The sequence below is a fragment of the Sus scrofa genome, chromosome 2 (assembly GCF_054392235.1).
Source record: "Sus scrofa isolate SSC_HxYL_T2T_F1_AM1 chromosome 2, Sscrofa_HxYL_maternal_Yorkshire_Landrace_v2.0, whole genome shotgun sequence".
Lineage (NCBI taxonomy): Eukaryota > Metazoa > Chordata > Mammalia > Artiodactyla > Suidae > Sus > Sus scrofa.
This window is the reverse complement of record NC_139384.1, coordinates 33,117,796-33,371,684: the sequence shown is the minus strand read 5'-3', so window position 1 is coordinate 33,371,684 and position 253,889 is coordinate 33,117,796. Positions and strand designations below refer to the sequence as shown.

The following is a 253,889-nucleotide window of genomic DNA, read 5'->3' as shown; positions in this document are numbered from 1 at the left end:
CATTCCCTCCTTAGGCTTATTTGTTTCTTGCTACTTATGAGGTCTATATCTTTTAATACAATAAACATGTGTGTGTGTGAATTGGACTGAGTTTTGGTTCCTTGCAATCAAATATCACCTGGACCAGGGAGATGTTTTAAACTTTCTTCAATATCAGAGAGAACTCTTTGGTAGTATAAAGAGGAAAGGACCATCAGCTAAAGAGCATAAAATGGTGTGTGTATCAGACTTGCAAGAGTTAACCGGCCCACTTCCTTCTCTTCAGTGGGGCCCAGATTAATTTTTGTTAGTTGTAAATGGTTTTTATTCAGAGGCATGGGACATATGTGATAAATGTGAGAACTATCATATGTCTTATAAAGAACTAATTGTTTGTGAAAGATGCTCTCCCAGTGACACACACAAGTCTGATGGACACTGGCTGCTGGCTCTTCCATAACAATTTCATTAAACCATCAACCCTTACACCAGAACATAATGTGACAAAGCTGAGATTGTCTTCTTTGACCTTGGCAGGATCTGGAAACATTAAAAAAAAAAAGATCAAATACTCTTTTTTTAATAAACAACTTTATGAAGACCTAATCACCCAGCATACTAAATACAAGCACTGAACTTATAAGTCGACCATTTTCTCATTAACGCTGTTGTTAATTTTTCATGCTGTATCCAATTTTCTCCATGTCTCAGACTAACCAGTTCCTCTAATGTATTAGCTTAAGAATTGCTGAATTACAAAGGTAAGAAAAAATTACACGTTTCGCCTTTCTTCCAGAATTAGACTCCCATCTCGGGGAACTAAAATTCTTCACTCAAGGAATCATTTCTTCCCATCCTTTAAATTGGTATTTTATCAAATCTCTGGCCTTTGGAATGTTGGCAGGCATTACCCAGAGTAGAATGTAATGTACTGTTTCGTGTCTTTGTAAAAGTCATTTTGCATTTATCTTCAGAATTATTTTATCATTTTATGAGCAGTTTAACATATTTACTCATGTGTAAATGGACAATGGATGAAGATTAGAGAGGCTTCATTTGCACTGAAGACCTCAATAGAGTCTCAAAAAAAAAAAAAAATGGTTGAACTACTAGCCAAAGATTATAAATTCTGGATATCAAATTATGGCCATAATCTTTACCCTTTAGATATTGCTTTTAAACAGGACAGAAAATTTCTGAAAATCATGAATATAAACAGGTATCTTTTTTTTTTTTTTTTTGGCCACATCTGTGGCATATGGAAGTTCCTGGGCCAGGGATTGAATCTGAGCTGTAGCTGCGACCCACGCCACAGCTACGGCAACACCAGATCCTTAACCCAATGTGCCACAGCAAGAACTCCAACAAGTATCTATTTTTAAAGAGATATAGTTATCTGTTATATAAATGTACATCATATATATATCTATGAGGTATATCATAGATATATAAGATATATCATATATATATCTATATCACAATATATATGATCAGGCTGAAAGAAATATCAGCCTGACAAAATCATGAAACTCAGCATTGTACTGGAGACGTATTTAAAGTCTTGATTTTGCAGTTCATTATTTAACTATAATTAGAGAAACATGGCTGTGGAGAGAAGTTTTTTGGCTGTCTTACTTGGAAGAAAAGGGAGACACCCTAATTCGGGAATTGTCTCAAAGCTTTCAAGCAGTCAAGGCCCTGACTCATGGGAGATCCAGTCCATTCTTCATTATGTGGGTGTCCATTTCAACATCACTTTGCAGATGTCAGTGTTAATATTAGCCAGAGAAGTTCTAAACCCTTGAAGAATACAGAGTCCACTCATTAGCCTGTTTTAAGATGTATCATCCAAACAATGAAAGTTTAAAAGGCCTGAAACTTTAATTTCTGAGATTTAACATTAGCCAGACCGCCCCAGCTTATACACATGCATTTCTAACCACATAGTCCAAAGGTCAATTACTTTGTATTCATTTCTTTTCCCAATAAAACCTGTTTGTCATCAATTTTCTTTTTTGTCTTTTTAGGGCCGCACCCATGGCATATGGAGGTTCGCAGGCTAAGGGTTGAATTGGAGCTGTAATGCTAGTCTCTGCCACAGCCACAGCAACGTCAGATCTGAGCCTCGTCTATGACCTACATCACAACATGGGGCAACGCTGGATCCTCAATCCACTAAGTGAGGCCAGGGATCGAACATGCATCTTCATGGATACTAGTCAGATTTGTTTCCACTGAGCCAAGAAGGGAATTCCTGTCATCAAATATTAATAAATGAATTCACTGATACTTTTTCTTCTTTATACATCATGGGTAAAAAATAAAAGTTATGAGGAGTTCCCTGGTAGGCCAGTACTTAAGGACTAAATGTTATCACTGCTGCCAGTGGCCAATAAAAAAGTTATGAAATGGGAATTCCCGTCGTGGCTCAGTGGTTAAGGAACCCAACTTGTATCCATGAGGTGTGGGCTCAATCCCTGGCTTTGCTCAATGGGTTAAGGATCTGGCATTGCTGTGAGCTGTGGTGTAGGTTGCAGCTGTGGCTTAGATCCCACATTGCTGTGGCTGTGGTGTAGGCCGGCAACTCTACCTCTGATTCGACCCCTAGCCTGGGAACCTCCATTTGCTGTGGGTGTAGGCCTAAAACAACAACAAAAAGTTATGAAATGTAAGCTGTGGTCTGCAAAAATCCTACAGAAGATGGATATTGTGTGTTAGAGAATAGATAGCAGGTGGGAAAAATGAAGTATCATCAATGATTTTCATAAAGTCATTTGGAGGAAAACAGACTCATTTGCTCTGTCCAAGTTTGACCACTGGGTTAAGGCTTTAGTTGGAGCCTCCCTTTGGCCTGACTCTGAAATGAATATTATGCTAAGTAGAGTGCGTGACACAGAATGGCCTCAAGAGAAATATCAGTTACCTGGCACATGGCTAGAGAGGTCCAGATTTACATCTCTGACCTCAATCTAACATCCCCCAGGTGCATGTTACTGCCACTAAAAACACCTGAAAAGTTATCTACTGGGTGTGCCATTTCCAAGCTTCATTCCTAGAATGAGGACTAAAACTGAATCTCTTTGACTTTGTTGAGTAGTAATAATATCCTCTAACAAATTAAAAGAACTATACATAGATTCAACTCAAGAATGACAAATAGGAGTCCCCATGTGATGCAGCAGGTTAAGGATCCAGCATTGTCACTGCTCTGGTCACTGCTGTGGCATGGGTTCAATCCCTGGTCCGAGAACTTCCACATGCTGTGGGCACAGCCAAAAAAAAAAAAAAAAGAGAGAATGTCGATTATACTTTACAAAACGTTCAGATGAAAGGGAACTACATAGGAGAAAAAAGTGGCCAACACATATATCTCCATCCAAAATGCCTCTAGGTCAGCAGCATTTACCTGGGGGGCTATGAAAGGAGAATGCCTCTATTGAATTGCTTTTAACATTGGTCAAAAGTGGTGGTGATGAAGGGCTTCTTTAAATAGCTTGAGAATGCTGAGCTTTCAAAACAGTAGGTGACATACTCAGCATCCCACCAAGCCATTCATTGCAAATACTACCAAACAACCACAGCAGGGCTGGCCTGGGTATAAATATTCATATAAATAAATGGGATACTGCTGAATCCACAAGTATAGCTGGAATAGCCTGCGACTTGTCACTTCACTGGAGATACATAATTTACTTCTTGGGAAAAGTCTTTTTTAAGAGTAATATCCTCATGAAACAGCCTCCCATGTGACAGTGAATTGATTGTGTTGGAAAAACCCATCACATATAGACTGTGGTGGGGGGAGGAGTCCAGCTTTCCTGGTCCCCTATAAGAGCCAGCAGACCTTCCATGAATAAAACAACAGGCCCCCTAGGGGAGTTCCCGTCGTGGCGCAGTGGTTAATGAATCCGACTAGGAACCATGAGGTTGTGGGTTTGATCCCTGCCCTTGCTCAGTGGGTTAACGATCCGGCGTTGCTGTGAGATGTGGTGCAGGTTGCAGACGCAGCTCGGATCCCGCGTTGCTGTGGCTGTGGTGTAGGCTGGTGGCTACAGCTCCGATTCAACCGCTAGCCTGGGAACCTCCATATGCCGCGGAGTGGCCCAAGAAATGGCAAAAAACAAACAAAAAAAAAACCCAAAAAAACCCAGGTATCCTAACATTAAAGAAGATAAGTCCATTGGTTCATAGTTTAAAAAAAGAAAGTGATCAAAAGGTTTCCACAAGTCATTCCTATTGGCCTGGAAAATCCAAAAGTTCATTTACTTTTAGACATATGCCTCTTGCTTTCTTTCCTTCCTATTCTCATTCCCTCACCCCACCTCACCTTTTTACGGAGTACATTTCTCTGCATAATCTCTGAACTCACGTATGTTTTCCTGCTATTCCTGGATGCTGTACTCAGAGACCTCAGCTTTCCTTGGGAAGATGATTTATTAAACACCAATGCAAGAGAAATACAATGCCTACCTCACAACACATGGCTTCCACTTATAAGATGGGAAACCAACAGAATGCTCCCACTACAACCAGGGGTCTTATGATTAGTTCCAGATTTTTAATTTTGGTTATTCAGCTTTTTAGAAAACGGCATCACACTGGGGTAGATGGAATGATTGGCCAACGGGGACCTGCTGGATACCACAGAGAACTCTACCCAAATATTCTGGGATAATCTATGTGGGAAAAGAATCTGAAAGAGAAGCGTGTACATGTATAACTGGATCACTTTGTTGTACAGTAGAAATTATACAACCTTGTAAATCAACTACACTTCAATAAAACTTTAAAAAATGAAAAAAAAAAAACACCTCAGAAAACAAAACCAAAGAAAACAGTGTAAGAAAAGTTCTTATCCTTCTGTGCATCTTATTTCAATTCCATTTGTACTTAGAAATAGAGCCAGTCAAGGCAAATGTTAAGAGACAGACTATTGCTAAGGTACACTCCGGTTCTCTCTTCCTCTTTTGATACTTCAATGCAGAAACAAAGTGTGGTGAATATCACTATTTTTCTTATTTCCATAAAACTGATTTCAACAAATTTTCTCAGGTGAAAGAAACCCTCCAAGTTATATATTTCGACCTTTTTGAGATAAGAACTAAGAAGGTAAACATGCTGTTTCAAGTCTTGCCACACATTATGAATGCAGCAGAAAGGAGTACTGGGTTTAAGTTCCAGAGTCTCTGTCCTAGTGGATGCTTCAACCTATTAATCTTCACAATCACCATCATTTAAAATTTTTTTTTATTTTTTACTTTTTTCTTTTTCTTTTTTTTTTTGGGGGGGGGAGGGCCACACTTGCAGCATATGGAGATTCCCAGGCTAGGGGCCAAATCGGAGCTACGGCCTCTGGCCTCCGCCACAGCCACAGCAATGCCAGATCCAAGCTGCGTCTGTGACCTAAGCCACAGTTCACGGCAACACTGGCTCCTTAACCCACTGAGGGAGGCCAGGGATTAAACCCAAGTCCTCATGGATCCTCGTTGGGTTTGTTAACCACTGAGCCACAAAGGGAAATCCACAGAATCACCATCATGGAACCAGACAAAGCTTTGTGGGGTTGGAGTCAGTACCAGATCTTATTTAGAGAATACCATTCTCTGTTTTCTCTCAAGGGAACTTCAGCAGATAAAAATTAACCTTTTGTAAAAAGATTAATTAATTGAAGTATAGTTGACATATTATTAGGTTAGTTTCAGGTGTACAACATAGAGATTTAAATACATATTAAATGTATTTAAATATATTATGAAATGATCACTAGGATGAGTCTAATAATCATGTCACCATACGAAATTACCATATTATTGACTATATTCCTTATCTTGCATATTTCAACCCCAAGACTTATTTATTTTATAACTGAAAGTATGTACATCTTAATCCCCATCATCTATTTCACCCAATCGCTCATTCCCCTCCCCTCTGGCAACTGCTAGCTTGCTCTCTATATCTGTAAGTCTGCTTCTGTTATGATTGTTCATTTGCTTTGTTTTTCAGATTCCACATATAAGAGAAATCACATAGCATTTGAGTTTCTCTGATTTATTTCACTTAGCATAATACTCTCTAGGTCCATCCATGTTGTTGCAAATAGCAATATTTCATTCTTTTTTACGGCTGAGAAATATTCATGTGTGTGTATGTGTATGCCTTACCTTTTTTAATCCGTTCGTCTATCAATGGACACTTGGGTTACTTCCATATCTTCGTTATTGTAAATAATGCTGCTATGAACATGGGATTAGTAATTCTGCCAGATTAGTAATTTCGTTTTCTTCAGGTAAATACCCAGAGGTGGAACTGCTGGATTGTGTGGTCATTCTTTTTTTAAATTTTTTGGGGGAATTTCCTTATTGTTTTCTATAGTGGCTGGACCAATTTACATTCCCACCAACAACGTACAAGGGTTTCCTTTTCTCCACATCCTCTCCAACACTTCTTTTTTGTTGTCTTTTTGATGATAGCCATTCTGACAAGGGTAAAATGATCCTTCATTGTGGTTCTGATTTGCATTTCTCTGATGATTAGTAATGTTGAGTATATTTTCACGTGTCTGCGGGTAATTTGTATGTCTTCTTTGGAGATAGGTCTATTCAGGTCTGATAAGAACTATCTTGATATTCCTGCTTATCTGCCATTTCTGCTCTAATGATGTGCAAAACCCTGAAGGGTTAAGGACCAGATGACTCCAGCCTGGGGAGGGAAGTTCAAGGAAGTGGGGTATATTAAAAGAAGGAAGAGAACCGCACTCATGCATGTAATACCCTCTCTCTTCCTGGTGAATGTGAGTTCAAGAGAGCTCATGGGGAAATCTCATTACTTGTTCAAATGCCCACACACAGCCTCAAAGGTCAAGCCCTAGTTTGCACCTTCCGTAGCCCAAGCCTAATGGTCGCCCCCACAGGAATACAAGCTCTTACATCTGAGAGTTACAAACCACAATGGACCCCTGGACCAGCTCTCCAAGAAACCACTAGTCAGGAGGATATCAGCACAGCCCAGGCCAAAGTCACCTTTCCACACAAGTTCAAAGCAGCATAAAGAAACACATGCTCAGGGCAGTATTTCTCCAGGGACCTATTTCAGATTCCACATAAGAGTAACTGGTGGCCTTGGATAAATCATTCCTCTCATTTATGTGCTGAACGGGAGAAAACAAGTCAACAACTGATGCATGCAAAAGCATTTGGAGGTGATGGATGAAGACATTATGGTGCATTTCGTCAATGGCATGCCATTAGAGCAAACCATTTCATAGAGTAAATTAAGAAAACAAACCAGCTACGTGACACACTTGGAATTGCCACTGGTCAGACCAGTTTTTCTCCTCCAGGAATGAAGCTGCATGAGATTGGCATCATCATTATTACTCAGACTCTCTTTCCTAGGATAGCTGCCTGTGCTTGTCTGAGACACACCCCCAGCTAGTACTTCCCATGACCATGGCCACGCACATAAGTGGAGAAACCTGTGTATCCCAGACCTGATTTTTTTTTAATTTTTGTCTTGAACTATTAGTTAAACCTCTGACTGTAATCTAATTTCATGTGTCAATATCTTCTTTTTTTTTTGACCAAACTATAGGGATCTTTCATGGCAATAACTGGGTCTTACAAATGAAACCTTCTAGTACATCACTGGCATACAGTGTTCAGGAAATATTTGTTGACTTCATCTGTGATTAATTTCTCCTTTCTTACATACCTGGCTATTTTCTGCCAATCACTGATTAATTTGTTAAGAAAGCAGTCTTGGAGTTCCCATTGTGGCTCAGTGACAATGAATTTGACTATGATCCATGAGGAAAGAGGTTCGATCCTTGGCCTCGCTCAGTGGGTTAAGGATCCAGTGTTGCTGTGGCTATGGTGTAGGCCAGCGACTACAGCTCCAATTTGACCCCTAGCCTGGGAAACTCCATATGCTGCAAGTGCAGTCCTAAAAAGACAACAACAACAACAACAAAAGAAAGCATTTCTTTGGACCTGGTTGCTGGGAATGCAGAGATAGAAGGCCTGGTCCCTGATCTCAGGAATCTCACAGGCAGATAGCAGCAATCAGAATGTGCTGCAGGTAGAAGTCTGTGCTTTGTATGAGGGGCTATGCCAGTACCAAAGGGGAGTTCAGGATAAGGGAACTCAGGAAAGGCTACTAGGAAATACGGGTCTCTTTAAGGATTAAGTTATTACCGAAGCATTATTGCTGGTATGTGCAGAGGCATGTTGGTGAGCCCAAGCATGGAGCATTTGGGTTCCAAGTCATTTGCTATTTCAGGAGCTCCTTCTGAAAAGCTTAACCTATTCCCAAGGTCACCCACTAAGGTCGGGGCAGAAATGGGCTATGAAATCACAGGCCCTTTCCCTTGGTAAGCAGGCTCTGAGAGCATTCAGATGCACCTCATGGTAACTGCGGCTTCATAAAAATCAAAACTGATTGATGGGAGCAAGCTCTCTGCCTTCGTGTGTTTAGTCTACTCGTGCTTTTAGTACCACCGTGACCATGCTTCCTAATGGAAATGCATTTTTCTCTCTCACCTTTACCAGATATAGATGCTCTCGGATATGAAAGGCCTTTTACCTCAAGAATTTTGTGTCATAAGGCATCCATGATGCAGAAAGGAAACAAGAAGAACCTACCACAAAGCTTTGGTCAGGTAGTTCCAAGAGAGACAGGAATTTGAAGAGCTCCATTTATGCATGGCTTGGGTTTACCTGACTCAGTCCAGTTCAGAGAATTCATTCTCTTGCGAAGGGATCTAACAGAAAAATAAGCTACATCTTTCTTTTTGCCCTTTTTTTTTTTTTTTTTTTTTTTGCTTTAAGAAAGTATGATGGGCAGCATAATAAAGTCTTCCATTTATTATAACAGTTCACTGGGTCCTATACTCTACTGATGTTATATCAACTTTTTTTTGTTGTTGTTGTTAAATGGCTGCACCTGTGGCATATGGAAGTTCCTGGGCTAGGTGTCGAATCAGAGCTAAAGCTATGGCCTGTGCTACAGCCATGGCGATACTGGATCTAAGCTGCATCTGTGACCTATGTTGTGGCTTGTGGCAATGCTGGATCCTTAACCCACTGAGTGAGGACAGGGATCCAACCAGCATTTCACAGAGACAATGTCAGGCCCTTAATCCTCTGAGCCATAATGGGAACTCTTGATGTTATAACAACTGAAATCCATTTTCAGTAGGAATTGTCCCCATTACACAGGCGTGGAGTATGGAGCTGAGAGAAGTAAAGTCGCACATGTAAGGCCGCCCAGATGGTAAATGGCATAGCAAGGATTGAAAACAAGCATGTCTGATGCCGAAGTTGGGGGGCTCGTACCAGCACTCAGTGTCTTCCAGACTGGACATACACATGTATGTCAGAATGCATGACAAAAAGCTGACAAAATTTAGAGGCAGAAAAGGCAGAAACCATGTACCTGTCTCTTTTGCAAGAGGAGAAGTTCTCTGCCCATCAGAGGAGCTGTAGTTGGACTAGTGGATGGGAAAGAAAGTGAGCTCTTATGGGAACACTTGGAGGTCAGATTTTGAAGTTTTCTTTTTCAAATAACCTGGTTTAATAAGCCCTCTATAGGCAGCTTGTTCTCTGCTACAAAATCACATCATGTCTGGCCAAACCGATTTTCCCATTTTGATTATTCCTGAACGTCAAGCTGAAAAAGCAATTTATGTTCAAAATTAAGAGCCTAAATGCCAATATGGGGCTATCTACTTGAACTGAACTGCTGTATAACCTCAGTGATACCACTGACCCTCTCTGAACCTCTTTTTTTTTTTTTTTTCATTATAGGGCCACATCTGTGGCATGTGGAAATGCCCAGGCTAGGGGTTGAATTGGAGCCACAGCTGCTGACCTATGTCACAGCCACAGCCACACAGGATCCGAGCCGCATTTGCTACCTACACTACAGCTCATGGCAATGCTAGATAACCCACTGAGTGGGGCCAGTGATCGAACCCACATCCTCATGGGTACTAGTCGGGTTTGTTACCACCAAGCCACAACAGGAACTCCCTCACTGAACTTCTTATAGAGTGCAGAGGCTCACTTAATATGGGCACCAGGGAGGAGGGAGGCTTCTCAGAGAGGCCTTTTTTTTTTTTTTTTTTTTTTTTTTTTTTTCCTTTTTAGGGCTGCACCCATGGCATATGGAAGTTCCTGGGCTAGGGGTCAAATCAGAGCTACAGGTCCCAGCCTACACCACAGCTACAGCAACACTGGATCCAAGCCGCATCTGTGATCTACACCACAGCTCTTGGCAATGCTAGGTCCTTAATCCACTGAGCGAGGCCAGGGATCGAATCCGCATCCTTGTGGGCACTGTGTCAAGTTCTTAACCTGCTGAGCCACAACAGGAACTCCTCAGAGAGGCTTTTGAATCAGTGTGTTTTGCTCTTCCATCCAGCAAAGGCAGGATAGGAGCAGAAAAGTAGAGGGGACATTTTGAAAAGGAAGGGAAAGCAGCTCTAAACTTTTGGAAGAGCCATGCTAGCGAGTGGTCACACATGCAGCAGTCCTGCTGCTTCACTAAAAGGTAGGAGAAAAAACATTTTGCATTAAGAAGCTGACATCCAGAAGTGGGCCTAGAGCTTTTGGGAACCCACCCATTAAGACTGACCAGTGCAGGAACCCTCCTCACATTCACTTACTTCCTGCCCCATGCAGGCCCAGCAGTGTTTCCACATGCCTCAGCTCATAGCTGAATTTTCAACATTCACTTACTCTCTTCATTCATTTTGACTTAATAATGAAACAAAAAGCACCTTAAAACTTCTATGAAAGTGGGAACAGAGCATGAGAAGACCCTGGAAAACCAAGGTAACATGTGGCTGTTAACTCTATTAAAGCAGTACCTCCTTGCCGGTAGAGAGTTGGGGGAAGGAGACATTCTGGGCACAGCAAGTGTTTTATCTGCAACTGACAAATCCCAAATCCTCTCAGCTTCTGTTCCTCCCTACTTAAGGGCTAGGTCACAGTATTTATTTACTTAAGTGATGGAGATGAAGGCAGGCTTAACGCTGGCCACCTGTCAGAATAACAGTGACCTGCCTCTTAAGGGGATTTCAGCAACCTCCCAACATCTTTATAAAACAAAAAGGGATCAGGAGAAAAATGTAAAACAAACAAACAAACAAACAAACAAACCTCACTAATTGAGCTTGAAAAAGAAGGTGAGTGAAATGTAAAGACCCAAAGGGCAAGAGATGCTGAGATCCATGGGTACCATTTAAAGTGACTTGAAAGAGTAACAGGCCCTTTCCTATTCTGAGATTAGATGAGATTTTGCAAAATACATAAAGTCAGTCTCCCTTACCTACCTCTCGCAAAGGCCCTTGGCATCCTTTATGGTTTTATAAAGAGAGATTTGTGATAGTTTGCAAAGAATGCAAACACACTTTCTCCAAAACAGTGGCTTGAGGGAGAGAAGTCAAGAGGCAGGTCCCACCTGGAGACCCTCCAGGACACCCAGAGGACCTTATTTAACAAGCACACAGGTACCGCTTCCTAGATGCCAGGCAGTGATCTTAACATCACACAAGATACCATGTAACCTCTCACAAAGACGTCATCATCACCACCACCCCTGTTTTACAGAGAGGGTGAGCACCCAGCCAAAGGCATCAGGGTCAGTCCGAGGTGGAGCAGGCATGCTGGCTCTAGGCTCTGTGCTCATCTGCATCACACTGTGCCAAGATTCAAGCAGAAAGGAGGGGGTTCAACTTGATGTGGTTATAAAGCCCTGTTAGTGGACTCCACGGGGCTCCTATGTGAGAAATAGAAAGTACCTCCCCCAACCCCGCCTGCGTCAGTCTTATATCAGCTCTTGAAGGACTTCTACTTTTCTGCTTCAGAGATGGGGAGATGAAAAGGGCGTGGGCGATGGTGTCAGACAGACCTTCCTAGGGAATGATGTTGAACCTTCTATTTTCCTAGGGAAAATCACTGAGCTTTTAGAGCCTTGGTTTCCTATCTAACAAGTGGGGCTTATGTGACCTCTTTCAGGCTTTTGTGAGTATTAGAAACAAAACAGGACCACCTGTGATAAAACATGATAGAAGATAATACGAGAAAAAGAATGTATGTGTGTATGTGTGTGTGTGTATATGTGTGTGTATATATATATATATATATACACACATATGACTGGGTCATTTTGCTGTACAGCAGAAATTGACAAAACATTGTAAATCAACTGTAATAAAAATTAAAAAAAAAAAAAGAAACAAAACAGACCTCCTCGGCAGAGTACCTGGTGATGGGGGGCAGGGGTAGGAAGCGTCGGATTTGCAAGAGCTATTTCAGAGGGTTCCCTGTTACAAGGCCCGGTGGGGAGAGCAAACATCAGGCCTTCGGACAGTCATCCTGGCCCCCTCTGGAGGCAGTCCATACATGTGGAATGGTGAACCTGGACCAGCTGAAGGAAGCGCTGTCTGAGCCAGTTCACCCTGTAGACTGGGCTGCTTCCTGCTCCCACGCCATGGAAAGCAATTTTAGTGAGTGCTTAGCTTCATTAGTTTGTGTCCAGACGTGCTCTCAAGGGCTGTGCATGCACACTTGTCATCATGATCATCCACCTGTCTCCGGAAAGCCTGTTTTCCAGAAGTCTGAGCCTGACTCCTTGTACAGTCACCAGATGAAATTTCCATTCAGTCCTACCGCTTCATCCAGCTCCCTGGGAAAGAACCTGAAGTCACTGCCCTCTTCTGCTGATGGAGCAGGTCAAGGGAGGGGGTTACCCTCCCACAGCCACAGCACACTTTAGCTACTACGATCTTGGATCACTTTTGTGTGGCCATCCAGGACACTTAATAAGTATCAACAACTAGGAGCTGGAATTCTGGCCTAGAACATTCTCTGTACTCTGCTGGCACTGGAAATCAAGAATTCTGTTCAAGAACTCCACCATGGGGTAAGATCCACCATGGGGTAAGAAGGAAGGAAGATGTGCAGAATACAATGCAGCAGGCACTGGAAAGCAGACTTCGGGATATATTATCGCGGATTCAAGATCATGCTGCTTTTCCTCAATGCCTCTTCCAGAGAAAATAAAAGATACAACATGGCTTTCCCTGCCCTACCCTCTGCTGCCTCCGGCTGCCACTGCATTCTAGAGGTGGACATCAATTAAAAAAAAAAAAAAACACCAAAAAAAAAAAAAAAGGGGGAGATGGTGGCTGCTCCTGGGGACAAAAGAGAATATGTAGAGGTCACTCCATTACACACTGGCTCATCCTCTCACTACCACACAGATGTCCACAAGAGCATCTCCAACCCCCACTGCACGGACCCTCTAGTCCTGTAGAAATTGCAATGGCCAAAGATGAAATCTTCCGTCTGGAATCTACAGAAAGATAGATGGCAACGTGATGGAAGGAAAGAGTACACTGAGTGCCTTATCGATCTACCTGCCAGCCCATGAATGGCTGGTAATAAAAATTTATTGAAAATTAGAAAAAAAAATGTCACTTATTCTAATTCCTCTGAAAGGGAGCACCGATGTTGCATATGAATAAACCCCTCCTTCCCCAGGACTAAACCACCATCCTCCCACCAGCCAACCCTCTAAATGGCACGGATTTAAAAATCTTGCAATTTTATTTGCATATAAAGGCCGCTAGATATAGAATATCACAATAAATTTAAAGAAAACAACTGCTTTCCTAAATTTCATTAACAAGATAACATAAAATAGAATAAAGCTCAACAGCATTTACAGTGGGAAAACAGAAATGACTATTAGCGACAATATTTTGTGCTAGCGAAGATTGCATCGACACACAGTGCAAAATGGGGGAGGGGAGGAAGGAAGGAAGAAGACAATTCAGGATATTTAAATATAAAGGACAACTAAGCCTTGTTTTAGTTAGCTTCCATTGCATCCATTTAAGTCTATACACGCCTGCGACTGTACCTAGATTTAACTCAAGCTCTTTAAGACCTTGAGCTCTGAGAAAATGTGTCAACTCCTTCAGACTTCTGATGCCCTGCTATCAAGCATCCCTTTACAGTTGAACTGTCCTTGGCACTATTAAATGCCTAACTTAGTCATAATACACAAAATATTTATATATATAAACCCATATTGAAAAGGAGTCTGCACGCTCATTTTTTTTTACTGCATGAAATACCTGCTCTTGACAGATTCCATTTCCATATTTTTAAAGCTAAAATAATTTAAAAGAAATAAACAAACCATGAGACCTTGTATAACCACAATATAGATCTCACTAGCTAAGCCGTCCTCTAAATGAGGGCTGTTTTCTTCCTCTGACACAGCTTTCTTTACAGGAAGAGTGGGAAGAAAAGACTTTTCCATGCCTACTTTTGTTGAGAAGATTGCTTTAAATCCGGGCCATGTCTGCAAAAAAGAAGCATTCCCAAGAAAAACAACAACAACAACAAAACATCAAAAAATAAAATACTTCAAACAATACTCTTAAACAGTTGTGCAAATCTGGTTGGTTTTTAAAACACTGCCGACCTGTTTCCTTTTTTTCTTTTTCTTTTTCTTTTCCAGCTTAAAGCATATTAAAATAAGACTTTTGTCACCTTTTCAAAAGAAAGCTTGGCTGTCCTTTGGCGAACACTAACAATTTACAATGGCGTGGCCTTTGAGAAAAACAGGAGTCATTTTACAAATTCACAACGCTCCTTTGATTCCAAACGGATGCCCCATTTAAAAAAAAGAAGAAGAAGCACAACCTCTAGCATCATTTGTGTTCCAGCAATTTACAAAAAGAACTCACAGGATCGGTAAATAAACAAGGAAGAGAATGTAAGTTTATAATTAGAAAAATGGCAGTTTTAGACCTTCCCTCGCATTCCAATTGGGCTTTTGGAGCTTCAGGAACCCTGTGGGTTTGGAAGGTCAAATATAATTGGAGGATTGGTCGGTTGAAAGCTGACTGTACACGTAGAGGCATTGATGTATGTTGTGTAACCGTCGGTCATGATGCCGTAACCTGTGGAGAGAGTGTCACACTTACTGTAAAATATATCAGTGGGAAAATAATCTGTGATAGTGACTCAAGGTAGGGCCAGCAGACAAGGAAAACAAAAAAAGGTCTTTGCTGGAAGGCAGTGAGATGAAATTTGCTGGAGCTTTCCCCCAGATATAACAGTTTTCAGAAGCTGCCTCCCAATTTTCTTTTTTCTTTTTTGGCTGTGCCGGCAGCATGCAGAAGTTCCCAGGGCCAGGGATCGAACTGAGCTACAGCAGTGACAATGCCAGATCCTTAATCCTCTGAGCCATCAGGGAACTCCCTGATTTAATTTTCTTTAAAGGGAGAATCCTCCACTTTAAAGACAAGTGATTATTTTTTCTTTATTTAAACATCAGATTTGTCAGGGAGAGGCTGTGATTTCTTTACCAGTGAGAATAAAGAAGAAACATATTTTCCCTCTTGTAAATTATGATTTTCATTTCAAAGCCCTAGATTAACTGTGAAGTTCTAGGGAAGAGACGGAGTAGCATAAGAAACTCCTTAGGGGCAAATGCATCCATTATCCAAACCCCAAATGGGCTTCAGGACAGGTGAAAAGGGAAAGAATACAGTGCTGGGAGTTGGGAAAGACGAATGCTTAGCTTCCTTAGCAACAAGACAAGTTCTAAACTGACTCAATGCAAGCTACCAATAAGTGAACTTATTTCACTTGGGTTGTGTGGCTTTGATGCTGAGTTCCACTGCTTTCAAAAGAATCAGGTAATCAAATGCCCAAGTGATCTGGACAGATATCACCAAGGACACTGCCTCCTACACTAACCTGGACACTGGATCAAGCAAAAACACTTCCCATATGCATTATAAATCTCTTGTGACCTATTAGAAGAAAGCTAAGAAAATTCCTCTGGTCTTTGGGTACATCTGTTCCTTTTATAAATTTTAACATGTTGAATTTTTTAGCATATTTGCAAATCCGCACATCTCCCTGGATACCTTCTATTTTGTCTTACAGCCTCTGCAATTAAGTTTGTAATTCTATGTTCGTCTCAGGCTCTTCTTATGGCATAGAAAAATATATGTGTGAAAAAAGAAAATGATCAAACTCTAATGATAAGGTTTTTTTTTTTTTTTTTTCATTCCATTTGCTAAAATTTCTCCAAGCAAGCCTGTGGAGAGCTTAATGAGGGTCAATGGAAAAATCTCTTAAGAAAAGAAAGGAGGCATTTCAAACGTGCACTGTTTAGTTCTGGGGTCATAAAGTCTTGTTATCTCTCTCCATCAAGAGGCTGGTATTTGCCCTCTCTCTGCCCTCTTCAGCTGTCCTAAGCGAATAAAAGCGAGACAAGTTTATTTGAATATGATCTCTTCCTTTTTAAGCAAGTTTATTATTTTGGGACTTTAGTGGAATTCCCCAATTGTCTGGCTAGTTTAAAGCTAATTAATGATTGAAAAAAAAAAAAAAAAAAGCAAACTCATAGGCAGGAGGCAGGAATTCAAACGCGATAACTGGTCCCCAGAAATGCTGTTGGGACATGATCTCCCATCCTCCCCCACCCGCAGCCTGTATCATGCCTTAGACAAGTGCCCACCTTTTCAGGATGATATCCGCTCTCTGGGAGCTGCCCGCCTAGCTTTCCATCCACTCAGCTCGTGCCTGCACTTGGAGTAAGCTGAATTTTCTCTGGCCTCAATAGGATGATTTTCAATATGCTGTTTATTGCTTGCCTAACCAGGAAGCCACTGGACTGTGGGCTTTGAAATGCAAAATCTGGCGCCTGCCCACATACACACACCCACTGCACACAAACATTTCTAACCATGAGAGACTGGTACGGCCAGAAGACATAAGGCCTGCTGAAAGAAGGCCTGGCTTAAAAAAGTCAGGACAGACAAAACCTAGACTCCTGAAGCTTCCCATGAGGTTTTCTGGTTCTGTGAACTTGACTCAGCTTACCTAGAAAGGCAGAAAACGGCAACTGGACCAGTTCCCAAGTAGGGGAGATTTAATTAGGCTGTTTAACCTCAGCCCGAGTTAATAGCGCTGATTTCTGAGAAGTCTGAAATGGTTTTCTGAGATTAGCAATGTCTACCTGCAAAGCGTAGCTTCTGTCACTTCCGTTCTTTGTCTTTTTCCTTGCACATCCAAAGTTATTTTTTGGAGAAAGTCTTGTCTTCCTGGGTCTTTGCACACATGCCGTAGGAAACTCAGTATTTATAGGGAGGACGAGGCCATGGATGATATTTAGTCTAAAATCCATTTCTTCTAACACTCTCAAGGAGAAAATCTGACCTTTTTTTCCCCCCAGGGGTGCTTTCGAGCAGTGGTTATCAAACATTCTTCATGTTTCCATGAAGATTCCAGAATCTGTCCAGGGTTAGCGCTGTGTTTGCCAAAAGGTGGGCCAGACCTGGTTTCCTAACTCTCCATGCTGCTTAAAAGAGAGCAGCTCCACACAAAATATTTATCAGCAGCTTTATAAGTGGGTGTTTCTCCTAATGCTTGACCTTAGGAAAGGGTTGCACTGGTAAAAAGAGTTTGGGAACCACTGCTAGTACTCCCATGTAGCTAAAGTCTCTACTGCGGAATGCATCACGGACAATGACACAGCATGCTGTGAAGCCTTTCTCTCAGCCTTACCTTCATGGATTCCACCAAACACATGGAGTTTGGGCCGGACTCGCCGCTGGACTGTGTTTAAAAGCTCCACGCAGCCCACTCTCTGAAGTTCCTTTGGAACCCAGTCTCGAAAACCTAAGGGCAAAATGTAATCAATACTCTTAATTTTCTGCCTTCAGGTAAGGTTTCATTTAGACTTTCAGGAAGCTATAACTCACAGAAGGTTTATTACATTATCTGTAATCCTACCCTCTCCATTAAAGCTCACAATGGCTTTTAAGGAATTTTCACTTTGTCTTCTTTAGGTTCTTAAATTTTTTTTTTCTTGTTTCCATCTTTTTTCTTCCTGTTAATTAACTTTTTTTTTTTTTTCCTGTAAGGTATTTGATTTATTCTGCCAAGGGTTTCAAATCTTCTTCATTGGCCCAATGACATTTATTCCCGGCAGTCCCATACTCTCTCTTTTTCTCTTAATTCAGTTATTTTCTCTCTTAAAAAAACCTGTATCTCTTATAGCAGTCTACTTCCAAGATGGCTCAAAGAAGAAGGGCTAGGAGGGGCTGCCTATAAACTGGCCACATGATACCCTGCTCTCTTTAGACACATCAACTCTTAACCCTTGGTGGTTCCTGATGACCAAAGCTTAGGAATACCAAGTTCCTCCTTGAGTGCCCTCTCTGGCAATAGGGCAACCATGGTGACCTGGCAGTGGCATGCAGCAAACTGGGGCTAATTGACTACCTTTACATAAAAGCCACTTAGTTCTATGCTTGATGCGGAAAATCCATAAAAACGGACATCAATTATAGCAGAAGTCAGCCATCTGAGTGATTATGGCCCGGAATGGAATCCAATCACCTCAGCAGGATAGGGTATAAAGAAGGCAGGTTGGACAAAAGGCTAAATCATCATCAGTGGGGATCCATTCCACAGCTCCATTAGGTGATTTCTACTATTCAGAAATGGTCAGGCAGAAAGGGACAGGCTAGCTTATTCCACTTTGGCGGAACTGTAGAAACGAAGAGGCAGCATCTCTGTAAAGACATGCTGGCTGGGGTGTGGGGAATGGACAGAGAGTTTGGGAAAAACATTGGATAAAAGTAGGGGCCCTATAAAAATCCAACCAGGGCTTTCGGGAGTTCCCTGATGGCTAGGTGGGTTAAGAATCTGGCCTTGTCACTGCTTTGGCTCAGGTTCAGTCTCTGGCCTGGGATCTTTCACATACCACAGGCGCAGTCAAAAAAAAAAAAAAAAAAAAAAAAAAAAATCCAACCAGGGGTTTCAAAACTTTGTTAATTAGAGGAAAAAAATTTGTAACCCACAGTGATTGTCTTAGTCCCTCATGGATATGTTTCTCATGAAGAGGGAAAATATCTCATTTCATATGCAATCACCTGAGAAAATGTCTTATTTGTACCGTAATAGTTAACATCCCATGTGCCAGGGCTCCCTTGCCAGCAGGAGAGGATTTGAGGGCAATTCTTACACCCAGCCAGCCCCCACCTCCTAGTCCAGAATGTCCACAAGATTCCCTGTTGGTTAAGGTTCAATGTTACCTTATGAAAACGTTGCCTGACCTTTCATTTTGGAACTTCTCGCTATGGATCTCTCTTTGCTATACGCACAGTCCCTCTGTGGATTGATTACTCCACCTTTACTTCAAAGAGAGGGAAGGCAACCTCCCTATTAAGTTTCTGGGATGTCTGAATTCTCTGGACGCTAGAAGTCAGACTTACTGTTACTGCCACTCACTTTCTGTACCAAAATTAATGGCCTGATGGCATCTATGAATCAACTAATCGTTCTGTTTAAAATTATATTCCAAATAATACCTTAAGTCTGTAAACATCTCTATGCTGAGGCTGCCCAAGTCCCTCACGGTAAACAGCCCATGGAGGATCGTGTGCCTGCACCAACAAGGAAGCTCAGGTAAAGAGTCAAGTTGGCCGGGATGAGGTCTCTCTAGGTTCTCTCTGTGTAACTCATGCAGCTCATGCTGATCGGAATAATCAGCCAGCTATTTGATACTTTAGTTAGCCTCTAAGGACTGCGGAATAGGGAAATTAATTCATTTTGACTTTTTTTGTTAGTTGGTTTTGCTTTTTTAGGGCCACACCTGCAGCATATGGAGATTCCCAGGTTAGGGGTTGAATTGGAGCTTCAGCTGCAGGCCTACACCACAGCCACAGCAACACAGCCACAGCAACGCAGGATCTGAGACGTATCTGTGACCTACACCACAGCTCATGGCAATGCTGGATCCTTAACCCACTGAGCAAGGCCAGGGATCGAACCCGCAACCTCATGGTTACCAGTCAGATTCTTTTCCACTGTGCCACAATGGGAACTGCCAATTCATTATGACTTGATAAAGGTTACTGATAAGTAGAATCTTCTAAAATGTGAAGGCAGGGGGTGGTGACACTGAAGCTTTGAAAAAGTTCAGGAAGTGTTGATTTTGTACAAATATGTACAATTTCTCTGTCTGCAACAGAACTGGCCCCCCTTCTTTTGCTCCCTGCCCCCTCCCCCCCACCATCATTAATGAGCACTTCCTTTGTCAGGGTGGGAAGGCATCATTAAGTGGTGTGGAGGGGGAAAATACCTACACATTAGGGGATTTTTTATTTTTCAGGCTGACAAGAGGAGGGAAGGGACATGGATAGCAACCCCAGACCACAGAGAAAAATCTGTGAAAATCATTCAGTTTTGTATTTAAGTGTTTTCTCCCTCTTTCCAAATCAAGATGATCAAGAAAACTTTTCTAGCATGGTACATTTAACGACTTGTGAAGAGGATAGATTCCCTGTTATGTGGTTTTTAACACAATTGAAAAAAAAAAAACTCTCCTACTGAAATGGAAACATCTAAACTGCCTGAGCATACCTTAGTTTGATCAGGAAGGATGCTGGCATAATAGGTACCAAGGAGACCGGAGGGTCCAGGTGGTAGTCCCGTGTGAACTATGATCTGTGGCTAAGCCAAACGCTAACAAGCTCAAGTACAAGATAATTATATAAATCAAATAATAATCTTCTGACCCATAATCTGGGTAACTGCAGATAGCTTTGAAGCATACTGACAGTCTAAACCCGGATAAAGGACTGTATCTGTAAAATGATGATGATGATGGAGTTCCCGTCGTGGCACCGTGGTTAACGAATCCGACTGGGAACCATGAGGTGGCGGGTTCAATCCCTGGCCTTGCTCAGTGGGTTAAGGACCCGGCGTTGCTGTGAGCTGTGGTGTGGGTTGCAGACTTGGCTCGGATCCCGCGTTGCTGTGGCTCTGGCGTAGGCTGGTGGCTACAGCTCCGATTTGACCCCTAGTCTGGGAACCTCCATATGTCGTGGGAGCGGCCCAAGAAATAGCAAAAAAAAAAAAAAAAAAAATGATGATGATGATGATAATGATGTTTTTTGGATGCACTTGTGGAAGTTCCCAGGCCAGGAACTGAACCCACGCCACAGCAGTGACAACACCTAATCTCCACATTAGGCCATCAGGGAATGCCTATGATGAGTAACTTTAAGTAATAGTCAATACAAGTCCTTACTTAGCACCTTAGTGGAAAAAAAAAAAAAAAGACAAAAGGATTCTTTGCTTGTATAATTAGCTCAATGTTATATATTAAAGATCTCCTAATTTCACTCTTACATGGAAAAGGAAAATGAATTCCTTTAAATGAAAGTTTCCATCATTTCATTGCCATTCAAAGGCCCCTGTGACTGGGAGGTCTGTGTCTTTCTTCTAGTCCCCTCTCCTACCCCCCGCCCTTACTCCAAAGTGAAGAAAGTTCTTAAAATAAATGATCAAACTCAGAAGACTGTGGTGCTCTATACTCATCTGATTTCCCCTGACTTGACTAAATCAAAAAATTTAATTTCACAAACACCTGTAAGCCCAGCAGAACTGCTGAGTTTAATTATCATATAGGGTTTCTTTAAAAACGCGGATTTTTCTTTTGTATTCACTTTCTTTTTCTTTTTTTGGAGAAAAATGATTAGATCCCTGACGCATTATTCATTCTGCGTGGGGGAATAAAAGACATCACATATGACGCAAGAACAACCTTTGCTTCACTTACCTAGAGGAGGTCCGTGTGTCATGAGAATGTCAATGCCCTCGGGGATGAGGTTCCACTTGTCCAGCAGAGACTGACCTCTGGGTAGGTTAAAGCCCCATCCATTAAACCACGGGGTCCTTTGGGGGAGATAATGCAAATGGTATCAGGCCAGCAGAGCCACGTTTCTGCTCTACAATAGTTCTCTCTCGCACATTCCCCCACGGTTTGCATTGCTCTCTTTTCTCTTTTTGATGGTTGGCCCTGGCAGCAGGATGCTTTTTTGTTGACTGCTTCAAAACCCAACCATCTGAAAGCTAGTGTGAAGCCTACGAATTGTTCCAACTAGAAAGGGGCAAGAGAGCCATTACAGCGAAGACTCTCCCAGCAGACCTCTATCAAAATCTGAACAATGCTTGGTCTTCCCCCAAATCTAAAGGTGTCCAACCCAGATCCAAAGCATGACCACTCTTCCTGTGGCGCCTTGAGGCTAAGAGATTCCACCAGTACTCCTGCTTTCTCCCCATCACTGTGGCGTTGCTTCACCAGAAGGTCTCTTTGTGAAATCTTTGGAGAAAAGGACAGGTCCTCTGAAGCAGAAACCTCCGTACATAGAGATGGTTTGAATATCCTGGACTAAGAACGATGAAAAAATATGAGGGGTTCTGAAAGGTGAGAAGGACACGGTGAACAAAAAGCCAAGATGGAATCTTCCTCCTGTCACCAGAGGGAAGATTTCTGGGGACACCCCTGGTCACTCTGGAATTCACCGTCCTGACAGTGAATGTGAGCATTTCACCCTCCCAGGAACTTCTGCTCCAGGGGAGAGTTTCTCACCTCGGTGCTCTATGCAGAAATGAGTGGGGTCTTTGTCCACCTAACGAGCCTTTCTAATTGGAGCTGAAAACATCTCTACCATTTATACTCACTCTAGAACTATCTCTCTTTTTTTTCTCTACAAACACTATAGTCTAAATCACATAAGAAGCAAATCAGTGCCCAGTGCTGTCCTATTCCCAAACATCCAGATGGAACCATTATTTTTCTAAGAATTTAAATGATTGTTTTTTCCATTCTAGCTGGTTTACAATGTTCTGTCAATTTTTTACTGTACAGCAAGGTGACCCAGTCACACATATACGTATACATTCTTTTTCTCACTTTATCCTCCATCATGCTCCCTCATAAGTGACTACATACAGTTCCCAGTGCTATACAGCAGGATGGAACCATTATTTTTCAACACCAACACTCTTTTGCTCTGTAGGAAAATTGCAATTTTCTAGGGTGCACATGTAACAGATGAGATGGTTAATTTTCTGGCTAAGCTCAACTTTTCCCTGAAGCTTAAGCAGCCCCTTCCATGCCTACCGAGAGGTACCCCTGTATACAAGGGCACAGCTAATCAAATAGAGGGGTGGCTATTACGTAAAGCCAATCACAGGCCAGACTAATCAGTCTTTCAAGACTCTGTCTCAGAAATGCTGACCAGCACTCATTTGGTGGTGCACATGCACAGTCAAGGCCAGAGGTGAAAGGATGGCACCCGAAAGCCACGTGAAAATCCACGTTACCATATGAGAACTGCAGTTTCCACTGAGGTGGCTGAGAGACTAAATTCCAGAGATAAGTGACTACGTGGCTCCAGCTAGAAAGAGAAACCAAGGAAGTATTTGACATGGTTCCTAACCACTCTCCATGTCCCTAAGCCATCCTCAGGAAGCTTACTTCTTTGTTTTTTTTTTTTTCTTTTTCTTTCTTTCTTTTTTTTTTTTTACTGTGCCCATTGCATTTAGAAGTTCCCGGGCCAGGGACTGAACACATGCCACAGCAGTGATCTGAGCTGCCACAGTGACAATGCCAGATCCTTAACCACAAGGGAATTCCAGGAAGCTTATTAACAATCACAATAGCTACACAGCAATGATAATCATTACTGAGGTTATTACTTTTTGAGTGTTTCCTTTATGTCAAAGAACTGTTCTAAGCACTTTATTTGTATTAACACATTTAAACTTCACAGTGAGCTCATGGGGTGGGTGCTATTATTATTTTTTTCTTACTCTATTTTATTCACACTTAAGTTTTTGCTGTTGTTGTTGTTTGGCTGCAGTGTGCAGCAGACCGATGTGGGATCTCAGTTCCCAGATCTGGGACTGAACCTGGGCCAAAGCAGTGAAAGCACTGAGTCCTTACCACTAGACCACCAGGGAACTTTCTGGTGGGTATTATTATTAACCACATTTCACAGATGAGGAAGCTGAGGCACAGAATGGGCAAGTAAACACAACCAATAAGTTGGATGTAAACCTAAACAGTCTGGTTTCAAAACCCAGACTCTCAACCACGATGCAGCTCCTCTTATATGCTACCTGAATCAACTTACTACTTGCCCTGAGGAAGCCTCCTCTGTCTTCTTTCAAGTTTGAGTGTCCTCTTGCTTGAAGCCAAATGAGCGCTGAACTGGAATAATGCATCAACTGTGTGGTTCTGAAATCCAGCTGTGAGGTGCCGCCATGCACACCAGTGGTTTTTGCCTGCCCAACTCCCTACCTCCTTTGGGTAACAACATCCGGCTTTCTTCTGGCATACCTTTCCCTCCCCCACTCAGTACCTGTACTCTGGTGAGGCTGACTCATCCATGGTCAGAGTGAGAGATGTACTGCCTCCCCCTGAATAGTGACTGGTCTAGGGATGAACATGTGACCCAAGACGGGCCAATGAGAGTCATCCTCAGGATTGTGTTGGCACTACCGAAAAAGAAGTCATGGTATCCTCTCTGGGATCCCAAGTCTTGAGAGCTTTGTAAGCTTGCTGTTGCCTGGGAGCTATCTCAGCCACCATGCAGATAGCCTGTGCTTGAGAGGTAAACCAACACAAAGAATGCCAAGCCAAGAAACTGAGTGCCTTGGTGGCCTTGTCAGACATGGGGAGCCAGCTGTACTTGAAGCCAATCACCTATTTCTTCCAAGTATATAAGCCAGCAAAATCCTTTTCTTCTTCTAAGCTTGAGTTAGATCCTGTTTCTTGCAATGGAAAGAGTCCTAAAATATCTAGTTATTGTATTTAGTGTAGAAAGGACCTTTGTACCTATGGTAGGCAATAATTACCCCCCCCCCAAGATGTCCATGTTCTAATCCCTGGAACCTATAAATATATGACATCACATGGCAAAGGAGGATCAAAAGTGTGCTGATGGGGTTCAGGAGCCAATCAGCTGATCTTAAACCAGGAAGATTATCTTAGTTAATCACCTGATCACCTGGATGGGTCCAGTGAAACCACAAGGGTCACTACAAGTGGAGAAGGGAGGTAGAAGAAGAGATTAAAGTGATGCAGTGTAAGAAGGACTCAACCTGCTGTTGCCAGATTTGAAGAGGAAGAAGAGGAGCATAAGCCAAGGAATGTGGGCATCCTCTAGAGGCTGGAAAAGTTAAGGAGAGAAAACAATTGCTCCCACAGAGCCTCCAGAAAAGAGTGCAGCCCTGCTGACACCTAGATTTCAGCCTGCTGAGACCCATGAGAGACTTCTGACCAAAAGATTGTGAGGTAATGAATATGTGTTGTTTTTGATGAATGAATAAAGAAGATGTGATACACACACACACACAGAGGAATACTACCCAGCCATAAAAAGAATGAAAATGTACCATGTGCAGCAACCTGGATGAATGTGGAGGACATTATGCTAAGTAAAGTAAGTCATACAGAGAAATTCAAATACTGTATATAACACTTACATGTGGAATCTAAAAAATTCAGCAAACTAATGAATATAACAACAACAAAAAAAAATAGGCAAACTTGCCAGATACAAAGAACAAGCTAGTGGTTACCAGTGGGGACAAGGAAGGGAAGAGAGGCAAGATAGGGGAAGGGGAGTAAGAGGTACAAACTATTAGGTATAAAATAAGCTATAAGGATACACTGTACAACGTGGGGAATGTAACTAATATTTTAATATAACCATAAATGGAGTACAACCTTTAAAAATTGCAAATCACTGGCGTTCCCGGTGTGGCTCAGCAGTTAATGAACGGCTAGTATCCATAAGGGCACCAGTTTGATCCCTGGCCTCGCTCTGTGGGTTAAGGATCCGAGTTGCCGTGAGCTGTGGTGTAGGTCACAGATGTGGTTTGGATCCCGAGTTGGTGTGGCTCTGGTGTAGGCCGGTGGCTACAGTTCCACTTCGACCCCTAGCCAAGGAACCTCCATATGTCGAGGGTGCGGCCCTAAAAAGACAAAAAAAAAAAAAAAAATTGTGAATCACTCTATTGTATGCTTGTAACATGTAATACTGTACAGCAACTATATTTCACTAAAAACACTTAAAAAATATGTGTTTAAGCCACTAAATTGGTGGTGATTTGTTATAGCCGTGATACAAGACTAATACAGTATCCAAAATGTCTGAGCTAGTTATAAAATACAGGGACAGCGAGTGGCCTGAGCCTCACCCAGTAGGCGAGCATATGTTCAGTCAACACAGCTCTTCCACAGCCAGACTGTCTTGCCGGCCAGGATGCCATGGTTCCCTCTGAGGAAAAGGCAGTGCTCACTTTCTCATCCAGTCCGTCAGGATGCACCTCACATCGCGGGTCTGGGAATGATGCAGGTAGAGCCTTTCGGACTCAATGAATCAACCCCTTCCTCTCTCGCCTTCCAGGACTCCCTGCCTTCTGAATCTTGCACATTTTCATTAGAGTCTAAAATAGAGCATTCCCCAGTTTGGGAGGCTCATCTTCCCGCTTTGGTTCACAATATTAACCCTCTTCCAAGATTTGTTTTAAAAGTTAGAAGAAAAAAAAAAAATCCAGTTCAGAACCCAGTGAAAACTCGGTGAGCATTCTGGCATGAGGGAGAGAAAAATAAGCAAAAACATCTGTTTTCCTAGATTTTGAAAACAAGCTTCTGGGCCTATGGTTCCTGACTGAATGGTGAATAAAGAAGGGTTTGAAAGAGTCCCAAGCACACCCAAGTAGTTGGTACAATGAGGGGCTCTGATTTCCCTGCCAGAGTGTGTCTGAGGGCAGTCAGCCTCTGAGCCCCGGGATACCCCAGGGGCTTCCAGAGTCTAAGGAACGGGACTTAATTTTTTCACTCTTTCCAGTTTTCCCTCGTAGAATTTTCTCTTGGAAACCCACAGCCCTATTCCCCCAGGAAATGCTCAGTTTTACAAGTGCTCTGTAAAAGATTAAGACAGGCCCATGGTCTATAGATACCTTAAATTTTATTTGGTTAACGTTAAGCCTGTGACAAAATCCAGACGTTTCCAAGTTAAGGGTAAACTTTGAAAATGTTTGGCTTTTCTTTTGACTCAAACCTGTACTTGCATGAGAGCAAGAGAGAGGTTAAGTTATAAGGAAATGAACATTTATCAAGTCCCTGATACACTGTACATACAGGTGTGGTTTAAGCTAGACAGTTACATTTAATTCTTTATAACAACCCTTGAGCTAGGTATTCTCAGCTCTGTTTTTATTTCTTTAATTTCTTTTTTATTTATTTGTTGGCCACACCCAGAGCATGTGGAAGCTCCAGGATCAGGGATCGAACTCAAGCCACATCAGTGACAACGTAGGATCTTTTAACTGCCAGGCCACCAGGGAACTCCCAGCTCTGTTTTCAGATTAAAAAGCCTGAAGATGAGTGCTATCAAGTAATTCGTACATGGCCCCAGTTGGTCAGTAGTAGAACCAAGATTTGAACACAGATCTGCTGGTTCCAAAGCCTGTGTTCTTTTGTTGCACAAGGCTTAACTAAAAGCTTCCAGCCTGGATTTGATTTTGGCCCTCACGTAGGTAAACAGAGCTGATCCATGCAGTCCCTTAGGGTGTACACTGCGCAACTCCAGAGGGTGCCGTGGCATTGTGTGATGGAGGTGGCCCTGGTGAAAATGCAGTATGACTTGGACAATGCTGGTATGGCTTTTCTTGGATGTTTTCTATTCCTCTAGATCCTCCAGATCAGGCCTTTTCCATAAGACAATGACCAGGACATGGGAAAAGCAGCCCGGTGATGGGTTCTAGAATGATCCCAGCATGGTGTAACAAATGGGGCATATATAAGTGGGAGACTCGTGTGCTAATTCACAGTCAGGCATCAATTCACTAACTCACATGACCGTTAGGTAAGAGAAGGGGCCCGTTTCCTCCTCTGAGCGAGGAATGAGTGGGCAGATGCGGTTGTGGGAGTTCAGGATTGCTTTTAGGCTGCAGAACTCTTATGCAGAAGCCCCAGCCCAAGGTAGGTACATGCAGGGGCGTTCTGGCCCAGAACTGGGACAAAGGGGCTCTGAACCTGCTAACTCCCTCAGCCCCTTCCTCCTTTCTGACCTATGCTCCTGAGCACAGCTGGCACAACCTGGCACTTGAGGGTCTTTCCATGATCTAGAAATCCTCGAGTTCTATCATTCTGTGCAAGATTATCAACGTTCTGAGTAAATGCTGTGAATTGCTCTCAATGAATTACCTAAATTGCCTGTAAGGGACCGAGACCAGCGTGGGAGAAATAGCTGCTCAGAGCAGAGACCGAATGTGTCAGCATCAATGAATAATGCTTTATCCAGTTGAGTTTCAACCTGAAACACGAAACCCCAGCAGTGAGCCCATCAGGGGATCACTGGAAAATGTGTGCACGGCCAACCTCCAGAGCCCCACAATGCGTTTTGTTCTGTAGCAAAGGGGAGGCGAGGGAGGGAAGGAGAAGAAGGAGGAGGAGGGAGGAATCAAGGGAACAATGTCTACTGCCTCGGCCAAGGACTTAATAATTAGCTGTGACTAACAAATGCCACATGGGAACCGACTTGTAAGAAAATGTCCCACAAAGCACCCCATTGCCAGTGGGCCAATCTGAGCCTGCGACTGCCCCTCCTAGACAGGGATTAGAAAATCCTGGAAGGAATGGGAGGACTTCAGCTGCTTGAAGCCAGTGGACCAAAGCCTTGGGTGGATGGAAGCGGAGGATGCTTTCAAGGCTCCCTCTCCCTGCTCTCAGAGTTAGAGGTACTTGGCCTCTCCCGGCTGAGAGTTCAGAGGCAGGTGCTCCGCGAGTTCACATAGCCAGTACTTGTTCCAAACAATGTCAATACAAAACAGGTTTGATCTATGGAAGCTCGCTGAGATGAAATCGCTGCAAAGGTCATCTGTGTTTGCCATACACAATGCCGTGGTGCGGGTGGAAGGGAGCTGCCGGAACATAAATCCCAGGTGTGGACAGGTGAATGGCTGTTCGCTCTTCCACCAACTTCGGTGGGGACTGGGAGAAAGCAGGATTTGGAAACGAGACGTTGCTATGTGTTCACAGCCCTGGTGTTGGTCAGTGCCAACAAATGCCCCGTGGCCCAGTGGGTCCTGGGCAGGTTGCATCACAAGGACCTGGGATTCTTACAGATACAGTCTCCTGGGTGCCTCCTGCGGAGGTTAGAGCTGGAAGCCCTGGGGCGGCTCTGCTGGGATTCTGCACCTGAAGGCTGTGAGGGAAAAAAGGGCAAGTTCACGGAACACCCAGATTTAAGTAAGAGCTGGTGCGGTGGCTATGCCACTTAAAATTATGAGAACCTGTTTTTTTTTTTTTTTTTTTTTAAAGTTAGCCATTCTTGTTTTGGAGGCAGTGGGCACAAGTGTGGATTATGGAGTCAGACAGACCCACATTCAAGTCCCAAGTCTGCTACTTACTGGCTTCTGGGAGCCTCAGTCACCTCATCTTTCAAAAAGAAACAGAATATCCACCTATGTTGATCAAGTGAGATAATGAGATAATTTACGTAAAACTTTTGGCAGAGTATCACCACAGAGTATTAATGTAGAGCTTTTCATTTATATATGATATATGCTGACAGTGTGTGTATGTGTATATATATACACATACACACGCAAATGTGCAAGTTATTTTTCTCTCTCTAGAATTTCACGAGCTACGGTTCATCAAATCATAGACCCTGTTGCTCTAGACTCTGGAAGAGTCCCCAGTGCATAGACAAGCATTACTAGATGGCGAGATAAGGCCTGATTTCCTCCAGCTGATTACTTATTAAAAGGCATTTCCTTGGCCCACTATCGAGTGGAAGTTTTTCAGAAAGGCACTCACTCCTTCTTCGCCCGCTGGCTGGCTCAGTCTTGCATAGACAATCCCGTGGAATGTGAGAAGCACAGGGCAGAACGGTTAGTCAAGGCTGCTTAGCTGGCAAGTACAGGTGGCTAGTTTTTGACAGGATTTTAAATTGGGGAAGTTCAAGGAAGAGGGTTGCTTTGGGTCCTTGGAATATTTATAATAGGGGGCTCGGAGAGGTTCACTGGAGGAATTGACGCGCTGCTAATTAAAGCCATCACTGCCGCCTGGCACTTCTGTTAAGCAAAACTCAGAAAGGGAGCCACTTTCCACATCTCCTTTCTTTTCTAAATGGTGGCGCTTCAGAATTGCAACCTCCTCCGCACCTGGCACTTCCAGACGCCATCGGCCCCTCTCCGACTGCACATCACACCAGGTCCAAGAGAGGCTAATTTAACCACCGCTGGTTAAAATCACACCGCACTTCACAGCGCCTTTCACATGCCATGAAGCTGTCATGATAATTCTTGATCTCTGGCTCACCTGACAGCTCAGCCCTCCCTTGACTGCAAGGCTTCCCGTCAGTTAGAAATAGCAGTTTCCCCGGCACCAGATGTGTCATCCTGAATATCCAGATGAAAGGCAGACACCTGCCCCGCTCCGCTCCTTGCCTCCCTTTCTCTCTGGAGCTCTGGAGTTTGTTTGAGAAGCCAGCCTTCTCCCTCCCCAAGCCCATCCCCTTGGCAGCCTGGAAGTCACTCTTCCATGCAATTAAAAAGATGTCTCACATTAGGCCACGGAAGAACCTCACGTCGTGCAGCAAAGACAACGCACAGAGCAACTGCCATCCATAGGAGAGGGACGGAAAGCTTAACTCTGGGGCAAGACTGACACCCCAGGCAGCTGCCTGGGAGGCCCTCCTCCGCCAAACCCCAGGCCCAGCTGCCTCCAGAAGGCCGTGCCGGCCTCTCTCCCGCCAGCTGTCTAGTCCCATTACCTCACTATGACTTTGAGGCTTGGTCTTTCATTATGAGGTCCTTGGGATGAAAAGAGATACTGTTTTGATAAAGGGCAGGCCTGGGTGAATAACAGGGTCTGTTGCTGTTAACAGAACAGGAACAAATCATACCCAAGGTAGTTACCTGAGGCCCATGAGCTGCAAACAAGGGCTTTGTAAACCCAGGCAGCACACTCCGCTGTCTTTACAGACACATCAACAGTGTCCCCTTTTGGGAACTAATAAGGAGCAAGTGGCAAAATTAAGCCTCTGTTACCCATTTCCCACTCTCCTGCTGAAGAAGAGATGGTAGATGCAGAATTTGCTTCAGGAACCAAGGAAAACAACAACAACAATGCGACCTGTTTTTGAACTTGGTGTGCCCTGAATTATTAAAAATAATGTTACAGCATCTGCCTGGCCCTCCCAAGCATACCTGCCTTTAATCTTATAAACAAGTTCACAGCAGGAAGAGGAAGACTTTCAATCCATTTCCTTCTCATAGGGCTGTGAGGGAGACTATTCCCAGCTGTCATGCAGAGAGCCTGATGGGGGACGGGGAGGACAGACAGCAGGACTTCTGTCTTGGTGGGCAGGTAAAGTGGACTTCTGGTCTGTCCTGGAGCTTCCATGGGCGGCTCTTTGCTTTGCAGCCGAGGAAATCAGAGGACCAGGTACCAGAGCGCCCTGACCAGAGGATGGGCCTTGAACTGAGCAGCCCTCAAAGGGACCTGCATTGATTGATATCTAATCCCCAGCAGGGAGAATTCTTCAAAGAGGGACATCACAGCTGAGTTTGAAAGAAAAAGGGAGGCTCAAATAGATGGAGAGAAGTAGAGAAAGAAAAGCAGTATTCATCTTTTTTTTCCCCCCAATATTTTTTACTGCGGTAAAATACATAAAACATAAAATGTAATAGTCTAACCATTGCAAGTTTATAATCAGTGGCATGAAGTATATGCACGATGTTGTACAACCACCACTACGCTCCATCTCCTGAACTTTTTCATCATCTCTGATAGAAGCTCTGTACCCACTGACTACAGCTCCCATCCCTTTTTCCCCCAGCCCCGTGGCAACCACCATCCTACCTTCTGTCTCCATGAATACGACTACTCCAGATGCCCCCAGCTAAGCGGGATCTTAGCAAATTTGTCTTTGGGGTCTGGCCTATTTTGTTTAGCATAATCTGTTCAAGATTCATCCATGCTGGAGCATGTGTCAGAAATTCACCCTTTTTAGAGCTGAAAAATATTCCACCCTATGGATACACAACATTCACTTTTTTTCATCTAAGGTTTCTGAAAGTCTGGGATACGCCAGGCACTGAGCTTGGTCATAAGGCACCATGGGCGATACGTCTGAACCCCTTTCTTCAGGAAGTGCACAGGTAAGGGGTCAGAAACCTGGAGCATGGGATCAGCCTGGCCCTCCTCGGGCATTTAATCATTCAGCAGACATGACCAGGATGCCTGTTATAAGCCAGGTTCTGGCAAGGAAGCTCCTGGGAATATAAAACTGAACAGCTTCCAGCATAAACACACAGCTCGCCATTTCACTCGTAAAGCTGCCCTGGACAGAAGTCTTTAAATGCTGGCTTTCATTCCTAAGTAACCTAATTTCCGAGGAGCTTGGGGAACATGAGAATGACCTGAGAATGAATCCAGCAATTCCAAGTGCAGACCTGCCAGGTGGTAACCTGCAGCATAGCTGGCAGGACTTTGAAGGGGAGGGCGCCTTCCTCATCCTCCTGCACACTCCCTAGGAAGGGTCTGCAGTTAATGCCAGGACCACCAACCACAGAACCACATCCTACTGGAGAAAGAGTCTGCAAGGGCAGCGTGTGTCATGTGCCTGGCTGGCTCTAAAGCACGGGACCAACAGGACAGGGGAGGAGGCAGGAAGACTGCCAGGTACTCAGCATCTGCCCCACCCCACACCATAGACACGTCACAGGATCCTAGGTGGAAGAGGGTCTTTTCTATCTTAGGTTTCCCAAAAGAGTAAGGAAGAGGAAAGGTGGGTTTAGGATTCGTTGGATTTGATCTTGTTTCACAGTGAACGCTTTAAGAATTGATGTTAACAGATAGGGATGGAACCTCTGTCTCCAAAGACAGGATAATATAATATTTTATGATATTTAGTTTAGAATGTGTCTGTGTGAGCGTGTGTTGTTACACATTTACTTGGTTGATGCTGGTTTCTTTATATACAACTTTATGTTTGGGGAAACCAGGGGGATATAACCTGGGGAGGACTGTACTGGGAAGAAAGCCTGCCTCTGAAAACACAGAACCAAAGAGAAATAAGTGATAAACAGACCATAAACTACTAGGCAGTCGTTCACTAAACATGACAAGGAGGAATGGAAGTTCAATGACTTTGACTTTGGTCTGGTTCACCATCATATCCCTAGCACCTGGCAGGGATGCTTATGCATCTGTCACCTGAACTAAGAATGAGTGTTCATGAAGAGTTTGTAACTTCATAAGAACATGTGCATTCCTTGATGGCCAGTGGAAAAGTCACTGTGCAGATTGGCATGAATGCAAGTAGAAAGAAACAGACCAAGATGCTGAGTGGTTATTATCTCAGGGACGGGAAAAGAATTAGGGGTGCTGATTGTCCTTCCTTCTATCTGTCTATTATTCTCTACTTTTTTTCTATACTGACCATGTATCATTTGGAAAAATTTTCATCCAGCGTGATCTCCATACAGTCAAATGCAAGTCAGAAGAGAGAGAGCTGGAGAATTCATTATCTGCTTAGACTGCAAAGCAACTTCTTCCAGAGGGTGAAGAAACTGGTGGGTCTGGGGGACTTGAGCGCAGGCAGCTGATGCAGGGTTTCCTTTCTTTCTCTCTTCCTCCCTACTGCCTTTTGTGGGGACAGAAAGGCATCGAGCAACAGAGTGTTTTATTCATTTAAGTAATTCATTGCATGTTTACTGAGCACCGGCTACATGCCTGATTGCCGGTGGTGGGTCATCTTCCATTTTTCTGAGGAACTTCAGTTTAACGGTAGATAATATTATATAACTGTATAGCATTCTGTTCTTTACAAATAATTGTCAGATTTATTAGCTTGAAACAGCCCCGAGCAGTGGGCAAGGTGTTAATTATAGAGAACATGGTATACAGAAATGGTAATTTTAGTAACTTGCCCAGGGTCACCTACAGCTGAGGTGGCATGGTCATAATTCTGTAGTCCAGTAATTTCAGAGGCAGAGTTAAAAGTTCGACAGACCTGGGTTCAAATTCTGACTGCTTTGCCCTCAGCCATGTGACCTGGGGCAAGTTCATCCGTCTGATCTCAGTTTTCTCATCCACACAGTGGCAATCGGAGGACCAACGATACAGGTTTGTTGTGAGGATTGAATGTGATGGTACATGCAATGCCTTCAGCCCAGTGTGTGCCCCTTATGAGGAATTCACGGTTAGCTCTTGTTGTCATCATCATTCTGAATGTTAATATCATTGCAAATATTAGGTTCGCCTACCCTTTGGTTTTGTCTTCTACTTTATTTTCTTCATACTCCCACAAAGTGCCCTCTTTCTCCCTTTGTAGATCCCCAAGAACTGAGTGGATCTATCCTGAAACAGTGAGTGACAACATCTGGATACAGGTGGACCAGCTTCCGATAACGAAGGGGAGGGCACTGACCTGGCCTTAGAAGACATGGGTGCTGGCTTTAGCTCTTCCCACTGACTTGCTACATAACCTTGAGCAAGCGACCTCCCTGATCTCCTGCTTCCTTAACTGTGCATGGGGGTAACAGTTCCTATGGAATGTGCAAGCTTGTCAAACAAACGCCTGCATAAACGAGTTGCAACTGTATGTAAAATGCCTTCTGATGAAGTATCTTCTAATTCCCATGTCACGGGCTGTCTGGGTTGCCTGTTGGTGCTGTTTGCAGAGCTCGGAGACGTCAGAAATCGTGACAAGTAGGTCAGATGTAAGTTAAAGGGCTGGCCTCCATTTATCTACCATTTTGGCTCTAAATGACCAGTTTCAGTCCAGACCGATTTAGCAAAGTGAGAAAACTGTGACTGCAAACTGGCAGGACACACAATCAGAGGAATGAGTGAGACGCTTAAGCTGCCCCTTCAATTCAGAGGTTAAAGGCAGCAGACAGACCCCAGTGTCGGCCTCGCTGTGTGCCAGCCAACCATAGATTATTAATTGGGCTCAGCAAACATTATTGAGCACCTTCTACTACTGCAAGGCTCTGGCAAGGCCTCCAGGGATCTCAGTACAGAGCAAGACCATCCCAACCTGCCATCTGGTTGGGCTAACAAGAGAGTCACAGGCAAAACTGCTCTCCTCGTCTCTGTCCATTAAAATTCGACTGAGCCCTTAAAGCTCAACTCATATTTCCCCTAAGAAGCTTTCCCTGATCCCCCTTGGCGCTTTCTTTAATCATCATTTGTGGAATTTTTCATACTCTGCATTATTCCTGGCTGGTGTGTATACATGTGTGTGTGTTTAACGTATTTCCTACCTCATTTCAACAAGCATGTGAGACAAAGATTTGTTAGGAATGTCTCTATATTCCCCAACGGATGGCAAGCCATGCTCTATTTGTATTCGGGTCCCTGAGACCTAGTACAATGCTCGGTACATGATAGATGTCAAAAAAATATTTATAGGAATGAAAAAAACAAGAAGAGTTTAGAATAAGTGCCCAAGAGAGTGATTGAGATAATACGTGTGTGGGGGGAGGGGGGTTGGGGGGATTAGAATGGGGCAAGACAGATTATAGTTTGGGTTTTTAAAAATCAAAGGCCATTTAAAAATAGTGGATTATATATCTCACAGATGAGTGCTGCCCAATACAACAGTTACGGTGTGGCTATTGAACCCTGGGAATGTGGCTAATCTGAATCAACATGTACCTTACATGTGAAATACATACGTATTTTGGACACTGCCCAATTAAAAGGGATGGAAAATAATCATAATTTTATATTGGTTACATGTTTAAATAACAACATTTTGGATATAAATAACATATATTATTAAAATGAATTTTACATTTTTTTTTTTCCTAACGAAGCTACCAGCAAAGTAAAATTACATAGTGGTGCATGTTATTTACATTTATATTGGACAATACTGGCACAAGCCACACAAATATTTGTACTATGATTCGGCAACCCCTATTTAGGGATGATATCCTAATGGGATAATCCAAAATCAAGCATAAATGCTATGCACGAAGTTGTTCATGACAGGGTGATTTATAAGAGTAAAATACTGGAGGCAAGTGTATCCAAAACTCTGTATAAATAAGAGTGGCTAAGAAAACCAGACAATTGTGTATGGTGAGATGACCATCTGAAGGAGGTTACACCTAAGCTCTCCTGGGATGAGCAGTGTCTGGGAAAAATGTGAAGAAAAACAAGAAAGCAATTTTTTTTCTTTTTCTCTCTTTTTTTCTTTTTGGTCTTTTCAGGGCCGTACCCAAAGCATATGGAATATCCCAGGCTAGGGGTCAAATTGGAGCTGCAGCTGCCAGCCTATGCCACAGCCACAGCAAGGCAGGATCTAAGCCAAGTCTGAGACCTACACCACAGCTTATGGCAATGCCAGATCCTTAACCCACAGAGACAGGCCAGGGATCAAGCCTGTGTCTTCATGGATACTATCTGGTTTCATTCCTGCTGAGCCACAATCGGAACTCCTAATTTTTTTTTTTTTTTCTTTTTATGGCTGCTCCTGTGGCATATGGAAGTTTCTGGGCTAGGGGTTGAACTGGAGCTACAGCTTCAGGCTTATGCCACAGCCATAGCAACACTGGATCTGAGCCATATCTGTAACCTATGCCACAGCTTGTGGCAACACCAGATTCTCAACCCTCTGAGTGAGGCCAGGTATCAAACCTGCATCCTCATGGACACTATGTTAGGTTCTTAACTTCTTGAGCCACAATAGGAATTCCAAGAAAGCTTTTCTTTTGGTGAGAATGGTATGGCTTTTTCCTCAGGCTCCCAAGCTTTCTTGGATTTTTGTGATAAAAGGCAGAATGGAGACAGCATCTCTGATGAGCTTCCAGTCCACAGTTGGCTTAAAGAGGAACTGCAAAGTGCTTAACAGCCTGGCTCTGGAGTCAGATCTATGTCTGAACCAGTGCTTACAGCTCCTGCTGCGCCTCTCTGAGTCTTAGTTTGCCCATCTGTAGAATGGAAATAATTACAGTATCTACCTCATCAATACCTGCCTGAGAAAATTAAGTAAAACAATCGATGTAAAGTTCTTTGAGGGGTGCTTTGTACACAATAAGCGGTAAATAAATGTTGACTTTATTATTATTGTTAAGGATGAGAGGAGGAGCTGATCAGGGTGGCAAAGCAGAGGGTGGAAACTGCATGCTCTTAACACCCCATTCGAGTTGGACTGGACTTATTTCCCATTTCTAGAACCTTTTATAGCCATTTGCTCATAGAATTTACTCAGCCAAGGTTTCATCTTCAATTTTTAATGCCTTGAAGGATGATGAAATTATAAATGTTCTATATAATGTGAGAGTGAAATAATTTAACCAGAGAATTATTTAGGTCTGCTCTCACTCAGCAGCATAACTCTTATAAAAGCCAGACCGTACTCTCATCTCAAATTCCACTCTCCCCCCAGCATATTATTCATTTAGTTCCAATCTACCTGAAATATTAAACACACTTTATCAACCTCCAGGTGACCTCCCATTAGTCAAAAACAAAACCAGGTCAATTGTTTTGTTGTTTCTTAAAGAACTGCCGACGAAGCCAAGAAATCCAGAAAAAGAAGCATTTCATTTTTCTGAGGCTCAGCCCTGCTCATTCTCTAATAAGAGACTAAGCAAGTTTGTGGGAAAACAGACTCTGTTTATAAATAGAACACTGTTCAAGGTTTTCTAGAGGTGTCTGCTAAAAATAAAGAGGGTTACAGTTTACTTCTTTATAGCTTTCAAAACAAAACAAAACACAAAAGCCTGAGCTTAACTAAATGCGTTCTATTTTGAAAGGTATCTTTATGTGAGTCAGGCTTGATTTCTTGAAATGAAATCCCCTAGAAATTAGATTTCCTATGTTTATACAAGGTGTGCCTATGTAAGGTAATGACACTGCGGCGTTTTTCATTTTCAGACACCATAGCGTTGTGTTGTGTTTTGTTTTAAACACCTGCCTCAGAATGCATATAATTGAGTGTTATACGTCGATCCCACAAAACTCTCACACTGCTTTTTGAAAACCGCTCACTTAGAGGAGTACAGTAACCACTGCCACGTATATGTGCCAGGTTATCTGTGCATGAATTGACAGCATTACTTTGAAGATGAACCCACTGGTCCCCAAATTGTGAACAGACCGTTCCAAACTGTCTAGGTTGCCTGGTTGGAACGTAGGTGTCGTGTTGTGGAAGCAATGCCACGTTCCCAGGCAAGACCCCAGGAGCCAAGCTAATTCATACGATGACAAATAGACAATGACAGAGATAATGCTCAGGGCTCTCGCACTGCTTAGGACAATGTGAACTTGGAAAAAAAAGCCTGCTTTTTGGCTCTGGGTGCTAGGGACCCATTTCTCCCGGCCCTGGTGGGATGGGGGCTCTCCAGCCACTGCTTCCCTGGTGGCTCTGGGGTCAGGGGCAGAGACTACAAGTTGGACAGAAAGGAACTGAGGTTTCCTGGTGTAACTTTCCAGGGCAGTATTTCCCAAACTACGTCCAACAGATCTCATCTGCTAAGAGTGTCCTGGATCACAAAGGAGCCTACAGTTAAGTAAGTTTGAGAACTGCTATGCATTTCCCCTCCACTTTGGGGCTGTAAAGTGAACACTGCCATAGGAAAGCTCTGAGAAGCCATACAGCAGAGAAATATGTTTCACTTTACATAACTGAACATGTTCCAAACCTATTAGGAACCTGTCCCACTTTTTTCTATGATGCCTATTAATAATAGCTGACATTTATTTAAAGCTTATGATGTGGCAGGTACTGTTCTAAGCACTTTATGCACGTGGAATCATTTAACGCCGACACAACTAGAGGCTAAGAATTATATTATTTTATGGATGTGGAAACCGAGGCAAAGAGAGGTGGCAGATTGCCGAAGTCACACAGAGACCCATGTCTAATGTGCATGCCAAATAACCCTGGAAACCAATCTCCCCGAAAGTCCTTTCAGGAAACACTGTCCAAGGGACAGGTCCAGGCTGCCTCAGATGGCCTGTCGCCACTTTCTCCCTTTTTTTTTTTTAAGGACCTCCCTTGCAGCATATGGAGGGTCCCAGGCTAGGGGTTGAATAGTAGCTGTAGCTGCCAGCCTACACCACAGCCAGCAACACCAGATCCGAGCGGCATCTGCGACCTAAGCCACAGCTTGCAGCAATGCCGGAATCTTCAACTCACTCAGTGAGGCCAGGGATTGAACTCTCCTCCTCGTGGATACTAGTTGAGTTCTTAACCCACTGAGCCACGAAGGGAACTCCTCCACCCCTTTCCTTTCTTGCATTAGTCCCTCATTCTTATGTCCCAGCCCAGGAGCTTTTAAAACTGGATTTGAAAATTTTCTAAGGGTTACAAGTTTCCTTTTTGCAACAAAGTCTAACAATGGGTCTTTCAAAAGAGAGCCACACACTTCAGAGGAAATCAGGTTTACTTTCTCCTCATATGTTAGTTTCCTATTGCTGCTATAACAAGTTGCTGCCCACTGAAAAACCACACTCATTTATTACCTAACTGTTCTGGAAGTCAGAAGTCCAAAATCATTCTCCTATGACTAAAATCAAGGTATTGGCAGGGCTGGATTTTTTTTGAAACTCCAGGGGAGAATCCATTTCTTGGCCTTCTCCAGCTTCTAGAGGCCACCTACTTCTTTGGTTCTCGGCTCTGTATCACTCGGACCTTCCTGCCTCTCTCTCATAAGGACCCTTGTGATGACTCTGAGCCCACTGAGATAAGCCAGGATCATCTCCCCATCTCACAGTCCTTGATACAATCATATCTACAAAATCAACTTTGCTTTTGTGAGGTGACATTCACAAGTTTGGAGGTTGATGGTGTGCACATCTGTAGGGAGGCCTTAGTCTGCCTCCCATACTGGCCCTACACTGGGGACCGGACCTGGGATTTGCAGGGGGTGCAAGGGAGGGGTTGGATATTCCTTAGGGTCCCCCAGCTCCCACTACAGGGGAAGGGGGAAGAGACAAGGTCATGGGGCATCTCCCTTCCTCTCCTGCCCCCTTTACCATCACCAGCTCAGCTCTGATGGCTGCTGAACAGCAAAGGAGAGATGAGAAAGGAAGGCAGAGCTGTACTTCCCAAACAGGGGGCATGGTTCTCTGCTGGGAACACCTGCATCCATAAATCATCCTGGTTTATCATTCTGGAGCAATAATTTTCCTTAAAGATATTGCCTTTTTTGTTGTTTTGATTTTTTTTTGCTTTTTTTTTTTAGGGCTGCACCTGCAGCATATAGAAATTCCCAGGCCAGGAGTCAACTTGGAGCTACAGCTGCTGGCCTATACCACAGCCACAGCAGCGCCAGATCTGAGCTGAGTATGTGACCCACACCACAGCTCACGGCAATGCCAGATCTTAACCCACTGAGTGAGGCCAGGGATTGAACCCACAACCTCATGGTTCCTAGTTGGATTTGTTTCTGCTGCGCCACAACGGGATCTTCAAAGATGCTGAGATTTTTAAAAGTAAAATCACTTTCTCTCTCTCTCTCTCTCTCTATATATATATATACATATATATATATACACAAAAAAATATCACTTTTTCACTATATATAATATATAATCACTTTTTTCACTATATATATATATATATATATAAAGTCACTTTTATATTCTGCTTAAAAACAACACTTTTTAACTCTTCCTGGTTGAGAGGGTATGAGATAACACCATCTACTAATGGTTAATAGGGTATTTAAATAAATTAATACCTATGAAGTGCATGGATCAGTGCCCGTCGCATAGGAGGCTGTCAGTAAAGTGTTAGCATTCAATTTGCCTGTTACTCCACTACCAAAACAATTACACAGTCACCTGCCAGGGGCTTTCAATACATTACTACCTCCTTGTAGCTTTACGACAACCCTATGAGATATGACTATTATTTTTTCTGTCTTACAGACGATCTGATGAGGTGAGGTGTACAGTGTTTAAATCACTTGGTAGGATCACATGGCAAAGTCAGGATCCCAACTTTGCCTCCAGAGCTCGAAATTTCAGCCTCTCCATTTCTCCTTCAAATTCGCTGCTTGGGTCCCCCTGGGGCCAGCAAAGCATGGCATGACTACAAATTAAATCAGAGTTAACAGAGCTTCTGCGTGAGTTCCTGAGGGGCTCTTGTTTGTAGGCTCCCTGAGATATTAATTCTGCAAAGAACACACTTCCACATACTTCCTTGCTGGGGCCAGTATTTCAGAGAGTGAGGGAACCAGAACTGGTGTCCTTTTCTCTCAGATGACACACCATCTCCTGTGTGAAACGGCCATAGCCTTTAGCGCGTCAAATACCTTCTTCTCAACGCCTTTAGTGAACACTATCAAGAGTGGTGCTGTCTGTCTTTTTCAACAATTAGAGATTTCCAAGAGTCCGAGTTTTGCTGGCTTTTCCTAAAACAGAAAACTTTGAGCTAGCAGTCAATCACAGTAATCTGCATTTGGGAGAATACCCAGCATACACATATTTGTGCTGCTTTTGAGGACTGTGGCTAAGCACACCACAGGAGAAAGAGGGAAAGATGTATTTCTCCAAAACTTCATAACGGTGAAGGGTAGGAAGCTTTCGAGCCCAGAAGCAGAGATGCCTGCCCATCATTCCTCTCACTTCCTTAAACTGGATTCTCTCTTGGTTTTGTGAGAACTGACTGCGGGGGTGGGGTGGGGGGGTGACTTTCCAGCTCTGCCTCTACAACCACTGTCAAACTCTCCATGTTAAGCCACATGGGATCAGTCTGTAGGTGGCACATAGTTCCTGTTCTGGTTCAGCAGAAATACACCTGACTTGTATCCATGAGGATGTAACTTTAATCCCTGGCCTCCCTCAGTGGGTTAAGGGTCTGGCGTTGCCATGAGCTGTGGTGTAGGTCGCAGATGCAGCAAGGATCCCGTGTGGCTAGGGATGAGGTCTCAGGTCAGCCTGTCCATAAACCACATGTTTTTCCCCTGACAAGATACAGGGCAGAGTTGCTCAGGAAGGCATTTCCAGTGCAGCACATGTTTAGCAGGCAGAAACCAAGAGACCTTGGGTTTTAAAGCTGCCTCTGAATTATAAGCTGTTGTGTCACCGGAGGTAAGTGGCTAAACCCCTCTACACAGCTGTTTCTTCATCTGCCCATCAGTAGGAAGAGAGCTGAGGTTCAGCTTATTTTTTCTCCACTAACTGACAGTGTAAACCGCCAACCTGAGAGCACAGAACTTGGTATATCAATTATGTCTTTCTTGAGTATCTGTCTCACTCTCTTGTCTGTCAGTCTAGGAGAGGAGGCATTTTTGTCTGTGCTGTATTTCCAATGGTGCCTGTCCCTTCTTGGGTACTTGAGAACTATTATGGAATGCAAGAACAAATTCTGGAGAAGGAGCAGGGTCTCACAGGGGTTTTCAAACTTTAGAGTGCATCAGACTCACCCGGAAAGCTCATTTCCAAGTTCTGTAGTAGGTCTAGGGTGGGGCCTGAGAATGTGTCTTTCCCAACAAGGTCCCAGGTGCTGCTGGTGATGGTGTTTCTGGTAAAGAGCTGGCTTCGATGGCAAACTTCTTTGTTCACATCCTGGCTGTTCACTTCCTTCACCTCTCTGCTCATCAGCTTCCTCGCTTGTAAAAATGACAAAACCTACCTCGTATGATTTCTGTATGTAAAACACTTTTACCAGGATCTGGTATTTCATAAAAGCAATGTCCGCTATTATGATGGGCAAGTTTTCCTTTCCTGCTTTGATGCTGTAGTCTGTGTTTCTATTAGCTCTTCCAACAACGAAATGAGTATGTACAATTTGGAAATCCTGGCTGTCACCTCAATAGGTCTGGACGCTACGGGAGATCAGCTTTTTTCCCCATTAAGATCTCCATGGATTTGGGCCTGTGCTGAGTAACAGAAAGAGATTTCTCGCTGCATCAGTCAGGGTACCTTTAGACTTTTAAGGCAACATCTAGGTTCCAGTGATAAAGAAAAAGGTCACCTTCTGCCTGGAGAGCGTGACCATGATGGTTACACTTGGGATGGTCAAGGCCACGATGGGCAGCCCCTTTCTGAGACCGCCTGGGCTGGCTGCGGAAAGTTCAGAGAGCCTCCTCTATTTAAGCTGAAGGAAATGAGCAGTGAAACAAATTAAAACAACCATCAGATTTAAGTGGCCTCTATCAGGAAATTAACTTTAACGGATATTGTCATCACCAGGCCTACCTCAGAGGTGCCGGGTTCCGCAGCGTTGGGATGCAATAAAAAACCAGGCCTAACCACTGAGTTACCCTCCCACATCTCAGAAGAGATCTTCTTTTTACGACCTTATGTTGGCTTTAATACGTTCCTTTCCCTGTTCATTCAAGCTCTTCTATGATTCTATTAAACTGATTACATACCTTTGCAAATGATTGCACATCTTACCTGGGATGGAAGCTCAAACGGGGACTGAGAAGGAGCCCTTTTTTGGTCTTATTTTATTTTTTTGGCCACGCCTATGGCATGTAGAAGTTCCCAGGTCAGGGATAGAACCTGTCCCACAGCAGTGAAAATGTCGTATCCTTAATCGCTAGGCCACCTGGGAACCCCTTTTGGTCATTTTCTCTTAAGTGATGCCTGAAAAATTCTCTGTTCTCCATCTCATTGGTGAGGGTGCTCAGAAAGAACTGTCCTCTGTTTCTAGGTCCTCTCCTTGGAGGAGAGTAAGACCCTGCCTTGTTAACCCGGGTACGTGATGTGGGGCTCTTCCCAATCCACACTCACTTGAATTCCAGCCTGAGTCCATTCTCCAGCCTTCCTCTCCCCAGCTGGCCTAGGAGCAACCTTCCCTCTTTACTCAAAACACCTCTGGAGTCTGCACTGAAATTCAGGCCTGGGGTTCAGCTGGCGTCTTTACTTGCTACTTCCCAGGATCAAGCGGTCAAGATCAAGTATCAAGAACAGCACAAGGAAATCTGACCTCATGGGAAAATCTCTGACCTGTTAACAAAATGGGCCTCTGAGGTCAAGGAGCAGGAATCTGACAAAACTGACTGGCCTGGCCACCCAGTCCATCTGATAAGCAGCACAGGATGGGTGAAAGCACAGACTCTGGACCCGTACAACTGGGTTTGAATCTTTGTTCACCACTCGTTAGCTGGGTGAACTTCAGCACGACTCCTTGGGCCACAGTGTCTTCATCGGTAAAGCTGGAATAATAGTTTTTCTATTTATCATCAGGGATTATCAGGAAGCTTAGTTCGACTATGTAAAAGAGTCAGAATGGTGCCTGACACACACAAAGTGTTAGGTAGTTGTTAGGAAGAAAATGTCCTGAGTCCTGCTATGTGTCAGAAAGGACCAAGAAATGGCTCTTGTTTTTACTGGACTTCGTGGTCTGGTAAAGAAGACAGACTTGGGAAGAAGTAGGTGGTACAAGTGTGTATGGCGTGATGAACTCGAGTAGAAGGATACATAGAAAAGCTTCCTTTTATTAAGTATCTATTAGGTGCTGTCTACACCTGTCTTCCATTTAATCCTTCTAAGAGTTCTGCAAGATAGGAATGATAGTCTCAAGTTACCTATAAAGAATAAGACTAAGAAAGTTTAAGGGACCATAGCCACAGCCAAGTGGCTGAGCTGGAATTTGGATGCAGAGGTGTTCGACTTCAAAGTGTAATGCTCTTTCTCCTGACAAGATAAAGGCGTGAGATGCTAGGAAACCATGTGCCATGTGCCATGTGTCATGCGCCCCAGAAAAATCAGGTGGAGCCACAGGGCGGGAGACTAGTTTTTCTCAACCCACAGAAAACCATGTGACCTTGGAGCAGTTACTGCTTTACTTTGTGCTGCAGCTTCTTCAGGTGGAAGACAGCACTCATCTATGTCTAGCCAAGTAGAGTTAGTGTGAGATCAACGGAGATAACCCAGGTGGCCCTGAGAAGCATCTGGAATGTGAGAGAAAAGAAGGATGCTCCCACTTGAAACATCAGAGCACCACATCCGTAACAGAAATCACCTGCCGCCCTATCTTTCTTGAGCTGCTGCCATGTGGTCCTCTCTCCTGATCCAGCCTTGCAGCTCCCTGAGAGCAGGGGCGGCATCCCCAACCCCTCTTCCTTATAATCTCGAAGCATCTGCATCTCTGTTAGACACAGAGAAAGAACACACTAACCACTTGTTAAGGAACAGAACTCCAGCAAGGAAGAAAGATTTAGGCAGAAAGTGACCACATGGGTCTAAGGACTCACAGAAGGACAAAGGGTTTGGTGGAACAAGTCAAGTAAGACTAAAACAAATAAACTGAAAAAGGAATATGGGCCGGTTCTGAAACATCCCGAGTTCACATAAACTCAGGTTAGGCCCTTGTACTTCCAGATTCAGAAAAGAACAAACTCTTGAAACCCCTAAAGGTTTGCCAATCACTAATTATATGGCAATTATTCTATTTTGGGCTTTTGATAATGAGATCTGGGAAGTGTCTTAATTACCCAAAATTATGAAAATAATTTCCAACTTGACTCTAGGGCTAGTTTTACTCCACTTAGGAAGAAAAATATAAATGAATGTACATGGGGTTATTTTTTATTAAGAAATAGTCTGAATGTGCTGGAACTCTAGGCCCCTATTGTAAATACAAGTCTCTAGCATCCCAGCATTTTAATGTCTGACGTTTCAGGCACATCTGAAGTGTTACTAGTATGTTCAACAGATGGCTGGTGGATTTTGGTAATTACCACTAAAAAGATGGCTATAAAAAAGCGATCTCTTTCAACTGTGGTGCCCTAGGAATCCCCGTCACTGACAAAGGAGGTGATTAATACCTTGGGCTCAAAGGCAGGGCCTAGGACATAGTATAGAAGCAGGAGTGGAGAAGCTAAAGAGGAAACAGTGAGCTTATTACATCAGATGTGCTTTTCCTCATGAACTGCCACCTACACCCAGGTAAAAGGAATTTCCTCAGATGGTAATACATCCTATCTGGATATACTTTTATAATTTAGAAGCTGTTCTGGGGATGTCATGAGGGAAGAGTGTTTAGTGTGGAAGGTAAGAGCACAAATCTTTTTTTTTTTTTTTTTTTTTTGTCTTTTTTCATGGGCGCTCCTGCAGCATATGGAGGTTCCCAGGACAGGGGTCAAACTGGAGCTGTAGCCGTTGGCCTACATCAGAGCCACAGCAAGGCAGGATCCGAGCCACATCTGCGACCTACACCACAGCTCATGGCAATGCTGGAACCTTTACCCACTGAGAGACGCCAGGGATAAAACCTACGTCCTCATGGATGCTGCGTCCTCAGGGATCAAACCTTCGTCCCCACTGAGCCACGATGGGAACTCCAAGAGTACAGCTCTTATTCCAACTGGTCAATCACATTGCCTTAAGCAAGTTGCTTAGCATTTCTATGCCTGTGTATCCTCAGATATAAGTCCAAGCATTAATGGTGTTCCCGTAGAGGGTTACAATATATAATATAATGTTCTATAAGTTATATATTACATACTATACATTATATATTAATATACTACATATGTTACACCTATTACACCTATATTATACCATACCATACTACACCATACTACACTATACTATACTATATTATACGAGGCAATATATGTAAAGCCCTGGACAGACCCTGGACCAGGGGTCAGCAAACAATGGCCTGTGGGCTAAATCTCACGGAGTGACTGTTTTTGTAAATAGTTTCACTGGCACACAGCCCATACCTGTTCCTTTCTGCACTGTCTCTGGTTGCTTCCACACTGCAATGACATAGCTGAGGAGTCATGGCAGAGGCCATATGGTCCAAAAAGTCTACGACATTTCACTCTACGGCTCTTAACAGAAAAGGTTCCCCTACCCCTGTTCTAGACTCTCCAGCACTGAGTGATGGTTAAGAGGGCAGAAGGGCAGGTACTGCTAGAACATTTTTACCAATAAAAGAGGGAAAACTCAAAAGGGTTACATTCTTAACTTAAGACAGTAAGCTCTAGGCCAAGACAAGGTCCCGGCCGTCTGCCACCAAGCCCAATGTTTTTTTCCACTATATTTTACCGACATGTTCCTTTCACTTGATAAACAATCAGGGCTGAGTTGGTGCTGCCAGCCCCTTAGCAGTGAGCCTCACTGTTGACTTCTATATGAGGTGTGCCCTTGCAAATCCCATCAGCTTGGGATCATAACAAGGAAGCATCCAGAGGATGCCAAGAGAGCCCATTACAGCTTCGTTTTCCAGAGTGTGTTCTGTGGAATGATAATAGGTCTTGGCCTGGGAATCTGGGGTGAATGCAAATTGTGGCATTTGGAGTGTATAAGCAATGAGATCCTGCTGTATAGCACAGGGAACTATATCTAGTCACTTGTGATGGGACATGATGGAGGATAATGTGAGAAAAAGAACGTGTGTGTGTGTGTGTGTGTGTGTGTGTGTGTGTGAGAGAGAGAGAGAGAGAGAGAGAGAGAGAGAGAGAGAGAGAGACTGGGTCACTTTGCTGTACAGCAGAAAACTGACAGAACACTGTAAACCAACTATAATGGAAAAAAAATCATTAATAAAAAAAGGAACAAATAAAGCAAAGCAAAACAAACCAAAAATGGGATGTCATAGTCAAGCACATCTGTGAAAAGCTGAGCGAAACTGAAGAGGCTTCTTTGCTGCAGGACTGAGAGCCTTGGGTCTGGCACACACTGGGATGCTCCAGGAGGACACAGCAAGCAGCGCCTCGCAAATCAACTCTCCGCCCCCTCCTCGTCCCATGGGTCATCCCAAAGGACCGCTGGTTTTCTCAACACTCTTTTAAGGAAATACTGCTTCTTCGGTTTCAGAAATATTGTTTCCCCATTTCTAGGAAGGGACTCTACCTCCTCATACCCAGATGACATATTTTTTAATTAATTAAAGAAATTAAAACCAAGGAAATGCCCTTTTAATTACAACTGAAGCATTTACTGACCAAATAGTTCCCAGGAGTTATTACTAGAAACACATGCTTTCCAATGCTGCTGAGAAAAGATTTAAGTAGCAGTTTATGCTCCTTCTAATCTTCCAAGACTTTCATAATTCCGGGTTGACCATGAGACAATCAAGATCATCTGTTCCATGTGGAAAATCAGAACAAGTGAGAGATCATATTTTTGTACAACATTTGCCACAATCCCCCTCCATGAAGCCAATCACTTTTAGAAACATCTGTAACATATGAAGTACTTAACAATGGACTACGATCTTGCAGTAATAGCTTAATTATGTCTCCAAAAAAATGCCCCCCATTCCAGGAGCTTGGCAACAGATCTGTGATTCTGTGGTTCAGTCTCATATTTCCCTCCCACTTTGTCCTTTAATTCAATCCCAACTATGAAAGTGGGAAACATTTCTAAAGCTTTGGCCCTCAAATGCTCTTCCAGTGCCATGGCCTGCACTGTCTTCATCCCCGTTCTTTTTTGCCTGTTTCCCTGATTCTGAGACCCATCGGGAATAAGTGTCTGGTGCCCCAACACAGTCTTCAGAGCCCCACCTTTGGCTAGGCTAGGCTACCCTCCTAGTCCCAACTTGGCACTCCCCAACATTCATCATCCTTGAATGGCTCTTTGACTGGAGTCTAAGATCCACGAGGCAGATCCTGTTTACCGCTGCATCCACACAGCCTAGTCCAGCACCTGGCACCTAGGAGATATTAAACACGTATTTCTGTTTGTTGCTCTCTGGCTCACTGGAATATGTGGTTCCAATCGCTGGTGAGAAGGGTGCAGTTCAAGGTACCTGGTTTCAGTAGAAATAGAAGAACTATTGGGAAGTTGTGGAAGGAAGAGGGAAGACGCTGACGAAGAGAGAAGACCCCTCAAGCATGGCAACTTAAGAAGAAAACCTTGAGATTCTGGAAGGGGGAAAAAAAAATAGAAGAGCAGTTTCCAGAAAGAAATACATCAGAGCCCAACCAATTAAGCCGTATGACGTGGGAACTTCGTCAAATGAAGTGAGTGTTTGGAGAATTGTCTCTGATTGGGAAAGAGTCTACCAAAGCAATAGAGAAATAAATATTTGCTGATTGCCTACTCTGTCGGGGCAGCAGAGAAAAGAAGAGCCGAAACGTTGCTTAGGATGTGACCAATTTCATGGTCTGATAAGGGAACCAGATAGAAAGATATTTTCAAGCAATGTGAAAAGTGTTGGCATTCATCCATTACTTCATTCATTCAGTTACAGGACAAAGATACTCTACACGCTGCACAGAGGCTGGAGTGACAGCTCTCCTGAGATGGTCTCAGAATATCACATGCAAGGTGACGCTTCAGTGGACTGTTCATGGGACTCTTTTAAAAAACCTGTTATTACCATTAGCTTTGATTTTAATCTGCACTGTATCCATCACATGAGAAATTCCTCAGATGCAATATTAATACATCCCTTTACTCGCAGACACACAGACTCCTGAAACCGGTTCTCCACACCTGCCTCCCCATTCAGTCTGCTGGGGGCCTCCTAGGAAATGATATATTTTAAAAAGTCATAAAACAGAAACAGCAATTTATGATGCAAAGAGTGTCCTAAGAGCAGTTAGCACTAATGAGAGCTTCCTCTGTGTTAGGCACTAGGCAGAGTGCTTTACGCGCTAGAGCTTATGATTATGACTTTTCAGTCTCTGTATGGTCTCTGCTTTCAGCTAAGGCATCTGAGACTTATTTAACCTGGCCAAGGTCATGCATGGTTGGGAGTCAAGCTCTGGTTTGCCTGACTTCAGGGTCGGTGTCCTGTCTCACTGAGCTCCTTTCACATTGGAGGAGGGGTAGGGAGGGAGAAGAAGAGGTGGGAGGGGGGAAGGGAAAGAGAGAAGGTGGAGGAGACACAGAGTGAGAGAGAGGCCAAACATTCCCCAGAGGTGACACAGGAGGGTGCAAAGTACCCAGCCTTGCAGCCAGACAGATGTGGGTATCAACCTCGGCTCTGCACAATGGACTTAGGGAATAGGCAATGCTTTGCATGAGGTTGGGGGTGATAAAACGGACCCTTCCCCTGGGATCTTCTATCTCAGAAGAATGACCAGTAACCAGCTGAATGAAATTCTGTCTACTTGAGAACACTACGAAGCAGTGACATTTCTCACCAGAAGGCAGACTGCTTAATTAAATAGGAGACTCATCTTCAGCAAGAGGGAGCCCACCTTCTGCCTCCCCGTCCCGCCCAGGAGCTTGGAACCCTGTACTGCCCTCAATCCGCATCTGATATATGATGAATGCAAACTGCCAAGGGACACAAGATTTTCTGGAGGAAGCCCTATTCAAAGTGGAATAAACGTCTGTCTTCTTGCCATCTCGCGAGAGTTCAAGCAAATGCTAGTCTCTTGAAAGGAAAGTGATTAAAGCTTTTGGTAATGAGTTCAAAAACAAGTAAGGAAGCTGAACATCAATTCACCGAGAGAGGCAGAAAAAACCCAAATAGGATGGAATCATAGTGTTAGATGAAAACTTTGCCCTTAAAGCACAGAAAGGTAGAATATATGAAATTGAGAGAGGCGGCCGATAAGAGGCATGATTTGCATTCCACCTGCATTCTGACATAATGAAAATAAAGCCATGTGCTTGGGGCAGGGCTGTCACTTTCAATTGCTCCAAATTGTTTTGCTTGTCTCACAAAGTGCTTCAAACATATCAAATGCACTTGCCTTTCTGAAGAAGCAGTCCATTACAAAACTGGAAATTAATAGTGGTTTCTGAATTACTCTCAAACACACAAAACATCATCTTTTTTTTTTTAAAGACGGGACACATTTTTCCAAGATGACCTAACTTCCATGATGGCTAAATCTGTTTTAAATAAACATTCCAAATAAACTCACCTCAGGGCTGACAGAAGAAATAAAATGCACATTTACCGTGATCCCGAGTAATGTTACAAGTTAAGACTTAACATGAATAAACAAATTAAGCTCACTTTTAAAAAGGCATTTATTGTAATCCTGCTCCATTCCACTTTTCCTTTAGGTTTATTTTGTTTTTTGTTTTTTGTTTTTTTTAATCTGTTATTTTGGTTTGTTGGGATTCTTCCCACTTGTTTAATAGATCTATATTTTTTTGTCTTTTTATGGCCACACCACTGGCATATGGAGGTTTCCAGGCTAGGGGTTGAATTGGGTCTGTGGCTACCGGCTTAGACCACAGCCACAGCAATAGCAGATCTGAGCCACATTTACAACCTACGCCACAGCTCTCAGCAACGCCGGATCCTTAACCTAGTGAGCAAGGCCAGGGATTGAACCTGTGTCCTCATAGACTCTAGTCAGATTCGCTTCCACTGAGCTATGATGGGAACTCCCCACTTGTTTAATTTTTGATAGTTAAAAAATGTTTAAATCATTCAGCAAAGCACCAAAATATTAATCAATCTCAGATGCACTCAGAACAGCATTAAGCTCTTAAACTCCCATAACTGTATGTGACATGGAACCAGTCCCTGTACCACCTTAATGAAATAAATTTCAGCACGTCTTCTCACGGTATTTGTCAGGGTTTCTGGGAGTCAGCGATCACCCACACTGGGATGAAAGAACAGGACACACAGCAATTTCTTGACAGCGACTGTGTTAATTATTTTTCCTCTTTGGGAATTGTGAAATTAAGTTTGGGGGAGATGAACAGTCCCTTTAAACGTCTTCTCTTTCCCTCTTTTCCCCTGACAACACCTAGTCTAGGTGTTCAGTCATTGACTGAATGACCTGTGACAAAGAGAAAATATAGAGAGCAAAACCCAGGCTGGCCTCATTAAAATATCCAGTAGGAGAATGCAGAGGATGAGAAAGGACCCTGGGTGTGTAAGGCTGGCATAAAGGGAACACTGTTCGTCCTTCTCGCATCGCCGATAGGAAATAAGGCTCACAGGGCTGGTGCGATTTGTCGAAGACCTCTGACTAATAGATGGACCCCCATTCCACACTTTGTGACTCCTATGCAAAGATCTTTCCATTCCTTCATTGGATTGGGAATCAGGGGATCTGGGACCTGACTTCCAGTCCAATCTGTCACTAATTAATAAAGCTTTTTATTATAGTAAAATAAGTATAATATATACCATGTTAACCATTTTTAAGAGTACACACTGTTGAACCACCATGACCACCGTCCAGCTCCTGAACTTTTTTATCTTCCCCAAGTGAAAGTCTGTACCCCGCAAATAACTCCCTACCTCTCCCCCCAGACCCTGGAACCACCATCCATTTTACCTTCTGTCTCTATGACTCGGACTATTTCAGGTACTTCATTGAAATAGAATCATAGACTCTTTATGCTTTTGTATCTGGCTTATTTCACTTGGCATAATGTTTTCAAAATTTATCTATGTTGTAGCAGAATATCCTTCCTTTTAGGGCTGAATAATATTCCACTTACGTATATACATTTTGTTTATCCATCCATCCATTTGCACTGCCACTGCCATCACCCTTTGGTTATTGTGAATAATGCTGCTACGAACACGAATATACAGATAACTGCTTGAGTTAAGGTAACCTTTAATCCATCAATTTCTCCCTCCCCTAATGTCAGTATTATCAGCTCTAAAATGATGGTAGAGGGATAAGTACCCTCTTGAGTACCCCGTTTTCTCCCGGTACAATCATTTCTCCATGGACCACCCAGTATTTCACTAAGCTGGCCTCAGAGTTGTTAAATTTAGACTGCTACGAAATGAATAGCTTTGCAGTCAAGGTCAAAGGTTGCAAGTTCCTTCCTGGCCCTGGGAATTCCAATTGTGTACAGAAAACAGAATACGCTAGAGGATACTGGCAAGTTCCCTCTCCTACCCTCTGCTCCTGGCATCTCACCCATTGGAAATTCATCCTGTGCAAAACCTCAATTCAGCTCAACCTGACAACCATTTATTGAGCACCTAGCAAGCACTGAGCTCTGTGGAAGGTATTCACTGGCTGGGTCCTAGCGTCACTAAACTAGTTCACTTTGGAAGACACTGCAGTGAAATGTTACGTTTTTTAAAGCGCTAGCTGTTACAAGGTATGACTTTAAAGGAATGAATTCACTCACTGCAAAGGAAAGAAAAAAAAAACGTATAAATAAGCAAAAGCAAGCAACACCTTTCCATCTCTCGGCACCTTTGTCCATATTTGCTCCCCCCCACCCCCACTGCAGCCTCCACACTCTGCCTGGCTGTTCCACTCTTCCATGCAGGGAGGATTTAAAACATCTACGGAGGCTGCTTGGCAAAGCTGTTAGAGCTCCGTGAACATTTCAATCTGGTTAATGGCTTCGCAAGCCATTCCCTTGCTAAGGAAGTGCTTAACAGCACAGGCCGCCTGGAGCATCCTTCTGACTCCACATCCATCTGTACTCCAGCAATGGAAAACAAGCAGCCCCATTTATTTGCCAAGACTTTGGAGCCCCCCAACACTGAGTTTCGGTTTAGAATGACTTTTTCTGCCCAATTTACTGATTTCCCTGAAAACTGCAATGTATAATGAAAATGTGGTTATTTAACTCAGCTGCTATTTTGTAGTGGTTCTGCATTAGCGTTCTGCAAAGCAGAAGCAGCCACAAAGTTAACATATTGTGTTTTCCAGTGGGGAGGGAGGGATGGAGGCAGAGAAAGCTGTTGAAAACAAAAGGTCGTTTTAGTTGATAGCATCTAAAGGACTTCAGATTTTACTCTATGACCCAGGCTGCCTAAACAAAGGGTCATTCTAGGCAGACAGACTGCTAATTGTCAGGTGGGCTCTCCCTGCCCGGGAGCGCCTGGCATCAAGTCCCATCTCTAAGGGACCAACAGAGCCCACTGGACCCAGAGCCATCCTCCTGGGCTGCTGGTCGGCACGGAATCTCATACAAGTTTGGAACTTCCGACAGTGTGATTTGATAAAAATCCCAAACCCACAGTAGCCCATTATGTGGGCAAACTATTCATTTTATATTCACCTCCTTGTCGTGTTAGTGCAGAGGTCATCCAAAGAGGAGATCTAATTAATCAAGCTGTCAGAGGCAATGAGGAGGAGCATGTTAATAGGACTTGTATTTCACCCAGGAAAGCGGCAGCCTGACAGGGACCAGAAAATATGGCCTTGGTGTTGCTGTTTATTAGCAATGCTGAGATCAGTGGTAATAGGAGCCAAGCAGTGTGTGGTTGATAAAGTGTGGGGTGTCAAGCAGCAGCAGCAACTTGAAATTAGACTGACAAGAGCCAGCACTCGGCAGATATTGATAGCTGATAAATAGGAAGCCTGGAGCAGAGAGGCATACCAAGGAGCCAAAAGGGCTAGCAGTTTAGGCAGGCGCCAGGGAAAAAAGGCAGAGTTCGGATTCCATCCTTTGCTAATAGCTGAAAGGGGCTGCTTCAAAATGAATCTTTTTTTTTTTTTAATAGATGTATTTTGGTTGGTTGACAATATTATACTGGTTTCTGGTGTACAGCACAGTGATTCAGTTTTTTGCAGGTTATACTCTATTTTAAGTTATTGCAAGATAATGGCTCCCGGAGTTCCTGTTGTGGCTCAGCATGTTATGAACCTGACATGGTATCCGTGAGGATGTGGGTTCAATCCCTGGCCTAGCTGAGTAGGTTAAGGATCCAGTGTTGCAGCAAGCTTCGATGTAGATCATAGATGTGGCTCAGATCCTGTGGTGCCGTGGCTGTGGTGTAGGCTGGCAGCTACAGTTCCAATTTGACCCCCAGCCTGGGAACTTCCATATGCTGCAGATGCGGCCGTTAAAAGAAAAAAAAAAAAAAGATAATGGCTCCAATTCCCTGTGTTATACAATATACTCTTATTGCTTATGTATTTCATACACAGTAGTTTATATCTCTTAATCCCACACTCCTAATTTGTCCCTTTGCCTTTTGGTAACCATGAGTTTGTTTTCCACACCTGTGAGTCTCTTTCTGCCCTGCATATGCATTCATTTGTGCTATTTCCTAGATTCCACATATAAGTGGTATCATACAGTATTTGTCTTTCTCTGTCTGACTTATTTCACTAAGCATAATATTCTCCAGTTCCATCCACATTACTGCAAATGGCAGAATTTCATCCTTTTTAATGGCTGAGTTATATTCCAATGTGTATATACTCGAAATCAATCTTTACTTATATTCAACCAGTATTTCTTCAGAGTTTGGTCTGCATCAAGATGCATGAGGGGCCACTCCTACCTGCTAGGCTTATCCTGTGGGGGAGCGGACTCCCTTAAGAATGTGACAAAAGCTTCAGATGTTCAAAAGAGAAAAGTCACCTTTAGGCCAAAGGCCCAGAATGAACATACAATTTCAGGGGGCTTACAAAACTGAAGCCCACTCAGGGACATTTTCAGGGGGGATTTCTGGCTGAGGAGTTTCCTGTCTGATGTCACCACCTACTATTGAGGGGGTATTTTTTTCAGAGGTGAATGAGCATCATTCAAGGGAAGACGAAGACATACCACAAGGACACCATTTTCATAACAGAATTTCCATCGGAAGACTAGACGTCTTCACATCACTCACATCACACCCCATCTTATTCTTTCTGCAGCAACATTTCCATTGTTGAAGCAGCAGCCACGATGTTCAGAAGCATCAGCCAGCAAAGGAATCAACAGCTTCCAGAGGGAGTGGGAATCTCAGGACCTGAGGGCCTAGAAGCTGCCCCTGAGGAGTTCCATAAACCTGGCATGGGTGTCAAGCCCCCACAGGGCAGCCCCAATCTCCCACTCTGGGCTGGGGACCAGGCCTCTGATGGTTTCATGGGCTCCACACATGACCATGATATGCACTAAAGGTTTACAGCTTTAACATGATTCTTAGCACAGCCCTTAGGGAGGCTGCTCCTAGGTGTCCAATTTGATCTATGAGGGTATGAACCAAACCATTTTAGACAAGTTTCATCAACAAGGAAGAAATGCAAAGGGTTAACTTTTTTATACCTTCCCCTGATTTTTTAACTCTCCCCTCTCTGTTTCTTTCTTAGCTCTTCTTCTAGTTCAAAACTGGATTCATTTGCTTTACTCATCTACTTACTTTCTTGTTCATCAGTCTCCCCTACTACATTTTAAGATTACCACAGCATATTGTGTCTATTTTAATTAATTAATTAATTAATTAATTAATTAATTTGATAGGCAAGAAATCGATTGATTAAGATAGGACTCTTGTGAGAGATGCAAGCGGGCAGGCACGGAAGCTCTGCCTAAACTGTGTCTATTTTATACCCAACATATACCCATTTCCAAGCACAGAGCCTGGCACATAGCAGGTGCTCAGTAAATGTTTGCAGATGAAATAGTAAGTGAATGTCCCTAAGTTCAGCCGAAAATAAAATTAATCAGAATATCATCAGTCTTATAGAGTTCTACCGTGTTTGAACATGAATTCATTACTTCGCTTCGAAATATTCATTGAACATCTATTCCCACCAGACCTTGTTAGAACCTGGGGATTCAGTTAACAAAAGAGCTTTGGCACTGCCTTTAAGAAGCTCTATGGTTTCACTCCTCCACTGGGTCAGGATAAATAATGTAATAATTGAAACAGTATCAGTAATAGGAGGTGTTAAATTGTTCCTATATTTCAGGTTATGCAAAGTAATTTGCACATATTATCTGACAGATACTCACAACTATCATAAATTAAATGCTGTTATTGGTCCCATTTTACAGATGAAGATCTGAGCTCTGAAGGGGTGAGGTAAGCTGCCAATGTCCAGTGGTGGCGGCTGGGGTTGGACATCAGTTGGATCTGACTCTGAAGCTTGGATTCCTAGGGTCAGCAATAGAGCCACCTCCAAGGGCTTCTAAAACACCCAGAAAACAGGCACAGAAAAATAATATGTGTACTTCCTTGCCTCCTGTTCTGCACCCAGGTTTTACAGCCAAGAGTTTAACAGCAGATGTCATAATGGGTTTTTTTAGTTTACAATGAACATCCACATAAAATGGCACATTTCACCCTCAGAGAAAATCTGTAGATGAGAAGAGACACTATTGGCCTCTCTTTTCAGAAATGGTGACAGACACAGGGAAGGTGTGGCTCAGTGCCCCACAGCTGGGAAGCTAGAGAAGAGGCTCCTCTGGTCCCCAGCACCATTCTGGTTTCTGCATTGAAAGACTTTGGAAACTCTCCTCGTGGATCCATGGAAAATAACCGATGATCCACACAGTATCAGGAGACAGGAGAGCAGCAGCTGGGTGGAGCTCTTGGCTCCAGCCTCAGCTCTCACTAGCTCTGGGGGTCTGAGCGATCACCTCCCCTCCCTGGGCTCCACTTCTTCCAGATACAGATGGTGATGGGGACCTGATGACACTGACGTGTAGGTTACTCTGCAGCTCTGACACATGCGAAGCTCTATCTCACCCCTTGTGTCTTTCTCCTTGTTGGATTCCTTTCTTCCTCTTTTAGCTGCTTTTATAACATCTGGGAACTGGATGTGACAAAGGTTGGCCCCTCTCGAAGGAACTTGACTGTCAGGTCTGGGGGTCTCGGGAACACAATTCCCATGGCTGAGTAGCTCCACGGGCAGGGAGAAGAAGGCACTTAGAGTGAGGAGGTAATCTTGGTCAGCAGGCAGCATTTGCTAGGATGGATAATGGGGATTCCCCCAGTGTCTCATATTTAAACTGGCCGGATTCAGGGACTTTGCTATTGAGGAATCTTGACTTTAGGGCCAGAAACTTTGTCTCTTTAGCATCTTATCAGGAACCTCCCTAATACTTATGGGAGATGTTATCTTAATGTTAAAAGAAGCCTATTAACACAAGTGTCCATCCAGCTTTAACCATTTTCATGAGTGTTCCGAAAATGTTAGAGGAACTTTCAAAAGAATATTACTGCTTCGTACAGCGGGCCTCATTACAACAGAATTTACAGTGGGGATGGGGCTGGAATTGTTTTTTCTTATCTTCCTGACTGACAGCCTGCAGAGAGAGATCCAGATGAAGATTTGTAAGCAGGAGGCCTGCTCTCCCTGTAATGTGATACAACCATGGGTAAGTCATTTAACTCTGATTTATATTTTCTTTCTTTCTTTCTTTCTTGCTTGCTTGCTTTCTTTTTTTCTTTCTTTCTTTCTCTTTCTTTCTTTCCTTCCTTCTTTCTTTTTCTCTCCCTCTCTCTCTCTCTCTTTTTTTCTTGTCTTTTTGGGGCTGTACCTGTGGCATATGGAAGTTCCCAGGCTAGGGGCTGAACTGGAGCTGCAGCCACCAGCCTACACCACAGCCACAGCAACACAGGATCTGAGCCATGTCTGCGACCTGTAACATAGTTCATGGCAACGCTAGATCTTTAACTCACTGAGCGAGGCCAGGGATCAAACCTGCATCCTCATGGATACTAGTCAGGTTCATTACCTACCTAGCCACTATGGGAACTCCCAACCTTGTTTTCTTAAATTGAGAATGGAATCATACCAATTAAGCCTGCCTCAAAGGAATGGGAAGGCAGAAGGGAGCCACGAGCAGGTCCCCACTCCCTGCCTCTTCTCACTTTGCCCTTTCTGTTCTTTTCAGGCTGCCTAAAACCACCTCAACTGATCACTACAGAATAAGGGCAGAATCAGAATGTTCCCCTTCTTGGCTTCAACTTCATCATGAGCTTTTCATTATTTAAGAAAAAACCCAAGATTCATGAGCTCCCCACACAGAATCCTCACCTGCATCCACTCCTCTGGCCCCTCTGTGCCCTTTATGCTGGCACCTCCGTCTCCTCGATTTTGTTATTTTCTGTTCTGGAGGCCTTCCCCCTCTAGCACAGCCACGTGGCCATGGCTTCAAGATCTGGCTTAAACATGACCTCGCCTTTGGGTCCATGAACCTGCCCTGGCCCACCTTTAGCCCCATCACCCTCCGCTCTGTTCCCACAGCCCTGCGAGGACCTTCGTTCAGGCAGTTTCTGCAGGGTGGTAATTCACAATGTTTCTGTGTCTTCCCCCGCCCCACACTACATCAGTGTTTCTTCTGTGGTCTGTGCATCAAGATTACTTGTGATGCTCACTAGAAAGGAAGGCTCCTGGCTCGCACCCAAAGACACTGAATCACACCTCTGAAGGTGGGGTATTTATCATGCACGCTGAAGTTTGAGAATCACCACGCTAGCACATGAGCTCTTGGAGTGGCAGGTGTCATGCCCGACTCTGTATGTGCCCCCAGAGCTCAGCACAGTACCTGGCACATAGCAGTCACTCAATAAACATTTGTGAGTGAATAAATCCCTTATGCCCTTAGGACACAGGCAAGTGGAGTTCTTGTCCTGAGGTTCTGGCATGAAGATGTTTTCCCTTAAGATGTCTCCAGAAACACATTTTGTCTAGCAGCAGGGCTATAAAAACCGCTGTTAGGATGAAAGAGCTCAGAGCGTATCGCCACATTTCTTTGCCAACATTGTTCTACGTGCCTCTGCAAAAAGGATGGTGGAACTTACAACAAAAGTGGAAACTGGGAAAGAAGGGCATTGGGGGAGGGGGAGCTGCTGCAGATGGTAACCTGGCACAGGAGACCCTGCTGGCCCAGGAGCCCCAGCACGTGCTGCTCCTTGTCCAAGTGTGACTCCCCAGGTGGAGTCAGCAGGCGTTCGCTGCAAGGAGGCACAATCCAGTTATGTGCTGCGGGCAGAGAGGAAACACATGCCTCTGAACTTTGTTTTCGGCTCAGAACACATAGATATTAAAACTATAAAAGTGGAACTATACATTCATAGACATCGATCTTTTATATAAATATAAGTACATGCAAAATAACTATAAAAGGCTAAACTATGTGCAGCTAAAATGTAGCCTCTGGTGACCCCTAAAGTAGAAGCAATGGATCCCTAGGTCTTTCTCACTGAAAAGAGAAGGTAAGGTCCAAGCTTAAAGGGTTGCACCACCTGTCCAGCTGCAGGCTCGGTCTGGAAGTGCCAAGCATCTAGGACATTCCAGGTTCAGAAAGACACAGGGACCTGCCAGGTGGAAGAGCTTCCTCTATTATCCTTTCATTTAGCATTCTCGAAAACCCATCTCTTTGAACCGTGGCTTTGCAGGGGCCCTGGCAAAATGAAGATGGAGACCACTTTATTTTATTTCTGAGACAATCAAATTTCTCTCCACTAGGGCAATTTCAAGACCAGCTATTTTCGTAAATAGTGTACTGCAGCCCCAACAGTAATACCACACCCCTGCACACCTGCTCTGGCTGTGTATGGTGACATTCTCACTGAATTTGTTTCCTCAGACATTAGGAAAATAACTGATCTTCCCTTCCCATGGGGAAAATTGAGTGCACCAAAATTTCTGGTCATTTTCTTCAGTTTGCTCTGTGATTTTGAAATGGCAGATTTCATTGTGCATGGATAAGACTACGTAAAGGAGGCTGTTTTTTCTCTCCTGAGCTTCCCCGCTTGGCTCAAAAGGGCAGATGCCCTCCTGCTATGTCTAACTTGATTACTCCCTTCCACGGCTGGCCAAGGCTGGCCAGGAGTCTCAGACTTGGTCTCTGTGGGGCTGGCTTTGCCCTCCCTGATCAGGGACCCAGGGCAGCACCTGAAGAGCATCTACATGGGAGAGGCAACAAGGTCACTTCCGGTGCTGTCCAGGCTGCTGCAGGACACAAAAGAAATTAGGGGACTGTCATTTCATTCCCAAATAGGTCATCTCAGATCTTGGGTCCATGCAGCATACCTCTGTTTCATCCATTCCTTTGAGCAAGCAGCAACTTCTTCAAAAGATTCTTTTAAAAGGCAAGGAGACTACTGTTGCTTGAAAACAAAAAGAATCTGCACCTTAATCCCGATGACATTGCTATAGGAACCTTATTTACAGTATGCCAAAACCCCGTTCCATTCTTACAGCCTCATTAAATCTAAGCCTCATTTAACTAGTAGGACATTTTTACAATGGGTTTACTGGCGCACCGTGATAAATGGCTGTCTAACATCCTTCAACAATAGCCGGGCTCCAGCCATAACCACGATGTGTATAAACACAGCATCAGTTTAACAATGCACAGTGCTGAATAGCAGGAAGTGAAGGCAAACATTTTCCCCAAGCGTTTTTGTATGTGTGTTGGGGTGGGGGGAAGAAATTCACTGGAGGGAAATTTATAAAAAAAAATTTTTTTTTACAAGTCTAATGTTTCTGCTGGGGAGAAGAAAGATGACCTTTGAAATTCATGACCTAGTTTAAAAAAAGTTTTCCTGAAATTTGATAATTTGATCCCTGAAAGATAAAAAGGGTAGGCAGAAGAATAAAAATGACCCTACTCTCCTTTTTAAAAAATCCTATATCTGCAAAATGAATAGAATGGCTTGTGAATATAGGCAGCTCACCCTTCTAGAAGCTAAAGTCTAGCTTGCTTATTTGAGAATATGGGTTAGGCTGCTGGGCAAATTAAAGCATCTTGTGCCAGGCCAGATTCTAAAGCACTCTCCTTTTAAACCAGGGGGTCTATAAACTTTGTATTTTTCCCTCTATGACAGAGGAGCACCTAATCGCCAGATTCATGTTCAAGAGGTGGAGGCCTCTTCCAGGTACCTTGGGTGCCAACGGGTAGAGAGGCATAAGGTTTCCTAACTTAGGACAGACACTCATACGTACTCAACACATTTAGATCCTACTTGGATTTTCACTGGCCTCTGATTTAATTTCACACCAAATGCTATTGCATAACTGGACAGAGCAAAGCCTCTAGTATTTACACTGGAGACGAAGGTCTGACATTCTGTCTAAATGAAATTTCCCAGATGTCCCAAGCAGTTTTTACCTTGTTGCCACACTAGCAGTTTGAAATGTCACTACGTATTGCCGCAGTGACAGGTAAGCAAAAGCCAAACCTGGCTTGGCTGGAGCTCAGAACAAACAGGCCTGGGAACAAGTCTCTAACAGTTCCTCTGCCCCACTCCCCTCGGGGGCACTGGGAATGTTCTGTCCCATCAAGCAGCTCTGCCCAAGGGGACCCAAAAGCTTTGCCAGTGACCCTCTCCAAAGACTGCTTAGAAGAGACTGTGGAAAATTATCACTGAAAAGAAAGAACACTTGATCTCTCTCTGTCTCTTCCCCTCTTTGTGCCTTAAGAATAAAAACCTGCGCTTTGGAGTGAGTTTTGACAATAGCTCTAATTTGATTATTAGACTATATGTTGAAAACAGAAAACGAGTTTTCCATGAAACTAGTTTCCACAGTGTTAAAAAAAATGACAAAGTTAAGCGTACATCCTTGGGTTGCTTCAGTGTCTTTTTTTCCTCTTCTTCTTTTTAATATCAAAAGGCAGCTTCTGCAACCTATGCCTTCCTCCCCAGATGGAATGGCCATGTGCTTCATTGACAGTGCAAATCCATTAAATATCGTTATTCCCCCAGGAAGCCATGCCTTTGTACATCGTTCTGGCTTTGCATGATGAGATGTGGGAGGTCTCCACTCACAAAGGTAAAGACTCCTCACCTGGACAGTCCTACCAAGATCAGAACAGCCGTTGGGCATATCCGCCACGTTCTGCTCTTCCAGGCTGATAGAGTCATGCTCCAACCAAGAGGCTCTGTGACTCAGTTTCCCCACTCTAACACAGAAAGGATGCTGGCCTGAGTAATGTTTCATCACATCCTGAATTCAAAGCCTTTAGGTCTTATTTTGAAGTAGGGCATAATTTCTATTTTGAAGTAGGGTAGAACTTTCTCCAGGTCCGACTTGAAGTGTTCTTTATAAATATTGTTTCTCTACAGAAAATCTGCACTAGGATGAGTCATGGAGGAAACCTCATAGCAATTCTTTTAGTTTTGCCTGTCATCCCCAACAATGGGGAGCAAGGGAAGAATCTAGGGGGAAATTTACCTGGAGAAGAGACAACAGCTCAGGTAAACACCCAAGTTCCCTCTGAATATCTGAGGAGCTGTCTGACGTGTGGACTAAGGCACAGATGGATATGGGTTCAACCAAAGGGGAACATACCACCTTGCCTGATGAATGGCCCTTAGCTTGAGAGGAACAAAGGCATCCCGAAGTGGGAGGGGGAGGGGGCCCGAACTTAACCAGCAAAATCAATCCTGACCACACACGGGCCAACAGGTGTCCTGGCCACATCCTTTATGCTACTCGGGTGATTAAGCTGAGAGTGGATGAATTCATTTATTCTCATTCTCTCTCTCTTCCCTTCCACCTCGCTCATTCACTCATTTTTGTGTGGGCGTGAGCGTGCGCGCGCGTGTGCGTGTGTGTGGTAAAGGACTGTTGCAGAGGTACTGGATGGCCACATAAACTTTAAGGAATGTTGCAATCCAGAGATACTGTCATTCTAAACATCAAATGGAAATAGAAATGAAAAGAAATGGCCTAGTCTCCTATTTTTTTTTTTTTTCAGCCCATATTTTTCATAGGGACAGTATATCTATCCTGGGCCTTTCCAGTTTCTTACACAGTGCCATCAGACCTCATATTTAAGACTCTTTACAGCATCCTTCCCATCTTCTAGGAAGGTTAGGTTCTTAAAGCACTATGTGAACACTGATTATTCATGCAGCCACATAGCCCATGGTATGAACTGTTTAGGCTAACATGACAACAGGAATGGATCACACCAGGAAAAATGGTGATCTGTACCTCTGCTAAAAATTAATACCTCACTGAGAGGAATAAGTTGCAAAAAAATAAAAAAATTCCTGGTTAGGGTCGATCTTCTTAGTCTTTTGATAAATTTTATTCTTCAGCCTTTAATGGGAGGATGTTCACTCATAAGCTTTCAGTCTGTCTCTGAAAAAGGCTCATCAACATTTACGGAATAAACCAACATGCTCTTAGAAGGCTCACCCATCTCTGCTCCCTCTGAGAGAGGGACACTGAGAACCAGAAAAGGTGGGAACAAAATGAGAAAGAGGTTTTCTGCCCGGATCTGGGACAGATTCACTCAGGAGCTGGATCCTCAGTGATGACATAAACCCATGAGAAAGCTGAAAAGGAGGTTCTCTTTCATTTATTAGTCCAGCGTTTAGATCCTCTAAGTTTTCAAAGCGGTCCTTTTCCATTCACTGAAAACTGACATCCTCCTTAAGAGAAGCTTAAAATGACTTCCTACTATTTTCAAACCATTGATGTGCTGGAGTTTCCATTGTGGCTCAGGGAAATAAGACAGGGAAAGACAAATACTGTACAGTATTACTTTCTAAAAAGTAAAACAAACTAGTGAATATAACAAAAAAGAAAGAGACTCACAGATACAGAGGACAAGCAAGTGGTTACCAGTGGGAAAAGGAAAGGGAGGCAGGGCAAGACAGGCTTAGGGGGTTAAGAGATACAAACTATTAGGTATAAAATAAATAAGCTACAAGGATATATTGTACAATACAGGGAATATAGTCAACATTTTATATTGGCTCTAATTGGAGTACCTAACCTTTACAAATTGTGACTCACTGTCTTGCACGCCTGTAACTTACACAATATTGTACCTCAACTGCATCTCAATAAAAAATGATACTGCATTCAACTCCTAGTATCCAATATCCAGGAACGTAAGAAAGGGAGCCCTTCCTGTAACACACAATTCATGCCACAGCATTAGGAGCTCTGGGTGCTTGTTGGGGCTCTTCTGAAGCAACACATCTCATCTGCTTCTCAGTCTGTTTTCTCTTCTGCTAAATGAGCGATTAAGATGAGAGGATACAGTTGAAAAAAAATAGTGTATTGGGGAAATGAAAATAAATAAAAATAAATTAAAAAAATAAAATAAAATGTTAAAAAGAAAAAAAAAAGATGAGAGGTTCTCAAAGGTCTCTTCCAGTTCCACGCATGAGAAAATGTTCTTCGGTTGGGAGAGAAAAGGTTAAAAAATAAAATAAGGAAGCATAAAGTGTTAGGGATGAAGGGATGCACTGGGGGTTTGGGGTTAATAGATGCAAACTATTGCATTTGGAGTGGATAAGCAATGAGATCCTGCTGTATATCACAGGAACTATATCCAGTCACTTGTGATGGAACATGATGGAGGATAATGTGATAAAAAGAATATATATCTATATGTATGTATGACTGGGTCACTTTTCTGTACAATAGAAATTGACAGAACACTGTAAATCCAATATTGTGGAAAAAATTAAAATCTTTAAAAATTTTAGTGATGGAAAGGAACTCAGAAATCAGAGATCAATCAATGTTTTCATTTTTTACATGAAGAAAATGAAGGCCAAGAGGACAAGGTGGCACCCCAAATTACACAACCAGAAAGTGAACCCTGTATAAAATTGAGGTTTCCCTGAGTTATAGCATCAAAACCCTCCTGCTACAAGGCAGAGCAGAATGAGCTTGAAACAAACCACATAATTAAGGAGAAAATATCTTAAAAATCAACAAAAGTCACAATTATCCATATCTCAACCAAACAAGAGTACTGAATTGGAACTGAACTGGATTTTAATGTATTTTACCCTCCACTTTTACAGAAAAGAAGCAAAAATATATCCCAAGCAGGAGTCAATTTATAAGCAGCAATTCAAGGAAGAAATACACGACCAACTCCCACACTTATAACTTCAAAGCCAGTTGTTCTCACATTTTAGGGGCATAAAATCACCCCAGGTGCCAAAATGCAGATTTCCTGTCCCACCACCAAAGGTTCTGATTCAAGTCTAGGCAAGGCTCAGCCACTGGATTAACAAGAGCCAAGGTCAAGGCTGAGACCTGTATGCAGGAACCATGTGTTCTGAAGCTAGATGAGTGGGGCCAATAAAATTTTGTTAATTATGGTCACCTGGAGATCCTAGACGCCCTGACTTAAAATTCCTAGGGAAATTTCAAGAGTTATCAAAATAAAAGTTTTTTGTTTAATTCTTAGCAATTTAAACTTACCCAACTACTCCATCAGAGATGCCTATTTATCAGGGCAGTGTTAACTTTCTGTGCACAATGTCAGCACATTCATAAGTAAACCCAATTTCCTAAAGTGGGACTTTTTATGGGACCATGGAATACCTGCTTTGAAATAGACAAAGTCACTATGACAACTCTAATTTTATACTACAAAAATCCACAAATATCCCAGCAGAGAAAACAGAACCTAAACTATGGCTTCTGAAACGCTGCATCTCTTGAGGGTTTTCTGCAAATTGGAAATGTTCAGGTCCTCATAAGAAAGAAGCTGTTGTAGCGTCTGCAGGTCATGTTATAAGGCGAGGGCCTGACAAGAAGATCATAAAATATTCAGTAGAGCAGTTTTCAAATCCACTAAGTTTCACACAGCTCTTTCTCTGGGTCATATTATTCCAAGATGAGTTTCAAGCTAACAGAGTTACATGACATCGGAAATAATGGTCCCCTGCCCCTCCCGGCTTCACCCCAAACCTGCCATACATGTGGTTGGGTCAGACTGTAGCAAACATGTCTTTCTTTTTGGAAATCCTGAGCAGAACATGTGCGTTATGACAATTAATTCTGCCCAGGGGCAGCAACTGTTTTCAGAAAACCAAACGGACACTCTCTTTTTCCAGAAATGAAAGCACCTGGTTTGAACTATCTGGAGACAAACAGCAGCAAGAGAGTCAGGCTGGTGTCTGCTGCACTTTGTAGCCCACACGTGGACACTTGTGTAGAAAGAGAAACCACGGGGGCTGGGCTGTTATGAGGGCACATGGGGTGTCTTGTCCTTGGCACGTACAAGGTCAGGTGCACCCTAAAGTGAAGCAGTGATGGGCAGATAAGAGTTTCACACCCTTGTTTAGAGCATTTTGTGTTTAAATTCAGGGGATCCTATATTCTTTGGAAAGTTGGCTTTTCTTCTCTGCATTTATTATGCCATAGTTTTAACATTTTATTCTTTCCCTCTTTTTCTACATTTCTGCTTCCCTTGGCCGTAATATAAATGTGGAGTCCGATTCCCCCTGCCACCCTCCCTCAATGGAGAAAAACCTTTACTGATGAGAATCAGTCAACTACAAACACCATATTTTGGGAGATAGGGCGGGGGAGAATGGTGTGTGCTAAAAAGAACCTGATAACTTGTTGTAGGAAGGTAAAACAGTGCAGCCACTGTGGAAATGTATTTTTTTCCTCAAAAGTTAAACAGAAAATTACCATAGAGTCCAGAAATTCCACTTCTGGCTCTACCCCAAAGGAGTGAAAGCAAAGGCTCAAACAGAAATCTGTACACTCATGTTCACAGCAGCATTATTCACAATAGTCAATAGGAAGTCAATAGTTTAACAAGGAAGGAAATTCTGACACATGCCACAACATGGGTGAACCTTGAACGCAGTATGCTAAGTGAAAACAGGCAGACCCCAAAGGGCACATGTTGCATGATTCAACTTATATGTGGTACCCAGAGTAATCGAGTTGATGGAGATGGAAAAGAGAATGGTTGCCAGGGGCTGGAGGGAGGGAGAAACCATTATTGTTTAACAGGTACAGAGTTTCAGTTTAGAATGGATGAAAAAGTTCTGGACATAGTGGTGGTGATGGTTGCACACCAATTATGAATGTACTTGGTGCCACGGAACTGTACATTAATAACGGTTAAAATGGTAAATTTTACATTATGTGTATTATTGCAATAAAAAAAAAAAACCATCCTGATAGGAAAATGGTGATGGAGCACCAGAGACTCCACGAATGCAACTTGATTAGCACTTCCTTTGAGCCATGGCAGAGTTGAGTACCAGCCTGTCTATCCCTGGAGAAAAGAAAGGATCCTCTACCTTCTGTAACTCACACGTCCACCTTCGCATCACAAGAAGAATCCCCAAAGACTGTGTCAGGGTTGCTAGAAGATAAAGAAATGGCTACGCTCAACCTAACAGGGCAAAATCTGGCACCAGAAGGCAAGCATATGACAAAAAGGACCTTAAAAAAGACAAAATATTCCTTGAAAGTTGACTACAATGGCTAAATCTTTATGAGAAGCAAATGTTCTTCTGGCCTTTCCATATTTAAGTGAAAATCATCTCAACAACTTCATCTGTAGAATTTCTTCCCCAGGTCTTATTTCAGATTCTGAAGGTAAGCTTCAGACATGTCCTATAACAGATGGAAACTCTGCTGTGTAAATATTCAGACAATGATGCCAGGCACTCACTGTCATGCATAAACGCATATGATGAACTTAATTGTAATTCAAGAAGTCTGTATGCCCCATTCAGGTGCTGCCAGGCTAAGTGGTCTTGGGGAGTGGGGCACTGGAGGTGGCTAGGAGAAATACTACAGTGAGCAACACAGAAAATCACACTAAAGAACTTGGAAAGCTCTGCCCTAGTTTGGGGCACATTTTGAAAACATAAAACTGGAAATGTCACATGCAACACCTGTTCTTCATTGCCCTCTTTTCTGGGGTAAAGAGACCCCCCCTACCAGTGAATAATAAAAAATATAAACATTCCTTTAACTTAGCAATAAACTGAAAACAGCAAAAAAGCAGAATGCAAACAAAACAAACTGCAAGCACCAACCCCCAGCATGAACTCACTTATGTTATTCTTTGACCCATCTGGAAAGAGAGACAAAAAAATCACCGACAAGCTACAGATTCGATGTGGACATGAAGGAATAACAAGACTTCGAAGCATGCTCTGCATTAAAACCACTGCATAAATAGTGCACACAGTTTCAAATAATGGAAAGATACCAGGAATCTTTTAAAAGTATGTTCAGAAATATTTTCAAAAAGGAAAGGGGGGGGAGGAGTTAGTCTCTTTTAAGTATTATTTTAAACAATGACTTCCTTCATTTAAAGGGAAAAAAAAAATCCTGTTTCTATTTCTGGCCCACCATCTATTTTCTTGGACTGGATACCCAAGAGAAGGTTACTAGCGTCCAAGTACTTGCAAACAAGGAATCCAATAATATCCCATTCCCATCCACTCTAACTTCCATATAACTGATTAAATAAAAAAGCCACTGTAGTATGCTTAATTGATGGAAACTGAAATAAATAGATGTATTTATTACCCACATGGCAAAAAGTATGGAAAAGGGCACAGTTCCTATCATCTGGTATTTATTTGATGGATGGAAAGTTTAATAAGAAATCTAAAAAGGCACATATGAAGAGATTTTAAATCTGGAAAGAAAAGAATCATCCAGAAGGGAACTGGTTAGAGAAAAGTGTTTTAATTTTTAACTGTTGGAGGAAAGAAAGAAGGAATTTCCTAAAGAACTTGTGGTTTAGGTAAAGAAGGGAATAAAAATAGTTATGAATAACTGAATGACTTTGGAATTGAATCTGTCCACTTTTTATTCTAATGGTAAACTTACAAGAGAGAAGAAGTTAAAAAAAAAAAAACAAAAACAACCCTTAACACCTATTCTTTGTGTTTTTTATCTGCTATCTATTCAGGCTGATTTTGAAGCATCAGTTCCAATGTATTATTGCGAACCACTGAAAGGAAAAACACCAGATAACTGTAATTATGTAAAGAAAAGGAGCTTCGAAGGGGAGCTGTCCACTTTTCACCCCTAGTAAATAGCTCCGAGTGGACACCTATTAGCTGCTTTCCCAAGCTCTTTCCTCTACCTCCTCCTCTCCACAGCCCTGGCTTCCCGTGGGCATCTACACATGGTAAGCTGACTGCACTTCAGGCCCATCAAGACAGAGCTGGCAGCTTAGGCTAAGGCCATCAGTGCATCCATCACCCCGTCCCTGGCGAATGGGCTTATGACCCAAGTCAGCCAGCAGGATCAGCTTCAGGATTTTCCTGAGTTTGTCTTCCCCTGTATGCTCTCTTTCCCCCTCTCTCCCCCAAAGCCACTGGCAGCTGTTTGGAAAGCATGAGGAGACAAGGATGCCTGAGAACAGAGCCAACCTAAGAGATGGAAGAGAGTGCCCCCGTCACACACCTGAGGCCATGTTAAAAACCTCTTCCAAGGCCATATCTACCTTGGAATTTTCTAAATGTGTGCCAATACATTTGTTCAAGCCAGTTTGGGTTTTCTATCACTTGCAACAAAAAAATCTCACTGAGATACAACTCTTAAAATATATATTTTAATTTATTAAAACATCATTTATCCACACCCCTTATTGGTGAATTTTTTAAGAAAATTGTAAGTCTGGGAAGGGGTAGGTTGAAATTTACCCATGCGATGTCTAAAGAAACATGATTCAATGAGAATATTTTAGGAGTTCTCTTGTGGCACAATGGGCTAAGGATCCTGCACTGTCCCTTCAGTAACTCAGGTTGCTGCAGTGGCATGGATTAGATCCCCGGCCCAGGAACTTCCCCATGCCATAAGCATGGACCAAACAAAAAAAAAAAAAAAAAAAAAAGGGAAAGAATGTTTAAAAGAGTAGACTATAAACTGATATACAGTAAGCATTCAATAAAAATTTGATTCATTGTATTGGAATTTTTTTAGGCTATCTTAACAACTATGCAAATACTCATTATAAGTAAGCAAAATGAAATAAAAATATATCAGCTTCTTTGACTTGATCTTTTATCACAAAAAGCCAGAGGTAATTAGACTCACGGACTTGTGAAATGTCAGGGAATGTTTTAGGTACTGATAAGTTGTTAATTTTTATTTTAGTACAAAAGGATACTAAAACACAAACATGCACATACATACGCACAAACACATCACACTTGACTGTTATCTACTACGTTTCATTAAAACATAAAATTAAAGCCCAAAATGTAGGATGACTATAATTTCAGAATAAAGACTAGCCCTTCCCAAGAAAATAAGCTGATAACAATGAAACACAGTGCACATACACGCTGTCTTTCTCACGTTGTTATATTAGCAAAATGAAACTTCGCTTTAGTTCCTTGATATATGTAACCATAATAAACCATTTTGGTATTCAGGCTTTTCAGTAGTTCAGACTCAATATTCCTCAACTATTTGGAAAAACAGCATTTGACGCATCTCTTCTGTGCCATTGGGCAGAAACCTGTTAATTTGAGGCTATTTTGCCTGTGAGAAGAGTCTCTGAACAAGTTCAGAGAAAAACCTAAGAATATTCAAAGCTACTTCTTGTTCTCATCTTCGATCAATTCACTTTTATCATTGACACTTTTATAAAACTACAATTTTGTAATTTATTTTATGTTTGTGTTTCTGTCATGAGGGTGCAAGGATTTTAGGTTAAGTGCTCAAGGAAGTTATTGGGTTGGGAAACCAACAGGAACACCCCTGAGGCATTGGGATAATTTGCAGGCTCTTGGGTACCACCCAACTCAGCTAAGCACTCAGCTTTGCTTTTAACTTTTTTTTTTGGTCTTTTTAGGGCCATACCTGTGGCACATGAAAGTTCCCAGGCTAGGGATTGAATCAGAGTTGCCGCTGCCAGCCTACAGCACAGGAACAGCAACGTGGGATCCAAGCCGTGTCTGCAACCTGCACCACAGCTCATGGCAATGCCAGGTCCTTAACCCACTGAGAGAGGCCAGGGATCGAACCCACGTCCTCGTGGATACTAGTCATGTTCCTTACCAATGAGCCGTGATGGGAACTCTTCAGCTTTGCTTTTAAGCAGACGGAGTAGGATTCCTATTTCTGCGGCTCACTAGCTCTGTGATTTTAGGCAAGTCACCTGTGGGTCTTGGCTCTGGGGTCTGCGCAGTGACTGGTGAGTAACACCCTTCTCACTAGCTTGTGAAGATGAACAAAAATGTTCAGCACAGTGTCTGGCACAGATAGAATGATTAAACAGAAAGAATGATGCAATGCAAATTAAAAGGATCTCAAGTGGTTCAGGCTGGAATTGCGTTTAGAGTTCATGTAGTTAACTACAAATGTTGAGTAGGTGAAGCAATTGGAAAAAGTGGTGGTGTCTATGGTCCAGACCTTAGGAGACCTTACGCCTATTTATTTATTCGTTTAAACAAAATACTGTACATAGAAAACAACACATTTGGTGTCCAAATGTAGCCCTGATTCCTAGCTTAGGGTCTCTGGCAGGTAGAATCTGAAAAGGCAGTGAAAAGTAGAGTTTCAGTGAATGAGTGTCTTAGAAAGCGACACTCAAATTTGTAGTAATTATAATGCCTTCCCTAAAGTAGCCACTTGCTAACACATCAATCTATTTCACTCCTGTGCACAACACTTATTGCTCTCTGATCCTCTTCTTTTACATTATTTTTACTTTGGGTCTGCTGATTTCTTGCTAGAATGGAAATTCCATGAGAGCACAGACCTTGCTCCTAAGCCCGGCAAAAGAAGATATTCCACAAATATTTCTTGAATGACTCAAGGAAAGTTACTATTATTTGGTCCTGTGGATTTCTACACAGAGTCATTACTTTCAGATTAGGAATTTCAGTTTCTGCAATTTAACAGATCCCTCTCCCCTTCTGAAAGAGGACTCAGCTAGGCGATCAATGTATGGAAACTAGATAATTCAATAAAAAGATTCATATTAATATGGAGAATGGTTCCAAAGGTGTTGAAAACCTTGGACTTAGGAATTGCAGGATACCACTGCCCTGCCATGGGGCTGGAGTAAGTGACAAAGAGAGAAGGTGAGGTTGCTGGAGGCCAGGACCACCCCAACAATGATGGAGCACCCCATGATGGCCCACCCAGCAAAGGCTGCGTCCACTGAGGACAGGGCTCAGACTCCAGAGCCCCACTGGAGGCCAGTTGGCAAAGGAGCCTGGAATCCTCGTTGGCAGCAATCATCTGCCCTGTGATGCAGAGAGGAGCAGGGCAAGGGCAGAGAAGGGATCTGAATGCAAACCACCAAAGGATTGGCATGGCCTCTGAGTTTTAAAATATTAATACCAAAGGGACAATGACTTGTGTGGATCTAATCAATGCCAGGGACTGAGCTGGTTCTCTGCTATCTTCTCTCACTTGGGAGGCTTTTGCAAACTCAATAGAAACAGTTCTTTTGGGTCCCAAGCCTACTGAGTTTTTGGATAAAACGCCTTTGAAAGAGATAATTATTAAGGCCTAGACACCCCCATCTTTCTGATTCTTCTGAGCCACTCCTATTTAGTAAGGATGGAAATGTTCAATATTATATCTATTTGAAAACACTTGTGAGTCTCTGAGTTGCAACTGTGTGTGTGTGTGATACTGTAACAAATACTTTCAGCATATACACATATTTCAAATTTTTACCTTCACACATGACAGCATAGTTAACAGAAATATTAATCTCTGTTTGGTTTTCCTCTGTTTTTCTCTCCCTTATTCCAAGAAGGCCTTTGTGTTTCTTTGCCTCAGGGGTGTTTGTGTATCATGGTTGAAGTGGAAGTTGCCAGAAACAGCCCCCACACCCCCACTCTTCCTGGCTTTTGTTTTCACTGAGGGCATGAAGCTAGGTCAACACTCTGGGGAGGGAGGCTGGGTGAGTGCCCTTGGGGACAGGGGTGGGGGGAGGACTCCCAGCCGCAGTCAGTATAAGTGGGACAGGGAACTCCTCTCCAGTGAAGACACAGGCCTGTCTGCAGTAGGGAGGACTCAGCTGGAATTCCTGGCAAGGGGGCAGGGTGGGGGGAGGAGTGATGAGCCCTCACAGGGACAGTTGTGTGATGATATCCTCAGGAGGTCAAATCTTGCCCTCCCCTCAGCCCCAGCTTGGGCAGAGACCCCCAGCCCAGGTCAGAAAACGGAGCCATCACCTGCTTTCAAGGGACCACGCAATGCCACCAAAGGGCCCTTGAGCAGTGGCCCAAAGTCCAGGGGAGCCTCCTTCATGTCCTGGTTCTTCTCTCCAAGGCCCCAGGTTGGGAGCCAGGGCAAAGGGAGCCTCCGTCATGAGCAAGATCTAATTTCTTCCTGCGCTAAGGCCTCAGATTTAGATTTATTTCAGCTCCAAAGGCAAACAAACAAATACGCTGATGTGAAACTTCTTGCATCTGTGTGTCCTAGTGGAATAACATTCACACCTGCTACACATGTTTAAATGTTTAAAAACTCAAGTTGCTGGTGCAGAGTTATTGCTCACGCCTTAGGCTTTCAGCAGTGGAGGCAGCTGGTGGAACTGCTGGGCGTGGGAAGGAGTCGGTTACAGTCAGAATCCTGACCTGGGAGATAGACTTGCTGACGATATGACAGAACCACAGAAAGATGACATGGGTGTCTCTCTGAGCACCTTAGGGAGAGCCAATCCCACAATCTCTACAGAAGAGGTGCCAGCGCTCCCCAGAGGCCTCGGATACAAGGAGAAGATGCCGTGTATTACAGCAGTGCTTCCCAAGCTTCAGTCCTTGTGTACCAGAGTCATGATTCATTTGCCACATCTGGGTACCACCTGTACTAATATTTACTAAATATTTCTCTACACATGGGCTCATTTTTATTACTTAAATAAATGAATCCTCACCCTAAACAATAATATCCATGAAATCACAAGTTTGGTGTGCTATATGTATACACGCGCGCGCGCGCACACACACACACACACACACACACACACACACTCTCTCTCTCTCTCACTTTTCAAGAGGCATACCATAAATATAAAATTACTAAAGAACAAATGTTCATCTGTGCACCACCTAAGACTATGTCATGCTTCATTAAGTGGCAGAACTTAGCACAGTTTGGGAAAATGCATCACAGGCATTTCTGTAAGAAGTGCAGTTGTTCTGGATATTCTGATCACCTTTTCTCTTCTCTTCGATCCATTTCCCAGACTTGGGTAACTTTCTGATGATGAATGGTCTGAACATAAGGTGGTACTGCAAGACAGAGACACGCACATGTAAAGAGAGAGAGAGAGAAGGAGGAGGGGGACGAGGGGGAGGGGGCAGAGGGAAGAGGAAGAGGTGACATAGGAGAGAAGCAGAAAGAAAAAGCAAAATTCATTGAGGAATCTTAAAAAATATACACAAAAAGAAAGAAAAAGGAGAAGAAGGAGAAAGAAAAGACGCCTAGGCAAGAGATGCAAACAAAAATATTAACAACCTAGGAACCTCTGTGTTTGTGTATGTGTGTGTGAGCAACGCAATCACACCAGGAAGTCTGTTTATCAAAAACATGATTACTTCATGAGGGGGCAGTGTTATCCTGAACAATTACACAATGCCGGGTCCCAAGCACAGACCTGGAAATAGGAAGTATTTATGCTCGAATCCTCCAGATTCTTCCCTCGGAGCTCGCCCTGCTACTTGATCTTGACCTCTTCGCTCTACAGAGACTCACAGCGAACTTGCTGCATGGCCAGCCCTCCCTCTACCCCTCTAACCCTTCCCCACTTACCTTCTTTATCAGCTCAGGAAGAAATTTCTGCAAAACCCTTCCTCTGGTCACTGATATCTCTGGGAACCAAATCCATTAAGATATTTTTGATCCTTACTCATGCTATTTTGAATGTCTGGTGCACAGGAAGGAACCGATAAAAATAGAATTACAATGCCCTTACCGCCAAAGTAGCAAAGGGGCTGATTAAGATTGATGTCTGAATAAATATACAATAGCAGGCTCTACAATTTTAATAGCCTTTGATGGAAGCAGAAAAAGAGTGCCGTTCTCCCTGGCTGTCTGTGTGTACATTTCTCTTCCCTTACCTTGTACTTTTTTCTTAAAATATGGCCCCTCTTTTTTTTAAATATTAAAAGTCATGTAGAATAATAATAACAATAACATAAAATCACAGCTAACATTCGTTGAGCACTGACTAGAGGACAGGCATGGTTCTAGGAAGCTTACATGTACCAACTCGTCCATCTTCACAACGAATAACCTAATAGGGATGCATGGTTCCTCTTATTCCTTTTTTTTTTTAAGTTTTAATGAAGTATAGTTGATTTATAATGTTGTGATAATTTCTGCTGTACAAAAAAGTGATTCAGGTATATGTATACATACATCCATTCTTTTTCAGCTTCTTTTCCCATATAGATGATCACAGAATATTGGATAGAGTTCCCTGTGCTATACAGCAGGTCCCCATCGGCCAGTAATTCTATATACCTCAGTGTGCATATGCCAATCCCGATCCCCAGTTCATCCCTCCCCCCACCTGCCCCCTTTGTTTTCAAAGTCTGTTGAGTGAGTCTGCTTTTGTTCTACAAATAAGTTCATTTGCACGTTTTTCTAAGATTCCACTTATAAGTAATATACGATGTTTGTCTTTCTCTGACTTCATTTAATGCGATAATCTCTAGGTCCATCCATGTTGCGGTAAATGGCACTGTTTCTTTTCCTTTTTTATGGCTGAGTAATATTCCACTGTACATATGTACCACATCTGATGAAACTCAGAATAAGAGATGTAGCAATAGCACAGCAGAATGAGTCAAGTCTAGCCCTGCTTCTCCAAATAAGTATGTCAGCATGAGAGTCATTTAACATTGCTTCTTACCAGTCTCCTCTGTAGTGAGAGGCATATATGATGCAGGTTGTTGTGAGGGCTGAAAGAAAGGTGTGTAAGGTCCTCCAGAGAGGCCTGGCCATAGAATAAGCCCTTAAAGCAACATCACCATCATCATGCCTTCTTCGATATCCTCTGCTGATTAAGAAGATATTTCTCTCTCTCTGAAGATATTAAAGAAGTAAATTTCGGTGCAAGGAACATGGCTTAACCCCTGGGATCTCTCCAAGGAGACAAGTTCAGGCTCCTTGTCAAGGTGTCCTGGAAGGTACCCCAAGAACTCCGCAGAGAGTGACTTGAGCCCAACTAGAACTGCATCTCTTAACCAGCAACATCAATGAATGGTTAGCAATCATTTCCACACAAGAAGATTTGCTGGCTCGTGAGTGGTTATACTTGTGCTTGCCCCACCTCATCTGCCTCAAGTCATCCCGTGTAGGATTCTGACCTCTACAACTCTACATGGATATGCCTCCAAGGACAATGAGAGAAGGAGGCTTATAGGATGCACCGTCTAGGAAGGTACCTGAGTATATTCAAGGCAAAAAAATCAAACATCTCTCAAAATTTCTCCTTGGAAAAAGACTCAGTTAATGTTAATGGTCCATTATCAGGTTACTGTAATGATTGAATACTCATCAGCAAGTTAAAAGTCTAATCTTAATTTCTTCCTTACCCTCAGCCCATCAGTCTTAAATCTTCTAATTCTATCATCTCAATATGCCTTGAGTCTTGCTCTCCTTTTCATCTTCCCCGACAATGTTTTAAGGAAGACTCTCAACATCATCTTCCTGAACAATTACAACACTTCTGGATATTGTTCCCAGCTTCATTTCCTTCCTTACTCCCTTCATTTTTGTCCATACTGCTGCTGGAATTCTTTCCAATCGTTAAGTATAGACAAATGGCTCTTCTATCTCAAACTTTTCCATGGGTCACCAGAACCAGAAGATAAAGTCCAAACTCTTTCACCTGGTTCATCAGGCCCTTCACGGCCTTCTTATCCTGCCACACCCTGCATTCTAGGGCAGCAGAATTACTTGCAGATCCTACATTCTTAATTGCTTCTATTCACTGTATTTGTGCTCTTTTGGCCTGAAATACCTCTTATAGATTCTTCTCAGTCTTCCTGAAGGCTTTCCTACTCACCCAAAGCTGCACTGGACTGAAGGCTTTCCTTACCCACCCAAAGCATCATGTCTGTCTCTAAAAGAATCCTGCAAAATTAGCTACAGCCTTTGTGACCATCTGTTAAAGGAGCTACTTGTCCTCTCTTTAGTAAGAGACCCATGAGGTCTTCTAGGGTCAATATTTTGTCTTGTTCCTTTTCATATTCCCAGCTTCTAGCACTATGCCTGGTACCACGTAGGTCCTCCATAAATGCTAGCTAACCTACTGCACAAATGGAACCCAAAATATCATAAAAATAAGTTTTTACCACTGAGAAAGAGCTCCAGAAGGATCCTTTGAGGGTGTCCATCTTCCCTAATTTGCTTTATTTTTCTCATGGACCCAGAATCCAAGGATCTCTCAAGGACAACAAATCAATTTAAAACACGGATGCAGAATAATCTCTCCAAACCTCGTGCCACCAAATGACAAAGAGCCTTTTTTGTTTCAAGGTTGGCAAGGTCAAGCGTGATTCCTGTTAATCCCTGGTACAGTGCACACCATCTGTGGACTGTATTTGTACAGATTACATTTAAACTTCAGGTGAAGCATGAGAGCCAAGAGAGGAAGGAACCCTGGGGTGGAGTTTAAGATACTGTGACCCAACACGGATTTTCAACTCAACACTCATGGGGAGGCTTCGGACTTTTGCTCCAAGTACATTCTCACAGTCTTGAGCACGCTAAGAACACCCTCCCATTGTCTAAGAGCCTATGTGAATACTACTCAATCTGCTTAGGATGTATCATTTTTTATGCCTTAGGAGGTAAGCTCCAGAGAGCAATGACCACAACACTCTTACTCACTGTTATATTCTCAGGGTCTGACTCACTAAATACTTGTTCGCTGACCCACAAAGGTTCATTTCTTTGGGAAGATACATGTTCCTGTATGTGCTCCTAAATTTTCAAATTCTTACAGTCTCTTCACAAAATATCAATCACCCATATGCACAAACTACCTTTAAAAAAAAATACACTTTCACTTCTAAAATGTTTGGAAAAGCAGAAAGAAAATTTAAAAATCACTGACAGGAGTTCCCATCATGGCGTGGTGTTTAGTGAACTCGACTGGGAACCATGAGGTTGCTTGAGGGTTCGATCCCTGGCCTTGCTCAGTGGGTTAAGGATCTGGTGTTTCCGTGAGATGTGGTGTAGGTTGCAGATGCGGCTGGGATCCTGCATTGCTGTGGCTCTGGTGTAGGCCGGCAGCTACAGCTCTGATAGGACCTCTAGCCTGGGAACCTCCAAATGCCGTGGGTGCGGCCCTAAAAAGACCAAAAAAAAAAAAATCACTAACAATCCCACTGGTTGGAGACACTCTTTTCATACACAGCATAGAGCTTTTTGCCCCCGACCCCCGACTAAGTTAGGACCATAATCTGACTTCTTTCATCAAACAATCTCCTAAAAGAGCTTTTTTTCCCAACTCAGGATTATGTTCCATTAGCAGGTCATGAAAGGAATTTAGTGACCAGAATTTGAAAAATGAAATACACAATGAGATACTTCTTCGCATTCATTTGGATGGTTATTATCAAAAAAATAAGTGTTGGCAAGAAGATGGAGAAACTGGAACCCTTGTGCATCACCAATGGGCATATAAAATGGTATAGCCACTGTGGAAATGGTAAGGCAATTCCTCAAAAAAAAAAAAATAAATATAGCATAATGCAGCAACTCTGCTTCTGGCTGTATACCCCAAAAGCATGAAAGCAGGGACGTGAACAGCTATTCATTCATATATCTATGTTCACAGCAGCATTATTAACAACCAAAAGGCAAAATCACCCCAAATGTCCTTTGATAGGTAAATGAATAAACAATATGTGGCATATACCTACAATGGAATATTATTCAGCCTTAAAAAGGAAGGAAATTCTGACACATGCTACAACATAGATCAACTGTGGAGACATTATGCTAAGCTAAATGAGCCAGTCACAAAAGGTTAAGTATTATACAAACATATATAGATATAGTTCACTAATTTGTATGATTCCACTGGTACTAAATACCTAGAATTATGAAATTCACAGAGACCGAATGCAGAATGGTGGCTGCCAAAGCTGGGAGAAGGGGAAAGGGGAGTTAATTTTTAATGGGTATGGTTTCAAATGGGGAAGATGAAAACGTTCTGAAGATGAATAGTAGTGATGATGGCACAACAAAGTGAAATTTAAAATATGAAACAAGATAAAGTAAAAAAAGATAAATGTGCATCTTACACACAAAGGATAAGTATGCTCTATGAAATTTTAATTTCAGGTGAAAGTTTGTGCATATTTATTTTGGGTATAAAACAGATTTTTTTTATTATGAATTGTGGTCAATAAAGTTTAAAAATACTGTTCCAAAAATTATTTTTAATAGCTATATAAACTTCTATCTATCATATGGATATCCTGCAATTTTTAAACCAGTCTCCTGCTCTTAGACATTTAAATCATTTCCTCCCTTCCTTCCTTCCTTTCTTCCTCCCTCCCTCCCTTCCTCTTTTTGCATTTCGTTGTGTATATGGTGTAAGGTATGGGTCAAGGTTTTCCATACTGACATTTATTTGTCCAAGTGCCATTGATTAAATACCACTCTTTCTCCCTCAAATTGTCTTGGCATTGTGTCAAAATTCACTTGTCCATATACGTGTGGCTCTGTTTCTGGACTCATTTTTTTTCTCTTCCATTGATCTATAGGTCTATCTTTCACCATTACCATACTGTTTTGATTATTCAAAGCTTTAGAGCAAGTCTGGAAATCAGAGAATGTAAATCCACCAACTTTTACTTTTAATTACTTTTGGCCATTCTAGATCTTTTTGATTTTCAAAAAAAAAAAAAAAAAAAATAGAATCGGCTTTTGTTTATTCCAAAAATCAAAAGTCTGCGGAGACTCTGACTCAGTTAGTAGACCGAGTTGCAGCTACAGATCTATCGGGGGAGAACTGAACAATCTACAAACAGTACATCTTTACTTAAGCCTTCTTTGATTCAGTAATATTGTTTAATTTTCAGTGAAAAGATACTCCAGATCTTTTATTATATTTACCCTTAGTATTTTATGGTTTGGGCACTATTGTAATTAACATTAAAAAATCATTTTCAATTTTATGTTGCTAGTATATAAATAAGCAGTTGCTTTTTCTACATTAGGCCTTCATGCTGTTACCTTGCTAAATTTGCTTATTACTTTTTCTTATTTCTCAATTCTTAGACATTCCTTAGAATTTTGTTGTTTTGTAGATTCCCTTGGAATTTTCTAAATTAACAATCATAACATACTAAAAAAAAAATCATGCCTTTTCCTTTGCAATCTTCATTTCTTTTACTTCTTTTTTATGCTTAATTATACTGTTTAGGGCCTGCAAAAAAAAAAACAAAAACAAAAACAAAAATGGGTGCATAGACGTGTGAGTCCAAGAAGCCTGATATTTTTCTGCTATTAGTTTGAAAGCATTCAATATTTACCATTAACTACGATGCTAACTGTAGGTTGTGACCCTATATCAGATGATGAAGTTCCCTTCCAGTGGAGTTTTTATGAATGAATATTTAAATTATTCAAAAGCTTTTTATGTATCTATCTGAAAAGACAAAATTCAAGTAAACAGATACCTGGAGGAGGACAGCAGAATAGTATGAGGGGAAAGCACACAGATAAGTACAAATGATGGTCAGTGGTCTAGTTCTCTGGCTGTGAAGAGGGTCAATGGATGTTCACTACATTATTCATAATGAATAAATAAATGCTAATAATTAAGGCAATGCACAGACGAGCGATGACAGTGTGTTATGAACCAAAGACTTGGGTAAACTTCATTCTGTCCATCTAAAAACAAATGTTTACAGAATCCTCATCTTGATCTTAGATTCCTGAAAAGTCTCAGTACCAACAAGATTCTGAGAGGCTCTGGTCACAAGGTCTATGAAATGGCTAAGGATTTATGAGATTCACTGATAGGTAAAATTTATGGACCATTCCAATTTAGGCACATCTTAGACACATGGTTAATCACGAGAAAAATCCCCTGAAGGAAGAGGAAACCATGCATATGTGTATTGTTTCTTTGTTTGCAAAGGTACAGGCTGTTGGACTGGGACAGGAAAGGTTCCTGAGGGTATAGGAGCAAGGAATAGAAGAGAGCCTGAAGGTAAGAATGGAGAAGGATTCTTAAAAGAGGAGTAAACTTGAGCTTGCATGCCTGAAAGCACATCCACATGTCCAGGACGGTGGAACATTTTCCCAGAGGGGACTGGATGAGAAGCCTCTCTCGTCTTAGTATCTTAAACTAGGCTGAATGGAACACCAGGGAATACGCTGGAGGGCGGGAGAGCATGCTGGCTAAAGGGGTGGAAAAAGTGATGCAATCAGAAAGCTCTTGCCCATCTCTAATTTTATGACTCTCTGCAAAAAAGGAAGGAGACTTCAAACCACTTCAAAATAAGATCACTGAAGACCTGGCTTGGGAGGCTGGATCCCATGAGAAAGAACGTCACCAAGATTTATTTTGTCTGCTGATAATCAAAGACTATGGCCAAAAGACACCTCCACCTGCCTGCTGCTTTATAGCAAATATATGGTGAAGTTTTTAACTAATGCAGAATAATTTCTCTGGGAATTGGGAACAGCAGGCAGAGAATCTATAAACGATGACACTGAAGAATAAGGCTTTCCTTTCCCACAACCTAAAGCTTGACAAATCATGCCAATGTTGTATTTCTTAGGGTATTTAAAAGAGCACAGCAAACAGAAAGCTCTCCTCCACCTGCTTGCTAACTGGTTTGGTTTTAAGAAGAGTGCATTCCCCAGGACAAACATCTCAAGAGAGAGAGAAAAAAAAAAACCTGTTACACTTTCTTTTCTTTTTTCTTATTTGATGCCGTTAATAAGTTGTATGCATTTTCCTCTCCCACGTCAAGGGAAAAAAAAAAAACTTTCAGATGCTTTTCACATAGAGACACATTTGAAAAGTTGTACAGCAGAAATTAACACAACACTGTAAATCAACTATATACGTCAATAAAAAAGTGATGCCTTAGAAAAGCATATTTTTAAAAAAGGATAGGAACATTTGCTAATTGCTCTAAAATTCAAACCTCCAATCGATTGAACACTCCCATGGGTGTGAGGAAATAGGGCCTCTTTGGGGGAGGTAGTCCTAATTACGTGGCATGAGGTACCCAACTTTAAGGCTGTGGCAGATTCTGATAAGATAGGACAGGCACCAAAGGAATCATGTCTGGACTGTTTCAATGGGAGGTGGTGGTGGAATGTTGGTATTTAGCCGTGATCTAGAGGCCAGCAAAGGTCAGGTTGGACAAAGCAGAGCCTAATGAAACTGCTAGTGTCTGGGGTGAAACAGCCACAAAGCCTTTCAAATTAGCAGCTGAATCCTGACACTCATTAGTGATTATATATGTAAGGGCTGCAACTTAAGTCCCAACCAGTAAAACAGCTGAGACACCCTGTAGACAGACAAAGGAAATAAAGTATGTGAAAAAATAAAGAACTAGAACCTCTCAAATGTCTTTCCTTTTGCATTCTGACATTTTTTCTTTTCTTTTGTTTTTTTTTTTTATATTAATGACAGAACTGCAGTGTGCTTACCTTCCAATTTAGCACTAAAATAATTACCGCGGCAACTAAAATGAGACTTCATTTTTTTTTTTTTTAATCAAGGAAGGTCTAGGCAGAAATTGCTTCTGCTAAGTTCTGCACAAGACATAATATACTCCTGTTAACTAACAAAACCAATAAATCAAGCTGAAGCACTTATTAAAGTATCTTACAGCACTAAATTTATCACTGATGACAAATTTAATTTGGGATTCTGACAGGTTGCTCCTTGCATATATTTTAACAGACTTCTTCATTATTTTGAGGGGGTGTGTTTCACAAGTAATGAACACTGAAATTCACTAGAAATTTTTAGAGATGTAGAAGATGACTTCCGACAGAAGACTGTTTTTCTCTTACCCCATCACTGTCTCTGGGAAGTTAGGCATCAAAATTCTTTCCCAGCAATTCTATCCTTCAAACATTACAGTTAGCAGAGTGTTTTAAATGGTGATAATGAGCATTCTACAAAGCAATGTATAATCAACACTCAGTTCAACCTGCACTCTATCTCACACAGGTCAATGTTTGTCCCTCAATAATGAAGATATGAAAATTGAGATATGCAATTTCTCCCCACCTAACAGGTAGAATAATTTTAATCTGTGGCAAGGTCCTTCAGCATAAGGGAGGGCTGGGAAGAAAAAAAGGAAGGAAACACAAAATCCTGTTGGTCTTCTTATAATTATTCAATATTGTGGCTAAAAGGATGCTGTTTTCCCTCTAAGTGTCAAAAGAGAATTACATTTCAAATACACAACAATTATTAACAGGCTACCTTTGCTAGACACCTTACTTCTCTATTATCTAATATAAATCATGCTTTACTTTCTGTTCTGGTCAATTGTACTTTGTGTGAATGGTACAACACCACCAGGCTACACAAGTTATATTTTCTATCAACTTTTCCTCTTCCTAAAATATATCTCTACAATTCTACATTAGGATTTTCTTGTTGTCTTTCCAAATGGTATTTTCTCCTTTGACAATGCAATCAGCATATAAAAATCAAATTTCACCACCCCAGTCCCGGTCCAGGTCCGGGTCCCGTTTAAGGCAAACGCAGCAGTCTGAACCACAGCCTGACAAGGAGAACACATTAAGCTCTGGAACAAAAGCATCCAAGTCGACCTGTTTTGCAGGCTGATTAATAGAAACAAGCTCCCAGGACTAATCACAAGTCGAGCCCTGTTTTGCAGATTAATAGAACAAAGACACACGAGAGGAGGGAAGGTTACAGCACTGGAATACAAATAAGCAAAGGTAGGCACCAGGCTTGCCTTGACTGAAGTCGCACCCTGTAAAGCCACAGACCCAAGTCGGACACGGGATGAATCGAAAGGCAGCACCAAAGAGGTCTAGAGTCCATCAGTCACCCCAGCACCAACAGAACCATCTGGGCTCTCCCTTCTTTGGAGATTCTGATTTAAAAGAAGCAAGAGGAGTTCCTGTTGTGGCTTAGCAGTTAACGAAGCCAACTAGCATCCATGAGGATGTAGGTTCGAACCCTGGCCTCGCTCAGTGGGTTAAGGATCCAGCATTGCTCACAGTCTGTGAGCTGTGGTGTAGGTCACAGACGCAGCTTGGATCCTGTGTTCCTGTGGCTGTGGCACAGGCCAGCAGCTACAGCTCTGATTGGACCCCTAGCCTGGGAGCCTCCATATGCCATGGGTGTGGCTCTAAAAAGACAAAAATAAATGAATAAATAAATAAATAAATAAATAAATAAAAGAGGCAACAAAAACTTTCAGCAGGAGGATGCACATCTCTGGTCCTTTTGGGGAACTTTCCACTGCAGTATGGCACACATGGCACTTGTTGATAAGGGCAGACACAGCCACCTCCCTGTCCTGGTAATCCCTGACGTGTGTGCAAACATGCAGGCCACAACCACATAAAAACTGGATACACAGCAACAGCTAAAGTGAGAAAGAATATGCGCGTCCATTTCCAAGTTACCTCAGCACATATTTTATAACTAGAGAATGTGGCCTTTTCATCTGATTGTAAAAATAAAACTTACCCACTGTAAGAGCATACAAAGTCCCAGGCAAGTAGAATAAAAGAAAGAAAAAAAACATTCATAAGAGAAAATAGTTGTTATACTTGTGGTATATACTACTTCTCAGTTTTCATTTTCTCTCCCTATGTACATTTTTTTGGGATGCTATGGATACGTCTGTGTATTGTGGGCGGGAATATGGCTTTTGAAATGCTTAATGCTCAATAGAAGAAGAAAAACCTACTGTTGCTCTCTGATGTCTGAGGCTAATTCTTGAATGACTAAAACCAGGTAAATGGATGAATTTTTGCTGGAATTGTAAAATCTTCATCCGTGTGGGTGTCTGGTTAATTGAAGAGCGTTTACACAGCTTGGGAAACAATCTTTAGGAACTGAGATGTCTACTTTTCGCAGGATTTCTATCCTTGCTGTTCTGCAGGAACTATTTTCCTTTCATCTTTTTGTTGTTCTGTTCCTACTTGTGGAAACCCAGAATGACAAGCGTTTGTGGTCTCATTCACAAGAAGAGTATTTGAGTCAATGGACAAAGAAAGTGGATTTTCTCTGGCATATTTGTATTCTGCTCTATCAGTAATCCAATTACTCTGTTTATTGCAGCAATCAACAGAGGCAAAACACATTTATAATAAAAATCATAAATATCAACAGTTACCAAATCTCAGAACTGACTTGAGAGTACGGTTAAGCCTGTGGTTTACATGCTAGCCAAACTTCAACATTTCCAGAGATGTGTGCCTGTTCCTCCCAGGCTTTTTAGAACAGCGTTCAAACTCTACAGAGCTAATTTCAACAGCATATAACCTTAAAAACCAATACTCTCCTTAATATCAGATTTTCCCTTTAAGAAGCAGTACTGAAGGCACATATGGTGTGTTTGAATGCAGGCAGGCACTCAGTTCTCTGAAAATTCCCTCACCTCTCCTGCCTCTAAACTCGCCAGCAACAACCGGGAATTTGCCTCCGGTTAAGAGCTATTTAAAGGCACAAAGGTCAGGGCCAGTATTATAAGTACACACTTAGGTCTGCCATTTTTCTTACTCATTCTGCTGGACCTATAGGTAAGTACTTCTTATAAAATCACATCTTTTTAAGGGAGAGGCTGGATTTGAGTAAGAGAAAGAACTAGTCTTGGCTGTTTCATCTGAAAAAAAATGAACACAAAAACAAACCAGGGAAGCATTAAGGAATGTTTTAGTAACAGAGGCAGCAGAAGCCTAGCCTAAAATCCTCATTCTCAAGTGCTTCCTATGTATTAATTGATTTAAATAATATAAAAACAAAACTCAACAAACTGAATTTCATAAGCAAATTTCCTCTCTACAGTTTTCTCCACTAAGCTGTAACACCCTAGGAAAGAAGAAAAAAAGTGGAGAGGTGGCTAATAATAGTCCAACAGCCTATTTCCAACTAGTTTTGCCATCAACAATTTCTGGTTAAGTTTTAGTCTAGCAGCTTTTGTTTTGTTCTGGAAAGATCAAGGCAAGAAGTTTTGTCCTATTAATTCTTGATTCAAAATAAAAATAGAGGCCCTGATTACAGCTAGTGATTTGAGGGGTTGGATTTTTAAATAATTAGGACAATAAAAACTTTTTGGGGGGGTGCACCCACAGCATAGGGAAGTTCCTGGGCCAGGGATTGAACACACATCACAGCAGCAACCCAAGCTGCTTCACTGACAACACTAGATCCTTAACCTGCTGTGCCACAAGGGAACTCCAATATAAACTTTTTTTCTTTTCTTCTAGTTTCTGTCTTTGATAATCCTGTTTCTGGAATCATGGTGCTCCAAGCTACTTCCCATTGCTTATGGAGCCTTGTGGGACATGGAAAGTCAGCACACCCTCCTGGATTCAGTGTTAAGACTGCCATGTCCCATCATTTCAATACATAAAACAGTTTGAAATATAGTGAGAGAAACAGTCATCTCTAGTTATCAAGCCAGGTGGGCATCAAAGACATTTATGTTTCATGTGTGATCTGGTCATTTTGTACATAATGTATAAAAGAAGTTCATAACAAATTCTAGGAAAAAAATGGAAAATCAGTGTGTCAGATCTGACCTTTTTTTCCCGTTTACACACATAGCATTGGTTTTACTTAGTCTTCAATGTTGATTTACTACAGGTTTTATGAAATTTTAATACCACTTTAAAAAAATGTGATCCATGCACCCCTGGGTTCACTGCAACACTATTCACAATAGGCAAGACATGGAAGCAACCAAAATGTCTGTCAATAGGTGAATGGATTAAGAAGATGTGGTACGTAGATATGGTGGAATACTACTCAGCCCTAAAAAGAATGAAATACTACCATTTGCAGCAACATGGATGCAACTTATTATACTAAGTGAAGTAAGACAGAAAGAGAAAGACAAGTACCGTATGATATCACCTATATGTGGAATCTAAAATATGGCATAAATGAACCTATCTACAAAACAGAAATGGATTCACAGAAGAACAGACTTGTGGTTGGCAAGGGGTCCCCTGCCCCCCACTCCTTGGACTGGGAATTTCAGATTAGTAGATACAAACCATTACATTTAGAATGGATAAGCAATGAGGTCTCACTAGCACAGGGAACTATATCCAATCTCCTGGGACAGACCATGATGGAAAATATACATACATTATTTTTCTTTCTGTATATATATGACTGAGTCACTTTGCTGTACAGCAGAAATTTGGCACAACATTGCAAAACCAACTATACTTTGATGAAAAAAAAAAATCCATCCTAAGATCCATCCTAAACCCATCATGCCAGATATTAGGCCTTTATACACCAGGTGCTACTCTTTGTTGATTTTTCACTTCTTGCTGCAAATTTCCTACTTGGATATTATTAATCATAGTAACTCTAGTTACACTTTAACCAAGCTGATCTTTTCTAATATTTGTGCAAAGCAGTTTTCCTATATCTTCTCCTGAATTAAAGCAGATTTGCAATTCATCTTTTCTGCTCTTTAGAGAATGCAGACAGAATCTCCTAAGCCAGAGGCTTTCAAGCTGGTCACTGATTTCCTGTTTGAGCAGCCCTCACAGAACATTCGACATTCATTATCGTCTCCATCCAGGAATACCTTTATTTTTCCTGGGTGAAAATGTAGTATCAAGAGTTACTCGTACATTGAAAATGATACTCCATGGAAGTGATCTTAAAAATGCCCCATATGTCTTCATTTAACAGACATCTATTCACTCTTCCATGTCCTTTGCCCAAATGCTGCTGATATATGAGGTTCCTTTCCTAAATGGTTTCCAGTTACCCAGATCATAAGCAATTTGTCGTGTAAAGAAACTGTGCAATATTTGCTTTTAAAAATTCTCTCGCACACACACACACACACACACACACGCACAGGAGTAACCATTATTCTAGACTAAGTTTCCTATCTACCTCATTTCTTTCTCTTTCTGTTTCTCCCCTTCTACCCTGGTAGACCATTACAAAAAAGAAAAACAAACAAACAAAAACAGCCATGACAAAACTTTATCTTTCAGTGAAGAAAATAATATTTATTGAGCATTTACTGAGTGTCAGGAACTTAACATACAAAATTGCATTTTAATCCCACAAAAAAGTACAAAGTAGTGAAAAAAAATAAAGGCTTTGAGGTTAGAACTCCAGTTCTGCTATGCAGGAAAGGAGTATCCTTGGGTAGTTATCTAACGTTACTGTTTTCATCATAGAACTTCAATTTTATCATCTCCTAATTGGGGGGAATATTTCTTTACAGGGTGGCTGTGAAGCTTAAAAGCCATATTATGTACGGTACCCATATATGTGGGTAATGCCCAATAAAGAGTGGTGGTTGTCATTTGCACACCCATGTCCCAGATGAAACTGCTGCTCAGAGAGATGAAATAACTTGCTTAACAAGGTAAGTGAGTTCTACATGACAAAACGGAGAGGCAAGCTCGCTGGGGACAGCTGTTTCTAAAGGCTAAAGCCTACAGCCTCTATACACATATTGCTTCCCCATCAGTAAGCAGAACAGGGCTGCAGCTGTTTAACCAAATGTCCAGCCTGTGGATCAGACCTTTCAGGGTGTGTCTGCCTGCTGGGGAGGTCTTGCAGGAAGTCTGTTGACCCGAGAAACTGGTTTAAGGGCAAAGGGAATCAGCAAGAAGAGCTCGGCTTGGTTTCAGCAGACCCTTCACTGTCAGAGGGACACCCCTGAGCACATTTTAGGTTGTCCTCCAACGAGCCTCCCACGGTGGGTCTTTACAAGGCTGAGTGACATCCCCTGATGGCCTTCTTACCGAGCAGCCTAGAAGGGCAGAGGGCCTCTCCCCTGTTGAACACAACACAGCATAGCTTTGATGACCACGACTCTGTAGTGAAACCACCCTGGCAGCAGGCAGACTCCTGAGAAGGGGCAAAGGGAGCTATGCCAATGCAGTGTCTGGCAAAAAGGGAGTGCTGGATGGAAAGAGCCATCTCCTAGCTGTGTGCCCCGAAGCCCATTCACCTTCATCACAGGAGGATAAAAGGAACCTGTGCAGTCACTTCGCCTTATGGGTGAGCACACCTGAGCCACAGGGGGAAAGTATGGAGGAAGGCAGAGCAGCAGCAGGGCCTGGAACCAGACAAACAGGGGCTCACCACCTGGTACTATCTGGAGAAGTTCACGGTACACTCACGATTCAAAGGATTAAATAAGAAATCCACGTTTGTCAAATAGCTTGACAATAAATGGCACAGAACCCGTATGACTTTGATTCAACTCTAAGAATTCAACCACTGAGGATTCAGCCACTGAGAAAAGAGAATACTACCTGTTTAATAATGGTTTCTAATGTCCAAAGGACATTCTGAGGGCCCACCTGGTCTAGCTTCCAACCAGACTCACACTTGACACTGACTGCTTCTACTGTAGCTTGAAGAGATCATCTCCAAAGCTTATAGGAACTTCTACAGTGACTCAAGCATGGGAATAAGGCATCTGAGATAAGAAATGACAATGAAGAGCCTATGTTGGAGCTTTTCTTTGAAACCTCACTGCCTTCAGGTTAGCTCCGTCCCACTGGCGCCCTCCCTCACCTTTTAAGGTCGTGCTCACCTGCAGAGGTGCTACATTTCTGAATGTTCAGGAAGGAAGGATCTAGAGGTGTTCATGAAGAGCCCGCAGACACAGACTAGAGCTTCGTTTGGTTCTACTTTGTTTACTCATCTCTAGCCATGCTTGCAGATTTATTGTTATGCTTCATCTGGGAATTCAGATCGTGGAAATATTTTCTTTTCTTTGGCAACTGGGTGTCTTTCCGTCCAGCAGCCCAAACTCCCTGACCCTCATTCATTCACTCATTGATTCAGCAGAAATGCACTGGGCTAGCCTAGGGCATGCATGGACAACAAAGACAACAGGGTCCCCGCCTGTGTGGAGCTTACAGCCACCATACCATCTCCTTCCACTCCCCAGCAGCAGCTCTGGGTTTAAAAGGAGGCTGCCATATAATAGGAGAAAAGGAAAGAACACCCAGCAGCCAGCCGGCTGGGTCTCAACGTGGAAGGCCGGGGCTTGCCTGGAGCATGGTGTGTGGGTCCACGCCAGGCCTGACTTCAGCAGGGATGCACCGGCAGCACTTCTTTCTTCATGCATGTGCCCAGAGCTGCCGTCTCTCTCAGCCGCTCCTTGATGCTTCACACAGAAAAGGGCCCATGTGCCGGTGTTTGCCCCTCTAATGTATGTGCAAAGGAAACAAAGTTGTCTCCACAGCACAGAAGGACCAGAGGAGCTGATCCATGTCTTACGACACGTTGAGATGGAGATTTTCATGTTTTAAAGTCTAGGCTCTGGAGCATATCATGCAGAAGATACAGGATCATTCTTTGGTTCTGTCCCCCCAACCTTCCCGCTGTCCCCCTGCAAGCACCTTCCCATTGAATCCTGAGGGCTCCTAAGAGGACGCGCCTGGATTTCTGTGTGTCCTTTCTGCAGCAAGATGGGAACAGCCAGGGCTTCTAAGTGGCCACTTCCTGAGTTGCCTCAGGTCAAGGAGTAGAATGATATCTGTGGTTACTAGGATATCCTCACTCAGCCTCAAGAGCTCAGCAAAGGAAGGATGCATTCTAGTCCTATTTTGCCCCAAATTAATGTTGGGCAAGTCACCTTCTCTGCTGAAAACTCTATCTTGATCTCCTTTGTCAAAAGGAGGCAACCCCGGGCAGTAGTGTCATGACATAAAAGCACTTATAAATGATGGCTGTTACTCATTATTATTATTAATAGATACCCTTTGCATTTTAATTGTTCAGGATTGTTTTTAAATATTAATTATGTGGAATTGTTGTGAAGCCCAAATGAGACAACACATGTGACAGTTCTTTAAGTGAAACACATCATCCGAATCGAGGTTTATTATTTTTGCTGGCTAATTGAGTTTGTATCTCAGAATGTTCAGGCAAAAATTTACATTATGCCAGTGGTTGATATGAAGCATCACTGAGGGCCCAGGAACACATCTACACCCACCTCCAAATTCGCCTCTCCAACCACCACCAACATATCAGATAAAGGCACGTGACAGGCTTTAAAAGTTTGAATGGAATGGGCAAAAAGGTACAAGTTGGGACCAACGTCCCACGCTCTGCATAAACCGGCTTTCACCATGGCATTGACTGATACAGCTATCAATGGGAGGTAGGAAGCAAAGGGACTGGTTTTGCTTTCTCCTTTTCCAAATAAACAGGGCGGTTGTTAAACCAGAAGTGAATCTGATCCTGTGCAGCTTTAAGAGCAGTCAGCTGCATTCTGAAGCAGGCAAAAATGTAAACAGAGCCTGTAACTCTAGAGCAGAGCAGACCTGCCATAGGTTTCATAATGGGAGAGTCCACGGGCCCTGCGCCAAGAAAAATGAAATGTTAGCCTGGGCCTTTAAACAGAATCATGTCGAAGCAGAGTGCATATTTGTTCAACACACACACAGACCTTTTTCTGTGCCAATACCTATCTGAACTGTCCTAAATAAAACCTGGCATCCCTGAGATCATGGGATAGAACCAATATTGTTCGTATAGTTCTGTTCTTGAGCATGAAAGGACTTTTCAGCTGAACATGGAGATGTTTCTTTCTTTTCTTCTTCTTTTTTTTTTTTTTGGCCCAATTTAATTACAAAGTATGTATGACTGTGAAAATAAAATAAATGAGCCCATTCCACCCATCCCCATATCTGAATTCTATCGCATGAGTTGCCAATTGGTTTTCTAATCCTCTTACTCAATATCTGCTGTTAATTTGTTCGCTATTTCACGAACTTGAAGACTGTCAGCAAAATACATGATGCATTACAAAACTTATCATTGGAAATAAAAACATCTGAAGCTTTTCTGACAGGGTAAACGTAAAGTACCACTGCGCTGGTCAGAACAAGGAAACGTGAGCAACCTTGTAGCTGTGTGTGTACAAACACAATTAGAAGTGTTGCCGCGAGTAGAATCCACACTGAACTCCCACTCTGAAAAATGCCGAGAAAATTACATCTAAATGAATGGACAAACGCAACATGTTTATGATCCAAAGTGAGGGGAAAAGAGACGGGGGGGGGGGGGGGGGGAATCCCGAGGCTTTCTCTTGCTATTTCAGCCGTTTTAGAATTACACTGCCTAGGCCCGATCTAATTTTCCTGCTGCAGAAGTTAAGGCACTTCCTCTACAGTTACTCAATCTGACAAATTACACCTGGGTCTACTCTCACATGAAAAAGTGTGCTCTTTGTTCCTGACCCCTTGGTCAGCGTAGAGATCAAATTCCTGGACATTGGAAAGCCCCACTCATATTCATTAAAAGCCACGGGAGACCAGCGCTGCATTTCTGTGCAGGAGGGGAACAAGGCACAGGCTGTTTCTGAACAATACAACTGCCATGCTCAGGTCGGAACAAAATGGACTTTCTACTTTTTGCAGCTTGGCTGTGGATCCGCTGGTACCTGGATTTTTTTTTCCCCCCACATAAGCATCTTAATAGCAAACGAACAACCGAAATCAGAACAAAGAAGGGACTTGTCGATTTTTCAATGCCAGGTCCCTTGAGTGCAAATCTGCTTGTACTAAAACTTTGGCTACAGATCCAGTAACCCAAAATACAGTGATGATTTCAAAATGCCACCTCTCCTGCACCCTGGCCAGACAGGCAGTTAGAAACTACACTGGCCAATATGTGACAGATTAGAATTTCGTCTCCTCTTTCTAACAGTAATCAGCCTTTGGAAAAAGATGTGACAGAGCTGAAAGGGATCATGAGTAGAAATCAGGAAGCATCTCGGTGGCAGAGAATCAATACGAAGGCTATGAGAAATCCACGAGCTTTCCTGTTGGGAGAGCTGTAACGGCCCGGGCAGATCTAACTGCCAGGCCACACAAGACCCTCTTCTGTCCCCCCAAGAGGGATAGAAAAATGTAACAGAGGTTAAGAAAGGCTGTGACCGAACTGTTAGTGCCTTGACAATGCATCATGCCTGATTCCCTTTTCTTCAGGATACTTGGAAGAACAAGGCAGTAAAGAAACATACAGAAGCCACAGAACCTGGGGAAGGCTTCCTGAGGCTGGGCTGCCCTCGGGGAGCTGGTCAATTCTTGCCCTCCTTCCAAGTGAGCACCTTTCTTCCAGGACAAGGCACCCCAATTACAAGTTCTTCAGTGCAAGCTGCTGGATTTGTCCAGACCTATCAAACCACATCCAAACCCTTTTCCTTGCAGACTGAATAACCACCACGATGCACCCCAACTGCAAACACCCACACATGCTCAGGGTTGTTGTATATGTTCTACAAACAAATTCCTCCTAAACTGTAAGTCAGGAGATGCTGCATTAATTCTCCCTGGTCTTTTAGAAACTTTCAGCTTCTAGACACGTAATGAATATGAGCTAATATTCTTGTGTAGAATGAAAGTGAGTTACAATCCATATTTTGTAAAATATGAGTTAGTAGCTCTCCCCCTGGTCATATGGCAACTACTTTTGAGAAACCTGTGACAGGACAGAAATCCTTAGTATCGAGGTTCTTATTTTGGTACCTGTTTTTAAATGAAAACCACTGGCCCTATCAGCAAACCAGAACTTAGAATTTCCTCTAGAAAATTCATAAGAAAAGCATGGAAATCAAACTTAAATCAGTGTACATTATTTGGGGGTTGGAATAGCCAATGGGTTATGAAGCAGGCGTCCACCTATGTGTGAATCTGAGATGGGAAATCCTTGTTTCTGACAGGGAAAAAGGGAACAGTTCTGGTGTAAATCCTCCCAAACTTCGCTTCCAGTCAAATTCTTTTTTTTTTCTTCAGTCTTTTTAAGGTTGCACCCGAGACATGTGGAGGTTCCTAGGCTAGAGGCTAAATTGGAGCTGTAGCTGCTGGACTACACCACAGCCACAGCAACACATGATCCAAGCTACGTCTTCGACCTATACCACAGCTCACGGCAATGCCTGATCCTTAATCCAATGAGCAAGGCCAGGAATCGAACCTTTGTCCTCATGGATGCTAGTCAGATTTGTTTCTGCTGAGCCATGAGGGGAACTCAGATTCTAGTCAAATTCTTAATAGTGAAAGAGGCTAATAACTGTATAAAATACTAAAATAATCAAGCATGCCTCAAACATGTATGCTCTTTGAAGATTCTGGGGTGTTTTTGTTTGTTTCTTTTTACAGCCTCACCTGCAACATATGGAAGTTCTCAGGCTAGGGGTTGAATCAGAGCTGCAGCTGCTGGCCTACACCACAGGCACAGCAACACCAGATCCAATCCGAGCCACATCTGCGACCTACACCACAGCTCTCAACGGGATTGAACTCGAATCCTCAAGGGTATTAGCCACATTCTTACTGGGTGAGCCACAACAGGAACTCCCTGTTATTTCTTGAGATGCTACAAGATCTGCCTCGGGATCCAAAATTACTCCCTCATTCATCACATCCATAATCTGGTTTAGCTAAACCCTATTCGAAACAGACCTGAATCTGCTCAGACAATGGAGGAAGTCTGTTTGCTGTCATCATTCCAGCAACCATCAATCTGGAGAACCTCTGAAAGTCCTGTTTGTTCAGGAATAGTCTTAAAGATTCAAGGCTCTTTGAGAATTTTTCAAAAATCATCTAAAATTATAGCAAATAACTCCACGTAGAGCTTCTCTGCCAATTAGAGGTCATTCCTCAACTACTGCAGGGTCATCAAGAAGTGAACTGTGAGGCTGAAAAAGCTCCTCCCTCCCACCCTTTACCCAGAAATGCTAATACCGACTTCCTGTGCTACTTTGAGATCAGCTTTCAGTTTGATAGGACTCATTTCTGCTGTTTGTTTGTTCCCTTTGCCCTGTACCACCTTGTCACATATAAAAAGAACCACGTGACATGCTGGATATAAACAGTGCAGATCCTAACCACCACAAGAACCCCCACCCCAGGCAGACCGTGTACCCCACAGTCAGACTCAAATTAGGATGCTACCACCCTGTATCCCTGTGCTTCTTAACCTTTCCGAGCCCGAATTTTCTCACCTGCCAAATGAGAATCACAGCAGTGTCTGTCTCTTAAAAGGCAGTTTGAAGAAAATGAGATAATGGATATAAAGGACTTAGTGCCTGACATTTGGTAAGTACTCAATTAAGAATTCACAGTCATGGTCACGTTGATTTTAAACAGAAATATGCTTCCTTGACCAACTAGTAAAGCTGGAAAAAAAAATTACAGGAACTACGTCAACTTTCTCATCTACAGAGGGCAATCCAAACTGTTGAGTGGGGTGGCCAATCTGAATTCACTCTGTCCTTTTCCAGCCTTCTCCCCAAATCCTAGGGCAGGACCAGGATACTTTCCCAGGTTGATGGAACAAAGGCTATTTTTCCTGCTCTCTATACACACAGAGGTCTCAAAAAGTAAGCAAGCAAATGAATAAAAACCCAAGATTCTTCTCATATTGATCTTCTAATACTCCCATTTTAAAGACTGAAAAAACTGGCTCTAGAGGCTCAAGTTCACATAAGTACTTCTTGGCAGAGCTTATTAGGCCTGAACAAGGGTCATTATTATTCTACACACACCACCAGGCACTCTCTCCCAATCCATTACAACATCACCTAATTTAAATCCCCCTAATAACCATCTAGAGTAGGTATTATTTTCACCGTCGTAGAGGTGCAGAATCTGAGGTTCATTCTCTATGAGTTAACGTCTTCAAAACCAGACAACTTTTCAACTGATGGAGCCAAGATCAAAATGCTTCCTTGTCTGGCCCCAAAGAATACACACCTGCTTCCAGTTCTCTAGTACTCAGCACTGTGAATTCTAGAACCGAGCTCTCAACTGGTAACTTTTCAAACTGTCTGTTCCTCAGTCTTGTCTGGAGGGCTTTAAAAATATAGATCACTGGGTCCCACCTCAGGAAGGAGAAGCAGAGTCTCAAGGGACCATGGCTCTAAAATCTGTGTGTCTTCAGAGCTGGTCAGGTGATTCTGATGTATAGCAAGATGTGAGAAACTCTAAGCATGATATTTTATGAGTAGTCCCACCATCAAACGAGAAGGAAATGAGTCACGTAAGGCTGATGGAATGTTCAGAGTGGCTGAATCTGCGTGAAGGGTAACACCGTGACCTTCCCCCAAATCCTTCTGTGTCCTACAGACACATCGCAGCCCCAGACACACACACAAACGGAACATGTGTCTACCAAAGTCCTACTCCCATTGATCCTGCCTAACGAAATCGGCATCACAATGAAAAACCACAAGCATCACAAGCGACGAGCTCTGCAGCAGTGTCAGAATACACGCTATGCTGGAAAGACAGCAGAACGGTTTCTTTCCACTCTTATCCTTTTCATTTAAAGCACCTCGGCTGGCACCACCATGCTTTCTTACTGCCGAGCTAAAAAGCAGAGGGGAAGACTGTTTGAATGAACACTTACCAAGGTGCACCGTATATCCTGAATCCCTTCACTGTTACCTCTGAGTCTTGTAAGTAAATACTGTTTGTCAGGAGGGACTGAACGTTGTCAAAGTCCTCTGGTTTCAATTTGGACACAGAGGGGAAACGGTAGTAGTCCTGTTTAACAAGGTCTGCCATGAATTCCTTATCAAATGTCAGTTCATGATTCCCAGCAATCACTATTTTATATTCATATGGCAGGTTTCCTGAAATAAGAAAAAAGAGCACCAATTAGCAGTTCATTTCCCATCACGAAGTACAACAGCCGAGGCTGTGTGATTAGCAGACAGTATCCCCAAATGAAATAGCTCACACATTCCTTTCTATTTCCATGGGAACCAAAATTTATGACTACTCCTTTATGCTAACAAAAATGACAATAAACGCGAGACAGGGAGCTACTCGGAAACTAAAACGCTACAAAGGAGACATTAAGTTTTCTAGTTCCATTTCCCGCTTCTGTCTGTTCCAGATTCTCTGTGATCAATCTATACTTTATAATTATCCAGCAAAAGCACTTTAATCAGGAGGCTTAAAAAAGGCCTGGACTTGGTTTTGAGTCTCAAAAAATAAGCGGGCCAACTATTCCTAACAACTCAGATAAGTGCTAGATTTTTAGTATAACCTTCATACAAAAGACACGGCACAGCCAAGCATTCTGCAATTTACATAAATGAAAGGAACTACACAGTACAATTTCATAGGGCAAGTTAAAGTTTACCTTTTGGCTTGGAATAAAAAGAACATTAATAATGGCTCCCTGATTAGAAGGCTAACTTTCCTCCCATTGGGATGGGAGAAGAAACTGTAAAGCTTAACCCCCTTTTAATATTTATGGTATGGAAATGTGAGTTCTCCGTGTGTGCTTTTTATGCAAAAGTTTCCCGATCAAAATGAGATAATTCTGGGAAGAAGAATGAAAGCTATAAAGGAAAACCCAAACACCAGACTTCTGCATAGATTTATAATGTTTGAATAAAGTACAGATCATACATATTAATAACTCACCGTGATGCTATAAGAGCCAAAATCCAAAGGGAGATAGTGCCGGCCGGGCAGCTGTCCCCATTCTGAAATTAATGCCCTTTTCTCTTCTTTGTCATTACCTATCCTTCAAGCCTTGCCACTGGGCAGCTGCTCATTTTATTTCATTTCATTTTATTTTGAGGAGGAAAAGGGCGGGATGACGGTGCCTATAATTCCAGTTTCCTGAGACTCCTGGGTCCCATGCAAAATTAATGTTTCCTGCTATTCTAGGAAGAATGAAAGTTACCACTAGCAGGAAACTGGATACATGTGTTGTAAGGATTGGTCCTTAACAGCAAGCCAGAGTCAATGATTTAATTAATGAAGCTTATAGTGGGGGAGAGAATTATATTTGGCCGGCGGGGGGAGAGGGCCAGTTTTGTCCACTTGGTTTTCATCAATGCAAACAGCAGTGACCACCCTGGAAAGTTCACAGTCTCAGATGGACACTGCACACATATCTGCTAATATTTAAGCCATTTTTAAGATTGCCAGAATATGCTTTGTACTGCTACTGATTTTTCTTTAGCTTTCAAATTTTAGGTTTCTAACAGTATTAAAATTGTAAGTATAGTACATGGGTTGATGGGGAGACTTAGGAGAGACATGAAAGCAGTCAGAAAATAACACTGCAGAAGGACAAAACCAAAAACATGGTAGCCAAGTATCAATAGATATCCTTGACTATTAGCCCACAATGTTGTATGACATGCCTTTGGCCTCAGTTATTTGCGAGGCTGCGGTGCAGAGTTCATAGAAAATAGGAAGCCTCTCTCAAATGCATGCTTATGCGACTTTATAATATGCAAGAGTGTGATGTCCGTTGCAAGCCACTTAGATGCAATAATGAAATCTTGCACAACTTCCTGCACTTAAAACACAGATGAAAGATGTATTAAGGAGGCAGCAAATTCCCAGCACTGCACACACTGGGCATTTCTGAGATGCTCTGACATCATGGTTCTGCGACTCCACTGGCCTGAGCCTGCATCCCCAGACTCACCTGTGCTCCCAAGGCTGGAACAGGCTGCAACGTTCCCCTGGAAAGTAATCTGCTCTAAGGCAGGTCCCACCTGTGTGAATCTTTGAGCAATTCTATTTGTACAAGCCATGCTTTCACTGCCTGTTTTCCCTTAATCATTCATGATGATGAACTCACTGTAAACCCTGTCTTTCTGCACCACTGCTCTTGCAAGAGGCCTTGGTGTCTCGCTTTTTGTATTTTAGAGCTTTGGTTTAGGGATGGAATGGCTGAGACTGGGAAACAAGGACAGAGGAAGTCTGGTTCTCCCGTTCCGTTCAGTTAAGAAAAAAGAAAAGTAAAACTGCTGCACTACCAAGTAAATCTTTCTCAGGAAGACAGGCCTCTTCCGTGTCTTTTAAATCAAATACTAGAGACTCGGCATAAAGAAGTAGCCACCAAAATGAACGGCCACAGAAATCCTGATGATATTTACACATTGTGAACAAACTCATCTCCTTCTGAGACTCCAATAGTAGTTTTCAACTTCCATCCTCTGTTACCTATGTTATGAGATGGTCTGACATATTTTCTTTTTTGCTGAACTGACCTTTCATCTATAATCTGCCAACCTTTATGTTTTATATGAAAAGTGTAGCATGGCAGCTGACAAATCTCCTGTTACTTGATGGCATTTTAGTTTTTTCCCAGACTAGATTAATTTCGAAGGCTCTGCAGTCAAGCTCCAACTTCTTGGTATTCAAATAGCATTATTTTAAAATTGTCAGACAAAGAGGTGCCTGCTTTTATCCATTTTATTCAGATCAGGCCATCGAAGCTGACCTGCCTGAATAAAAAACCAAGGCCATATGCAGTTATTCTAATGTGAAAAAAATTCTTGCTCTAAATGACCTAAAGAATTCTACTAACTATTCAGTTCCATCCCAAGACATGGTATATGTCCTACCGGTAAGCTATAAGAGTATTTAAGATGGAACAGAGATGAGATTTGACAAAATGTCAAGTCATTTTGTATGTTCTCAAAGTGCATATTTTGAAAAATAAAATGCAACCATGCAAGTAATGATATACAGTTTCCTTTTTCTCTTTTTCATTTCTATTTTTATTTTTCTACGTTTGTACATAAAATAATGATTTAAAGAAAACTATTGAGCAAAGACAGTACAGATAACTCACAGATATGACAAAGTGATGATGAGCAAGTGCATGAATGAAATTTGGGCAACTAGCCCAACAGTCAGCTCAAGTTAGAGCCACAGATCTTAAGTAAGAACTTGGAGGCAGCAACAAAGTCTTATTCAAATCTGTATCTTCTTCTTTATCTGTATTGCTTTGTTGGCTCACATAATAGATAGATTCTCACTTAAAAACTAAAGGATAAGGAAAGTCAGCTGGGCCCTCACTGCTACTCCATGGTTTTGATCATCCTATGGGCTTGCCACTGCCTAGTCCCTAAACCATCATCCCAAAACGTTTCCACATTCCTCTCTAGGTTCAGGCTCCTTCTGACTCCCTTGCTGGGCATACAATATGTCCTCTAACCTCAGGGGAGGCTCTCTTCACTTCCTGCTCTCCACTTTCCAATCACTCTGTCGGTGTACATCTTCGCATCTTTCCAGCAGTCGGCTCCTTAATCCCTTTCCTGCTATTGGCACTTTCATTTTTCAGATACCTCTTTAGGATATTTTTAGGTCTCTTTATTTATCTTTCCTTCTTAGTAAGTTTATGGTTAGTAAGTTTACCCACCCCAAGAAAATAAAAACAAGCAGCTCTTCACACAGACACACACACACACACACACACACACACACACACACACACACACACGTCAAGTGCCATCTTAAACCATCCCTAACCTTATTTCTTTAAGAAGCTTCCTCATTTTATTTCTAAACTCCTGGAAAAAGAATTCTAGAAGCTTGTAGCAGGTAAGCCAGATTTGGCCCCCAGATGTATTATGGTTTGCCCTCAACTGCATTTTATTTTATGGTTTTTTTGTTGTTGTTGTTTATTTTTGTTTTCTGCTTTTTAGGTCTGCACCTACAACATATGGAGATTCCCAGGCGAGGGGTCAAATCAGAGCTGTAGCTGCTGGCCTATGCCACAGCTACAGCAATGCAGGATCTGAGCCACCTCTGCAACCTACACCACGATGCACGGCAATGCTGGATTCTGAACCCACTGAGCGAGGCCTGGGATCGAACCCGCGACTTCATGGTTACTAGTCAGATTGGTTTCCACTGTGCCACAAGGGTCACTCCTATTTTATGTTCTTAATTGAACTAACATTTAGAAATCAGGAGATATCACACTAAAAATTCAGGGTTTCTGGCTCCTTTGGAAAAAAAAAAATGAGGCAACACTGACTTCCCATCTGCCTCAGACCTCCCCACTCTCTGTGACTTCTCACGCCTGGCCCACTTGTCATGCCTGTGTGTCCTGATGGGCTACCCTATCATTAGAATCACCAACTTAGAGACAAATGGTTCCTCTGAATTTACCAATGCAGTCTGCCTTTATTTCTGTACTCTTCCAAAAACTGCCCTGCATGTCAACAATAACCTCCTAAAAACCAAAGCCAAGGCTTCTTCTGCATCCTCATCTCCACCCACACTGCAGCGACACCCTTTCCAGCAAAGTACCTCTCCCTTAGATTAGTGATGCTGCACGCTTCCCTGTCCTCCTTCCTTTCCGATATTTCCGTTCTTCTCTCCTTCCTCAGCCCCCCTTGCCTCCCATCTCATTCTCAGCTGACTATTATACCCTCCCTCCTCACCTTGACTTCTATGAATATTTTTAAATATTTTCTTACTGCATGGGTCCCATTCCTATTCATCACAATTCAATTTTTAAATGATTACAAATTAAACAGTGGGGGCACCATGGGGAGAAGAGTGGGGGCTTTGCAGGCTTCGCCACATGTTAGCTGCCTGGCCTTGGACAGAGCCCGTTTGATCTCTAAGGTGTGTTGGCAAAGTGGGGATAACAACTATCTCCACTTTATAGGTTGTGTTCAAGGAAAAATTAGGGAACGCTTCTAAAGCACATGCATAGTATGGTGTAAATAATCAGTGCACAGCAATGGTTCTTTTACTCCATTTTTTTTAGTTTTGCCCTTTGTGTGTGACTTGTCTCCTCCTAGATGGTAGGGGCCTTGAAGGCACAGATGGTGGCTTGTGGTTTCTTGTCTGACCCAGTTCAATACCTTCCAAATGACAGGCACACAATAAGTAGCTGTTGACCAAGTGAAGGAATGAATGAACCTCTGCAAGGTATCAGGAGCTTTGTTAGGAGAATTTCAGGAATGAGCTTGTCACCTTGGGCTATGACAAAGTTTAAACCAGTGCTGAGTTGTCCTCCACGTTTAAGCCCTCTCAAATTGCTAGTTCAATTAAAAACAAATACACAAACACAGTTAGGGGCCAATTATAATACAGCTGTGAGCGGAACTTGGCCTACTAGCTATAAGCTTTTAGAATCCTCTTTCCAGAACTTCAGAAGTGAGGAAGCATCTCAAACCCAGTCTAACCAAAAATACTCTAGCACACTGTCTTTAAACTGAAGTTTCTTCAAGTATAAATGGGAGGAAACGAATACCCTTAAGGTTTGATGCACATTAAACAGTATACAGCATGTAAAGATTTGCACCGTTTCTACCACTTCATCATCACTCAATAGGTATTAGCTGTGTTATAATAACTATAATAATTGCCCTTCCCAGTTGCCAACTGAGAAAATATTAGTTTATCCACAAATTAGATCACTCCCTGATCACAAGAGCACAATGTCACTATTTCCCAAGAAAAGCATCTGAAGATGAGAGACAGCTTTGATTTTCCAAAGGCAGAAACTGGTGTGGTCCGATGGGTCCTTCGAATTAGCAAAAGTATTACCAGGGTCATTAAGATGTCTGGATCTAGAGGGGATGGTAGATGGCCTTCAGCCTGACACGGTATGAACCCAACTGCTTCTGCCTCGAGTTTCTTTTTTTTTTTTTTTTTTTTTTGTCTTTTGTCTTTTTGTTGTTGTTGTTGTTATTGTTGCTATTTCTTGGGCCGCTCCCGCGGCATATGGAGGTTCCCAGGCTAGGGGTCGAATCGGAGCTGTAGCCACCGGCCTACGCCAGAGCCACAGCAACGCGGGATCCGAGCCGCGTCTGCAACCTACACCACAGCTCACGGCAACGCCGGATCGTTAACCCACTGAGCAAGGGCAGGGATCGAACCCGCAACCTCATGGTTCCTAGTCGGATTCGCTAACCACTGCGCCACGACGGGAACTCCTGCCTCGAGTTTCTAACCTTGCAAATGTGTGAAACATATCACTTCTTTCCTCCATCTGTCATCCAGTTACCCATCTCCTCTAATATTTACTGATTACCAAAACCAGGCCAGGATCAGCCTCTCATTCACAAATGAATAGTATAAGCTGTACTAGGTAACTCCTAGGTGCTATTTCTCTCTAGAGTGACTACTCATTTGGAATAATCCCTAATATCTTCATAGAATCAGAGGAGGAAACTCTTCTAAAGTGTATACAGAGGAACAGAAACACCTTAAGATCTTCAGCTTTCCACATGTCTGATAAAGCCATAGCAGCTTTAAAGCAGACACAGCAGAGTGTGTCAAGGTCAGCCTCCCTTCCTTCCCAACAAACTCTGGACATTTAATGTGTCACTTAAAGTGGTTCCCATGAATCACAGCACATGAACCCAGAAGGGTCCTCAGAACAGCCTGAGGGTGTGTTTGAACGCTATCCACTGTAAGCCTCCCCAGGGCTGCAGCCAGCAACGTGAGGAAAGACACCAGGGCAGAGGGGAAGGACCTGTTCCCATGTTCACCACAGCAGCGCTGTTTTCCTTTAGCTTACAACTTGGGGCAAGGTTTCATTCAAACAAAGTTATCCCCGGCTTGAAAATATTATGAAAGAAAACCACTGATGTACCTAATTCCACTTTACTGATGAAGAAAATGTGTGCCAGAGAGGGGCTGCCACTTGTTAGGCAAAGTCACAGGCCACGTTGGTGGCACAAGTGGGACAAGGATAGCTCTTTTGGAGTTCCTGCTGTGATGCAGCGGGTTAAGGACCCAGTGCTGTCTCTGTGGTAGCCTGGGTTCAATTCCCATCCAATGCAGTGGGTTAAAGATCTGGCACTGAGGCAGCTGTGGTGCAGGTTAAAGCTGTGGCTCGGATTTGATCCTTGGTCTGGGAACTTCCATATGCTGTGGGTGCAATTGAAAAACAACAACAACAACAACAACAACATCAACAACAAAACTCTTTTGCCTCCCCTACTAGTGTTCTTTCAGGTGATCCCCAATTTTTAACAGCCTCATGGAGTTTGGCTCAAGACTTACCTCTCACAATGAGACCTCTTCATACCACTTCTCCAACTATGGTGATTTTTTTCTCTATTTTTGTATGTATCATGAAACAGAACTCCCTATTCTAGATGATTCTCTGCCTGGGTCATGGATTTCTCCCCCAGAGGACATGAGCCTCTACTTTAACAAGACACGTGCTGGCTCAATGTAGGCCTTCCCCAAATGCTACTGCAGCTGTGGGTGTCGGTTCCCACCCACTAGCTCCCAGAAGAATCTAGGAGCCTACCCAAAAAGGAAGGTCACAGACTTGAGGAAAAGTTAAAAAAAAAAAAAAACTCTGCCCATATTTATACAGCAGAGTTTAAAAACTTGTGGTCTATCTTATGAGAAATAAGATTAGACTGTGGGAGTTCCCATCGTGGCGCAGTGGTTAACGAATCCGACTAGGAACCATGAGGCTGCGGGTTCAGTCCCTGCCCTTGCTCAGTGGGTTAATGATCCGGCGTTGCCGTGAGCTGTGGTGTAGGTCGCCGACGCGGCTCTGGCGTAGGCCAGTGGCTACAGCTCCGATTCAACCCCTAGCCTGGGAACCTCCATATGCCGCGGGAGCAGCCCAAGAAATGGCAAAAAAAAAAAAAAAAAAAAAAAAAAAGATTAGACTTTGACAGGCAAATAGAAGTCCAAGGTGATAAACCAAAATGTCTACAGGGACCAGATAATTAAAACAAAAATGTGAACTAAACAAGGTAGAAAGAAGTAATAGGGAGCCATGAGGAATAGGGCACATGTGCATCAGTTTTGTTTTGTTTTCTTTTCTCTTCAGGGCTGCACCTGCAGCATATGGAATTTCACAGACTAGGATGTTAATTGGAGCTGCAGCTCCTGGCCTAGGCATGCCGCAGCCACGGTAATGCCAAATCTGAGCCTTGCAGCACGCTGGGCCTCAACTCACTGAGCAAGGCCAAAGATCAAACCCGCATCCTCATGGATACTAGCCAGATACTCAATCCACTGAGCCACAAAAGGAACACCATGCATCAGCATTTTAAAATAAACATATACAAGCACTAAATAAGATTCCTTGTTAGCTTGCCCTCCACCCTCACCAATAAAAATTAATGTCTCTCAACATTATCACACAACTGCAACCTATTTTCTGCTATAAATCCGTACAGAATATGTTCTTCTAGAAAACTCAAGTTCCAAGTCAGATCAAAATCCAAGGTATTTCCGGAATATTTTCTTTTCTTAGAAGTCTGCCTATCACCCACTAGAACCTGGCTTCTGCCCTGTACTCATCATTCTTCATGAATGGGGAGTAGGGGAAATAGGGGCAGCCCAAATGGTTATCAGGTTGTGACTCATACCAAACACCAAGTAGCCCATACCCCATTTTTGCCAGGGATTTGATAAGCAAGGTTAATGCTATCTCCTACTTATTTCTCTTAAAGCCCATGGGGAAAAAAGCACCAGAGGACAATAGCAGTTATTGGTTAAGGTGAGCATCCCAAAGCAAGCATAGGCTTGATGGGTTTCCTGGGTAAAAGAAAACCTATTTTTATAGAGGCGACTATTTATTTATTTATTTTAGGGCCACACCTGTGGCACATGGAGGTTCCCAGGCTGGAGTGGAATTGGAGCCTATGCCACAGCCACAGCAACATCAGATCCAAGCTTCGTCTGCGAACTACACCACAGCTTACAGCAATGCTGGATCCTTAACCCACTGAGTGAGGCCAAGGATCAAACCTGCATCCTCACGGATGCTAGTCAGATTTGTTTCTGCTGAGCCACGATGGGAACTCCTAGAAGTGACAATTTAATTTCAAGATCTCCAAGCACTATGCCCACTACCCTCCACATTCCTAAATTCTAGACTTTGAAAATATATGAGGAAACAAATATACTTGTGGCATGACACTCACATAAGATAAAGCTCATTATGTAGCAAGAAGAAAGCAACACAGAGATGACAAGTCAAAAGAACATGCAATGGATCCCAGATGCCCAGGAAAATACAATTCACAAGGCACAAGCTTCAGGCTCACCTTCCCTTACCAATGTGCTAGAAAAAATGACTTTTCTGAGATTAAAAAGAATAAAACAGATATACAGTTGAACCTATTATCATGAGACTGTTTCAAAACAAAAGAGATATACTGCAATTTCTATCACATTTCTGAAACCTTTGGTCTACATGGGACACTACCAAAGGGCTTGTTTTTTTGTTTTTTTTTGTCTTTTTGCTATTTCTTGGGCCGCTCCCGCGGCATATGGAGGTTTCCAGGCTAGGGGTCGAATCGGAGCTGCAGCCACCAGCCTACGCCAGAGCCACAGCAACGTGGGATCCGAGCCGCGTCTGCAACCTACACCACAGCTCATGGCAACGCCGGATCTTTAACCCACTGAGCAAGGGCAGGGACCAAACCCGAAACCTCATGGTTCCTAGTTGGATTCGTTAACCACTGCGCCACGATGGGAACTCCCCCAAAGGGCTTGTTTTGAAACACTGTTCCCTAAGGTCAGTGTTATAAAGGGACCTTGATATACCCCCAAGGTGGATGAAAGAAGACACTTTTTTTTCTGTTTAAAATTATTATTATATATTTTAATGTCATGACTCTAGCAGAGAGAGAAATGGTCAAACTCTTGAAGGTTCTCTACTCCACAGAGGGCTAAAAAAGAGTAACTTGGGCTTGAAAATTGGCCAAGTGGAAAATTTTGCAGGAAGACAGAAGGGAAAAAAAAATACCAATGGCTAAAAAGATAGAAGAGATATAAGGCTCTGGGATGACTATGGTCATTTAAATTCCTTCCTTGATTAGGAGTTTGGGATTAGTAGATGCAAACTATTATATATAGGATGGATAAACAACAAGATCCTACTATGTAGCACAGGGAGCTGTATTCAATATCCTGTGATAAACCATAATGGAAAAGAATATGAAAAGGAAAAGGAATACATACATAACTGCATATAACTGTATATATAACTGGCTTTACTGTACAGCAGAAATTAACACAACATTGTAATTAACCATATTTTGATAATATTAAACAAAACAAATAAATTCCTTCCTTGATGACTACTGGGGCCAATAGCCAAAAAAGGCTGAGTCCAGCCTGGAGGCAGGGAGAGGGCTCTGAAGCTGTACTCCACGGAAAAATGCTTGGTACTTAGTTGGTGCCCAGTGCCTACTGGTTAAATGAACCAATGGACCTCAAGCAATCCCTCTCGGCTCCACAGTTTGCACTCACTTGTCTCGGCTGCAAAGCCACCAGAAACATTCAATCAGGGCAAGCTCCGTCTCTGACCTCAGTCTGTCCCCCGTCAGGCTCCATTAATTTTCACAAGTCCTGACAGCTCTAATGTTAATACTCACACTTGCTGATGGAGCCACACAGCAGGTTCAGACTGCTACCTTCTCCTCTGAAACTCATGCATTAGGGTTTCTTCCATGCTTGCAATGGGAAACCAAGTCTAAGAAATATTAAACACAGAAAACTATATTACAATAATGTCAGGCTGAGCCGGAAACCCAGGAGAAAGTGAGGATTGCTGAGTGGAAGCCCAGTGGTCCGCTGCAGGGAATTAGGGCAAGTGTAAGGAGATACAGCTGAAGTGCTCCTTCCTCTTCTGCAGCCTCCTCCATAAAAAGAATCCCAAGGCACTAGGAGATGTTATACGCCTTAATCCACACAAAGGAGACAAAATTCCATCCCTCACCCAGGAAAGCAGACCCTCTCTGGACCTGAGCAGTCACCAGCATATGGCACTGATGGCAGGTAACATAACTAGTAAGGAACATAAACCACAAGGAACAGACCATTAGCACCCAAAACTATTAGGGACCTGAAAACAGCTCAGAGATTTTATTGTTTCTCAGCAGAAACTTGTTTGCATGCATTCTTGCCTCAACCATAACCTTATTCGAACACAACCTTTTGTGACTTACACACACACACACACACACACACACACACACACACACACACACTGGTACATTTTACTACCACAAGGTAGTAAAAATGAATGACAATATCCTCCTTGTTTCCAAACTGAGTTTCTCTAAATTGCCACCTAGACCAGCATGGCATGTTCTACATGTGAAGCCATGGAGGTAACTGTCCAAGGGAGCATGGGTCCAATTATACTTGAGTATTATCAACTGGCTGGATAACTGCAACCATGGGTAGTCTCTTCACCATTTATTTTGTCCAACCTCTTCCTTACAAGCAAGGGCCCTGGTGTATTGAGAAAGATTTATATGCCACACAACAAATCTGATCTGAACTATCAGACTATCTCCTAAAGACCCTTTAATCTACTTCCTCAAGATTCAGAAAACTGGATCCAAATCAGGGTTCCCCCAGATAATCACTAGAAGCATTGGTGATGACACCATCAAGTCTTATCTTGGCCAGCTGTGAACATGTTTCAAATATCACCAGAGTGCATTGGAATGCAGAGATAATGGCATGATAGAGAGATCATAGGCGTTGGAGTCAGACACATCTGGGACCAAGTTTCTGATTTTGGCACTTAACATGCATGAAACTCAAACTCAAAAGATGTTATTTAACCTTCCTATTACTTACCAGAAAAAATAAGGATAATCACACAACATGTGGACATGCAGATTAAGTGAGATTGGTAAAGAACCTAATACAAAACTGACCCCTAAAAGGCTATCATTATTACTGATATTTTTATCCTGTCTTTGTTCTGCACTGTAACTTCATTCAGGATAAAGGGTCCATCTCCTACTTCTTAACATCTTAAAAAAGTATTCAATGAATATCTTTAATAAACTAGCAGTGTTGATGGACAAAGTCTATTGTGAGCTGAGGAACAATATGTTGGGGCTTTTTCCCCCACAAAGCCTATTTAAAAAGTAACTGAGAAAAAGGTGCTCCTTGCAGCAAGAATTATAAAACAAGTGGCAATTATTCTACTGAATAACTAGACGAACAAATACAAATCTTGTGTCTGCATTTCAAACCATGAAGTATGGTGAAAAATCAAATTAAAGAAAAATAACACTGGCATAGAGGCCATATTCTTTCAAATATAATAACAATTTTTGAGGCTTTTTAGATCCTTCCCCACTTTAACCCCACAAGTAGTAATAAAAAAATCTTTTTGCAATAACTACTATTATTTTTGCATGCTGAAACAATGTTTGGGCAGATGAATGCAGGGTTTCAGTGTGCAGTGATTCCCAAGGGCTGGTCCACAGGAGCCAGAACAGAGAATTGACAGCGGAAATAAAATCTCTGCCTTAACAGTGCCACTGGGGCTAGATGAAAATGGTCTTCTAGAACTTGATTAAAACTAAATTGAAAAAGAACATATTTGGCTAATATTACATTAGACTAAAATATAGAAATGAACTCTAATACTCTTGAAATCTAATAAGAAAAAGGCATCTCAATTTCCAAACTTTCAAAAGCATCTTCTTTAAATGCATCACAGATCCAATTTACATGGTCCTTTTGCCAATAAGCAAAACCAAATCACAGGTTCCAATTGGCTTATATTGGAAAGTGTGAGAGCAAATGCTAGAAAATGCAATTACTGCAAACAAACTCCATTTTCTTCCCTCTGAAGGGAATTTCAGAGAATATTTTATTGCCATCAAATAATATTTCTGAAGGCATCAATACACAATTCTATTTTCTTTTCAGAGTGCCCACTTGCTATATAATCTAATCCACTCTACAGAATATCTTGAAATTTAGAGAAGAGTCTACAAAAAAAGATATTATCTTGCACATACATCCTACGTCAATTTTAATAATTTGCACTCTGGACAGGAAGCAAAATTTAGGATCCAATAAAATTGACTTTTCCCATTTTATAACTCAAAATTTTAATGAAGGCTTCCAAGGGTAAAAATTTAAAAGAAATCTCTCAGAGAAGGTTATTTTGATCAAAAGTGACAGCGATGAGATAGAACGAAGACCACATTCATTTCCTCTTCCATTTTTGCTTCTCCCCCATTACTCAACTGGTACAGTTTTCTACTCATAACTCCAGATAATCAGAAGCTTCAAAGAAGACTTCTCAGGTACAGTGAAATCATGAAGGCTCCTGATAAGGTTTTGGTTTCATTGAAACACTGGTGCTAACAGTTTCTGATCTCTTTTCCTTGGGAACAGCTCTGTGGCCTTAACACCCTAAGTCTCCCCTCTGGATGAGGTAGTGCAGAGTATGTAGAATGATTTCTCAGGAAAAAATGATTTCTCAGGAAAAAAGGATTTCTGGAAAATCCAACATGGCCTTTGGGGCCCAAGGTGCCTGGAAGTGAAGCTGGAGGTCTATATATCACTTTCCACATTTCTAATCCTTACCCCTGTGTTAGGAGCTGAAGGTTTGTGTCCACCCAAATGCATATGTTGAAATTTCCAATGCGATGGTATTTGGAGGCGATTTGGTCATAAGGTTGGGGATGGAGCCCCCATGAATGGGATTAGCACCCTCATAAAAGAGAAGCCACAGAATTCCCTTGCTCCTTCTACCATGTGAAGCCACAGAAAGAGGGTACCATATAGGAACCAGATAGAGGGCCCTCGCCAGAACTCAACCATGCTGCTGCCCTGATTTTGGACATTCCAGCCTCTTGAACTGTGAGAGATAAATTGCTGTTGTGTATAAGCCACCCGGTTTCTGGTATTTTGTTATAGCAGCCCCAACGGACTAAGACATTAGAGTTTACTAGTTTCTAGAGATCTATGCGCTGGCATCTTAAAGCTACAGTTCAAGAGACAAATGTGTTGTGTCTTTCTAAATCTGTTTTCTCATATGTAGTATGCTTAAAGCATAAAGTGTTCATTAAAGCTTCCCTGATATAATCCAATTAAACACTTGAAGGAATCCAGGCAATCAGGCCATGGTTGGAGAACACGCCCTGTCTGTTGAACACTGAACAGCAAGACAGTAAAACAAACAAACAAAAAGAGCAGAAGTACTCTTGTTCTATGAGACATGTGAAGTCAAGTGAATATGTACTGCTTTAGCCTTAAATTATTTGTTAAAATGCATGTCCATGTCTGTCCCTTATCGCACACATCCATGCCTTCTGACAAAGTATGGATTTCCCCTACCTTTTCATTCACCTCTTTTATGGGATGAATTATGTCCCCCTTAAAATTCACATGTTGCAGTTGGCTCCCCCAGTACCTCAGTAGGTGACTGGATCTGAAGTAAGGGTCCTTAAAGAGGCAATTGAGTTAAAATGAGGCCAGAGGATGGGCTCTGATCCAACCTGACTGATGTCCTTACAAGAAAAAAACACAGAGACGCCAGGAATACACATTCATACAGAGGAAGGACCCTGTGAGGACACAGCAAGAAGGGAGTCACCTGCAAGCCAAGGAGAGAGGTCTCAGGTGAATTTAAACCTACTGACACCTTGATCTTGGACTTCTAGCCTTCAGACTATGAGAAAATAAATTTCTGTTGTGTGTAAGTCACCCAATCGGTGGTATTTTGTTGTAGCAGCCCTAGCAAACTAATATATATAAACTAATAATATAGTTTATCATAAGGCTTAATCTACCCTGCAAACTAAAGCTGAGGTGATATATATATATATATATTCCCTCCATTCACTTATACACACACCCCTCAAAATCCTCCTAGACCCCTACTGGTGTCTAGACAAAAGCCAAACTCCCTGTGTGATATATACATCTCTTTGTGATCTGGCCCTCATCCAGCCACCCCTGAAGTTATATTTTGGGCTCTGAGCTTGCCAAGTGCTTGCTTGTAGTTCACTGAATGAAGAATCTGTCTAAAGGGCTTGCTCTCCCACCTGACTATGGACCTCAGGAAGGTCAGCCTATATTCCACCTCTCTCTGCATTCCCAGCAGCCTTCAGTAATTATTTATCAAATAAACGAATGAATGAATGAATGAATAATTTTATCCTAGTTAAGAATAATGTGAATATGAGTAGCTAGTATCTCATTTTTGGATTCCAGATGGCCTCAGTCTTAAAAATCCTATTTTCATTCATCTTAAGATGGCAGCAGTTATATATATATCACAAAGTATACTATTCATTTGTCATTGGGAAGCAAAATCTGCTTAAAAAATTTGTTAAAAGGGGACATTTTTGTTGAGGAAGGCAGATGGAAGCAAAGAGATGGGCCTGCACTGGGTAAAGATTCAACAAATGAATGGACAAATGAATGAATGAACTGTATACATCATATACATGCAGTGTTTCAATTTCAAAAGCAAAGGGAATTACCACTGTTGCATGATTAACATTATTCATTTAAAGATTTTTCCAGTCTTTGTTTCCAGAATTAAGTAGCCCAGAGGAGATAATCAATAGTGGAGTTAATGCTATAGCCATTCAATATTTGAAGAAGGTGCCTGTATTTCTTCTTCATTGTAGCCCTCCATCAGAACATTTTCACTCTTAGGCCTCTCAGGCAAATCACTGCTGTTTTGACAGCTGGCTTTGCAGAGGCCACTCTTTACAAATGAGCCTACTGACCAAGCCAAACAGGACATATGTGTGCATCTTCTCAGGCCCCCAAGTCACCGGGTCAGATGAAAGAATCCAGGCTAACATACTTGCAGGGCCAGCTTTTTCCTTTGGCTTCCAACAGAAAAATCAAGAGGCAGCAGGGTGCTCCTGACCCCTTATCCTCTAATTCCAGGCTCCCTGAGAGTCCAACCTAGGCTAGTCCTCTGAGAGCAGAATCATTCCTTCCATGGAATGGGAAACGACGACCCAGCAAGGCTAAACGACCCAGGTCACCCAGTCAGTTCACTGAAGGGTGAAACTCCTGATTTTGCAGACCAATCCCCTGCTCCTTTCACCACATCATACAATCACAAAGTCAGAGTTTTAGAGTCAGAGTTTGTTTAAATGATCTGCTTTAAACATTAGGAAATTCAGGTTCAGAAAAACAGAGGCTTTTCTGAAGACAGTGTCTATAGTCATGAATTCTAACTAAAATCAATCTACCACTACCTGCAGGTACCATCCAATAACCCCCAGTACATGGCCACTAATTCTTTCATATCTCACAGACACTCAGGACTGCTGAGAGTTTGTTACTGGGATACTCTTTACTGTGCTTTTTGAAACCTCTACTATTATAGTTTAAGACCATTTTCTTTCATTTGACCCATGGAAGGCATATGTTTAGTCACCTTAACTATGTGCTTAAGTCAGAGGGAAACTTAGGAGAAATGACCCCTCTGAATCCAGCCACTATCCTTCCAAACTTTTCTTCTGTCTCTGACCCTACTGCTGAAGCATCTTTGATGAAACTCATCGGTAAAGATCTTCTATGAGGCCGGCATCCCAATTGTTACTTATTTTTCCCCTTCAGTAGTGAAGGGACTGTATTTGTTTGAGACTCAGCCAATAAAGCATCGCTGTTTAGTATCAAATACCAAGGTGGTTTCTCAAGGTTCCGAGCAAAATGTTTTCTAGATGATATTCTTATAACACATAGGCTCATCTCAACCATGATATTTCATGTCTGCGTGTCTCTGAAATACTAGCATTTTTCACTAGGATTGTTCTCCTCAGAGTGGGAGGTAAGGCCAGTATCACTAACTCTTAAATGCTGAAAATGGAAGTCGAAATTTTTTTTTTTGAAAAGATGACTTTTTTAAATGAATTTTTTGGAGTGTTACTAGAGATTAGATACACCAGTAGGAAAAGAAGGTAATTCTCCACAATCGAGAACTCTAACCACTTCTATTCAAACCCATCCAAAGATTATAAAGTTGATTCCCTACAAGGAAGGTCTGGCCAGATTTCAATTCTTTGGGTTCACCCTTTTTGTAACTCTTTTGGGTGGCATTTCACTTTAAACTCCACACTCTCAGATTTACCCGCTTTGTGGTTTCCTTTCCCTTTGGGCTCATTTCAAAGCTCTTGCAGTCGGGTCACAACCTAATTTTCTAATCCAGCAGCCCTGGGGGAAAGAAATCCTATTAGATCCCATTAAATCTCAATAGATCCCCGACCCTCTCAAAGTCAGGATGAGATCTGACAATGAAATAGGGTCTCAAATGCCCATGGAGATGATCAGTTCTACAACATTCAACAACTGTTCCTGGGGTCCTACGGTATGATAGGCAGTGTGCTTGATATAACGATCCGCAAGACAGAAACGGTCTCCACCCTTTGGAGCTTACACTCAGCAGGGAGCAAAACAGACAATAAGCAAACACCTACTAACAGAACTCAGATTATAAGTGCTAGGAAGGGAATGAGTGGGTGCGTGAAAGAGACTGACAGAGGAAATCTACTGAGATGTGGGGCAATCAAGGATGGTGTCTTTGCAGGACAGCAGAGAACACTTTCAGTCTTCCTAACCCCTTATTAATAAAAAGCTAAGATACATGAGAGACAGACTTCCCTGATGGTGTATAACATAAGGGAAGGAGGCAAGAAGCACATCTGTGCATGTGTATACACACACACCCACCCACACTCCAAAGACGTTTAGAACAGTACATCAAGCACATGGTTCAAGATCTCAATTTTCATAAGAACACCCACCTTCTGTTGTCAATTAGCTGAAAATTAACTAGAGAATTTTTTTTAAACCTACTCTTGTGATTGAAAATATTTCTAAAATGTGTTTATTCAACTCCCTGCCCCAGAAAGACAAGCATACTCAGGGCCTACCGGTGAAGCTGCCATGAAGGAGGTAAAAATGTGGGAGACTGGGCTGGATGCAAGTTTCTGTTGCTGTCTGGGGGTGGTTGAGAGCAGTCCAACAAAGCTAATGTATCTGCTTCCTCTCTTAGGCTCTACCTTTGTCTCCTTAAAAATTCTCATTATCGGAGTTGCTGTCATGGCTCAGTGGTTAACGAGCCCAACTAGCATCCATGAGGATGCAGGTTCAATCCCTGGCCTTGGTCAGTGGTGTTGCCGTGAGCTGTGGTGTAGGATGCAGACATGGCTCATATCCTGCATTGCTGTGGCTGTAGCATAGGCCAGAGGCTACAGCTCCGATGTGATCCCTAGCCTGGGAACCTCCATATGCTGCCAGTGCGACCCTAAAAAAGACACACACACAAAAATTCTCATTATTATAGGGAGTTGAGTTCCGGGTAGTTGAAGTTGCCATAGCACAATGGCTTAACTGAGGGGATGTCAAACAGGAGGTAATAGGATGTGCCATGAGAACCGTGCTGACTGGCCTTGAACCCCAGGAGACCTGGGGGAGGGAATGACCTCCTGACCAGGGCTCTGCTCTTTGGCTCCAGCCACCCTGCCGTGGTCATTCTACTTGGCTGCCACTGACTTCCCATGTTCTAATCTTCTAACGTCAAAGCTTCAAGGCCTTAATAGATTCCTCTCAGCTCTCCAAAGATGACAATGATAAGGACTTAGGAAGTCGTGCCACCCGGTGTCTCGGTCCAGAAGCAGACTGCTCTTGTTTGTGTGTGTGGTGGGGCAAGAGGTATGAAGGGAAAATTCCATTCCAAAGTTTATAAAGAAGTTTGAATTAAAGGAAAAGAAGTCAAAAATGCATCTGCTAAGGTTGAAGACTGCTTGAAGGTGGGGACAAAAGGTAGGGTTCCACCCTCTTGGCATCCCATTCATAGCCCTTCAGGCCCTTGCAACATGGCTAAAAAATCACTGCCCTAGAAGTTAGATTGTGCAAACCCTATAATTATCATGAGGTTTGAGAAAGTCGCTATAGGCCAGTGGCTCCCCAATGTGTCTGGTGCTCTGAATTATGCAGAGAGTTAGAAAAAAATAAGATTCTTGTCTTCCTCCTGGAAGATTCTGATTCTCTAGGTCTGAGCAGACCATGATCTTAAAGGAAAATACTCTCTTTATGCACTTCCACATTTTCTTTCCATGTTCTAGCAATTAGATAAGATCTCAGTGGCCAATGTGACCCTAGGAAGAGGGAAGTGGGAGGCCTCCTGTCCTGCTTCTGTTCTAGTCCAGAGGCAGAGGGAGTCCTCAGTCTACCCATGGTTCAGGCTGATTCACCTATAAAAGAAACTGGGCTTAAAACCACTAGATTTGAACAATGATATGATGATATGATCTCTTTCTGTTTGTTCTTGCTTTTGCTTTTGCTTTTGCCAGGCCTTGCTCCACTGTGCATGTCTCTTTCTCTGCGTATTTAACAGGGCATCCTTGACACCCTATATTGGGGGTTTAGGTTCTAACCAATTGTCTTTCTAGCTCTTTTTTTTTTTGGAATTTTTTTTTATTACTCAAATGAATTTATCACATCTGTAGTTGTATAATGATCATAACAATCCATTTTCACAGGATTTCCATCCCATAACCCAAGCACATTCCCCTACCCCCCACACTGTCTCCTCCAGAGACCATAAGTTTTTCAATGTCTGTGAGTCAGCATCTGTTCTGCAAAGAAGTTCAGTCTGTCCTTTTTTCAGATTCCACATGTCAGTGAAAGCATTTGATGTTGGTGTCTCACTGTACGGCTGACTTCACTTAGCATGATAATTTCTAGGTCCATCCATGTTGCTAAAAATACTGGTATTTCGTTCATTTTAATTTGCTGAGTAATATTCCATTATGTATATGTACCACATCTTCTTGATCCACTCCTCTGTTGGTGGACATTTAGGTTGTTTCCAATTGATGGTGACAACTAATTCATTTGGATTAGTAAAAGGAAGAATCTTGACATGACAAGTTTAGATGGGCAAGAGAGAAAGAAGATTAAACTACTCTGAACAACCAGCCATCAAATATAATACGCAATTATGAGTTGAGCTTCTGAAAGTTTTGGAATCTGACTTGGCATCGTTTCTACTGGAAAAGGATATAGGTGACCAGAAGTCAATCATCCTCTTTAATATATGGGGCTTGGTAGTCACTCTATGGGAAGGGCATGAGATAAAACAGAAGAAAGACAAGAGAAAAAGATAAAGAAAAGGAAAGCAGAAAAGTAAGAAATTTCAAGATGAAAACAGAAAATAGGTGATAAGCAGGCTATTTGAAGTATTACACAGGGCCATCTCAGTCACTGGCAAGCACTGCCCCAATGGCTGTCTCCTGAATGACAGTAAGCCATGGAGTACACTCCATTCTGGGAAGCAGTAGATGACTCTCTCCAATGTGGTATTCAAAGATACTTCATTACTTGACTCCTCAAACAGACACTGTGGATGCCCTATTCAAATCCTCACCCCAGCTTTCCACGAGAGCAAAGCCTCCAATTTCATTCATCTATGCATCCCCCCTCCACCCCCTTTTCCCCAAGCCATGTACTCAAGAAAGGTGGGCCTATTCTTGGAAGACCCAGGCAAATGGATCTTGAGTAACCAGATATTCTATTTCCCTTGTCAGGGATTGGTTTAAAGAGGTGAATGTTACCCAGTCCTAGCCAATGAGACAGGAGGAGCAGTCTGCTGAAGGGCTTCTGGGAAATGGTCAGCCCGCATACAAAGAGATAATACAAAAAGGAAATAGACCTCTTTTTCTTCTGAACATTGCCATGCCTTCATGCTATGCCTGGAACTTCAACAGTCACCCTCCAACTTTAGTGGTAAGACTAGTACCATGAGAACCAGAGAAAGGAAGACTGAAATAACCTGGACCCCTGAATTACCAGATCCTGAAAAATGCTTTACTCCCAACCTTCTGGATGAGATAAGAAACCTCTTATTGTTTAACCCACTTTGTTTCTTGCAGCCAAAAGTCTCCTAACTAATTTAACTCACCTTCCTTGGTCCTGTCTGCATGCTTAATTAACAACGTTTCTCCCAGACAATATTATTTGTATTTTTTTCTACTCCTTATAAGAGCCTTGTAAGAGACCCTGATTCAAGATTTGCTGCCTCCGGCAGGGTTACTAAATATCCCTATAAACAAAACTGAATGATGATGACAATTATGAGGCTTAGAACCAACACACAGAACACTTACCCTCTGCTGGCTGTGACCCTAAGAAACTTTATACCTTAGTCTACTTAATCTTGACGAAAACCATGTGAAGTGAGAACTATTATCCCTTTTAACAGATGAGGTAACTGAATTAAACAGAGATCACAATGGAAAAAATAGCCTATTGCTATGGGTGATGAGAATTGGCAGAATATTTTCCTGAACTTGACCATGAGACACTGTCATAAGTAGAAATGGTGGCACTGGATTGGCAGGAAAGCCACAGAAGGGCTCATGGAGACTCCAATCATTCAGACCTACTAGTAGAGAATCTGACTCAATAGGTCTGAGCTAGAGTTCAGGAATCCGCATTTTTAACCACTTCCTGGAACATTCTGATAAGCAGACAGTTTTAGGAGACAGGGAATTGGAGAAAAGTGAGCTACCCAAGATTTATGGAACATAATAGGATACACTGATTGATCTATTAACTCCTTTTCCAGTAGTACCCAAAAAGCTTCAAAAGTTAACTCCCATCAGAGTGATCAGATAAGCTTGATTCTTTTTTCATTTGTTTTGTGTGTGTGTGTGTGTGTGTGTGTGTGTGTGTGTGTGTTTAACCCCAACTCTTTACAGATTAGGATGAGGAATCAAAGTTAATTTCCTTCCTAAATCCTATAGGACACAAACAGGTGTATGTGTCTTCTTGGCTTTGTGACTGCTTGATTCACATACTGGCCCCAACTAGTCCCTAGATGCCCTGAGAACCTCTTGGAATGGACAAACAGACAACAGCTTACAATGTGAAGGAAAGGTAAAAATCCCACCAAGCCAAAGGCACAGTCATTTTAGGAACGTTCTAATAGAGATACTTGAATACTCTGGATTGGCCGTAGTTAAAATAAAGCAGGCATACATTTTTACCATGGCAGTTTTCTGTCTACCACAGTCAGAAAGCATGAGTTTCACCAAAGATGAATGACCCTGAACCAGGAACTGCAAACACATGGTATGTGTGTAACCATCTCCCTATCCTACACCACAGCAGACATTGCTAACTGATCGTAACATCTTTCCCACTGAGTCTGGTAGCATGAAGATCCTTCCTAACAAAATGCTTTAGGGCTGAAACTCCCCAAAAGCATGGATACAAATTAAGACCTTTTGTTACTAGAAGAAAAAAAAAAAGTGGAACTATTATACATTCATTTCCCATGCACTCTTTTGTTGCATCCAAGTCTCATTATTATTACAGCTCCTCTTTTCTTGTTCATAAAGAGCACTTGGATAAATGTTTGCTGAATTTAATTTAGTTTTTTTCTACTACTTCAGCCAAAGGATTTAGCATTTCCCTAACATGAATATTAAACTCAGCCGAGCCCATGAAGCACAGGAACCAAAACAGTTAATTAGCAAGTCACCAAGACTAGAGCAAGAAGCAGGAGGCACGGCTTAGGAAGCTGCCCATTTTTCTTGTAATAAAGAAAATAAAGACAGTAATTCTAACATTTATTAACCCCCCAGTATGGGTAATTGCCATCAGATGTGAGTCTGTCAGTCTTGCATTAACATAAGCTACTGCATCTTGGTTTTCAATGGCAGAGTAATGCCTATGATACTGCAGATAAGTGCTAACGGTGGAGTTTTGAGAACCAAGCCCTGTGTCCAGCAAATGCTTTTAAAAGAATTTCACTCTCAATGGTTGCCTGCCCAAAAGAAATTCATTTTATGTTTAAAAAAAAAAAAAAAAAAGAAGGAATGAAAACAAGGAGGCATTCAATTGAGCAAGCATTTTCTTAACTCATTTTAAGATAATCTCTTGCATTCACCAACAATTTCTCCAATGGGTGGAACCACAGAAAGAGACATTGTATGGTTCGGCGGTATGTTTCATTCTATATTGGTGTACAACCTAAAATAATGGAATGGTGATAAAACAAAAAAAGAAGAGCTTTATAATAGTCAGGACACGCCGACCAATTTTAAATTGAATTACACAGACTGCTAATCTTTATGATGGGATAAAATTTCTTTCAACATTATGCATTATACTAAAATTTGCAGCACCTCCCCTCCCCACTTCTTGAGCTAAGAGCCCCCCACACATGCCTCCCCGGTAATAAAGCTTCTAAAGCTTCTCTTCCACCCCAAAAGCACTGTTCCTGCTGACTGCGAAGGCAAGATACGGCTCATGCAAGATTTCATTTTTATAGCTATTGTTAGTTGGTGTGCATCTATATTTCACACCAGAATATACACAAACAGTATTATGAACCTGGGCCTAGTTTCCTAATACCATAAGCATACATTTTTTTAAAAGGATGGATATAAACACATACATCTGGTAGAGGAGATTTTTAAAACCAACACTATTGAAGAGCTTTGTTAAATTTTTAAAAAGGATGTGCAGAACTCTGCATGCTACATATTTGATGAAGCAAGCACACTTCAGAAACTCTAAATTATCCAAGTCTAGAAGTGGTAATAACCCTTCTGAAGGATGAGCCTATCTGTGTGGGCTGCGTTCTTGCTCATTTGGTGTGTTCCTCTCACTCTTTATGATTATTATTATTTTTTGGCTGCACCCTCAGCATGCAGAAAAGTTTCCAGGCCAGGGATTGAACTGCGTCACAGCAGTGGCAATGCCAAATTCCCCAACCTGCTGGGCCACCAAGGAACCACTCTCTCCCTCTTTAGGTGATGGGACAGGGTACCAGTGTGAATGTGAAGAGCGTGTTCTATAGGCACAGACAACCTCAGACTTCATTGCTCTAACCCCAACAAAGGAAACTAAGAGAGGACGCCAAGAATTGCCTTAATGAGTTTCCTGATCCTTCTTCCACTTGTCATGAGAAACGAGTTTCCAAACTGACCGTATTAAAGCCATGCATAAAATATTTCTAGGAGACCTGACCCTTCTTAAACCTCGAGCTCGTTCCTAACACCTTAGACTGTGGATGGAATCTTACTCTGTGATGCGTTTTGGCTTATGTATAATAAAAATGAAAGACACCCCCACATATACTGACTTGTCAACAAATTCATGTTCTCTATCACTGAGTTATATCTATGACCTTTTTTTTTTTTGGAAAGAGACCATATACAAGAATAAAAACTATATCTGAGAACTAGTGAAACAGCATGTGGCAAATTAGGAGCTACAAAACAACTAAGAGAAACAACACATAGGTTAGGCTCTGTTTTAGATCTTTCTAGAAATCTTAGACTCTTTTAACTGACACTTTCTAGTCCCTGTGAGGCACATACTAGTCTACTACCCACAGTACACTGACTAATGACAGTGACAATTGTTCCTGGTGACACCTGGACACTTCTGCTCCCACATATGGAAACCCAGGGCCACCTGCCTTTAATCCCAAACTAGTTTATGCCAGCCGTACTTTTTACCCTAATTACCTGATGCAACTGCAATTGTATATTAGTTAAAATGACAAAATAAGAACATTAAAAGACTGCATAAATTCACTTGTGTGTACAAAGTAAACGACATCACTTTAAAAAGTGAGAGAATGGGTTCCCATCGTGGCTCACGGGTAACGAATCCAGCTAGTATCCATGAGGATGCGTGTTGGACCCCTGGCCTCCCTCAGTGGGTTAAGGATCCAGTGTTGCCATGAGCTGTGATGTAGGTTGCAGGCTCAGCTCAGATCCCGAATTGCTGTGGCTATGGTGTAGGCTGGCAGCTGCAGCTCCGATTCGCCCCCTAGCCTGGGAATTTCCATATGCTGCAGGTGCAGTGCTAAAAAGACAAAAAAAAGAATCAGAGAAAAAGAATCAGAATAATCTAGAAGTATTCTGCACTCAGATTGTTTCATAAGCAAGTTTACATTCTTACTCACCAATAAATTAACTAAAATGGAAATATGATAAATATGATACATTTTAGATAAAGATGATAAATTACATGTGAAAGACGGTGCTGATCTTGAACCACTGGGTCCATAGTCAAAAAAAGGGCTTCAGATATGGTGATTAGCGGTCAGAAGACTGGTTAAAACATGAACGTCTGTATGTTTCAAGTTAAAATAAAAATATTTAGCTACATGCTTATCCCTGTTATAGTTTCCCACCTTAGCTGACTTTCTGATTAACTGTACACTTTCCGGTCCCCATCATAGTGGACAAGAGGGCTTTAGCTGGAGTACGACTTGCACAGGCAAATAGCTGTGAATCCCCACCACTAAACCTCAGGCAGCCTTTTCAAAAAATGAAAAAATCCAGATGCAAAGCAGGTATCTGCACTACAAAATGTGCAAGTGTATTTTTGGTTTCCACCCATTTATAAGGAGAATCATAAGTTTCTTCGCTTCCAAGATTCAAGCTTAAAGATTCATTTGTCAATTCATATACAAGTCATTTTTAGGCTTTGTGGTTATCTTGCTTTCTGAATCCAGGCCTTCCATGAAGGAAGGAGTCATAAGATGAAGATTATGAACCTATGCGAGTATCAGTTTGGTTTCCTAAATCCCCAAGAAAGCCACAAAGGACAGCTTACTCATCTAGCTCTCTTCCCAGCAGCACTAGTGCAATCACTACGACGACCACCACCATCACCACCAAAACTATTACTACAGGCTCTTGTTTGACTATCGATTCCAAATGCAGGTGATAAAGAGAAATAAACGTATAGGGCTTTGATATACGGCAGCCACTGAATCACAAACTACTGTCTAATGAGAAATCACGTAGCCTCTACAAGTGAAGAGCTAACAGCTTCATGTTCAAGATTTTACAGTGAAATCAAAGCTCAGAAATTGTATCTTTCATATGAAATGTCTGTCCTCACAGGTAAGTTTAGTCTCCCTAAAATAAAAAGAAAATTTATCCCCCAACCTTATTCCTTATTTTCAAACAAAGGAGAAAAATACAAAGTCAAGAATAAGTGAGGCTCAAACCAATGGAAGAAAGAAGGGAGACAACACAGTTTAATTGCACAAATTTACCCTGAAATTTGAAGAAAAACATGTGCTGCTTCTTTCCTGCTCCTAAAATTTCAACAGACTTTAAAGAAACACCAGGAAAAGAATTCATTTCAGTTTCAAAATGCAAACAAAAATTGCTGCAATAACATCTAAATCTGGTAGATTAATAATGCATATTATAGTTAACTGCTTAATTATTCATTTTGGATGTAACCAAACAGGTTTTAAAACAACCTCCAAATGTGAAAAGAGCTAGGAAGTACACGCAGTGTAATCAAAAACAAAACATTTTCCCCAATTTTTCTGGAAGATCTTAAACATTTCCTCTAGTTTTCAAAATTAGAAACATTTTGATCAAGAAATTTTATACATTTTTATTATTATGTGTGTTTTATGGGCTTTTACAAATACTAAAATCAAATGCTTTAAATATTCTATTTCAAAATACCATATATAAAAACGGCATATATTGTAATATCAAAAGGTGGCAAAGTGACAAATATAAGTAAATTTGAATCTGAAAACGTTTACTAAAGACACGTAATAAATTAAATTTAAAAAGCAGAGAGAATGTTCATTTGGGGGACAAATCAAAATAAAAGATTAATTGAAAGTTGCTATATATGGTTGCAAAGGTTGTTGACTGCAACAGAGCAGCAGCCAAGGAGGTGAGTGTGCCGTTCAATAAGCATGTACCACCAGGTTTAGGAGATACATCTTCCCACTTTGTACAAAAGTACTCTATAGGCAAGCAGCAGCCCTGATCAGGAATAACGTATTGGAAGAACTGAACAAATTTTATACGAAAATGCAAAACAATTCCCACTTCCTTCCCCAAGTAATGAAATAGAAGAACAAGAAGTATAAAACCAAAACTAGGTGTGGGGATCTGAGTTACAAAATAAATCCCCCCTTTTAGGCTAAATTATGAATGCTACAAACCAACTGTCTTTGTAGGAACCCATCAACAAACAGCTCTGGAATGTGCTTTCAAGTTTCCACAAGTACTAACCTAGCCACACCAGAAACACACAGAGAATCTGGGTGTGCAAGTTTCCAGTTGCACCAGGCAGGTTATCAAGGCTCTTTTGATTTACTCTGGCACATTCTGGTCAACAGTCTAACAGTCTTCCATCACACAAACCTAATTAATTTGATATTCACTAATAATTGTACTAGTTTTTTTTTGTTTGTTTGTTTTTTTTTGTTTGTTTTTTTTTTTTTGTCTGTCTTTTTGTCTTTTTGCTATTTCTTGGGCTGCTCCTATGGCATATGGAGGTTCCCAGGCTAGGGGTCGAATCGGAGCTGTAGCCACCGGCCTACACCAGAGCCACAGCAATGCGGGATCCGAGCCGCATCTGCAGCCTACACCGCAGCTCACGGCAACGCCGGATCGTTAACCCACTGAGCAAGGGCAGGGACCGAACCCGAAACCTCATGATTCCTAGTCAGATTCGTTAACCACTGCGCCACGACGGGAACTCCTAATTTTACTAATTTTTAAAATTAATTATGATACTAGGCAGTATCTCTTGGAGCAAAAAAAAATTTTTTTAGGTAACTGTCTAAGGTAAATACATTTCTGGGAGTTCCCGTCGTGGCGCAGTGGTTAACGAATCCGACTAGGAACCATGAGGTTGCGGGTTCGGTCCCTGCCCTTGCTCAGTGGGTTAACAATCCAGCATTGCTGTGAGCTGTAATGTAGGTTGCAGACGCGGCTCGGATCCCGCGTTGCTGTGGCTCTGGCGTAGGCTGGTGGCTACAGCTCCGATTCGACCCCTAGCCTGGGAACCTCCATATGCCGCGGGAGCAGCCCTAGGAAAGGCAAAAAGACAGAAATAAAATACAATAAAATAAAAAAAGGTAAATACATTTCTGGTCTTTGGCAGGATTAATGTAAAAACTAGAAATGAAAGAAAGGTAATCACTCAGCTCCCCAGTGCTATGAGGAGTCTCTAGCATCCTAAATACCCACCCTTCCAAAAGCATGGAAGAAGGTAGGACCCAGCACAGATGCTGCCTCTTAGAGCTCGGAGACCTAGATTATGGTGGGTGCAGTATCAATAGCTTCAGATCAAGAATAACTTCTTTGTATGTTTGCTAGGAGGACTGGATGGATAACAAATGCATTTGTAAAACACCCACGTAGCACAGCATCTTGTCATTTAATACAGAACTCTTCTTATAATACGACTTAGAAATGTAGGTATAAATAGACTAATTTTATAAGGTCAAGTTTCCTTTATAATCTCCTCACTCCTTAAGGAAGCAGTATTTTGATTTCATTTGATTTGGTTTGGTTTTTGAAACTAATTTCAAGGCATGATTCTGGATTGGACCCTAGAATAGGAGAAAAAAAAATTGCTATAAAGAACATTATAGGGACAATTAGTAAAAATCTGGGAGGGGTAAGTCTGTGATTAAAGAATAGAATCATATCAATTTATACTTGATTATATTATAGAGAGTTAATGTAAATGAATAGCCTTGTTCTCAGGAAATATTTAAAGGGGCCTGATGTTTGTAGCATATTCTTAAGTGTTTCAAAAAAAAAAGATAGATATATAGAAAAATAGATAAAGAGACAGAGAGATAGACATACAGATGGAGAAAGAGAAAGAATGATAAAGCAAATGAGGCAAAACAACTGGGGAATCTGGGTGAGGGGTACATGGGAGTTCCCAGCATTATTCTCGGAACTCTTTTGAAACTTGAAATTAGAGTCAAAATAAGAAGTATAAGAATGTTAATTGAAAAATGATTCATCAACTAGGGCCACCCACTGGTGTGAGAAGTGCTGTCTGCACATGAATGGCCCTTCCAATACTTCACCTTGAACTCGACTCCACTTTCCACTCCCTAGGCTAGTGGTGTGACCTGCTGTATGAATTATGTGGACGGCGCTACAATTATGTCCCCTTCCCTTTCATCTTCTTTGTACAACTCCGAGTGAGCATGTGCAGGGTGAGCTAATGATTTGTCGTGTTATCTCTGCTGAGTAGTATATTATTTGCACCATAATATTTTCATTTCTTCCTCCCTGCATATAATGCCACGTTGACAGCAAGGTCAGCTAAGTTACTATAAGGGATTTTTAATGAAAACAATTATAAATTTAAAATAACTGTGTTTAAGGCATTTAACAGTCACTAGGGTCAAGTGATTACAGCAGTTACAAGACCCATGGGACATGTTCACACCAAAACAAAGTGAATAAATTACCTCGGCTGGCGCGTGTAATCACTAAGTGACCACAGGGGTCAGGCAGAGTGGAACCCTGAAGACTCTCACGCAAAACCAATAATGAAAATTTATCCGTCAAAGTGGGGGAGGGGAGGATGTCAAGAATTAGTGAGTCACATGATAGACTAAAAGCAGAACTGACTCTCTCCACGCAGCTTCAGGACCAGGGAAATGACAGTCAAACACCCAGGGGATAGCTGGAAAGAAGAGTCCAGGAAACACTACGCAGGCGGGCTGGCAGGAGGTGGGAGAGCTGAAGTGGAAGGGATCTTTGCCATAACAGCAAGTTCAAAGCCAAACCCAGGTTCACTTTGGTATAAGGATGACTGTCATTACCCAGAAACTTGTGGTGGGGTCTGAAAATGCGTTTGGAGGTTTCCCATGTGAGAACATGATGTGATGTGATGTTAACAATCAAAGGATCATCTCTAACATTTTCACGGCACTTGACATCCTCTGAAGATGTTTCTCAAACTTCACCCGCACAGCTCTGTGTTGCGTTGTAAGAAAAGTGGTGACCAAAGATCACAGAAACAATGCATTTTATTCATGGAAGGACTACTAGGAGGTGAAGAAAACCCAATGATTATTGAAGAGTCCTTATTTTGCTCAAGTCTGTGCTGGAAGTGTACTTTCTGAAGATTCATAAGCACAAGAGGAGACCAGAAGCCCTAGACGTAACCTCTGCTAATGGACTGAACACTGTAGCGAGGGGAGGAAGGGATGATGACCAATTGGGAAGGCAGGGCCAGTCTCATAACCAAAGCAGTCTTTGAATTAGACCTTAAAGAGTGAACAAGAGTTCATGGGAAAAGGGGGAAAAGACTGGCAGGCAGGCTAGTGGGACCCACAGGAGCAAATAATCAGTTATTCAGCAAAAATCTGTTGAGTGCTTTCTATTCACAGGGCACAGTGCTTATAATCTCATCCACGACACCCCTCCTCTCATGGAGCTTGCTTTCCTTCCCCTGCCACTCAGTGCACATGTGTGTCACTTTGCTCCTGTGTGTCAGGCACTGTGGTAGGTACAAAGGGTACAGTGGTCAATGGGATAAGCCCAGAACCCCATGGAGCTTGCATGCAGTGGAGGAAGGCTGATAAAGAAATAAGAAGGCAGATGAGTGAATGAAGAAGACGTGGTATATATACACATGGAATACTACTATGGAATACTACTCAGCCATAAAAAGGGACAAAATAATGCCATTCACAGCAACATGGATAGAACTAGAGACTCTCATACTAGGTAAAGTAAGTCAGAAAGAGAAAGACAAATACCATATGATATCACTTATATCTGGATTCTAATATATGGCACAAATGAATCTATCCACATTAAAGAAACAAACTCATGGACATGGTGAAGAGACTTGTGGTTGCCAAGGCGGGGGGGAGGGAATGGGATGGACTGGGAGTCTGGGGTTAGTAGATGCAAACTATTGTATTTGGAGTGGATAAGCAATGAGATCCTGCTGTATAGCACAGGGAACTATATCTAGCCACTTGTGATGGAACATGATGGGGGATAAGGTGGGAAAAAGAATGTGTGTATATATGTGTGTGTGTGTGTGTGTGTGTGGCTGGGTCACTTCGTTGTACATCAGACATTGACAGAACATTGTAAATCAACTATAATAGAAAAAATAAAAATCTTAAAAAAAAAGAAAGAAGACAATAATAGGAGTTCCCTTCATGGCTCAGCAGTTAACGATCCCGATTAGGATCCATGAGGATTCTGGTTGGATCGCTGGCCTCGCTCAGTGGGTTGAGGGTCTGGCGTTGTTGTGAGTTGTGGCGTAGGTGGCGGATGCAGCTTGGATCCCGAGTTGCTGTGACTGTGGCTGGCAGCTGCAGCTCTAAATTGACCCCTGGCCTGGGAACTTCCACATGCCATAAGTATGGCCCTACAAAGCAAAAAGCAGAAGAAAAAAAAAAGCAGACGCAGAGGTGGGAAATATAAGATCTCACCATGGAGGTGGCGCCTGAGCAGAGACAGGCAGCATGTGGCTGTGGTCGGAGGTCACACAAGGGAGAAAAGATATGACATGAGCCCAAAGAGCTGAGGAGAGGGTGGAGAGAAGGACGGTGGGTGGAGAAGCTGCAAAGATAGATTGGATCAGTTCATGAAAAGCCTTGGGTACAGGCTTTAGTCCATCAGTAAATGATTCCTAAAACGCATTCCAGAAAATACCAGTCTGATGGGATAACCCATGGGGAAAGGGTCCTGGGCCTCCATTCCTGCCTCTGTAAAAATGGTGATAACAGCATCGACCCAACTGAATGTTGAGAATTAAATGACTTAATTCTTGTAAAGGGTTAGGCAAGAGTGAGCACACAGTCAACATTAGCTATTACATGATTCCAAGAGGAGTTCCCACTGTGGTGCAACAGGATTGGCAGTGTCTTGGAAACGCTGGGACACAGGTTTGATCCCCAGCCCAGCACGGTGGGTCGGGGATCTGGTATTGTCACAGCTGCAGCTTAGGTGGCAACAGAGGCTCGAGTCTGATCCTTGGCCCAGGACCTCCATGTACTGTGGGGCAGCCAAAAGAAAGAAAGAAAGAAAGAGAAAGAAAGAAAGAAAGAAAAATAAAGGAAAAATTCCAAGAAAAATGAATGGTAGGCTGGGTCTTGGCAGTTTCTTTAGGGACAATAGACACTTGTCAGTGAAGCTGACAACACACAGTCATAGAGGAGGTTTAGGTGCTTGGGTTAATGGTCATGTGAATAGGTAGGGGAACCGAAAATTAACAGTGTTTGGAGGAGAGACTAATTCAGCTTGAGATATATTGGTTTTTGAGGTATCTGTTACCTTCTACCATCTGTGGCAAAATACCTCATTTCCAGTTAGATGCTAGTATCTGGAGAGAGAGGGACTGAGATACAACTGGGACTCCATTCCACACATAAAACCTCAAAGAATAAGAATCATCTCCCAGGTTTTGATATGCAGAAATAGTACAGGATGAGAAATGTCAGCACGTTCAGGCAGAAGATGAAGCCCCTAGTCCTGGGGTCTACATTAACAAACCTGCGCAAAACTGGGTAAGATGTTTTAACTCCCTGAGCTCTAGCTGCCTAATTTATAAAAATGGGGAAATAACAGCGACCCTCAGAGGCTGGATGCTAAATGCAGCGGTACTGCTCTCTGGTTGCCTTCTGCACTCTCAGTGCCTGGACCAGCAGGGCCTAGGCCAGAGGAGATGCTTAGACTATATGCAAGTAAGCGTTTGAGGATGAAGGCTCTTCATGCTCTGGGAGACAAAGATCCTGCTCCAGGATTTAGGACTGTACAGTTTGGGGGTTTCAATATTCCCTTGTGGGCCAGGTGGTTGGAAAAGTTAGGGGCTCATTTATTTCCAAAGAGCTCCTTTCCAGTTATTTACTTTTAATAGTGACACAATATTTTTGTACAGTAAAATGGGAAAAGATCCACCCTTTTCAGGAAAGTGTTTATGTGGCTTTTTCTGTTAGGCTGGTGAAGTACTGGTTACATGTGTCTTGGCTGTGTCTGTTTCTCTTTAGGAGATGGGGCCATATCAGCAAAAGAAGAAGCAGGAAGCTTTAGCATAGAAGGCTGGAGGAGTGGAGACAACGTCCAGGGACTTTAGCTTTCAACTCAGCTTCTGGGTAGGTTCACGGAATGACCCCAGTCTGTCCTTCTGCCTCCCTGGATTTCCATCCATCCATCAGTCAGACAGGGATATTACTGTCTGCCCATATCAACTTCCCCAGACCATTATAAGCATTAATGATCTAATATGCTCAAAGGTACTTCGGGTCCTTTGGAGGAAAAGTGTCATATAAATTAGAGGCAGTATAATTAATGTAATTTAAGAAAATAGCTGCCCATACCAGAGAGGATTTAGGTTCCTGTGGCTCACAAACGACCTAGTCTTTGTGTCCTCAGGTCACTGATGATTCTTTCTAATGGAACAAAATTCGATCTTACTTATTTGAGCATATTCAACCATTCTGCATTTGGGTTTTTTTCAAGTATATAATTCCATGCCAAAATTGAACTATAATTTAAAGTTAATTTTGTCCTTATTGGAAAATGTATTTATATGTGGATCAAATCTTGAAGTAATTCATTTTAGGATAAAAGATTCTTCAGTATAAAGAAGGACAAGTAAATAATAAGCATGAATTAATTGTTTTTTGGATTAAGCAGATACTCCTCCTATACTATTACAGATAAGAAAACAGGATGTCTGGATCCACCTGATAGAATACACAAGCAATGCACAGATACATTTATTCTAGAATCTCATACTAAGGGGAAAAACAAACCCTAGGTAAATTGCTTAGAAAGAGAAGCTATAAATAAATTTGAATAGAAAGAGAAGCTATTAAATAAACTGTAACTCTAGAATGATAACCGGAAAACCAAATTATGAATCAAAAGCTGTAGAGTACAGCATGACAGATACTGTTTTTGTGAGCAAACTAAAACTTCTTTTGACATTAAACAATAAGAATTGAGGAATCCTAGGCTCGAAGGAACTCTTTGACACATCCTCCTCTGTAAATCACGGGAAAAGTCATCTTGTTTGCCCTTTTTAAAGCCTCGTCCCTTTACCGTGTTATCAGATATGACGATTAAGTGGTCATAAAGTTATATCACCATAAACATTCCAACAAGGCTCCCCTGCTCAAATCACTTCTGAAACTTTTCTTTGGGAACTGCTAAGCATTTTACTAGAAAGGAGTCGCCATTATGTCACATTATCGTTTTGTTCTGTTTTTATTTTTTATTAAGGGATAACTGATATATAATAGGTCAGCTTCAGGTGAGTAAAATGAGTCTATATTTGCAAATATTGCAAAACGATCACCTCAGTAGGTCTAGTTAGCATCTGTAACCATACGCAGTTATAAAATTATTTTTTTATGAGATGAGAACATTTAAGATCTATGCTTTTAGCAAATTAAAACCATGTAATAACACTTAAGAGTATATAACCATGCTATAGTATGTAGCGCTATTACTATAGCACCTACTATTTTTTATTTGATTTTATTGGGAGTATAGTTGACTTACAATGTGGTATTAGTTTCAGATATACAGCAAAGTGAATCGGTCATATATATAAATATATCCATTGTTTTTTCCCAACTCTATCTATTGAGTAGATTTTCCTGTGCTATACAGCAGGATCTCTTTAATCATCTATTTTATACAGTAGGGTGTATATGTTAGCCCCACCCTCCCAATTCTTCCCTCCCCTCAACAGTTTCACCTATGGTAACTCTAAGACTGGTTTTGAAGTCTGCGAGTTTGTTTCTGTTTTATAAATACGTTCTTTTGCATAATTTTTATTAGATTCCACAAATATCATGACACTTGTCTTTCTCTGTTTGACTTACTTTACTCAGTATGATAATCTCTAGGTCCATCCATGTTGCTACAAATGGCATTATTTCATTCTTTAGCATTCTCTATTATTAACCATAGTCACCAGGCTGTACTTTACATCCCCACGACGTTTTTATTTTGTTGCCATTATGTCACATCATTATTTTTTATTCAAAATGATATATCTCAACTTGTACACTTCACAACTTGTACACTTTATTTTGTTGCCATTATGTCACATCATTATTTTTTATTCAAAATGATATATCTCAACTTGTACACTCCGGTTCCTAATAATTCTGTATTGTTTAAAAGAAACAGAAGCCTTAAATGTGCAAACCATGTGAGGGAAGCATTATGTCTATGAGTTTAAAAAATAAAATGAAATCTGCCATTGACAGCCTGGCTAAAGGCTGGTCTGAAGTTTTTAAGATAGGAGCTGCTGGATAGGAATGGTTTTCAGGAGGGATGGTGACACTGTGAGGGGAGTAGGGAGATGATAGGAGACTTCTGAAGAGGGGGGATAGGGAAGGGGGAGGCCTGGCCTCCTCAGGTGTGTGGTTCAGAGGTTAATCAGAATCTAAGGACACGTCTAGGTGTGTTGGGAGTGGGATGCTTGGAAAAGAGACAGGGCCAGTTTTTTGGGGCCCTGGCAGGCCATGGGGCTCACACTTTGCTCCACAGGCAGAGTGGGCTACGGGCCCAGCAGGTCATGTGGCACAAGAGACTGTAGGGCTACTTTACCTCAAGTTCTGAGAGTAAGGGACACTTAGCAATAGAACAGAAAGGAGTCCTGGCGACTTGGGTAGTAAGTAACATTTAGTGACCATTCACTACCAGTATACTTTGAGCAACTATTATGGTATTTAACCTCACAGCAATCCTTGTAAGTTAGAGATACTTAACATTAATAATTTTCCTTTGACAGGTGAATACATTGAAAAATCACAAAATTAACAATGTGAAAACCAGGATTTAAACAGAGACAGACTAAACCCAGCCCTCATGCTCTTAACCTGACACCATACGATCTTTTAACACATTAGCAGGAGTTCCCATTGTGGCTCAGTTGTTAACGAATCCAACTAGAAACCATGAGGATCCAGTGTTGCCATGAGCTAGGGTGCAGGTCGAAGACACGGCCAGGATAAGATCCTGAGTTGCTGTGGCTGTGGTGTAGGCGGCAGCTACAGCTCGGATTAGACCCCTAGCCTGGGAACCTCCATATGCCACAGGTGTAGCCCTAAAAAAGACAAAAAAGAAAGTTTGCAGTAATTTTTAAAAAGCCCTTAAAGGATGAAAATTTTCTGCCACTGAGGATATTCAAAAATATGTGACACAAACTCGCTAATACTACTGAGAGTATTAGGGAGAAATTACAGTCTTTATAGAAGGAAATTTGACAATACATAATAAAACCATTTTTTAAAAATACTTACTCTAAATTAGGAGTTTGAGATTACCGTATATATGAAATAGATAAATAACAAGGACTTACTATATAACACAGGGAATTATATTCAATATCTTGTAATAACTTATAATGGGAAAGTATTTGAAAAAGAATATACATATATATATAAAACTGAATCACTTTGCTGTACACCTGAGACTAACACAACATTATAGATTAACTATACTTCAATTTAAAAAATGGTTTAAAAAGTATAATACATGTTCTAAATATTAAAAAAAAAATAAAGTACATATCATTGGAAGCAACAACTCTACTTACAGGAAGATATCCTACAAATGGAATTAAGGATGTTTACAAAAAGAGAGCAAGAAAGAGATTTATCACACTAGTGTGGATAATAATAAAAGAATGAAAGCACCTTAGCTTTGGCTAAATAAACCAGAATGTACCCATACAGCAGAAAGTGGTGCTGTAAATTTTTTAAAGTTACAATACAATATGCACAGCTCTATGAATTTTTAAAAATATTCATGAAGCAAAAACCCTTAAAGCGTAAAGATTTGGTGCTATTGAGGATATTCCAAGTAGAAAGGAGAAAAATTTCTCAAACGCTACACATCAAATAATAATTATTCTGGAGATAAGATTATGGAGGAATGTATATTTTCTGCTTTGCACATGTCAAAAACTTGAATTTTTATAATGTATATGTATCTTATTTATATCGAAAGTATTCTTTTTTTGGGAAAAAGTATTTTAACCATATTTGTTGATGTGGAAAGCTGTTCACAATATATTGTTAAAATGAAAAATAGACTACGAAACAGTATCACTGTAAGATCTTTATTTCGGTAAAAAGTGTGTGTGTGTGTGTGTGCGTGCAGGTGTGTGAGCATTTATATCAATAGAAAACATTCTCTGTAGAGTCACACTATTCTCTATTTAATAGAAAACACGTTGTAAAAATGTTAACCGTGGCTATCTCTAACCACAGGTAATTTTGTTATCTCCTTCTACTTATCTTTATTTTCTAAGTTATCAGGAATGAACATGTATTACATGTATTATAAGAATAAAATAAATAACCCAGGCTGTGAAAACTTTTCCTAAAGACCAGCTCCAAAACTTTGGGCCAATAGGTAGGTCACTAGAAAAGGAACACAGTTTCCTAATGTGATTATCCTGAAAGGGGCAAAATCAATTTGTGTGTCTACATCTGAGATATCTGCTACAGTCACACGTGGCTGTAACCATGTCTAACACAGCACTCCTACAAATACGAAGAAACCTCTTCTTGAGGTTTTCCTCAGGAGCACTTTCATTCTTTCTTTTAGGCCTCGAGAAGCTGAAACTCAGAGCTATTAAAAGACAACCCAGAGTAAAGAAAAGCCCTAATTATAAGTTCATGGCATTGGTGCTATGTTAAAAGGGACCTTGAGGGCCTAGATTGTTGTATATAAACTTTCAGCTGAAAGAACAGGCCACCCAGAACTCTGTCCTTTTTTTTTTTTTTTTCTATAACCACTCTTTTTTATTGAAGTATAGTTGATTTTCAATGTTGCGTTAATTTCTGGTGTAAAGCAAAGAGATTCAGTTATACACACACACACACGAATTCTTTATCATAATTTTTCCACTATGACTTATTGCAGGATATTGAATATAGTTCCCTATGCTATACAGTAGGACCTTGTTCATCTATTTTATACACGGTGGTTTGTATCTGCTAATCTCAAACTCCTAGTTTATCCCTTAGCCACCCCCTTTCCCTCTGATAAACATAAGTCTTTTTAATTATACTATAGAAAACAAAATAATCACTACAAATCCTTTTTAAGTATTTCTGCACCGTATATAGGAATCACTAACAACAGCCAACTGGATACATACTTTGAGAACAAAAAGAAAAAAGAAGGGCAGGGCAAGACATTTTAAGTACAGTACAACATAATTTTAAAGTTTCAGTCAAAAGTGCAGGCAGGGAAAAAAAAAAGTCCTGTTCTTTATGTTCATTCGTTCAGTCAGTGAGTGAACAACCATTTGTGTGAACCAAGCATGTTCTAGGCCCTACTTGAACTAGGTGTACGAGGAGCAATGATGTAACAGCCACAGGAAGGGTGGCACAGATACCTGACCAAGGAGGTAAGGGAAAGAGAACCACTCATAAAAGATGAAATTCTCCCAGAGGAGAAAGTCATTCCAGGAAGTGGAAACAGAGTTTGCAATGGGAAAGTGGTGTGGAAAGGGATGTGCATTTAGGAAATGGGAAAATGAGTTTCCGTTGAGGCTCAGTGGTTAACAAACCCAACGAGCATCCATGAGGTTGCAGATTCCATCCCTGGCCTCGCTCAGTAGGTTAAGGATCTAGCATTGCCCTGAGCTGTGCTGTAAGTCACAGATCAGATCCTGCGTTGCTGTGGCTGTGGCTGTGGCGTAGGCTGGTGGCTACAGCTCCAATGTGACCCCTAGCCTGGGAACCACCACGTGCTGCCAGTGTGGCCCTTAAAGACAAAAAAAAAGAAAAGAAAAAAAGGAAATGGGAAGAGAGTTGGTGTGGATGTAACTGAAATTGGAAATAAGGTGGGTGTGTCATCAAATGCTAAGATGTCCATTTGTGCAGCATCCATGGGCATGTGTGCATCTGCAAGAAAAAGGCTACTAAATATATTGCAAAGATGAGAGAGTACAAGAGGGATGATTAGGAAAGAACAGCAAAGAGGCACAGGCTGGAAGACCACACGTGACCCACTGCTCACAAAGGTGCCTTTGGGCAGTTCAGCGGTTCAGAATTTACTAGCAATAAACACAATAGCATTTTTAACTGGCAATTAATCTAGAGTTGGCAGGTTTACATCTAAGTCTAGTCTGTGGATGAGATGCATTTTTGCCAAGATAAAAAGAAAACGCACAGTTCCCATTGCGGCTCAGCGGAAACGAACCTGACTAGGATCCATGAGGACATGGGTATGGTCCCTGGCCTTGCTTAGGGAGTTAAGGATCCATGAGCTATGGTGAAGGTCACAGGCAGGGTTTGGATCCTGCAGTGCTGTGGCTGTGGTATAGACGGTGGTGCAGACGGACAGCTGAAGCTCTAATTCAACCTCTAGCCTGGGACCTTCCATATGGCACAGGCTTGGCCCTAAAAAAGCAAAAAAAAAAAAAAAAAAAAAAAGGAAAAAAAAGACAAGAAAATGACATAATGGACTAGGATCCCAGTGCACCTCACCAAAGCTTATTCATTCCTGACATCTCATCTCTGTAGCATCCCTGAGACCATAGGACTTAATGGAACTATAGGATTTAACCACCACTTTAAAGGGTATTTCTTTAGAAGAGACCTGTCTGTACCTCTTTCCCACAACTCTGGTGTAAGAGAAATGATATAGACCCAACTCAGGCTCTAAGACTACATATGCCTAAGTGTGTGTGTTTAAAAAGGTAGATATTTAAAAACCACCATTTAACCCAGGATATGGTCCTTTCAGTAGGAATCCAAAACTCCTGACTGGGAATGAAGAAAGACAAGGAGAACACATGTGGGAAGTAGAGCTTGATGGACCCAAGAAAAACATCCTCAGGTCACGTCCTAGTTGCATGGTCTTAGGTAAGTTAACTTCACGAAAGCTCAGTTGCCTCCTAAGAAATAGAGAAGCTAATAACAGCTTACTCCTAGATAACAGAAGCTACTTCGCAAGTTATTTTGATGACTGCATGAAGGGATACATGTAATTGAGGGGTGCAGGGAAGAGGTAGAGCATCTAGCCCCGTCCAAGTTCCAGTCCCAATGTGATCGTTAATTGTCTGAGCGACCTTCAGTAATTCACATAATCTCTCTGGCCTCAGTTTCCCCTTCCATCAAAGGAGGAGGTGGGACCTCCAAGTCCTTTTGCAATCCTAATGCTCTGTCCTCTTAGTGTAATTTTAAGAGGAAGACTTGTCTTCAGCTTCTACTCTTAAGCTTTTTTGGGGTCCCTCTTACCCTCTAAATTCCTCTTTAAACCTAGGGTGCCCAGTCCTTTCTGGTTTCTTTTGGATTCCTTGCCACTTATTCTGTTGTCTCCCTCTGTTGAAAGTTGTTCACAGGTCAGGGGCTGTGTTAAGAATGGTACAAGGAGTTCTCACTGTGGTACAGTGGGTTAAGAATCTGACTGTAGCAGCTCGGATCACTGCAAAGGCACAGGTTCGATCCCTGACCCAGTGCAGTGGGTTAAAGCATACAGTGTTGCTGCAGCTGTGGCACAGGTTGCAGCTGTGGCTAGGATTCAGTTCTTGGCCCAGGAACTTCCATATGCCTCAGGTGCAGCCATAACAAAAATAAGTAGATACATAAATAAATTAACAAATAAATTAATTAATTTAACAAATGGTATAAGCTTGGAGTTCCTGTTGTGGCACAACGGGCTTGGCAACGTCCTGGGAGGGCTGGGACGCAGATTCGATATCCAGCCCAGCACAGTGGCTTCTGGATCTGGCATTGCCACACCTGTGGCTTCGGTCGAGACTGCAACTCGGATCTGATCCCTGGCTCCAGAATTCCATATGTCACAGGGAGGCCAAAAAAGAAAAAAATAAAAATTGGTATAAGCTCTATCACAGAGCACATTCTCACAACAACTCTGGGGTATATTATTATTATTGTACCCATTTTACAAATGAGAAAAGCAAGGCTCTAGAGTTTAAGCAACTTATCAAAGGAAGGAATTGAATGCAGGCTCTTTCCAGCTGCTCATAGTCATTACAGGCCACACTATCTTTCCAACCTTTGGCTCCACCTAGCTTGAGTTCTATCTTCTTATGACCCTGTGCTGTGCTCACTTATCTCATAGATTACTTTGCATTAATAACTTTGTGTTACTCCTGCCAGGTGGCATCTATACATAATACTAACCAAGACCCACCATCTCCAGACCAACAGAAACTCATGATGGGATTCTCAGTCCCTGTAGCTGGTAGGTCAGGGTGAGGGTCAAGACTGGCAGTGCTTAAATACATCTTTCAAATAACAGCACATGGTCAAACAGCCACTCAATTTCCACATGAAGCAGCTGAGAGCAACTACATTTTAGTTCAAGCCTAAGGTCTGCAAGCTTCCTAGCTGCCATAAGCCTACTCTAACATCATGGAATAGGAAAGGAAAAGGGCGTATATTTTAGGATCAGACAACCCCATGTTTACTCATCTCATGAACTTGGGTAGATTTCTTAGCCTCTCTTTCTTTTCTGCTAAATGATCTTGGGTAAGCCAGCCCCATTAAGCTTCGGATTCCTCATGTGTAAAATGGAGGTAACATTAGCCACCTTAGAAAGATGTCATAGGGATAGAACAAGGGCCTGGTCTGTAGCAGAAACAGATTAGCCCATTGGAAAAACAAAGGCGCCTGGGGGCTGGTCGGGTTATTTCCAAGAATCTGGATAGTCTAGGGTAAAGAGATGGAAATCAATGAGAGGTACACTGGACTCTAAGTGTCTGCCCAATGTGGGCAGGCCCATGCTGGTGAGAGGTGGATGCCCTATTATGGCAAAGCCCTAGACTGGTCTGACCCTTGACTCCACTGCTAGGCCACCTGGCAGCTGTTGCTAGAAGCACTTTTTTTCAGGGGAGAGGCTCCCAACTGAGCCAAGTGGTAGAGTGTAATCATATACCATCTCTCACCCACACCATCTCTCACCCTCAGAGCACCTTGAGGCTGCCAGGGTAACTGAGCTATTCTGGGCCTCCCCTTTGGATCCTAACTTCTCTATCTTCCTGCAGGCTCCCTTCAGCCTCACAGTCTGCACCCCCTGCTGAGACCTCTTCCTTCTGTTTCAGGAGATCTGAGTGGAAATGGGAAGAGAAGGAACTGACCTAGCAATTGGACCTCAGCATGTTATTTCCTTAGTTATGGCACTTTTCCATTTATGGAATACATTCCCTTATAAAATCTCCCAGGGTTTCCTTCTAATCTATGAAATAATTCCTCCAACCTCTTCTTGTTTTTACCCTTTAAATATCTGTTGATGGTTCATTCGTCACATTCCCCATTCATTTATTAATGGGCCACAAAAACTTCCTAGCTGCAATCATTTACTGATTAATCGGTACAACAAACCAGAAAGACAGGTAGTATTAATCCTTGGTTCTGCAGAGGGAAACCAAGGGGAAAAGCGAGGTTAACTCAGCTGCCCAAGGTCAGCAGCTAAACAAGATTATAACCAGGATCTACCCTGTCTGGTATTTCTATAAACACTTCCCACAGTGTTAACTCCCTTTCTTGACAAATCAACATTGTCAAGGCAGCTAGATCAATTCTGTGTTGACATTCTCTTGTCACAGAACAGTTCAAAACTGTCAAAAATCCAACCCCAAATAATTCTGTCTGCTAATAGTTCATAAATGCAAGTTGCTGAAATGAACAGCGAATCGTACTTGAAAGCAAATTTGACAGATGTAAAAAAAGAGGGAGAAGATCCAGATTCTAGGCCCGGCTCTGCCACTAAGAGACTCTGAAAAAGTCACTTAACTTCTCTGCATCTGAGTCACTTGTGAAAATGGGCTGATGCTGCATGATATTTAAGAGAGCTTTCCATTTTTACGTGAGATGACTGAATACCTACTGAAACAGTACAAAATACAAAGCTCCAACATCCCCCGTTGCCAAGAGTGTCATAAATCGGTATATTCAGTACACAGCTACGATTCCCTTGAAAGCAAGAGGCCAATATAGAGCAGGAACCATAAACAATTTCATATCCTTTGACTTAGTAATTTAGCTCATATAATATTTTACCCCAAGAAAGAAGTCAATGGAAGCAAAATGACATACCCAAGTGAAAATGCACATTTCAGCACTAGCTTCAGAGGAAAAATTGTTATCAATTTAAATGTTCATTTTTAGAGGGCAGTTTTTCATTGAACAAAAATACAGAACAATACAAATGTCATTTTGCTATCAAAAAGGACACGTGAAAATTACACAAAACCATGTAAAATCTTATCAATATTATCAAATGAAAATACACAAAAGTCAAAGAGCAGCTATATACTCTGATATCAGTTATATAAAAGGTAGGCAGATGTGCAAGGTCACAGGAAAACTCAAACAGTTATGCCATTAGTTAAGCTTATTGTTTATTTTTTAAATATTTTAACGATTTTTAACAAATATTATTTTCCATTAACACATACACTTTATCATTTAATCAGTTATTTAAAAACTTCTCAAACCCTACTTTGGTTTGATGGACAACGAAGTTTCAAGTTTCTGCCTAAATCTCCCAAGTAATTTTTCATTGACCGACATATTCTTCATGACTTTATTCTTCTGGAGTGATTTCTGCTCTTTACTATGTAATTCTTTAGTGTCTTTAGAGACTCTGAAATCTGAGAACCTTGCACTTCTTTCTCACCTAAGAGGATTCTTAAAAGGATCTGTCATCCGATCCCCACTATGAATAACCCCATGATTGCCTTGTAATGCTAATATTTGGCAACTGCCTGACCCAGGAGTCAACATTTTTCCAAGAATCCAGACCCATAGGTGCCTCTGCAGCAACCACAAAGTTGTCAATACCCTTTTCACAGTGCATAGGGTAGTTTCATATTCCAAATTTTTGGAGCTTTACAGTGAGACGTCTCATCTTTCCTGAGGTCCTAGGACACCCTTCTGGTTCCCTTGGGTGAAGCTGCCCCCAAGCAGCCCTGTCCTGGACCCTCCCTTCATAAAAGGGCTTTCACATCCTCCTCCCTTCCTTAGAAATGTTCTCTTACTGGTAGGTTTTTGCTCGAAATATCTGGGAAAGACTGCAGAGCCAATGAATTAAAAATATGAGCCCAGGTCTCGTGTGTGCCAATGAATGCCCTCATTAAAGCAGAATGAGTGAGATGAGATCGGTTTCAAAGCTTTCCATCCCTTTGCCCCAGAGCCGCCGAGGCCAGGCACTGAAAGGATGCACAGTAAAATTAAATATCTAAAAATTCATCTTTAATTAACAGAATTGGATTAAAGCTAGACACCACCGCATATCATACGAGAAATGGCTGAGCTGGCTTCCAAGTGCTCTAATTCAATTAGGACACAGTGAGTGACACTCGGACGGGAAAGGTTAATTGGGGCCGCCAGAACGCAATCATTCCTTACCTAACCAGTCATTAAACTTCTTAACCTCTGAGGGCAGTCCCAGCTCGGTGAAATCGCCTGTGTGGAGAAGGATGTCCCCATAAGGCATCTGGATACCATCTGTTCTGGAGTGTGTGTCTGAGATGCAGACAAACCGCGTGTGGCCCGCTGGTTTTGGAGTGTCATATGGGATGGGGTCGACCCTAAAGTAGACATAACAGATCCCATAACAGTTAAATATATTAGAACCCTCGAAATTGTCATCGCACATACATATTGACTGTTATCCGTGAAAGCACCCAGGCAAACTGATGCAAAGACAGGAGGGCCCACTGGTAACAAGGGACATTTTGGGGTGCAAAGGAGATAGCATCACCCGTCTACAAACCCACTGGGCAAATTCCAAAAAGTCTTACTTACCTGGTAGGAAAATGAAAAGGTCAGACTAGCTCACATGTAGAATCAGAAATAACCCAGGACCCTGACAGAGTGATTGATGGTGAAGTTTCGGGATACTGAACCCCAAATGGGGAAGCAAAATGATGCTGTTGTTTCTCTGATCATGCTCCAATTGATCCCACGACTCATTAAGATTCGGCTAACTAATTTATTCCTCCTTAAACATGCATAACTGAAGCAATGAGCGAGTTTGCAGAGACCACTCTGCACATGCTTTGCCAACTGAGACGTGAAGAGTCACAGATAGCGCTTAGATTAAATTTCTTTTCTAGAACCATTCCATACCTCTGTCTTCCTGTTCTCGTGAAGAGAGTCACAAGTCAAATTGTGGGGAGGGGAGGGGACTCCAAAGTTAAGAGGGCTTTTAAATTAAACACTGGATGTTCCAAGAACTTTGTCCAGCTCCTTCTTTACCACCATGAATTATCTGCGGTCCCAGTTACACCTTAGACTACGTGGAACGCTCATGTGCCTTGGGCAAAGAGTCTATTCAGCACAAATAGGAAGCCTCTTAATGGGCGCGTATAGATCTACATATGCATTAATATATGTACAGTTTTAGAGACCTAAGCACTGTGAAATTACACAAGGGCATAAGAATCAAAAGGCAAAATGATCAACCCGAAGCAAAGAAAATGAAACAGAACATTCTCATTTAATTGAGTGTAACAAAGTGTGCTAAATAAACTTGGTAAAGAAATGCAAATCTGACTCTTCGAGCATACAGTTTTAATTATTTAAAGGGTTTATAGCAGAGTTAAGGACGCTTTAACTATATTAACTCTACACTGACAGCTTCCTTTAATTTCTCTGCAGGAATGTACACTTACTTTGGATTATGGGTGAAAAGAAGCAGTTATCAAAGCAAAGAGAAGGTCACAAGAGAAGCAACTATGCAACGAGATGAGAGTGTAAAACGTTAAATAAGGAACAATATTTCATATTGCAGCCCCACCCTGGGTCGTTAACATGCAGCAGAGAACACAGGGAAAGCTCAACAGAGATTCCTTGTACATGTAGCCTCGAAAGGCTTTGTTTAATTTTTCCTCCCTTTCCTCACTTTTTTGAAAAAGAAACAATCTGTTTTTAACCATGGCAATTTTCATGAGGGAAATAAAGACATCCTTACACAACCAGCTAGTACTGCATTTCTTTAACAGTTAATCCTTTTTTAAAAATGGTTTTTATTTTTTCCATCATAGTTGATTTACAGTGTTCTGTCAATTTCTACTGTATAGCAAAGTGACTCAGTCATATATTCTTTATATACATTCTTTTTCTCACATCATTCTCCGTCATGTTCCATCACAAGTGACTGGATATAGTTCCCTGTGCTATACAGCAGGAGCTCATTGCTTATCCACTCCAAATGCAATAGTTTGCATCTATTAACCCCAGACTCGCAGTCCATGCCACTCCTTCCCCCTCAGCAACCACAATTTAATCTTTTAATTTTATTTTATCTCTGTCAGAGAAGAAGGGACAAAAGGAAGAAGAAAGGAGAGCTGGAAGAAGACAGAAAGGAGGAAGGAGGATTGGAAACCCCAAAGAAAGCTTAACTTCTACAAAAAAAAAAAAAAAAAAAAAGGATTTTCCTGTAAAGGTTAGAAGTTAACACTGCCATTATCATGGAGAAAATTCACTAATGCACAGAGAGCTCTTGAGTGACCTAGAAGCCCTCCTCATTGTAGCTAAAGCTGATTTTTAAAAATATGTATAAAAATGTTTGGTGTCTACCTTTCTCTATGATGCCCAGTCTCAGTGGTTCTATTCGCACCGCACCAACTGGTATGGTCTGTCTGCCAAGGGTAGTTTTCCCACAGCAGACAGCGCCACCCACTGAAAGTGGTCCATGATGTATTCCTATACCTGAAGTGAGGATGCTTGCAAAATGGGACTACCAAAACCACCAACACCTGAATGAAAATTAAATCAATCAACCCCTGGCCTTTAAACATACAAATAAATTCAATATTTATACATCTTTATTTTCCGGTACCGTTCTCACCCTAATGGTAAAGTCTAGACAAAGCCCAGTTTCTCTTCCTTTCCATAGTGCCACTAAGCTATGGGCCCAAGTACGGCATCAAAATCCTGTAGGAGTCCATCCGAATTTATCAGAGGGACACCGTAATCATCATTTCGAATTGATAAAGCAGAAAGGAGCAAAGATATAAATCCCCTAAGCCCCGATTCTTTGAACCTACTCATTTTAGAGAAGAAAATCGTCACACAGGACAGAATGTGTTTCCCACCTTAGCTCTACACTAGGCAATCACTTTCTAAGACAACTGGAATACCACTCAATGTTTGAGCAGCTTCAAAGTCCTCCCCCACCTTCCCACCTTCTCCAGTGAAATACGTACCTATCCAACAGAATTAATGATGAAATAAAGTCCAAGGAATAGAAAAATAGAGGGGATAGGAAAAAGGGAGAAAATATGTCCTCCCTAGCTTTGAGCTGAAATAAAATAATGAGCCAGAAGGACACCGGAGGACCAAGAAGGCCCACCCATCAACACCACCAACTGGACGTCATCAGAGAAAAACAATCAGTAAGATGTCTGGGAAAGATATGGAGGATGGATTCAGAGTAGAGGATTGGGAAGTGGCAGGGGGCAGGTATAAAAATGCAAATGCAGAATTTACATACATCCCCTGACCCAGAGAGACTATGTCCTTTGAGACCCGCGGGACTAAGTATAAGAAGACATGATGTGTCAGAGCCACGCTGCAAGTAACATGATGAATATCACTGGGGGGGGGGTGTCATAGGAAGGAAGACACTTCCACCCAAAAAGACATTCAGAGTTGAAAATAAGATGTCTAGTAGAGTAGGCAAGTTGCAGTGGATATAATTAAAGTCGAGACACCCTTAGGGAAACTACTATTTCCAAATTGGGCCTTGGGTAAACACTTTGAAAAGGCAAGACAGCACAACATTTTCCTGTAAAAGCATGTTTAAGGGAGCCCCTGACTGCTATCAGAAGATCTACCTGTTCACATCCTGTGAAGACCCTCCTGCTATATTTCCCCTCTTAGTTAACAACTTTACCATTCACTGTTTATGCTGCTGACTTCTCACATGACCTAACATTTCCCCTAAGGCATCATGTCAAATATCCTAGCAAGTGAGTATCTTACCAAGGCAATCTAACCCCCAGAGCCAGATTCAAACAGCAGAGCAAGATTTGCACGTACATCTGAGTACGCCCAGGGGAAAACAAGATGACATGGGAAGATGAGAAGAAAACACAGCAGCTTAAAATCCCAGAGCTGGACAAAACCTTAGGGGGCATCAGGTTCAATGTTTTCTATGAAGCTTGAATCTCTACCCCTTCCCTGCCTAGCTGACGTCAATTTTCTCTCCAAGGTTTCCAGAGAAGGGGAGCTCCTGCATTCCCTCTCCCCTTGACCCCTAGGGTGTCTGTTTCTGGTTACTGACAGCTCTACTTGCTAGAAAGTTCCCGATCCAGAAACTCTGAGAAAGCCGAGCGTGGTCCAAAATGACTTGGCCTGGAGCCTGAAGACCGAGTAACAAGTTGGCTGAGTTATTTGTTTCAGGCAAATTATTTCATTCTTTTGGCCTCGATTTTTTCCTCATCTGTAAAATGGGGGTGATAATGCCTAATCTACGATATTGCTCTAAGGCTATAAATCGTCAAGTACTGGGTCTGGCACACAGCTCATGCTCTGAAAGTAGAGATGAAGAATGATGGAAGCTTGGAGACAGTCTGGCTCTGAATCCCACTCCACATTTATTAGCCGTGTGACACCAAACCATGTGCTTTACTCCTGTGCCTTAGTTTCCTCACCACTGAGACGGATATAAAAATAGTACCTAACTCACAGGATTACCAGGAGGAGAAAAAATAATAATGTACTCAATGCCTGGCACATAGCAGACAATAAATGTTAGCTTCGCTTTTTTTTAAAACTAGGAAGTAATATTTTTACTACTAGTAGGAGTCACAGGAAATTTATTTCTCTGACTGCCATGTCTCCTTTCATTACACTGAAATAACAATAGGTAACTTGGTGAAATTCAAGAAGATCACACATACAACAACCCGCATAGCACTCGGCACACAATCCACAGTCAGTAAAAACATTCATTTCCTTCCTGTCACTTCCTTCTCCATCCTAGATCTGCACTCTGAAATAACAGAGGAAAACTCAGCCCCTTTCCCTTTGACAGTTCTTCAAAGATTTGAAGACATGTATTATAATCCCTTGAAATCGTCTCTAACCTGGTTGAGTAGCCAGTTTCTTTAACGTTTCCTTGATAGGATTTCAAGCGCCCTCAGAATCCTGATGATCTCCTTGATATAATCTGATTGGGCAGAACCCCTCCATCTTCAGTGTCCAAAGTCATAAGCCATGTGAATTCATGGACCAGTGAGCTGTTTATCAGAGACAAGTGCCAGTACAGGTGGTAGAGAATCAACAGTGCTGGATGCCCTGGAGGACTTTTCTAGAGAGGACCTGAGCGATCGTCTTAATTGGTGTTCTAATTAAGTCTCTAGGTCTTGGGCCAAAGCCTCCAGTTTTGTTCTTGAAGCTTGACTGTCCAATGTTGATATATCCCATTGCCTATTCAAACAAATAAACCATTCTCATTTATTCAGTCTTGACTCATTAGAGCTTTTTTTTTTTTTAACACCCATAAAAAAAACCTATATGATAATATTGCTTCTACTATGGAATCCTCTTCTGGCTGTATCTGTTATTTTTTCTGATAACAAATTTATGCAGTGTTGCAAGTCCCATTGATAGAGCTTCAGAAAAGCTGTAAATCATGTGGTTTGTTATGACACGGATTTCTTCTTTAAGCCAAGTGTGCAGTAAAAGCCTTATGTACACAATTAGCCTCTACTTCAGTGTCAGAATAGACTGTAACCCTCACAAAGCATTTTAACAGGATTTCGATGTATTTAACCATCCCCCAATCCACTTGGAACCCTCATGTTGTTTTTAATGCATTCCACTGACTTTAAAAAGTTCTCCAATGTGATATTACAGCGTTGACGTTTATCCTGAAAATTTAGATGGCACAAGAGTTAAAATTACGTTCGTGATGCTACACCACCACCCTAGACATGAGAATTCAGTCTGTTCTCTACTTGATTGTTCGATAAAGAGCATCTAGTCACGTATGATAGGGCATGATAGAGGATAAGGCAAGAAAAAGAATGTATATACGTATGTGTGACTGGGTCACTTTGCTGTACAGTAGAAAATTGACAGAACACTGTAAACCAACTACAATGGAAAAAAATCATTTAAAAAAAGACATGTAAAAGCTGCCACCAAAACAATGAATAAATAAATACTAGGCTTAACAGAATTTTTAGACTGGAAAGGACTTCAGAGATGATCTAATCCTGTGTTTCGCCTCTTTGCATATTTTCTTCATAGTTTTTGCTTTTCTGTGTGTACTGTAACTTAATTTGTCTTACAGTTTCTGCACTTTTTTTTTTTTGGTTTTCTCTAAACAATATCATCTATGAAGTGGATATGCTGGCTGTATTTTGCAAATACACATTGAAAGAAATAAATAATTACTAAAACGTTAAGGTTTGTCCACTCTAAAAAAGTAAGAGTCAAGTTTTCTAACTTTCAATTCACTTCTCTACGTACTTAATTTTGGAAACTAAAAATCCGCCTGCACTTGGAGAAAAAAAAATGATAAAATTTATAAAATGCCAGCAAATCTACCACCTAAACTCTTGCAGCCATTGCTATCTAGAGACTGCTCACTGGAGTTCATGGCCAAAAATATGCAAGTTTTAGGACTCCATACACCGACCCCTCAATTCTTATGTACATTATCCAGTTAAATGGAGTTTCTTAAAACCTCAAAAAACTGCACATTATAGTTCATTGGGAAAATAAGCAATATAAAACCTTATTTTTAGAATATTGGTAAAAATAAAGAGTGTTTCTCATTCCCAGAGATGTCAAGTCACATGTGCAAACTGATGGTAAAAATAAAGAGTGTTTCTCATTCCCAGAGATGTCAAGTCACATGTGCAAAATGTTTCCAAATACAGGTGTCATTAGAGGGGCTACTTTAGCTGACAGATAGGCCTCATTAAAAAGCGCTCTGATGAGGTACCCTGACGGCTCAACAGGTTAAGGGTCTGGCTTTGTCACTGCCGTGGCACTCGTTCCATCCCGGGCCCAGGAATTTCCCTAGGCTGCAGGCATGGCCAAAATAAAATAAACTAAAATAAAGAGCTCTGGTTGTGGCATCCGGGCCTTCCTGTACTCCCACTACCATGGTCATCAATTAGTGGACAAGGCACTTCCCCACTTCTGTCTCTGTTCTTCAAGTGTGAAAAGAAAGGCAGGACCAAAGGATTGGTCGCATGATTCCTGTGCAAGCCTTTTAGAAACAATTCAGCCTCTCTAGCAGCTTAAAACATCTTCTGTCTCTTTGCAATTTTATTTTCTTTCCAGACAATGCAAAGATAAATGCAGTCCAGACCCATACCAAATATAATCAGAGCAAGCCAGACTTTATACATAAGAGAAGCGAAACTGCAATTTAGGACCAAAGAGACCTCCCAGGTATTTCTAGTGTAAGAGAGAACAATGAAGCTAGATTCTAGTTACCACAATAAAACAAAAATTAAAGGATATGGGATTTAACTAGTGGCTTCAGAAATGGGGCTGTTCTCATTTTTCTAAAACTCTGAGCTGGTAAAACTTTCCCAGTTTAGCCATGATGCCCCAGAACAGCAACGGTGCTGAAACACAGTAAGTAAGCATAGCAGAACCAGATGTAAAAACACACTCAAATTTGTACCAAGGGCACTGCTTTTCTTTAACTGCTGAACTGCTGGATCAACACTATTCTACCACAGACTAATTATCGTTAACAAAGCCCACTGCATGGAGTGTGTCTCATCTATTTTTTTCCTTATAAAAGTACAGTGCTGACATTCAATGACTATTAAGTGGTAACAATTTAATTCTTTGAGCACTGAATGTGACAGGAATCCCTGGTCCTTCTGCTGGTCCCACTGGAGGTGTTTTGGTGCCAGTCAGGCTACCTACTGTGGGAGCCACTGTAGCCTCTCAAGATGGCATATGGTTGGGTCATAAATACCATGACTGGAGATGTGTTGTCCAGGGTTAAATGCTTCTGACTCTTTTAACTTAACAACCAAGTTAATTTGCTTACACTTCTGGGTACTGGCCTTGCATTTGAAAAAAAAAAGGGCATGTGACACTGTACTGACTGCCTGTTACTCCACACAGTCAGGTAGTCAGTCAACAACAATTTCTTAAGCACCTACCTACAGGCCAGGTGCCATGCTAAGTGCTAGGAAGACAAAGCAGCAACGAGGGTGTTTCCTTCCAGGATTCTGCAGTTGATCTGCCAGTACATTACAGGCACACCTCAGAGTTACTGTGGATTCAACACCACACCATAAGAAAGCGAATATCGCAAGAAAGCAAATCACATGAATTTTGTTGGTTTCCCAAAGCATGTACAAGTCATGTTTATTATAGTGTAGCCTATTAAGTGCACAATAGCATTATATATAAAACAACAATGTACATACTTTAAATGAAAAAAATTATAGCTAAAAAATGCTATCATTTGAGCCTTTCTCAAGTTGTGATCTTTTTGCTGGTGGCGGGACTTGCCTTGATGTTAGTGCCTCCTGACTGATCAGGGTGGTGACTTCTGAAGGCTGGAGAGGCTTTGGCAATTTCTTAAAATAAGACCACAGTGAAGTTTGCCACATCAACTGATTTTTTTCCTTTCACAAATAATTTCTCTGTAGTATGCAATGCTTTTTGATAGCATTTTATCCATAGAACGTCTCTCAAAGCTGGAGTTGGTCTGCTCAAACCCTGCTGCTCCTTTATTAGCTAAATTTATGTAGTAGTTTAAATCCTCTGTTGTCATTTCAATAATCTTCACAGCATCTTCACCAGGAATAGATTCCATCTGAAGAAACCTCTTTCTTTGCTCATCTATAAGAAGCAACTCTTCATCCATTAAAGCTTTATCATGAGGTTGTAGCAATTCAGTTACATCCTCAGGCTCCACTTCTAATTCTAGTTCCCTTGGTATTTCCTGTTACTTCCCCCACTAAAGTCTCGAACCCCTCAAAGTCATCCATGAAGGCTGGAGTCAATTTCTTCCCAATTCTTGTTAATGTTGATGACCTCATCTCATGAATCACAAGTATTCTTAATGGCACCTAGAACAGTGAATCCTTTCCAGAAGGTTTTCAAATGACTTTGCCCAGATCCATGAGAGGAATAACTACCTACAGCAGCCATAGCCATTCGAAATGTATTTCTTAAATAATAAAGTTGAAAGTCAAAATGACTCTTTGATCCACAGGCTGCAGAATGGATGATGTGATCGTAGGCATGAAAGGAACGTGAATCTCATTATACATCTTCATCAAGAGCTCTTGGCCAACCTGTTACATTGTCAAGGAGCAGTCATATTCTGAAATGTTTTTTATTCTGAGCAGTAGGTCTCAATAGTGGGTTTTAAATATTCAGCAAATCATGGTGTAAACATATGCGGTGTCATCCAAGCTTCATTGTTCCATTTATAGAGCACAGGCAGAGTAGATTTAGCGTAATTCCTAAGGGCCTTAGGATTTCTGAAAAGCTTGAGGAGCACAGGGTTCAACTTAAAGTCACCACCTGCATTAACTCCTAACAAAAGAGTCAGCCTGGCCTTTGAAGCTTGAGTCAGGCATTGGCTTCTCCTCTTCAGCTATGAAAACTCTAGATGGCATTTCATCTACTATAAGGCTGTTTCATATACATTGCAAATCTGTTGTTTAGCATAACTACCTTCATTAATTACCTTATCTAGATCCTCTGGATAATTTGGGGCAGCTTCTACATCAGCACTTGCTGCTTCACCTTACACTTTTGTGTTACGGAGATACCTTCTTCCCTTAAACCTCATGAACCAATCTCTGCTAGTTTCAAATTTTTCTTCTATAGCTTCTTCACTTCTCTCAGCTTTCATGGAATTAGAAAGGGTTAGGGCCTCACTCTAGACAAGGCTTTCACTTAGAGGAATACAGTGGCTTGCTGGATCTTCTATTCAGACCACTAAAACTTTCTCCCTATCATCAATAAGCCTATTTCATGTTCTTGTCATTCATGTGTTCGGTGGAGTAGCACTTTTAATTTCCTTCAAGAACTTTTCCTTTGTGTTCACAACTTGGCTAACTGTTTGGTGCAAGAGACCCAGATTTTTGTGCCTTCCTTACTAAGCTTCATCATCTCTAGCTTTTGATTTAAAGTGAGAAATGTGCGACCCTTCTTTTCACTTGAACACTTAGAGGCCACTGCCAAGTTATTAACGGTCCTAATTTCAATTTTGTTGTGTTTCAGGGAACAAGGAGGTCAGAGGAGGAGAGAGGTGGGGGAATGACTGGTTGGTGGAACAATCAGAACACACACAACATTTATCAATTATGTGCACTGTCTTATATGGGCATGGTTTGTGGCACCCCACAACAATTACAATAATTACAGCAAAGATTACTGACCATAGATCACCATGATAAGGATAATAATAACAGGAAAGCTTGAAATATTTTAAGAATCACCAAATTGCAACACAGAGACATAAAAGTCACCAAACGCTGCTGGAAAAGTGGTGCCAAGAGAATTGTAGGGTCACCATTAGCCTTCAATTTGAAAAAAACACAGTGGCTGTGAAGCGCAATAAAACAGTAAAATGAGATATGCCTGTATTCAACAAATGTTTATTGGCCCACCTATTTCTGCTCATTTGGTCATTTCACAAGCATCTGTAAGTAAGTTCTATGGACCATATGTTGCACTAGGTGCTGGGGAGACTGCTAAGGCCAAATCCCAGACGGTCTCTACTATATGTAAACAGTGATTTATGAAACAATTCGCAAAGTGCTATGTAACCAAGAAAGTGTGTGGTACTGTGGGGTAAAGGAGAAAATGCCTGGCATTGCTTGAGGGCTGGGAAGGACAGGGGACATTACAATGGGCACAGAACACAAGGAAGTATGTCAATTTCAAATGTCTGGGCTAAAGGATCATAGGCTCAGAAAGAGAGTAGCCTCAAAAGCCATCCCCAGAGCAAGGTCTGCAAGGCTGATGGGGTTGGGGACCACAGAGAACCAGACTGTGGGGCCTAAGCTAGTCCTATAGGCCCCAGAAAAGTGTCCTCCCCCACTTCCCTCAGTGAAAGGCACAGGAAGCCACAAAGGAAGCTGGCTTTAAAGAAACTGATGTAGCTCTCTGAAGAATGTGAGGGTGATGGGGGTGGGATGGGGAGCATTAAAGGAAAGGAAGGTGACTTGAAATTAACTCCACAAATCTAGGCATAGGATGAGGAAGCCAAGCTCAGTGAAAACATGTAGAAAGGAGAGGGCATGAAGGAAAGGCAGTGGAAACCTGATAATATTATAAATAGAAACTATCCTCAGGAGTATACTGTAAATGAGGACTGGAGAAGTAGTCAGAAATAAACTAAGGCATCCTACATGATTAGAGCACCTGGAGCTCCATTCTGTCCCATTTTTATCATTGATCTGATGCCAGAGACTGAGTGCTCTGTCTTCCCCTAAAATTGCTACGTTGAAGCCTTAAGTGAAAGTATTTGGAAGTGGAGACTTTGGGAGGTAATTCTTTCGAAAGGGTGGAACCCTCATGAACAGAATTTGTGGCCTTAAAGAGACACAAGAAAGATGACCTTGACAGAGCAAGGAAGGAAGCCAGGAAGGGGGCTCTCACCAGAAACCAAACTGGCTGACCCCTGGATCATGGGCTCCCCAGCCTCTGGAATGGTAAGCGACCCAATCTACAGTATTTGTTACAGCAACTCAAACTGACTAAGACATCTGGATACTGACATAGAATTTTTTTGGCTAAAAATAACGATGGTAATGATGAAGGGCAACAGCAACAGTTTTCACTTAGAAGCCAGGTACTCTGGGATTTCCTTCATCTGGACAATTTTCATTTCAATCCCCACAGCAGGGGGCCCTGTCTTTCTCCCATTTTACACATGAGGGATCTGAGACTCAGGTTAAGCAAAGGCACAAGGCCAGTAGGTGGCTGTGCCCCAAGCTGACTGCTCAGTGTCTGCGGTCACCCTCCAGCTTTACAACTCCTCATACACAACACAACACAATACAACACACCCAGATGTAAGAACAGATTCTGTCCTAAATAAACCGATAATTACAATTAGAATTTCAAGAACAAAATGTGGGTCATTTTCAGACACTGAGTCCACCTCAAAACATGTCTTCACCTGGCTCAGTCCAGGAGAAAGAATGTTAAGAGACATAAAAAAACATAACCATTAACTTTTTTAAATGTTGGAGAGGGCAGTGGTATTCATGAGGAGCTGTTAAATTGATAAAAAGACTTTTTTTTTTTTTGTATTAAAACTCTGTCAAAGGAGAATGAATTCTACTATCTTTCTCCACTTTCCAACTCATCAAAGCCAACTTTTCCAAGGCTTAATGTCTCACAAGTAGCTGTTAATGGAATTCATTGTCTAGTTAATTATGCTTAGCAGAAGTGCAGGTAACTTCATATTTGCATGGCTAATGGGCCTTCTTTAAAGCCAAATGTTGGGTTTAAATGGTCTGTGATGCTTTTTCCAACTTTGGGTTGAGCTGATTGACTTACGTTCAAAAAAAAAAAAAAAAAAAAAAAAAACATCAGCCATGCCTAAGGCAGAAAGACCATTTTTAGCAACATATGGAACATCATGTAAGTCCACTTGAAGACAAATGCTTATTTATAAGGCCACTTAATAAGATGCCAACATTTAACGACCTTTCAAAATCACTCCAATAGTTTTCAGCCTCAATATGCGTTACTCTGAAAACTGTTCCATGACAATAAGAGAACCACCTTACCCTACATCTTTATCCTTTGCTGAAATAGCCCATGATTCAACCATTAAAAATTACGTAGTTCCCACACAATGGAAGAACCCATAGAAGAATATTTCTCTCTCTGGCAACAAGTACTTACCACCTTGGTAGAGTATCTCACAGTTTACATTCCCCCATGATTATCTCAGGGTTGGTGTCCAGACCAGGTGGGTAACTGGTCCCTGATCACCCAGCTGCTATGTGGTTGAGAAGACATTCAAATCTAGGTCTCACTGTAATTCCACTAGTCAATTTATTTGGAATAATAACAAAGGGAAATACCCTCTTCCTTGTTACAATTATTGATTAGCACTGGCCAACCTCTGCCCAGGTTTGCCTGTTGAGTGACAATGGCAAGGTCTATCAATATGAGTGCCTGGCAGCTACTCCTTCACCCCAAGCTTCTGAATCAGCTACTTTAATTATTCAATTCCAGGTCAGCAAACTACAGCCCAAAGGCAACATCTAGCACCGTGCACATTTTTAGAAAGAAAATTTTACTGGAATATGATCACATTCATTTGTTTAAATATTGTTATGGCTGCTTTTGAGCGACAATAGCAGAGTTTCATAGCTGAGACAAATGCCATATGGCCTGCAAAAGCCTAAAATATTTACGATCTGGACCTTAACAGAAAAAAGTCTGTTTACTCCTGATTTTGTCATTCAACAAACATTTATTAAGCAACATCCATATCTTAGATATTTTACTACTACTACTAACAATACCTGAAATTTAGTAGTATCTACTATATGCCAGGGCCTTTTCCTATATTAATACATTTAATCCTTTTAAGATCTCTCTCTGCAGGGTGTGTGTGCGTGAGTTTTTGGGAACTCTTCTGTTCACCTGTGAACTGTTTTGTATTCTTCTCCAAGTTTTACTTAAGGTGACACAGGATTTAGGATTAGGAGCCTGTCTAAACATGAGCTTCTGCCCTTTGCTGTATAATACTGTTTCTCAAAGGTAGAGGGAAAAATTTAAGACTGAAGTAAGTACCCTTTTAATGGAATGAAAAAAAGCCTCCAGGCATTATCAGATTCCAGAGAGATATATAGGGCTTAGTTTGAGGGCTTTATATATCTTTGTAATTTATAGATCAGTGAAAGCAATGCAAATAATTCTTATCTACAGATGCAAATAAATCCTGTTTAGTAGAAGTTCAACTGACTCCCCTCAGTTTTATATCCATTTGTAAGTTCATCTCAATATTCTTTTATTCCATATAAATTCATGGTGCTCCTATGAACCTATTCTAACAAATTTCTTGGTTATCTTGTTAATGTGTTACATAAAATTGTTAACAAGTGTCCATTTGATATCTGTATGAGAGTCAGGATTTTCTAAGAATTATTCTCTTACAAGGGCTGCCACTTTTACCACCTCGAACCTCACACTTTTCCTTGGGAGGCCATATATACCAAACTGTCGCCAGTGTGACCATAAATTACATGTACCTATGTAAATATGGGAGGAGGAAGAATAAGAGAGAACAAAGTGATCAAGAGGTCATTTCAGGGGTCACTGATGACACTTAGAGCAGCAATAAGACTGGGTTTAGGCTCTGTTTCTGCCTAGCTCTGAGCCACTTGGACAAGTTACTAAACTTCAAGCCTCAGGCATCTCATCTCTAAACTGGGGATGACAATGGAAGTTGCCTCACAAAGTTGATATAAAGATTAAGTAACTATTGCTAATAAAGGGACTGGTGCATATCAAGTGCTCATTAAGTGTTAGCCATCATTACTGAGACTTCACCAAGAAAAATACTGAGGAAGGACTTAGTTTGAATTGGGGATGGGGAGGTCATCGCAAAGTGGGTATATTCTATCTGGGCCTTGATGGGGCAGTAGGAGTTCACCAAGCAGAGAGCTAGGGTAATGTCATTCAATATTAAGAGAACACTATTTAAAAAAAGAGAAAGAGAGGGAGTTCCCAGTGGCCTAGCAGTTAAGGACCTGGTGTTGTCATTCCTGTGGCTCAGGTCTCTGCTGTGGCGCATGTTCCATCCCTGGCCCAGGAACTTCTGCATACCACAGGCATGACCAAAAAAAAAAAAAAAAAAGAGGGAGATTGGTAAGAAGGTGAGAAGAGTGAGTCAGAATGCCAAGTTTATATGGAGGGTAATTCCCTGGTGTAGACTACATTTATAAGGTAACCTGAATTTTCCTAAAATTGTTAAAGCTTGCACCTCTCTACTTCACAGTGGTAGAAGGATTATTAAGTCAAATCAGAATGCATTATCCAGATTCCAGTATTCACAAAATCCGGACAACAAATCATCATGACTACAGTTAATGAATACTCACCCAGTATGGGTACCCATCAGGAACAAGTGGTTATTTTATCCTAATCTTTATAGAAACAACAAAAGGTACAAGCCAAGAATGACTGAGCCCAAAGTACAGACCACATTTTATAGAGGCCAACCTTTATACAACATGCTTTAACAATTAGCTTACATTCAGTGCAAACACACAGACGCTCTCCTATACACCCATGGAAACAACACACAGATCCAATTATACCCTGGTTCTTATCCTGGCCAGATCCAATTTCTTTCAGTGCCTGGTTATAGTCTACATGCTTTTATTGGTCTCATGATCATTCACATATAAAATTACCCTGTTCTATTGCAAATCAGTGACTTTCCTGGATACCTTGGCTTTTTTTTTTTTTTTAGGGGAAAATCTGCAGCATATGGAAAATTCCCAGCTAGGGGTTGAATCGGAGCTGTAGCCACTGGCCTAGGCCACAGCCACAGCAATGCACAATCCAAGCCGCACCTGTAACCTACACCACAGCTCACAGCCATGCCAGATCCTTAACCCACTGAGCGAGGCCAGGGATTGAACCTGCATCCTCGTGGATACTAGTCAGATTCATTTCTGCTGAGCCACAACAGGAACTCCAACTTTCCTGGATACTTTGGATAGGGGAATAAACTTCAGGTCATTCTCCGGTCTGTGTCAACACTTTCCAAATGTTCACTAGAAAGTCTTCATCCTCCTTGTGTGCACAATTCTGTTTGCTCTTTCTCAAGCCTATATAGATCCATCCCAGTGCTACACAGTAGAGGGCTGTTATCTGAAGTGTACCTTCTGCAAAATTGCCCACTGCAGTACTCTACCAGTCTGCTAAGACTCAGGCATGTCAGTTATCTCTGTTAGAAAAATGATGGATAAGATGAAAAGGAGGTTAGGCCACTTTAGTTTTCTGACAAGAAGATAATTTCCTCAAAAAACCTTTGCCGTTAAAAAAAAAAAAAAAAGAAGAAGAAGAAGGAAAAAAAAACCTTACAGGTACTGCCTGTGCCCTACTATCAGATACTATTCCACCCCCAGTCTCTGGAGAGTCTGCTGTGTGATTGTTTCAAGCTCTCTTCCTCATGGAGAGGTGACCACGTGACCACTGCCATCCATAAAGGCTGAAGTGAGTGTACTTAGCTAAAGGGCACTGCAATAATTTTCCTCTTCCACGTGAGAAAGTTAGCCTTGAAAATTCTCTGGCTCACTGCCTGTTGTTAAATCATGTTTTAGGGAGGGGCGGCCAAGTGGGCACGTTAAGTTCCGACCAGTCCCCATCTCACTCCCAGATCAACTGCTCTTTAAAAGAACAACTATAACCACAGCAATAATAATGAGAAGATGCTAGTCCCAATCACACCTTCAGATCTGATTTCAAGGCAGTGCTAAAGGCTTGATATTTTAAAAGACGATGCCTCCAAATGTCCATGGCAGGAAAGTACTCTTGGCTGACAGACTAAAATGATTAACACTGGTGCTGGTGCTGGTCTGTACAGACAACATGATTCCTGCTGGAAGCTAGGGTGAGTGGTGGCCCAAGAAAGTCGCACAAAGCATTTATAACCCCAACTACAAGTTAGCTTCGGAGTCCAAAGAAATAATTGTCTTTCTTGCCATGGTATAGCATGTTGTCACTGTACTGGGAAACACAGTAAGAATCATGAACCTGTTTCTTTTTTCTTTTTCTTTCTTTTTTTTTTTTTTTTTTTTTTTTTGTCTTTTTGCCTTTTCTAGGGCCGCTCCCGTGGCATATGGAGGTTCCCAGGCTAGGGGTCTAATCAGAGCTGTAACCGCTGGCCTACGCCAGAGCCACAGCAATGCAGGATCCAAGCCACATCTGCGACAGCTCACGGCAACGCCAGATCCTTAACCCACTGAGCAAGGTCAGGGATCGAACCTGCAGCCTCAGTGGTTCCTAGTCGGATTCGTTAACCACTGCGCCATGACGGGAACGCCAATGAACCTGTTTCAGTAAGTGTGGCAGGACTAGAATATAATTTCTCTTTGTCCTGACTCTTAAAGCTTTGCTACAGGACCCACAGCTGGGCAGGGGTGGAAGAACAGCCAGGCATTTTGATGTGTTTGTCAAAGCAAACCTTCTCTGGGCACTGCTGGCCATTTAGCACAGAGATAATTTTTATAAAACTGATCTGGGGGGCTATGAAAAGCTCATACACATCGACCCTCAATGCTTTCCCAGCTTGCTAGGCTGAAGAAATGAGTTCTTTTGTTCTTCTTTTTCACTCTCGAGTGAAAGAGTAAACTTTGGCTGGGCCTGTCAGAGAGTTCCTTAATAACCAAAGGCATGGCCCTCACCTGGGAAAAGATGCGATGATAAGGCTTCTCACGAGGTCCAGTTCGGGGCTGGCCTTTCCTTGATGAGAGGTCACAAGGCAGGCGTATCTGTGAAGAGTGCTGCTGGGCTTCTGGGTTAAAGCTTTTTTTTCACAGGAGACTGAGTATAACTCACTCAACTTGTTCTCTGCAAACTGGACTCCTGGGGGAAAGTTCCAGTTACAACCTGAACTCAAGTCAGGTCAACTACTTTGCCCCTTCTGATCTGATTACAGCTCCCTTCATCTTTAAGTTGTTACACTGGCACAACCCTTCATACTTTTCCAAAAAGCTGCTTCATATATCATCTGATTTCATCCTCATCTTACAGGGAAAAAGGCCAGTGATGTTATTGCCATTGGGGCTTAAGATTCAGATGGGTTGAGGGGCTTGCCCACAGCCAATGTTAGCAGCAGAACTGGATCCAGGTTCCAGGCTTCCCAACTCCGAGTGACAAAAATATGGCTCCCATCAATGAACACCGTTTGCCAGGTATCAGGCACTATGCCAGAATTTTTATGAAGATTACCTCACTTATTCCCTGCAAGAACTCTATAGGGCAGGTATTATCAATCCCATTTTACAGATGAGAACTACTGAGTCAATAAGGTTAAATAATTTCCCTAAGGTCAGAGAAGCTATAAATGGTGAAGCATCAATTACAAGGGGAGATTGCGACTCCTGGCTTATTCACTATTATACTGTCTCCTGGTCCAGTATGTTTTCTACTCAAATCCAAAGTTAAATTGAAGCAATACAAGTTTTCTCTGGATCAGAAGGTTTCAAATACTAGGTATTACTTTTAAATACCTAATAAGCTTTTGAAATTTGAGTTTTGTCCACTTTGATATTGTCCAGCAGAAAATACCTTAAAACTTATAAAGTGCTATCTTTTGTCAGTGTTTTTATGGGTCCGAATATCATGTGAATCCATCTCTTAGTTTAAAAGAAAAAAAAATGATTTGATATAAATTCTTCCAAGAAATTTACGTGAATCCCCATAAAACTTTATGAGCATAATAAGTTCTCGGGACAAATAGTATGGATTCAAACGCTAAATATACAAACAGATGATCTTTGGGCTTTGAGCAATTTACTGAACTTATACCTGAGTTTTCTCATGTTCACATGAGGGGGAAAAATCCTACCTCACAGAGAGACTGGAGGAAGTAATGAGAACACAGTGAGCACAATGTAAAGGACCAATAATTATCATAATGATTATTGTTTTGTCGTCACTTCTGTCTGCAAGTTTCTCAGGGTTGCCCTAATTTCACTAGGATGACAAAACCCAACAGTCTCCTTAATGAAGTGTCCCAATACACCCTTATATACAGAAATAATGCAGTCTGCACCCAAACTGGGAAAGAGCATACTATTTTGTGATAATTCAACTCTGTCTCTTAAAATTATTATGCAGTTGATGCTATGAAAAGGGCCGAGTCTTAGAGCTCCCTCTGTGGCGCAGTGGGCTAAAACTCTGACTAAAGCTGCTCTGGTTATTGGGGAGGCAGGCACAGGTTTGATTCCTGACCTGGCACAGTGAGTTAAAGGATCCAGCATTGCTGCACCTTTGGCTGCACCTCTGGCAGCTCAGATTTAAGCCCTGGCAGTGGGTATGGCTATTAAAAAAAAAAAGAAGAAGAAGAAGAAGAAGTGCCAAAAGTCTTTTAGGTTACCTCGGTGCTCACATCAAATAGGTGATATTTTACACAAAGTAATATGTTAATTCAGTCAAGTAAGAATCATCCACAAAGACAAGCTTCCCCCAAATATAAGAAATTATTATTTTACTGTAAAAAAGCCTTTTTCCTCCTATTCAGAAAATATATGCTTCCTAAAGTTACAAATAACATTAATAAAATTAAGAATACGTGTATAAAAAGCAAAGAAAGATGAACACATCTTCATCTACCCAGGTGTAGCTACTAGCAACATTTTGGTGTCTTTCCATTTTGTTTTTTCCCTACACATTTAAAAAACATAATTGAGGAGTTCCCGTTGTGGCACAGAGGTTAACGAATCCGACTAGGAACCATGAGGTGGCGGGTTCGGTCCCTGCCCTTGCTCAGTGGGTTAAAGATCCGGCGTTGCCGTGAGCTGTGGTGTAGGTTGCAGACTTGAGTCGGATCCCGCATTGCTGTGGCTCTGGGGTAGGCCAGTGGCTACAGCTCCAATTAGACCCCTAGCCTGGGAACCTACATGTGCCTCGGGAGCGGCCCAAGAAATGGCAAAAAGACAAAAAAAAAAAAACCACAATTGGGATCATTCTGCACTCAAAATGTTAGATTCTTGGATTTGGGGGCTCCATTTAAACCATTTTAACGTCAGCATTTTCCACGTTACTGCAGACTCTTTATAAATGTTTTCACTGGCTTCAGGAGATTTCATGCATTAGTTTTGTCATAATTTTCTTAACAGTTTCCCATTGCTGAACTCCCCTCAAAGGCTTTTAAGCTGTCAAGTGTAGGCAAGATTTCTAGACACACAGCCCTAACAACGGGGTCTGCTTGTGATCGTGAACTGGGCCATTTGGGGAGCCAGCCATGTAACTTCCCACCGTGAGTGAGACCTACTCTCCAGATACCAAGAGACCAGGAGTTCAGTGAGTCGTGAACCCCAAAGGCCTAGAGTGTTGGGCAAAAATGACAGCAACTCCTCTAAGATAAATAAAATCATGTTCTCCACCGTCCTAGCCACCCATGTTCATTATATCATCTTTCATGGGAAAAAAAAAAGAGAGAAAGAAACAGGACAAGAGTTATGAAGGAAAAAACAATGTAGAGTTTGCCCGCAGTCACAGAAGGTAACACTGAAGTCAGAAAACGCAACTGTGGAGTTCCCGTTGTGGCGCAGTGGTTAACAAATCTGACTAGGAACCATGAAGTGGCGGGTTCGATCCCTGCCCTTGCTCAGTGGGTTAACGATCCGGCGTTGCCGTGAGCTGTGGTGTAGGTTGCAGACGCGGCTCAGATCCCGCGTTGCTGTGGCTCTGGCGTAGGCCAGTGGCTACAGCTCCGATTCGACCCCTAGCCTGGGAACCTCCATATGCTGCAAGAGCGGCCCAAGAAATGGCAAAAAAAAGACCAAAAAAAAAAAAAAAGAAAACGCAACTGTTAGTGTTCCCTCACTACCTGCATCTCATGCACGACCATCACCATAAGATCCAAAGTTTAATGCCATGTCTTTCGAATGTAGGAAGGATGGTGTGTCTCAAGAAACAACTTGTGAGTTATGTCTGCATTTCCTGCAGTTAAAACACACACATATTTTTCTGTGAAGCACTTAAAGCTTAAGCAAAGAGAAGACAGCATTTCTTTCTGTGAATTTATAGGCACACTGGCATAGGAGCCACAGGGAATTTTGCAAATCACCATTGTTCTTGCTAAAAAACGAGACTGAGACACAGGAAAGAAAGTACTTCAAGTCAAACATCAGGATGGCCTCACGGGAAACCATGGGTTTGTCACGAGACGAGCTAGGTTTGAACTCTGAGTCAAGCCTCATGAAGGAGGGATCTGTAGCCACTTCCAAGGGTTCTTTGAGTATTAAACGTACATTTACACCCCCAAGGGATAGGGATGGAGTAGGATAGTTACACAGGTAGTTGTGGAAGTCCCAATAAGGGACCATAGGATAGAGAGGGAAACCTAGGGAACTCTGAGAGAATACTGTAAGTTAAGAATCACTCAAGAGGGCTATCAGAATGAGGCAGGTTTGCTTGACAAGTGGCGACTCGAGCTATGCCTAAGGTCATCGGGTGGGGATGGAGTGAGGCCTGCATTCACGTTCAGACCAAGGGCAGGAGTTTAAGGACCACCCTTCTGATGACTTAAATAAGAATCATGACAGTCCTAGTCTGACTTTATGGGGTTAAATACTCTTACTGGATACCAAGGAGGAGCTACTACTCAAAGAAAGAGGAACAGGTGGTCTTTTCCCGCCCCCACTCCCCTTGGACGATAAAACTGTAGCCAACATAATCCTCTGGGCAGAGACTCTCTGCCTGCCTGCATCTCTCACAAGCATCCTATCTTAATAAATCTATTTCTTGCCTATCCTTTTGTTTTTCACTGAATTCTTTCTGAGCAGAGGCATAAAGAACCTGAACCTCAGTAAGTCCAGACACTGAATAAGTGATTCTAATTTAAAAACTATGGGTTCAAGTCCCACTGGGTTCTAATCCCAATCTGGGTTCTGGCTAGGTTCAAGCCATATGTGCTGTCAGTTTCAAGGACCATCTCTGGCCCAGGGCATATCTGTCTTACATTGTAATGATTTCAGTGTTACCGACAAGAAAAGCTTATATCGCACAGAGGAAGCTGTCAGGTAGTTAGATTACACTGACCATTTCATGAATGTAAATGATTATAAATCATGGACCTAGAGATTAAGAAATTGAGGACTACTGCTTCTTCTTCTTTTTTTTTTTTTTTCCAACCTTATGAAGCAGACTAAGAATTAGAGGAAAAAAAGCACACCCTTCCCAGACTTCTTGGCTTGTCCTGGGGCATCATAACCAACATAGAGTCCTCCAGGCACTTTGTGAATTTCCAATAACCACGCAAGCTCTTTCCCCAAAGGTATGGTCACTGCATGCTTACCACTCAGCTCAGTCCCAGGCCAGGCTTCTGAGCTGACCCTAATCAACTCCAACATAGATGGCATCCAGAAAAATCCTAATCCATACCTCAAACAGCTCAGGGACAAGCCATTCTGGTATCTCCCTCTGCTTTGCCTTCCACTTGAGTCTCAGTAAATGGGCTTCTGCCTCCTTCCTCCCATAAGCCTTCATGACCTACCACAATTTCAGGGAATGCAATCCATGCCTCCCCACTCTGTTCCTTTAAGGCTGGGCTCCTATGTTAAAATTTCTTCCCCCTGGAGTTCCTGTTGTGGCTCAGCAGGTTAAGAACCTGACTGGTATCTATGGGGATGGGGGTTCAATTCTTGGCCTCCCTCAGTGGGTTAAGTATCCGGCATTGCCTTGAGTTGTAGCATAGATCACAGATGTAGTTCAGATCTAGCATTGCTATGGCTGTGGCATAGCCCCCAGCTGCAGCTCCGGTTTGACCCCTCTCCTGGGAACTTCCATATGCTGCAGGTGCAGCCCTAAAAGGATAAAAAAAACTCTACCCCCAAACTTAAGAATATCCACTAGAGATCTGCCGTCTATTGCCATACCTTTGGGCTAGAAGATTCCCCACATTTGCCTTCTCTTAAGCCTGGTGTCCCTGACATTAGTTCACTAGGACACAGCTCCTCAGAGTCATGCGACCTCTTGTCCTTTCCAGACCTGCAGCTCACACCCATCTCAAGTGCAGAGTCTCTGGGACTCCACAGCAATGCTGGACCAAACAATCTGGCCTCCTCTACCATCTTCCTAGATGCCATTGTTTACAACAGCAGAATTATCATCACCCATTTAACTCATTCCAGAAGATAAACTGTTCTCACTCAACCACAAATCATTTTTTTTCATGTCAGACTTTTCTTCTTCCTCCCCACAGGAATGGCCTGAGTCCAGATGCTCTAAAGAAGTCATTCAGCCAAACCTCAAGTCACTCAAGTCAACTCCCCCTCACTCCAGACACCACCTCAATACTGCCACTCTCTGGCTTTCGTGCTATCAGGAGATACACTGATTCATAGATGTTTTAGCAGTTTGGGGGATCTACTCTACACCTTATATACAAAAAAGAAAGGTAGAGAGACTGTCCAATATCAAAGTGTGAGTCAGCAGCCATTCTGAAACTAAGAGTTCACAGATCTACAGTCTTCCAAACCACTAATATATTCTTAAATGAGTATCTATGAACCAGTGACAGAAATAAATCTTTGACACACTGCTTTGGAGTCTCGAATTCATCATTTCAATCAGTAAAAGGCCCAGTCTCCACATCTTTATTTTATACTTCCCTATCAATGCATTCTTTGAGAAAATGTCTATCTCCCAAAGGTAGAGACATACTTCAAGGTAGAGAAAATCCTTTCCTTCTTAGATTTTTACACTCAGTTCTGGGTGTTCAACTGAATGGGTTAACAGTCTTGAGTGTTCTTTCTGGAATCCCATGATTTTTGAATATAATGTTTCCATTTGTAAGTCTCTCCAGCCATTATCTTCCAATCTATGAAGCCTTTCAGTGGAAAGTCCAGGAGGTAATACAAGGAATTCTGAGTTAACTTCAGCCTAAAATCTTAGAATGCTTGAAATGCAAGGCTCCTTGAAGACCATCTCCCCTAACCAGTATTGGTTCCATTTTACAGACAAGGAAACTAGAACCTACATCATTGGAGTCTTACTCCAACATGCTTTTCTCCATGGATCTCCCAGCCTCCTAATAATGAATTTCTCCATAGCTGTGTTTTTATTTGAGCGAAAAAGTCATCCTAGGTCATGCTTCTCTACAGAGCCTCCATCAGTGGAACTACTCCAAAAATATGGTTGTGGATCTGGATTGTATTTACTTCATGTTTCTTCATGACTTCAGTTCCACATGGTTTTATCATGAGCTTTGTTTTGGAAAGGAAAACAGTCAAACTCCAAATCTTTAATCCATGGCTCTGTCACTGCCTCCCTGACAGGCTAGCATGATGCATAAACTCAAGCAAACATGTTTCACATTCCAACTGTGAAACCCAGGTCACCCTGGGCAGCTTCTTTTAGCCTTGATTTTCTTATCTGCAAGATGGGAGTAACATTACTTACTTCTGAGGGTTATAATAAGAATTAAATAAGATAATGTAGTAAGGCAATCAGCAGTATTGGGTACTGATCAAAAGATCGTTTCTTTCTTTCTTCTTCTTCTTCTTCTTCTTCTTCTTCTTCTTCATCTGTTTGTTTTTTGTCTTGTCCTATCTGGTTTGCCTCATTTTAATGGGTTTCCTTGGTCTAACTTAGGCTGTCTATCCTGAAGCCCAGAAGATCTAAGGTGTCTGGAAGGAGAGGGGAAAAGGTTCCCTCAAAAAACTGTTCAACTGGAGTTCCCATTGTGGCCCAGCAGAAACAAATCTGGCTAGCATCCATGAAGACACAGATTCAATACCTGGCCTCGCTCAATGGGTTAAGGATCTGGCACTGCCTTGAGCTGTGGTGTAGGTCGCAGATGCGGCTAGGATCCTACATTGCTGTGGCTGTGGTGTAGGCAAGCAGCTGCAGCTCCAATTCTACCCCTAGCCTGGGAACCTCCATATGCTGTGGGTGCAGCCCTAAAAAGACCAAAAAACAAAACCTGTTTAACCAAGCAAGGTAAGACAAATAATAAGAAGAAAGCCAACAGATGGAAAATAAACAAAATAATGAGGGTTAGTTTTATACACTAAGCTAGGATAAATTCTGATCAGTGGGCATTACATTGAACTATTTTCCCCCATGATAAATTTACGAGGTTATCATTTCAATATGTTAAACAGTCCCAGGAATTCCCATGTAGCTCAGCAGAAATGAAGACTAGTATCCATGAGGACACAGGTTCGATCCCCGGCCTCACTCAGTGGGTTAAGGATGTGGTGTTGCCGTGAGCTGTGGTATAGGTCGCAGATTTGATTCAGATCCCACATTGTCATGGCTGTGGCATAGGCCAGCAGCTTCAGCTCTGATTGGACCCCAAGCCTGAGAGCCTCCTTATGCCTGCCTGTTGCCGGTGCAGCCTTAAAAAAAAGCCAAAAAAAAAAAAAAAAGTCCCAGACTCAGGCAATTTACTAGCTTGAAAACATATTATGAATTCAATAAATATATAAATTAGTAAATGAATAAAAGGATGGCTATGCCAAATAAGCATATACATTTCAAAACCCTGAGACAGCTGTATTAGCCCTCCTATTATAAGGTTAAATGAGTTTTAGAATATTTCTATCTTGACTAGAGGTATCAGTCCAAACTTTTGGTTGGAGATAATGTATAATTTTGTATGATCAAAATATAAGAATTCAAATATATTTTTGGGAATGTATGTATATTTTCACTTATTTGTGACTCTCCTGATAACTCAAAGCAGCTATTATGTCAAGACAAATTATTAGCTTTCACAACTGTATAATAAACAGAGCTATAATTCATGTTCATTTGGAAGTGTTCCTCCTTAGTTATTATGAGACTGAACACACATATGTAGCCCTATAGTCTATTATGATTGTTAGTTTCTTTAAAAAGGGAGGGGGGCTACTTGTTCAGGAACCAATCAGTAAACATCTCTAACCAGCCAACTTGGTCACCTAAACAGAATGTGCAATTCTTTGTCTGTAAGCTGACAGACCATTTTTCCTGTTTATATAGGATCATATGGATCAATTTTCTAGTAGACAGTCCTTTTGGACAAGTATAAGATGCTATAGTACCATATATATATATATATATATATATATATATATATATATATATATATATATGTGTGTGTGTGTGTGTATGTATGTGTACACACACACACACACGCACACACATATGCGAACACATCATAGTAATGATCAAGAAAGGTCCAATCAAAGAAAACATTTAACCTGGTGAGTCTAAAGCACCCTGTGGCCAGAGTGAGAAAGTCAAAGGTGAAAACTCACTAATGAATTTTATTCCTTGGGCACCCTAAGGGCTTTTCCAGGAAGGTATAAACAAGGATATGAGAAGATGATTTTGGTAATGATAGAGCAAAACAGAACTCTATCCTTATGTACCCATGAACTGGCTCCAAAGACAACCCCTAAAGAAATGGTTTTGGAACTCTACTCGACAATGTAGGTATTGCAGGAATAGATGATAATGACATCAAACAGAAGGCATACACACGTATATACGTATGTATGCATTTTATTAGTATTTTATTTATTCTAGTGAATTCATGAAAAAGAAAAGAAAATCCTGGGTCAGTAGTTTATAGGCATACTTTAAGCCCCATAGTTTTTTTCAGGCTAGATTTTCCGAGGCAGTCTTTATCTTTCTCTTTTCACCAGAGCTAGAGATCAGCTAGCCCCAGGGTAAGAGGTGTCTTACTTATAAGTATTGTATAAACTGCTTTCCCCCTTTTTTCTCTTTCTTTTGTTTCTGTCCTTCTTTTTTTCCTTCCTTATTTACTTTTTTTCTTCTTCTTTTCTTTTCTTTTTTTTTTTTTTTGCTAGCTGGGAACACACTAAAATTTGAAGAGGGGAAAAAAAAACCTGAAAGCATAAAGATGGTTTACAGTCACAATCAATTCTTTTCAAATAGCTAGCCAACCTAGTCCTCCTCATTTGGACAATTATAGCCAAAAGAAGGATCTAGTTTCAAAGTGCAGCTGCTCATTTGAAGTGGGATAGGCATGGTTAATTTTTTCAACGAGAAAATGGTGATGAATGGAATAGAAAATAAAGATATCTTTAAAGCTAGACTTAAAAAAAAATTTTAACTCAAGAAGGTCATCAATTTGGAAATATTATCCAGAGAATTATCAAATCACAGAGAGGAGCTTTCAGGAAATCTTAAGTGACTACAGATGGAAAGTATGCCTTGGAGACCAGTTTAAATAAAAGTCACAGTAGTCACATACACTCAGCCCTGCACCATTCAGCTGCAGAGGAATCCTAGGGAGGCCACTGGGATCCCAACACATACAAGTATCATTTTGTCAACCATGTAGCACTAGTAACAAAGGTTGCTACAATTTTTATTAATAAAAGTTTATCATATATTATGATATTTACATTCTTATGACTTTAGAATATTGTTTTGGTCTGTAGAAATGGTCTGTAAAACTACATCCCATACTGGTCACACAAACATGTTCCCTTTGTGAAAATTTCATTTAGTCAAATACGGTTCATCTGCACACTTCTCGGTCTGCGCGTTATGCCTCAATTAAAAATGTACTAATTGTTGCTGTACAGCAGAAAAAATAAATAAAATAAAATAAATTTTTTTAAATTACTAATTGAAAAGAAGTCATACTCAATCGTCTCCTTCCACATGAAATGTTTTTCCTAGATACGTTATTTTTAAAATAATGAGAACACAAAACCACATATCTCCTTCAAAGTCTTATTGAAAAAAACGTAAACTATTTTAGAATGTTAGTTTTTCTTTTGGATTTAGCATTTGTACATCTTTTCTTTGGATAGGAAAAAAAAAGTACCCTCTGATATTTAAACTTCCTCTTCATCACATTTAATGCTTCCCATTTTTTCCTACTAATACTGTTACAGCAGGCAGATAGTTAGGCATGAACAGAGAAGGAGTGCATGGGGCCAGATGGCACGAAACCACACATCATGCAGGGCCCATGGGTGGATAAAGAAAAGCCAGAACCTCCAGACTGATAGGAAACCAGAGCTTTGGGGGAGATACATGCCTTGCGGGCAGACAAAGAAAGGTGGAAAAGAGTGCCAATCTCTAAGGTCCGGATGTAACCTGTTGCTCATTATGCCCTCTCATTATAATAAAATTATAATAAAATTAGCTATGCAGATAAGAAGTACCCATCATACACCAACTCCATGACACTTCCAATAAAACACAGCAAAAATCCCTCCTCCCTTCGGAAAGATGAAGCTGAGATGAAAATTAAGGAATAAAACCCAAGACCCACCTTCCCAGTGAATAGCCCACCCATAAAATTAGATGCCCCATATAACCCATGTGCCAAAAAAATGCAGGGCAGCTGCTTGCCTCTCTGCCCGCCTCACCTTAAGAGGTGTTTCTCACATAAATAAATCCTCAGTTTTCTTTCTCAGTTTCCATCTCATTTCTGAATTCTTTCTGCGAAGAGGCAAGGACCTAACCTACAGGAACAATACCTTTCCAGATAACCAAAAACCATCAGTCCTTACACAGCAATTTTCTTGTGTTGGTATATCACTATAACGGACATACTTTTTCTTTTTGAAAGCAATTTTCACATTTACCAAAAGGCATGACCAGCGCTATAGCTACCTGCTGCCTTGTGGGGTTTTACCAGTGATGCAGTTAAGTCAGAGGTTTTTGTGGATAACCACACCGTGTTCTAGGTTATCGAAGAATTCATACACTTGCCTCGACGTCCACCTTAAAAATTCATGAATTAAGAAAATCTCAGTGGAAGGGGGATGTGCTTTAAGAAAGAGGGCATTCTCATTTGTCACTGAAATTACTGACTTTTGAAGTCAGTGATTATTACTGTTGTGTTAAATTGTTTATTTTTAAGGAAATAAGCAGGGGAACTTCAAAATGACTTCTAAGGCATCTGCCTTAAGGATACCCTAAGAACCAATAAAGATACGTATTTTATACCGTCACTAAAAAAAAAAAAAAAAAAAAAAGGCAACTATCAGAAGTTTTTGTTTTTATTTTCTGTAAACCATTTTCTGTGGCCAATTGCCTAAAAAGCTTTAGATTGCATTATACTTCCGACCAACAGTGACTGGCATTTACTCTGAGTAAGCAGAAGTTGTCTCAAATGACAGAAAGTGATTAGCAATCACTTGCTACACGATGTGAGAGAGTCTTAAAACTCCCATTTACCCCCTACTGAACCAATATCTTAGCTCATTCTACAGAACACAAAAGAGTATTTCTCCAGCAACTAACGTAAGTGAAAATATGAGCCCTCACTCTGTAGAAGGCAACAAATTTGGTCACAAAGGAAAATGAAAGCAAGCGCCCTAATACCAACTCAAGACGCTTTAGTTGGAGAAAAACAGCCTGCATCCCATAACATTTTATGATACCAAATGAGATGCAGGCAATGTAATTTCACTTATGTGATTCACTTACAAGCAATGCAAATGCAATCTTGCTGATTACACTTAAAACAAAAGACTGAATCTGCTTATTTATAGAGCAGTGCCATAGTCATGCAAAAATCCTGCTACCCCCCACCCAGTGTGGAACCAAAAGAAAACAATCTGGCTGAAGACCTTTTCATCTCCACAGAAAGAAAAATGATGTTAACCGTGAACTCCGGGCTGACCCAAGACGCTTAATAATGTGGCTTCCCGGTGCCCTCAATAGAAAACAAGGTCAACCATGTTAGCAATCGTTAGCTGAGGTGTTCAACCCACATGCAAACAGTGTCCACCGTTTTATTTGTTTTTTAAAGAAGTGTTCAGAAAGCACTTTCACTTATGCTTAGTTTTAAACCTTCATTTATCTGTGGGTATATACATACACACACATCTGTATGTAGACAATAGATGTGTAATTTCTACAGGGAGCTACAGACTGCTACAACAAAAATATTCACTAGCCAGAGTCCTCACCATGTGTATTTCATGAGCTTCTCCGTCTAGTAAGTTGGGGTCTGGAGCATTCTGGAACTCCTAGTTTTAATCACCACCCCAAACTTGAGTTTTATTAGCTCATTTTCTCATTAGGAAGTTCAACAGTTAGAGCTGGATGCAAAAGCTGATACTCAATGCCATCTCTGAACTTCCCAGAAAAGCAACCGAGCTGGAAGACTTCGCTTACTGTCTGTGTTGCTCAGCTTTCTCAGATCTAACAGGTACTTCTGGCTCCCCACCAGCAACTGAGCCAAGGCCCAGCTGCCAGCCACTGCACAACATTCCAGACATTTGGCTAGAGTCTGACTGATGGCTAGGTCTGCAGCACCCTAGGCAAGGAGGACCATCGCCAAAGCTAACTGGGGCCCAGCTGCAGTTTTAACATAAAGAACTTTAATAGGATACCTCACACCTGCCACAGAGCTTTTTTTCCAAGAGGGAAATTGCACGTGGCTGGAAATGCTGCTAGCAGAGTGACTTGTGGCCACAGGGTTTCTTTATCTTAATGAAGAAGACACACTTCGATGGTCTCCCAAGTGATGCCAACACCGATCATAGCTCACAGGAGCAATTTTCTGCGGAAAATTCTCGCCACTTCTTTTTGGTGAGAGACTATTTCCACAGAGCAACCTTTAAGAACGTCTCTGAAGGTACCCTTGACATTCAACCACAGTCAAGTCTCAAAACTCTCCTCAAACCGAACTTTGTAAAATGTATTGTGCCGAAGCAGCCAACCTTCCATCTTCATGTCTCCAAGCAGAAAAGACCTAGAAGCATATAGATTTGCTCATTTCAACACAGCACAAGTAGTGGGCCAGAAAATCATTTCACTTGTTTGGAATGTGAGCCACTATCCAAGCCCACGGCATATGGCCGCACACGTCTCAATTCTCCCATCCCAGCAAAAATGCAACTGCTGTCCAATATGCATAGTCTCTGAGTAGGAAATGGCAGTGGTTTCTGGAGCTCTGAGGTCCAGAAAATACTGCCAGACTTTAAGGGAACCACAGAACACATGGGTGGTAAGAACAGGAGGAGATATTATGAAAGGAAAGTGAAGTGTGATCCTCCAGAGCGGAAAATAGCTGCTCCTGTTTAATTGAAACTTTCCATCACAGGGCGCCTCGGACCCGGGGCCGTCCTTTGTTCATGTTTGGGGAAGAATCAGCCTGGAAGACATTATGACTAACCTGGGGTATGTCTACAGTGGAAAATCAGGAAATAAAATTGGAAAGCAATTTAACAGAATTGAGTTGGATGACCCCAAGAAAGCTTGTTTCAGATGCGTTCTTGAAGAAATTCTCCCTTGATTCTCCTACTCAGTGCTCATTAAAAATGGGCACTTGCCATCTGCCTCTACAAGGATTAAGACACTAGCCACTGCAGCCACTGACCTTAACACACCCTGAAAGGAGTTCAGGGTGGAGATCAGGAATGAGGCACTGATTTCTCACTGTGCTCTGGGAGAAACTCATGGAACAGGCCTTCAGATACTTAGATATTTTCAGAAGATTTTATGAGCCCAGATTCTTGCATGGCCTCATATCTAGAAAAGCACTAAAATCATTAATGGAGGCATCTGCTCCCCGTGACTAGCAAGCAAGCCTCTGCCAAAATGTGTGCTTGACTGCACGTATCCCCTTTCACCAAAATCATATATAATACTGACCTTCCCCCTACATCTTCTGAGCAATTCCTCAGAGCTACCTGAAATGCTGTCTCCCGGGCTATAGTCCTCATTTTGCCTCCCATAAAACTTAACTCACAACTTTCATGTTGTACCTTTTTTTTTTTTTTAGTCAACGTTGGTTAGGATTTATTGTCTGCCCCAAACTGTTAAGTTCCTTAAGCACTGTCTGCTCACTAAAGGTCATAAAGAAACACACAATACCTTGGAGACCAGCATTCTGTGTGATGTTGACCCATTCGTTCAGCCTCTCTGGGTTGCCAACAGGCCATATGTAAAATTCTCTACATGTTTCCCTCACAGCAAGCACAGCACACATGTATGCAAACATAAACCTTGATCTTCTACTAATAATAATGCACACATGATTATTTTACCAAATAATATTTAATTCAGGCATATTTGACTATCTTTCTAAACAGGCAGAATACCCATCGTGGACAGGACTGGGTGGTTGACAGTTCTACAGCTAGACCCGAGAAGACATCCATTTATTCGTTTCGTTTCGTTTCTTTTTTTTTTTTTTTTTTTTTTTTTTTTTTTTGTCTTTTTAGGGCCGCACTCTTGGCATATGGAGGTTCCCAGGCTAGGGGTCGAATCGGAATTGTAGCCGCTGACCTACACCACAGCCACAGCAACACCAGATTCGAGCTGTGTTTGCGACCTATACCGCAGCCCACCACAGCGCCAGATCCTTAATCCACTGAGCAAGACCAGGGATCAAACCTTTGTCCTTGTGGTTACTAGTCAGGTTCATTAATGGTTGAGCCATGATAGGAACTCCTATTCATTTCTTCATCCATAACTATTATTATACCACGCACTGCGCTATGCCCTGGGAATAAAACAATAGGCAAAATAGCCACAATCCCTGCCTCTCATGCTACTTCCGGCAAATACTTATTGATTCATTGATTGAAACATTTTCTTCCAATTTCTCCCGGACTTCCCACTCATCTTGCTCATTTCTCCCTGTCTTATGGATAGTTTTCAAGACTCTCATCAAGCCAAACAACTCCTTCGCTTATTCAGATATTTTAAAGGTTCTTATTTCCAAGTAAAGGTGTTAGAGCACTACAGAATCACAAAGAAGGCACCAACCACTGAATGGCAAAACAGGAAAGCTGCCCACAAGCCATCCTTCAGGTATTGATGAGTGAGTGGCAGAAGGTGGCAGGCACATTTTCAACAAACTATAAAGAGGAACACCAAAGCAGGCAAGGTTGGCAATGACTAGTGCCTGGGTAATACAGGAGGGGTGACTCTCATTCTAAAGAAGACGGGAAGATTTTAAGTACAGAGGGAATTTATAGTAAGGACAAAATGACATGATAAATACATATCAAAGACTCTATTTATCGTGTCATCTTGTCAAAGATGGATTTAATTACTGAGCCCATGGGCGCGGCAGAGGATTTAAGATCAGCATGCATCAGCCCTGCCCTTACAGAGCTTCCAATCTAGGAAGGGACTGGTATCTGTGACTATCCTCTTACACTGGCAAATGCAAATTTCAAAATGAAGGTAACTGGTGCTGCAACGTTTGTAGAATTAAGTCACATGACACTGTGTAAGGCTGATCCTTTGCTCTTTCTGTCACATGTTCCTTAATCTGAGACAAACAAGGCTCTGAGAAACAACCCGGAAGAGGAGATGTGGCAGACACTTTCTTCTCCTCTGCTGAGTGGAAAGCTGTCTCTTGCTGTTTCTTAACCTTTCCCTAAGATCCCATTACCTCCCCGGGTTATGTGGCTCAGAAAAGTATACACCTACTAAGTATTCTCTATTTCCAATGGCTTCTCCCAGTTGACCCCAAGGTAAGGGTTTCCTGACTCTGCCAGCCCCCAGCCCTAAGGTGTACATGTCCACTCAAGCCCACATGGGCTCGTGAACTCAATCTCCAGGTGTGCCACACCTCATCCATCATCTCCAACTGCCCTCGAAAGTCTTCTACATCTAATAACAATGATGACACCACCAATATGGCAAACGCTTTGGTAGGACTCACAGTGTCCCAGGAAGTGTTCTAGGTACTACACAAAAGTCAACCGATTTCACCCTCATGACAGGCCTTTGGGGTAGGTACTATTTTTTTCCCCCCATTTACAAGTAAGAACTCAGAGGGGTAAGTCCCTTGCCCCATATCTTACAGCTAATAAGAGTCAGACCAACTTGCAAACATTGGCAATCCGGTTCTAGGATACTAATTCTTAAACACTACACATTATGACTTCTCTATCTTCTCATCCAGTGAAGCTCAGGCATTTACTCCAAAACTACTTTTCAAAGCCTGTTTGTAAACCTGACTACATTTTCTCAATTTCCTGAGCATTCACACTTATTTTAAAAATCTAACCAAGAGACCAAAAAGAGGGGGAGAAGAGTGGAAGCAAATGTACCCAATTCTGTGTGCGACGAATGCCTTCATGGCCCCCTAATCTGACTCCAGATGTGAGCAAACAAGACACATAAATCTGAGTAGATTGGCTGGTTGTTCATATAAACAATTCAGAGCCTTATCGTGCCTCTCTGAACTGACTCCAATTCATCAAAAATGTAGGAGCAGGTTATATATGGCAGCCTCCATTAACTGAAACTCACCCATAAATCTCCAAAATGTAGGACTCAGCACCAAAAAATAGATAGGTATATGTATATAAACATATATATGTGTGGAGGAATCCCCACATATATTTGGAGCTCCGAGCGGTTTGCGCCTCCTCTGTGCAGTCTGGAGTCATGCATAATGCAACACGCAACTGCTAACAGCAGGCGCGCACCAGATAATTTACACTTGTTTTTATGGACACGAGGAACTGATCTTTGAAGCTGTCCCTAATGAGATTCCGCTTGGCCCTAACAGCATCCTGAGAGAGTGTTCCGGTTTTCTACTTGGCATCCGGTGCATATTTATAATGCAGAATACAAGCTCATTTAAATTGCACATGTGGATTTTGGTGTCTTCCCTATGTTAAAGAGAGATTTTTATATACTAAGGAACACTGACTTCTCAATTACTAGACCATACTTTCCCTAAACAATGTCACTGCCAGTCACTACAGGTTACTCATCAAAGAGGCAGGTCCATCAGAGGGTTCTGACCTTCAGGGCCAAAAGCTCCCCCAACTCTAGCCTAGCACTGTAGTCCTGAAACTCAATTAGGTCCTCAGCCAAAGGGGATCTTCAGAAAGCCTAATTAGCCAACACCTTCTTAGGAGACACAGTGAAGGGACAGTCAGGGAGAAAACCTAAAGCCAGTCACCTAAATTAACAACTTCCTGCCTCAAAGTGCTTGCAATGCAAATCTCTCTCTCCTTTTTTTTTTTTCATTCTCCCTTCTCTTTTATGTTCTGCCCCATGTAAAATTCTTCCTTAAGCTTGGCACTTTCTAGCAGCACTTTTTTTATGTCATTTAATTTTCAAGAGGTTTATAACTTAGTCACCCTTACGAACTTCCTTTAAATCTCATCTGTTTTACCTTTAAATCAAAAACATTTAAAGGCTTTCAATCACTATAAAACAACAATGTTTTATGATGGTGTAATCTGTATTAAACCTGAATCACAGATTTCTGTCAAAATAGCTGAGCGATAAGAACTAGAAGAGTTTGCTATTTAAAAAAAAAAAAGTAAAGTTGTTAAAAAACATAGGAATACAGAATAAAACTGGTTTGCTTTATGCAAAAGTCAGGATTCCCAGGATGAGAGATGACCCGTTTTCATACTCTTCATATCAGGTAAACGTCACATATTAGGGACACCTGTCAGTTGGACTCTTAATAACTGGGCTGAAATATATACTAATTAATTTCACACTTCTAGCCAATAATCGTTGACACCAAATAGGATCAATAAATAAGCACTTGATAGGGAGTTGAAGCAATATACTTTCTAATTCCTCAGTTTTTAAGGTAAAGAATAATATAGGAAACCCAAATCTCTAGGGTCAAGATAAAAGTGAAACTGTGATGGCTTTCCTATGTTAGAAATGAGCGTCTACTACTGTCAAAGTTAAGAGTCAACTGAAGGCAGGATAGATTATAGCGTAAGTGTAGGAGTATCAGAAATACTCACTCTGAGCTTCATCCAGCTCCATCCTGAAAAAAACACGGGAGACTCGTAAGTTATCCTTTTTAAAGCCAAGTACATGGTCAAGTCGAAATACATGTTGTCAAAATGAATGTATGATTTCAAGGGAGCACAAGCTTCTTGGGGAAGCATATAGTAAGAGAACGTGGATTCCCTGAAAACTCAACAGTCATTCCTTCATTCAACAAGCATGTGGAGTGGGTCTAACACATGCTTGCGCTGTGCTGATGCTATGGATACTAATGGGCAAAATAAAAAGAAAGAGTGCCTGCCATCACAGAGCCTACAGTCTCGTGGAAGACAAACATTTCACAAACACTGAAAAAATACTTTTATAAAAAGTGAGACTAAGAAAGCATTACGTGTAGGTGCTCTGAGTACATACATGCAAAGGATTCACCTACTCTGGAGAAAGGGGTGAGGGCCCCCCTGAAAGCCATGACAAAGGCGGAGGGAGGAAGGAAAGTGTGTTTAGGAAGGAGGACCGTCCGTGTCATTTCCGAGCCTCCGAGTTGAGGGCAGTGGAGCAGCCTGCTGCTTTCCCCACATCTCTCAGTACCTCTCCACTTGGAAAAATTAAAAATTCACAAGGCATGCCTAGGAAGTGGCATATACAATGTATCTTCTCTTCAATGTCAGCCCTGAATCCAGACAGAATTGAAGACCTTGGGAAAAACTGGTGGACAGATCACCAAAGTTGGCACTAAGTGCTGCCAAATGTCTGGCTGGCACCAATATACAGGCTAAATTGGCCATAAAAACCTCACTGTAGTCTTGCTCTTCTCAAAGGAAATCATTTTGCCATCCGCAGTGAGGCTTACCCAGAGGCCGGTCTTAGGGGGAGGCCCTGAATTCTGAGCTTAACTCAATTGCACGGTTTAGGGCAAGAGCTTCATGTTTCAGATGTGCAGTCAGGTAATCTGATCCCAGCAGAGTTTTAATGGCTTCTAAAGAATCCGAAGTGTTAAATCCTTTTCCCAGCCTCCCCCAGAGCAGGCTGAGGGTGCTTTTTGCAATCTCCATTCTCCTCCGTCCAGTCTCTTATTCTCACACCCAAACCATTCCTAAATCGGAGATACTAGGTTAATATTCCTTTCTTAATCCTGATTGTAATCTGTGTTCTACAATAGTGCACAGACTCACCAGCACAGTGAACAGACCTGTGGTTGCCAAGAAGGAGCTATGGGTGGGGGAGGGAAGGATTGGGGGTTTGGGATTAGCGGGTACAAACGAGTATATATAGGATGGATAAACAACAAGGTCCTACTGCACAGCACAGGGAACTATATTCAGGATCCCGTGATAAACCATCACAGAAGAAAATGAAAAAGAACATATATATGCATAATTGAGTCACTTTGCTGTGCAGCAGAAATTAACACAACATTGTCAATCTACTATACTTTAGTAAAGTTAACAAAATAAAATAGTACACATGCACCTACCACACTCCCAGGAAAACAAAACAAAACAAAACAAAACAAAACACTGGGAGAGAGGAAATAAAAGACAGCGGAAGTGGAATCTGTAGAAGGGGTGTTTTATTTCAGGTTTTCTCCCCTCTAAGCCTGGGAAGAACATTTTCTGGTTCTGTAGAAACCAAAGGCAGCAGACCCAAGCAAATTCCTCAACTCCAGGAAAAGACACATCTCAGACAGCTACACTGTCCAGGCGTCAGGCAGGAGCTAAGATCAGTGCTTATTAAGTCTGTGCCCCTGGCTATCAGTAGGTTAACACAGACTCAATCCCTCCCTCTCCGTGCGGGAATCCCTTGAGAGACAGCACAACCCAAGATACTTTAAAAGTGCGAGGAAAACAAAAACAAAACATTTCTCGAGGAGAATAAAACAAACACACCAAACTTAAGGGCAACAGAAAAAAATTACGGTAACGATGGGCATCGTACCACCATTAAAACTCTGCTGAAGTTCAAGTGTTTGCGGTGTAAGTACAAATCCAGATAAATGATATTATTAAAAACAATAGCTAGCATGCATTGAGCATAGGGATACTGTGCTAGGTGCTTTACTCAGTAATAAGCATCACCTAAGAGAACCTTCACCACTACCTATGAAAGCATATGTTCTTATTAGGATCCCGAGAGTAAAGAGGAGACATTATACCAGTAGCAGAGACTACAAATGAACACAGGCAAGGGGCTCGGGGGTGGAGAGACAGACCAGATTCTGGATATACTTTTGGGGGGGAGCTTTTCCAATGACTTCATTTTTTTATATTTTTTAAAGTGCCTCGATTTGTGCTTAGCAACAACTACTGCACTCCCAGACTCTCCCTTCCACAATACATGCATGCATCCCTCCTCTCTCCTGTTTCTCTGTTCAGCACTTTGTTAAGCTTATTAAGTCCAGCGGTGGCTCCTGCAGCCCCTGATCCAGCACCTCGCAAAACGGTGCAGTTTGTTTACAAGGTGACACAGCCTTCCCTGCAGAGTTCGAGGGGCTGCCTAAAATCCACCGATGGCCAGAAAGCTCCTTCTGATTCTACACTTGACAAAATAAACACCTCATAAAGGCAGGTAAGCAGAAGCTACTTTTCGCTTCGGACCGCTTTGTCTTAATAACTTTTGAAAGTGAGAAACTGACGGCGGGGAACAGGCTCTTGCACACACACAAAACACAATTACGGCACAAAGAGACCTCGATAAAAGCACAACTCCTTGGGTAAAGTTCAATTATTTTATTTTCCTTGAAAGGGGGTACCTCTCACGGATATGGACCACTCCTGAACGGCAAAGGTTCTTTCCCTGCCAACCCTGGCTGCATTAGCGGGGTCTAACCCAGCGGGTCTGGAAAACCAGGGAATTTGATTTCCCTAAACTCAGTTCCCAAAGGGGCTGATTCCGCCCCCCCCCCTCCTTTTGTCCACAGAAAATGAAGCTGCACTTCCATGTTGGAGGAACTATTTCAAAACATCCTCTCTTCTCTCAAAGTGCAGAATTTATGGTAACAGATAATTAACAACAAATGACAAACAATCTGAGCAGTAAAGGTCCCAGTTTGGTTGCCAAGATGATGGTATCAAATTCCAAGATAAACAGTGGAGTGTGCCGGGCTGCCGTTAATGTGATGGAGGGGTCGCTCAGGATGGAGAGAGGCAAACAAGGCAGCCACCGGCCACTAAGGGCCACAACATGGGGCCAACCAGCTCCCACGGGACTATTATTTCACTTCTGAATTCTCAGGAGTGTCAGTGGACAAGGGGGTTGTACTGGGCTTACTCTTCCATCCAGAAAAGGGCACCCATCAGTGCCTTTATATTTCATGTGGGGAAAGGATTCGATTCTTCCTTGAACTGCGTTACGGAAGAGTTAGGAATTTATATCCTTCAGGAGTTGATACCCCCTTCCTAGCCTGTCTGTTCTTCTCAGAGGCTCCCCTCTCCTCATTCTTCATTTCTCTTAAGTTTGTGGAATCGAAACAGGTTTCAGTGCATTCAGCTGTGCCTCAAATAAATATAAAGGTTAGGAGCAAAATGAAAACAAGGTAACCTGTAAAAGTCAGATTTTGAGCACAACACGTGGTAAATTTCCGAGATCCTAACAGATGGCAAAACTTCAGATATTTTCACATTTCTCAAAAACCAGTTCATAGTTCAACTACTTGTCAAACGAATTAAAAAAAAAAAAAAAAGATTGAAATGCAAACTTAAAGTTTTGAGTTACCTAAAAAGGCCTCACAAACTATTCCTTCTCAGGAAACAAAAGAGGTCCAATGTACCAAAAATTGCTATTCTGATCCTTTCAAATGCTGGATTCATTGGTATGTAGAGTTGACATGCATACCCCGGGAAGCTAAGGCGAAATTTGTCTTATCTCCCTGCTGACTGAGGTACAGGGATTCTGACATGCTCCTGGTGCTAAAGTCAAGCCCAAGGCCAGGGACATTGTCACTCCAAGAAAGAGTTATGATCTAAGGATATACCTCTGCTAGGCTCCCCTTCTTCTTTTCTCTTCTTCACATACACCACTATTTTCCCACTTCTCCATAAAACATCCATCTCCTTGTTCTATTCCCTGCCTACCCAAGCAGGACCAGTATGTAAAAGCTGGTACTTTAAAAAAAAAATGGAATATATTAAATAGAAGGCAAAACTAAGAGTAATGCGTATATTTTTGATTAAATAAAAAAAAGTCTAACCCAGTCTAATAGTCTTCTGTGGCTATCTCTGAAGTCTTAAGACACAACAGAATGAAACAAAGGGAAGAAAAAAACATCTAAAACTCAGGACCAAAATAGAGTTGGTAGAATGTCTATGTCATAGCTAACTCAGGAAATTAGAGAAACATGCTGAGGTTGCTGGTTGGAGATTTCACTTTTTTTCCTCAATTTCAGTTTGAAGTCCTTGGGCAAAACACATTTTAAACTAAGTGCGCAATATGTAAACGGTTTGAAACTTGGTCTGTGGCCCAAATACCTAAAACTGAATACTGCAAGCAAGCCACTGTTCTTAGCCAATCAGCATAAACGCCAAAATAGCCCACCGGAAGACGGGAAAAGATATTTTCCCAGTCCAAGAATTAGCGAATCTTTGAAGCTGGAAGCTTTCAGAGACTGTCTACTCAAAGAAATAAGCGGGTGAGAGTAGAGTTCATGTTACAGTGCAGGAACCCATCAGCAATTAAGGAAGTCACCACCAAAAGACGAACATCGACAGGTTTAATTCTCACCTGGAATCTTAAAGCTTAATAAATCAAGTACTGAAAATGCACTTGTTTGCTTTATTAAATGGTGCTAGTGGTTCTTTTTCTGTTTTTCAACTAGCATCAAGAGCTTTGCTCTTTAATATAAAACCATACAAAAGTTTAAACAAGGGGCTTATAATTCTTGATTTGTATTAAAGGGAAAAAAATGAAAAGCCTGCCATAATGCATTTTCTTATTTGCATACATTTTACCCTCTACAGGGACAGAAATTGAAGGAAAAAAAAATCTTCAAAGCAAAATAGAAAAGAAACACCAGACCCAAATACTGCAAAGGCCTATAAATCCAACAGAGTTTCCTCTTTGCAGAGTTAGTGTTTCTACACAGACAAAGCCTCAAAGTGTACTTTTACATTAAAAAAAAAAAAAAAAAAAAAAGAAGAAGGCAGACTAACATGGTGGTCTGGAAGAGTGTAGTAGTTTCACCTGTACTGATATTGAAATAATAGCCTAATCATGCCAGGATAGCTACTGAAACAGCCCATTTTCAGGATGCTAGGGAAGTCTAAAAAGGAAAGACACATGGGAAGCAGAGAGCTAAGGAAATACTGAAGAAAGAAAACAAGCTGATGGGCAGATCTTGTGAAACTCAGTGAATTTTTCTCCTTTTGGGAAGTAGTTCACTTAAGTAGTTTGTGATACAAGATGTGGTAAATTGAGTGGCATAAGCCTGGTTTTTACATCTTAAAATCTGCACCTTCATAAACTCTAAATCTCAGGAATAAAATTAAGTATGTTGCAAATACAGTCTCCCTGTCATGATACTTCCCGTTCAGCTAGCCTTGTCATTTTGTCTATTTTTAATGAAAACATCTCCACGAAAGAAATTAAAAAAAAAACAAACCAAAAACCTGTACTTGGAGCAGGAGATCAATTCAATCCATAAGGAGAGGTGATCAATGATTTACTCAGAATGCGTTTATTCATTGCCTGTGGCTGCTCTTTCTGTATGAATCTTTCTCTATATACATGCAGGTAACCATTTCAGGTTTTGAAATCCAAATATACCACAGTAGATAGAATCTGCTTTATCTGTCAAAATTCTTTACCCTTCCAAAGACTCACTAACCACATTGCGCGCGCGCACACACACACACACAAACACACACACACACACAACCCAGTTACGCAATATATAGCTAACGTTCTAAGAACAAATCCATATGGACCCCCCCCCAAAAAATCTAATTTTAGGTTGCCTTTCTAATGCTGGAATGCAAACAAAGAAATCTACAGATAGGAAAAAAAAGTCAGCTGTAAAACCAAGTCATAGGAAAAAAAAGTCAGCTCTAAAACCAAGTCTAACTGTCACGGACCACGAGACCAGTGCCCTCGGGGAGTGTACAGGGGAAAGAACTTATTTTTAAAAAGAAATGAGAAAGGAAAAGAAAAATACTCCGTGTTTATATACGAGCACAAACTAAAAGGGCCATTCAGCATCTCCAAGACGAATTTCAGATTGAAAACATTAACAAAAATTATGGCCATGCTAATGTGCAAGCCAGTGATAAATTTGTAATGAGAAGGAGAAAGTGGCTTACCAAGAGAAAAATGTTTAGAATTTTTTTTTCCCCCGCACAGCTAATGCAGCCCGGCTCTGCGACAAAGGATGAATTTCTACCTTGTTTAATGTGAAATTTTATAGAGCCCCAGACATTCAGTCAACCAATGATACTCCTCATCCTCCCGTGTGACAGCTGGGGGTCACTGGTCTACCCCCTCCACAACATCCCCACAATGTCTCACTATTCCAGTCTTTCCTGTAGAACATCACTGATGTTGAGGGATTTGTCTTCTTATTTCCAATAGACCAAAGAAAAGAAAAGAAAGGAGAAACCCTTGACTGCATCAAGTCCAATGACTGGTGGAGAACTTGAAACTCAAAGAGGCCCAACTTGCTCGAGATCACAGACCTAATTAGTGACTGAGACAGGACCAGAATCCAAGTTCCCTGAAATACTGTCAGTCATCTACCTACAGCAAGTTAGTTAGCTATTTCCTGATACTGTACACTCAGGTGACTCTCAAAAATGAATCTGAAGGTACCTCTGAAAAAATTTCCCTTCTACTATAGGACTAAGAAGCAGGCAGCATCCTTGGCTTCACATCTTCCCACACATGAGCAAGTCGAATTATATTTACCCAATCAACTGGTCTACTGTTTGATTCTAACATAAAACAGAAGAAGGCACCACCCAAGGAAGTGAGGCCCCAAAAAAGTAGAAGATTTACATTAGAGCGAGCCTTCAATTTTGCTGACAAAGCAGAAGGACTTGTAGATAAATCACATTTTTATCTTATTTATTTTCTTCATCCTTTAAAAATGTTTTTACCATAAAAATGTTACATAGTTCTTAAAAATAATTCAAATTGTAGAAAACATATAAAATAAAAAGTATAAGATCTTTTATCCATCACTCCCTCCCCCAAATTCATTTGCAAATTTATTCCCTACATAATCACCATTAATGTTGGTATTTGTCCTTCCACACATTTTGAGATTTTTTTTTTTAACCAAATGGCACCACTCTATAACATTCTTCTGTAACTTTGTTCTTGCATCTAAGGCTAGCTAATACAGACCTGAAATAAATATTTACTTCCTACCACATGAAAATGAAACTTCAGACCAAACAAAATCCTGTAGGAATTTGGCATGGGATGTTCACCAGATACCCTAAAAGCTTCAGATCATTTCTGATGAGCAATACCTAAGCAAACACTGACAGATGCTATAAAATGCAACAAAGCGATGAGAACACAAGTTGGACTTATCAAGTTTTATACAATCAAGCAGTTTAGAAAAAAAGATGTTAACACTTATCTCATGCTCACCAGCTAGTGAACAAGACCATAAATATTATCACAACATCTATTCATTAAGGGCTATTTTCTAGGCACTATATGTCATATACATCATCTCATATAATGTTTATAACTACGCTAGAGTGTTGTCAAACCCATTCTACAGCTGAGAAGACTCAAGTTCAGTAACCCTGTCCACCCACACTTAGCCAAGTCAGTAACTGGTGGGATCAGCATTTGTATAGAGTTCTTTGATTTCAGACCACATTTTCAGCTACCATATGTGACTACTGTCTTCATTCCTCATTCCCCAGCTCAACCTGTGCCCCTTGTACTCAATTCCAGTGAATTATGGTTAACTCTTGATGCTTGTTTTAACCACAGCCACAGGTAGGGAGCCTAAGACAATGATGGAGGTACAAGGACCTGAGATCAGCACTGTGATTCTGCAGCTCAACCAGGCAACACTTAGCTCTTGGGATCCCTTGCTTGCTTGGGACCGCCAATCAATCCCATGAAGAAACTGGAGGCAGGTGAGACACTAAGAAGTTGGGGCACAGACAGAGAAAGACAAAGACTGTATGTTTTCATTCATATGTGGAATTTAAAAAGTAAAACGAATGTAACAAAACAGAAACAGACTACAGATACAGAGAATGAACTGGTGGTTGCTAAAGAGGATAGAGGTGGAGGGAAGGGCAAAATGGGTGAGGGGAATTGAGAGATGCAAACCACTAGGTATAAAATAGATGTTACAAGAATGTAACTTACAGCACAGGGAATACAGTCAATATTTTATAATAACTTTATATGGAGTATAACCTATAAAATATCAAATTACTATTTTGCACACCTGAAACTAATACAATTTTGTAAGTAAACTATACTTCAATAAAATGTTTAAAAAGTAAATTAAAAAAAAAAAAAAAAAAGTCAGGGTACCTTTCAACCCTGACAGCCCCAAATCCCATTCAAACAAGTTTCCTAGTAATGACTTCTTGGGGAAGATGAGATAAAACTTACTAGTGATTTTCTTATTTATTCATTTATTTATATGCCACTGATTTTCCAAATGAATTGAAACAGCTCAGAATAAAAAAAAAAAAAAAAAAAAAGGCAGAATCAATGGAACAATCATTAAGGAGAAGAGCTAACATTTCCTGAGTACAGACTATGCACTGAGCATTCCTCTAAGAACTTTATAAGTAGTAATACTCTTAACCTTCAAGACAACCTCTGGAGACAGGCATTACTTTTACCAGCCCCTTTTTACAGATGGGAAAAAAGAACACAGAGAAGTTAATACATTTCTCCACGGTTGGTTACAGAGCCAGTAAGTGTTGCAACCAGGTTTTAAATCTGGCAAACTGATTCCACCAGAGACGTCGACCACCACACTGCCGCCTCAAAAGCAGCATGAAAGAACAAGAACGAAGTAAGATTCTAGGAACGCTAACAGCTAAATCAGCAAAGTAAGTAGCTAAAAGTGAAAATAAAATTTGATTTGAGCTTCCTAGCAATCAACCCTTAAAGGAAAAGGTGAGTTATTAGCCTCAGTAGGGTAGCAAACCATCTGGGTTTTCAGGGAGCTGAGGGGGTCTCCCAGAACATGGAACTTTGATGCAAAAAAAGGAGATGGTTGGAACCTCACTAAAAATGTTTTATGGTGTTTTATTTGGCCTCGGATAATTTAAAACATACAAAATCTTGATGGTATTTTCAGACCTAGATTGGCTCCTTGAGCATTAAATATACTAAATAATTGTCTCAATATCCTGCTTGGGAATGATGACAAGGTTGTAGAAAAATGAAGCCCTGTTAATTTCTGGTTTTCAACCATCACATCTCTCAGTACGTTCAAGAGTCTGGATAAGAGAGGCTTGCAAATTCTAGGTTCAATTCTGCCAACTCCAGGTGTGCTTTAATTCTCTTTCCCAAGGTCATATCAGATTGCCTGCTTAAAAAAAAAAAATCTTCCCTACGTCACAGGCAGAGATGCGGGCCAGGGACACTTAGAAGCTTGGTGACAACCTAGCCAGAACTCACAGGTGAAATCAAACCAAGACCATGTAGTAAGGATGTAGTAAATCCTTCAAGCCAGTTGAGACGATAGCTCTGAAATCAGTGACAGGAACAGGGTCTTACACATCAGTGTTCCCCTGGCAGCAACCCCTTGCAAATAAATGTCTTAATCACAATCTTAAGTTTCAGAGCTAAAAAGATTCATAACTATCATTTGGTGCAAATGTTTACAGATGAGTAAACTGAGGCCTGTAAGTAAAAAAGAAGTAAATTGCCCAAGATACTGAGGTGAGACAAACTAAATTAAATGGGAAGTGAGCTATTCCTTATCCAAGATAAGAAAACCCCAACAACTAGGTTTTATGGAAGAAAATATTAGATCACTTATGGGACCAGGATTGTAATTCCAATCCAGGTGATCTGTCGTGGGTCATCACAGACCTCAGTTGTAAGTGAAAAAGGAAAGCAAATGTTTTAAGAAACCCATGCAAAATAAATGAGCAACTATTCAAATGGAAAAGAAAATATATATAGAGAGAGGAATAAAGCTCTACCATGACATGTTGAAAATTTTAGAAAAACCAAAGAAACTTTAGACTAAATATTTTATAGGTATTTGCCAGCCAATTTAAGTTTCCATTTAGACTCAGGACAATCCCTCTAAAAAATATAACATGATGGCATTTAACCAAGATACTGGACTGCCTCGTATGTCACTGTGCTAGGGCACCAAGCACCAAAAAGAAAAGCCAAGGAAAAGGTAAGCCAGCATCCTGATAACATGCACACACCTTCATACGAACACTCCAAAGGTTAGGACAGAAAGATCCCAATGAAAATCTCCAAATCTCAATCACAATTTCTCATCTCAGTGCACAAGCAGATCATGGATCTATCAAGCAAGCAATCAATGAGTATTTCTAAGCACCTGTTACTTGCAGTATCCCCATGTTTAAAAAATGAACAAGGTAACTGGGGGTGGGACCAGGGGGAAGAATAATGGAGGTGATATGGTTTGAAGTAAATACCAAGTGACGAGGGCCGTCGTGTTGGTGGCAGGGGTGGGGGGTGGGCAGTCAGTTTGGACTGGGAGAAAGACAAGAGGTTTCCAAGAGGTAGAAAGGCCTGAACTGGCCCTCAGCAGAGCATAAATGTGGGTGTCTCAGCTGTGAGAAGCAGTGAAAGCAAAGGCACCAAGACAGAAAGGCCCAACGTATGCATAGGTGACAGCGGCAACATGCACAACTGGAACAAAGGCTTCAGGTGGGAAGCTCTCAGGGGGCGATGAAGGCAAAAAGGCCAGCTGAAGATGGCCGTGGAAGAATCCTCTACTCCTTGGGAGAAAGTGTGGTAACAGGGCTACACAGCTGTCCAGGCTGCCACTGCAAACTCCATTTTTCAAACCTTTTCTCCATAAAAGGTATAATTCGATCCTTTGAATTTTTCATGGCTATATCTAAGCACATCGGTCCTAAGGTGACATGATTTTTAAAAATCACTGTGCATTCATAGCTCATCGGTGAAATCTTAGGGCTACAAACAAGAGAAGACTAAGCTGAGATTCCCTATCAGTCATTTTCCAAGGAATCTGGGGCAAAACATACTTTCTTTTGCCTGAAAAGAAACCCAATCCACAAAGTGCTTTGCTATTCTTTAATACAAAACGTCACACTAGCTGAACAGAGCTAAAGGAATCCTAAGTCCATACACTTCATATTTGACGAAAAAGAAATTATTAGAAGCAGACGACTAAAAGGAACATTTGCAATGAACACACAGTTATTGTTCAGAAAAGCCACTTTAACAAAGAAAAATCTTATTCCCCTAAAAACTTTCCTTAAAACCATGTTAGGAATCCCTCATAACCATAAATATATTCTGATTTAAAGAAAGCCTAAAAATCTTAGAAAGAGTTTAGCATTAACCATTTACAAAGATTTCTTTCTTTTTCTCCTCCTTTTTTTTTGCATAAATCCCCTCATAGATAATTGAGTAGCTCTACATAATATAGATAGTCACCAAGTAACATCCTAGTACTTGCTATAATATCCAGGCAGTCAAGAAAAAGATCTTTTTGTTTGGTTAGTGTTTCTAAATTCGAGGGTGTGTGTGTGTGTGTGTGTGTGTGTGTGTTGGGGGAGGCAGTCCTACTCGTTTTTTTAAATGCCCAAATAAAACAATTGTTAATAAAAAAAAAAAAAAAGAGCTTGTGACTTGTACATGCCCCGAGTTCAATTTTGCTACGAATGGCAAAAAAACAGTCAACAGAGCCCTAACCTCCTTTCTCTCTTGACTATACAATGGCTTTCAAAGGGGTTTAGTCCTACTATGAAAGACCCATGTTAGACATTGGGAGGGTCTAATAGAGAATGAGCACCAGGCCTTGAATAAACAAGGGGGATGGTGACCTTTTGCCCCTTCTGCTGAAAGCCCAGCACATCCTGTAGCCGAGGAAGAGAAAAAAGCTGGTGCGCATCCAGGTGCTGCAGAATCCTTGCCCCTGGATTTCTCCCACACTTTGCTCTTTAGGCAGTTTAAACGCAACATGACTTAAACAGTATTAGGGAGTGAGAGAAAAGTACAATTCCTGGAACCAACTGTTCCACTGTCCCTTAATCCTTTGTTCCCCATATTGTTTGAGTTCTGCAGCATGCAGCACACGTTCTACGAGCAACAGGCAAGACAATGGATTTAGCACTGGCTGGACAATTAGTCCCAATTAGGCCTATTTCCCAGCTGAATGTAAAGGGCTGGTGGGGTGAGGTGGCGGGGGGGGGGGGGGGGGGGAAGAACTACAGAAATTTTAAAGACATTTTATCATGGAAGCAAGCAATGCAATGCAAGGCAAACTGAACTAGGGGGTCAGGAAGCTGTGCTAAAATTCGCTGGGTGACATTAGGCAAATGCCTTAACCGCTCTGTTGTTAGCCACAAAATGTGGGCAACCCCTCAGGAGCACTAAAGATCTAATGCCAACGTGGGGGTGAAAGTATGTACTCTGAAAAAGCTCAGCATTACACAGATGTAGAGGAGTCCTCTGAGTTGTACTGGGAACCACAGACACCCGTCTATTTTTAGTACATCATACATACACCTTTTATTCTCCCTTGCAGAAGTCATTCGTGACTTTGCTATTTCATTTCTAGTTTCCTGATGGCTAATTTTTTTTTTAAGTTCATGACTGATACTTACATATGTACATGTGGCGGCTGGAATCGGCTCTGGTTGATGTTGTAGTGCGTGAATGCCTGGGTGGGGTTGGAGCTGTACTCATCCACCGTTATGGTAACCTTGCCTTGAGAAGGAATCCCATGTGCCATCCTTCCTCCCTATAGGCATGAGCAATTCACAAATTTCCGGAGCAAAGGATGGAAGCAGGCATGGCGCGTTTCAGCCAACCTCTGAACCCAAGGATCTACTCATCAATACCGCTGCGTGTTTCTGAAAAAAATAAATTAAAAGATGAGCACCAAGCAAAAGATCTTCAAAGCGATGTCAAATAGGACACCTGGACATGAAATGGGTTCAGGAAAACTCTTCATCTGTGTTGCTGCCTCGTGGATAAAACCTTTCCCAACTCTCTACCCTGCATGTACTTCCGAATGGACATTACACTCCAAATGACACTGCTGGCTGCTAGCAAATCATTTCAATGGGGTTCCAACTAAGATTTCCTCTTTAATTATAATTATGGCACTTAACGTGAATTACGGAAGGGACACATCCACAGTTGCTATGGTGTCTAACTATAAATGGCTTGTGCTCGAAGTGGAGAATCTTCCAAACCTTCTCTGCTAATTGGAATGTTTGGTCTGTACAAAGTTGGTGTCACAGAAGAATGTGAAATCTCTGTGCTTAACACAGCCATGAAACACCGTGACAAACATAAATTTAAAACACTCTGCTCACAACAGATACCATAATACACACGTAATACATGCACACGTTGCAGGTACTTTTTTTTTTTCATGGTGACTCCCAAAATACATAGGTACTCAAAGCCTGGTATACATGTAGATTCTACTCCACACAAGAGCTTTATGGTAAACCCTTCTTGCTTAATGTAATATAACTTCTGTAACCACTCTAGTCACGCAGGGGGAAGTCAAACACATCTAGGCTTGGGCCACCATTTTGGATGAATTCACTACCACCCCTCCTGGAGCCTGGAAGGAGTGGTCCAGGTGGGTAGCCCCTGCAGCTACCAGCTTGATACTATACAGTGGTCAGTAGCTGGTTTCATACTTTTAAAAAAGGTTTCCATTCGTTTCGATTCCCTTTATAAATGTCAATATATCATTTGCTGGACTGGGTTCGGAAATGAGGATGCTTATTTTTATAGCAGCTGTGCAAAGACTGAGAAGAACACACCCCTGCTTTGAAGCTGTTGCATTTTTTCAGTGAAGTACTGAAGAAGCAGGCAGCACACCCCTTGGGTAACCCTTAAAGTAACCCACACTCTTACTTTAAGCACTCCACATTAGAATACTTCCACCGTGTGCACCATTAAGCTTGGGAATCTTAGCTGCTATCTCAAATAGAAATATTTAGAATAATAAGATTAGATTTAAATTTGGCATGAAGCACCTTAAATATCCAGCAAAAGGCAGATGGCCTGCCATAGGCCATTTATTTTATTATTTTACAACCCAGGGCTTGTGTAGTCCTCCATATGCTGGCTGGGCTAAGAAATTCCACAGCGTTCCACTCAAATCATCGCCTTCTTCATATTAGCAAAGCAAGCTAAATAACACCCACCTTGCCTGTGTTCCTAGCATACAACGGGCACTGCCAAGAGATGAATCCCTCCTGCTCTGGCATTTTAAACAAAGTGTCACTCTGGGTTCTCTTTCTTCCTGACTTCATGGGAGGTATGAGTCCTCTAAGCACCAGTGGACAGACAATCAGGCCGGTAGGATTAACTAAATTAAAATCTTTCCCTGTTCCTCTGATGTAAGATATCTATAAGAACTGCTTACAAATCATAATGTAGCAGTTTTCATACCAAGTTTGCAGCTGTTTCCTTAATTTCCCCCACAATTATATTTTACTGTTATTTTGCATAACAGTAAAACACAACACCTGCTTCAAATTGCAGTCCTGTTCTAAGTACTGTAATTCTCTTTTGAGACACAAAGTACCGAGACACGACTGAAGCGCAAAACTGCATAATTGCGCCATGCTGAAAAGTAAATACAAATGAAAACATCTTCCTGTTATAGAAATGACTGTCATTAAAAAGAATGTTAGCCATCAAAGCACAGAGGGGGAAAAAAATACACATTTTCAGACTGCAAGAACTTAGTGTTTGCATAAATTAGAACGTGGTATAAAAATTACATGGCAATTCTTATATGCCTGCCATCAATGTCTATTGTGTGAAATACAGAACATTAAAAAGCAAAGGAAAGAAATTTCATGTCTAGACCATTGTGACCTCTCCATAACAATCTCTGCACTTGGTGCCATGGAGTAAACTTGCTAATTAGACTAAGCAAAATGGCCTAGAAATGAAAGATACATACCCATAATATAAAAATCTGGGCAATGACTTAGCATCGGACCCTCCCATTTGAAGCCCAGAAAAGATGGAACTTAGATGGTGATCAATTTGTACTTTTATGTGGTCCACTGTATCCTAAAGTCAACATAGGATTGCCTTTTCTATCAAGTGAGATCTGTGCGTCTTTGCACCTCTGCCCTAGTAAGACAAATAGAACATCTTTTCACCAGCAAGCACAGGCCCCTTGTAACTCAGAAGGGCTAAATGGGTGGCTGGCACTTCATTTGAATTCATCTTTACCATGTTCTCTTTCAAATGTTTTATCGAAACAGTGCACCTGCAGCGTCTATCTTCTTTAATCTGGAGTCTTTTGAAGAAAATGTCAGACTGAGGCAGAGAGCTTCAAAACTTTCACAGGAACCTTTACAGACAAGTCAAGAAAAAGCTTATTTAAAAAAAAAATGCTACGTTCACCCCCACTCACATCACAAGTTGATCATATCCCAAGAATGGGAAACACCAACACATGGGAAAGGCAAAATTTTTTTTTTGGTAAACTCTAAGGAACAGAGGACAATCAATGGTCTCCACCTCTAACCTGAGAAATTTGGAAAAAGCTTGAAATGAGACAGAATGATATACTGCCTAAAACTACCAAGAAGCTGCATTGCCTTGTTTCATGTGTTTAGGCAGTAAAACCTTCTAAATGATCAGATTTTGGATCATCTCATCCACATCACACTTACATTACTCTTTATGTATAATATTTAAAGAAACCAGTATTCTTTTTTAAAAATTTTCTATTTTTATACTTCAATACATTTGCTCCACAAAACAAAGGAACCCATTACTATATGCCAGGAATCCTAAAGAAAAATCTAAAAGGGACTGACACTGCCAAATATGCATGCTGATACTCCTTTGATTTTTCGCTTTAAGAAAAAAAAAAATAATGTGAGCACATTTTCATTTCCTAGACAGCAATCACTTCTTCTGTGCCTTAAGCTGTGCAACTTGCAATGTTCTTTTTCAGGAATCTAGTGGGAAAACCTTTTAAAGTCTGCTGGCAATGAAAGGATTAAAAACTGAGGAATTAAATAACTGTCTCCACCTCCTAGACACCGGTAAGTCCCATTTACCAAAAGTTTCAAAGCAACAACTCATGACCTCTCTACCCGAGCACCGCACCGCACAGCCTATGAGAAAGGAGCCCGTGATTTCCTGGTTTAAACAAGGATGCTCATTTTATTCACTAACCCTAAGAAAGATCATCCGACCGCCTGGCCAGATTTTGGAACTCGTCGGCTCCAACTCCGCCAAATCTCGCTCCCTCCTCCCTCTGCCGCACAGAGCGAGTGCTTTTTAAACTCCCATCCTTACTCTTTTATGCCCATCTCCAATTACTCATCCCTGTATTCCGGAGCTGTATTCCAGGCGGCTTCTCCGCCAGGGTTTTAGAAGGATGCACAAAGTTCCATGTGCCTCTGTCCACTGAGAACCCTCCCTCCCGACGCACTTACACCTGAACTTGTCTCCAGCACTGCGGACACCCGGCTGGCACATTCTTTCGGAAAGGAAGGGCAGGACTTTTCTCCCGCGCCTCTGGCAACGAGTAGAGTCTATATATGGTGGGGCGGGGGGCGCGGAGTTCTCTACTTTGGATTGGTGTGTTTGTTTTAAATCTAGGGTAGGCAGGTGGCGGGGGGGGGGGGGGTCAGAAACTACACACACACACACACACACACACACACACACACACACACACACACTCGTGCGCGCGCGCACCCTGCCCTCCCGGCTCAAGGCCGGCTCGTCCCAGCTACAGCTCCCCCTTCCTTCCTGGAGCACCAGCTCGCCTTACTCTCTCAGTCCCCCGAAGCCACCGCCGTAGTCTCCACTGCCGCCGCCGCTGCTGGCACTGTTGGCGCTGGCGCTCGCGGCCCCAGGCTCCGCTGGGCGCCTGTCTTTCTTTCTCTCCCTCTCCCCCAGCCCCAAATTGATTGATGACCACCAGCGGCCAATGGCTCTGACACCGCGCCATCCTCGCTCGAGCATCACAGCCCCACGCCCCCGACGTCAGCCTCCAGGGCGTGTTGGCATCCCCGAACCGTCAGAGCGCAGCCCGCGCCCGGAGCTGCCGCCTCCTCCCGGCTCTCTGCTGGGCTGCTTCCCTAGAGCGGCGGAGAAAGGAGGAGAGGGAGCCAGCAGGCGTTGGAAGGGAGTGTGAAGGCCACGGATTTTTCCCCTCTTTGGAATCTTTTTTCCACTTAAAGTTTTGTTTTTTTCCACCCTGACCTGTTTGTGTTTGTTTGCAGCATCTCAAATCAATTACACATTTTTCATAACCCGCATTTGCACTTAATTTGGGGTGTGTGGGAGTGCGCGTGGAATAAATCTACTCCACTGGGGCATCCTTAATTTCTTTTCTTGCTGGTGGATTTTAATCCCCTCCCCAATCTCTAGGAAAATGCCCCCTTCACCTCCTAGGCCTCAAAACCCAGGAATTCAAAGGCTTTACAAAGATAACCCAGTTACATGTAAATAGCAAAGAAACTCCAGCCTCTCCTGGGAAGAAATCGGGAGGCAACGGTTACTTTTCTCGTCGCTCGTACCCCGCCACCCAGCCCGAGTCGCCAGCTCGCTCCGCAGGCTGCGATCGCGGAGACCGGGGGCGGCGGGGGAGAGCGAGGTCGGGGCGCGGGGAGAGGGTGAGAAACAGACCCGCGCGAGAGCGGCGCGCGCGCAGGCGGCCCGGGGGTGGCCGCGGAGCGCAGCCGGAGCACAAAGCTGCGCGGCGCCTTACCAGCCACTGCACCTCGCTCCGGCTGCCGCGGGCGCCCGGGGCTCGGGCCAACACAATGCACCCGGGCCTAGGCCGGGGCGGCTCGAACACATAACCCCGGGACTTTCTAGTAAACAGCTCGCCGTGCCCTTGTCCCCACCCCCAAACCCGCCGCCTGGCTTTCGCCGCTGCCCTACGCCTACACCCCTTCCTTCCCTCCTAAGAAATCCCGGAGGAGGAGGGAGAGGAGTGGTGGGGACCCCGGGAGGTCGGGGGGCGAAGACATGGGGCGGGGGAGGAGGGGAGAAGAGCAGAGGGGCAAGATGGGGAGCGGAGAGGAGACAGATCCTAAAAAAGAATTCGCTTTCGTTCGGGGGTTGAAAATAAGCCCTCCTCGGGTTCCGAATTGCCCGGGAAGCGCCTGCTCGTGCGAATGTCAGGGGCACCAGGGCAGCCGCGGTCCGCAGCCTCCGAGCCCTTCGCACGCGCCTCTGACAAGGCACCTCTCACCCGGGCTCCGCTTTGTGTGTGCATTTTTTTCCCTTCCTCTCGCGCGCGGCACCGGGCGCCCGGCCGCCTCCTCCCCCTCCCCCGCCCTCCGCCTCCCTTCCCGGGGCGGATTACCTTTCCCGGGCTGCGCTCCGGGTCCCGGGGATGCCTTCAGCGCCCGGCGAGCAGGCGATCCATCGCGGAGCAGCCGGAGCCGGCTGGGGGCGCGCGGGGGCGGCGAGGGGCGCGGGCGGGCCAGAACCTTCGACCCCGGAGGTCCCGGCGCGGGCTGGGGCGGGGGATCGGGGGGCGCGGCGCTAGAGTGAGGCGGGGGGGAGAAAGGACGGGAGCAGTCTCGCTCTGGGGAGAGAGCAAGAGAGGGGGCGAGGAGAGGGAGCGAGGGCGCGGCGAGCCAGAGGGAGCGAGAGCGGTGCAGTGACAGGGACTGCCACTGGGGTCAAAGGAGCACAGCTCCAGGAAGCAGGGCGGCCGAGGCGTCGCTCCGTGCGCGCTCCCCGGCGGGACCCCGCGCCCCCGCGCGCCCCTACTGTAGCCCAGGCCCGCTGGAACCTCCGCTGGCGCCCCGAGGCACCGGGGTTGCAAGAGGAGGAGGGAGCTGAGGGCGAGGCCGGCAGCCTGCGGGTGCTCCCGGGTCAAGCAGGCGGCAGGAAGCTGTGCTACAAGTTCATCATCATGAGTGTGATCAGCGTAAAAATGATAGGGGATAGGAGAAGGTGGCTGCGGAGCCCCAGGGAAATAAAGGGAGTTTTCCCTCCAAATGGGCGTCTTCTGCAAAGGGAACACACCCAGGCCCCAGGCCCCCCACCCACCGACCTGCCAGGCGCTGTCTGGAGTCCTGGCACAGCTCCAGGGCGAAGAGCTGGCGGCGGGGGCAAGGGGAGAGGCTTGGGGCACTGCCCTCAAACCAAGGAAGGCGACCCTGGTCCCCTCCCGTCTGCTGAGCTTCGACTTTCCTGGGGGAGAGCTGTGCACCCTTTTCTCAAGCCTTTCAACCACACACACACACACACACACACACACACACACACACACACACACACCCCTTTCTTTCTGCAGTGTTGTTCCTGAGAAAGAAAAGGCCAACCCAGCTGATAATGCTTTCACCTCCATGAATTAAGGCAGGTTCAGTATAGGGAGGCAAGGAGAGGCAAAGACGCTAATTGTTTCCATTTTTGTCTTTGGGGCACATTTCCCCCAAAGGATAAGCAATTCAAAAACGTTGTAAAAATCAAAGTTTGTCCCTTTTTCTCTACTACTTTGGATTACGGAAGAAAAGGTTTTCAGGAGGGTATGCAAGCAATCTAAGGAAAGGGAAAGCCACTGAAATGCTAGAAGACAAGGGACAATTAAGGCAAGGCTTTTAGAAAACTTGGTGGGGGGGGCGGGGCGGGGGAAGGAGGCTGACCGTGAAAGATGAGGTGGCCCTGTGATGTTATGCCATTGTCGGAGCTGAAGGTTTTGGACACCAACCAGCTCTCATTCCTTTCCAGGAGTCAGACTCAAAAATCTAGGCATTCTCCAAAGGAAAATCCAATGGGTAGTGTGTGAGAGGGAGAAGTGTGCTGAGTATACTGTGTGACAACTGACTAGACATCCTGGCTGAAATTATATCCCCTAAAAATAAAAAAAAAAAGGAGCCATTTCAACATGGTCTGCGGCCTCTGTGCTGAGACTAATTGGTTTCCAGGGTCTGGGGAAGACGGGAGAGGGGCTTGTAGGAGCCTCTATAAAAAAAAGATCAAACGGAATTCACTTAAAAATATTTCCTTTTTTACAATGGGCTTCCTTGGCACTTGAATTTTAAATAAGCTATTTCTTATGTCTGAGCTGAAATGAAGGGGAAATGGTCTTGCTAATGTATTTATTTTGTTGTGCAGTATGTCCAGAGTGTTGGTTCTTGTCAAACGTGCTAGAATCAAGCAGACAGTCACTTTCCTTGCCCAGCACAAACCATCGCCAGTGGCATTGATGTTGAAGAATGCCAAAGATGGGGTAGAGGGCACCTTTATATTTTGTTTTTGTTTTCCAGCCCAGCAGCAAATACTGACTAGAATCATGTTTTTGAAGAAATGCTGGGTTTTATTTTCTTTATTCTGTGAATTACTACTACTTATCTAAATGGTTAAAATTTTTCATCTGATTTTGACTGATTTAATCAGTCAAGAAAAGAAAAAAAAAGAAAAGAAAAGAATCAGGACCAGCTAAATAATTTCTGTGGTTTTTTTCTTCCTTAAAAAAATGATAGTCAATCAAAACAGCAAAACTAGTTCGTACCGAATCTTAAACCAAAATAATGTGCACACACAAAATAAATAATAACCTGTTCTACTTTAGTGGTACATTTTACTGGATACTTAATGCTATAAAAAAAAATCAAGTGAGTATCCTTTACAAAGTTGATGGAAAATTGTTTATCATTTTACTGCGTGGGGAAAAATGGAGGTAAAAAAGCTTAAAATTGTAACTTGTAATATAGGAAGATGTCAGCCTCTACTGTGTTCTTGCTAGTCAATTATCCATTGAGAGGTAGTGACCAAGCTGTATTAGGGTTATGAATTTTTATTTCCATTAGTCTACCAAAATAGAGAAGCTACAGAAGTATAAGTGAATTTAAATAATAAATTGGGAACAAAAGGAACTCACTTTTCAAATAATTCTCATCCCGTAGATTTGAACTTAATGCATTTTGTTAAATCATATTCTCCATCAATATAGCTACCTACACTAAAAGCTTGTTTTAAAATGATTGGATGTGAACCATGTCTGTCCCTGACATTAGCTTTGAAACATCAAGCCTCGTTATGTCAAATTTTAAATGTTATAGTCTGGGGGTTGTTTTTTTTAAGATAAGTGAGCCTGTAAGCTCCATTTTTGTTGTTGTTGTTAAATTCAATTTTTATTCTTTCTAATGGAAAACAAAAGGATAAAAATCAAATGCTAAGTTTATGCTTGCCTCTATGCAAATATTACAAAATTTTTCTTTTAATGGAATGTAAATCTGGACCCTTTCTCCAGTGATTTCATTGAATGAACTGGCAAATAAGCCTCCTCATAGCCTGCTGCAATATCTTTTAAAATATCGTTTCAGAATGCATTGAAGGAAGAAAATGAGAGAGAAAAGCATGGGAGAACCTTAGGTGGAAGCTTGGAAAGTGAATGTTACTTCCCTTGAAAGCTCAATTTGGATTTGGCTTTCACTCTCCCTCTGAGAACAAGTTTTCCAACACTTCAGGAATATTTGTGTATGACCTAAAGCTTGGCTCAACCCTGCAGAAAAAAAAAAAAAAAAAAAAAAAACTTTTACCTCTTTCTGTTTAAATTAGTTGCATTTTTATCATTTTCCAGAAAAAGTTAAGATATATATTATCAGGAAACAAAGCCTGTTAATAGAACTACTATTATGATGCAATTAGGAAAATATCTGAGCCAGCCAATACCTTTATTTATTCTAAATTCGTAAAGTTTTTACATTTTTTGACCTGTTTTAAATGTTTTCATTGTAACTCCCTCTCAAGTTGAGGGACCATGTCCTCTATTCCTTTGTGTTTTTCAGTCTTCTGTGCTTTGCATAAAGTAGAAACTTGGAAATACTTGTTAAATGACTTCATGAGTCAATAGATGAGAAAATAAGCAAGAGAATGCATGAGTGATTGAGGCAACCACACGATGAAGGAAAATCCATACCAGATATGCCTCAGATATGCCAGAACGGAAGTGACATCATGAGATCACTGTGGAGGATGAAAGCTGACTTCCTGTAATTCAAATAGTAAAATTAAAAGCATTTGCTAATGTCTTCAGAAACGTGAACTAGTACCTCGGACTGTGTCGTAGGTTGATCTTCTTATAGAGAAGCTGATGATTGTTATGTAGTCTATCTACTTAAAGGCTACCTTCTTTTTAAATATAGTAGGATACAAAAAAAAAAAAGATTTTGTATCTTAAAATTTACAGATAATATGTGCCAAGATATAGTCTCAAAAGAAAGCTATATGATTAACCCGATTCTTTGATAGATCCATTTATTTATTTATTTATTTATTGGTTTTTAGGGCCACACCTGTGGCATGTGGAAGTTCCCAGGCTAGGGGTCCATTCGGAGCTGCAGCCACTGACCTATGCTGCAGCCACCAGCCTACGTTGCAGCTACAACAGGGAATCCAAGCCACATCTTCAACCTACACCACAGCTCACAACAATACCAGATTCTTTACCCACTGAGCAAAGCCAGTCATTGAACCCGCATCCTCTTGGATCCTAGTCAGGTTCGTTAACCGTTAACCGCTGAGCCACAAAGGGAACCCCCTTTGATAGATCGTTTTAAAAGTCCTCAATATAAATATATAAATAATGTTTTTTTTTCCTTTTTACTTAAAATTTCCGTTTGGGTTAACCAATAAAAATACATATGGCTAAGAAAGATTCAGGAAACACTAGAGCTAATGAAATTTTATTTCATAAAATATATTTTATAGACATTATCTTAGACTAAATTCGATTCAGCTTTGCCAGCAACCTAAATAATACACATGGAGGGAGTGGAAATCTTAAAATTTTGCAAGACAGTCACTGATTCTTACCATGCTTACTAGCTAATGTTTAGCATGTAGCAATAAATCAGATGATTATTATTTAGGTAATAATAATTTTAATAATCTACTTCAAAAATCTTAACAGGATACTATGTGTTAATATGTCTTCCATCTTAACAGAACTGCCTGGTCTCTGTTATCAATTAGTACTTTCTGAGCCCTTCTCTATATCATGGGTCCAGTTGTGAAAAGTGGCAGAATTTAGTGGTACTTGGGATAAGCCTGTCATGGTGGAAGAGCAATCTCGTTGAAGTAAGAGCCAAAGTAATCTCTTTTGAAAGATGGGCAGTGTGGAAAACCCATAATAACCTGATTAAAGAAAATGTATGTGGGTTTTTTCAAGTTTAATAATTCAATTTGACAAGCTAATATAAGATGTATCAATATTTTGAGTAAGCAATATATGATGTAATTTTCCTTCTCGGTAAAAATAAATGAATGAATACATTTTTTTTAACTTGACTTTGAGACACCAGTGGAATATAAACCCCATTTCTCTCAGTACTATTAATGTAATGGTTTGATTGTTCCAAAAATATTTTTTAAACTCTGCTCTGTGTCAGGCAGAGTATTCAAACCATGTTGATGGTCTAATGATGCAAAAAGCAGAATTTTTCCCCCATTATGGAATGTATGGAATGTAATGCACCTGGGGAGAGATGGTCTTCAAATAATCATGCAAATAAATTTCAATTATATCCAAGAAGAGAAGAGTTAACTGGCACAAAGAAATCATTAAATAGGGACATTTTCCCTCCTCTGAATAAAGACTTTTGTGACGGAAGAAAGGAACACAGGAAGTTACAGGAAAAAGAGAAGCACTGTGGCAGGTTGCTGAGCACAAGAGGGGCCTGGGTCCAGATCTGTAGGCAGAGGCTAGAACTGAAGGGCCAAATTAAAAACACTTGAAGGTCACAGCTAAGACCCTGTTGAAGATGTTTGACTTTATTCTGAGGGCAACCGGAAGCTGTTTAAGGATCGCAAGTAGAAAGACTAACATGATTAGATTTATGTTTTGCAAAGGTCACTCTTCCCCCAGCGTGGAGAATGGATTTTAGGGGGCTAGAGTGAACTTGGAGAGGCCATTTAGAAGCTATTGCAATCACTGTGCTGGAGGTGATGGTAGCCACCGATAGAGCAGTTTGGAGGAAATGAGACATGGAGAAACATGAATGAATATAAGAGCTAGGCATACATTTTACAGGATAAAAGCAGAGATGACCAGAATCTTGAAACACCATCTAAAAGCTGGTATTACCCAGCCAGAGAGGCTGAGAGCTGTACTTATCCACTGACTTCCTTTTTTAAACTCTTCATTCCACTCGGAGGTGTAGGTCAGCCTTCTCATATCTCCAAGCCATCTTCATTCTATTCTGTACACAACTTTTGGAATCCCACCTTGTCATGAAGAATTTCAGTATTAAATATAACTCTGGCACAAAATGTCACTAATCTAACTTTTTGCAAACATACAGCTCCTAAACCTTTATCCCCCATTCAAGATCCCACATCTATTTTTGATACACCCATGGACTTGCCTTATTTTTATGAAATATAAATGCAAGAGATAAATGTATTTGTTTTGCTTTAAAATTTTAATTAAAAAAAATTTTTTTTTCTTTTTATGGCCACACCTGTGCACATGAAATGTCCTAGGCCAGAAATCAAATCAGAGCTGCATCTGGGGCCTACACCACAGCCATGGAAACCCCATATCCAAGCCGCGTCTGTGACCTATACCGTAGCGTGCAGCAATGTGGGATTCTCAGTCTACCAAGTGAGGCCAGGGATCGAACTCCACATCCTCACAGAGATTAAGTCTGATCCTTAATCCACTAAGCCACAATGGGAACTCTACTTTGTTTTGTTTTGTTTTGAAAAGAAACAAATTTTGTTTGCTTTACAATTTTTAGATGCTACATCAATTTCACATGTCCTCATCGGAACTAGTTCTTTTATAATTAATATCCCAAACAATATTCTAAATGATTCTTTTAAAATTGGTGGTTTTTAAAAGTGAAATCTTCAAAGAAACAGATATACTTTCAGAGGAAATACCTAGACATTGATTACAAGTAAGAATGTTGTTCTCTTGGTGCAGGATTATTCCAGGCAGACCCAATTAGTCTTCACAAACCCATTGTAAGGAAGATATTCTAGGTGTTGAGTTCCTTGTTGATGCAAGCTAAGTCACTATGGCCCTGCTTAGCAACTCAGACTTCCAAGAAAAATGCAGTGGAAATAAAAAAATATTTTAGGACATCTATGGGACCATGTTTTCTAAATATACCCTTTTCCTCTCATTTCTACGTTCTGAAGTTCCATCAGTTTCTTCTTCTGTTCTCATGATTTCCCATAGTGACCATCTATAAACAAAGCAAAATCTGCACTCAGAGGACAGGTGAATAGTTACGGTCTACGGGACATGGTTTTACTAGATGCTAAAATAAGAAGAAGGTTTATGGGAGGGTAGTTTTAAATCACAACACTATATCAAAATCCCTATTTTATGCTCAGTACAGAAGGAATTATAAAAAGATTATTTTTTTCCTTCTCAATATTTTTCCCTTTCTGTTCAATGTTTTGTGAAAATCGGAAAACATAGACAGGCAAAAGAAAAAAAATAATAGTAGCTGTAATTTTATCATTCAGAAATATCCACTGTCAACATTTGGCTATGTAGTTTTTAAGTCAAATGTATTTTACAAAACTGGAATAAAATTTGGAACACATTTAAGTGTATACTGTAGTAATTGAGCGCAAAGCAGGCTTGGAACCCCATCTCTGCCTCTTACTACTTATGTGACTTTGGATAAGTTTCTTAAACCCTCTGTGCCTTGATTTTCTCATTTGTAAAAAAAAAAAAAAAAAAAAAAGGTATTAAAAGTACCTGCTTTGAAGAGTTGTTACAAGGATTAAATGAGTTAATATTTTTTAAGAGCTTAGAATAATGCATAATTCATATCAAGCAATTATTAAACAGTCTTGTAATTCACTTTAAATCTTTTAATATGAAATTAGCACACAATCCTTGCAAAAAATTAAATACTAAAATAAATTCGGAAGTAAAAGTTCACCTTTCTTCCTCATATCCCATTACCTATGTAACTTGTTGTTTCAACTGAATAGATACTATGAACATGTTTCCATGTCACTAAACATCCTTCTAAGGGCTCTACAGAGAACTTTCGTTACAAGAAGTGCTATGCACATTATAAGTTCAGAACACCCAACAGTCCACACTCCATTTCAGGACACTGCATGCATATTATAATCATGGAGATTACTTTAAAAGATGCTCCCTTATGGATTCAGTAGTCCTAAAACTTATGAAGAAGATCTTTCTGAAAGTTACATTTATGGAATGACTGAATTGATCTTTGAAATACCAAAAGATTTGCATTCGTTTGTCGGATTAGTAATAAAAACTTTTTTTTTTTTGAGCCAAGAGCAATATTCTACGAAGCAAATTAAGGATTTTTATGTTTTGCTAGCTGCAGTCAAGTTTTGGTTATATATGCTGTTTAAAGTCATAAGCAAAACAAATAAGCTGATAGTTTGTTGAGAAAAGATGACTAATTGCTATTTAAACTTTACCGCCAATTGCTGATGTAACACGTATTTGCATACTTCAGAGTTGACTAGACTATATAAAGGGCCCTAATCCGTAGCATTCATTTGACAACAGGAGGTTCAAATGTGATGGCAGTAACATGGGAAAGGGGTAGAATGTAAGGGAGGGAGGATTTAAGAATCCTTTGAACTTCCCAGTTCTTTGGCAAATTCTATAACTGCTGCATTTCCACCAGCTGGAATATGAAGTATATGGACGTTTATATGGCCAGTGTTTATCTGATTATAAGATTTTCATATCAAAATGAAGTAGTCTGTGGTCATCTTTAACCTTCACCATACACACAGACTAATTTAGGTTAACAGATAGGGGTGTGTTTGAGGGTCAAAGGGCCGGCCTGGGGAAAGCTAAGATTTTCATTTTAGAAAAAAGAAGTTTCCTAAGAGAAAAATATCCTCTACCACACAGCTGTTAGCTAACCGGTCCCTGCCTATCTTTGAGGCATGTGGAAATTGACGATGAAAGTGTCTAGTGTAACTAGAAATCCAAATTTGATGAAAAGTGGAGCAATGAACTGTGAGAAACTGTTAAACTAGTGTCATCAAACTGTGCTTCAAAAATAATGAAACAGAACTACTAGCCCCTTATGAGTAATATGGGGTAAAAATGAGGAAAGCACATGGTATGTAGAAAAAGTTTAAATATATGAGGTAATGCTATTTTTAATTACAGTTATTACAAAGACCACTCCAAAAGGCTACACCCAGACTCCTTTCCATTTATCTCTAAGTAGACAATGACATCACGTCTCCTTTAAATTATTCAGACTCAGGGGACGGAATTGGCTCATTCAATAGGGAATGCCATGTTTGGTGTTGGCACGGTACTTAAAGCCTCACTCCACATTATACCCAAACTGAAAAGCACATTTGATGGTGGCCAAATGGTTTTTTTTTTTTTTTTTAAATCCTCTCTAGATTTAAGCACTCAGAAAATCATGAGGAGCAAAAATAGAACTGCACCATAAGGTATAATCATAAAACGTCATAGAAAGAGAAAACTTAAAACGAAAAACGCTCCAGTCATCTGAAGGCTAACAGTTCGTGAAGTCATTAGAAGTCATTCCATACGGGCTGAGTTTGAGAAAAAGTCAGAGGTTGCTTTGTTCTTGACTCTGAGTGAAATCAAAACCTACCCAGACTCTATACAAAGGCAACTGCATTCTGCCTTTTTTCTTGTTCCGTATCTGCCACTAAACACACGTAAATGACTTATGTTCAGAAAAGTCTGTGATTCTGTTCATATTAATCCATGTCTCAGGCTGGCCAAATGCCGAAGCACAATCAAAGAGGGGGGTAGAAGGCTGCCTTTTCAAACAGGCAAGAAAATTTGTACCAAAAGATCACAGGGCAACGGAGACAGCTGGAAAAATTGGAGCTGGAGCTCTGATTTTCGTGCCAGTGTTACACCTAATGCAAAGGGAATGCAGATGATAGATTGAGAGTCATGTATGTTGGTTAGTTCTTCAACACTGTATGTACACAGAGGTAAAAATGTAATATTTTTTAAAAAGTAATATCACCTGAACATAACACAAAAAATCCTTGTTGTCCCACTGAATTAATATATCAGAATCCAGTGAGTTGCTAATAAGATAAGATTAACACATATAATGAATAAAGAGTAAAGCAGTAGCTCCAAAATAGGTTGATAGAACTAGGTGTTTCACTAATGCCCCTTAATAATCATTTCTTTGGGAAAATAGTCTTGACAAGTGTTTTTACACACATGAAATTTTCTGCAAGATGACTTAAAATGCTTGGGTCTCAAGGGGCCTCCCAATCAAAGGTTTTAGGACACTTGTGCTTCTAAAAGGAACATACATGATTTTTCTTGGGTTTACAAGTGGTTTTATTCATCATGGAGAATGAAAAACCAAGGTATTGGAGGTAATTCTCTATATCATCTCTATTTGAATGGACCTTTTCATTTAAGGTGCTATTCAATATAATTTTGTTCAGATGAAGTGTGTCCTCCACAACTGAAATGCTATGTGTAAAATGGAGATCATTGAAAGTTTTATTGAGATGTGTTGAGTCTCTGGAGTCCATGCTGATTCAGGCTGTGTTTTCAGACTCCAACACTCTGTGGCCTTTAACAGGCATGAAGAAAAGCCAGACCAAAACAGTTCTCACAACGTAGCCAGTGGTTACAAAGAACAGCCCATGGAGATGTCTGTCACTGAAAGAGTGGCCTCTGGAAGAGAACCAAAGAAGAAAAGAGGTGGAAATGGAGTGAGTGTGTGTGTGAGAGAGAGAGACAGAGAGAGAGAGAGAGAGATTGATTGAGAGTAGATGAAAATATAATATTTGAACACTAAAAGATAATACAAATTAAACCCTGAAAAACAATCAGTGGCTGAAATCACAGGCACATATTATTTCCTCTTGTATCTCCAAGAACCTCATTAATAAAAGGGTTTGAAGGTATAGGTTTCAAGTACACAATTACATTAACCAAAAAAACTTCTAGAACCTTCTAGTGTTTTAGGGAAATTGACTAATAAGTTCCAGAAAGAGGGATGGAATATTCCTAGGAACAACATGCTTTTTCTCTTATTTCATTATTTATTTCTACATTTTTCACCTTTAGTAAAACAACATCTTATTCTATAGATTGAATATATCATTAGCTATTTTTCTAGATTGCTTTTTTGACATTTATGTGCTCTCGTGTTAAAATTCTTTTATTTTTTTAGGGTGATATTTTGATGACTGACTGATAATATTTAATGGAACATACATTGTTATTTAAAATGTGTATGCATTTCTCAAAGCCCTTTTTTAAAAAGGATTAAAATGCTCTAAACACATATATACATAAATTCATGCACCCATAATATGTAAATTCTTCAAACAAGCCTGGTTAAGATAAAATCATAAGCTAATATGTAGCTAGGCTTCTATCCTGCCATTCTCTCAGCACTCCTCCCTCCCCTCCCCATTTTCCAAATAAACAGCAGGCCCTAAGGGCTCTTTGAACTCACTAGAGTGTTTAGTGCCAGCAATCACTGGTTCATGTAGCTTATCTTTTCCTGGTATTTCTATGTGATTTAATAGTTCCAGCCTGGCCAAGGGAATGAAAACTTCTGGGTCTGTTTCTGGAAGCAGTGCACTCCCCATTGCCATCTGTGATAAACCAAATAACCTTTCTCTGCCTCAGCTATTTTCTTATAATCGTGTCTCTTTTGCAGCAATGAAGTGAAGCTTGATATAATAGTTGGAATCATTCATTAGTGAAGCAGAGCTGCCTTCTGAGTCATGCAGGTGTGTCTAGTAACTAATAAATAAGTACTAACCTTGGATGGTGATATTAATTAAATATCCAACATTAAAGTAGCATTTAATTGCCAAGGGATTAATAAAACAGATCCTTACTCTATTAGGTTGGGATTCTTTAGTTATAAGTAATAGAATCTGACCCTGGCTAAGATCAGCAACAGGGACTTTATTGAAAACTAACAGGATTACATCCAATCGAAAGGCTCAAGGTATTGGATTAAATTTTCTGAAAATGATTGCATTAATATATATTTCATCCCATGGGTTCTTATAATGTGATATTGACGGCATTCTGTTGACAGGGGAGAGGTCTATGTTCTTTCCCCTTGAGTATGGGTGGACTTTCACATTTCTTCAATCAAGAATGTAGCAGAGTGACACTGCATGACTTTGGAGGCGAGGTCATAAAAAGAGATGGAATTTCTCTGTGGATCTTTGGATCCCTGAGCTGCCACATAAGAAGACTGGCCACCCTAAAGCCACCATGCTGGATAGACCACACAAATGTTTCAAGATCCACCTTCTGCTACCCCGCTGTTTAATTTTTCTCTGACCAGATGCTGGACATGTGAACATGCCTTCAAGCCCTGCCTTTAAGCCACCCCAGGCAAAAATGAATAGAAGAGAAACAAGCTCTTCCTACTGAAACCTGCCAAGACTGCAAAGTCTTGAGCAAAGTAGATGTTATTCTCGTTGTTGTTTTAAACCATTAAGTTGGGGGTAGATTTTACCACTTGTGCAAGAAGAAGGAATCTGAGAAGATGGAAAGAGCTAAGAACCAGGAAGTAGAGAAATATTTTGTAGCCTTGGTAGTGTGGTTGTGGTACTGCCACCGGGATGACTCCACTCCAAATGTCTCTTCCATCTTGTATCACTAGTTTGAGTCAAAGTCCTGAAGAGTACATCCGTGGACCAAACTGAGACTGCAAATCCACCTCCTCCCATATCTGAGTGATTCAGGAAAGATTTGGCACAAAGAGCCCACAGTAGCTGCTGTGACTCCTCAGTAGGAAGGCAGGCACCTGGATTTATCATTCTCACCAAGACTATGACATGGAGGGAAAGAAATTTGCCAAAAAAATTTTTGGATGTTTTTCAGAAGGGCAAACAGAGGCAAAAAGTAAAATGCAATGAATTCACTCAGACCACGGTTTCATTCTGCTTAAATAAACAGGTTTCTATAGTTATAGGATCCTTGAATACAAATTAATAGCAAGCAAAATGTACATACTGTCTGCTAATGGTGTTATTGAATAGTCATTGAAATAGTCTGCAAGATAAAGTAGTTCACCGCGTGTTAGATATTAGCCTTCTTCCTTCCTTTCCTCCCTCCCTCCCTCTTTTTCTCTCCCCCCTTTCTCTCTCTCCCCTTTCTTTCATAATCTTTAATAATTTAGTATTTAGCACTCAGTCTACAAAACATTCACAAACATAAGAGAAGAGCCTGCAGATTATAAAAATACTTGGAGCTGGTTTAAACATTTTTGGAAGAGAATGAAGGAATAAACAAATAGTAAATTAATAAAATATTTTTAAAATTTCCAGGGCTATTGTTTCTCAAACTATGGTCCTTTTTCACTTGCCTTTAATCTGTATCAAATATGGGGCTCAACACACACACACACACACACACACACACACACACACCCACACACCACAATTGCCTCAGTCATTTTCAACCAAATAAGCTGCTCAATTTCTTGAAAATCGTTAAGGCTCACTGATTGTTTGATTGGATCGGAGGTTTATTTGACTGAATTGAAAGGCCATTGATCCAGTGGCCCCATGATAGAAAATGCAAAGGATAATTTTCCCTAACTGTCATGATTCATTCAAGTTTTAATTTGTTTTAGTTATTTAACAGGAGACATTGTTCCCTTTTAAATGATAATGCACGCAGTAGAAAAAAATTATTCTTCATCATTGAGATTTCTCTATGACTTTAAAAAGGGGAAAGACATCCTTTAAACCAGGATGCCTTCTTTTCTATAGAGAAGACATTTGTAGAAGACCCATGATTTTTGCAAGAATTTAAATCAAATTGCATATATTTACACAATATATACCTAAAAAATACATTATGGCTAAGATAGCTTATTATCTTTTCCTTGAACATGCCTAGAATGATTGGAGAATACAACAAAATATGAAGAGTTCAGTCCAAGCTTGGGAGTCTCGTGTGGTTTCAAACTTTATTGGTGAGATTAGATTATAAATAGATAGGGCTAGAGTAAGAAATAGAGAGAGAGAGAGGGAGGGAGAGAGAAATACGGATATCTCAGAAATTGAGAATACCAAAACTCTGTTTCGAGCTTTAAGTTATTGTTTTTCTCCTTTCTTTTTCTCCTCTTTAAAAAAAAATTTTTTTTCTGCTTCTGTTTCTTTTCATCTTGAATTGGAAAGTGGCTCGAGCATGAAGAAACAGTGTAAAAGTGAAAAGACCAGAATCACTGCACAGTTTCTCACTGTTATTCTTTCAATATTTTGTGAAAGTGAGATTTCTTTCTTTCTTTTTTTTCTTCTTCTTTTTTTTTTTTTTTTTTTTTTTTTTGGTCTTTTTGTCTTTTTGCCTTTTCTAGGGCCCCTTCCTGCAGCATATGGAGATTCCCAGGCTAGGGGTCGAATCAGAGCCATAGAAGCTGGCCTGCACCAGAGCCACAGCAACGCAGGATCCGAGCTGTGTCTGTGACTACACCACAGCTCACAGCAATGCTGGATCCTTAACCCACTGAGCAAGGCCAGGGATCGAACCTGCAACCTCATGGTTCCTAGTTGGATTCGTTAACCACTGTGCCATGATGGGAACTCTGAAGGTGAGATTTCTCAACCTCAGTGCTATTGACATTCAGGCTGGAAAATTCTTTGTTGCAGGAGCTGGCCTGTACATTGCAGGATGTTTAGCAGCACACCTGGCTTCTACCCACTAAATGCTAGGAGCACTTCATTCTTCTTTTTTTAAAAAAAATTGTGGGGAGTTCCCGTCGTGGTGCAGTGGTTAACGAATCTGACTAGGAACCATGAGGTTGTGGGTTCGGTCCCTGCCCTTGCTCAGTGGGTTAACTAACGATCCGGCGTTGCCGTGAGCTGTGGTGTAGGTTGCAGACACGGCTCGGATCCCGCGTTGCTGTGGCTCTGGTGTAGGCCGGTGGCTACAGCTCCGATTGGACCCCTAGCCTGGGAACCTCCATATGCCGCGGGAGCGGCCCAAGAAATAGCAACAACAACAACAACAAAAAGACAAAAGACAAAAAAAAAAAGAAAAATAAAAAAAAATTAAAAAAATTGTGGTTTTATATATAACATTAACCATTTTAATCATTTTTAAGTGTGCAGTTCAGTGGCATTAAGCACGTTTACATTTTTGCGCAATTATCACAAGTATCCATCTCCAGATCGTTTTCATCTTGCCAAACTGAAGTTTCATACCTACAGAACAAAACCTGGCCTTTCCCACCTTCTCCCGAGCCCTCCCTAGTAACCTCCATTCTACTTTCTGTCTCTGTGAATTTGACTACTCTAGGTGTCTCTTCTAAATGGAATCACACAATTATTTGTCCTTTTGTGAGTAGCTTATTTTGCTGTTGCAACATCGTCAGGATTTATCTGTGTTGTAGCGTGTCAGAATTTTTTTCCTTTTTAAGGCTGGATAGTATTCCATTGTGTGGATATACCATGTTTTGTTTAATTTTTCATCTGCCGATGGGACTTGGGTTGGTTCCACATTTTGGCTATTATGAATTACACTGCTGTGAACATGGGTATACACATATCTGAGTTTCTACTTCCAATTCTTTTGAATAAATAGAAGTGGAATTGTAGGTCAAATGTCTCCATACATTGCCAGATGTCCCCCCCCAAAGGGGGGGGGCAAAATTTCCCCAGTTAAGAACCACTTGTCTAAAGGAACAAACTTCTTTGAATAATAGTATTTCCACAGAGCTGACTCATGGACTTTTCGGTTTAGAAGGGACATTAGAAGCCATCTGATTGAGTAAATGAACTCTACTTCATATCTGAGAACTGTATTTGGCCATGAACAGTGCTTAGTAAGTCAGTCACCCAAAGACCACCTTGAACTTGCCCTACCAGTTCTTCTCCACTTCATAACTCTTTTAGTCCCCTTGCTTCTTATCATCATGTTCTACTTGTTCATGTCTCTATAGCCTATATCTTCTGCCTTCTAGTCACCAGCAAACATCTTAATAGAGTAATCTATAAAACTTCAACTTCCATTTATTTTTTAATCAATTAACATCTGAATACAGTCACCTAAATTGCTACAGTCAATGTTTTATCTTTGTTCTTGTCATAGTCATAGCAATATCCAGTGGCATTTCACCTAAGTCTCCAGTGGGTCATTGTTTCCACAAGTATTTATTTTACCTACTATGTTTCACTGTTTAATAAGGAATTTCACTGGCTCTTGTCTCTGGTTCCTGGAAGTAACCTCTAAACAATTGGAATTTCCCAATTGATAGGTGTATCTTTGCTGCTCATGAGGCACCCCTCAGACCACACTTGGAAGTTTATGCTAATGAGGAGACTTAGAGTGGGGCCCCTAGGTAGTTTATGTTAATGAGATGAGTCCGGATGGGGGCTGGCCATGCCAGGAGGACCAACTGTATAATTAGACATTGTGGCTTTGAGCCTCAAAAGTGATGTAAACCTGACCTCTGAGGAGATGGGTAGGGCTGGAGGTTGTGTCACATAGGCAGTGATTCAAGAAACCCTACCTATATAATGAAATCCTGATTAAAAACTCTGGACTCTGAAGTGTAGGTGAGTGACCTTGGTTGGCAAATACTCTGGTACTGGCACACATTGGTGTGTAGAGGGGGTCATGTGCATCCTGAGGACAAGGAAGCTTCACATTTGAGAGCTTCTTAGACATCATCCTACGTGCCTCTCCTTTTGGCTGCTTCTGATGCGTATCCTTTTGCTGTAGTAAAACTATAGCCATTCAGTAGAGGGTCTTCCTGAGTCCTGTGAGTTGTCCTAATGAATTATCAAACCTGAGGAGGCCGTGGGAAATTTTGAATTTGTAGCTAGCTGGTCAGAAGTAAGTGTGGCCTGGAGACTCCTGAACTTGTGACTGGTGTCTGAAGTCGGGGCAGTTTTGTGGCGGACTGTGCCCTTAATATGTGAAGTTTGGCTTAACTCTAGGTAGTCAGTGTCATTATAGTCACCCTGAAGTGCTCTGTAACACCGTGTGGAACAAAACATTGATTCCTAGCCTCATGGAACTTAGAGTAGAGGGACAGAGAGATAGAAAATATAACCAGAAAACCAAACATAGAAACTCCTCTAGGTACAAATAAGTTAAATTTCCAAAGGCTGTTCATAAGCCTATTTGTTCCCAAGTCCAAAATGATACCATAAAAGTGATGAACACACACAACATCAATTAATGTTAGGCTTCATTTTGTTTGCATCCTAATCGTATGCCACTAATTAGTTGTTTTCATCATTCTCACTGCTTGTACATTCATTGAACACAATGAGATGAATAATACTCATAAAACACCTTAAAATTAGCACAAATTTAGTAAGCACTAGAGAACTAAGAAAAATGAAAACAAGATGACTAACATCGAAATAACCATACGTGATCATTTCTGTCTTCATTTGTTGGTATACAGAGTTAACCTGGCTTTGTTCCAGGGCAGTGTTTTGTTTATACAAGTGTCCATGTATTTCTTAAGTTGGGTTTCATAAAGGAAGGATACACACACACACAGATAAACAAGTGGCCCATTTAGATGGAAGTTTAGGGAAGGCTTCTCAGAGACCTGAAGGTTGAGTAAAAATTAGTCAGTCAGAGTGGGGAAAGTATCATTGAAGAAAGAAGCTTTAACAGGTATAAAGATCTTGAGATAGGAAAGCCTGGCACCTTGGTGGCAAAGGATAGTCTATGTAGGGGGTGTGTGTCTGGGAGTGAGAAGGCAATGAGGTGAAGGAATCTGCCTAGCAAGATGGCACCAAGGCTCAGGTATCAGAGGGTGATGATGGTTGAAGATAGGTTTGGGTAAGTAATATGGCTAATACTGGGAAACATCTCAAACCAGTCACCCCCCTGCCCCGGGATGTGAGGCTCCTGGGGACTATGAGTGTGTGTGTATATGTGTGCGCTTGCTTGCTTGTGTGTATGGGTGACTTCGAGCTATAATTATCTGAGGTTAATAATAGGAGGACATCTGGCATGAATTAAATGGAGAGCTGTATGAATACTTTCCATGAATTATTTTACTTAACTTTAATAGGACCTATGAGATAAGTATTATTATTGATATGTTTTAAATAAGAAAAAAGGAATATGTTTGAATGGTTAAACTGGGATTTGAACTCAAGTAGTGTGGCTCCAGAGGTCTCCTGGCTAACTTAGTTCTGAAAACCATGCCCACGTCTGGGTTTAACAGAGAGGGAAGTCCATTCTCTTCTCCACTGCATAGAGGACCAGTTGTGAAAATGGAAAGGCTGTGGCTGGATTTCCACACATTCAGCCTTCAGTTAGGAGTGGCTATGAATTGCTCCCACAACCAGCCCTGAGCCAGGTATTCAAACTTGGGGCTAGTGAAGTAGGAGTTGACATGGAAATCACCTGAGGTTTAGAAATATATTTGGGGAAATGCATTTCTTTAGAAGACTGGACTTTGTTAAGTCAGGTGAGGGAGATATGGCTTAAGGAGTGATACTGGGATATCCATGCAAGGGGAAATGCCTTTAAACTCGTGGAATATTCTGGTTCTATGAAGTTACCCAGTTCCTCATCGTTCTTCATGTCCATCATGGTATTAATATGGTCCTTCTATCCTGACCCTGATGTACACAAGTTGAAACCACTTATCTAAACCAATTCCATTTCCTCTCAGCTTGTATTAATCTAGCACCAAAACTCTCCAAATTGAGCCTTGTTAAGCTTACTTAACTACATTTCCTAAAACTCTTCAGTGTTCCTGTAGTGCTAGTCATGCTGATAGTCTTATTGTTCCCCAAGCTTCTTATGCCTTCCCACTTTAATGCATTTTTAGCCAAAATAGTCTTGCCCGTTTTATTCCACTTTTTTTTTTTTTAAATCATGTCCATGGGATGCAAAAGTTCCTGGGCCAGGGATTGAACTTGCTCACCAGCAGTGACCCAAGCCATAGCAGTAAGGATGCCATATCCTTAATTGCTGAACTACCAGGGAACTCCTCCATTTTATTCCACTTTTTATTTTCTTTCTACAACTGCACATGCGCCATATGGAAGTTCCGAGGTTACGGGTTGAATCAGAGCTATAGCTGAGGCCTATACCACAGCCACGACAACACCAGATCAGAGCTGAACCTGTGACCTACACTACAGCTTGCAGCAATGCTGGATGAGTGAGGTCAGGGATCAAACCTGCATCCTCACCGGGACTATGTTGGGTTCTTAATCCACTGAGCCACAACTGGAACTCCTTATTCCACTTTTAAATCCCACACAGTTCCACATCGTTTCATGAAGCTATTTCTTGAAAGTCACTTCTTTTCTAAATTACCGATTGCTTGTGTGGTAGTTTTTGAGCAAGGTTATATTTGTTCTTTATTATATGCTGCTTTGGTGTTTCTCTAAATGTTTGGTGCAGAGTTCCTAAAATGTGTGAAACAAATTCCTGATGGGCATTGAGGACATTTTAGGTGGTTTCACAAATGGAGCAGTGAAAAGCATCCTATCACATTGAAATATATTTCTTCTTTGACTCCTTTTCAATAATTGGGATTAGGACAAGGAAAAATATCAGTTTTGTATTAGTCTATATTTAACACCTATGTAACCCCCACACCTCTTTATATGGAAAAGAAAATCTCTTAGTATCTGGGTAGAATACAACAAATTTTGCTTTCGCTGTATTTATTTTTACAAACATAAACATAAGTCATAGAGTAAATCATTAAATAAATAGATTTAATTTAAAATGTGAGAAAATGAAGAAAAGGTAAGTAGTCCTAGTACAGCCTGTGTTGAAATGTACAAAAAAACATGAAGGGACACATGAACGCCTGAGGTGTGGACAGTTCTGGTTTTATGAATATCTGTGCTCTGTCACCATGAAGCATATCATTCATGAGGCAATGATATTCTTAAGAAGAAAGAGTGGACGATAGGAACGTATGTATGCATATTGGGAAATCTCGTTTCTGATTTTGGCGACGAGGGTTTAAGAGGACAGGTTCAGGAGTCAGGTCACCCAGATTGGAGCTCTGGTTTTATCATGTGTTAGCAGTGTTAACTTAGATGATTATCTAGGCGTGGAGGCAACATCATCTGATAAAACTTTCTGTGATGATGTTCTATGGTCTATATAATCCGAGGTGAAGAGTATGGCAGCCACTATGGAGCATATGAAATTTGGCCCAAGGGACATCTGAGGGACAAAATTTTATTTTATTTTAAAAAATCTGTTTTGTCTTTTTAGGGCTGCACCTGCAGCATATGGAAGTTGCCAGGCGAGGGGTCGAATCAGAGCTGCATCTGCTGGCCAACACCATAGCCACAGCTATGCAGGATCCGAGCCACATCTGCAACATACACCACAGCTCACGGTATTGCCAGATCCTTAACCCACTGGGTGAGGCCAGGGAGTGAACCGGCATTCTCATGAATGCTAGTCAGATTTGCTACTGCTGAGCCACAATGGGAACATTGAGGGAAAGAATTTTAACTTTTGTTTAAATTCATTTGAATAGCAACATGTGGATAGTGGCTACTTATTAAACTGTGCAGTTCCAAAACTCAGTTTTCTCATCTATAAGACAAAAATCATGATAATATTTGCCTCAGGGGATAGCTTGACAATTAAATGGGATAATGCACCCAAAGTATTTTGTTTAGTACCCGACACAAAAAAAGAACTTACTAATATTATCAATATGTTTAGCTAGCTGTATCGGTAATTTGTTTCATGTCTCTGAAACTCAGTAGTTGCTTTTGAATCTTAATTTAGTGGTGTCTCAGACCACCTGAATACTAATGTATCCTCTCCAGGCCTGTCACTAGACTCAAGTGGAAGATGCATAGCAAGGGCTCAATAACAAGGAGCATAGGAGAGCTTTTGTTGTGGGTGGATTTTTTTGTCAATCTTATTTGATCTTGGCTTCAAATTTCTTTGTGAATTTTTTAAAAAAAAATTTCAAGGTGGCCAAAAGAAACTTTGAGTGAATTAAAAATACTACCTTATGCCAAAAGTAAAAGCATTCTAAGTTGGAACTCAAAGTAAGTGTGAAGGTTTTTTGAACTGATTCTGTGATGTGTTAAAGTTTCTGATATTCTGATCCAATTGTATCAAATAACCTCCCTACCTTGAGAATAACAAGAGTCACCACTTACTGAGAGGTTATGGTGTGCTTAGCACCTGCCTGGTTTTTATTGCTTATTCCACAACAATCTTACAATGGAGGTGTTGTTATTCCTATACTAAAACTGGTCCTTGGGGGGGACCAAATGAGTTATCTAAGGTCGCATACCTAAAAAAGTAGAATCCTTCCTACCCGGTTCTAAAACTTGCTGTCTTTCCACTATATACAGTGCATTTTGGCAAGTTATAATAGCCTGTCAATCATTACATGACCCGGTTAGTCTATAGTTTGGTTTCATCTGAATCCATATAGATATTCATACACCTTTCCCAAAACTATTGCCAAAGATTATGTTTTGAAGGGTTCTGCTGTGAAAACTAGAAAAGAAATTACTAAGGTATAGCCGTGGCTTTTATACTTAATATTTGTTGGAAATTAATCAGATTCAGGATCTAATAGCTTTATTTGGAATATCACACGCAATCCTCTAATCCCAGCCTATACCAGCCATTCTTATACCCATTTCATTGACAGGTAAGCTGGGGGTACAGAGGGCAAACAACTTAGCTAAGATCTCCTGAATGCAACGAAGACTTAGACTCAGTGTGACACTTGCAATCAGGCTGGTGGTACTGTTGGGAGGCCTAGGCATTGATCAGTACTAGATGCAGGGATTTTTCTAGCAGCTTCCTTAGCATAACCTGAGTCTTTTTGTTATTTCCATAATACTTTCTTTCTTTGTGCAGCTCCTTCTCGAGTTGACTTTTGTGCTGCTAAACCCCAATTCCTTTTCTACTGTGCTTATTTTTACTGTTGGGATACTTTATGTAACATTAGGAAGTAAGTGGGTTTTCTGCCAAATAAAGAAAAAAAATCTCTATTGACCGTAATGGTGAACATTTGAAGTAACTGGAACAGAAAACTGTTATATGAATTCATTAAGTAAAGAAGCCCAAATCTCAGTTCTTTGCTAGTACAGTTCTCAAGTGGTAATAGAAAGAGCAATTATGCTGTACAGAAGCTCCAATATTTTATTTTCTGTTGTAGATTTAAAAAAAAACTATATAATTTTCTGCTCCTAGAGAAACTACGGTTCTTAGGACTACAATGTTTAAGGATATTAATGAGGAATATCCAAGGGAAATACTCATTATTTGAGGGGAAAAATGCATTTTCTGTGTCAAGGAAAAGATATTCCTGTGTTATAAGTGAGCCAAATTATGAGAATTCTTCTCAGACCTTTTTTTTTAATAGCACTTACCAGAGCAGTTAGGATAATCTATGTCCTATTGCATCATGTGGTACTTGCAGGATTTGGCATTTAAGTATGATACATGCTTAATTGAAAATATCCACTTGTTAAAAAGAAAGAATAAGAGAATTCATGAGTGGTTTTTCACCTGTCAGAGGTTATCGGAAGCTGTAATTCAGGGGGAAAAAATGAAAGGAAAAGATGCCCAATAGATTAATGTTACTTAGTGAACTTTCGACTTCCTCAGTGGGGTTTGATAGCCAAAGAAGTGACACACGTTGATGATGACGGTATTGGGAATTCAAAGACATCCACATAGTTTTTAGAATATGTAAAAAACCCAGCTAAGCTTAATCAATTGTTTCTGTTCTTCCATTGCTCCCAGCCTAGAGGTGATGAAATATAATAATAATGAATTGGATGCAATGCAGAGAACTCTTATCATTTGTAAGTTTATGTGTGAATTTATATTTATTCTAGTGCGTGCTTTGGAGTCTATAAATTGTAAGTCTCCATGATTCTGTTAAACGATGAGCTTTTGTTTGGGGAAAATAACATATAATATGCTGTATAAATATGTTTTTACCTGATATCAGCATTACAGGAAATGTGTTGTTTTTAATAGGGTGAACCATATAATATTGCCAATATTGGGCTGTTTTTGATCTACGAAATGCCAGTTTTATCTGGTTCAATCTAATGTTTTAAGATATGAATAAACCACAGGCAAAGATATTATTTCTGGATTTTGACAATAACTGGGGTTATGCTGGTATTTTTCCACTTTATAGAAGCTGTGGAGATTTGAACATTTTTACTTCATGACTGTGTATGGAAGTGATGGATTGAAAAATGAATGCAGTCTTCCCTTGACATCTACAGTGGATTGGTTTCAGGACCCCCGTGGACACCAAAATCCACGGTTTGTTCAAGTCCTTTGCATTAACGGCAGCATACAATCGTCCCTTCATATGTGCAGATTCAGAATCTCCGGATACAGAGGGCTGACTGTAAAATTTAAAGCATCCTCTGAGGAAGTTCCTGGTGGTCTAGTGGTTAAGGATCTGGTGTTGTCCATGCTGTGATGCAGATTTGATCCCTGGTGCAGGAACTTCCACATGCCGCCCCCACCCCCCCAAAAAGTGTCCTCTGGCATTCCTAAATACTCTATCAGATTTGTTCACCACAGCAGACAGGTTCAAAATTATCATAGACTCAAACAAACATTATAAATAGAAAAGGCACAACCTCTAGTAATTGGGTTGAGTGCTTTCTTTGTCAACCTGAATAGCAATTAAATGGCAAAGAGAAGCACAGGTAGCTTTTCCTCCTAGGAAACTCTATACCCATGCAAAGGGCTCTTGCTTATATCATAGCAATGAGGGAAATTAAAACAAGAAGAAAAAGACCATTGTACATCAGGAAATAGTTAAGACCTTGATCCCTTGCTTTAGACACATGGGATTCGCTTTATCATGTAAACCCTAAAGAGACTTCTCCAAGAATTGAAAAAAAAAAAAAAAAGAGTGACTCCGTCAAATCATCACTACTAAAAATCAAAAGTCAGCTAGTTCCCAGAAAGAACAAGTAGAAAAAAGACAAAACATTTCCCTCCATTGTTTATTTTGAAGTATTTTAAACCTACAGATAACTTGCAAAACAGTACAGTGATTATCAATATGCTCACCTAGAGTCACCCATTGTTTGAGTGTTACTATTTTGTTCCTCTTTTTTCTCTCTCCCTCAATTTTTCTATTTCTTCCGACAGTCATAAATAAGCAAAAATATATTTAGGGTTATTTTCAAGGATTTTTGAAAGCTCTTCAAGTGAGATGTGAATCTCTCCCTTTCCCCAGTTTAGCCAATGTGTTAAAGATTCATAGAGATTCTGTCTCTGGAAAGTACCAAGTTACCTCAGGAATTTGCTCCTAATCCAGCCCACTTCGCACTGTCAAGTTCTAACATTCATTCCTTCAAGAAAGAGGAAGCAGGGAATGGTAATTCTACCATTTACCCACCGGGTATATAGGTGACAAAGATATATTCACCTGGTACCTTCGGCAACAAGACAAAGCTCCAACAAGTCAATCTAAAGAGGAGAAAGGATTATATTACCTTCCTCCGATCAGGGCAAGGGCTAACTTTCCCAGCAAAATCCTGTGGGGAATTTACGTGTTTTTCTCACCTGATCTTGTGCCCCTTCTGGAATAACCTGCTAATTGATCTCCCTGCCTGCAGCTTTTCCCTCCACCCTCTAACTCATCCTGAGCACAGCTGCCAGTTCAACCTTTTGGAACTTGACTTTGATCACGTCATTCCCCTGGCCAGAAACTGCCACTGATGTTCTGCGTCCAGCAGGATACATTTCAAACATCTCAGTCTCACATTGATATTCAGCTGGTATAACCTGGTATGGGTGTATCAGTTTTTAGAATATTAAAATACTTTCATATTGTCTGTAAAGAGCAATACGCTACTGACTCTATAAACTACCTAATGGTCTAGGGCAGTGTCAGCTACAGCAGAGAGTCACGTGGCTTGGGAATGATGCTGGCAGGAAGGTGGGTGGTCAGTGGCGATTGCTACAGGGCCATGGCCATGGAGGTGGTGGCCTGTGGAGCTCCTGTCAGCACCAAGCCAAGAGAGCATTCTTGTTTCATTCCTGCCTTCGGACCACACATTGAGCCCATTAAAAATAAATACATTTTTAAAATCTCCTAGTATCTCACTCTCAGCACAGCTGCTATCTAGTCCAGCCTTCTATCAGCTCAGCCTTCATATGAATACGTCATTCTCCATGGACCAGCCACACGGACCTTAATGCTTAAAACATATTCGAGACCTGCTAAAAACTCACAGTGGCTTCATCGCACATGGTAGATGAATATCCAACTTCCTGATCATGGTCTACTGTGCCGTATGGGTCCAAGCTCATCTTTCCCTCTTTCCTTGTGCTACTCACACTGGCCTAACTTCCATCCCTTTGTTATGCCAAACCGGTAGTCATTTCAGGAACTTCAGCATTTGCTCTTCTTTCCCCTTGGAACAAACTTCATAATTTTGCTACGTGACTGCCTTCTTCTCATAAGTTGTGTCTTTATGCATAGTCAGCTCCTCAGAAAGGCTTTCCTGGACCAGTTTTGAAAACTCTGATCTTCCATAACTGCAGTCACTCTCTACTCTAATACCCCATTTCTTTATTATATCACAGAACACTTGGCAGCTGTCTTATCTGTCTCTTTGTTGACACATTTATTTATTCCTCTACTGGGCTCTAAGTTTTTGGAAGGCAGGCTCCTCTGTCCTGTCATTGCTTTATTCCAGCACACAGAACAGTGCCTGGATGAACATGTTGATTGACTTACTGTCTGATTGTCAAAACACTGAGCACAGTGGCCGGCAAATGGCAAGTACTCAATATCTGTTAGCTATTTTATCATCAGTTTTCTCTTTAGTTGTGTATCTCTTGGCTTCCCTGACTTTTTGGTCCCATCCTCACTTTTGTATACCAGTACTAGCAATACACTCTAAACTGATTTTGTTGAATCTTTTTTTTAAAATCGTAATAAATAATAATCAATCTCTTCTAGAGTTCAAATGGACTTCTTGGGATAGATTTATCCTTTCCTTTCTCTTGATTTTGACTTCGGGAAAAGAAACGGGTTTCTTACAAAGATCAGTTCTGAATTTCTCAAGTTATGAATATTTCCTGTAAAACAAATGTTGTAGACTAGCAGCCCAAGGGTTCAATATGGCACTTGACCGTGATCTGTTTTGCTCAGCATTGTATTAAAGTTTTCTCAGTGAAAATAAAAACAAAACAAAAAACGACAAAAAATTTCCGCAGTGTACATTTGAAAATTAAAAGCTCACAGTTAGACTTGGAGCAAAGAAATTATATTTTCAGTTTCTCTTTTTAAAAAACTGGGATGATATGGATACAGCGAGCTCAATTTCGTACAACTGTTGACTGGAGCTGAGTAACAACTGCTCACTTCAACCTAGGCATGAGCCCCTGGGGCTGTTTTAGTCCTCATGGATCATTTTTCTTTTATTTGTCATTTGCTTGGCTCCCTAGAAGAATTTGGCTTTGTGATTCCTATTTTAAAGCAAGTTTTCATAAGCTGAATACATTTTTCTTTCCAAATTCTAATGGAGTTAGAATTTCCCCGGCTCATCTGGTCCATGGTCCTGGTTTCATTTGATGACTAAAATTAAAGAAGGAAATTTGAGAAAGGAAGCTAATTTAGATATAAGGGGAACGAGTAGGTAGGAAAGGGCAGATTATATATATGGGGCAAGACGTTTATGCAACCTTTTGGATCCTCTGTTTCCAAAAAGAATATACAATTATAAATTTAATAAAATAAGTTCTTTTTTTTAAATTTTATTTTCCCACTGTACAGCAAGGGGATCAAGTTATCCTTACAAGTATACATTACAATTACATTTTTTTCCCCACCCTTTGTTCTGTTGCAACATGAGTATCTAGACAAAATTCTCGATGCTACTCAGCAGGATCTCCTTGTAAATCTATTCTAAGTTGTGTCTGATAAGCCCAAGCTCCCGATCCCTCCCACTCCCTCCCTCTCCCATCAGGCAGCCACAAGTCTTTTCTCCAAGTCCATGATTTTCTTTTCTGAGGAGATGTTCATTTGTGTTGGATATTAGATTCCAGTTATAAGTGATACCATATGGTATCTGTCTTTGTCTTTCTGGCTCATTTCACTCAGGATGAGACTCTCTAGTTCCATCCATGTTGCTGCAAATGGCATTATGTCCTTCTTTTTTATGGCTGAGTAGTATTCCATTGTGTATATATACCACCTCTTCCGAATCCAATCATCTGTCGATGGACATTTGGGTTGTTTCCATGTCCTGGCTATTGCGAATAGGGCTGCAATGAACATGCGGGTGCATGTGTCTCTTTTAAGTAGAGTTTTGTTTGGATAGATGCCCAAGAGTGGGATTGCGGGGTCATATGGAAGTTCTATGTATAGATTTCTAAGGTATCTCCAAACTGTTCTCCATAGTGGCTGTACCAGTTTACATTCCCACCAAGAGTGCAGGAGGGTTCCCTTTTCTCCACAGCCCCTCCAGCACTTGTTATTTGTGGATTTATTAATGATGGCCATTCTGAGGGGTGTGAGGTGGTATCTCATGGTAGTTTTGATTTGCATTTCTCTTATAATCAACAATGTTGAGCATTTTTTCATGTGTTTGCTGCAAAATAAGTTCTTTCCCAGGGCACTAGAAGAGGTCTGGAACAAGGACACAGCCCTGAAGTTTTAAGAATCATTCGGTGTTCCTGTTGTGGCTTAGCAGGTTGAGAACCTGATATTGTAGTGGTGAGGATGCGGATTCAATTCTGGCCTCTCTCAGTGGGTTAAGGATCTGGTGTTGCCATGAACTGCTGTGTAGGTGGCAGATGCTGCTTGGATCTCGTTGCTGTGGCTGTGGCTCCAGCTGCACAGCTCCAATTCAACCCCTAGCCTGGGAACTTCCATATGCCACAGGTGTGGCCCTAAAAAGAAGAAGTAAAAAAAAAAAAAAAAAAAAAAAAAAGAATCATTAGCTACATTATAAATCCTCCTTTGATTGGAGTGAGGAAGATGGGAAGCTCTAGAAGCAATCATTTAGATGTTAAACATCTGTGCTTACTTCAATATCAAGCATGAAACCGAAGACCAGTTGCCTAAGTTGATAGAGGCTGAAGCGTGGGCCTTGTGCCAAGCATACTTTTATTTTTTTTCCCTTTATTATCTACTTCTTTCCGGGGGTAATCCTCTTCTTAGATCTAAAGATTCTTAGATCTCCTGCAGCCCTGTGTTTCCCAGGCTCCCATGTCAGCTGGCTTTGGCTAATCGGAGCCACTGGACAGAGATGGCTGCTGGCAGGAGGGGAGAAGTTGGGGAGAAGTAGGAAGCTTCCTTTGTCTGGGTGGCACCTCCAGAAGCAGCTGCATCCCCTGGGTGGTTCCAGTTCCCATGTGATGAACCCTTCAGGAATCCAGTTTCCAACAAGACACCTCAGCCTCTGGGCTCTGTTTCTGAGCCCCCTTCGTTGTCTTGCTGGCAGAGGGTGGTAGACATTCCTGGTTGATGCTAATTTCTTGGTTACCTCAATGTTCCCCCTTTGGCTTTTCAGCTCCTCTGTCCCAATGCAAAAAAATTCCCTGAATTAAAATCCTTCTGTTTGAAATGCTCAGAGAGGATTTTTTTTTTTTTTCTGTTGGAATAAAATTGATTTTGGGTATTTCTGCTTAGCTTTATTAATACCTTGTACTGGTACTTGAATCTATGATATTACTGTTCTTATAAACTCTGATTTTTAATATAAAATATTTATATCTTTGCTACTATTTAGTTTACATCATAAAGTTTATTAAGTACCTCCCTTCATTGTTTTCGATGTTTTTTTATTTTTATTTTTTATTTATTTTTTTGTTGTTTTAGAGCCATACCTGCAGCATATGGAGGTTCTCGGGCTAGGGGTTGAATCGGAGCTGTAGCTGCTGGCCTACACCACTGCCACAGCAGCACCAGATCTGAGCCACATGTGTGATCTACCCCATGGCTCAGGGCAACACAGCATCCTTAACTCACTGAGTGAGGCCAGGAATCAAACCTGTGTCCTCATGGATGCCAGTCACATTTGTTTCTGCTGAACACCAATGTCTTGTTTTATTTTGTTTTAAATAGAGGAAAAGCACACCCATTTAAAAACTCTCTGTATTGAATTTCCCTCCTTCACTGTTTTACTTGACGAACTGAGATATTATGACATGTGCAATGCTGGACTCAAATGCTGAGGAGTAAATTCATTCATATTTTTATTTAATAAATATTTATTGAACCTACTATATTTCAGGTACTCTGCAAATTTCTAGGGATGTAAGCAAAATGAGTAACATTTTCAAGGTTCTCACTGTCTAGTAAAAAGGACAATCAATTCATAGGTAAGTATGAAATAACATGATAAATATTACATTGGCAATAATTTAGAAGTTTTGAGGGAGCACATAGGACAGCTATCTAACCCAGCCTGGCAGTATTTAAGTAAGAATTTTATTGTGAAAGATCTTCCTTAAGCAAAAACATGGAGATTTTTAAGCAACCAAATAAATGAATAAACAAACCAAAAAAAAAAAAAACAAAAAAAACAAACCCTCAATTCAGTTCCAGATTTTCTATAGGGTATTTCATTTCATTTCATTTCATTTCAAAGAGAATTTAGGAAGCACTTATTGTGTATCTCACATTGTTCCAAACTTTAAGGAATTAAGTCAGTTCTTATGAAGCATCTCGCAACATACCTAAGGGGAAAGCAGAGAAAATGGACATTCTTTGAGGGTCTACATTCTGTAAGACCTTTTTTCATAAACTTTAATGATAATAATGTCATTAATCCTCACTAAGAGTCTGTGAAATATTTTTTCCAATTTGCAGGAAAGAAAACTGAATGTCAGAAAAATAAAATAACATATTTAAAGTCATATAGATGGTACAAAAAAATCAAGAGCAAAAACCCAACTCCATCTGCTCCAAAACCCACACCATTTCCATTAGTTTTATAGGAAACTATTAAGACAAAATGTAGGAATTTCTTTTTTTACGATTTTTAGAAAATAATTTATATAGCACATCACATAGTTTAAAAAGTCAAAAATTTTATGAGCTTATGATAAAAAAGAACAAAGCTCTCAGCCCATGGAAGATCATCTAAAATGGAGAATTATATTCTACAGCATAATAATTTGTATGAGCACTTACTTAATATTAACAGAGAATCATGTTTGTAAAATGATAAAACATACTAAGTATATACAAATTGCTGAATAATTCTAGTTTAATCAACTCATTATTATGTCCTTAACTTTATGCTTTCAGAGTTTATACTGAAATTTTACTAGTTGACAATGTGCATAATGACGAGCTAAAAGTAACAAAATGAAGACAGAAGGTTCTATGCCACATAACTTGATAAAATATGGGATTAGTATTATTTTGAATAATTCCTGAATGCTGGTCTCAAATTCTAGGAAATTATCACAATCAAACTAATATTCATTCATTGCTACTTTAAGGTAGAACTATTCAGAGTATGCAGGTTGCTTTGAAAGGCTAAACTCTCACTACTGTGTTTACTAAAGTATGCAAGATGTTACAGTATCATTTTAGCTATCCGAGTTCTGGGACATGAAACGAAGTTTAGATCATATACCATACTCAAGACACCAGCAAGTCATTTCCTGGTGTGTCTCAAGAGAGAAAAATAATAATGTTTCAGATCATAAGAAGGACACAGTTACGTCTTTGGGTAAAAACAAACAGAGCCAACAAAATAAAACAAACAAACAGAAAAACACACTCCTATAAGAGAGTAGCAAGAAAAATAGCAAAGCACAAGGGGAAAAGTAAAATATAATCAAATATTCAAAAGTGCATTGACCCCACTTTGTGTAGGCCAGAGATCTAACACTCTTAAACAATATCAACACTTCCTAACAACTATTTGTGTTTCAAAAACTTATTTCTAGGGCAATTAGAAATAACTAATTTCTGTTAGAAATAACTTTCCTAATTTAAGCAGGCCATAAACAGTGTCTGAATTCTAAGTTTAGGCCAAGAAACACACTTAGTAGTTAAGGACTTGATAACATAATCATACTATACAAAGTAATCACTATCTATAATGTTCTTTTCCAGAACACACATTCTACTCTCTTCCTTGGAAATCTAGAAATACATTTTCCTTATAAGGAAGTGGCTTTAGAATTCTTCTAGGGTTAGAGAGAGATGAAGAACAGGTCTCAAACTAGAGGAACAGAAGGAAGTAGAGACAGAAGAAATTGTAGTGGGTAGGGCTCTGGTTGGGACAGTAGAAGTTGCAATCATGGATGTTAATAAAATTAATTGAGTGGTGTTTCCAAAAAAGGTCTTCCAGAAAAAGGGACTAACCGAGTTAAAAGGAACCCTCTGCTTGAGAAAAACCCTTCTTCTTTTTTGTTTTTCCTGCCCTAAGTGCAGATATGATGGCTGGAGCTGCAGTAAAAATCTTGTGGTCATGAGCGGATCTCAAGCATAGAATTCATGTGCTAAAGATGTAGAAGAAAGACAGAATGAGCCTGGTAAATTTGTGAAAATGGGAGCTATTTTATCAGCCCAAATCTGCCTGCCTTTAAACTTAATTTACATGTGATAAGGTAAACATGAATCTTGTTCAAGTTGTTTAGAGTTTGGGTCTTTTTTTTTTCCTAGTAAATAAATACTGTTTTTAGGTAATACAAGAAACATAATGAAAATTTATTGGGAAATATATTCTCTTTGTCAGGAACTGATATGTAGATAATAAGTGAAAGACATTACTCATGCTTTCAAAGTACTCAGTCTGTAGCAAGCAAACAGATGCCTGTAATAATGTGAAATGAGTGCTTAGTGTCTTAGGAGAGCACTTAGGAGGGACACTCAAACTCATTTGGTACATTCTTTGTTAAAGAAAAAATTGTGTATTATTTGGTCATGATGATGATTTATCTAAAGAATTTCAGTATTTTGCAGCTGTGTAATACTGGTAAGAATGGATTCTTCTCATCAGTCCTTCCCCAATTTTCTTAATCCCAGTGAATGGCAGTTAGACTTAATTTTGTCTTTGGTGATGTGTCCAGCTATGAAGCATTTTCATTTATTATCTTGGGATTAGTTGGACTTTTGGAATCTGTAGATTAATGTCTTTCATCAGATTGAAACTTCTTAGCCATTTTCTCTTCAAATATTGCTTCTGTTTATTATATTTTTCCTATTTTCTTTTTTTATTTTTTTTAATTTTTTTTGTCTTTTTGCTATTTCTTTGGGCCGCTCCCGCGGTATATGGAGGTTCCCAGGCTAGGGGTCCAATCGGAGCTGTAGCCACCGGCCTACGCCAGAGCCACAGCAACGCGGGATCCGAGCCGCGTCTGCAACCTACACCACAGTTCACGGCAACGCCGGATCGTTAACCCACTGAGCAAGGGCAGGGACCGAACCCGCAACCTCATGGTTCTTAGTCGGATTCGTTAACCACTGCGCCACGACAGGAACTCCATATTTTTCCTATTTTCTAATGACAGATAAATGTGTATGAAACCTCTCTTTATATCACTTATGCTCTCTTCTCCATTTTTTGGCTATTTTATTTTTCCCTGCTTCATTACAGATATTTTCTTCTAGTTTAATAATTATCCCTTCAGCTACATCCACTGTCCACTGAATTCTTAATTTTAACGGAGTTTTCAGTTACTGAATTTTTATTTGGTTTCTTCTCAAGTTTGTCCTGTCATGTTTTAAAAGTTTCTGATTCCCTACTTGCAGTTATTAAGCCTGAATTTTATCATCTTGAATATAGTCAATTTACAATCTTTGATTGAAAATTCAAGGATTTAGAGCATTGGTTTGTTGATTTCTATTGACTTTTAAATCTTCTTGTCTTGTATTCGCATATGTTTAATCAGACCTCATTTAATGCTGGGCTTGAAACAGTATATATAGAAAAATTTGTGGAGGACACTATTTTTCTCTAGAGAGGATTGTCATTTGTCTTACACAGGCACCTATGCATTAGCAACTGAAAATCATCCTAATTCAATTTACATGCCTGAAATTTTCCTGGGTCTCCCAGATGACTGAAGCTGGTGCTATCTGTGCAAGGGCTGGTTTATTTCCAGTCCATTCAACTCTCATGATGCAGCCCATGCAGTCCCAGGCCAAGGGAGAAATGGCTCAGCCCTTTTGCCAAATTTTGGATTCTGACTTTTATTCTCAAAACTTCTTGAGTAAGTTAAAAGAACAACTCAACCTTCAGATATCCTCTTCTGGCTGGGAAGATATAGGGAAAAATAACCTCAAATCTTGAGCTTGCATCTCTGGATTTTCATTTTCTTTTTGTATTAGTCTATTGATTTCTCACTTATTTGTTAGCTATTTGGTTATCTTTAAAATAATTTTTTTAAACCATGTATTCCACTTTTATTAGTAGTTTTCAATAATGATTTGAATGATATAACCAGTCATTACCAAAATTAGAGGTTTACTTTCATCAGTTTCTCTCTAAAATATATCTTGAATTCATCCAATTATCTCTATTTCACTACCAACATCCTTGAGTAAATACCATCATCTCTTACCTAGACTATTGAAATTGTCATTTAACTTAATGTTCCTGCATCCTTTGTTGCCTCCATAAATCTGAAGTTCTTCTGCCTCAGCACTATGGACATTTTAGGCCAGATAATTTTCATTACAGAGTGTTTGCTGCCATCCTTGGCCTCTACCCACTAGATGCTAGTAGCATTCTCTCCCTTCCCTCCCCAATTAGGATAACCAAAAATGTCTGTACACGTTGCCAAATGTCCCCTGGGGGATACAAAATCACCCTCCATTGAGAACAACTGTTTTAATCTATCTATATACAGAGACAAATGTGAACCTAAAAAATACATAATTCATTAGCCCTTGCCCCCATCATTGAAGGTCCTTTAGTGGCTCTAAGAAAAGTATTCAAACTTTTTGTAAGGCCTTTCAAGACCTTGCATGCAAAGGTTTCTGCTTATATTCCTAACCATATCTCATGCCAATTTTCTGTTTAGACTTTATATTGCAACTGCATTTATCTTTTTCCCCTCTAAAAATATTTTATACACCTAGGACCTTTGGGTGTAATGTTTCCTTTAGTAGAATGCGTTTACTCTTATTCATTCTGTACAACTCAGCTTAATTGTAATTTTACTAAATAGACATTTTGTTGAATGAATGAATGAATGAATGAAACAGTTTTAATTTTAGGTTGCATACTATCTCAAGTGAAATACCTTATTCTAGACCCTCTTACCAAAGCAAGATGAGCCAAGCCAAAACAAAACGTAGCCTAAACCTGTCAACTACCCTTACCTTTTCTACCAGAGCAAATTGTGATCTTCTCCCGGTTTGCTAAGTCTTAGAAAACAAAGTTCCAGAAAACACTACTGTTCAATTCTTGGGACTTTTATGCTCACAATTTTCCCTTAACTTGATCTCTCAGATTGTTTCATAACCCTATTATGCTTTATGACCAAATTAATGGTTTCTGAGAGGATTAAAAACAAAACAAATTTCTTCTTTTTCTTTTGTATTTCCTCTACCCTTTCTCTTTATTCCAACATACCTCAATTTTAAAGCACATAGTGAAATCATACAGATCATATTTCTCAAAGGAAATTATATCAGATATGTTTATTTCATTTTAAAAAATATTAATTTGACGCAAATTTCTTTCTTTCATGGTGTATAGGTTTAGGAGAATGTTAAGTGACAGGATTTCTATTTAGCCTATTATATCGAGTTTCATCAAAACTATGCCCCTGCCTTAAGGTAGAGGCTTATTTAATTCTTCAAATCTTAATTGAAAGAATTCTGGAGGACTCTATCCAAATCACCCAGACATTTACATTAGCTAACTTCCTGATGGAGGATAAACAGTCTGCAGATGCTGACTATGAAAGCAGGAAATAATGCCCATTCACAATATTCTTGCTGCAACTAAGATTATAAAAGTTGGAATATTACCTTCAATAAAAGAGAATTTGAATTGACAAGACTTATAGTAGAAAATATTGTGAAACACTGCACTCTCTTTTCATATGTACAGTTTATCATCATTATTTATATCAGACTATGAGAAACAGATGTAAGATGTCTGTAGTTTTCTCTAGGGAGAAATAAGTAATACTAATGAAATACAGATTATGCTTAAACAGATAATCAAGAAATTAAAATTTATGGCACTGAACAACTCTTGGCATGGGAATGCTCTACTTGAAGCTTCTGAAGACAACGTACACCTGAGAAAAAATATTAGATACTCTGCAAAGAGAAAAAAGGTACTTGAACTGTACACTCCTAAAATTTAAAGATGTGGCCTTAGGAAAATTCTAAAGTACAAATGAGTCTAATTCCCATTTTCTCTACATGAATAATATATACAGCTTTAATCAAGATGTAACTAGAGGAATGTTTGGGAAATTATGAAAAAGTAAGTCAAACTCTGCAAAGGAGAGAGCACATGATGAATAAATATTTTATCTACTTTTTCAAGATAAGAAACAAAAATAAAATCTGACAGAAGAATGGGAGCCTGGTCTAAGTAGAAAATGCTGGGCTGAAAAACAGGAGCTCCAGCTTCAAGTATTTGCCTTAGTTCTTTGACCTTGGATGAGTTATTTACTTTCTCTGCCCTCCCCCCACAAGAAAACTAATAGTTTATTTTTTAGAGAAATTTAGGTTCCAACAAAATCCAGCAGAAAACACAGAGTTCCCATATACCTGCAGTTCTCACAATGCACAGCTCCCCCCATCATCAGCATTCACAACATCGCATCAGAAGCTATACCTTCTTTACCATAAGGGAAACTTCATGCACCATCATCACTCAATGTCCCTGATTTACATTGAGGTTAACTCTGGTTTTTGTTTTTGTTTTTCTTTTTTAGGGCCATACCTGTGGCAGATGGAAGTTCCCAAGCTAGGAGTTGAATTGGAGCTGTAGCTGCTGGCCTATGCCATAGACACAGCAATGCCAGATCTGAGCTGCATCTGAGACCTACGCCACAGCTGTGGCAGTGCTGGATCCTTAACCCACTGATGGAGACCAGGGATCAAACACCCCTGCATCCTCATGGACGCCATGTCAGGTTTTTAACCCACCGAGCCACAACAGGGACTCCTACATTGAGGTTAACTCTTGGTGTTGTACCTTCCATGGGTTTTGACAAATGTGTAATGAGTGTATCCACCATTGTAGTATAGCATTGAATAGTTTCACTGCCCCCCAAATCCTCTGTGCTCTGCCCGTCCATCCTAACTCCTGTTAGCCTCTTTCCTCCTAACTCCTGTTAACAACTAATCTTTTATTATCTCTAACATTTTGCCTTTTCCAGAAAGTCTTACAGTTGAAATTATGCATTTAAGTTTCCTCTTTGCTTTGAAGTTTGCTCTATCTAAAATTACTGTATTTAATCCTACTTTCTTTTGATTAGTGTTAGCATGGTACATCTTTCTTTATCCATTTATTTTACTCTATATGTGTCTTTACATTTAAAGTGAGTTTTTGTAGACAACATGTATTTGGGTATTGTTTTTTGATCTCCTCTGATAATCTCTATCTTTTAACTGGTACATTTAGACAAGTGCTATTTTAGGTGATTATTGATATAGTTGGAGTGATACCATATTTGCTACTCTTTTCTATTTGTTGTCCTTTATCCTTGTTCCTATTTTGTCTTCCTCAGTTTTAACTGAAAATTTTACATGATTCTGTCTTCTCTCCTTTCTTGGCATGTCTATTATATTTCTTTCTTTTTTTACTTTTTTTAGTGGTTGCCCTAGAGTTTGCAATACACATTTACAACTGTATCATTGCAGTCATTTATTTCACTTATGTATAAACATATATACATACATGAGCATACATCATCAAATATGTTGTTTCTATTACTATTTTGAACAGTTATCCTATAAATTGATAATAAGAAAAATAAAAACTTCATTTTACTCATTCTCCAAAGTTCTTCCTTTATATAGATCCATGTTTCTGATCTTTTACATTTTTGATTTCTTTGAACAACTTCTCTTAACTTTTCTTTCCAGGCAGGTTTACTGGCAACAAATTTTCTCAATTTGTTTTCTTGAAGAGGTCTTTATATCTCTCTCATTTTGAAGGATAATTTTGCAGGAGACAGAATTCTAGGTTGGTAGGTTCTTTTCTCAACAGTTTAAAGATTCCACTCATTTTCTTTTTGCTAATATGGTTACTGAGAAGTCAGAGATAATTGTTTTCTTTGCTTCTCTTTATCTTTGATTTTCTGAAGTTTTAATGTGATGTGCCTAGAAATAGTTGTGTTTAGCATTTATTCTTCTTGGTAGTCTCCGAGTTTCCAGGATCTTTAGCTTGGCTTCTAACATTAATTTGGAGAAATTCTCAGTTATTAAATATCACTTCTGTTTCTTTTTTCTTTTTTCTTTTTAAGGCTGCCCTTGCAAATGGAAGTTCCCAGGCTAAGGGTCAAATTGCAGCCACAGCAGCTGCAGCCTAAGTCACAGCCAGAGCAATGACAGATCTGAGCTGCATCTGCAAACTACACCACAGCTCATGGCAATGCTGGATCCTTAACCCATTTCGTGAGGCCAGGGAGCAAACCGATATCCTCAGGGATACTAGATGAGTTCATTACCACTGAGCCACACTGAGGCATTCCCAATATTTCACTTTTAAAAAATGCTTTAAACAGTTTCTAAAAAGCATGAATTTTCCCGTGAGCAAAGACAAAAACAAAAACAAACCAAACCAACGAACCAAACAAAAAACCTAAAATGTGACATGAATATAGAGAGTGCCAAAGACACCATATAAACTGCAGAGCTCATCTGTTGCTAATTAGAAAACTGAGACTATATCAGACCTTCGCAGAAACTTCTGAGTATGAGGGAGTGGGATGGAGGCATGAGGTGGCTGGGCTTTTAAAAGAGGGGTCTTATAGGTTTGAGATTCATCTAAGTGTTGAGTGGAGCAAAGGGACAAAGAAGAAAATAATGATCTCACCAGGATAGAGGAACTGAAGGGATTTCCTGAAGCTTATGGGTCAAGGGAATGACATAGATATGAGAGATTTTGGATTTATAGTGGCATCAGCTGTTGAAAAGTTTGCATTTCACACATTGCCTAAATGGACCCAGATTTGCAGAGGTGAAATGTTGGTCTGCTAATCTAACATGCTTCTTAACTTCAGAAGACAAAGGAATATGTGCTTAGTTATTATGCAGGGAAAAACAGATGGAGATGATGTGGACATTCAAGTGACGGGTGTTGCATCTCTAACCATTTGAGCAGAAATCCTTTATCCTCCCCAGCACATGAAGTGTCAGCTCTCTTCTCAAGGGAAATGCCTGGCTTTCTGCTCACTATTTTCCTGGTTATTTGGGGAAGGAAATTAATTACCCACGTAGACTGCATTGTGTTCTTCCATGATTTCAACTCCTCAAGGCAACCCCTCTGTCAACAGACTCAAATAGAATGAATTCCTCTGCTATGTCCCTAAATGTGTGTGCATATCTGTGCCATAGCCCCTGTCACACCAAATGGCAGTGGGTTTCCAAATTTTGGTTTTTGAACATTGAATCTTGCAGAATATTTGAAGGTATTCACACACACACACCTAGCAATGTCACTGTGTTCATCGAGTAGTGAGTGGTGGCTTGTGTTACAATTTGAGAGGGATGTTTACCCCCATTGGAGGAAATCTTCTCAAACTTTGCAGTAAATGCACGATTTCTCAACAGCTATTTTTTTTTTTCTTTTCTTTTTTTGGCCACGCCACCAGCATATGGAATTCTTGGGCCAGGGATCAGATCCGAGCTGTAGCTTTGACCTAAGCCACAACTGTGGCAACAACAGATCCCCAACCCACCATGCTGGGCCAGGAGTTGAACCTGCATCACAGTGCTCTCAAGATGCCACTGATCCTGTTATGCCACAGTGGGAATTCCTCAGCAGCTATGGTTTAGTATAGCATCTCTTACTCCTCATGGTTTCCATCCTGCAATATGCCACATTGTGTAAGCTGTTCAACTCCTCTTTGATCTCATTGTATTTTTTTTTTTTTGTTACAAATCCTACCTTGTAACAAAAAAAAAAAAAAAAAAAAACCCAAGTGATTAAACTTTGACACATGTCTGTGGAGGATTCGGAGTATACCAGTGTCACTTCAGAGTTTTTGAGAACCACTATTGTATCAGTGATTTTTTTAAACTATTATAATTAAATGAATGAATAATTTGAATTCAGCCTAAGATACTGCAAACATTAAGTCTATAAATTACAAATGGAGGAGTTTAAAGGAATTTAAAGATATGTTATGCTCTAAAATGTGGGCATTTAAATTTTTTTAAGTCCTGTAATTCTTTGATCTAAGCCACCACTCATTTTCAGAACTTTCATATAAAGATTTTGCAAATATGCTTGCTCCTTTTTCCTTCATCCCAGTCTCTTCTCTGCCTTTTGCTTGGCACAAACCTTCCCTGGCTCTTCTCTACAAATTCAGTACAACTCAGAAATTACATTAACCTCAGCATGAGAAAATTTAAAACATTAAACCTCTTTTTTTGAAAGGTGAGAAATGTATTTTATGGGGTCTGCCCAAGAGAGTTCATTATCACAAAGCTAGTTGTGGCACCTAAATAATTAACCTATAACCAATATACCTGTGAAATTACTGCCTTACGCTCACCTTGGTGACTGTTTGCCATTAAATTAGTAGGATAAATAATTTATGTCAAAATGTAGGCCTGAGATAACACTATTAAAACTGATAGGACTTGTTCATTAATTGTAAGAAATTAGATGAAACACAATTCCCCAAGTGCAAGCTATCCTGTGACATAAATGCTATGTTAGTTCTATAGCTGCATGGAAGAATAGATGAAGATTCCGGAATTGCTCAGCTGATGGGATAGCTAGTGGAGTAAGTGTGTGTAAAGCATTGTGCTAAATATATGTGGAAGAAAGGACAAGTGTCTGTGTGAAGGAAGCCAATAAGAAGAAAAAATTTCTTGGGTTAAAAAAATAGAATGGTTTATTTTGGTTTTCAATTTATGGCAATGATTTTGAACTTTGGTTGGTCTCAAATCATTTATTCCCCCAAAGAAAATCTATTTCAGTAGGTCTGGGGTGGGGCCCAAGAATATTCTTTTTAAATAAGCACTGACACTGTTTCTGAGGCAAGTGGTTATTGGACCAAATTTTAAGTAGCACAGGTCCATGTCATTTGATGTGTCTGACCACTGTGTCGGCCAGGTCCAGCCTTATTCACTTGAAGAGTTCCAGCGCTTAGCTTGATGCCTTTACTCAATAAATATCATTTCTCCAAAGAGCAACTTGAGCCGAGGTCTGTGCACAGAAAGGTCAATAAGGCTGATAGAGCTTTGACTGAGTGGGTAGAGGAAGTTCTTTTCAACACCTCACCTCTTAGGACCTTCTTTCAAAGTGGCTCCTTTTTTTTTTAGGGCTGAATCCATGGCATGTGGAAGTTCTCAGGCTAGGGATCAAATCAGAGCTATAGCTGCAAGCCTGCACCACAGCCACAGCCACAACCACAGCAATCAGGATCTGTGCCGTGTCTGCGACCTACACCACAGCTCATGGCAATGCTGGATCCTTAACCCACTGAGCAAAGGCAGGGATCTAACACGCACCCTCATGGATACTAGTTGGGTTTGGAACCTGCTGAGCCACAATGGGAACTCCCAAAGTGGCTCCTTTTAGACAACTGACATGCTGGTGGGGACTGTGATATAAATACGTCAAAGAAGATAGTTGAAGCTAAGTTAGATTGTTCAGTACACAATGGAAATACAGTGCTTTCATGGTGAGTGTCTTAGTCTGTTCGGGATGCTTTAACAGAATACTATAGGGAGTGGGGCATATATACAACAGAATTTATTTCTCACAGTTTTGGAGGCTGTAAATTTAAGATCAAGGCACCAGCATGGTTTGCGCCAGTCAGGGCCCTCTTCCTGGTTCATAATAGGTGACTTTTCCATGTGTGCACAGATGGGGGAAGGAGGATAGAAAGGAAAAACTCACTTACCCTGTGTTTCTCCTTAACTCTCGTGGGGTTTTTTCCCCACACCAAACAATTCTCTGGGATGTCAGCTGAATGTCCTACAATTCAATTCAACTCTGACACTAGCTGGAGTTGGCAAAGATTCCATCGGTGAAGGGTTCAGTCCCATGAGACAGCCCCACCCCTACCCCGAGCCCCATACTTCAGATGCCCATGGCAAGTAGGAGGTACCCAGGACACCCACAACTTCTGCCCACCCTGACTACCAGAGATTCCTATGACTCCCCACTCCTTGGAAAAACCAAATATTATAACAGAAGATGCTATTCCAGATGTTCCTAGTACACTTATTGCTTAAGAAATTTCAAAGGAAGTTCTATTCCAGGAATCAGGGGCAGATAACAACTGGTGTATCTTCCATTATTTCACAGGCTTTCTTTTTTTTTTTTTTTTTTTTTTTTTTTTTTTGTCTTTTGTCTTTTGTTGTTGTTGTTGTTGTTGTTGCTATTTCTTGGGCCGCTCCTGCGGCATATGGAGGTTCCCAGGCTAGGGGTTGAATCGGAGCTGTAGCCACCGGCCTACACCAGAGCCACAGCAACTCGGGATCCGAGCCGCATCTGCAACCTACACCACAGCTCACGGCAATGCCGGATCGTTAACCCACTGAGCGAGGGCAGGGACCGAACCCGCAACCTCATGGTTCCTAGTCGGATTCGTTAACCACTGCGCCACGACGGGAACTCCTTCACAGGCTTTCTGATGCCTCTTCTACAAAGGCACTGATCCCATTCACAAGGGCCCAATCCTCATGACTTAAGCACCTCCTAAAGCCCCACATCTTAATACCATCACACATCAGTCATTAGGATTTCAATCTATTAATTTCTGGGGAGATACAAATATTCATATTATAGCAGTGAGACAGGAAAAAGTTGTGCTGCCTTTTCTACATTTTGTTCCCCTGCAAGCCATCCAGGCTGATCTCATTTCTTGGCTTAGACCCTCACCAAGGATGGTTTCCCATCATTAGAATCGGGGCGGGGGTGGGGGTTACCTTAGCCTAGTGGAGAATACAACATCAAAGGAGTAGTTTTCAATCTTATGACTTCATAAAAGATGCTAAGTGAGCATGGAATAAGGGCTGCTAACTTAGAGGTAGTCAGGGGAACAACATTGAAGAATTGCTGTTCAAGTCGAGAACTGAAAAGTCAAAGGAATTTAGCTAAGTAAGGAATATAGGGGTTGAGTTGAGTCAGGGAGATTTTCATGGAAAGCAAACTAAATGCATGCTAGGGTGACTTTGAGGAAGAAAGCCTAATTTGTAACAAAAGCTGAAAAACCAGTAAGGCTGGATCCCTAGAGGATGATGGGAGATAGGCTGGAAAGATAAGCAGGGGTGAGACCAAGGAGAACTCTGCAAGTCACTGAAGTTTTAAACTGAATGACTAGGCACTTAATAAATACTGGCGTTAAATAGCGCAATCATCTCAAAGTTGAGAAAGGACCTCAAAGTTCATAAATGACCTTGAACCTTGATAAGGCAGACCCTCCTTACAGTGCTCCAGTTTGTTTGAGGCTAGCAGCATACCCAGCACCAGGACTTGAATCAAAATAGGTCTAATACAATCATGTCTATGTTCTTCCTGTTTGCCAGCGACTTGTTATCCTAGTCTCCCTTGTGTGGAGTAATGGCCTGTATCTGGTCCATCAGATGTAAAGGAAAGTAGGCTTAGGGCTAACATTCGATTTCCCATTGCTGCTGTTACAAGGTACCACGAACTCAGTGCCTGAGCACACGAATGTATTCTCTTAAAATTCGGGTGCCCAAAGTCCAAAATCAGTCTCATTGGGCTAAAGTTGCTAGTAGGGAGGTTCCTTCTAGCAGCTCTTTTGGAGAGAATGGGTTTCCTTGCCTTTTCTAGCTTCTGAAGGCCAACTGCATTCTTGGCTTGTGATTTCTTCCTTACATTCCTCCAACCTCCTGCTGGTCATTATATGATGTATTTCTCTTCTGTGTCACACTCTCACCTCCCTCTCCTAAGGACCCTTGTGATTACATATAGGGCTCACCTAGTTAATCCAGAATCATCTCCCATCTCAAGATCCTTAATTTAATCATAGCTGCAAAGTCCTTAACCTTCACATTCTGAGAGCTAAGATAAGGTTATGATGGCTCTAATTCTACCTACCAGGCCTCTGAGTAAGTGTTTGCATTCTGGTAATTGAAACTATTTTCAGTATTTCTCTTCCTTGCTAAGAATTTTTGAGAGTTTTTTTTTTTTTTTTTTTTTGCCATGCTTTTTTATTAATTTTTTTTTTCTTTTTCTAGCTGCATCTGTGGCAAATGGAAGTTCCCAGGCTAGGGGTCAAATTGGAGCTGCGGCTCCTGGCCTACACCACAGCCACGGCAACATCACATCCGAGCCACCTCTGTGTCTTACACCACAGCTTATAGCAATGCTGGATCCTTAACCCACTGAGCAAGGCCAGGGATGGATCTTGTATCCTCAGGGACACTATGTTGGGTTCTTAATTCAGTGAGCCATAATGGGGACTCCCCCAATTTTTTTTAAATATATTTTTTCCAACCTTATTGAGGTATGATCAACTAATAAAAATCATACGTATTGAGGCTGTACAATGTGATATTGTATTTTTAAGTTGTACAACATGATTTAATATACATATATAGTGAAATAATTACCACAATTAAATTAATTAATACATCTATCATCTCACAGTTACTTTTTTGGTGAGTGTATAATTAATACATCTATCATCTCACAGTTCCTTTTTTGATGAGTGCGTGTGTATGTTGAGAACACTTAAGTTCCCTCTTTTAGGCAAATTTTGAGTATACAATACCCTATTATTAACTGTAATCACCAGAACTTAATCAGCATGGAATTGAACCTTTGTACCCTTTGAGCAACATTCTCTCCTTTTCCCTGACCCTCCAGCCACTGGCAACCACCATTCTATTCTATGGTTCTTTTGAGGGTGACTTTTTTGGAATCCTCTTATAAGTGAGCTCGTGCAGTACTTTTCTGTCTCTGCCTGGCTTAGAAAACTTAGCATCATGTTCTCCAGATTCATCTTTGTTGAGGCTTTGTTACCTGGAGGTGCCACAGCCATTTTAAACCAGTAAATGACATCGAAGGAGAAAACCCCACACCCTAAGGACAGAGAGAGCATGGGTTCTTGTTAACAATTTTCAGCTGCTGCATAGAACACTCAACAATATGCCTCCAAACTTCCTTTGGGGAGACTAATTACCGGACTTTTCTGCTGATGCCACAATTAGCTGGTATTGTTACTTGCAGCTGAATACATCTTCCCGGCTCCATTTGACAAATGAAATTCAATGCTATCTGCCGCCAGGAAAATGTTATATTATTTGAATATTAATATAGGTCAGACTTTAATACTGTAGACCTTAACATTAATAGAGAAACAGAGGTTTCCACTGATAGAAGAGAATGAAAAGAACATCTGGTTCAGTTTCATTATTTTAAAGATTACTCATTTGAGGTTCCGAGAGGTGATAGATTTCTGCAAAGTCAATAGCTAAAATTAGTTCACAACTAGGATTACAATTTCAACTCTTGGCTCCTAGTTCAATAATATTTCCCCAACCCGAGAAGCCTTGGAACCATCGAAATGATAACTTGGAGGGAAAAAAAGCAAAGAACAAACATTTTACACTTTCTCTGGGAGGCAGGCTTTAACCAGGTTTCAAGTTCTTCTAACATAATACAATTTAATGGTGAGAGCTCTTGACATTAAAAGGCAAAATTTGTATTTAAAAGGCTAGGATCGTGACACATTAAAGCACTTTCAGAATGTTGGCAGGAAGAGCTGAGAATAACTGATGGTTGTTATTATACAAGAACAAAGAAGTTGATTCTCTGGAATTAAAGGTGTTCCAGTGTCATTGTTGCTCGTGGGGAGGAGTAGACACCTGGGTTTCTTTTTTTCCCCAGGACAGCTTTATCCAAATAAAACTCGGTGTGTTTCACCACCCATAATGGAAAGTGCCCGTCACTCCTTGAATATCATCGTGTGGTTGGTGGCCGGTGGATAATGGAGCACTGAGTGTCAAGGTGACTGGCTTTCAATGCACACAAAACTAAAAATTATAGACCTGTCATTCCAGAGGCAGGCCACAATTAGCTGTCTATGCAACTTGAAATTTCCATTTTGCCAGCTGAGTAATCAGTTGACTGGAGTTTCTCATTTTGGATGCATTTCTAAGTCTTTTGTGTGCTGCTCTTTTAAAATGTGAATTCTAAAGTAAATAAACAGTGTGCTTAATCAGATGTATTCTTTTTAGAAACACCCCCTTCCCAAACACACAGACAAACCCCAATATTGTTATAATAGTAACAACAATAGTGTGACAAAACAAGTTAAGCCTTGGGTATTTTATTTAAGGAGAGTCAAAAATTCAAACTGAAAAATGAGAATCATGCTTCATATCTGGGGGTCCCAGGTTGAGAAGGAGAAGTAGAGTTTTTTACAGAGGTGAATTGATAAGTTCACCAAGCGAAAAGTAAAATCAGTACTAGAAGTCAAAACTGGAGAATTTTAGTCTGGGAAACACTGGCTGAAAATGATCCATTTACCTTCTCTCTAGATTTGGTTTCTAATTCTGTATCTGAGTTCTATCTTTCCTCTATCCCAGTCTTTCAGAGCTAGAGAAAATGATTCCAAAGCAGGGTGTATTGGAAAATTGCATCGAAATTTCCATTCATTTGCTGTAAACACAGTAAACTCTAGGACTCTGCAGGCTTAGGTCCAATTTTAGACTATCTACTTGAATCTGGATCTTTCTCTACCCTCTTACCCTTGCCCCAGTCCACATTAGTCTCAGCCTCACTTAGATAATCCCTGTCTATATTTAAATTGCCAAGCTATAAGAATGCAAGTAAAGTTGACAATCAATACTAATTAAGGAAAAGACCAGAAGTTTGGATCAGAAATCTTTGAGTGAAATTCTCTTTACAAGCCTTGGAAATCTCATGATTTTAGTTATCTTTCCATCATGGTTTTCATTATTGGGAACATTAGGCAAGGTTACCAGAATAGAAGAGGTTTGCTAGGCACAGTAAAAAATTGAATTTGTATTATATTAAAACAGGTCCTAACTAGACAGTTGATGGTGAAATATTGACTATTCTATTGTTTTGAATGACTGAGTGTCATATTTTACTGGGAATTGATTTCTGAGCCTCCTCCGTCAAGGAGTGATTGAATTTGCAATTAGAGTCGCTCTGTTGTGTAACTCAGATTATGCAAAGATCATTCTGAAACAGCAACTGAGATTTAACCTAGGATTTGATACCTTGGTTCTCTTTAATTTTTCTTTATTTGTTAATTTCTCTTTCCAGTTTAAAGGCGCAAAAGACTATTTTTCATATTGCCAGGAAAAAAAAAAAGGACAGAATTTGGGATTACAGGGGGCTTGACAATCTGTTTTATGGGAATCTAAACCTAGCAATTGGTTAACATCCTGTCTCCCATTTTGAAAAATAGTAAGCTTTGTCATTGATTCCCGATGATTAGCACAAAAAGGGAAAGCCTTTTCAAAACCAAGATAGAATCTCTTTAATTCCAAAAGTGTCCATTTAAGAAATATAAACTGTGAAGATAAGCAAAGGCTATTTTCTCTAAAGGAAAGCATTTTCAAATGAACAAGCAAATGTGGATTTAATTAGGTGGAGTCAGATGGGTATTAATTATTCACCTTTCCAGGGAGAGAATAGCGTTGCTAAAGAAATGAATAAGGCATGCTATTGGCTTCTTTCCTTTCCTTTCTGTTGCTGCTGCTCTGGTCTGAACTGACTAAAGACGTGATAGCAGGGCAGAATGAAAATTTGCCCTTCCCTTCACAATTGGGGGTAGACTGTCTTTGAAAAGCATAGTGCCTTGCATGGAAATAAAATGTTCCTGGCTATCTGCTTTGAGACACAATAAACCTTCTTGGGTTTCTTATGTTTGGAATATACACATAAACATCTGTTACACTGTCTTGAATACCTTTCAAAATAGCTAAATAAACTTTGTTCTCATTTTCAGAGTTTCATATATTCTAGAATTGGGCATAGTAGCCCAAGTGGCCAGTGTTTCAAGTTACTTATAATCACACGAGGATTGAACCTGACTACTTTTGCACCACCTCTTTTAAAAGCATTTAAGTATCTGCTCCCTTACCCAAGTAAGGCTGCAGTGTGCAATCTATATGGAGTCTGGCCATGAATTCTACTTAAAAACCAGCACAGTTCGAGATCAGCCCTTATTCGAGAATCCAAAATATGTTGGATGCAAGTGGCAAAAGGTGGAGTCAGAAAGAACCTAGGAATGACACTGAATACACTTGAGTTCTAGCCCCAACACTGATAGTGACTATGTGTTACCTATCTCTAAATATTTGTTGAAATATTTGTCAGCATGTGTGTCGAGTGGTGGGGAGCATACGTGACAGGATGGAGCTGGAGGGAGCAGAGGCAGAGAGAAACCAACCCTGAATGGTGTTTCCAAGAAGCAGGAAGACTCTGTTATCCTGTCCACCTTCTAATTACACTTGTACTCTACATACTTTTAATTCTTTAGGTAACCTCCTGTTAACTGCATTTTATAGCTGAGAAAACCAAAACCCAAGAAGACAAAGTGACTTGGCTCAAACTGGACAGCTTGTCAATAGCAAAGCTGGAACCAGACACTAAGCCTCTGATTTCCTGTGTTAAGATACATTTTCTTTTCCCTAAATGAGTTATTTTAACCATGGGGCTCTGAAAATACACATTTTTTTCAAAGTAGTACTGCTTCACCTTGGTTGTTTTAAACCTTGAGAAAACAATATCATCTTTAGCAGGTCCACTATAAATTTTGTTCCAGTATAGAAAAATATGATTTATTTCTATGTTAATTAAGTATGCTTTAAATGCCATGACCATAAAGAAAAGGAATTGCAGATATATAGGATAAGATTCCATCCTTTGTTTAAAAACATATTTTGCTAGGGGAGAGGCATGTGGAGCACAGGAGTCAAAAATATCGTATCCACTTGTGCAATGTCTGTTTAGGTAAATTTTTTTGGTGGAGCTGGAAACCACTCCAAGAAATGTGTTTTTGTTTACATATGGCAGAAGTTTGTCTTCAACTTGAATCAGCTGGCATTGTTTTTAAAAACAATATTCCTTTTGGTAAAGTTCAGGAATCATATAACAAAGTATTCTTTTCTTTGTGAGAGAAGTTAAATAAGACCACAATTTTTCTTAAATGGTTGAAAGATTTGTGAAAAATACTGTTAACAGATCACTATAAACATTCTATTTCTTTTTAGTCTCTCAATTAAGAGAAAGCCCAACGAGGCTCTGTAAATATATTTTTGCATACTAGCTACTACATTTGTAAAAAGGTAGGTGAGTCAGAAACAAAATAAATGCTATGGGGAAGGTTATTTATAGACAAAGGTAATGAATAAATTAAACTCCAAATTAGTACAGGCCTAATAATGCATTCTACTTCTCTTCCAAAACTCGATTTATTACTGTTTTGTAACAGTTTCTGCATATTATAACTCACGGACGCCTTGGTGAAAAGAACGTTTTTTGACGGAATAGAGGTTAACTAAATTTTATAGCTTAGTTAAACTATTTTTTTTTTTGCAGATGACCAGAATCATGCCATTACTATAAATTATTTTAAAATTACATGTACATAAAGATTGGCCATTTAATGAATGTCTTATTCTTTGTTAACATTATAGGTGGGCTTACATACCACCCTCAAGTGGTCATAAATAATACAGTGACTTCTAAGTCAGGTTAATATTAAAAGCAGAGTTTTGTGGTGCATCTTAAATACCAGCATTCTCGGTGCTCTAGTTCAAAAAACCCCAACAACAAAAAGTCATGGAGCAGTAGTTTACAACCCCTCCTCCCAGACCCCAATTCATCTGGCTAAGTTTGTGGGGGGTTTTCTTCTCATGAAAATTATTCTGTCACATCCTGCGCGTGTATCTGTCACTGGATCTGAATTGCATGTGAATTCCACCTTGAATAGATTCCCCAAACTGAGGAAGCGAAAATGTCCCCCTTCTGAATATTTTAGACTTGTATGAGTTCTCTAATATTTTTGTTTTTGTGCAAGGCCGCTTGTAAGGCGGCCTGGAGCCTTGAATGCTGACAGCCTCCATTAGCATTAATGCTGTTCTCTTATCTCCCCTCGCTCTCCTCCGCTCCCCCCTCGCTCTTTCTTGTCTGACGGTTCCCTGACACCGTTGACAAGGCTGACACCACCAATCAGCTTCGACTCAGCAAGGTCACTGTTCAGACTTGACTCGTGATTGGCTGCTGCGCTTCAGCGTGTTATTACTGTCTGATTTGATCGGAGGCAGGGGGTGGTCTCCAATCAAACAGAGAAAAGGTCCTAGAGAAGGTAATTAAATCCTGTCAGAGGCAATTATCGGTTCCAGGGCCATGACTCTGGCCCTGAATGCAGATGATCTGAAACTGTATTCTTGTAGAAATTCAAGAGGGCTCCTGGCATGGTTCAGCTAGGCATAAAGGAAGCAGCAGTTTTCTGCAAACAATGCTGCTCTGTATTTTGAACCTTTCTGCCTTTTTTCCCCTATCCCCGAAGACTTCTGTGTTCACTGATCAAAAATATTCCTTTTAAGGTCACGTTCTAATTAATTTAATAGACAAGGTTTTCCTTTCTAGGACATAAATAATGACAAGTTTTACTAAAGAACTTCTGCCCCCAACACGGGCTATAACAAACAGGCTTTATCAAGGCAAACCAAAGCACTGAATGGAAGGGCACTAATCTGTAGTTTGGACCAAGGGAGGGAAAAAAAAAAAAATGTAAAGCCTCTAACATAGATGTTCTGCTTGAGGTGGATCCTGCCCTGTCTGTTTAAACCTTATCACGCGCTCTCATGATGGAATATGCTGCTGAGACGAATCTCGAAGTTTCTCAAGGTAGTCTAGTGAGGGTAGGGTGCCTTTGGTGACACAGTTTTTAAAAGACAGAGAAGAATTGTCCTTTTAAGAAGCAGATTTCACTCTGTGAGGAAAATGCCTCTCCCTACCCTTCAAAAGAATATCTAGGAGAGTTAAATGTCTAAACTGAGCCTGGGAAATAAAAGCAAACAGAAGGGAATGTTGTATTTTTAATTGGGAAGGGAAAGCTAAGACACACTCCGTAGGTGCACTTCTGCTCATACATAGATAGAAGACTCCGGTTGGGTTTCCTGTGTTCTTTCTCTTCAATTGTCATTAAATAGGCTTTGCTGTGTGGTTTTTGCCCAAAGAACCTAGAACGAAAAAGTAAACCTCTCTCCAGCTCCTGAATAATATTAATTGTTCTCAGTGGTATTAACCAGTTTAGCATGAAAAATATTTAAGAGCACGAAGGTACATCATAAAATGCCTATCTGCTCACACTGCTGACTTTAACAGACCTTATGAAATACAGCTTTCAATAAATGTCAACCTTCCAATGGGTAGCCTTGATTTCAACCTTTGTGTTTTGTGAGCGTGGGTATTATTTTTTTTTTCAGGAATAAGATGTTCAAAACACCATTAAAACAATTTCTGTGTTGTTGCTGATGAAACAGTTTAACCACCAGGGTTTCTCCCGAGGGAACAGTTAACTTTCCTCTAATCTTGGTTGTTTTCTTTGTTTCTAAAACACCATATTCCTTAATATGCCTGACTTTATTTGTTTTGTTGAAACATAAACAGATGCTTTAAGCAAAACATCGTTTTAAAAAAGTAGTCCCTGCTACTAGCCCATTAATCAGGATGAGGTATCAGGTTGGGAAAAAAAAATGGTGGGGGAGATGTTAATAATAATGAAAACTGCTTTGGACACTGGTCGGCTGAGTTAAAACACAAAAACAAAAACAAAACTCAAGTCCAAATCTGCACACATGATTGTGAAAATGATGTTTAATTCATCCCATACTGCGTTTTTGGAACATCAAAGGCTTCATCAACTTCCCTAATAAAGATAAAATAGATATGTGGATAGACGCAAACTGCTTGAGAATTTGGCAGCCTATGTTAGATCATCGGGTTCACTGCTATTACAGAACTATCTTGCTTTTCATCCAAGTGACAACTCTGTTTCATTTGTGAGCTAGGCTGTTTATTTTTATTTGACCACCCATTGTATATTACTGTGAAGTGAGAGTATTTTGTTTTGTTTTGTGTTGAAGTGGTAGTTGTTTTACGGAAGACACCTCTTCTGAAAGCAATCTTGATCTGTGAAGAAAAGGAATAGCTTTTGTAAATGAAACAAAAGGGAAAATGTGAAATATTTTCCCCCAGTAATTAAAATCAGTGCTCCTAGAAGGGGGGGGGGAAGACTGGATCACATGTGCCTCATTTACTCTTCCTCAAGGCATCGTTATCCTTTCTGCTTTAGATGCATCTTTTAAGCTCCCTCACTTGATTTGGAGCTGCCTAAGGACAGGGTTGGTGTTCTACTCCATCTGGGGTACCCGGAAAGCCAAGAAAATGAAGACTGTTTAACTCCACGGACCTTTAAGGATGCTCATATGGGCCACTGTGGGATGGGACCACTCCACATTGAGACCCTGGAAATCATCAATAACTGTATAGTAATACTATTTAATCAGACAAGGGGGTTAACTAAAATGTCCTACTGAGGAGTGGACCCTGATCTGATGACTATTACCTGTGTCAGAGTATTTAATTTGTGCTGTAAATAAAAATGGGAGTTCTTTATGCTATTACTTAATTCCGTGACCATTTAAGCACCAGCCATCAGAACTGCCTTAATGCAAAATATCTGAGGTCATTAGAATTATAAAGGTAGGCTGTCTGCATGATGTGTCTTTAAAAAGGTTTTTAAACAAAATGCTCCAGGGGACATTATGTTGTGTTCAATGTTGAAATGTATTTTAAATTTTATAATGATTATACAAACATGGAAAATAATTCACATTCATCTCCTTACGTGCAGTTGCTTTGATCCGTATCTTGGATTGAAAAGAGAGGATTTGCCTTATAATTGGTCTTTTTGAGATTTCTGATGAGGTTCCTGCCACCATTGACGGCAGGAGTACACGGCCCAAACAAAGCCCACTGAGGTACATTTTCGGGATGGTGCATATGGGAACAATAATTTATGAACAGTAATAGGAGCTGGCTCTGCAATTCCCTGCCCAATACCGGAATAAATATACCCCACTGATTACTGAGTGTACTGAAAAATACTTGAGTAAATAAAATAAAAGTCATCTGCTGTTCACCTCATTTGTAAGTTGGAATTCCTCAAAAGTAATTGAAAAAAAAAAAGAATGACATGAAAATCACGATTAAGCAATATATACTAAGAACTATGTATTTTTAAAACGGGAGTTGGCAGTGAAAAATTAGCTGGACCTTGCCACATAGGGAATGAAAAAATTAACTTTCACTGTTCTGTGATGTTGCTGCAAATTCTCTGTGTTGCAAGCTGCATTTCACCCCTCGGGGATCTGAAAACTTATCAGATTTTATTAATTTATTGGCTCTGCGCTGAGGTGTATTGTAAACCAATTTTAAGTACTTCATTTTGCTATTTATTCACTGCTTACTAAAAGAAGCAGCCTTTCCTACAAACCCTCAGGGTTTCTGTAATCAGTTATATTATAGCTTTCCTCAACCTGAGGATATGAAATCTAAATACATTTAAATATTTTATTTGATGTTTCTTAATGGGTGTCACCTTCATTCCTGATTTGCAAAATTGGGGACATATTCTTTCAGTGGTGGCATCAGGGTTAGAGATTGAGGGTGTCATTGAAGGAGTACCCCCATTCCTATTTATAGTAGATGGCAATCCCTGCCCCTCCCCCTTCCATAGGGAGACAAAAATCTACAAAGGTAGCTGGTGGAATAGAAGTGCTCATTTTAGGGTGAGTGTGAAATTGACTGGCAGAGACAGAGGATTGTGGAGAGGAAAGCCCTGAAAGCTAAGAAATGGGAGTGAAGAACATGGGGGAGTGATGGTGGGACTGCTGGGAAGGTAGGGATGGAGGTGGAGAGCAGAGAAAGAAAACCTTTCTGGGCCCCCAGCTGGAAGTCACAGGACTTGGTGGTTCTAGGTAAACTGTCTTATTAGCTGCCGGGAGTGATAGCTGTGATCAGTCCTGCTCGGCACCTGCTCCACTTCCTTCACTCTGCACAGAGTGGTCAGGTAGAATAACAGGCTGCTCAGTTAAATCTGAATGTTGGACAAATAAGAGTAATGTTTTAGTAAAAATGTGCCCCAAGTGTTGTGGGAGACATACTTATACTAAAAAAAGTATCCCATACTTACATGAGATTCTGATTTTATTGGAATCCTGTCTTTTCTTTGCCAGATGTGACAGCTCTACCCACCTGACCCACAGTGATTCCTAGAGCCTAGTGCAGGCAGAGGTTCTCCAAACATGGGGGCCAATGTGAATGTCAGTATGAAAATTGCCCCTTGGTCAGATTTCTGCTAAAAACCTTGAGGTACGTTAATTTCTTGCCTCTGACACCTGTCTTTTTTTTTTTTTTTTTTTTTTTTTTTGTCTTTTTTTTAGCTATTTCTTGGGCCGCTCCCGCGGCATATGGAGGTTCCCAGGCTAGGGGTCGAATCGGAGCCGTAGCCACCTGCCTACGCCAGAGCCACAGCAACATGGGATCCGAGCTGCGTCTGCAACCTACACCACAGCTCACGGCAACGCCGGATTGTTAACCCACTGAGCAAGGGCAGGGATCGAACCCGCAACCTCATGGTTCCTAGTTGGATTCGTTAACCACTGCGCCACGACAGGAACTCCTGACCCCTGTCATTTTTAAATACCACTGCAAATATTTTCTCTTTCATATTCTAATACCTAGACTTACAAATGAGGTGAGCAGCAGATGACTTTTATCTTATTTACTCAAGTATTTTTCAGTACACTCAGTAATCAGTGGGGTACATTTATTCTGGTGTTGGGCAGGGAATTGCAGACCCATCTCCTAGACTCTGTCTGTCTACTGCCCCCCAATTAGTGTAATCACTTCCTTTCTCTCCTTCTCTCAACTCTTTTCACAGTGTCTGCAGGAGTCCTCAGTCCATTATTGATGAAGTTTGTTATTTATCTAAATGTTCGAGTCTCCTCCTAATGGAAACCCTGTTCTTCCATAAGGATCTTCTTTTGTAGCTGTCTTGAGTGGAGGCTATCCTCTGACAGTTAACTCTAACAGCTATGGAGTGTGGAAACAGGGGACATTCTCACTGTAACTTCCAAATCCCATGGGAGCCCCTTCCCTGTCTTTATCATGCTCTTCCTTTCTTTGCTGGCATCTCCCATTCATTCTGCACAGGTAATAAAGCCCTTGTCCACTCTCTCACCCATATATATGGTGAGACATAGATAGATTACATATGTATGTGTGTGTGTGTCTGTCTATCTTATCTATCTCTCTATCTCTCTATCTATCTATCTATGGGTGAGAGACATGCCAAGTCTACTGACATCCTCACTTATATGCTATGGTATATCACAGATGGCCATAAAGTCTTTGTAGCTATTGTCATCAAGAGGTGGAGTCCATTTCTACATCCATTAAATCTGGACTAGCCTTGGGACCTTTTTTTTTTTTTTTTGCCAATCGAATGAGCCAGACAGGACATCAGGCTGTTGCTTGGAGATCTTAAGAAGTCATGCAGCTTTCTCTCTGTCTTCGTCTCTATCAGAACACTTCTACCTGAGTAGAGCTAATAGGAGATAGAGACCGTAGGGAGCAGAAAGAAGTAGATCAGCTGAGCTCCAACTCCCAGATGAGTTAGTGAGACCATTCTAGACCATCCATCCGCAGCAGGGCTGCCAGCCAACCACAAAGGTCAGCTGTTTCCCTCTAGACCAGAAGAGCCTGCCCTAGCCTTTTTGGCTGTTCCAGTCATCTCAGCCTACTCACAGAACATGTGCTGAATAATAAATACTTGTGGTTTTTAGCTAAGTTTTGGCGTTCTTGGACCATCTTTTTTCTTTTACTATATGAATACTATCATTATCCTTGAGAATTTCACTGACCCTATGGAGATTTTATAGACCACTTTCTTATATGATTTGGCTTCTTAGTCTTTTTTTTTTAAATGTTTTTATTATAGTGGATTGACATTGTTCTGTCAATTTCTGCTGTATAACAAAATGACCCAGTCATACATACATGTATGTGTACATATATATATACATATATATATATATATATATATATATATACATGATACATTCTTTTTCTCACATTATCCTCCATTGTGTTCCATCACAAATGATTAGATGTAGTTCCCTGTGCTATATAGTAGGATCTCATTGCTTCTCGACTCCAAAAGTAATAGTAGAAAGAGTTCAAAGAATAAAGGGGAGTGGGGCCAAATCTCAAGGCTGTGATCAAAAAGTTGAAATAGTTATTGGATTGACGACAGAACTGATGACATGTAAATGGGAAACCTTCTGTTAAAATATAGTCAAGTAGTGAGCGTTCCCTTGTGGCTCAGTGGGTTAAGGATCTGGTGTTGTCACTGGTATGGCCCCGGTCACAGTGCAGGTTTGATCCCTGGTCCCAGAACTTCTGCATGGCAAGGGCATACCCAAAATACAGTCAAGTCTAGATAATTTTATCACATTTCTCTGTCTAAAAATTATCTTCTCCTCAATCTGTCATGGGCCATACTTCCCCAAATAAATACTCAAGCAAAAAATAAATAAGTAAATAAATAACTACAGTCAAAGTTTGGTTCAAATAGGTTGTAATTAAAGAGTGTCTATGATTATGGAGTCTCAACCTAACAGTTGTGTGATAACAATGACTTTTTTTGACACCTTGAGGTCTGAAGAAATGAGATGCCAACAGATATATTTCAGTGCCTTTCAGGTAAGGGATGGGCGTGATCATCCCCAAGTGGTGGTACAGGTAAAAGGAAGAAAGTAACATGGGGATGATGGGAAAGTGGAAGTAAATTTTGGGAGCTAGTGAACCTGATGAAGAGCAGGCATTAACCATGAGGAAGATGCTGAAGAGAATGGACTCTTTTGGGCACTTCATCAATCTTATGAATCAGAAAATTCAACTCTCTGGGCCTCGCTTTCCTCCTTTGTCAAATCAGTGAGTGAGGCTAAAGCTAGGACAGGAAATTTTTAGCATACTTGCTACCATGCTCCCTTTCCACGGCCGAGCTAGACATGCATTATCAGTTATAGCCTATTGTCCTGTTCAGCTTGGACGTTATGTTCTGAATCTTTCTCTGTCTAGCAATCCAGGAAACTCCATCAGAATCCAGGAAACTCCATCAGTACAGCAGAGGTAACATCTGAGATGAAAACCTGTTTCTTTACCCTAAGCTGGGTTATCTCAGCCTCTGGAGTTTGAAATTCATCATGCTTAATAAAGAAAAATCTCAGTGCCTCTTTCCATCTCTGCTTTAGAAGATGGTATTATAACCTGGCCACTCACATCAAATTACTTCAAGTTTCAAAAAAAAAGTTGATATGGATATTTGTTCTCTTTAATCTATTTTTTAAAACTCTAAACAGAGAAAACCAAAAAAGACATTTAAATTTAATTTTATCAAGATGAAGGAGAAAATTGATTTTTGACATGCCTAGCCACCACATTATCAGATATATAGATTTCAAGGAGCTGACATTCATTGCATAAGCTTTTTTTTCCTTTCTCATACATGTCATATTGTAAATCCATTTTGAAGATACCATGACAGTTTTTAAAAATTTATGGTTGTTTCATTGAATTTTTCCTAAAGCAGAACCCAAATCTAGCCTTGAAAACAAAAGTCTCCTCAAAACACAAAAATCAACCCTTCTGTCAAAGATTATCTGCATCTCTCCTCTTTGTTCTGACAGAAAGTGGTACTTCCCAAATTAGCGTCGTGTTGGAAAATTGTAGAGCAGGATGACCCCCAGTTTTTTAAAAAATCTTATTAACATATCTTGAATAATCTTTTCGTTTTGCGTTTTTCTTTCCTTTTTTTTTTTTTTTTTTTTTTGGTCTTTTTACGACCATACCTCTGGCAAGTGGAAGTTCCCGGCCAGGGATCAAATTGGAGCTGTAGCTGCCGGCCTGCACCTCAACCACAGCAATGTGGGATCTAAGCCGTGTCTGCAATCTACACCACAGCTCATGACAACCCAGATCCTTTAACTCACTGAGAGAGGCCAGGGATTGAACCCGCTTCCTCATGGATACCAGTCGGGTTCCTTATCGCTGAGCCACAATGGGAACTCCTCTCAAATAACCTTAAACTTTGCTTATGACAACAAAGCTTGCAAAAATATCAGCTAAGTCAGGTTTTGAATTTTGTTTCATCAAACAGTCTTCAAAAAAGTCAATATTGAATATATTGTTGAATTATAAGAAAAATCTGTCTTTTCAAACCTACATTTTTTGGGGGTGAGTTCACACTTTTAAAAATTCATTTTGTTCGCCTCACAAATATCATCAATGCTTGATGTGGAAAACTTAGAAAACACAGAAAATAGAAAGGGAAAAAATGAGGCCTACTTCCTCCACCACAAAGTTTCCATGTTTATCATACTTTGATGTCCTTTAGTCTTCCTCCCTCCCTCTCACCCTCCCTTCATTCTTTTCTTCTTTCCAGCTCTCAGGCATCATGAAGAGTCTATTTTTTTAAATTGTCTCTGTTTTACCATTCCAACATACTGTGAAAATGCTTCCACATAAATGCACATTTCTTCACAATACTTTTTATTAAAGTAAATATTATAATATACTATACGATTTAATGAAGTTTACAAATGTGTTCAATCACACAATCATATAACTGATAAAATGCAGTTCTCTTTTTTTTTTTTTTTGTCTTTTTAGGGCCGTACCCGAGGCATATGGAGGTTCCCAGGCTAGGGGTTAAACCAGAGCTGTAGCTGCAGGCCTATGACACACCCACAGCAACGCGGGATCTAAGCTGTGTCTGCGACCTACACTACAGCTCACAGCAACGGCGGATCCCCAACCCACTGAGTGAGCCCAGGGATAGAACCCGAGTCCTCGTAGATCCTAGTCACATTCATTACCACTGAGCCACAACCCTCAGTCAGTTCTTAACATTAACTCAAAGGTAACTCATGTTTAGTCTTGCCTTGAACTTATTTAAATGGGATCATAGAGTATGTAGTCTGAAATTTGGCATTTTTTGCTTGCCATAATGCTTTTGTAATTTGTTCATATTGCTACACAAAATACCACCTTTTTTTTAATCACTGAGAGGAATTTCATTATATGAATATACCACAATTTGGTTAGGTTATCCATTCTCCAATTTAGGAACATTTGAGTTATTTTCAGTTTTTTACTATTTTGAGCAAAGCTACTGGAGACATTCTGTGCAAGTTGGTTTTGAACATATAAAAATTTTCAGGGCTTGCATAGTATATCATTGAATCTATATACTCTCTATATAACTCCTATTAACTTAATCCTTTTTGTTGGTCAGTAAATTATTTCCTGTCTTCATTATCATATAGAACGCTGTGGTGTAAACCCTTGTGAGTTCTTGTCCCCCCTTTTATTATGGTCAATGTTTATAACATGAAATTTACCACTTAACCATTTTAAGTGTGTAATTCTATGGCCTTAAGTATATTCACATTGTTGTGCAACCATCACCACAATACACCTCCAGAAATTTTTTATCATCCAAACTGAAATGCTATAGTCATTAAACAACAGTTCCTTCCTCTAGCCCCTGGTAACCACTATTCTACTTTCTGTCTATGGATTTCACTATTCCAGGTAACTCATATATGTGCAATCACACTTTGATTGAATATTTGATCCTTTATGCCTGCCTTATTTCACTTGGCATAACCTTTTCTGGTTCATCCAAATTATAGCCTGTATCAGAATCTAACTCCTTTTTAAAGCTGTATAGTATTCCATTACATATCTAAATCACATTTTGTTTATCCATTCATTCATTGATGAATGTTTGAGTCATTTTCCCTTTTGAGCTAAGGTGGAGAATGCTGATACAACCACTGGTATACAAAATCTCTTCCAAGTCTTTGCTTTCAGTTCTTTTAGGCATATGCCTAGAAATGGAATTTCTAAGGCATCAGTAATTTTACTTTTTTTCTTTTTAGGAACTTCCATACTGATAGACAGTAAATGATAACACCATTTTACTTTTTTACTCTGTGGAATATACAAGATTTCCATTTTCCCCACATCCTTGCTGACGCCTGTTACACTTACATTTTCTTTGCTTGTTTTTGGATAACAGCCACCCTACTAGGAATGAAGCAGAATTTCATTGTGGTTTCAACTTTGTGAGTTTTTGTACATAACTTTGAACATAACCCTGATTAGGTGCTTAGGTGAAGTTTCTAAAAATGTAATTCCTGTGAATAAGATTTTGTCCCTTCTCAAGTCTCCTAATAAACATAGTCACACTTCCAAAAAGGTTATGCTGGTTTATTCTGTCAGCAGTAATATGAGTTCTTTTCCATTTGGTTTTTCATTTCCTTTTAGACAACTCTGCATTATTCTAAATCACTCACTTGTTGGTTTCCAACATCTGGATATTTTGCCTTTATTGCTCAGTTATTTGTAAACATTTCATATTTTGCATACTGGTGATCACTGATGATTGTGATGGTGGCCACTCATTAACTCTTATCCATAGGTAACTTAAAGCCTTTTATCAATTAACTATGATTCATCCATATTTTGTAGATTGTGCCTGCCTTGCTGTTCTTGTTCTCCATGCAATGCTTTAGCTTTTTAAGGGAACTTGATAAATAACAATAATTATTCCTTGTATTTGCACT

At 41.1% G+C, this 253,889-nt stretch overlaps 1 protein-coding gene across 22 annotated transcripts; it reads right to left on the bottom strand.

Annotated features, from left to right (window-relative positions):
* Positions 1-13,570: 13,570 nt before the first annotated feature.
* Positions 13,571-194,757, bottom strand: MPPED2 (metallophosphoesterase domain containing 2). Of its 22 annotated transcripts, none has more exons than XM_085011588.1 (9): positions 194,456-194,757; positions 188,739-188,987; positions 175,986-176,008; positions 141,001-141,182; positions 107,441-107,538; positions 96,706-96,931; positions 21,643-21,758; positions 17,577-17,690; positions 13,571-14,956 (listed from the first exon to the last, which is right to left on the bottom strand). In XM_085011588.1, the coding sequence occupies exons 6-9, from the start codon at positions 96,861-96,863 to the stop codon at positions 14,838-14,840; spliced, it is 507 nt and encodes a 168-aa protein (XP_084867714.1). In that variant the 5' UTR covers positions 96,864-96,931; positions 107,441-107,538; positions 141,001-141,182; positions 175,986-176,008; positions 188,739-188,987; positions 194,456-194,757; the 3' UTR covers positions 13,571-14,837. The 22 variants fall into 22 exon arrangements, with proteins under 22 accessions (XP_084867714.1, XP_084867717.1, XP_084867718.1 ...); XM_085011591.1 differs by lacking the exon at positions 194,456-194,757 and adding an exon at positions 192,911-193,054; XM_085011592.1 differs by lacking the exon at positions 194,456-194,757 and adding an exon at positions 192,570-192,645.
* Between the last annotated feature and the right edge of the window lie 59,132 nt (positions 194,758-253,889).

Excerpts from the sequence above, each read along its gene's own strand:
- MPPED2 (XM_003122896.6), bottom strand. The coding sequence starts at position 188,866 with ATGGCACATGGGATTCCTTCTCAAGGCAAGGTTACCATAACGGTGGAT. Across the intron at positions 96,932-141,000 it reads GAAGTTTAATGACTGGTTAG|GAAACCTGCCATATGAATAT; the intron begins GTAAGGAATGAT and ends TTCTTATTTCAG. Across the intron at positions 14,957-17,576 it reads GTTTGGTGGAATCCATGAAG|GTTACGGCATCATGACCGAC; the intron begins GTAAGGCTGAGA and ends CTCTCTCCACAG.